We start from the raw sequence: 279,797 nt of genomic DNA, 5'->3' as shown, positions 1-279,797 counted from the left end.
GTGTTACATATAGCTCATGAATAACATATACTAAGTTAACCTAGCTTTCACTTCCATACAACAGGATCGGCGAGGAAAAAGAGCGATGTAGAAAGAATTTCTTCCGAGAGCTCACTTCCTTCTTACAGAATACCGTTGTTCAGATATTTGAGCTCACTCTGTTACCCTTGATTCGTTTCTACTTAATATAGTACCATCCTGGAAGATTATACGCCCTAAGTTCTAGATATGATCCACCTTTTCTAGTTCTGTACATCCTACCTCTTAGGTTTCTGTCGAACTGACATCAGCAAAATATTAAAACCACGATCACTCACGCATCGTTAAGTCACGCGATTTTTTCGTGAAGCATAACATTTTTACTTCTCTCATAAATCTTCAGTTGCGTACGATTTATTTTATTGTGTTATAAAATGTTATTATTGTATACTGATATCTTTAACACTTCTTATTAAATACGACATACAGTTCAACAAAAACATTAATTTTTTTCTTAATAGAACAGCACCGACTAATGTAAAATAAATAGTCTATAAACATACCAACTTACTAAATCATAACTAAAATGTTGTGTATTAATAACATCTGTATTTGTTTAGGTCTAAAATGTAGGAAAATAACACACCATTTGGCGCGCTCTTTTCCTGAAAAATACCACAGCACATACATAAATATATCATTACACGCTAAAGCGACTGAAGGGACATTTCTAAATGAACATTGATTCAAAACTGAAGACAAACGAATAGTAGAAGACTGTGTAAAAATGTTAGACTGAACCGCATAGCGCAAGTGATCGCGGATTGCTACAGCAACGATACTTAACCGGCTCCTGGTATAAATACTCACTAGAATTCACAATTGAACTTCACTGAATTAATGGCAAATGTAAGTTCAAACAATGGATATATCTCAAAATGTTAAGATCTCTTGCGTGGATCGCAACCCCTAACGAGGAGGTACTTCATCGTTTCCGGATTACATGTGAATTCCTAACACTTACAAAACCTGAGTAACCAAACTAGTTTGGTGACGTGTTAAAACAGCATGATTTTATAAGACGGAAGTCATTCATTTCAGTTTTAACTTAGTTAAAATAGCCTATAACCTAGGCGTCAACTAGACAATGATTACGAATGAATAATATTATTAACAGGTGTAAAAATCTATAACGCAACACAAACAAAATTAGATATACATCTGATAGAGGTGATGTTATAGAATCTGAGGATGTCCTAGTAGGAAGAAATATGTAATTCTGTTATAAATGAAATGTGTTCTAATAGAGATATGTTAGAGTATTTATAACAATTATGCATGTCGTTTTGGACAGACTGAAATATCGTAAAGATTATAGATAGAGACTGCGAAATGTATGGAGAATAAATATAGAGAAATATCCTGTAAAAACTCCACAGTTCTAGCTCTTCATGTAACCAATTGAACATTGAAAACATCCTAGGGATATGAGCTATAAATTTTAGGTAATTAAAATATAATAAAATATGGAAATATATTATTTATTCCTAAAAATTACAATCCTTTTCTTAATCATAGATCGCAAAGTATGCAGTACTTTATATGCACGATCTTCAAGTTGATAAAACACCACTTCGTTTTAGAAGAACGTTCCATCACGAACAGCGACAGAAAAGTGAATAATTATTAAGTGTTAACCAATTCTACTTAACATTTTCTATATCTGGTGCTGGTGCAATTTATAATAAAAGCCTCCTGCGTGTGAATTCCTAACATGTGGTCCCAATTTCCATTTTAGAACAGAAACAAGAATGGCTCTATGTGCGCTAAAGTAGAGCATGTAGTACATTAGTTCAATTGGCGTCATCTTTCTGAACACGCCATTCACAGTTCCGGATACTGATTCCTAAATTCTTACTAATGTACGTTAATCTATGGATTTCATGAGAATAAACATGGACAGTTTTAGCAGCCGGTTTCAACTGTAAGTCGAAATTGAAGTCCCCGCATAGGATAAGATCTTAGGGTTTGCATAAATGAAGACTCCCACATAGAAACTCCTAAGTGGTTTGTCCATAAGAAAAATCAGTAAATCTGTGCTACTATTTGGTTTACAATAGAACTCCAAAACTGCGACCGTGTTCTACGCCGTGCTTGTCATATTTGACAAACGCCGAGCACACATCTCCGTAAGGCTTACGAAGTGTTTCGATCTCGATCTTGTGACAATACGAGAATCCAGAATTTAAGGTCTCATATATCGCTATATCGGCTCCAGCACTCTTGCCTGGTACATTGTTTTGAGATCTACCAATACAGCGGTAGTCTTCTACAGGAATCGTTTCACAACTAACACCAAATTACGCGGTGGACTGATGATACTTCACTGAAACTGAACCATGTCTGGTCGATTAGATTAGCAGTTTGCCTTTTTCTACCACTACGAGCGTTAATGTGAGTCAATGCATTGTTTCACTTAAGCACATCTACGAGTGTTATTGTGAGTCAATGCAGAGTTTCACTTATGCCCTTATAACTATATTTGATGTGGGCATTTTTCCAAAAATCAAAAATCGTCGGAGGGTATTGAACCAAGGAACACATTACAGGAAAAATGATGTAAATAAGTTGATTTGGCTAGGATTTGAATCGTAAAGAAAACAGGTAAAGAAGCAAGCGATTTTAGGTTGTTTATTCGGAACTGCCGGGCTGAGTAGCTCAGACGGTTGAGGCGCTGGCCTTCTGACCCCAACTTGGCAGGTTCGATCCTGGCTCAGTCCAGTGGTATTTGAAGGTGCTCAAATACGTCAGCCTCGTGTCGGTAGATTTACTGGCACGTAAAAGAACTCCTGCGGGACAAAATTCCGGAACCTCGGCGTCTCCGAAAACCTTAAAAGAGTAGTTAGTGGGACGTAAAACAAATAACATTATTATTATTATTATTATTATTATTATTATTATTATTCGGAACTGCATTTAAGCCAGAAGTGATTTTCGAAATTAGTTTTTACTTTGATGCAGATATATAAGACTCACAATTTGAAATCTTTCCGGGACATTTAGCCCTTCAAATTTCGTAATAATTGAGGAAATTCCTTAATTTTACGTTTTTCGCAGTCCCTCTATTTTTGTCTGCCAGAAAATGCTTCCAACATTAAAATTCTCTCGACAGTAATTCTAAATCCAGACCCTGACACAGAAATTACAAAGTAATAATAATTGCTCCGTTGTTGTCGCCAATTCACTGTGAGAAGGAGGCACCAGACGAAAAAGACAATGAGACAATTCAGTTTACTGTTAGTATATCCAGCTCCTTGGCCTAAATAGTCAGTATAGCAGTCTTCGGTTAAAAAATTCCTAAGTACATTTCCTGGCCAGGTAGGTTATTTTAATCGTATCCTGTTAATGTCTCCGATTCATGTACACACAACACATCATACTATTAACCACCAGAAAAATACACAATAACGAATACATCCTTCCCCATAGGATTGGCGTCAGGAAGGGCATCCTACCATAAAGTGGGACCAAGTAGAGGCTGGGACGGTGCGACTCGGTTCAGATCAAGTACTATGTCGTCAGTACTCGGTTCATCTGAGTACGGGACTAGGTACACTTTTGTGAATTGTGTAGTTAAAACTTGTGTTAATTATCGGCGACAGATTATTAGACATTATTATTGAAAATGGAAAAAATTGTCCACGAAGAATGTGATAATTGACAAAATGAAACCGCAATATTTGAAACATAATATCGGATGTAGAGTCTTCGTGGCTCAGGTGGCAGCATGCTTCTTTGTCACCTCTGCATTCCCTGTTTCAAACACCGATCACTCCATGCGATATTTGTGCTGGAAAACTCGGATGCGGAACAGTTTTTTCTCCGGGTACGCCGGTTTTCCGTGTCATCTTTCATTCCGGCAACAGTCTCCAATATAATTTCATTTCATTTGTCAGTCATTAAACATTGGCCCAGAGGCGTGCGACAGGCTTTGGCAGCCGGCACAATTCCTATCCTCGCCACTACATGGGGGCTTCATTCATTCCATTCTCGACCGGGTTGAATGACCAGAAACAGGCTGTGGATTTTCATTTTTATTATCGAATGTCAGGCACTTCACTAATAGTTATGTGTTGAAAATCTAATAAGTAATAAAATAATAATCATAATATAAAAATTTCGTGTGGCTATTGCTAGCTGAGTGCAACCTTAGTAAGGTAGATCCTCCGATGAGGTTGGGCAGCATCCCACGTGGAGAGGAAACTGGTTGATGGTAGTGTTTTGTGCGATGTAGTAGTTGCAGGGATGTTGGGACATCACAAACACCCAGTCCCAGGACAAAGGTAATCATCCATTTTATTTTAAAATCCCTCTTTCAGCTCGTCTTCTGAACCGAAGGCCACTACACTAATTATTCAGCCAAGTAGCCGGCCAGTTTTATAACATGAGTTATGGGAATATATCATGTATATGTCTAATTCTTAGACCACCGGGAAAGTTGGCCGTGCGGTTAGGGGCGCGCGGCTGTGAGCTTGCATCCGGGATATTGTGGATTCGAATCCCACTGTCGGCAGCCCTGAAGATGGTTTTCCGTGGTTTCCCATTTTTACACCAGGCGACGTAAAGGCACTATCGAAATCCTTAGACCCGTTTATCGATACGGGTTCATGGATGAGTTGAGATGAATTTGTCATATTTTTACAACCGGGTGCCCTTTCTGACGCTAACTTCAGTCGAGGAGCACATTAATGATGAATTTAATGAAGGTGAATGAAATTAGGTAAGAAGGTGGAAAGGAATCTGCTGTGGCTTATGAATAGAAATTCTCCCGGCATTTTCCTGTAAGTGAAACTGGAAAACCGCAGGAAACCATTCTCATGTCAGGCGTCGGTGGGATTCGGATCCATGCGCCTCCGAAATGCATAGCTCGGCTCCATAACAATAGCGGGTTAACAAGCTCTGCCGCTCCGCTCTGTAACATGAGTTACGCGAATAAAATGCACAAATGATTTCAATTCGCTAAGTATAATAAGACTCAGTTTATGGTGAAGACACAGTCGGATGTGTTTCATTCAACAGGTCTTATATAGGATGAACTTATATGCAGAAATATCAGTCTTTCAGCTCGTCTTTCTGAAGGGGACCAGCTTCTGTCGCATGTAACTCGTCTGACAGAAGAGAGCATCTCCTCCACGGAGATAGGTGTAGCAAGCAGGCTAAAGTAGTTGAGGTAAACTTCCTTTAAGGGATTTATTTGATCGCTGATCCAATGGTGAACCGAATCCGCATGCTTGGGAGCGGATGGATTTCTAGAAGCCTCATTATGACAACAGAAGTAGTGCTTGTATACAGGTTCGGCAGGCACCACCACCGCCAGTGACTGAGAGGCCACCTTCGCCACATAGATACACTGACCAAGAATGCTAACTTCTTACCCTCGCATGACGTTATAACCTATAAACTAACTTCACCGACACAAATTCGACACCAGATCTACCCGCATAAACAGGATTGGATTCCATCCCAGGCTTAACGTAAGATAGTAAGCCTAATTTCGTAGGTCCACTAACCTCACAGACACAAGTTTGATACTCGGGGTAACCACACAAGAGTGCAAGCTTAACCTTGTAGGTTTGAATTTGATCCCACGCTTTACGTGACAGGGTCACTAGCATTACAGACCCAAATTCGACACCCCAGCTAACCACATACGAGTGCAAACATAACCTTACCGGTTTGGATTCGCCCCCGAACTTGACGTCACATGGTGACTGACATTTTATAACTTCAATTCGACACCCGGGCTATCCACATAAGTATCCAGGACGAGTATTACAGGCTTGGATTCTATTCCAGGCTTAATCCAACTACCCTGCTGGGCAAGATGGCTGCTATGCATTGCAATTATGGGGTTAAACCAGAAGAGCTAGCTCAGAGGCTCCAAATTTTAACCTATGACCTGTAAGTCTTAAAGGACTAACGATGAGGAGCTACTTGCACTATACACAGTACTCGAGTGGAACCGGGGCTTCGCTGTAACGTCAGGTAGCTGCTAAAATGCAATCACTCTACGGTTCATGCCGCTCCGTTACCAATCACTAGGAAAAAGTTCACATTTAATGCGCATCCGTATAAGATGAAGAAGCATTTTCTTATTTGACTATTAGTAACATGCAAGAGAATAGCTTAGCATATAATTACGGCCATGATTTTCTGAATTAAATTCTTTCTTTGCGTGGAAAGCTATCTAATGTTGCCAGTGCTTACAATTCTAGGTTAGATATAGTTTGTGTCAAAAATATGAGTAATATAGTTTTTCAGAACTGCCCCATTTTCTTCGGTACTGGAGTAGCAATTTTGAATACAAACTGCTTGCAGGATATTAGCCATAATGCAACTGAAAATGTGAATGCTATGTGGGGCCTCAAAATCGAATTCTAAATTCATGCCTTCCGCTTCGGAATGGAAAATAGTTGTTTGTGGAAAATGGAATAAGGTAATGTGAAAGCAACAAATTTATTTGTTTAAAGACAACTTCATGAAAAACATTCCTTCCATCTGGATTCAATTTTATATATAGGCCTATCAAATTCTAAACAGGTCTCCATCAACATTCCACTATTAATCTAAGTATTGTATAACGTTAATGTTCCTTAACAAGTCGTTATACGCCTGGAGTCAAACTGCCGCGCTATTTGTTTTTTATAGCGTAATGTCACGCTGATAACGTTATTAGGCGCACGCGTCACATACACTTCCATGTAGTTGATTACTGCCTCTAGATACTTGTTAACCAACTGTAATAGTTTAATTAGTAATGTCATTATGGTGGAAATTGTTCCTACATACAATCACATAAAAGGGTTTTAAGTGTGTTTATTTATTTAAGGGGTCCTATGACCTTCGATGTTAGGCCCCTTAACCTAGAAAGCTAACGTGGAATACACGGAACGTTAAAGCTAACGCGTAGTCATTTTGACGAACAAATTTATTGCTATGTAAAAATGACTTATTGGTACATATTTATGTATTTTACATGATACATTTCTTTGATAGAGTCTTGTCAGCATACACAAACATTCCGATTACATTCATCGTCCATTGTTGCATTCCAAACAGCATCTTGATTGATGTTCCCCGCATACAGCAATGACAACAATACACTTTTGTCATCCTCCGTTTCTTGCTTGGCAAAAGGCACAAATCTTGCGTTTTCTTGATTCAGGACATTCTGCTTCATCTATAGACATATTCACGTGAAGTATTTCTGCCATAGATGAGCGCAGCATGCGCGGCAAGTTGCGCATTCCAAGGCGATGTGTCACGTATGGCTTCATAAGTTCATACTGCAGCTCTCTTGCAAATTGCCTCCTAGTCAAAGGCTTTTCTTTACTGTTGAACTGATTGTGAACATAAATCACATAAGAGTTCCCTAGAATAATATTTAGCATACCTAAGAAGATACAAAGTGGCCATCTTCTTGTCTTTCTACTACAATTTATTTGATTACAGGAAATTGAGATGAAAATATCCAAAAGGTGTGTGATTCAATACGTAGACAGAGAGCAGGAAGGATTTTTGTTAACTAGGTTCAAATAAAACAGCAAACATAACTCAGCAACTTCAGTCGAATAGCGAATTATACCTACGGCAAAGCTAAGGCTTCGTCAGAAAGACTACGCACAGCACATAACACACTAACGAGACAGGACTCCGACGCGACCGATGTAACATCATCCACAGCTCAAGGACAAATGAAGGTATTGAAGGAGCCAGGCGGCTGAAGTTGCGAGAAGGGGTGGGGGAGAGAGAAATTTTATCATGGCCGTCGTCATTTTGACGAAGCGTTAGCTCTCTAGGGTTAAAACCACAAGCATCGTCATAATTATTTATTTAAGTGAACATTTTCATTGCGTAATTATGTTGAGTGCATAATGCCCCTCAGAATAAAATCTATTGAACAAGGACAAACAATTTAGATACTGAACTCCCAGATGCCACATGGAATGCCAGATATTTAGTGTATGCACTTGAATGTTGGCACGTACTCTTTCCTAAACACATCCTCTCGAAAACAATGTGCACAAATACATACTTGAATAACAGCCCAACTACACTCGTGCAAGAGATGTCAGAGAAATGGAGATCGTTGCATTGAAGGCATTGATCGAATTGTTCAATTTAGCTGGTGTAAGTCACAAAGGTAACTTAGACATTCTTGATTTGTGTAACCAAGACGTTCCTGATTTATGGGGAGCAGCTTGGCTATGTGTTGAAGTTTTCAGATTGTGAGAGACAGTAAATTTAGAATTCTGCTCTAAATGTTCAGGAGCAATTATGTCAATTATGAAAACAGAGAAGCCAGGATAGACCTAGAAGCACTCTGCTGCATGCGAGCCATATCCACAGAGTTTGTACGGCATGAGACGCAGTTGGGTCAGTTATAGTCATCGAACTTTTTTTAGCGTAAATGAAATGCTGCCAGCATAAAGAAAGAAGTGCAGCTATTGGGTTCATTTATGCCAAATAAAGCAAGTAAATTTTGAAACAAGCTTTTGTCCTGCACCTGCGTCATCTGGATTTGATATTTACGTGCGGATGGATTTATACCTGTAACTTTAATCATTTGTGATGCATGAAAGTGTATGTTTATTCTTCTTCTTCTTCTTTATCTGTTTACCCTCCAGGGTCGGTTTTTCCTTGGCACTCAGCAAGGGATAGCACCTCTACCGCCTCAAGGGCAGTGTCTTGGAGCGTGAGACATTGGGTTGGGGGATACAACTGGGGAGAATGACCAGTACCTCGCCCAGGCGTCCTCACCTGCTACGCTAAATAGCGACCTTGTGGGGTGATGGAAAGACTGGAACGGATAGACATAGAATAAAGAAGCGGCCGTGGGCTTAAGTTAGGTACCATACCGGCATTTCCCCGGAGGAGAAGTGGGAAACCACGGAAAACCACGTCCAGGATGGCTGAGGTGGGAATCGAACCCACCTCTACTCAGTTGACCTCCCGAGGCTGAGTAGACCCCGTTCCAGCACTCGTACCACTTTTCAAATTTCGTGGCAGAGCCGGGAATCGAACCCGGGCCTCCGGCAGTGGCAGCTAATCACACTAACCACTACACCGCAGAGGCGGGTGTATATGTATTACGTGACATTACATGACATGAGGGTCATGACATAATTTGAGGTATTCTTGGAATGATATGCAGTGATACATGGTACTGATAATATAGCAAAAGGAAAGTCATCTCCGTACAGGCCATGAAGGCCCCTGGAGTGGTGGAAAGTAAAGGCTTCCACTATCCGTAACCTCGGCACTTGCTGGGGTAGAGTTGTTAGCTCTACGCCCAGCCGCATTTGCCCCCAGGAATTAACCTGGTACTTATTTTTGGTGTAGGCTGAGTAAACCTCGGGGCCATGTGCACTTTCGGAAGTGGAAATCTAGTTTCTTAAATTTTACGACTTCCCGACGGGGATTCCAAACCCACATCCTTCCGGGCGAAAGGAGCACGCCTTTACCGCCTCGGCCAGCCTTCATAATTAAAGTAGCAATATAACGGGATATGCAGATGTGGCAATTTGATGAGAATAAAGAGTCTTCATGCAAAGATGTTAAGATAGACTGGCATATGTGAATAGGGTGTAGAAGATGGTGATAATGAGATAGAATCTTCGATAAATGCCATGTGATTATGAACAGCATAGGGATCGTCGAGATATATTGATGTTCCGCCAATAATAGGTTAAACTAATCTGCACTATAGGTATTTCCACACTACTGTTGCTGCTATGATCGAGAGCCTGCAAGATGTTCTGTACCACGACGTGTATTTACCTTGATGTACTGTAGAGTAGTCATTTACAGGATACTCTAAAAAAGAAGTCTCGAGGTATCAACATCATCTAATGTGGATATTTTGGGTAATGTTCAGTAAGTCATTTTGGGAATGTTATTTGTCCTTTCCAGGAGTATGATTATTTTAGACAGTATTTCCTTTTGTTACGTTCTGAATGCATACTTCTGGCGTATTATTTTATTTCCTTCACTTTTGTTTATTAATTCTCTTGTGTGTTAATTTTGTTATTGTGTGAAATGATTTCTTGGCATAGACATTTGAGTTACGGATCTCATAACTTGATTTCTGCCTGGGGAGTTGGCAGTGTGGTTAGAGTCGCGCAGCTGTGAACTTGTATCCGGGAGATAGTGGGTTCGAATCCCACTGTCGGCAGCCCTGCAGATGGTCTTCCGAGGTTTCCCATTTTCACATCAGGCAAATGCTGGGGTCGTACCCCAATTAAGGCCACGGCCGCTTCCTTCCCACTATCAGGCCTTCCCTATCCCATTGTTGCCATAAGACCTGTCTGTGTCGGTGCGACGTAAAGCAAATAGCAACTTGATTTTTGCTTTGTTATGATTTAAAATCCTAAAGGAAAGATTAGGGAAGATTAAGCTAGGGAATAGTTCCGGGGCTTATGCCCTTAGCTGTATAGGGATGAACAAAACTACTGATATTACAAACTTACATACATTATCATTATAGACTGTTATGCCTTTCAGCGTTCAGTCTGCAAGCTTCTGTGCATTTACTAAACATCGCCACAATCCTCTATTTGCAACTAGTGCTGTGGCCTCATTTAGTTCTATACTTCTTACCTTTAAATAGTTAGAAACTGAGTCTAACCATCGTCGTCTTGGTCTCCCTACTTCTCTTACTCTCCATAACAGAGTCCATTATCCACTTAGGTAACCTATCCTCCTCCATTCGTCTCACATGACCCCACCACCGAAGCCGGCTTATGCGTACAGCTTCATCCATCGAGTTCAATCCTAAATTAAACTTTATCTCCTCATTTCGAGTACCCCCTTGCCATTGTTCCCAGCTGTTCGTACCAGCAATCATTCTCTCTACTTTCATGTTTGTTACTTCTAACTTATAAATAAGATATCCTTAGTCCAACCAGCTTTCGCTCTCGTAAAGCAAAGTTGGTCTGAAAACAGACCGATGTAAAGATAGTTTCGTCTGGGAGCTGACTTCCCACTTACAGAATACTGTTGATCGCAACTGCCAGCTCACTGCATTAGCCTTACTACACCTTGATCCAATCTCACTTATTATACTACCATCTTGGGAGAACACACAACCTAAATACTTGAAACTATCTACCTGTTCTAGCTTTGTATCACCAATCTGACATTCAATTCTGTTGAATTTCTTACCTACTGACATCAATTTAGGTTAATTTTCATACCATACTCATTGCACCTATTTTCAAGTTGCAAGATATTAGACTGCAGGCTTTCAGCACAATCTGCCATTAAGACCAAGTCGTCAGCATAGGCCAGACTGCTTATTACATTGCCAACTAACTGAATCCCTCCCTGCCATTTTATACCGTTCAGCAGATGATCCATGTAAACTACGAACAGCAAAGGCGAAAGATTACAGCCTTTTCTAACCCCTGTAAGTACCCTGAACCAAGAACTCATTCTACCATCAATTGTCACTGAAGCCCAATTGTAAACATAAATGTCTTTGATTGATTTTAATAATCTACAATTCCATAGTCCCCCAGTATGGCGAACATCTTTTCCCTCGCTACACTGTCATATGCTTTCTCTAGATGTACAAAACATTAACACAACTGCCTATTACTCTCGTAGCATTTTTCAGTCACCTGGCTCATACTGGAAATCTGATCCTGACAGCCTCTCTGTGGTCTGAAACCACACTGGTTTTCATCCAACTTCCTCTCAACGACTGATCGCACCCTCTCTTAAAAGATGCCAGTGAATACTTTGCCTGGTATATTAATCAATGAGATACCTCGATAGTTGTTGCAATCCTTCCTGTTCCCTTGCTTATAGATGGGTGCAATTACTGCTTTTGTCCAATCTGAAGGTACCTTACCAACACTCCACGCTAATTTTACTACTCTATGAAGCCATTTCATCCCTGCCTTCCCACTATACTTGACCACTTAAGGTCGAATTTCATCTATTCCTGCTGCGTTATGACAATGGAGTTTATTTACCATCCTTTTCACTTCCTCAAGCGAAATTTCACCAACATTTTCCTCCTCCCCATGAGCTTGGCTGTTCGCAACACCACCAGGATGATTTCCCTTTACGTTGAGAAGATATTCTAAATATTCCCTCCACCTCTCCAGTGATTCCCTGGGATCTATAATGAGTTCACCTGAATTACTCAAAACACTGCTCATTTCCTTTCTTCCTCCCTCCCTAAGATTCTTTATTACTGTCCAGAAAGGTTTCCCTGCTGCTTGACCTAGCCTTTCCAGGTTATTTCCAAAATCTTCCCAGTACTTCTTTTTAGATTCAACAACTATTTGTTTCGCTCTGTTTCTTTCATCTACGTACAAATCCCTGTCTGCCTCGGCCCTTGTTTGGAGCCATTTCTGATAAGCCATCTTTTTACGTTTACAAGCTGCTCTCACTTCATCATTCCACCAAGATGTTTGCCTTTTCCCATCTTTACACACAGTTGTTCTAGGCATTACATTGCTGTTTCTACTACAGAATCCCTGTATCCCACCCATTCTCTTTCTGTATCCTGAACCTGCTTATTGTCTACTGTTTGAAACTTCTCACTAATCATATCCATGTACTTCTGTCTAACTTACTTGTCCTGGAGATTTTCTACCCTTATTCGTTTGCAGACAGATTTCACTTTCTCTATCCTAGGCCTAGAAATATTTAGTTCACTAACCTAACAGTAGTCTTTGTCATCGAAAAATCCCCGGAAAACTCGTACATTCCTAAGAGATTTCCTGAATTCGAAGTCCGTTAAGATATAGTCTATTATGGACCTGGTACCCCTAGCCTCCCATTTGTAGCGGTGGATAGCTTTATGCTTGAAGAATGTATTCGTAACTGCTAAACCCATACCAGCACAAAAGTCCAGCAAACGCTTTCCATTCCTATTAGCTTCCATATCTTCCCCACATTTACCAAACACCCTTTCGTATCCTTGGTTCTATTTCCAACGCTCGTATTGAAATCGCCAATTAGCACTATTCCATCCTTGTGGTTGACCCTGACCACGATGTTACTCAATGCTTCATAAAACTTGTCAACTTCATCCTCATCTGCACCCTCACATGGTGAATACATGGAGACAATTCTCGTCCTAATTCCTCCAACTGCCAAATCTACCCACATCATTCGCTGATTTACGTACCTAACAGAAATTATGTGCGTGCAATGGCATTCCTGACAAACAGCTCTACCCCATACTCTGCCCTTCCCTTTCTAACACCCGTCAAGTACACTTTATAATCTCCTATCTCTTCCTCGTTATCTCCCCTTACCCAATATCACTTACTCCTAGCACATGCAGATGCATCCTCTTTGCTGACTCAGCCAGTTCTTCTTTCTTTTTTCCATAAGCCCCATTAATATTGATAGCTCCCCATCAAATTCCATTTCGTTCGCCAAGTTGTTTTCAAGGAGTTCCTCGCCTGTCAAATGGGAGTGGGACGCCCTTATTTCCATAGGTCCGAGGCTTGCTTAAAATGTACTGAGCTCGGTAAATTCATGAAGCAGTGTGCTACCCTACTTACACTTAGTCCAAGTGAGGATCTCTCCTCCAACGGGTTATGAACCACGGTGGATTGTTTAGTCCTAGCAGCCTGAGCACGAGGAGGTCCATGACTCAGAATATGTCCGAGGTGCCCACTCCCATTCCATAGCAACTGGTATCCCGACTCTCAGGACCACTCACTAGGCCACTCATCCGTTGCCCATGGTTCATGAACTAGCACTTGACTACAGTAACCCACAATAATAACAATAACAATAACAATACATATTTTGGCTTATGTAAACAATCATGATTGGATAACATTAATGTAATTTAAGGTATCTGAGTGAAAAGGCGGGTAGATGCTGACTAAGAGACGTATTATTTTTAATATCAAATTTAATGTCCTGATTGGTGTATTAATCCTACTTTTCATCGATGAGTGACGTAAATATTTCATTGTTGCTCAAGCCTAGAATGCTTTGTTAAGATCCACCATTGTTGACTAAATAATCTTCCAATAATTTGTAGGAATTCATGATATGACGACTCTATTTTCTACCCACGAGTGTCATATTGAAAAAACCGAGCCGTCAGTATTCTTCACACATCCCATTATTAGAAAAAGTGGAGCATAATAATAAAAATGAAATCATATTGACATTCAGAGCTAAAATTCAATATTTCCAGTATATTCTCTCTACGATTTGCGAAAAGTCGGGAAGACTTTGGGGAGCGTTGGATAGGCGTTCTTTTTTTACGACAGCGACGGAGCGCCCTACTGCGCATAGTACAGATGTCACGTCAAGAAAATGGCAGCCTCGGAGTGGTTCCAACTTCGGAAACAGGTCGAAACCACAAGGACTAATGTCTGGTGAGTACGGAGAGTGTTCCAAGACCTCCAAGTGCCACGGTTGCAATAAGAGCTTGACATTGTTTGCGACATGACAAAGTCTCGCAATAACCGTGGATGTTTGCGCCACATTGCCCGACGCAGGTGTCGCTCGGGCTGCAAAGCGGTCGCCAAGTTCCTTTAGGGCTTTTGCGTGGGATTTGGAGGTATCAGCTGTACGGAAATGCTATTTTAGTGTCACATTAGACCCAATAATACCAAATTACACTATCTTTCACAAGTAAACGGAATCCCATGTCTTTTCGTTAAAAGCCCATGAAATGTTAAATTATAAATCTATAAATTCTACGACATACTAAATAACCTAACTAAAATGCTTACTTTTGAATGTTAAAGCGTAGTAATTGCTAGCCCTAAAAACGGAGTGTTCTATTGTGACATTTATGGGTTCTGCATCAAGTTCGTAATATTACTCGCGAAACTTATAGTGATACCTGGACTCCATAGTGATGAATCGGTAGACATCAGCAATCTTCGAGATTCGTATTGGCAACTTTTGAACACAAATTATGAATCACCGTGAGACATCTGGCATACACTTTACGTACCGGTACTACACAGCGTAGCGAAAATATAGAATATGTGCTAGGAACATGATCCGCATCGAGAAATGTTATATAGTGTGTGTGTGTGTGTGTGTGTGTGTGTGTGTGTGTGTGTGTGTGTGTGTATAATAAAGGTTTAGAAAATTCCTATTCATACTATCGATTCAATTAAGACTTCATTTCCTTTCAGTTGGCAGTATTACTGGAACTGGGCTAGCTTCCTCCTTACTCCTCAACCCCGTACAAAGAAGTATCACTAAAAGTTTCGCGAGTAATATATATAGCACGCGTTTATAGGCTACATTACTAAACCCGAAGCCGTGGTGAACATTCCGGTTTCTTGAACGGAACCTTTAAAACAACAGTTTCTTCAATTTTCAGTGATGAGACACACATAGTGATCGGTTTTCTTTGAATTATCAGATGGCTCCTTTTCTTTTTTAACCAGCAACGGCGGGTTCCCTTTTCGAGGTAAAATCCCAGAAAGAGCAAAAGGCAATCATAACGCGCACCGTGCTTATGAGGGACATTAGCATGATTGAACGTTTGCCTGTTATCAACAGAAAGTACGTCATTGCAGAATGACATTTACAACCATGTAATTGCTTCCATAAGTGAGTCGATTTTTTTGCCCACTCCGCTGAGGGCATTGAAGGAACTATCAAATTACACCTTATCGCCCTTGTCATTCTGTTTTCCCGTTCGACAGTTCGAGGTCGCATGATAGATCGTAGGTGGTGCCCTTTATTTTATTTTATCTAGAGTTAAGTATTTAAATATTAGATCGTTCTAAGAGTTTTGTATCAGTTTATCGTTCACAGGAAGAAAATTCTAAAATGATAATAATAATAATAATAATTTCGTATAATAAATAACACCTTAACTTATATTTCAGGTTGCACGATCATCTTCGTCGAACTGATAAATAGGGGTCATCTACTCCGAAGTCCGGCTCCACGGCTGAGTGACCATCACCTGGTCTTCGCTTCTCGGCGACCTGATTTCGATTTCTGTCCGGGCCGAGTCATTTTAATCCTAAATGTTTAATTCCCTCCGCTCGGGAACCGGGTATTTATGCCGTCCGCAACAGCTACATACAATATCCTTCACCACCACACTACCAATGAATTTTCCATACACGGCAGGTAACATCCATCGTCGTTAAAGGGCCCGCCTTACAAATGCTTCACCAGGCTAGCAATAGCCACCCAAACTCGTTAGTATTTTCTAATTTTTTTCTAATCTATTTTTTTAAGACATAGCAGAGCACATTAAATATTCCTCTAGAGATGGGTAATTAAACCACTAGGAGATGCGACAGGTCATCTCGGATGTTAACTTTCTCCGAACATCTTATCCATATTTCTTTGCCGTATAGTTATATTGCTGTGGTCAGTCCCTTGGTGTAGGGGTAGCGTGTCTGTCGATTACCTGGAGGCTCCGGGTTCGATTCCAAGGACGCTAATTCCACATTCAGAGTGTGAACGGGTTTCTCTCAGCCCCTTGAGACGAATTAAGAAGTTAGCTGATACGAGAGACAGCGGAAGCCAGTCAGTATGGTTGAGGATGCCATTACACTGACCACGTGCATTTTCAATCCGTTATCTAACTGCCTATGCATCAGTCGTCTTGGCAGGCTAACTCCCTTCATGACCTACACGTGCCACGCGATGGTTTGTTTGTTTTGCCTATATACTAGTGGTGTAACTCTGAGCTGAAGCTTTCACGGTCTGTTGAACTACAATTATCTTCTTTGCCTAGATTCGACTGTATTGTTGTTCTGTGTACAATATGTACAGGTTGCAGACGTTTGGAATATATCACAGTAGTGGTTATCAAAATGTGGGGCGCTACATTCTGGAAAAGAAAACGCAGCGTACGTTGGAACATATGAAAATTAATCCTGATCTCATTAAATTCAAATGTTATTTAGATTAGAAATTAAAAAGTGAATTCGAAACAATATGTAACAAGGCCAGAGCAAGAAAGTTCTCGGAAGAAATAATCTTTATATCGGACTATTTTCAGACCAACCTAGCTATTGGGAGTGGAAGCTAGGATGACTCAGGCTTTCATAATTCATAATTTGTCAGAAATAAACTGCGAAACCGGTTTCGGTGATGGGGTCATATGAGACGGATGGAGTATAGGAGACGTAAGAGAATAATGGACTTCGCAGTGAAGGGTAGGAGAAACAGCTGACGAAGGCTACATTCAGCTTTTCATGATTTGTAGATGAGGCATACTGAACTGAACGCAAGTAGTTAATTGTCAGCCTCTTGCGGAATGCCCTATGGTCGATCATTTACTAGCCACGCTTAATTTAGTTATCTTGGGAGGATTGTTCGTATTTAGGATTAAATTTGGGATCGAGCTTGCCGTTACGAATATTGCAGTACTTCGCCAACGTGTGAAAGAAGGTTGCCATCGGATAGGTGCAATGCTTGGAGTGTTTGAATTACCCTTCAGTCAATGTTGTGGCGTTTTCAGACGTGCGTTCAAGAGCATGGTGGACGTTATTTCTTGTATTAGAATGCAGTATCTCTGCAGTTGCAACAACATAGTGACAGCTACTCGACATGGGATATGCAAAATAAAACTTTTACCAATACTTCTCGCACTAAGTTGGAAATTCTGTAAATAGTACACGATCGACAGTAAGGAACATGTTGGCAGGAACATTTTGTATTCTTTTGGGTGTAGTATGCCTCCACCCAGATTACTGTCCACATGTTTGGACACATCTATAAATACTGTATATATAAAAGAAGAGTTGTGTATGTACATTGCTCAGAATTTATAAAGGATGGTGTTTCTGCATTGGGTGTGTCCACAGTAACAAGGAAATGCACTTTCCGTCATGTCTGTCTGTCTGTCTGTCTGTCTGTCTGTCTGTCTGTCTGTCTGTCTGTCTGTCTGTATGTATGTATGTACGCGCATAACGAGAAAACTGCTGAAGAGAATTTAATAAAAATCGGTGTGTAACGTCAGGGAATGAGCCACTACAATCTAGCCTATAAATTATTGTGTTCGGGCTAAGTGAAATTGTAGTTTAGGGGAAGGCCTAGAATTTAATTCACAAATATTTATATTATTAGTGGTCCTATCGATAAATACTACACAACTAAAGTTACATAGATCTAAATTTCCGATAATTATGTCTTTTACATTTTTACCGTACCGGCTATGATAACCGAGCTATTCATGAACCTGTATTTTAGTTGCCAAATCAATATCAACGCCGAGCTACAAGAAAATGGGTAAACGGAATTTAAAGAATATTGATATGTAGAGTCGGGGAAAAAGAAACTACAGTCGAAGCTATAAATAATTTTATTCACCCTGGTTGAAATGGCAGTTTAAGTGAAGGAGCCTGAAATTTAGTTTTTAAATACCTGTGTTATTGGTAATACATAACAATAGTTACAGACAATACAATCTCCAATCATTAACGTTTTATTCAGATTTTCAGTACCGACTGTGGTAAGGGTGATATTTCAGAGTCGGGAGAAAAATAAATGTTAAAGCCTACAATATCGAAAGCTCATAAATTGATCAACAATAACATTACACTGCCCTTTGTTTATTGCGAAGTTCTTCGTCTACTATGCTGCCTCTCATCTCCGATATATGGCATTACTGCTGCATACCGAGTATAACAGGCTGTCTGAATATTGGCGGGATATAGCAGGGGAGTATGGTAATTTTCTTCTTTTGCATGCCATTCCTCTAATTTATACATTTTCTGATAATATTGGTACGTAACACATTGTTTCATCATAGTATTCCACCTATTCCCTCCCTACACGGACGCGCTGATTGGAATGAGCAGTTTGCGCACTTAACGGAATTATAGCAGAGGCTCACTTATGACCTAGTCTGTTCCAAATCATAGCACCATAGTCCATTAATTAACTCAAAATTCAACCCTGAAAAGAGCCGCTTCTTCAGAAAAGCATCTTCCTTTTCACATTTATCAAATGCAGTAGAGGCAATAGGGACAATCTGCGAGATATCGAGGGACATCGATTAGAGATCTGTCTAGCGGATTGACCTGGAGTTATTAATTCTGTCAGAAGAACACGTGTATTTATTTATGAAGATTTTGGCGTTATTTATGCGTTTGCAGTAAGTTGTCATAAGTAAAGAGTATCGTGTGTCATTCATTTATATATCCTCTCAACACGAGTGGAAATATATGTGCTGTATTTGGCTGCAAAACTATGAACTGCAGACTGATTCGCGGTCTTTCTACCAACAAAACGACAATTTTATTTGTATAAAAGGTACCTATGATGCTCGTTCTATTCCCGGATCCATAATATTAACTCACAATAGACTTGAGAAAATTGTACTTAAAATGGCTATGCATATAATAAAATATCATGGGTTGACCCGAGAAACTTCACGGAGGGGTGAGAATGTTTAATTCTAATTGTTGTAGGTATACTCCGTTTCTTCTAAGTTCAATCATCGTTTAATACCCAGTGAAAAACAGGGATTCCACGAAGATCCCCCACCATACTCTATTTCACGCTAACTCTCTCGCCCCTTCGCTACTACGTGTTGACCGCTGAAGTTCTTGGACCATGTCTCTCTTCCAGATCATTCGGGTCTACCACCCTTCCTCCGATCTTGGGCATTCCACTGAAGAACCCGTTTCGCAATTGATCTTTCGCCTTACCTCACGTTGTGAACAGTCCACTTTCACTTCCTCTTCTTGTTTACTTGTCTGTTTTACAAAGCTGTGTGTTCGGTAGCATATTTGGCCACCATATCCCTAATATGTTCCTCAAGTATCCGTTCCAGAAGGTCTGGAGTTTGTTGGTCAACGCTTTTGGCATTTTCTGCGATTCGCAGTCACACAGCGGCATCCATTTACCATTGCTGTTAAATATCCGTAAATTGGTGCTCCAACGAAATTGTTGAGATCTCCAGACGGGTCGTAATTGTGTGAAGGCACCCCTCGCCTTTTTGATGCGGTTCTGAAAGTCTATCGTGTTCCCACCAACTTTACAGAGTAGTGAAAAGAATCAAAACAAGCACACGAACTGATTACCTTACTTGATGTTTACTAACACCTCTGCGAGACAAAGACAAATACATCAATGCTATGGATAGTTACTTGCTTGACGGTCACCCGTGAAGAGCGAGTAGGTATAAGTTTACAAACACTCGCCACGGTGGGACGAAAATTAATACGAAGAACTTTAAATTTGGAACTTCTGGATACCGGTAACATATTGTTGCAAACACGCTCACGTCCTATACAATGAAAATCTTGTAACTCATAACCCCGAACGTACGTAAACGTTGTATGACCAGTAACAGGCCTACTAAGTAAACATTCTCTAAGTTTATAGGAAGGGGAGTTGGGGATTGGAATAACTTACCAAGGGAAATGTTCAGTAATTTTCCAATTTCTTTGCGATCATTTAAGAAAAGGCTAGGAAAACAACAGATAGGGAACCTGCCACCTGGGCGACTGCCCTAAATGCAGATCAGTAGTGACTGAAGTAGTCAATACATGCATGTTTGTAAGATGATATGGAATATAATTATCAATAACACTTTGAGACAGAGAGAGACTTTGGAATGCAAAGAAGAACAGTTTTTCTTGTCCTGTACACTCATTTAAACTCGAATACGAGAACTTCATTCTTAGAAGTAGCTGTACGTTTGTACTAACGTATAAATACCAACTCTTACGTGTGGATGCAAGACATGCAGGTTAGTTTTAAACATGTTTGAAAATATATGGGAAGTCTTAGAGAAATACTCAGAGGGAAATGACAGAACTGTCGTTGAACGAAGATCAGTGTCTTGGAAGGAACTAATGCTACGAGTACTAAGACAGTGAATACCAAACATCAACATCGATGGGTAGCATATTTGACACACGCCTCCAAAAACAAATGATGTATTCTTATTTGAAGAACGGACAACCTGATCAGGGTGAGAAACGAGTCTGATAAGAGATCGTGAAAAGAAGCGAGGAAATCACAAAATGTACAGCATTAAGGAGCGTTTGAAGTTTTGGTGTGCCAGCATTTCGGCAGGTCTTGTAATTCTAGAATTCGTTTCTTCAGTCATCTACAAACCTATAACCAGTCATCTACAAACCTGTAACCAGTCATCTACGAACCTGTAACCAGTCATCTACAAACCTGTAACCAGTCATCTACAAACCTGTAACCAGTCATCTACAAACCTGTAACCAGTCATCTACGAACCTGTAACCGGTGACCGTGATGCTCATGGAAGACGCCAGCGAGTGAATGCTGGTGATGATGGTGGTGGTGGTGACGGTGGAAGTGATTATTTCTTTAAGAGGAAGTACTACTAGACAACCATGCTCTGTTAATACTAACCAAAGGGAAAGGGTATTGGTCCTAAGCTCAGAATAATTAGTACTAGCAAATGTACCCGTGCTTCGCTACGGTATTCTACATTGTACACGGATATCGAAGTAAATAAGATTGCTTTGAAATTGCATGTCTCTTAGCGTTATCCAAGAAATAGCAAGGGGAGGTCCCCATACGTTGTTTCCAATGTAATGTGTGGGTTATGGAGATGTGATGATAACGGCAGGCTCACTTGCCTACTGCCATTCAAAATCGAGTTGGGAAGTTTACATTATAATTAAAGGGCCATTGCCTACTGCGCGGTCACAATCGATTTGGGGAGTTTTCGTTACAACGGTAGCCCCCTTTCCTACTTCCAGACAGATAACAGTTCAGGAGTTTTTATTATAATGGCAGGCAACTTCCCTACTACCGATCAAAATTGAGTTGTGCAGCAGTTATCACTATAATGACATGGCTTTTTTCCTTCTACCAGCCACCTTACTGCCAGTCACACTGAGTTGGTGAGTTGCCATTAAAATGGCAGGCCACTATGCCTAATGCTAGTCACATTCGGGCCAATCACAATCAGGTAGGGGAGTTTTGAAAAATATTCCATGCTCCCTTGCTTTCTGCAAGTCAAATCGAGAAGTGAATTATTCATTACAATGGTAGGCTCTCCTTACTAATGCCAGTTACACATGAGTTGGAGACGGACCCCATTCCTACTGCCAGTCAAAGTCGGTTTTCGGAGTACTGATAACAACAGCAGACACATCCTTTCTTGATTACTACAAATCAACATCAATGAATATATATAGATCTACACAGGAAAGAAAGTATGTGCATGTTTACAATATTGCAGACTTCATTTACATATTAACTGCTGCTAAACGGTACGTCATATCGACAAAGCAGTGTACCATAAGACGCAGTAAATGGCCGGTCCTATGATATTTTCTCGCATCTCATCTGTTCATGGGTCAGACTGAGTTAGAAAAGTTGAATAGGGTGACATTTGTGTAAGATTATCTTACATTGCATTACTGTTCGGATAATTATGTGACATAGCATGGGACTTCCCGTTTATCCCACGAAATACCTCGAAACGAAGGTCCGAACCATCATTAAAATTGACTCCATATTTCGATATTCTTCGAGGATAAAATGTGAAAAATTTAACAATCTCGGAAGTTTACCGTCTATTACAGGCTAAAACGTAAAATTTTGCTTAATTTCAATTTTCCAGCTCGTGTGACAGATTATGAGGCAACCTTGATTTTGGGCGAGGCGTTTAAAATTCAGCACATTAAGGAAACTCTAGATAAAAAAATATGCAGATTGTCATTATTACCCCTTAAACGGGCGTCTGTACGAAAATTTCACTAAAATAGTCAATGCAAAGGCACACGGTCGTTACGATATGATTTATGTAGATAGATAAGGAATTTGCTCCACGTATAACACCTTTTGGGCTATGTCCTCTGGAATTAGCCTGAGAAACCGACCTTTCATGGTATCTCCCTTATTAGTCCTCTTGTTGAAAAATGCACATAAGAAAAATATAGAATTGGATTTCCATCAAGCTTGGCCGATTTCCAGTCAGGTTGGTCTTGTACTTTATATATTGTGGGAGAGTAAAATCACCATTTCGTTTCCCTATGAAACCACAGTTCATTCCGGGAATTCCGAATGATATTGACGTTAGACCAACCATTGCACAGGTGGATGCTAAAAGTTTGGTTCAAATATCGTCAGTAGTTTGTCAAGTTGTAAGAAATACGCTTTACACGTACCAGCTCTTGCGTTAAGTCCGGTGAGACTTGTACCGGAAAACGGCCCATTAATGATATCTCCCTTATTAATCCAGGTATCGAAATGATGCACGTGAGGGGAAAAGTTTAGACATTAATTTTCATTAAGGCAGGTAGATTTCCATTAAGTTTGGTTGTGTTTTTTGAGGGAGTACAAAATCACGGTTTCGGTTTCGTATAAATCCCCAGTCCTTTCAGGGATTTAGAAACAATATTTCCGCTAAAACCTACCCAAGGACAGGTGGATTCTAAATATGAAGTTTGGTGGAAATATATCCATTTCAAATTATAGAAATACAGACAAACAAACAAACAAACAGACAAAAAACAGACAAATAGACACCAAAGAAACCTACTCTTGGACAGGTGGATACTAAATATAAAGTTTGGTTCAAATATCTTCAGTAGTTTTCAAGTTGTAAGAAATACACTTTACACGCACCCGCTCTTGCGTAAAGTCCGGTGGGACTTTTACCGGAAAACGGTCCGTTAATGATATCTCCCTTATTAATCCTGTTATCGAAATGATGCACATGAGAAGAAAGGTTTAGAAATTAATTTTCATTAAGGCAGGTAGATTTCCATTAAGTTTGGTAGTGTTTCTTTTGAGGGAGTACAAAATGACGGTTTCGGTTTCGTATAAATCCCCAGTCATTTCAAGGATTTAGAAACAATATTTCCGCTAAAACCTACCCAAGGACAGGTGGATTCTAAATATGAAGTTTGGTGTAAATATATCCAGTAGTTTTCAATTGATAGAACGACAAACAAACAGACAGACAAACAGGCACCAAAGCTAAAAATTATGCACATGATCATTATTACATCTGAAACGGATAACTGTACGGAAATTTCGCCAAAATAATCAATGTACAGACACACGGTCGTTACGATGTTATTTATATAGATATTAGCAAAAGGTATGGAAGGGCCACGCAGAGCATGATAATTGAAAGACTTCCTAGGCCTTTGGGATCGGAAGAGAACAATAGCTGACGAAAAGAAGTTGTTCAGGAAATTGAGGATGCTGACGCTAGTAAGAGAGAGCAATCTAGATTCTGCTAGGTGTCCCGTGTTCACTAACATAAGCTGCCAAGTTGAGAACATCAGGGATCCACTTTCAGTCGCCTCTCATGACAGGCAGGAATTATTACCGGTTACGTGAACGCTACTGATCACGAAATATCACTGTAATATTTGTCACATATGAAAGGTAATCATTGATTTACTCAAATAAAGTCTAAAATCCCAGGTAGATTAAGAAATAATGGAGATATTTAATTTTACAGAATACATACTTTACTGCCTTACAGCTATATACAAGTTTTTCTGCGTCGCAGGGCTTCCGTGTTTTGTTTGTGTGTAACACAACACTTTCGTGTGTCATGTCTTTGCTCACGGTAATGCTTTGGTGTCGTGTCACTTCAACTGTCAATTGTCTAATAGTGCTGTTCCTTTAATAAAGTAATATATCTATTGGTCCAGGGATCATGCTATTTTCCGGTTGCTTCGGCACGAGATTTAGGTCTTGTAATTTCCTTATTACATGGTGATTTTCGTCCTCAAAAAAAGCGGTAACATCCTTAATGTTGTTCACCTCCATTTTGCTTTTTGAACTGTCCGCGCTAGACAAATGTACAAAGATAATGAGAATCCACAGACATGGCACTTCCATTCATCGGTGCCAGTCCTGGACCTCAAGAAACAAACAAAAGACGGCGCGAGCAGCGATATGCAACATGATGGACTCCTGTTTACAGCTCGTAAGTACGTATTCATATTTCTTGCTGGTAACGACGGTATTTCTTAATCTACCTGGGATTTGAGACTTTATTTGAGTAAATCAATGATAACCTTTCACATTGTGACAAATATTACAGTGATATTTCGTGGATCAGTAGCGTTCACGTCACCATTATTACCATAGGAATATTCCACCACCCGCTGCGCAGAGATAAAATGCAGTACTTAAAGAAGGTTAAACGATTGCATTTGCATGAGTTAAGAATGCATGCAGGAATATAATAAGCATGTCACGTATGTATCTAGACAGCATGTGATAGGATATCACCCTTTCCTCGTTAAGCTCCCTTCCTACAGGTCTAATCGTTGTAGAGTCCATGTATGTCACCCAGAGGTGGAGACACGCCCCTCTGAAGAGTTCTGCTCAGTTATTGGAAAGGTAGTTGGTGGTAAGAGTCTCAACATTGCCCAGTTCTGACGTAGCATGCCTTAATATGTGAATATTTTGTATCTTCCTTTGAACCTGGGATAAAAACCGGGGAGCCAATCTGAAGATGCTTTTCTTCTTTTATTTGGTGTCGGTAATCATACTAATCTCATTGTTAACGACGGTCATTCTCGTTGCTCTCTCTAAATCATTCATGGCCAACTGATTTAGGAAGTAATTCCTTCGTACGTATGGTAACGCATGTCCTCCAGTTTCACTCCATCAGCAGCTCTGCTGAACTATATGAGGGTCCAGTAGTGGTCCTATTGTGTGGAAAAATAACTAAACATACAACTTCACTTAATCCGTTGCTTGTTGCTATATGAGGTTCCAGTAGTGGTCCTATTGTGTGGAAAAATAACTAAACATACAACTTCACTTAATCCGTTGCTTGTTGCTATATGAGGTTCCAGTAGTGGCCCTATTGTGTGGAAAAATAACTAAACATACAACTTCACTTAATCCGTTGCTTGTTTTGCCTCTATAGCCCTGCAATATGGTCTTGTTTATATCCAGATAGTAGAAGTAAGAGATGTTAAATCCACGCTGGCTGATGAAATCAGGACAGAAGGAGAGATAGGAAGTTTCTCGAAAGGGACAATAAGGAACACGTTATTACCGCGACCTATGATTTTTGCTATACCTCTCCTTGATATCTACAAGTCACCGAGCAAGTGGCAGCGTAGTTTGGGGAACGTATCTGCCAACTTGCATTATAGAGATAGTGGGTTCGAACCTTCCCACTGTCAGCAGCCCACAAGATGGTTTCCGTTGTTTCGTATTTTTACACCAGGAAAATGCTGGGGCTATACCTTAATTAAGGCCACCTCCCTCCAACTCCTAGCCCTTTCCTAAACCCGTCGTTGCCGTAAGACCAATCTGTGTCGGTGCGACGTTAACAAAAAAAAATCTGCATGTTATCATAAATGAATTAAGTAAATTAAGTCCCAGCGTATCCTACTAATGCCAGCCCAGCGGTATAGGGGTAGCGTGCCTGCCTCTTAAGCAGATGCTCCGGGTTCGATTCCTGGCCAGGACAAGGAGTTTTACCTTCATCTGAGGACTGGTTCGAGGTCCACTCAGCCTACGTGATTACAAATGAGGAGCTATATGACGGCGAGATGGCGGCCCCGGTCTAGAAAGCAAAGAATAATGGCCGAGAGGATCCGTCGTGCTGACAACACGACAGCTCGTATTCTGCAGGCCTTCGGGCCGAGCAGAGCTCGCTTGGTGAGCCGTGGCGATTCGGGGATGTTGCGCCTTGGGGAGTTTGGGAGGGGGTCGTATTAATGAATATGAATTCCGATAATCCGTAATTAGCAAACGAAGGCTTTTGAAGGCAACTCACATTCGATAATATCAATATTGAATTTCGAGCAGAGCTGTCAGGGTAAATTTATTCAAATAATAGCCAATCCGAAAACGCAATTAATATTCGATTATATACATCCTAAACGATCTCCCTCAACTCATCTCAGGCCGTAGATTCTGATCACCTTCCTCTACGAGACTATAACAGATGAAGACACTATCACAATCTTCAGTCTGAACTACTGAAAAAACGCTCCTCTTCCGTTCTGTTCTAAAGTAACATTAGGAAGGGCCTAATCTCAACCATTCATTCACACGTTTTTACTTGCTGTGAATTTATTATTATTATTATTATTATTATTATTATTATTATTATTATTATTATTATTATTATTATTATTATTATTATTATTATTATTATTATTATTATTATCGTGGGTACACATTCTTCGGCCAGTTAAACACCGCGCCTTCTATAAGATCATCTATGTAATAGAACTTGAACTTATGGTATGCAAGATACTTGGGTTTGCAACCGTTAGATGTCTCTATCATCGGTTTAATTGCTCCCCCAAGCGGATCGAACTATAATTAATTTATTAAGAAATGTGTATTTTCACAGTTGGCTAACCTTAGTTTTTGAAGATTGTTTTGCTCTTGTATCAAAGTTGTCAACACTTCTGCTGGTTACTTCTTCAATATTTCTCCAGAAATTTGCAAACTGTCGAGCAATAAACAAGCCTACCTCAAGGCTACCTTGTGTTAATTCTTTAATTAAGAGCAAGCGATATGTTGGAAGTGAGCAATTAGAAACTGATGCCTCTGAGAGGCTGGACGATGATATACTCTACTTGGAGCGCAGACTCACCTGTTGTGTGAAGGATAGGAGCAAATAATGCTCTTGTATGTTTGGTAGCTGCCAAGAGCTATTCAGCTCTTTTCCATGTAAATTACCCCCAACCTATCAGAATCTTGTAAACAGTAATCTGTAGCCAATTGAAACCGGGGTGTGTGTACAGGAATTCATCCTGTCAGTAAAGAGTTCTGGAATATTCCCTTCAAAAATACTGTGAGAGCTGGGCACTTTAGGGCCGTACTGTCTTCTTCTTGCTCCAGTTCATTGAATACGGCGTGTTCTAACGTAGGTGGGGGCCGCGGGCGGTGTTCGGAAGGCCCAGCAGCACAAGGTAATGGCAGAATTTTCATAAACATGCGATAGCTCCTGCGGATAGATTGAGGGGAATGTTTCAAACTATTTTATTTCTAAATCTCGTGGTTTAAATATAGAAGTTTAGGCCAGTCTGTGGACTCCGTTCTATTCCCTAGTTGTAAATATGTAATGTAAGAGAAGAAAGAGGGACGGCCCTCTCTTGATTCCCATTCAACTTGGTATGGGGTGACTAATGTTTCTTAACCTCTAAAATTCTTAACACTCTCTGGTATTTATTTGCTCACCCTCTGTAGAATAGGTTTAGCCTCTGTATCATGGGCCATAAGCCCACTTAGTGTTTTAGGTTTTTCTAGAAGGAGTGCAAGTGTTACGCCATATTTGCATGTTCTTTATGGCCAATTACAAACAACCTTCCCCTTTTTACATTAAAGCCATATAGTATGGGCTCTCCTGCCCCTGGAAATTGATTGTCGTGTGTAGAAATGAGTCTGCTGTGAAGTTCCCTTAAGGGACAGAAATTTGCAGACTGAGCAATAGACAAGCCTACCTCGAGGATACCTTGTGTTAATTCTTTAATTAAGAGCAAGCGATAGGTTGGAAGTGAGCAATTAGAAACTGATGCCTCTGAGAGGCTGGACGATGATATACTCTACTTGGAGCGCAGACTCACCTGTTGTGTGAAGGATAGGAGCAAATAGTGCTCTTGTATGTTTGGTAGCTGCCAAGAGCTATTCAGCTCTTTTCCATGTAAATTACCCCCAATCAAAGGAAACCCATGACGCAACAGCCTTGAAGCGACAGCTGCTCAGCTCGAAGGCCTGAAGATTATGTAAATTAGTATTTGCAATTATTTCAAGTTTTATACCGGAATTTTGGACTTAAGTCATTGTTGTTGGAGCTGACGAGCTCAAATTGTTATTCTTTCAGATTTTCTATTTATCTATTTTAAATTAGGGAAAGGGAACAAATAAAATTTCAACATTTGCTGTGTTAAGTTATGCTCTACTTAATTCCTTGTCCACCCATCCACCCCCACCGCTTGTTACACCTCCGTAAACCACGCAAATCGCGATATTTCCTTAACAAATGGTAGCAGAGCGTTGTTGAATGCGCCTGGACAAAGTCCCTTTTGACGGATCCCTCTAAAATTTGGAATTGAACACTAGAAATATTTCGGTTTTCCGATTTTTCACAATTATGTCAAAAATTTCTTTCATTATGCCTGCCCCTACAGAGGTTCTTGCCCTTTGGCATTTGCGCAAGGAAGAAATCATTTATGAATTCGATATTAGAAAGGTTTAGTCTGGTGGCACGGTTTCGACAGATGCGTCTAGACTCAAATGCGTCTAGACAGCCAATATTGCCGTTCGTGCATCTATAGTGAGTTTTTTTGAAGGAGGTGAGCCCTTCCGATACCAATTCAAACGTGTTCAGGCTAGACTCCGTCATTTTTTACTAAAGTGGGGGATCTGTTGTCTCTCGCTTAGTGAAGAACATACTAGTATGGCTAATTACTCTGCTCAACATATTTCCGAGCTGTCCAGCAAAGTGAACCAAGTGTTGTCTGTATTTGTTAGTGGGAAGCGTGACTATTTTTCCCCATTAAGTATGAATACGGAAGACGACGCGAATAAGTATTCTGATGGTGGAGAATCAGTCGAGAAACTACAAGCTTCTGCCCCATTCGAAACAACTGCTAACCCTTTTGGCAATCCACAACATCTCCCAACATTTTCCATAAGTAATGCCGCTTTCGAACTTCCTCAACCTTCAGCGCCCTCTCCGGTAATATCTCTAGGCTTTTGCAGCTTACCCCACCCTTTAGCCATGTTGCTTAAGGGGCTTTCTTCACTTCCCGTTAATTCAACATATGACGTCGTAACCTTCTTAATATTTCTCGTAGAATTCCAGGACCATGCTTTGGTGTTTGCCCTGTCGCACACACAAATCTTACAAATAATCTATCCTTACGCAGATGATGTTGTATCAGATAAGATTGTTAAGGCTATATCCGAAAGGAGTTCCTTTGAAACTTTCCAAGCTCACTTGTTGGCAAACTTTATCCGTGCAAGGGCCCTGCCTTATCTAATTAAAAACTATTACTTCCGAGTCCAAAGACTAGATGAAAACCTAAGTGAAATTATCCAAGATATAAGTTTTATACTAGAGTTTTTCCTTGCATCATTCTGAAGCACAAATTGTACAGACTATCATTGAAGTGATTTCACCCTCTTATAGGTCATATTTGTGTTTTGCTTCCCGTCCGCCAAAGTTTAGGGAACATGAAACCATGTTCGTGTCAGCGGAAGGAGTAAAATATACCACCTCCTTCTTCTAATACCTTTCGGCCACCTCCTCGCCGAACTTTCACTCCCCGCTAAATAGCATACGCGTTGTTTGGCGGACCATTAAGAAACCAGTGTCCTCTATTGAAAATAAATGTATCTAAGAATAGGCCTCCGCTTTCTTCAGGCTGCTTCACATGTGGATCATTTACACATGTGGCTGAGAATTGTAAATTGCAGAGTAGTACTCCTTCGTTATCTACCTGTAGTAACATCAGCATAGCTGTGTATCCAGGCTCAGCCCAGTTTAAACCTGATGGAACTATTTCACATAATCAGGAAGGAAGACCTTCTGTGACCATCTTTTAAGGTCCTAAATAATTCTTGAAATTTGCCTCTGAAACTCCAGGATTTGTTCCATTCCTCAAAATTGAAATAAACAATGAACCTGTTACTGCCCTGTTAGATTCAGGAAGTGTTGGGTCTGTTATTTCTGAAGCACGATATTCTAAGTTAATGTTCTGTTGTAAATTTCCTGAATATGTTTCTTCTTCTGTAAAATGTTTAGGCTAACTCTTCCCCTTTTTAAATCTTAGGATTTATCCATGCGAAAATTTTTATCTCAAAATTTTCCTCTAAATTTAAGTTAACAACATGTCATGCCCTGTTATATTAGGAGTCGATTTCATATTTCACTGCGGTCTGGTGCTTGATCTGTACATTTATGTACAATTCAAGTTTGATAATAATGTCCATATACCCCTTTTGACATGTAATTCTGCTTCATGTTCACTTACTTCGCCTCCTCAGAGTGAGATGGCATTAGATCTTACGCATCTACCTGAGGATCAGGCTAACTGCATTCGTGAATTACGTCAGTCATTTTTCGAAGTGTTTTCGGAAAATCTTGGGATGACTGACTTAACTGAATACAAGACAGAGGTTAAGGACTCGATTTCCGTAAGATTTCCTCCTTGTAGGCTATCTGCGCCTAATGTGAAGGCACTGAATAAAATTATAGACATGGTGTTGAGTGATGGTATCATTCGACCCTCCAAGTCGGCGTACTCTCCACCTATTTTTCTGATGCCAAAACCACAAGGCGGCTTCAGAGCAGCAATTGACTACAGGACGTTAAATCGTAAGATTGTTCTACAATCAGTACACCTTCCCGACCTGAATTTATGTTTTTCATGGTTTAGTAAGGCTAAGTTCTTCACCGTCCTAGGTCTAAACCAAGCCTATAATCAGATACCTCTGGCGGAAGAATCGAACATCTGACTGCTTTCGCTACTGACTGGATCCTGCAAGAATGCAACTACGTGCCTTTCGGGCTCCACATGGGTGCAGCGGTTCTTACTAGGCTGCTAGATAGGAACTTCTCTGATATTAAATTTGAATATCTTTAATATTATGTTATTTCCACTGATACCTTCCAAGAACATTTATCCCATCTAAGAGAAGCTCTAAAACGCCTACGTAAAGCAGGTTTGATGTTCAAGCTGTCTAAAGTATCTTTTGGTAAACCATCTAAATTCCTCTTCGGACATTGTGTCACCTGATGGAATTTCAGTCGATCATTCCAGGACGCAAGCCATCCGTAATTTTAAGCCTCCCAAGGGTGCTAAAGTGGTTCCTTGATTCATCGGCATTGTACGTTTATTTATAAAATTCATCCCCGATTTCGTTAATCGGGCTGCACCCAGGACAGGTGTCAAGTTTGAATAGGGCCCTTCCCAACAGACCGTTTCGAGTATCTCAAATTAGCCCTTAGCAAAGCCACTGTCTTGGCTATGACGGATTTATCTAGCAATTTATTGTACAGAACGACGTGTCTTCATCGGCGGTCTCTGCGGCTCTTCTTCAGGAATCTGAACTCGGAAGACGACCCATTGCCTATAGGTCTCGGATCTTGTCACCTCAAGAGGCCAAATACTCTATATACGAGTTAGAAAGACTGGCCGTGCTCTTTGCCTTTAAAAATATTCGCCTTTACCTTGAGCACGATAAGTTTGAAGTAGAAACCGACAATCAGGCGCTCAGCTAGGTATCAGCTAAGCCTCGACGTGCCGGGCATATCGCCCGATGGGAGATTAGGATAACAGCTTTACAGTTTGACGTGTGACACATTCGGGGATCTGAGGATGTGGTCGCAGATGGTTTAAGCTGAATGTTTTCCAGTGATTCTAATTCTGTTGACTTGGAGGAATGCCCTCCGCCTTCTCTTTCCACACCTTCTGGTATAAGTGCAATTCTACCGGGCGAGTTGGCCGTGCGCGTAGAGGCGCGCGGCTGTGAAGCTTGCATCCGGGAGATAGTAGGTTCGAATCCCACTCTCGGCAGCCCTGAAAATGGTTTTCCGTGGTTTCCCATTTTCACACCAGGAAAATGCTGGGGCTGTACCTTAATTAAGGCCACGGCCGCTTCCTTCCAACTCCTAGGCCTTTCCTATCCCATCGTCGCCATAAGACCTATCTGTGTCGGTGCGACGTAAAGCCCATAGCAAAGAAAAAAAAAGTGCAATTCTGACTAATGCACCCCTGCTATATCGTGACATAGCAAAATATCAACGGGAAGATCCACTGCTGGCTCCCATTATGGAAACACTTTCTTCTGGGGAACATGTTATGTGGAATGGTGTCCTCTTTTGTCCCTCAAGAAACGATCAAAAGATTAAAATTGTTGTTCCAGAAGTCCTATAACCTATGATATTTTCAAATATTAACATGAGACTCCATTAGGGGGATATCTGGACATCTTTAAAAACAGACAGCAGATAAGAGAATCGTTTATCAGCAAGGATATGGACGGCTAAATTAGAGAACTGGTTAAAGCCTGTAAAACTCATTTCATTAGCAAGCCCACATTCTCTACCAATGTAGGGCTATTATCATCAAACTAAACCTCTCGCCCCATGTAGCGATTGTATATAAATTGTGTGGGACCTTTCCCGCAATCAAAAGGAAATGGGAATACATTCATTTTTGTGTGTGTGGATGGTTTTACACGATTCCCATGGCTGTGTCCGACCAGGCTTACCACTGCACAAACTACTACTTCCTGCTTCATTTCTATATTTGCATCTTTTGGACCCTCCCTGTATGTTGTTCCAGATAACACTAAGGCGTTCACTCGTAATTTATTTCGTAACTTCTGTTTTGATCTATTTCACATGTCACTACGTCGGCTTATTACCCACAGCTCTTTATCTGAGCGGGTTAATCGAAATGTCCAATCAGCCCTTGTTTCCTTCCACCAGTACGATCATTCTCGTTGGGAGACGTCATTACATTGGCTACCATTAGCCTTTAACTCAGCCGTACATGAGTCACAAACGTTTTTCTTCCATATCTCTTATGTTTCAGTTTGACGCAAACACTCCCTTGTCCAATTTGTGGTCAATCAAAGAGCTATTACCAGACACAATAGATCCAGAGAATATCCGGAATCTATGGAGAAAAGCCAGAAATAAGACATCTCATAAGAGAGTAAAAATGAGGTATGAACATGGACGAAAACCCACCAATTTAAAAGTTGGGGATCAGGTCATGGTTAAAAATGCTGCCGCGCGCAAGCTTGCCCCCAGATTCCATGGAGCTTGTATAATCTGATATTTTCTTATTCCTATCACCGTTTGTGTCTCAAGTCAAGCCTGTGTGACGGCCTTTAGCTTTTCCTTATATGCCACTAAGTCATTAAGTTGTTGAATTAATTACATTTCTTTCCCAAGGTTATTTCATAAGTTTAAGCACCACCGGAGGAGGCTCCTTTTAGTTATCAAAATGTACGTATGTAAACGTATTTTGGTTCAAGTGATGAAATAGTTCCCTGAAGGGTAATTTTGTTTTGTGGGAAAATTCCTTTATAAAAGCCTTCCCTTCTATACTTTCTAAACCATTCTGCCAGTACGTTCCCTGCCTCCAAATCTGAGTCAGAAACACCGTGTGCTCCTCCTCCAAAGTCGCCAACATTATACATATTACAGTGCCCTACTTTCATCCGAGGCTATGTCATGTCAACCCGAGAGAGATTCCGGCCCGGTTTGTGGGCCCGCCTCGTTCCATACAAACTGTCTCCTTTGGGACTGTCGTCGTTGAGAGATGCTGGGAGGCTGGTCTCAACCTCATACTGTATCCTTGGACTGGACAGTGACACTTGGTCCTTGGTGGCCATCTCTTTGGCTGCAACTCTCAATATGCCGGGAGGATGGTATTTTATGGCACCTTGTGCGTCCGGGTGATGCCATCCTGAGATCGGCAGCGGCGGCTACTCTTGCTGTCAACCTGGGAGCGACAGTCTGGACTTCGCCTACTTCGTTTTTTTTCTATTTGCTTTACGTCACACCGACACAGATAAGTCTTATGGCGACGATGGGACAGGGAAGGGCTAGGAGTGGGAAGGAAGCGGCCGAGGCCTTAATTATGGCACAGCCCCAGCATTTGCCTGGTGTGAAAATGGGAAACCACGGAAAACCATCTTCAGGGCTGCCGACAGTGGGGTTCGAACATACTATCTCCCGAATACTGGGTACTGGCCGCACTTAAGCAACTGCAGCTATCGAGCTCGGTCGCCTACTTCGAAAACACCATCAAGAACAGTTTACTTCAACAAAGAAACAGAATAGACTCTCTGTCAAGAGATACTCCAACTGAAATATGTTCTCAAAATTTATGTATCGCAAGATTCAAGATTTTAAAGCTATTCATACCGTGGTAAATCCTTAGGACGTGGAGGTCTGTACCGGCGGTACACCTTCTCAGACCAGTTGAACCGCGCCTTCTACAAAAGGCTATCTGTCTAATCGAACTTGAACAGATGTTATGCAAGATACTTGGGTTTTCAACCGTTAGATATCTCTATCATCGGTTTAATTGCTCCCCCTAGTGAATCGAACTCTAATTAATTTCATTAAAAATGTGTATTTTCACAGTTAGCTAACCTTAGTTTTGAAGACTGTTTTTTTTTTTCATGTATCAAAGTTGTCAAAACTTCTGCTGGTTCGTTCTCTAATATTAATTAACCTATCAGAATCTAGTAAATATTTTCTCTAGCCAATTAAAAACGGGGCTGTGTACAAAAATTCAGCCTATTAGTAAAGAGTCTTGTAATCTGGCCTCCAAAATACTATAAATTTGGCGCTTTAGGGCCGTATTGTCTTCTTCTTGCTCCAGTTTATTGAGTGCGGCGTGTTATAACGGAGGCGGGTGGCCGCGGGCGGCGTTCGGAAGGCCCAGAAGCTCAAGGTAATGGCAGAATTTTCATAAACATGTGATAGCTCCTGCGGATAGCTTCACGGGAAACTTTCAACCTCTTTTATTTCTAAATCTGGTTGTTTAAATTTAGAATTTTCGGTCAGTCTGAGGACTCTCTCCTATTCTTTTTCGGGATATACGTAATTTAAGGAATAAAGAGTGATTACACCCATTCTCTAACAATATACTACATCCAGATATTAGGAGACAGAAGGCCCTTTTTCAGCTATGGACCAGAATGCTGAAGAATGACGTGCTCTACGTGCATCTACTTTACACACCTGGGGCTGGTCAGTTTCTCCCTACTGTGACTGTGGGGAGGTTCGACAAACAATGAAACATGTAGTGCAGGAATGTCCACTCCATGCTTTCATTGGCACCATGGAAGACCTCAACTCAGTAACACCCGAAGCAGTGAAGTGGGTGGCGGGTTTGGACATTCACATTTAGTGAGATGTACATCAATCGCGCTCAATGTGTATATATGAACTGGCAGAGTTGATAGGTGGATATTGATGTAAATATATTGTGTTTTCTTCTTGTTCTTTCAAACTTTGTAAATTGCTTTCTTTGACTGTGTAGATATATTTTGTAATTACTTTGTACTCATCTTTCACTGGTTGTGTAAATAGTTTATATAAATAAATAAATAACTGCTCCCCTCGTGATTTTCTACACACATTCAAGGAACTTGAGTTATGTCAGCACTATTCCTTTTCCAGACGTTATTCTAAACGAACAGAATACTTCATTAACCCAGACTACTCATTACATTAAACAACAAGCAGCTTTCACATGCACTGTTATAGTGAGGTCATCTGTCAAATAAATTGTGTAAAGTTGCATGTGCATTATAATGAGCGTTATGTAATCAGCTATGTCAAGACTGCCGCGTACAGTCCTGGTAGTGCTGAGAATTGACTGTGGCTAAGTGATTTATTATTATTATTATTATTATTATTATTATTATTATTATTATTATTATTATGATTATGATTATTATTATTACTTGTGTGAGCAGGAACTGGCTTTTAACCTTTATGTTGCGGAATATTTTGACGTTTGAAGGGGCAGAAGAGGGGAAATATAGACCCATTGTATTATAACATCTCCGGTAATGTATACAACACATTTATTTTTGTCTAGTTATTGAGTTTGTACCACGTAACCAAGGTTATTTCACTTGAAGACCCATAGTGGGTTAGTAGAAATTCGAGAAGAAATCCGAAGTCAGAAAAGTCTTCAATAACACTGGAGTTTGACCACGTATAATTGGTGATGTCCAATTCCTTAAATAACACTGTGAAGAGTTGCTGAAGATTATCAGTTTTTAATATAAAATGATATGTTGGGAAAAATCATCACAGTAATTTGGGATTTGACAATGACTGAAAACATTTAAATACAATTCTATATTTTGAATAACCTTTATCCGGCTTTCTCCATGTACAGAACCATGCTGGGTTGTCAAAGCTTGCAATAAATTTGCTTAAAGACAGAACTGACAGTTTAAACATTATGTAGTTAAAATAGTAAAAGATACAACATTTTAACATCACTGATTTAGATAAAATGGTGATACCGGAATGATAACAAAACTGCAAAGTATTTCAAAATGTAACGCTCGAGAACGAATCAAAATCAGAAACGTCATTGCTAGTCGAAGCCTGGACACTAAGGTTTCCGACGGTGAACTACTGCAAGTTTCAGAATTGTGAATGAAATGCAGAATTAAGATCACATGCGTAGACCATGTCACCAACGAGGAGGTACTTCGTCGTGCTGGGACTAACTCTCAGGTAATCGGCAGTTTATCTCTAGTATGTCTAATGAAATGAAAAATAGAGTCTGATAACACTGATCATAGAAGGCAGGAAACGTGAACGCTGACGGAGAAGATTATCCTGGGCGAGGTTAATCGGACAGTACCTCAACCCTTACTTAAGAAACACGAGAAATTTATTCTGCGATGGTGACCAGTATCCTGTGAGAACAGCAGTAGAGGTAGAAAAATAATAAGAACGATTTTAACTTCTATATTAACTACATAAATGATTTGCAGGCAGTCACGAAAAGTACCTAGAAGAAGAAATAAAATATTTAATTAGCTTCTGTTGGATCTCAATCTTCAGATTCATCAGAAAAAATTCGCAGTGTGAAAATTCAGATCACTGCTAACCGATGTAAATACTACCGCAGCACAGATACAATTAACATTCGCGCATGGAATGCTGAGCATCGGATATTGATGGAGGGTACTTCCGAAAAATTACCAGTAAAAATATATGTAGTGGACAACAATATTTTATTTGCTTACTCTGGTTTGAAAACTAAATTTTATTCAAAGTTGCAAAGGAAGTAAATTCCTTATTAATGACATAAGTGTTCAGGGTGAATGTATTGAACCGTTTGTACTTAATTTTAATGAAAGTAAGTGTGATACAGTTCCATGGATATGAGGATACCACAGACTGGGAAAAATAGTTCTGCTGGCATTGCTTGTTATTTTCTGATGAAGTTGCTTGGAGCCACACTCGCTTTGACGAAAATAACTTGAATAAGCATAAAGAAAGTCATCGAGTTACAGAAAATAATGTAATGTGTCCGAAAAATTTACTCAGTTCAGGAAAACACGGACTGAGTCGTGTTTGAGGGAGAAATTTCGGCTCTCAATAGAACAAGTAATAAAACGCATATTATAAACAATCTGGAGATTCCCTAATAGAAAATACCACGCTTGGCCACTCTTTCCATGGATAACTAACTTAGAGAACCTTTAGCACATTAATGAAAGTGTGCCATAGACTGAACTTATCGTTCTTCTTCTTCTTCTTATTCTTCTCCTTGTACTTCTTCTTCAGAATCTGACTAAATTGTTCCAGCAGCAATAATTAATTTCGTCTGAAATGTATTTATATTTTCCTCGAAGGCATGGCCGTATGGTATAAAAGGAGTTCTAGGCAAGTAGATAGTCTTGAAGGCCCATTATGATAATAGAATAGTTATGGACAGGAGATTAGTTACCCTTATCAGTGGTATGTCCTCTCTATTTTTACTTGTAGTGTCGAGGTCGTGTGGCCTTAATTCTACAAGTCCTTGCATTGTGTCTCACACCGGCTTTCTATGTGATTTTTCGTCTTAAATTTTCAGTTAACACTAATAATTTTTCATGTGTAGCAAATTCTTCATTATCTAATTATCTTGTTCTTTCTGATCTGACATTTAATGGTATTGAATATCTTGAAAATTACTTTAAAATCTTGGGAATAGAATGCAGCTAACAGAAGACTGTATCGGAATGTTATCAACTTAGAACAGCCCATGGAATACTTAAATCCGTTCACGGCAAGTTCCCATCAATGATGACAAATATTTCAAACTTTATGCCAATGAGAAGCCAAAAATATAACGGCAAAGCTGAGGATTTCTAGTTAAGTATGAGCCAATGAGTGTACATTCTGTTTCCGAATTCATTACCGCTTTTAATGTAGGCCCAGAACGAAATGTGCCACCCATCCCTGGTGCACTTTGAGTTGTGTAGATACGAGTATGAACACCTTGTTTATCGTTGTCCATAGCTGAAATAGGCAAAGCAAGGCAAAGTCAAAGCAAAGTCACCTCCGCACAGGCCATGAAGGCCGTTGGAGGAGTGGAAGGTAAAGGCTTCCACCATTGTTAACCACGGCGCGTGATGGGGTAGAATGGTTAGCTATACGCCCGGCCGCCTTGGCCCCAGGAGTTAACCTGGTACTCATTTATGGTGTAGGCTGAGTGAACCTTAGGGCCATATGCACCTCCGGAAGTGGAAATCTCGTCTCTTAAATTTTACGACTACTTGACGGGGATTCGAACCCACGTCCTTCCGGGTGAGCCGAGCACGCCTTTACCGCCTCGGACCGACAGTCCCTATGATATAGGCATATGTAACAAAAATTTGGACTGGGTTCAAATGAGATAAATAACGAATTCTGATTAATTCAATTTCCACTTGTAAGGAGATACACGTAAAATATATTTCAGGATAAACGATGACATTGCACTATAATATGATAAGAGGATCTGATTATTCCAGAAAACTGTAAGAAATGATAATCATTATAAAATAGCAAAGCCACTCACATACAAGCAGCTTAAAACAGCTGTTTTAATAGATTATTCAAACTTCCCATGAGTTATGAAAACGAAGTGAAATCAATTAGAATAATAGAACAAATTGCTAAAGCAAATGGCTACAACCCAAAAATGATATACAAAATTATACATATTAAAGAAAATGAAGAAAAAAAGAAAAACCATGAGAGAAGAAAGGAAATCTCTGAACGTAGTTAATTTGTAACATTTACGCATTTTCGAAATCAAGTTTTAAAAATCGCTAATATATTTAAGAAATTTCAACTCAAAACAGCATTTAGAACCAGAAATCAAATATCATAACATATGTATAATGCACTTGGTATAAACAAAAATATGACTACACCAATTCGGTAGTATACAGGTTCACTTATGACGACTGCAAAATGTGTTTTATAGGAAAGACTGGCCGAGACTTAAATCAAAGATATCAAGATTATTTCAAGGCAATAAATTACAACAAATATTAAGCTTTTGCAGAACATATTTATAACAATAATCATAACATTTTAGGGATCGAAAAACACATGAAATCAATTGTTAAAGGTAATTATGGATTTGAACTAAATACCCGCAAAAAACATTGAGATATTTGCAGGGTTGTACTTTTAAAATGTGAGCTGCAGTTTGGTGCTAGTCTCATATTTATTGGTCCAGTCATTGAGAAGCTAAAAAAAAAAAAAAAGAAATTTCGAGATGTTTTTGCGGGGAGGTAGGCTACACGCAGTACTGACGTTACTCGACCTTGTCCCTCTCATGCTCTCTTCCTCGCGCAGTGCGGCAGGGTAAAGAACATTCTCGCACAGCTGTTTGTACGTCGTAACTTAGCTGTTCGCTCAAGATTTTATAACTCATATGTGCCTGGGCCTATGCCTTCCTGGTGCACTATTAATAATGAAAATAAGATGGAGTTATTCTTTTTTCTTGTTTATTACATCTACCACAAGACAGTGAACACGTTCTGACTCAATACACGGGAATAATGATTAAAGTAATTCCTCCAAGACTATTTTAAGGTGCTTAAATACGTCGGGGTCACGTCGGTAGATTTACTGGCAAGTAAAAGAACTCCTGTGGGACAAAATTCATGCACCTTGGCGTTTCCGAAAACCTTAAAGTAGTTAGTGGGACGTAAATTAGTTAATGTTATCATTATGATACTGAATACATTGCACAAAGAAACCGGAAAATTTGGAAGACCAAAGTTGAGGTGGGAGGAATTTCGGTCTTTTCAATAGCCTGTTAATCTAGAGATTGCATCGTCTCCTCCATACTCCATTTTCTTCTACTAGCCAACAAATGCAACTCAGATTCTAATCTGGAAGCTACCAAGCTGTCTTTCATCAGATTTTACAGAGGCCACTCGGTATCAAATTAAAGTCTTCCATTGTAACATTTAATAATAATGAAATAAGTTTTTCAGGAATTTGTAACTTCTAATTTGCCATTTACAGACAGCAAATATCAATACTTTCCAAAGCTGATCGGAATAAAATGAGCAAGTCAATTATTACTTTGTTTACGCACTTCACAGAATTTCTTACGACAACATTTACAAGAATATATTTCAAATGAAGAATAAACCGTATTGGACTGGACTGTTCTGATACTGATATGTGATATGGAAACTTACCCCTCATAGAAGAGTAGTTAAATTCAAAGAAAAATCATATCTTGGATCACGTCAAAAGAAACCATGTAGTTTAAATATAATAATATATTATTTAACTGCGAAGGTCCCCCATTCCAGTTACATCAATTTTTCTTTGTAATTGCATCGTACTGGAAAGGAAGCAACCATGGCCTTAATTACCGTAATGAACCAGCGTTTAACGGGTGATAAAATGGGAACCATGAAATACCATCCTCTGGGCTGCCGACAGAGGGGTTCGCACCTACCATCACCCGAATCCAAGTTCACATCTCCATAAAGCAAATTGGGCAGCCAACTTGCTTGGTGCTAAGGAATTTATAAACAAGTCTATGTATGCAGAAACGGCAGAGAAATACATTTTGAAAAGGCTTCAGCTAATCCTAGATATTACTGAGATCGGAGAATCTCCCCGTCTCATCTCAGGGTTTTTATGGGTGATTAAAGTAATATGCTTTTCCTGACGCTAAATACAATTTCCCATTTGGGATCCCCTGGGTTTCAAACGTTAGTCATCCAGTTGGAAAGCCAGTAGTTCAGTCAATGCAGCAATCAAAACTCAAGTATCTCCCATTGTATACACAAATAATAAAATGTCATCCTATATTTGGATAGCCTATGATCTATTTATTTTTTCCTAATATTACTGAATGTTCTGCAAGTAATCATGATTATATGATTACTTTCCCCCCCCCCACACACACACACACACAAGGACCACGTGAGTACATGATATTACCACGTTCCTTTAGTCTTTAATGATGTACAACAACTCTCTGTAGACAAATTGCCCATACCACTAAACTGGCATATACAGGGAAACTTGCCAGAAAACTCAGATCCTTAAATCAAGATCTATGTACAAGGATCTGGGTTCCAGGGACGTTCTCAACTCATGAGTCAAATGTTACCCAATTGCAACAGTCAAGTTTTAGGGAGAAATGGTGTCTGAGATTGCTCTTGGTAAACTGTCACAGTGTAGTAAATAAACAATTAAAATTCGGTACATTGATGGAATCTTATGAGACGGATATGGTGATAGGAGTGGAATCATGGTTGAGAGAAGGGGTGGGTAATAAAGAAGTATTTCCAGAAGGGTATACAGTCTATCGTAGAGACCGAGGAGATAAAAAGGGAGGGGGGTGTTTATTCTGGTAAATAATAATAATTTCGTGTGGCTATTACTAGCCGATTGCAGCCCTTGTAAGGCAGACCCTCCGATGAGGGTGGGCGGCATCTGCCATGTATAGGTAACTGCGTGTTATTGTGGTGGAAGATAGTGTTATGTGTGGTGTGTGAGTTGCAGGGATTTGGGGACATCACAAACACCCAGCCCCCGGGCCATTGGAATTAACCAATTAAGGTTAAAATCCACGACCCGGCCAGGAATCGAACCCGGGACCCTCGGAACGGAAGGCCAGTACGCTGACCATTCAGCCAACGAGTCGGACGTTTATTCTGGTGAAGGAAACGTATTGTTCACATGAATGGTTTACCGATGAAAGGGATGAAATGTTAGAGATAAAATTAGTTTTTGATAATATGAAGGAGGCGGGAATTATAGGAACATATAGGCCTGGAAGAGAGGAAAGGGACATCGAAATATTTGAGAAAATAATAGATTATACTCATAAAAACAAGAATAATGACATGGAAATAATTGGGGGAGATCTAAACTTGCCTGAAGTTGAATGGAATGGAGCTGCAAGTGAAGCCCATGAATAGAAACTGGCAAATAAGTTAATTTGGGAGGGAGGATTTACACAAGTAGTACAAGAACCGACTCGTCTTAATAACTTGCTAGATGTATTCTTGGTTAAACCATGGGAAATTAGTGATAAAACTGAGGTAATTGAAGAAATAGGTGACCATAAGGCTGTAATAATGGATGTAGGACTCATACCAAAAATGCTTAATAAGAGGGTCACACAAGACAAGAAATTATACAGAAAAACTAAAGTTGATGAATTTGGGACTTACCTTAAATCACAATTCAGTTATTGGATAAGGGAAGGGAGTAATGTGGATACACTTTGGGCTAAATTTAAAGGAATCATTTGGGAAGGAGAGAAGAGATTTGTACTTGTTAAGAAGGGTAAAATGACCTTAGACTATGTTTATTATACAAGGGAAATAAGAAAATTAAAAATAAAATATAGAATAGTAAACAGGAAAATCAAAGAGGGTAGGGAGAATAGAGAAACTGGAAAACAGCTAATGAGGGAACTGAATAGAGTGAAAAAGGAAGCAAAAGAGAAATATATGAATGGCATACTTCAAGAGGGTAATGGCCACAAAGAGAAATGGGAAAAGCTCTATTCATATATTAGGAATCAAAAAGGAAAAGGAATCCAAATTCCTACAAGGGTGGGAGAAGGGGGTGAACACTATTTACCAGATACTGAGAAAGCAAATCTATTTAGTAGGGAATTCAGAGATTCAGTAGAAGATTGTCAGGCGTTGGAAACAGTAACAGAAGATATAGAGGGAGAGACACATAGGGAAACAAGAAGCTTCTCATTCACAAATGAAGATATTTTCAGAGAAATCCAACTGCTTCAGCAAGGAAAAGCGGCAGGAAGTGATCAACTTACTGGGGAGGTATTAAAGACAATGGGGTGGCACATAGTACCGTATTTAATCTTCGACTATGTCATAAATAATAGTGTAATACCAAAAGAATGGAAGGAATCTATAATAATACCAATTTATAAAGGAAAGGGTGATAAAAGGAAACCAGAGAACTACAGACCAATCATCCTGACCAGTATAGTTTGTAAAATAGTGGAGAGTTTAATAGTAAAGTACATCAGAGTGATATGTGATGAAAAAGTTGGTTCATGAGGAACCAGTGTGGATTTAGAAAGAAATTTTCTTGTGAGGCACAACTGGTGTGATTCCAGCAGGACATATCACATCAGTTGGATTCAGGAGGCCAGTTAGATTGCATAGCCATAGATCTTCCAAAGCCTTTGATAGAGTGGAACGTGGAATATTATTAAAGAAATTAGAGGGAACACTATTGGACGTAAGGGTTATACGTTGGATAAGAACATTTCTAAATTCAAGGGTTCAGAAAGTCAAAGTAGGAAATAACATATCACAGGAAGAGAAAGTTTGGAAGGGAATTGCACAGGGTAGTATAATCGGTCCGTTACTTTTCTTAATATACACAAATGATTTAGGGAACAATATAACATCAAAAATAAGATTGTATGCGGATGGCATAATTGTTTATAGGGAAATAAATAACATTGAGGATTGTTCAGAATTACAAAGGGACCTTGAGAGTATCCAACAGTGGGTTGAACAAAATAATATGAAGGTTAATGGAGGCAAATCAACTGTTACAACATTTACAAACAGGAGCTTTAAAACTGAATTTGAATATACTTTGGATGAGGTAGTTATCCCAAAAGATGGCAAGTGCAAATATTAGGTGTGAGATTTGAAAGCACTTTGCACTGGAAGGGTCATGTTAATGACATTGTTGGGAAAGCATACAGATCGTTACATGTCATAATGAGGCTACTTAAATGATGCAACAAAGAAATAAAGGAAAAGAGTTACTTAAGTACGGTTCGTCCACAATTGGAATATGCAAACAGTGTTTGGGATACTCACCAAGAATACCTAATAAAAAAAAAATAGATAGTGTGCAGAGGAAAGCAGCAAGATTTGTAAGAGGGGATTTCAGAAGAAACAGTAGTGTATCAGAAATGTTAGAGGAACTTGGGTGGAAAACATTAAGTAAGAGAAGGGAGAAAACTAGACTTATATTATTATATAGAGCCTATACAGGAGAAGAAGCATGGGGAGAAATCCGTGAGAGGCTTAAGTTGGAAAATAATTATATCGTCAGAACTGACCACAAGTATAAAATTAGAAGGAATTTTAGCAGAAGCGATTGGGGTAAATTTTCATTCATTGGGGAAGGAGTGGAACGGTTTACCAGGGGTAGTGTTTGATCCTTTTCCAAAATCTGTACAGATATTCAAGAAGAGAATAAACAGCAACAGGGAAAATAAATGAAATGTTAGAGGGCATTCGACCAGTGCAGGCTATTAAATAAAGAATGTGAGTGAAAAAATTAATTCCATCTCCTGGTCCATGGAATTTGGACAGCCAACAAAGTAGGGGACTGCCTGTAGGGGTGAAGTACAGTGGGGACTTCGAGGGCCCTGGGACCGCTACGGTAGCTGTGAAGGCCCTTCAGGAACTCTGAAAAGTGGTGGCAAAAGGGGCTCTGGTTAAGACGCAGCAGGTCGTTATGCTACTTAGGTTCCAAAATGGGTATTAAAAATAAGTACATAAATGCAATGTAAATGTTATTATACCAGTTGGATAGTATTATTTGAAGTAATTCCGCATACTGTATATGAGTTAACTATGTTTGTAAGGATAGGAGACATTATAAGTAGAATTTTGTAAACATTATAAATTTACTAAGGATGATCTGTTTGTTTAATAGAAAAATTGTTAGCGTAAATTATATATTATTGTATTCTAGTAAAAGTTTCTTCTCTTGTTAATTTAAAATTAAGTGCTTGACAATAATGTATTTTAGTGTACCATTTGCCACCATTCGCAAATAAAGATATTTTGATTTGATTTGATTTGATTTGATTTGATTTGATTTGATTTGATTTGATTTGATTTGATTTGATTTGATTTGATTTGATTTGATTTGATTTGATTTGATTTGATTTGATTTGATTTGATTTGATTTGATTTGATTTGATTTGATTTGATTTGATTTGATTTGATTTGATTTGATTTGATTTGATTTGATTTGATTTGATTTGATTTGATTTGATTTGATTTGATTTGATTTGATTTGATTTGATTTGATTTGATAAGTACTCGCCATCCTAAGTACTGACGGAGGTTAGCAGAGTCCCTAAAAGGAAAATCAATACACGGAGAAGTAGCGTCTTTTCAATATCCTCTAAAATTATTGAATTACTATTTACAGTTATAAGTCCACCTGCGTTTGAATTTTCTATTCTTCACAGCAGGAAGTTCTCGAAGTATCCACTTTCATATCATTCCTGAGATCGGTTGCTCTGCTAATCATCTTTTAACCTCTTTGAAGAAGCTTCCTTATTGCGGGCCTCAACAACTCGCCGGCTTTAATACTCGTATTTTTCTCGCTGTTAACTCCATGCCCATTGTCGCTGCTGCGTCGGCATTGCCGCCTCTCATCGGCATTGTTACCACCTACCCACCACATACACTGGTTATCTTCATTCCTACAGGGTTAACTAATATTTGCTATTTATCTTAGGTTATTTATATAATTCCTATGATTGGAAGTTCAAAAATTTATCGATAGAATTATAATACAGGCCTACTTTCAAATATGTACGTGAACATTGAACGCATGGACATTTCCATCGACACCCATTAATATTTGTTAGAAAACTGTCAAATACTTAACATCCCATATTCAAGTACCAATATTTATAATCGTTTCAGTAGATAGCTTGTGAACAAAATGTTTCAGTTTATTGTAATTAGCAGGATCTAAAAATATAGTTTTGTTATCCATTAAGGAGTGGAATACACACACAATCATACATACCCACAGGCGGAGAAATCTTTGTAAAGTTCCCTAAAAGAAAGCTGCTTTCCGATTAAGGATGAGTGTGTGTCTTTCAGAGAAGGATAATTGCTTGCCAAATGTTCGTATTCTACATAAAATCGAATCTCGAATTAAGAGTTGAAGTGTACAAATCCTAAACTCGTACACCTTAGGTAGAGCTGGGAACAGAGCAGTTGCTCCTATGATTGCAATCGGTAGTGCGAGTGCAGCGCTCCCTCCGGTATTCTCCGGTAGTAAACTGTTGCTTGGAAACCAATCGGTGTTTTCGGTGGGCGAGCGGAGGTCGTGCGGAGGACGGAGGAACAGTACTGCTTTGCATTTCCAGTAGTGGAGCGCAACGGATGTGGTAGCGACGTAGTAAATACTGCTTTGTTAGTGTGAAGAAGGCGAATATATGAAAATATATACATTCTCATTTATTGTTAGTGTTTTATCGGATATATATTATTGAAGTCCATGCGAATAGATACATCTTTTTCATTATATTTCCTTTGAACGATGAACAGTGGTGTCCGGCTCCGCGGTGTAGGGGGCAACGCGCCCGCCTGTCACCCGGCGGCCCCGGGTTGTATTCACAGCCGGGTCAGAGTTTTTGTAATTGTAATGATTAATATCCATGGCCTGGGGACTGGGTGTTTTGACGTCCTTAATCTTCCTTTCCTCACACAGAACATTCCACACTACCGCCATTCCGATTACACGCAGGTTCATACAATATGGTGCCAATAGGGGCAAAAGATCCACATGGATCGACGCCCTGAACAAATAGCATTTTAAAGAAAATGACCAGTGTTGAAAAACAAACCGAGAAGCGGGACTCGAACCAGCGATTACGGAGCTTGAACGCTAACCACTCGACCACCGCCGTTTCGTGTTCGTGACTCCAACGCACTGGTACATATTCGACGCGAAAATTTCTCTTGCGATTTTCTCGATAACGCCTTAGTAGTACGCCTTACTACTTGCACATTATGTTGTCTTAATGGACTACTAAATGTGTACAAAGTTTGAAGGTAGTCCGAGATCCGAACGCCGTGGCCTCCCCTTGTAAGTGTATTGTACGTGTATTCAGTCTGTGCTTATTAAATTTGCGTCTATATTTCCTCTGCTTGATGTGTTTTGTAGATAATGCAAAGTATATTAGAAAATATTGTGGTATTAGTTTGATATTTAATCCCATTTTTAGATGGTATTCATGTTTTAGAATATTTAAAGGAATTTAATAAATTTTTACAGAAATTTGTACCAAAAATGCCACGAAGATAATCTGATGCATGGCATTTCTTTGAAATTACTAATGATAAACATCAGCAAATTCCAAATTTTGCGGCCACATTTACGTGACGGGTAGTAGTGCATCAAATTTGTGGGATCATATCAAGAGATATCACAAGGGTGAAATGAGCAGGTCGGCTGCAGCAGCAGAAAACAACATTGCTGTATTAAGCGAGACAGTTATGTTGTGAGAAAAGGGCATTGAATAGACGGGTGAAATACCTTTACGTTGTCATACCAATAACGTGTTTAAACGTGCCGCTACATTACATTCACTCCGTAGTTTACTCGGTACAACCGGGTGATGACGTCACAACAACTGCTCCGCTCCATCCCTACCACTAGCCAGCGCTCTACCGTCTGAACTACTCAGCTCGGTACAGCATATAAACAATTCCAATCAGTTCTTTCTCTTCAGTAATAAATGAGCTACGAGTATAATTTATGTAAGAGCATCGTTTATACCACCTGTTCACATGCAATGGAATATAATTATTACTTAAACATTTTAACTATAATAATATTGTAAATGCATTTGTAAGGGCATAATACGTGGCAATATTCAGTCTACATTATTCTATCCACCTGCACCTATTGCAAACTGAATTTCTTCTTCTTTATCTGATTACCCTCCAGAGTCGGTTTTTCCCTCGGACGCAGCGAGGACAGTGCGCCTGAAGGACAGTGCGTGGAGCTTCAGACTCTGGGTAGGGGGATACAACTGGGGAGGATGCTCAGTACCTCAGCAGGCGGACTCACCTGCTACGCTGAACAGAGGCCTTGCGGGGGATGGGAAGATTGAAAGGGATAGACAAAGAAGAGGGAAGGAAGGGGCCGTGGCCTTAAGTTAGTTACCATCCGGGCATTTGCCCGGAGGAGAACTGGGAAACCACGGTAATCCACGTCCAGTTGGCTGAGGGGGGAATCGAACCCACCTCTACTCAGTTGACCTCCCGAGGCTGAGTGGACCCCATTCCAGCCCTCGTACAACTTTTCAAATTTCGTGGAAGAGCCAGGAATCGAACCCGGGCGTCCATGGGTGGCAGCTAATCACACTAACCACTACACCACAGAGGCGGACGCAAACTGAACTTCAACAGATCAAAATCTGTTATTCATAGCTTAACAAATAATGAGGCAATCTTGAAACGACTGCAGCATTTGAATGACAAACGTAGAAAACTCATGCACCTGTGGACTTACAGTACTGAAACCTAAATTGTAATTCCACCCAAGATCACCGTTACTACATTGCCCACATTAAAGCATTTGAATTTTCCGCCAGTGAATTCAATCGGAAGATTACCGGAGGTCTCCAGAGGAAGAGCGAAAACAATTGCTCCGCTCCGCTCCTACCGTTCTTAGCTCTAGCTCTTCGTCTTAGCTATGTCATGTTCTACAGTTTCATCTGAGATTACATCGGTTCGTCATTGGACGTAGAGCTGGGAAACGGAGCAGTTGCTCCTATGATTGCAATCGGTAGTGCGAGTGCAGCGCTCCCTCCGGTATTCTCTGGTAGTAAACTGTTGCTTGGAAACCAATCGGTGTTTTCTGTTGGCGAGCGGAGGACGGAGCAACAGTACTGAATGTGTGCTCGCTTGCAGTTCCACTAGTGGTGCGCAACGGATGTGCTAGCGACATAGTAAATACCGGTACTGCTTTATAAGTATGATGAAGGCGAATATATGAAATATATACATTCTCATTTATCGTCCGTGTTTCATTTGTCGATTACTTTTGTAACAATTTGCTTTACGTCATGCCGTCTTATGGCGACGACGTGATAGGAACGGCTAAGGAGAGCAATTTCTAGGCGTGAAAATGGAAAATGACGTAAAACCATCTTCAGGCTGCCGACAGTGGGCTTCGAACGCACTTTCATCCGGAAGATAGTGGGTTCGAATCCCACTGTCGGCAGCTCTGAAGATGGTTTTCCGTAGTTTCCAACTTCTCCTCCAGGCAAATGCCGGGATGGTACCTAAGTGAAGGCTACGGCCGCTTCCTTCCCACTCCCAGGCCTTCCCTATCCCATCTCCGCCATAATACCTATCTGTGGCCGTGCAACGTAAAACGAAACAAAAAACGTATCCACGACCCAAAGTCTCACACTCCAGTACACTGTCCTTGAGGCGGTATAGGTGGAATCTCTGTCTGCATCTGAGGGAACACCCCACCCTGGAGGGTAAATTGATAGAAAGATTATTATTATTATTATTATTATTATTATTATTATTATTATTACTATTATTATTATTATTATTATTATTATTATTATTATTATTATTATTATTATTATTATTATTGTACTCCCATAACCACTTCTGTGGTTTTGTGCGACGCTGAGATGCCGGCATTTTTCCCCACAGGAGTTCTTGCATGTGCTGGTACACCTGCCGACATGAGACTCTCGTATGTGACCACCTTCAAGTACCGCCGAGCAAAGTCGGAATTGAAACCGCAAGCTTGAGCTCAGAAGACCTACTCAGCCCGGTACAGCATATAGCTAGTTCCAAACAGTTCGTACTCTTCAGTAAAAATTGAAATGGTGTATGACTTTCAGTGCCTGGAGTGTCCGAGGACAAGTTCAGCTCACCAGATGCAGGTCTTATGATTTGATGCACGTAGGCGACCTGCGCGTTGTTTTGAGGATGAGATGATGATGAAGACGACACATACACCCAGCTCCGGTGCCAGCGAAATTAATTAATTAAGGTTAAAATTCCTGATCCTGCTGTGAATCGAACCTGGGATCCCTGTGACCACAGGCCAGCACGCTAACCATGTAGCCATGAATCTGGACGTACTCTGCCGTAATAAATGAGCTATTAGTATAATTAATGTAAGAGTATCATATATAATACATGTTTACATGCAATGGAATATAATTATTACTTAAACGTTTTTACTATTAATAATATTGTAAATGCATTTGCAACGGTATAACATATGCCAATATTCAATCTACAGTATTCTATCCACCTGTACCTATTGCAAATTGAATGTCAGCTGATCAAAACCTGTTATTCATAGCATAACAAATAAGGCGGCGATCTTGAAACGACTACAGCATTTGAATTACAAACGTAAGGGAACACGTGGATCTGCGGAATTAGTAATGAAATCTAAATTGCAGTTCCTCCTAAGATCACCGTTACAACATTGCCCACATTAAAGCATTTGAATTTTCCACCAATGAATTCAATCGGAGGACTACTGGAGGTCTCCGGAGGACGAGCTAAAACAACTGCTCCGCTCCGCTCCTACCGTTCCCAGCTCTAACCTTAGGCACATGCAGGTTAGGCATTATTAAATACAATATCAAGTTGAAGAAATTCCTTATTCAAGTATTGTCGAAGATTTATACTACTGTTGAACAGCTATCACTTCAGATCAAAAATTAGATGTATGGCTTTTCAGGCGTTTGCTCTATTAACCAGCGTTTCGTCTTAGGTCTGACACTAGACCCGTCAGAGTGGGATGTGTCAGACCCTACCCACTGACGCTGGGGTGTATGCAGGTGAACTTATCAGAAGCGTATAATCTATTAGTTTCATGGTCCGTATTGATACTTCAAGTACAAGTATGAAGGATGAGTTCACCTAATCAGTTATTAGAAGCCTATTTAAGAGGCACAGTCTGATAACTGCATACGGGAGATAAAACTCCACAATGGAATTAATGCCCACCTAGCAATTACAAATGGAAATTCCAAGTTCCCATGGAGGGAATTAGATATTTTTCCACCAACAGAGCATATAAAAAAAAAGATAAAACTAGATGTATGGCTTTTCACGCGTTTGCTCTATTAACAAGATCAGACATGTTTATGTGTGTTGTTATTTTTGTGTGTCATATTTTGAAGTCTGTACAATATAATTTGACAAAGTATGTGCTATTTTATGACGTGATGGACTTAAGAAAATTTGGAGGTTTTGTAACCATCAGTCCGAGTGAAGCAGCGTACGACAGCTAGTTAAGTGTAATTAGAGAGATAAACTAGTGAATAACTAATGCAGTACAGACAAGAGTGACAGCATGAGTGCACCCCCGTGGGGCTCAGTGATAAGAGTAACATATATATGTCCTGCCCTTACCATAGGTGCTAGGCAAGTAGTCTTCAGTACCACCATCATGAAAGGTGAGTTCTCTTCCTCCTCTGTGTTGATAATTACAAGTGTAAATTTAAATTATTCAGGCACTACTTGAAATGAGCGTGCTGGCCGAGTGGGTCGAGTCACTTAACTGTCAGCATCCATTCAAGAGCTGGTACGTAGGTTCCAAATCTAGTGCTGGCAGTCCTGATGATGATTTTCTCATTTTCACACCAAGTTAAGGATTTATCATAATTATGGCTATGACCGCTATCTTTGCAATATTAGTCAGTTCTCGTCCCCGCGTCGCTGGAAAGTCGAGGATACGTTACTGCTCTGTCCGGCCCCATGGCTAAATGGTTAGCGTGCTGCCCTTTGATCTTTCGAATACAAGCCCACAGTTACGCGACCCGAACCTTGCGGCCAACTCAGTAGGTCGATGATCTGTAACTACAGAAATATTTTGGAGCTCGAGTAGTATACATTTGGATGATTTAGCCAAAAACTACAAAATATAGTAAGTTATCATAGTAAAAGTCCATAAATATGAAACAAACCACATCATTAACCGTAAAATGTATACAGAAAATGAGAGTTTCAGTACGGGAATATAATGTTTTATATTTACATTTATACACTTCCAGCCGCAGTCTCTCTATAATTCGCCTGTCGGTTTCTTCAGAATAACATAGTTAAGTCTTTCTTGATTGTGCGGTATATAGTCAAATGTATTATTGAAGATATTTCAATAAGCAATTCTGATGAATTTATATATTTTTAATGTACATAGATGCGATAACATGAAGGTGATAAACAGGAAAATAGTAATATTGTGGCGATAGTGAGCTGCTGATTGGTTGATATTGCTGACATTCTTCTGCCTGTTTGTTCATTGGAGCCATGAGATAAATAGTCTAATAAAATCAACTTTTGAGTCCACAATCCCTCGGTTTGACCAACGTACCTCCCATTTTTATACTTCCGTACACCCATTCATATGAACGAAACGAAAGGTAACTCTCGGTTCTTATCGTAGTATTTGAGAGTTATTTGGCGCATACTAATAATCTTCAAATGACAGCATACATTTGTCCTAAAATCCCACAAACTTTCACTAATTTTATCCTTTGCCAGTCATAACATCACATTCTGTTATCCGAAACGCCTGTAAACAGATAGCTTTCAATACTAAGGAAGGCAGATTTTGTCAGCGTTCGCAATGTTTACTATTGTAAGTTGTTGTAAGAGCAGCACTAATTTTGTTCAATTAAAAGTTACCCTAATTTACGTAAATCCTATTGTAATTCTATTACCCTAAATAGCCAATTCCCTTGAAACATTATTACAACATTTCTGGGCGGATAGAGCCTCCTCGGCTCAGGCGGTAGCGCGCTGGCCTCTCACCGCTGTGTTCCGTGGTTCAAATCCCGGTCACTCCATGTGAGATTTGTGCTGGTCAAAGCCAAGGCGGAACAGGTTTTTCTGCGGATACTCCGGCTTTCCCTATCATATTTCATTCCAGCAACACTCTCCATAATCATTTAATTTCATCTGTCATTCATTAATCATTTCCCCAGAGGAGTGCGACAGACCTCGGCAGCCGACACAATTCCTATCCTCACCGCTAGATGGGGGCTTCATTCATTCCATTCCTGACACGGTCGAATGACTGGAAACAGGCTGAGGATTTTCATTCATTTCTGGCCGAATAATATCTACTTATATTGTTTAAGTCATAAAAATATACGTATTTCCCATTCATTCTACTTCCTCAGACAATATTCCGGTAATGTTCACATTCTTATCACAAAATATTCGGAGGATGTAGTGTATTTTCCATTCAGTGGAATATGGACAGAAACTGTGTTATTATAGTCTCGAGGGCTCAGTAGAAAAAAAAAAAAAAAAAAGGAAGTGACCTGGAGATGGGTTTTCGGATTTACACACCAACTAAATCCCGAACGTGCCGGGCTGAGTGGCTCAGACGGTTGAGGCCCTGGCCTTCTGACCCCAACTTGGCAGGTTCGATCCTGGCTCAGTCCGGTGGTATTTGAAGGTGCTGAAATACGTCAGCCTCATGTCGGTAGATTTACTGGCACGGAAAGAGCTCATGCGGGACTAAATTCAGGCACCTCGGCGTCTCCGTAAAACTGTAAAAGTAGTTAGTGGGACGTAAAGCAAAATCACATTATTATTATTATTATTATTATTATTATTATTATTATTATTATTAAATTCCAAACGTAATCAAGATATGTTCAAATATACCATAAATACGCGCGATAATCATATAGAAGTTTGATGTCATCATCTTCTGTTATCAATAGTTTTATGTTAAAGTTTTACTTCTGTAAGCACATGTTCGATATATTCCCCCTATTTCTTCAGTCCTCCCCTTAAATTCACAAAGTACTCAACAAACTAGTCGATATTTGCATTTCTCTTCCTTTTCTCTGACTATTACACCCCATAAACTTTTCCCTGTTGCATGGCTTAATACTTCCCAGTTAAAAACAAAGACCTCCAATGACTTTCTTAAGACTACAATGATTATTTGTTGACTCCTTATTGTTTCTCCACTAAATTTCCTATACAATTAAATGTGGCTTGTTATTCTGATATATGCCATTAATATTTCGAACACAATTTCCTCGTATGAAAGTTACTTCTTTTATTAAATTCGACAAGAATTAATTAAATCTACAAAAATGAAACTGTAGTCAATTATACATGGTTTCAGTTACCAGACTGTCGACCTCCTAGTTATGCCATTTAGGTGGCGTACATATCCATTCTCGATGTTCACAAAGCACTAGGAACATTTCCCACTTGGTTTCATAATTTTCTTTAAAATTGTATCTTGGAATGGAATACAAGGTCTGAATGAGAGAATAAATTAAAAAAGAACTCTTCTATCACATGTGCCCTGGAACGTTACCAGACCACTCGAATAGGTGAGGAATTTACTGTGGAATATTTACCTTTAACCCTTTATAGGGCAAAACGCTGAGGGTATTAAAAATATATTTTATGGTTGATTTGTACGTGAAATATGTGTATAACTAGGGATGTACAACTAGTTTATTGATTTACAGCTCATTTCATAAAATATGGGGTGAGAAATTATTATCCCACTGACCGTTCCAGATAGGTAATGTTCGTGTGTGGGCAGTGGGATAATAAATTCCCACTTAATATTTACGATAATGCGCTCAATACGTTTTATTACTTTATTGACATCAATATAATATAACATAATATACTACATGGCCTATGAAATAAAAAATGATAATAAAATCTCTCAAACCTAATTTACTTTGGTTGTAGAAAAATTCGAAAATACTATCCATGATTTGTAAAATGGTTCAAAGCAGTGTTTACATAACGCAACATTATATTTCTTGTTACTGTGTTTCTCCTTCTGCTCGGTAGTACACTGTGCACAGCGTCGATATGTTTCTCCTAGCTCAGGTAGATGGCTGTCCATATCTGATAATATCACCGTATTTTCGATCGCTGCTTGTCCATCAGACCTGTTTCTCTTCCTTCCACGTCCGTTCGCTTGTGAATGACCAGGGCGTTTCCTGTTCGAAAATGACTGTCTCAGTTCAGTTACTAGTTGTGACCTAAACTTCAGGTGTGACGAACCTTTTGCCTTCTTGTCTTTCATTTCCGCTTTGTACACTATGTATGAATTGACAATCATACTGTCAAGGAAGTAATAAAAAATCTTGAGCCACCATTTTCTTGAATTCTTGACCTGCCAATAAAAGATAACATGAACTTATAAGAAACTATGTATAGGAATTCCAAATATAGTAGGTTGTGTGGGTTGAATATTGTTTTTGCTTACCAGAGTACTAGACATGGTCTTCAGTGTCAGAGTCTCCACCTTCCTCCGAGTCTACAGCTTGTTCTTCCGATATTTCATCCAGCCAGAATTCAGTTTTTGCTTCCATATGCATAGCAGTAATAATCAATCTAAAATTAGTTCCAAAACAATACTGTATTAAAATAATAATAATAATAAAATAAGTATTATTGGTAGTATTATTACCAAGCTACTATTAGAGGAAATATGCTTTACCTATGTTTATGATTTTAAACCACTTCTTAGCAGGACTAAATAGCACAAATACAGTCCAACCAAAATTAGGCCTCGTTCTTACATAAAACGCATCTTTGTCGTCATAAGGGGTACTTAAAACAGTTTTAGAATAGCGAATTGTAGTAAGTTTGAAATACAATCTTACTAAGTTGCAGACAAACTATCATTGATTATGTATTAGTATTCTGAATGACACAACGGATGGATCATTATTATATTCGTGGCACAAATAGATTAGCTCCATGAATAAAACATGATAAACTGCATCTCTGAAGTATATACTGCGCCGTCCCCGCTCCCTGAGAGGACGCATAAGATCCAGGCTAGCTTAACTACGATCCTTTCTGGCTAACATAATCTACCGTTTGGGCTATGAGTTACGAATATGAGAAAGACATGCCATACGGAGCCAAAGAAATCTTAATTTACACATAGATACAACTCTCATACGTTACTTATTGAATTTCTTACGCTACCAAGATGTTGCAGCATTCATCCACTTAAATCTAAGTCTCTACACTACGGTACACATTGAAAGAATGGTTGAAGTTTTACATATTTATTACATACTTGTTTCAATCCAAAGGTCGAACATTATGCTATCCTCCCTAAAGAATTTCTAATAGAGGGAACTGCATGATCATCTGATTACCCATCCATCTCTGGCGATCATGGCCTTAATTTGTTAAATCTATATACTTCTACCCGAATGCATAATCAATCATTTTCTTCCTCTCTTAGCCTCTCTCCATACCAATATTTCAGTTACCGCATCCACATTTCTGGCGTAAGGAGAAATCGAAGAAATGTCAGTATCGGGTAAAAATACATGCAAGCGACGTTCACCTTGAATCTGCCGGTAATTGACAGGTCCGGCACTCACTATGCATTATATAAGAAACTAGCAAATGTACCCGTGCTTCGCTACGGTATTCTACATTGTATACGGATATCGACGTAAATACTGTGCGTTCATCAAATGAGATTGTTTTAAAATTGCATGTCTCTTAGCCTTATCCGAGAAATAGCATGGGGAGGTCCACATACGTTGTTTCCAATGTAAAGTGAGGGTTGCGGAGTTGTGATGATAGCGGCAGGCTCACTTGCCTACTGCCATTCACAATCGAGTTGGCAAGTTTACATTATAATTGCAGGCCCCAATGCCTACTGCACGGTCACAATCGTTTTGGGGAGTTTTAGTTACAATGGCAGACCCATTTCCTACTTTCAGACAGGTTACAGTTGAGGAGTTTTTATTATAATACCAGGCAACTTCCCTACCACCAGTCAAAATTGAGTTGTGCAGTTATCATTATAATGACAGTCCCTTTTTACTGCTGCTAGCCAGCTTACTGCCAGTCACACAGAATTAGTGAGTTTCCATGAAAATAGCAGGCCACTATGCCTAATGCTAGTCAAATTTTAGATTGGAACATTTGTTTATAATGGCGGGCACCCTGGCCTAGAGCCAAACACAATAGAGTAGGGGACTTTCGAACAAAACTGCATGGTCCCTTGCCTTCTGCAAGACAAATCGAAAAGTGAATTATTCATTAAAATGGTAGGCCCTCCTTACTAATGCCAGTTACACAGGAGTTGGAGAAGGACCCCATTCCTACTGCCAGCAGTCAAAGTCGTTGTAGGGAGTACTGATTACAATAGCAGACACATCCTTTCTCGATCGCTACAAATCGACATCAATGAATATATACAGATGGACATCCGAAAGTATATGAATGTTTACAATATTGCGGACCTTCATTTACAGATTAACTGCTGCTAAACGGTACGTCATATCGACAAAGGACCGTACCGTAAGGACCAGTATTTAGTGATCTAAATGGCTGGTCCTATGATATTTTCTCGCATCTAATCTATTCATGGGTCAGATTGAATCAGAAACGTTGAATAGGTTGAAATTTGTGTAAGAATATCTTACATTGCATTACTTTTCGGATAATTATGTGACATAGCACTTGGCTCACATATGGGTACTGGGCGGGCCAATGTTCGTGTAGAGTTTGATCATACTATCTTTCCTGTAAGTGATTGAAATGATGCACAAGAGAAGAAAAGGTTTGGAAATTAATTTCCATTAAGGCAGGTAGATTTCCATTAAGTTTTGTTGTGTGTATTTTGAGGGAGTGCAAAATCACGGTTTCGGTTTCGTATAAACCCCCAATTAGTTCAGGGATTTAGAAACAATATTTGCCCTAAAAGCTCCCCAAAGGCCAGGTGGATTCTAAATATGAAGTTTGGTGGAAATATATCCAGTAGTTTTCAAGTTAGAGAAAGACAAACAGACCATCAAACAAACAAACTAACTAACTAACAGACACCAAGGAAACCTACCCTCGGACAGATGGATGCTATATATAAAGTTTGGTTCAAATATCTTGTTAGTTTTCAAGTTGTAAGAAGTACGCTTTACACGCACCCGCTCTTGCGTAAAGTCCGCTGGGATTTGTACCGAAAAACGGTCCGTTAATGATATCTCCCTTACTAAATCCTGTAATCGAAATGATGCACATGAGAAAAAAAGGTTTAGAAATTAATTTTCATTAAGGCAGGTTGATTTCCATTAAGTTCGGTTGTGCATACTTTGAGGGAGTGCAAAATCACGGTTTCGGTTTCGTAAAAATCCCCACTCAGTTCAGGAATTTAGAAACGATATTTGCGCTAAAACCTACCCAAGGACAGGTGGATACTAAATATGAAGTTTGGTGGAAATATATATTTAGTAGTTTTCAAATTATAGAAGGACAGACAAACAGACAAACAGACAGAGAGACAAAAAGACAAACAAACAGACAGACACCAAAGCCAAAAATGATGCAGATGGTCATTATTACACCTGAAACGGATAACTGTACGGAAATTTCGCCAAAATAATCAATGTACAGACACACGGTCGTTACGATTTTATTTTTTGCGCTAAAATCTACCCAAGGACAGGTGGATTCTAAATATGAAGTTTGGTGGAAATATATCCAGTAGTTTTCAAGTTATAGGACAGACAAACAGACAAACAAACAGACACCAAAGCTAAAAATGATGCAGATGGTCATTATTACACCTGAAGCGGATAACTGTACGGAAATTTCGCCAAAATAATCAATGTACAGACACACGGTCGTTACGATTTTATTTATATATATGACGGATAAGCATGGGCACGTTGAAAAGTGCAGACTTCCACTTCGAGATTCATATCCCCTAAACGGTTTATGATATTAAGAAACGGTTTGCGCCATCGGACGCCTCATTTAACGCTCTAAATGTTTGTTTCTAAACCATATCCTCGTATCTCCCATATTAAGGGGGTAAATTGAGTTCAAATGTTGAATAGGGTGAAATCTGGGTGCATTTTTAACATTTTACATTACATTTTGCCTACTTATGTATAAGCTAGAATCATGAAATTTGGTATACATATGTCCCTTAATCGTGCCAATGTGCACACCTAACGCGATCATCCTATCATTCTTATAAGTATGTCAAACATTGAAATTTACTTGTAAAAATCACCAAATTTACGAACAATCCAGAAATACGGCCAAATTTAACGTATAAGGGAGAGAGATACGACAAAATGTCACAGGACCAAAGTTGTAGATCACTCCGAATTGAAGGGACATTGTGCCATCCGTTTTGTGATACGACTTACCGTTTAGCCAAAAAATAGCTCAAAAGGAATGTCTGCACAGTCATTAAAATTGCCTCCATATTTCGATATCTTTGGGGGTAAAAAGTGAAAAATTTGAACATCTTGGAATTTTCCCGTCCGTTAGGGACCAAAAGCTATATATTCACCAAATTTCAATTGTCTACCTCGTCTGGCAGGTTGTGCCGCCATCTTGATTTGGGGGGGATAGGGGATAAAAATGAGGAAATTCCCGAAAATTTTTAAGCCCACGAAACCTATAGGTTATCGTTTTGGATATACTATACGACTGTGTTCTTATGCTGAGCCCAAAATTTGAGCCCCCCCAGCGTGCCCCCTTCAGGGAATTTTGAGAATTTCCGATTTTTCTAGGGATCCTGGGGTCATCAGTTTCCCTCGTACCAAGTTTCAAATTTATGAGATTTCTGGAAGTGCCTCATTAATTCACGTCTTTTTTCATTTTTAAATATTTATATATACATCGCTCCAGCCCGACTTGCTTTTATATATATAGATGACGGATAAGCATGAGCACGTTGAAAAGTGCAGATTTCCACTTCGAGATTCATTTCTCCTAAACGGTTTATGATATTAAGAAACGGTTTGCGCCATCAGACGCCTCATTTATCGCTCTAAATGTTTGTTTCTAAACCATATCCTCGTATCTCCCATATTAAGGGGGTAAATTGAGTTCAAATGTTGAATAGGGTGAAATTTGGGTGCATTTTTAACATTTTACATTACATTTTGCCTACTTATGTATAAGCTAGAATCATGAAATTTGGTACACATATGTCCCTTAATCGTGCCAATGTGCACACCTAACGCGATCATCCTATCATTCTTATAAGTGTGTCAAACATTAAAATTTACTTGTAAAAATCACCAAATTTACGAACAATCCAGAAATACGGCCAAATTTAACGTATAAGGGAGAGAGATACGACAAAATGTCACAGGACCAAAGTTGTAGATCACTCCGAATTGAAGGGACATTGTGCCATCCGTTTTGTGATACGACTTACCGTTTAGCCAAAAAATAGCTCGAAAGGGATGTCTGCACAGTCATTAAAATTGCCTCCATATTTCGATATCTTTGGGGGTAAAAAGTGAAAAATTTGAACATCTTGGAATTTTCCCCACCGTTAGGGACCAAAAGCTATATATTCACCAAATTTCAATTGTCTACCTCGTCTGGCAGGTTGTGCCGCCATCTTGATTTGGGGGGATAGGGGATAAAAATGAGGAAATTCCCGAAAATTTTTAAGCCCACGAAACCTATAGGTTATCGTTTTGGATATACTATACGACTGTGTTCTTATGCTGAGCCCAAAATTTGAGCCCCCCCAGCGTGCCCCCTTCAGGGAATTTTGAGAATTTCCGATTTTTCTAGGGATCCTGGGGTCATCAGTTTCCTTCGTACCAAGTTTCAAATTTATGAGATTTCTGGAAGTGCCTCATTAATTCACGTCTTTTTTCATTTTTAAATATTTATATATACATCGCTCCAGCCCGACTTGCTTTTATATATATAGATGCTACTTGAGTTAGCTATTTTTAAAAAAAATGACTCTATTGCAATCTATTGCACTGGGTGCTTAAATCTTGACTGACCCCAAAATTAAGTACAGAATGGAATATACGGCAAATCATTGATGTCCGTATAACCAATTATTCAACTGAACATTATTATAATTCAGCTCGTAATAAACAAACTAAAAATTATAAGTCCAAAGATGTCGAACTCACCATCTTAGATTTTCAAAGAAATGATTAAATCGAAATAAAGTTAAAAATTAATAGACTGAAACAACTAAATTAAAATATGTTTGAGTAATTAAAGCATGTGGATAATTAAAACTTGTGTGGGTGCACCCTAGCAAAGAAAAATATTTACAATATGATACCTTACAAGCTAAAGTGTAGACTTTAGATATTAGATATTCAGGACGCATTTTAGGCCTAAAACCATATCTCATGAATTGGAATTCTCCTCTATTGCCTATGAACTCTTTGAGTTAATTGCTGGCTCTCACTCGGAGCTCATATTAATCTGCTGACATATAATTATTCCTATCTTTCACACAAGATATCAATAGATACCTATAAATATCAACTTGGGAGGATAGTTCCCTAATATTTCTACAAACAACTGATGAATATTCATGCTTATTATTTCTTTTATGCGCCGATATTGATAAGTCTTCTTTTAAATTAATGTAATTTTTATAAATGGTTCAACAAGTACCAGTAGGTTCCATATACTATTCCAAAATCTGAGTCTTCTCATCATCTTAATTGAACATACGTGCGACTTTATATATTCTAACGACTACTCTACTAGTTTCTTCTGAAGTATACTAGCTAATGTGGTCTGCATTGTGCGAAGACTCGACCATAAGATACAATTTATACACCTACAGTCAGCCATCAGTGATAGGGTATTGCCTAAGAAGTTACTACATTTCCTTTCGCCTGAGAATATTATTATTATTAGAAAAGCGCACGAATGTGCATTACAAAGATCATTGACCGTTTTAGTCTTTGCTATAATCGCATAGAGATTTGTTGTTGTTTTTACATCTTGTGATGTGATACATGTCACAGAACTGATCACACAGTGAACATTCACATATTTCATTTGGGTCATGATAAGACATATTTTTACATATTTTATGGTGGTACCCGTGTACTGCTAGTTTTATTATCACATGTCTTAGCTTCTGGTTGGCGTTCGTCCAATTTCGATCCAACATGGCATCTGTGCTGTAGAACTCTAGCGGAATTTCTTCTCTCTTCTTCCGCCTCTCCGCTAGGTGTGCTTCTACATTCATTGTGGATGGCAGTGGTAGTTTTATCCTCAGTCCTTCAATAAGAAAGGGTTCCCGTGCTAGTTCGTATGTTAGGCGGGAACGCGTGTATTTTGAGATGCCCATTATGGTCTTTAGGAATTTTGCCTTAACTCCTTATATGGTGGCCAGGTCTCTCTTTGTTAGTCTTTCCCATATCAAGTGGATTCCATAGGTGAGTACTGGTAGGATCGTTGTGTCAAATAGGCGCATAGCTGTTTTTAAGGATAACTGCTGTAGATTGTTGATGTCGTACATGGCTTTCATTGCTGCAACTGCTTTGTCTTTTATGTGTAGTCTGAACGTCCCAGTAGTCTGTAAGGTTATTCCCCGGTATTTGAATGAGTTTACTATTTCCACTTTGCCGTCTTCGTATTCTACGTTGTCGTTTGCTGCGTTTCGTCCGCCTTTCCGAAAGACCATCTGTTGAGTTTTTTTCCAGTTTACTTTCAAGCTGTTATTTCCTGCCCATTCAGCCAGCGCTGAGAAAGCGTGTTGGAGCTCTTCCCTCTTTGTTGACCCCAGGACCATGTCGTCTGCATATATGTAGATCACTGCATCCTTTGCTCTTTCTCTGATTGCTTTTGTTACGTCCGCGGTAGCAATATTGAATAGTATGGGGCTGAGTCGATCACCTTGCAGCACTCCATTAGTTTGGGTGATTTCCTTTGTTTTATGGGTCGCATCATCTATGGTGATCTGGTTGTATGCCAGAATATTTCTTATTAGAGCTGTAAGGGGAGTATTTCCAGCCATAGTTTGGAGTTTTGACATTAGTATATTCCTGTCTATTATGTCGAAGGCTTTTGTATAGTCTATGAAGACGCATAAAATTTTCCTTTGTGAAGCCGTTGTGCTTCCTCTATGTCACTGAGTAGGTTTTGGATTGCATGCAGGGTTCCTCTTCCTCTTCTAAATCCAAATTGCTCTTCTGGCATTTTGGGGTCTACTTCTTCAACTATCCTGTTGGTTAGGATTCTTGTTAACAGCTTGAAGATATTGCTTTCTAGAGCGATTCCTCTGTATGAGTTTGGGTCGCTGGTTTCACCTTTCCCTTTATAGAGGGTTATAAATGTTGATTTTCTCCATTCATCGGGAATATTTCCTAATTCTAGGCATTTATTAAACAGTTTGGACCATATTTCTGCTAGATGCTGCGCGGATTCTTTAAGGTGCTCATTATAAAACCCGTCTGGTCCAGCGGCTCTTTTGCATTTTGTAACTTTGATAGTGTCTAACACCTCTGCTTTGGTGATGGAAGGTATCGCTTCAAGCTGGTTGTTGTATTCAATTTCGTACGCCGCCTGTTTCCTTGCATTGTTGAGAATATGAGTGAAGTGCGTTTCCCAGGTTCCTATTTCTACGTTGCTACTTCTTGATGATCTTCTGGGTCTGATGGCTACATATGGGTCTTTTATTGCTTCTTCAGCGGTTTTTTCACCTTCTTTCTCTATATATTGATTGCGTTTTTGTGTTAGTAGGTTCTTGTAGTATTTTCGTTTTTCGCCGTATATTTGTAGATCTTCTGGTTTTGACGTCATCTTGGCTTTATGCAACGCATTTAATGTGATTTGTCTTTCTGTGTAGCACTCCTTGTCGAACCACGGTTGAGCTTTTCTTGTGTTCATTTTGTGGGTTATACTTGCTTCTGGCATATTGTTGATTGTTGCTAGGGCTTTGTTTAAATCACTTTCTTTGATTGCCTCTTCTGTTTCAGTTACATTTCCTAATGCTCTCTCTAGTTCTGCCAAGTTTATCTTTCTGCATACGGTGATTTTTTCATTTGTTGTTATAACTTTCTTTGGAATCTTGAGTGAGAATTTGGTCTGTATGGGGATGTGTTTTCTCAGCGGGGTTACTGGTGAAGTCCACAATCCCTTTTGTTCTAGAATGTGTATATCGTCTCCTTTATGGAATACCAGGTCGATGGTGCTACTTCCATTGTGGGCAAAGTAAGTTTTATGTTTAGGGTCATTCACTAATTTGAAATTTTCTTCATCAAGAAATGTGAGGACAGCTCTACATTCCATGTCGGGTTTGTCTAGTCTGCAGTTCATATCTCCTGCTAGTATGATGTTTTCTTCTGTGTTTGGAATTTTCCTGAAGGAAAGCGTTAGGAGCTCCATTATTTCTTCTATGTCTGTGTTCGGGCTTATATAAATGCCTATTACAGTGAACTTGATTGTTTTTGCAATTATTAGATTTTCTTCTGTATGTAGGGTCTTCATGGGTCCTATCCATGGTTTGTAGTAGATAGATACACCTCCTGATGGCCTTCCTTCTGTTGGTTTCCTTGCTAGGGAGTGGATAGAGTAGAATCCTTGTATGTCTATATGTTTCGTGAGGAATGTTTCTGTGAGGACTAGTATGTCTAATGTTTGTAAAGCGTTTTCTGGTGCTTGTTTTAGTAGTCCGTTTAGCCCTTCTACATTCCACAGGAGCATGATTATGGGATTATTCGAGAGATACGCCTTCGTTCCTCCTGGAGAAACGAAATCGAAATCGGCGCACAGTTATTCTTCTTGGCCAGAAGTCAGGATTAGATGTTAATTCTAGACATTCGAATGGGATTCCAACTTTATAGGCTCTGTTTTCTCCTCTTGTTGTGATCTCTTCGCAACTGATGTTTCCTCGGATTCCTTTCTTCCTCAGATAGTTTGTCACCATTTCTGTAGTCGTTTCTTGGTTCAATTTCCCAATAAATAGCCAGGCTTTCTTGTTTGCCGCTTGTAGATCATCTTCTACTGTTTCAGTGCCAATTAATATTTTAGGTGCTGGTCGGCGTTGTTGAGTGCCTTTTAATTTTAGTTGTGGTTGCTGCTGTGTATTTCTTTCTTCTTCCGTATCCGCTCTTATTTGTACATTTGTGTTGTTGTCTCTTGGTTGTTGCTTATCGTTTCCTTTCTCTGGGAGTGGGGGGAATTCTTGTTTGGAATCCTCGGAGTCTTTGTTCCTATTGGTTGTTTCATTGGTTTTCATACTTTTTTGTTTGGTCACAGATGGTTCCGGTTCCCCTGTTGAGTATCGGTTGATTGCTTTCTGTACTTTTTGCTCTATGACTGCATCCAGTGTTTGTTGTATATATTCTGTCATTGATTCCACCTTGTGTGTCAGTTCTTCTATCTTTGGGTTATTTACCAGCATGCCCTCTATTTTGGACATGAGTTTCTGGAGTATGTCTTCTTTCTGTTTAATTGCTTGCAGATTTAATTTACAGGTCTTACATATCCATGTTAAGTTGCAGTTACTTTTGCACATTATGTCAAATTCTCTTTGTTTTATTCCAGCGCAGTCTTTGTGATGCTATAATTCACAGGCTCCCTCGCACTGTATTGCTTGTTCGTCCTCTTCAAATCCTTTCTTGCATGCACCGCACTTCTCTTCTCTTTGGATTTCTGTGCGTTTATTTGGCGACATCTTTGGGCAGGTGCGCACTTTCCGTTTCCTCTAACGGTGTTTACTCTGTGAGTTTTTTAGTCGTCCGTAATCGCTTTGTCTTTGTTTTTGCACTTGTATAAATTGTAGTCTGCTATAAATGTTGTACACCTGATATTGGTTAGTTGACACTCGTGTTAGTTTGTCTCTTTTAGGTATCTGATTGTTCTATTTGTCACTTACGGGTTGATTTATTTGGACTATAGGCGAACAACTTCTTTCGCATAAATTTATAACGTCATGGCCATCTATATACACTTCTTGATAACTGGAGAACTATCCACGAGTATTTATAAATTCCAGGATAGCCAGCGGAGTTTTATATATTAAGTTAATATCGATTGCTTCTTGGCGAATACTTCTCAGGCATTCTGGGGCGAAAATTTAAAATGGCGGGTATAACACAAATCCTCAATAGGCAGTTTTGTTATCCGATAGGCCGTGATTTCCAATTGTAACCGTCACTGTCGATTGTTTACCATGTTCATAACAACAATGGCTCTCAACGGCTTCATGGACCACGGAACGCTATTATGTTACACTAATAAGCTGTATGGCTGGTCATTAAACAAATGTACACAAGAATTCCGAATAACTGATCGAACACTTAACTATTTGCAGTACAGTTTGCCTGTTTCTATCTCAGATACGACGCATCACCGCATACATTTCACATGAACAATTGTGAACTGTGACTTTTCCCCAGTCACTGCACACAAATATTATTTCACGTGTATATAAACACAAAGCTGATTCCACCAAATATACGTCAGTAGAGTTCTCATAGAATCGCTAAATGTATTACGATATGCACACGCAGAACAATAGATAGGAAAAACACATACACGAAAGTTAATTCAAATTACAATCCACCAAATATAACTGGAAAGCGTGAAATCTTTATATTTTTCCGTCTTCATAGACACTGGATGATATCAATGTAACACCCAATTCCAATTATCTGTGCTACACCGATATTTTAAAATGTATAACAAACATAAAACACATTTCCTCATACAAAACACCACACCTGTACAAAACAGCGTATACGCCTGAGAATAGATCAGAATTAGAAAACATCTGTGACATAGTGAATATGTTCGGTTTCATCCTCCAAACTGAGACTTCATTGGTACTACCAAGTATGCACGCTAACCAACAGGTGTCACTTCAATCATCTGTGAACTTTCTCATGCTTGCTCGTAAAAGAAATAGTACACATAAATGCTACATATTCATTTCCACTTAGTACAAACTCAACTTGAAACAATTGAGTCCACTACTACATCACCGTGCTCATACTCGCGAAGAATCAATAACTACCACCATTCTAAATTATCAATCTCATATCAACTTCTCTTAAAATAATCATTATTATACTTACAAACATATATTCCATCTCCTTTACTAAATACATATGACTCCATTTAATCGTGGCATTTATTATTTTAATCACGGTTCATGGACATATTTCACGACATTATGACCTTAATTCCGTCATAACCTTAAATTATTGTAAACACATCTGTCTATTTAGCAAGCATATCCTACTGCTGGTTCCTAACTTGACATTCTTTGCTCATAACCAACGTACACGCGTACCTAAGTCTCCCTTTGACATAGTATACAATTCACTGTCACCTTAATGAACTCAATATTTCACACTACATGGATCACATCTCGAACGTAGGCTTTCATCACTGATTGACTACCTATCTTTGGATTCGTCATTCATATACGAAGATTACCTAACCACCTTTGATCTAATTCAATACGCCACTTTCGTCGCTTCATTATTTCGCACGGAACAACTTAACAAATCATATTACACTTACAAATGAATATAACACATTACTACACTAATTCAAAAGTAAGACTTATCTGAATTCAGCAGCTCCAGTCGTCGGCATATGTCCAGCTGACAGGACATACGGATACGCCTCCTTTTACTTCCCTAGGTGAATGGGAAATACTGGCATAATTCTCCTCTGGGCTTAGTCATCTCTCGGCAGGCAACGTCATCCGACGGCACCCATTTGGGCAGTCTGGCCTATCATCTTCTTAGAACATCTTGCTAATTTATGGACTAGTTGGAATAGAATAATAAAGAGAATCAATTAGCATTGCCATCATGAACAGCTGTGATAATCTGCTTAACGCGAAAGATTGCTTTCTTTGAAAGAGTTGATCTACTTGACAAATAATAATCTTGGGGTAGTATACTTCTATGACTTGAAATGAACAGATTTTTCTCCTTTATCTTTCCAGGAGTTATTATAGGATTCCCACTTCTGTAGTTCTTTAACTTGGGTGATATCGAGTAATACGTCAGCAGAGATTGCCGTGACGTAAGCTTGTCGTAGTTTATGCTTGAGTTTCCACGTATCTTAAAGTTCGCGGAACGAAATTAAAAATCTTCTGCTGGATCTGCGACGCAGCTTCCCATAAATATGTTCCTTGTTTCTGCTTAAATGATCTCTTGTCGATACCTTCTTTAATTCTGACGTAGTTGCTTTCCGTCTTTGACTCTGATTTAGAACTAGCAATTCAATCTCGTTTTTTTTTTTTCACTAATCGTTAGTAACAATCTTCACATTCGTTCTTTTTCACTGCCTTTCGGATCTAAATTCTTTTCTCTAGCGCCTAAGGTAAATACTTTGCTTTCGCTTGCGGTATCGTCAGACATTTTGACGTTACTTATTCTCGGAGACCTGGACTCCATCTTTGTCCTTCTTACGGACGGAACTTCTTATAACAGTGAAATGGCACAATACTAACCTTCAGAAATCTTCTCTCATCAGTATTCCACACGTTCTTCCTACAAACACAGATTCATTGCAGCTGAACACAATGAGACTGCCACTGAACGCGCGCTAGGTAACACTGGGATGTAATACTTCCCACCTAGTGATCTAGGTGGCAGTAGTGGTCAGGTTATTAAGTTTGAAATTAAACTGTGCAGCTCTCTTATACTAGCAAGTGAAACTGCATGCTCTGTAAGTTTTCATGCTTTCATTCCCCGCCCGAAGGTGGGGCGGGCCCCCTAGAGAGTGACGCTCTCGCTCGGGCCAAGAGAGGTGAGGAGAACTGAAAGATGGGATAAATGAAAAAGGTGGGTAAGCGATTTGACAGATTGAAGGAGGAAGGGCTACGCTGCTGGTAATGAAAGAGTATGGGCATTAGGCGTGAAGTTTGAGGAGGATGGGAAAAGTGAAGATTTACACAAGAGTGGCGATTTGGAAGTTGCTGGGAAGGGTGAGGTGGTGAAATGTTGAGACGATGTGGTAGAGGACGGTTGTGAAGTATCTTAGATGTTCAAGTGTCGGCGGTGGAGGGAAAGAGAAATTCAGATGGTGAGAAGATGGGCGGACGTACGGTGTAGGTTGAAGGGAAGGATGATCTGGCCGGGTATGACGATGTGGTGTAGGGATGGGATATCTAGAGCGGGGAGGAGAACGAGTAGGCTCGACTTAATGAAGACGGCCGTAGAGGGTTGCACCGTTGGCTATGAGTTGGTCAACGGCTGCTGGAGTATAGGGTTGAAGACGCACTATGTACGTGGGGCCATAGGCGTTGAAAATGCTGGAGGCCTTCCGGACTGCAATGGCGTGAAGACGAGGGTGACGTTGAACTTCTGTTGCTGGAAGGAGAGGGTCGATGCCGCGAACGACATAGCTGTAGACAGCAGTAGTGGATAAGCTTGACGGCGGTGATGACAGTTGGCTGGCGGCTGCTGATGGTGCGGTTGTAGACGGTGGTAACGGAGTCGACGGTGGTGTTGGTGTTGCATCAGTTGGTGGTCTGAGTTGCTGTGAGTCGGACCGTTGAACATGGTGTTGAGTAGGAGGAGGAGGAGGAAACGTCATGACAAGGAATGGATGAGACAGAACGGTAGTGGTGACAGGAAAGGTAGAGACGGCAGAAACGTAGACGGTAGTGGTGATAGGTGTGGTGGTAGTGGTGGTGGTAGCTGGGACACTGGAAGAATAAGACGATGTCAACGGTGGTGCAACAATTGTAGACGGAGCATGCGCTGGGTCCATCAGCAGGGCGGGACGATGTGAAGTATGTATGTAGGCCGGTCGAGGGATGTGCAGTGATGATGCCATTTTCGAAGAGAGTAAGTTGGAGGGGATCGAGGACGTAAGTGAATATAGCCGACTTCCAATCGTGGTGTCATTTGTGCTTTAGGCTCGGCGAGGTGCGAGTTATAGATGAGGCGTCACCCCGGCCGAAAAAATACAGAATCGATGTGTGTCGAAACCAGAGCTGTGTGTGCATGCTCTGAAACAGCTGGGAAGATAATCTCCCTAAAACCGTTATGTATATATGCGAGTTGGGAAGATAATATCCCAAAGACCTATAAAGAGTTATTGACACAAACTTATAATAGCCTACTGTAGCAAAATGCCTTAAATGACTTGTAGCTTATTATTTGGAGCTAACATACCAAAGTAAGCACAACATATTATGATAGTGAAATTATTAAGAACTGGAGTGGAGTATACTCTAAAAGATTGCCAGTTATTACATTTAATCGTTTCCTAGAAGGCCGTTCTTCAAAATTATGTACGCGTGTGGACCATTTTAAAACCGCTGTGCTCCAATGAGAAGTACAGGTGGATATCACACATAATACAGGGAGGTTTGGTTCAACTTTCCCATCACAGACTTTAGGCTTGCAATCTGCTGGCCAACCACAGCAACAGAAACACACTCTGCAAGACCTGAAGATCATTGCAGTCCGGGCTGACGTGGGTGAAAAAGAATTGTTGTGGTGACAGAACTAATCCAAATAATCGTTTGGTTCACGTGGTGAAACGGTTATAAATATAGCTCCATTAATTGGTTACTTAAAAACAATACAATAAAGTGAATTGAGTGGACACTGGTGTAGAGTACACTATCAGAGACATGACATGGAGTACCATGAATTTTTACTGTGTTCTAAATATCGAGTACCTTGGCCGGAATTTAGTACGTGATTTTTCTATTATTAGTCCCGCTTTCATCGAGACTTTTAATACCCATACTTCAAGTTAAATGAAGTAAAAAAAAGTATGTCCACCTCTGTGGTGTAGTGGTTAGTGTGATTAGTTGCCACCCACGGAGGCCCGGGTACGATTCCCGGCTCTGCCACAATATTTGAAGAGTAGTACGAGGGCTGGAACGGGGTCCACTCAGCCTCGGGAGGTCAACTGAGTAGCAATGGGTTCGATTCCTACCTCAGCCATCCTGGAATTGGTTTTCCGTGGTTTCTCACTTCTCCTCCAGAGAAGTACCCAACTTAAGGCCACGGCCGCTTCCTTCCCTCTTCCTTGTCTATCCCTTCCGATCTTCCTATCGCCCTGCAAGGCCCGTGTTCAACATAGCAGGTGAGGCCGCTTGGGCGAGGTACTGGTCATCCTCCCAGTTGTATCCCCCGACCCAGAGTCTGAAGCTCCAGGACACTGCCCTTGATGCGGTAGAGGTGGCATCCCTTGCTGAGTCCGAGGGAAAAACCGAGCCTGGAGGGTAAGCAGATTAAGAAAGAATGAAGAAACTTATACTTTACAGAAGATGGCAGATATCGAAAAACCTCTAAATTTACAGTGAATTTATAATAATATTGTTGTTGGTATGTAGCAAAAATCAGTCAATCACTACTGATCTGGACTTATGGCAATCCCCCAGGTGGCAGATTTCCTACCAGTTGTTTACGTTGAATTTTAATTAGTGACTCCTAAGAAATTGGACATTTCTTTCTTTCTTTCTTTCTTTCTTTCTTTCTTTCTTTCTTTCTTTCTTTCCTTCTTTCTTTCTTCCTTTCTTTCCTCCTTTCTCAATCTGCTTACCTTCCAGGGTTAGTTTTTCTCTCGGACTAGCGAGAAATCCCACCTCTACCACCTCAAGGGCAGTATCCTGGAGCGTGAGACACTGGGTCGGGGGATACGACTAGGGAGTATGACCAGTACCTCGCCCAGACAGCCTCACCTGCTATGCTGAACATGGGCCTTGGTGGGGGATGGGAAGATTGGAAGGGATAGACAAGGAAGAGGGAAGGAAGCGGCCATGGTCTTAAGTTAGGCACCATCCCGGCATTTGCTTGGAGGAGAGTGGGAAACCACGGAAAGCCACTTCCAGGATGGCTGAGGTGGGAATCGAACCTACCTCTAAACAGTTGACCTGCCGAGGCTGAGTGGACCCCGTTCCAGCCCTCGTACCACTTATCAAATTTCGTGGCAGAGCCGGGAATCGATCCCGGGCCTGCGGGGGTAGCAGCTAATCACACTAACCACTACACCACAGAGGTAGACAATAGGAAATTTACGAAGGTTATCAGTGCCTTCGTGGCAGCATGCCGGCCTTTCAGCGCTGGGTTCCGTGGTACAATTTCGGTCACTCCATGTGAGATTAGTGCTGAACAAAGTGGAGGTGGGACATATTTTCTCTGGGCACTCCGATTTTCCCTGACATTTTCATTCCGGCAACACTAACCAACATAATTTCATTTTAGCTGTCATTCATTAATCATTACCCCAGAGAAGTGTGGCAGGCTTCGGCAGCCGGCACCGTTCCTATCCTCACCGCTAGATTCTGATCCGGATCAACCTGGAAACAGGATGTGGATTTATTTATATTTCCTTCATAAATTATTGCAGTCGTCCGTCTCCACGGTTTAGTGGTTAGCATGACTACTGCCACCCCTGGATGGCCGGGTTCGATTCCTGGCTCTGCCAGGAAATTTGAAAAGTAGTACGAGAGCTGGAACGGGGTCCTGTCAGCCTCGGGAGGTCAAATGAGTAGAGGTGTGTTCGATTCCCACCTCAGCCGTCCTAGAAGTGGTTTTCAATGGTTTCCCACTTCTCCTTCAGGCAAATGCCTGGATGTACCTAACTTAAAGCCACGGCCGCTTCCTTCCCTCTTCCTTGTCTATCCTTTCTAATCTTCCCATCCCCCTCCACAAGGCCAGTGTTCCGCATAGCGGACGAGTCCACCTGGGCGAGATACTGGTCCTCCTGCCCAGTTGTACTCCCAACCCAAAGTATCACGCTCCAGGACACTGCCATTGAGGTGGTAGAGGTGGTGTTTGAACATAAATTATTTAACTGGAAATGAAGAACATATTGACTTGAAAATGTAAAACGTAATATCAGTATATAATTATTTAGAAATGCATATCAACTTTACAGGCCGAAATTTTCTTTAATTTACCACATGCCTGCACTTCAATTTTATTAAAAACAGGGCAGGAGATATGTAATACACCTTGACCGCAAATCTGCTCGTCGTACTTCTTTGCCACGAAGATCTAGTGTTCTCAGAGATGATGCAATGTACTACACTCACGTAATATGTGCAATTGTGGAACGTGCCATTTAAAAGATCACAAGACACCATTATAGTATCATATTTGCTTTGTTGATTATGGAGTGGCAGTTCATATCTTTATCTAGTATGTATTTCTGATTATTTATAAATTTTACAATTTTTTTGCAGACTACATGGTCGGCTTTCTGGTCTTACTTGCTTTGGTAGCGCTTAGCGTTGCCAAGAAAAATACTCCTGAACAGGAACGTCTTTTCGAAGCCCACCCTTCTGACTGCTCAGCCTACTACGAACTTCAATTACGCCAATGTCCACAAGGTCGCCTATTCAATATTGAGGAACAGAAATGTGACTCGCCTGAAAACGTCAACTGTGACTGTAAAGGTAAGATACTGCCTTTTAAAATATTAATAATAGTAATTCGTTCCTGTAAACCTGTGCAATAATAATCAATCATGACTTTAGTAAAGTTAGCGTTATATTTTTCAATAATTTAATGTAAAATAGTTCACAATATATTTCAATTATTCGGTTTATTAAAGTATAGATTTTCTACCCTCCCTTTGAATTTCCAAAGGTTTTATAAAATAACGAGTTACTATTAGTCAATCGTTTATATAAGATCTGTAGATGTACGCTATAATTATTAAATGTATCTTCATTCTCCCAGTGAAATTTATATATTTTGTATTATATGACTTTACAAGATTTGAACTGAAGAGAATGTTTAAATGTATATGAACGTTAGCCACGCATTGAAGACTTTTCAGCGGGTATTTATTTGCCATTATAAAATTAATACAAACCATTTAAACTCCTTGGAACGTTAATTCCGCCTGGCTGCTCTTACAAGCTCGAGTTGGGCCACGCATACCACCATTGCTTTTGCACTCAATGAGAAAATGATTAATAACGATGCAAAGTTATCGGTCGATGTCTCTGAGTGAACATCTTCGTTCATGCTTCAATATTACTTTGGTTATAAACATTTTATAGCATGTGGAAACAATTAAACTACAAACTGAGAACAAATGTAATAGGTAAGAATAATCCATCAGTGGTATCTTTTACTTCATCTTCAAAGGTGTGTCCGGAAAATACGAATTCAAATATTGAGGATTAATAAAACCCAGAAAATTGTATTCAATTGTGCGTAGCTCTACTTATTAGACGTGTCTCCTCCTGGTGTGATGCCAAAATCTTAGAATTATTTCGTTTTAATTCTCTGATATTATTCTTGGCTCATGTGAAATGTTTTGCATGTATTTCTTAATACTAAGGTAACACCTCGGCAAGTTGTTCCCTCATACAGTGATATCTCATTTTATTAATGTGGATTACTACCCTTAAAACGAGGTGTTGCTGAATTCCTCAACCAAAAATCCTCGTATTAGAAATTCATGATCTTTCCCTCTTCAACTTGTGGAAAATTTGGACAAGGTGCCGCTCTCAGGGGAATCACCCTTTATTTCTTAGTCAGTTAAGATTTTCTTGCAGACATCACATCTATACAGTCCGCTAGATATGTTTTACTTTAGTATAGGAAACTGATTGACATGTGGTTTCTATCGTATGAAACTATAACAATAAAAATGAGAGTTATCTATTCTAGTAATTCCTGCTCTGGTAGTCGCTGAGATGTCGGAAATTGTCCCGTAAGATTTCTTTTACATATTTCAATACCTTCAATCACCACTTTACTGATTTTAGAGCAATGAGGTTTGGCTCAGAACTCTAGCATCTGAGCCACTTATTCCAGCCCTATCACTTGGATTACTTCATTAGCAGCAATGGGATATTTCTCATAAGGAAACCTTTTTGATATACAATTGCAGTGGCTATTCACTGCCCTTTTGATCTTCACTCAAGCCAAGAAATTTTGCTCATCTCTTAATGTTCTCACTGGAAGCGTTAAGTGAAGTTGTGCATACAGAGTGTAACAATACAGTAAGGCCTAAGCTTCAGGACACATTTCTTACCAGTAGAAGAAGAAAATTCCTTATATAGGCATTGGTCAGGAAAATCTTTATTTCCTTGTTAGATCTCAGTATATACAACTCTACGTAGTGCACTTATCGCGGGAAACACTGCATATCACACGAAACGTTTCCTTACAAAGTTCTCTGTTTTCACTGATGCATGCATCCACTATATTCTAGGGATACATCAGCACATCCGGGTTTCAATACGACGGCGTGGCGGTTTGATACATGTACCAATGCTAACGGAGGACATTTTAAATATTTCATATAGGAAAGAGTTTCACGTGGTACTTTGGTAGGCTCTATTCCTGTGTGTGTCCCATCGTTAATGTAGAGCTGTAGAAACTGATATTAACATGGAAATAAAGCTTCTTCGGACCCATGGCCGTATAACATATTTCCTTTCACTGTGTAATGAGTATGTCCTGAAAGTTTGTTCGCGCTATTACACCTTGTATCCAGTTACATGAAATTACTTCTCGACGAAGGACACGAATTTTTGTCAGTGGTTCCTCTATATAGAATAACCAATTAGATGAACATAATATTTTACTGCATCTACGACTGGCATTTGTGTCTTAGAGCAATACAAACTTTGCTATAGCATACTGAGCACCAACATGTGCTGCGCATAGTTCTTGTATCGACGTCCCTATGCTGTTGATGGATATAGGTAACTATCTGGCTCACTCTGGTAATGCAAAGCACTCACACTGAAGGTTCTTCTTGCTGTTTGACCCAGAATACAATCTCTTACTTAGTACTGAGTTGTGTGTTTCTTGTTACAGGTGACGGAAATACTTGTGAGAGGTCGCCTGGAGAAGAACAACAAGGGCAAGGAAGTGATGATCATGGTGGATACAAAGGTAACAATGACGAAAATAATGGTAATAAAGGGCATGACCGTAGAGAAGATAATGGCCATGGAAATGATGGAGATAAATCCAATAAGAACGGCAAAGATCACAAATATGATGACACTGACAGTGAAGAGAATCACGAGAATGACAGCAAGGAGGATAGGGATGACGATGACGACGATAGTCAAGAAGGACATGGGAAGCATAAAAGACACCATGGGAACAAGGAGGATAGCGATGAAGATGACGACGATAGTCAAGAAGGGCATGGGAAGCATAAAGGACACCATGGGAACAAGGAGGATAGCGATGACGATGACGACGATAGTCAAGAAGGACATGGGAAGCATAAAGGACACCATGGGAACAAAGAGGATAGCAATGACGATGGCGACGATAGTCAAGAAGGACATGGGAAGCATAAAGGACACCATGGGAACAAAGAGGATAGCGGTCAAGAAGGACATGGGAAGCATAAAGGACACCATGGGAACAAGGAGGATAGCAATGACGATGACGACGATAGTCAAGAAGGACATGGGAAGCGTAAAGGACACCATGGGAACAAGGAGGATAGCCATGAAGACCGTAAAAATTCGGGTAAGTTCTCCATGGTTCTGATTTCTTGATCATGTGATTTAGCTTTAGATATAATGCAAAGTATCAAAGGGGGAAAAGTGACACACATTCAGTCTTCCAATTTTCGGACGCGCAATATGTTGTTCAACTTACGTTTTTAGATGTTGCATGAGTAGTCTTTTCCATGGATCTATTCTTCTGTAAACATTACACAAAATGTACGGCTCGATGGCTAAATGGTTAGCGTGCTGGCCTTTTGTCACAGGGGACCCGAATTCCAGTTCCAGCAAAGTCGGGAATTTTAACCATCATTGGTTAATTTCTCTGGCACGGAGGCTGGGTGTATGTGTCATCTGTATTATCATTTCATCCCCATCACCACGCGCAGGTCGCCTACGAGTGTCAAATCATAAAAGACCTGCACATGGCGAGCCGAACATGTCCTTGGACATTCCCGGCACTAAAAGCCATACGGCATTTCATTGCACAAAATTATACAAATGTTATAAATATTACATCCTGTGAAGTTCCAGGACATGAATGGATCCACAAAAGAAATGTGTCAGTTTCATTGAGGATTTATATAATGCAATATTACGAATTTATTGCTCCCAATTATTGAAAAGCATTTCTTACATTCTTTTTGATAAAAGCATCTTAACGTATACAAGACGAATAATTTATTTTATGAATACCTTCTATAATCAAACAATTTTTTTTTGAACAGAATGGAAGGCTAAGCTTTATTGTTTTATAAAATTTACAAATTTACTCCGTACATGAATCATCTTTTTTTTTCTATTTGCTTTATGTCGCACCGACACAGATATATGTCTTACGGCGACGATGGGATAGGAAAGGCCTACGAATTGGAAGGAAGCGGCCGTGGCCTTAATTGAGGTACAGCCCCGGCATTTGCCTGGTGTGAAAATGGGAAACCACGGAAAACCATCTTCAGGGCTGACGACAGTGGAGCTCGAACCCACTATCTCCCGATTACTGGATACTGGCCGCACTTAAGCGACTGCAGCTATCGAGCTCGGTATGAATCATGTAATACATGTTGTGCATTAGTATATAACATCTTAAAGAGTCTGTAATAGCTATCAAAATTAACAATATTGTAACGTGACGAACTGAGAGGGTGACAGAAATCCCATTACTGGCAATGTTTAATTCTAAGGGCTACTAATATATTTTAACTAAGATTACTTATACCCTAACACAATCACTCCCGTTCCACAGTTTATTCTCTCCATTAACACTAACACTATCACACCACTTTCATAGTTCACACTAGTCGGTTTCAAGTTATGCACGTCGTACATTGTCTATCGCAATAAGTGAACACATTCATTCACGGTCATACACTCCAGCATTCTTCTTCGAAACCACTTGCTGGTCTTCGTCAGACTCCCGCGCTGGCACCACACACCGCCCGGGGCACTCACAAACCGCAGACAGACACGAGATTCGACTTAGGCCGGCCATACACGCTGCGACGTACCGGAGAGGTTTGCCTGTACAGTTGACCTGCGCAGGTAAACCGGAGCGTGGGAGGCACCTACGTTTGATGAACCTTCACAGGTGGCCAGACCTGCACCGGCGAGCCAGGAAGAATCGAAAAACAATTCCGTTACCTGCGCAGAACTCACTCGACGACGGGACTGAACACACCACAGAGCTCCATTGCAAAACTCCATGCCAGTACGAACGACAATACTCTGTGATTGCTTACACACTCGCTGACCACTTATTCGACTTATATAGGCCGGCCAGCAAATCGAGATTATTCAAGAAACGGGCTATTTCCAGAACAGTCTCCGTGGTTTCCCACTTCTCCTCCATAAAAATAAAAATATTTAGAAACATTCCGGTACGTGGTTTTCAAGAAGCTCTCCACTGAGTTTTCCACACTGAACAAACACGCAAACATCCCCAACACATACACACACTCCTCATAAAAATCTATAAAACAATAAAATTAAACACACGATAACACCTGCAATGGCAAAATATTCACGAACTCAGAAACACTTGTGTGAGCGCGCAAAAAGAGAACTTCCCAATGTTACCAACATCATTGAAATAAAACCAGCAATGTCGTAATGGGTCCGCCTCTGTGGTGTAGTGGTTAGCGTGATTAGCTGCCACCCTCGAAGGTCCGGGTTCGATTCCCGGCTCAGCCACGAAATTTGAAAAGTGGTACGAGGGTTGGAAGGGGTCCACTCAGCCTCGGGAGGTCAACTGAGTAGAGGTGGGTTCGATTCCCACCTCAGCCATCCTGGAAGTGGTTTTCCGTGGTTTCCCACTCCTAATTGATAAATAAAAACAATAAACTAGCACTAGTAGACACAACACATCCAACAACAAAATTAAACAGATGTCGAGTCCGGTATCAAACCCACATCGGAATGAAGCCGAGGACCAAAATCACGGGGCAGAACCGACTCTTGAATTTAAACATCCAACATAAAATAAACCTCAAAGAACACATTCAAATAGATACGTACACACACTACAAAAACAAAAGTATAAACGGTAAACAAATATGACTGGCTGTATTTCATGGGAAAAAATAAACTTGTGTGTGAATGGAAAGTCCAGAGTTTGCCTTGGACCTAGAACCAATGGTCTCCAGGATGCCACCGAAAAGTGGGTTTCTCAAAACCCCTATCTAAATTATTCAGAAAAATCAACAAACTTACTAGCCTGGCGTTCCAATTACTCATATACTTTACAGAGATAAACATGAAACAATTAAAATAAATCTTCTAATGAGAGCTTATATTTGCGAGTCCCAAAGTTTCTCTGTATTTGTGTGCAGGCTTGAACAATCTTGGCACAATTGTCTTTTACGAGTACGGTCAGGCGCACCCTCTCAACAAGTCATAAATCAGTCGTCGCAGAGCCGTGGTTCTAAACGCAGGCTGGTGACCCTTTATTTAAATAATCTCAAAGCGAAGCATTAAGTCTCCTCGAGAAACAACTTGGTGAATATATCATTTCAACAAACATCAACATATCATATTCAAATGCTTCAATCGCTTATACATTCTCTGCCCATTTACTTCTCTTTAAATTACATGAAGCCGCTAATTATCTTGTGACTGTCAAATCCTTTAATGTTGGAGGAGCCGGGTTCTCAACTAGTCGATCGCACAGAAAGTCATCCTAAGATTTTCTTAAAAATCAGAACGCAAACAAAAATATCAAATGGATTGTAACATAGCCATTAACATTATTCATTATTCTAGACATAGAAGGAAATCCCTATCTAAAATAGGAGGACGTGCGTTCGAATCCAGGCATGGCACACATCACACAACTTGATACAGCGATCTCTATCTTATAATAATCCAAATTCACTTTAAAATCAGAGTGCATCGCTACTCCCACGTTATCATACCAATACTGGCATTTTAGAAGATACTACCGTCACGCATTATCAATATGAATTGAATATTATATATAAATAAAATATTGAGTATATCGCTTGAAATCTTATATAAAACAAATCTATATGTTACCCTTTCAATCTAAAACACTCTCCTTCGGATATTTCATCTTTAATCCATACTCATGATTTATTTTGAATTAACGTGCTATAGGTTCCAAATTTATCCCATATTCCAGATTATCCGTTCCCATCTAGATAAACATTATTTAGTAAAACATGAATACCACTGGAAAGCTTTTCCCTAACTTAAAAACAAATGTATTTCACACTTACTATCCTATCGTACGTGATCTACATATTTACAAATTAACCCCGCATTTGCAAGACTACATAGTATTTCACACATGTACTCATCGTCATGTCGAGAAATCCATGGCTCGGACCTTGGTAAGGCCCCTGGTCGTCGTTTAATCCATCATAGCGCTGACGTGGATCACTGGTTAAAATATTCTTCTGGTCATCTTGAACACCTTCATAATCCTGGGGTCGTCTTCACTGGAAAAAGTCTAATGTTATTGAGTTCAATTAAATTCCGTCTTTCACCAACACAGGTTATGCAACTCCAATTACGGTGGATTCTACTTATAATTTCACCATCACAGTTTATGAAACTCCAATTACGGTGATTTCTACTTATAATTTCACCGTCGCAGTTTTTAAAATTCCAGTTACGGTGGATTCTACTTAGAATTTCACCGTTCTAGTTTATGAAACTCGAATTCAGTTCCCGCGGTCGTCTTTGCAGCGTACATCGTCCTGTTAGTCGAAATTTCACATACCTTCTGTAATCTAGCTGTTATCTGTAATCTTGAACATAGTCTTTCATACAGCGTATCGACAAAATACACACTAGCACTCCCGAACAAAGGCAAGACCGGGACACCAACGGACCGTGTGTCTGCCTCCAATACTTCAAGTCAAGTCCTCCCTTGTACATCAACGCGGGCTCTTTTAAAATTTTACCCCAACACGAACAACGGATGGCGTACGGTCCCCACCACATTTTGCATATCATCCGTTCTACGAGTCCTCCGACACAGGCCATACGATCAAACGTGTAGGTCAGAATTCTACGTAATTTGGTTATGCGTTGAAAACAAATCGATCGGCGATTTCTCTGATATTTACAATCAAATACGACGCCTTTTCGGGAATTCCTCGTCCGGATTCTGGGTTTTCATCTAGCGTGGGTACGCTACTATTTGCTTATATAAACTTCTGGTGGCGTCATTTTACAAACGTTGAAATTTTATAAACAATTATAATTTTGGCAGAGGTCTACTATATAAACATATAACATGCCGAGGTTTCCCTTACTAATTGATGCGCTTATCTGGAAATATTACGACTCAAATTAAGCTCGCACGTTGGCCTTACCGTGCTTTGGCCATTTTTATAGGGCGAAGTTATCAATATGTATGTTCCTTGTCAATTAATCAAATGTATGACCGGTTACAATAAGTTTTTGACAATTAAATTTTAGGCCTTCCCCTAAACTACCATTTCACTCAGCGTGAATACAATTTTTTTAGCCGAGATTGTAGTGGCTCATCCCCCTACTTTACATACCGATTTTCATTAAATTCTCTTCAGCCGTTTTCTTGTGATGCTTGTACATACATACAGACAGACAGGCAGAGAGACAGACAGACAGACAGATAGTACGAGAAAGTAAATAGTGCGTGTCCTTGTTACTGTGGACATGACCGACACAGAAATACCATTCCTTTCAAATTCTGAGCAATGTAGAGACAAAACTCTTATTTTATACATTTACTGTAAATAGATTTATTTATTTGGTTATTTAATTGTTGTAACATAAAGAAACCACTTTATTTTTACGAATGGTATGGAATTATGGAATTTGGCCATCTCTCTTGGTCGTGTGTTATATGGCCTAGCAAAATTCCGCAATTTGATTTATTTTGTTTATAGCCTAGATTGTAGTGGCTTATCCCCCTGCTTTACATACCGATTTTCATTTTCTGCAAAGGGAAGTAACTTATAAGGATATTGTGAATTACGGTAGGCTGTATAATGAACTTTCCACTTTGACACTTGCGCTGCTCTTTATGCATTCTACATGCCTCATATTCCCTTTTAAACACATACCAATGAGTGTTACTTTATTCTACAGGCAAATTCAGTTTAACAGATTAATTTGGTATCCCAAATAAACTTTTCTTGATAACTAAATTTATGGAGAAAGAGCACCGTGCGTTCCATAACAGAGTTAATTATCCTTGTAAATTATAACCAGTCATAATTGTAATTATTTTTTTCTTTCCTTCAACATGTTTTAATTGTTATAGTGTGCAAGAAATTGGAACGCAGTCGGCATGGTAAATGGCTACCTCGTCAGTGCTCGAAAAAATCCCAAAAACTGGGACATGTTTGCAAACTGCAGTGCAGTCGAGGATTTGATAGGAGTGGTGGATCCGAGGTTCGCTGCACGGAGTCAGGCTGGGAGGGAGAATATGGTGTCAACATTATCCCTACTTGTATGAGTGAGTACCATTTTCTATAAATGTTAACAATTAACAAACTTAAACTGAAACAACGTTCTTCTCCGTAGCGTAACGGTTAGCGCTATTAGCTACCACCCTTGTTGGCTCTAGTTCGATTCCCGATACTGTCAGAAATTTGAGATTAACAAGAGGGTTGTTAAGTGGTTAATTTGACAGCTTTATACTGGGAACCGGTATGATTCCATTCATGATTTCTATTATTATGGCATCCCATTACTCAATGTATGGTGTACCGCTCCTGTATTACTATCTCTTTTGCCGAGTCACTTTAGATTTTAATTACTGTATGTCGTATAGGTCTATCACGTTTTTAAATTTCAGCGAACCAATAAATCGCATGAATTCTCCTCCACTGGTGATATACTGGAAAGAGCTGCAACAAGTCAGGAGGAAGAGAAGCTATTATACTTTCCCTCAAATACATAGCTCAAGAGGGTATTTCTTAAAGAAAAGTAATATTTTAATTAAGCAAAAATAAGTCTGTCAGTATACAGTGAGCCTGAAGCCAAAGGGACAGCACAGTTGTATTACGAACGAGAACAGTTGTATATTAAATGACAGTAGAGGTAGATCTTTGTTTACATATTGCACACACGACTTTGTGCTTATTTCCCTTCGGATATTGTGTGATCCTATAGATAACATAATATCGGCAACAGTATGCTTTTCCACACATTCTCCTACATGGAAATTATGGAAGTATTACATGACATGAAAAAAATTATAATAATGATTAATCCACATTCCAAGTATAAGGTAAATTGTGACATTCCACGTGAAGGAAGATATGCATGACAGTCAAAACAGCAGTATTCATGTTGAATAGAATAATATTTCAATAACAAAATAAAATAAATAATTACTAATCAATTAGTGAATCATTTAATTCATGCTATGTATGAATAACAGTTTTTAATTAGTTTTAGGTAAACTATAATAACATAGAAATGAGAACCACGAATATTTGAAGAAGTCTCACACTAAGATAATGTAGGGAGCTTGATTACATGTTTATAACCTGGTAAAACCACAATGAGAAGCGAATAGACATTGATCCAGTCGACATCATAAATTTGCTCTTATATGAATTACGTAGGTATTATAATATTGCCTCCTTAACATTTAAAATTAACCAAGACGACGCATATTTACTATCAGATCAGCTAATATGCTTAGATCACAGTGGAAATATGTTTTCAACTAATATAAAGGAGATATATTATCGTCGACTCACAACAGTTTCAATATGAATGAATATGATTGTTCATAACATGTAGTGGAGTGTAAAAAGTATGTAATTTAAATTCGTGTGGAATACTATGATGTGTTAAATTCGGTAGGAATATGATGCCAGTATAAGAAGAGAGTCATCCTAAGAACACTATGTAGTAGGCATATGTAATATATGTTAACAGGACTGTGGATTATTCAAAAGTAATAAGGGTTAAGGATTTCACGAAGTATGTCCAAGAAGGTTATAGGAATATATAATAACACAAAACGGAAGATAGTCTCTGAGTTTATAAGCTTCAAGCAGGTTGAGGTAATAACATGTTTCTTTGAGTGGTATAAATACAATCACTGTAGGAAAGATATTTCCATATGTTGTCAAAGCAATTATGATTAAGACAAATAGTTAAATATATGAGAATAAATATATAGTTGAAGTATTGTTATAAGTGATCGTCGTAATGTGCCTAAAAGAAATAATATCCCTGTGAATAAAGTTGTTTTCAATGCAAAATATGAAAAGAGGCAGCAAAGTGTTATAAATTTGTTGTACAAACGTTCGAAATGGTAATCCTTCTTGAAGAAGTAACTACCTAGTTTTGAGTGTGACAGAAAATAGTAAAGTACAGGCGTCATCAATAATCTTATGATCACGAGTCGTCTCTAAACATAATCGGACTTATAAAATGCATTCCAGGGGTAATTTTCAATAAAATTCTGTGTGGGTAGAGTATTATTCTGGTAACTCAACAGTGGTAGTTAGTTGTCTTCTTTCAGTGTGTTTATTTAATTATTACCGCGATTTAGTGTCAACGTGTTGAGATTTGTTTTAATTGGGGAAGTACTCAAATGGGAATATATTACTATGTAACAGTCATTGGGTAAAGAAACAATCGACGTTTTGTTTCATATTTTCTTGTTATTGATGCTGATGATCAGCTGATTATATCACTTTAACTTTCACGTTGATTATAATAATGAATTATGTCGGAAGAAGAGAATATTCTAATAAGGGAAAATTTGTATTGGTTATATTATTATCTATGGACTATGGTGATATACATTTTTTATATATATATATATTGGATGATTTACTATTGATGTTGAATCCAACATTTTAAAAGCGTATTAACAAAACACAGGTTTGGTGTCGTCTACAAACGTTAATTCAAAATGGGTATAAACCAGCTACATAAATGATATTTCGAACGTCAAACCAAGCAATCCCGTTTATCTCAGTGAAGACTGACTATTTTAAAATAATAATTCTATGATATTATAAATTGAATTATTATTTTAAAACTATTCCTAAAATAATAAATTAGAGAAAATTGAACCTAGTAAACGTTAATCTCCTATTTTCTATTTCATTTTAACTAGTATATCACTTTAAAATAATGAAATTATTTATAAAATCAAGAAAACATTCTTCCAAGTATAAGTACTTCTATGACAATTTAACAGCGTCCGCCATCCAGCAGGATACCATACCCCTGAAATCTTATGCGAATCTGCTGACGAGGCTAGGTTGAGCATTTGATTCGTACCTGATATGCAACTTGTAGCATATCTAAGAACGGTTCAATATATACGCGAAGCAATTGTTATCTGAATTCAACTCGGCTCTCAGCTCTGACTTCTGCATACTTCATTATAACGTGGAAAGAAACACATGGCCAGAGAAATCAGTGTTTGGCGATGCCGCTATAAACTTTGAAGCAAGCGAGGACTGCAAATTATTGAAACCCTAGTAGTTCAACCATTAGAAGTCAGTGAAGATGCACACTAGGGAAATGTCGTTTAAGATTCATACTGCCGTGCTGAGTGGCTCATACGGTTGAGGCAGGTTTGATCCTCGCTCAGTCCGGTGGTATTTGAAGGTGCTCAAATACGCAAGCCTCATGTCGGTAGATTCACTGGGACGTAAAGGAACTCTCGCGGGACAGAATTTCGGCAACTCGGCGTCTCCATAAAACGTCAAAAAGTAGTTAGTGGGACCTAAAGACAAGGACATTATTAAGATTAAGGTTAAGACATTACTAGAGGAATAAAGAGTGAAGTTGTTCTAACTACTGTTGTTTCCTCACTGGGGTAAAATGTGGTATTATCAACAAGGCCGCTTAGCAATTATTTACTGTATTCCAAGAGAATCTACAGGCCATAAGTTCACATCATTTATCGTAGGAACTAACCGCAGAGGGAACTATGTTACTAGAGCTGTTTATATTTATTTTTACTCTTTCGTTTACTAGTGATTTATCGCAACACAAACACATCAAATGTTTTCGGCAACGCAAGGATCGGAAAGAAAGGCGCATCTTGCTACTTGCTAAATAAGTAAGCATCCTAACCGATTACTGATGATAAATCCAGGATCTACTGATTACCATTTCTAGGAGTACAATGAACCCGTTGCTATTTATTTCTGGATTTGGTGTTTTTCCATTTGTTTCTTGGTACAGGAAAGAGCAACATGTAACACTCACCAAAACCTCGGTCTCATTTATTGCTGTAACAATGTGTAATAATAATAATAATAATAATAATAATAATAATAATAATAATAATAATAATAATAATAATAATAATAATAATAATAATATAATAATAATAATAATAATAATAATTTACGTCCCACTGCTTTTACGGTTTTCGGAGACGCCGAGGTGCTTGAATTTTGTCTCACAGAGTTCTTTTTTAACGACGGTAAATTTAACGACACCAGTCTGATGTATTATAAGACAATGAAATACCACTGGACGCAGTCAGGATCGAACCTGAGAGCTTCGAGGACTCAGAAGGCCAGCGTTTCTACCTTCTAATCCGCTCAGCCCCGCGACAGTATGGAAGCTGTGTGGTGCTGAGTAATGACATACTTTTGCGTCTAGATATTATGAATGGATTTACTCATAGGTCCGATCGTTCTGAAGTAGCTCTTTCTGTCTCAGTGAGGATGGCAGTGGCAAACTATCTTATTCGGTGTACGCCTCGTTACGATATTAGCTTCGCATTAATACTTAACACCCATTAGTACAATGTCACTATACATTTCGAATCTCGATATTAAGAATTGCGAAAATATAGATAGATAGATAGATAGATAGATAGATAGATAGATAGATAGATGGATAGATAGATAGATAGATAGATAGATAGATAGATAGATAGATAGATAGATAGATAGATAGATAGATAGATAGATAGATAGATAGATAGATAGATAGATATTTATTGAACATAACAGGCGAATTTGCCCCGATACATGTTCACATGAACTCACATCACAAGAAAAGAAAAGAAATACCGGATTCCCTGGGCATGCCATGAGGTTCATTGGATACTCCGGAAACATGACACTCTCAAGGTAAAATCACCACGGCAGACATCCGCAGTACCTCATGCCACGCCCATCGTCTCCACTTAATATGAAGATACAAAATAAAATGAACAATAAAGAATAATAAAATAAAGCAAGAAATAATATTGGTGACTACTGCTACTGTCCGGCCGTGTCATCACCCCTAGTGAGACGAAGGCCGAACTTCCGATGATGACACGACCGGCCCTATCCGTGGGGTCCAACGGAAGACCCCAAACAATCCTACCAGATGACAATGCGTTTCTCTCACCATTCCATTGTGGCCGACCACGTGAAACTGGAGCAGCTCTCCTCCCATATCCCGCCTCTCACCTTTCTCTCTTCTTTTACTTATTTGGAGTGGGCCCGTCCCACCTCGTCTTCTTACGGGTATGTCCTGTTCTCCCTTGGACATCATTCCTTACCAGCTACTACAATGCTTAAATAGTGAGAAAATAGCTCATGCCCTAATGTATACAACCAAGTATCCATAATAATAATAATAATAATAATAATAATAATAATAATAATAATAATAATAATAATAATAATAATAATAATAAGCAAAATTCTACCTACAAAACAACTAATCTGGCCCTACCCTGACCTTGCAATCGTCACATGACTGTCACAACATATAGTTCTGCAAAAGAAGAAAACCGCCGACATTACATTACCACAGATTCAGCTCAAGTCCTTGTGTACACAGTTGCTTACTTCGCAATCCTTGTTACTTAACTGGCTTACCCTGGATTAAAAGTATACCAAATGACAACAATCGCATACTTTCATGAATTGCGAAAATATACTGTAGACCTACAATACACAAATATGTTTAATCCGAATCAATTTTTGCGTTGACACTCATACTGAGCGGGGATATTGAGACCAATCTTCGACGCAAATTGTCCTCTAATCTAAAACCATACATTTTAATATTTTCCCTCTTCGTGGCAATTATCGCAGTTATTAATAACGAGCTAATTCGGGCCAAGTGCAAGAGATATGCTGTAAAGCCGTACACCGACGTCACTCATAGAACCATAATTAAAGTATGATTACGTGCCTCAGCCAACGGCCACAGCCGTGTTGAAACACCGGATCCCGTGAGATCTCCGAAGTTAAGCAACATTGGGCTTGGTCAAGATTTGGAGGGGTTGCCACGCGCTCTTATTTGGGCGGTAAGGGAATGGAGGAGCGGAAAGGAACTGGCCACACTACCGTACGTAAACTCCGGCTCAGGCACACTTCTGCTGAGGTTCGGACCTGCCTTCGGGCAGAATACACCCTTACCTTACCTACGTGCCTCAGAAATAGAATAATCAGAGTGATATGCTAATAACTCCTCTATGCAACAAAAGCTCATATAGGCTATTTAAGGTGATGTGAAATGAACAGCGTTGTTTTGTTGTTCTTCCAGAACAGAAGCAGTGCATTCTCCTTCTGTTGAGTCGAATGGGGAAATGTCCATTACATTACTCACATGTTTATTGGCTAATAAAGTAATGGTATCGGTTTTACGTCTCATCAACTGCTTCTACCGCTTTTGGAGACGTTGAGTTACTGGAATTTAGATCCACAGGAGTTCTTCTATCTGACGGTAAATCAAATAACATAAAACTACCGTATTACAGCACATTTAAATACCACCGTAATGATTCACGGTTAGTCCTACCCATGTGGGCTCAGAACACCAGCTATCCACAGTCTGAGCAACAGTCCGGCTGTTGTTTATTTAAGTAAAGAAACAAAGATTTATTAGGGTTTATTTTACCAGCTGCTACTGTTTTTTCTGGGACGTTACTTTAAGTAAGGGTAAAATAAAACTGCTCAGTTCAAACAATTCAAATTATTGTATAAGAGCTATAATTTCCTTACATGCAATTTAAATTCCAGTAAAGTCTATGCAACGTAAATACAGAGACATTCCATGATACAGGAATTTTACTTATATTAATGAAATAGTATTGATCCACATCTAATTCAGGACAATATAAGTGTTTGGAGAGATAAAATTCTATTGGTATCAATTGAACATTGTGGAGTTCTATAATGCTACCTTTTTATTATTACACTCCATATTCTAATTTTCTCCCTCATCCGCAAGAGTGCGGAGAGCCAATGGAGTGGGGAAAATTGCTACTAACACATCCCAGGAAGAGTCTAATGAAATGCTCGGTGAGCACGAGGACTAAATCAAGCGATAGTGCAGAGCTCATTGTGAAAATGACATCGGAACATGGCAATGTTATGAAGCAAACGTACAAAGACGATCCACACGATATAATATTTTACTATAATTCTAGTGTTCCCTTTCTTCACCAATGGTAATTTATGGTAGTTTGTTTCACATACCGGAACAATAATTTATGATTCTAGGAAGGAACCAACTGACAGCTACACATTAGACAATGGGTATATTTAAGTTTATTAGCCGTATGCTGGGTTTCAAAGCGGGTCCATTTGCTGTTGTTTTACACCTGTTGCGATGTTAATCAGAGCGTAGATGATTAAGTCATCTTAATTCCAATGCTCTTAAATTACAGTAGAAAAAGAATCCCTTGTTTCATATCGTATTGACGAGCGGTTTCTCCATTCCATGACGTTTTTAATATGCAAATGGAAATGAATAGCGAAATATAAAGAAACTGAGATGATATTTTGATTGTAATCCTTGATATTTGTTGCAGGTGGCAGTACTACTACTGATGCTAACGATCAATCAACTGAAAGTCCAACAACAAGTAAGTAAACAGACACCTTTTTGGGACATATTTATGGTAAATAGCTCTGCAGGCATTGTCTTGCACGCATCGCCAGGAGCAGAGTCCAATATATGGCTCTTCACGTTTTGTCGAGACATAGTCAGTTATACCCAAATCTTATGACGTAATTCCCGATTTTTTTATTGTCAACATTATATCCATAAGTTGCCAATATTTCTACGATGAAAAGAATGTTACTGGCCAAGCTGGCCTAGAACCATACGATATTAATTATAGAACGTTTCCAAATTCAATTTTGAATGTGTAAGTGAAACTGAACATTTTTGGAGACACAGGAAATTCAGGCACAGAAACTGGACAATTTACTACAAAACTGGATCATCCAGTATTTTTTTAGAAATGAAAAAATCTTGCTGTCCATTTAACACATTGGTTTGAAACATATTTCTTTCATTTTTTATCATAGGATTGGCCTTCTGAGATAACATAATATACCGTCGATCAGCAACATTACGGCTTCGTTTGGAATACATCTTACTTTCACTCGTTAACAAAATCGAATATCGCAGGTTCAACAACAGAATGAAAAAGCAAGGTTGTCTCCGTACAGGACAGGATGACCCTTGGAGGGGTGGAACGTAAAGGCTTCCACTACCCGTAACCTTGGCAATTGGTGGGGTGGAGTGTTTAGCTCCATCCTCCACTGCCTTTGTCCCACGACTTAACCTAGTACTTATTTTTGGTGTAGGCTGAGCATTTAAAAACTCTGTGTCTAAGTAAATACAATAGTTGTAACTTACAACTTTCCTATGTAATATTAACGTCTGACTGAATGTAAACAAAAATACTAAACTATATTAATTCTTAAAATCACAGGAATAGAACCAGCTTTTGGGTGGTTAGGCCGTGTGCATTATGCAGAGTTTCGTCCAGACGTGCCATTTGGACTCATCAGCTGGAATGGCACGCCCCTCCAGGACTCTGCTATTCCTGTGATTTTAAGATCTGCGGCTGTGAAAGCCTTTTTTGAAATTATATTAATTCTTCTTTAGCTACTGTTCAAGAAATCGGTGATGAACTGATGAACATTTTGAACAATACCGACGGAGGATTTGAACAAGTGCTCTTCATTGTTGATTCTTCTCAGAATGTTGGAGAAACCACTTTTTATCACACGGAGTTGAATTTCGTCAAAGTCGTCACTGAGATTCTCTTGTGAGTATATTCTCTGCTGTCTCAATTAACTACATTACCTTAAACAATTCATACTGTGCATACAGACGTTCATCTAGTGTTGCTACTAACATTAATTTCGATGAATATAATATTTGTAGAAATGCATGCTCTGGCCCATAACACTTTCAACTGCACTAGGACAGGCGTACACTATTATTTCACTACTGTATGTAAATTATTTCTATGCAGTTTATGTATAATGAATATCGTTTTCCTACAGCTCCAGAATCTCCTTCTTTGGACTAACAACCTACAATGACGTTGCTAACGTAGTCATTCCTTTGGATGAATACCAAAGTTCTGGATTTATTCAGAGAGTGGATGATGTGCAATATTCCCCCAGAGACGGAAGTGACTTGGCTAATGTTCTTGACCGGTCTTTCTCTGACATACGTCGCACAAGAAGGCGAACTTTAGTTGGTATGTAACTTTTATTTCCAGCGCAACTCAGTAATAGTTGATATTTTGGCCTTTTCTCTCATGAATGACGTAATTACTTCAGTGGAATCAGTTTAAAATACACAATGTTCAATGTTCGATAAGTCCAACCCCCTTCATATGGTCCTCGAGTGTGATGAGTTGCTTGCGAGAATATGTAATCAAGGAACGAAAAGATGTCCGAGGACGTGAAAAAGCTTTAAATAAATTAAAGCTTTAAATACATTAAAGAAAGGCCTTCTAATGCGCAGATATACAATTAGTGGGTATAATTATTATGATTAAACTTATATATTATTTAATGGACAATTGATATTGCTTTAATTACTTTTTTCAGTTCTTATCACTGGTACTGAGAGTTCTACTGACGGCTTGGGTGAGGCGAGATTGATTCAGGCCCAAGGAAACATTATCATTCCGGTGGTTGTTGAAGAAGTGAATCGCAACACAGCCATTTCTATTTCGTCCGTAAATGAAGAAGGTAGTTCTCTGTACTTCGTATTCCAAAGCTGGAAGATTTTCAGGTCGACAATAACCTACATCAGTCAGAGTGAGTACTATGCAATTATAATCACATTTTTCGAAGTGCAAATACATAATGTACCCGTAATGAGATCGCTTAAATCCGAGGGCAATGGGTGAAAATAAATAGGAAGGATGCGCATAGAGGAGATTTAAATGAAACTAAAATTATGAGAGAAGCTAAAATCAAATATTTATTTTATTACACAAAACAACCCTGTCCTGAAATGGTACATTAACAGTTTACTGATGAATCATAATATGATCATTGGATACACAAATCTGTCTCATGATTTCAATTTTCATTCAAAATATTAACAAAGAGATGTAGCATATGAGCTGGCTTCAAATATTTATAATATGCATGCTAGTCGGTCCTCGGGCAATCATTCAACGATTTAAATCTTTAGTGGTGAATTGATGTAATTTTGATCAGAAAGAGAAAGATTTATAAAAGAAATAAATCATCCGTCCTCCGACGAGGGTGACAATTCAGATTCGAAATACAGTCAGGTTACAATTTCAATATTTAAAAACATAAAAAATTGGGAATGTAATTGTTAATAATGTTATTATCTTTTTTCAGTGGGAGTGGGGAAGGGATGTTAATCACGTTCTCAGGTACAGATGGAAATGAATGATTTGTAGAGAGTTCCTCAGTACCCCCTATTACTCATTTTTCTATTTTGCAGAATGGAATAATCAAATATTCTACTAAGGGTGATTTCTGAGTAGGATTGATTTCTCTTGTTCCGAAAAGGAGGCCTCTGGAAATCCACCGATTTCATATTTTTCTGTCAGGATAATAAAGCACGGAACATAAATAGCTTGCTTTTCTAGATCCACATTGCGAACCTGATTTGAGTCTCGTTCAAAGCCAATGGTGGGATCTAATACCATTGGCTTACTGTCCTTTCTGTTGATGGCAGTGGTGTCAGCCCTTCGATTAGAGTCATCGCTACAGATGCAGTGAACATTTTCGTGCACGTCCCATCCACGCTGTCTCATGAATTGAGCAATCGACGTTCTTACACTACTATGAATAATACGCTTGCCATCTTTTTAATACTCAATGTCTCGATTTAGAAACCCGTTGTTCATAAACACAAAATTATTTGCTTTTGAATCTTCTTAATAAATACCACTTTCTTATCTCTCCGATAACTAAATGGACTGTAGCTGTGTAGTATTATTAATGCAACAACAAAAATCTACTCTCCCCGTATGCATAGGCCTATAACTTCGTAGAAAAGAAACGAAAAGAAAATTATTTTGAAAGAAGGTGATGGCCCATCGCTCCGCTGGTGCCGACTGACGTCCCTCTCGGGTCGAGTCTCGTATTTATGCATTCGCGAGGCTCGGGTGGTTTCGGTGAAGACGTTGAGCTGGTGACGGCCAAAATGCATCGATTGTGGCGTGGGCATGAAGTCAAGGGTGCGGAGTCGTCGTACCCAGAAGAATTCACCTGCTAAAATATGGTTGCTCAGAAAACTGGGCCAACCCGTGACCCAGGCAAGCCATGAGAAGTACCCAGCCGTCTGCTAGGGGTGATATAGGGACAGTGTAGGAATGGTGGGCACAAGGGAGAAGGCGCGTTGCTGAGTTGCGTGATGCATGGTGTCTTGAGCGGGAATGTCAATAGCTACTCCTAAGTAGGTGAGGACGGATGTCGGGTGCAGACCGACTTGGTATAGTTAATAGAGATTCCAAGAATGTGGGTGAGATAGACATCAATCTGCTGCATCAAGGCAGATGAGAGGTCGGGGCTGTCAATGAGCCAGTCGTCCAGATATGCGATCATCTGATCGCCGAACTCATAGGTGAGAAGTTCCTGCACTGCTGCGGCCCAGCCTTTTATGAGCGATGGGGCCTTGCTATGCCATAAAAATCGAAAATCATAATATCTTCTCTACAAAGTAACATAAGGAAATGCAATAAATAAATAAATAAATAAATAAATAAATTAATTAATTAATTAATTAATTAAAAATACACCACTAACATCTGATGAAACTATAAAATAAATGCAATTTTATAAAATTTCGAGTCAAAACCTTCTGCAGCACTCATCACAGTTCATTTATGGAAAGGAGGTTAGAATATTTATGTAAATTAACGCCAACACCCGCAACAATTATATGTTTGTAATATTTAAATATAACAAAGACGATAGACACATCGTATCTAATCATTCGACTAGCGACATATGGGATCAATTATTATTTGAATCAATAACAACAAGGTGCATCAACACATTCCCAGCATAGACACACGCATGAAACTATTCTGTTCCACACATTTCCCAAAGATTCTTCTTTTTCAAACAATCAGAATCTACGTTGCAGAAAAATTTAAACCCCAAAATCTTTCAAGGTGATGCCGATATGAGTTATCGAAAAATTCTACACTTACGTATACATATGACATACTGGAAATACGTGCCGCGGTTTGAAGAGGACTGCAGAGGCTATTTAACAGGGCGTAACCACACGTTGATGCAGACATAAACAGACTTCTCAATTCATTAAATTAAATTAAGATTCATTAACAGACACCTCGACCTCAAATTACAAGCCTGAAGTACATGATGTCTAACTGAAAGAAAACTCTAAACATAGTGAGATGTTTACGCCGTTAAGTAACATTAATGTAGCTATAACTCAAATATTCCTCAATATAACATAAAGTAACCTAAAAAACTATAAGCTACCCTTTCCTATGATTTTCATAGTGTCACATGTACATTTAAATAAACTGTAGTGGTACTCATTTTGGTTTTCTCATATCATCTCCTGGTTAGGCCGGATGACCATTCCAGTTTAGTTGTTCATCTTGCTGCTCACATTCCTGCGGCTGGTATTCATTCAACCCCTAGGCATAATCTTCCATGCCAGGTCCATTACCATGTTCGTAGCTCCGAGGATACATCAGTATGTTCTCGAATATTCCTACAGCCGATGTCCAAATGCAAAAGGAAATACACGTTGCTTTCACTGACCGTGATTTTTCTTGAAATATTCTTGATCACACAGGTACGCAAGGGTGGACGCTTAAACTCAACACGTCACGTGTCTGGCCCTATCATTGCGAAAAATGGAACACTATTTCGTGGGCGGTATCACTACCTCCTGCATTAGAATACACATATTTTTATGCAAGTCAGTATTTCGAACGCTAATGCAATGAAATATTCTAGTGTCTCCCCATTCACCCTCTATGAGCACGAAATAATACTTTCAAGACTTTCAATATTCTCTACCTCTTCTAGAAACTCAGTCAAGCTCACAAAGTGTCGCGGAAATGCAGCGGATATCACTTGTCCATCCCGGCCGCGTAACCCTAACTGAGGGAGAGAACCTGCCTGCTTCAGCAAACAATGTCTAGCATGAGATACACGTCACAAGTGACGATAGTGACGCGTTCGGCGCACTAAGCACACGGTTTTAAATTTACCTTGTAAAATGAATTTGAACAAGCATGGCTTCCCTGTATACGGAAAACAATATGCTATTCACTGACGACAACCCAATTATCTACGACTGTATAGGGTTTCAATATATATATATATCGTTACAGTAAAGTGCACTTTCTCCTACAATTATCCAAGTCATGGAAGCAAGCAAACAGCAGTGGTGCAATGAGAAATATATGAGAGACATGTTCTATTGCGAAGAATTATTATGCCGAGAAATTCTCTCTCCCAAGTCATTGTTGAGATTTTCATGTACATTGTTTTCAAAACATTGTAAGTAATAATTCTGAAACAAAGTTCCGAAACATGACATTTCACATTAAAATCCTCAAATATACTTATTTGTACAAATATGAACTAAACTTGAGATGGTATTCCATGGAGCTACGAGTGATTATGGAATATTGAGTTTGTGGCAATCCATCAATTATTATTTTTGACTTCGATCATCGTTAAATATAAAAACTTTCAACAGAGTTATGACGTATGACGTTAAGACATTATTTTAAGTCAGGGCCTCTCAGGGTGCATGCGCCTGTGCAGTGCACGGCGTAAGGTGCAGAAGACGACTTCACTAGGCTGACCAGAGTGCAAACCCCCACTCCTCTTTCCCTACATCTCTCTCATCCGTTCGGCCTGTCTCCACCTTCTTCACCTTCCTCACTGATTTTCCCCTCACTGGGAAATGTTTATGTGCTGCGAGCGGAGACACTCAGTAGTATGGGACAATGTTACCGCTTACAAAATCTCGTCTTTGAATATACTCTGAGCAGAAAAATTATCTTCTCTAGCTCTTCTTTTCATTTTTCTTTGCAGTTATACCAGTAATATCTGGAACAAGGGATCGGGTGACAGCAATTCTGACAGCGTTCTTTAAATTACGATCAGAAGTACTCGCACGCAATCTAGTTTTCGTACAAGTCAAAGCAGGAAAAAGGAAAACTTTGACATTTGCATGTGGAAAGAAACGTGGAAATAAGCTGATTGTCGATGCAGCTTAGGAAAATCTTCCTTCGACAAAGCCTTTGTACTGAGAAATAGATCTTTTTGATGATCACGTAATTATTGTCCCACCGATTAAGCATTAGGCTTTGTCGTCACGGCTGAGAAAGGAACTACGAAATTTGCCAGTTCGATTGAAGATGACTTTCGGGAGTGTTCGCTTCCTTCGAAACAGGTTGCTCTATGCTTATGTTGTTGTCTTGCGCGTATCTATTTCACTGATAAACAAGCCTTCTACCACCGAACGCTTCGTCGCTCTCAGCAAACTACACCATCCGAGTCAAGTCAAGTAGAGCCGAGTCGGACCGATGCACAGTGCACGGAGCCCTTGCGCTCGGTTTGCACACCTGAGGCATCGTTTTAAGTAATAATATTATTTTCATGTTCGCCAAGTTTTTCAGTGAGTTAGAAGCAGAAGTAAATTTCAGAACTACAGTAGTGCAGAAATAGATCCATTGATATTTTAAGAACATTTATTCTGAACTAACTTGTATTAAAGGATACATGTGAAATTAATAAGTAATCCAACTGCATTTCCTTGTTTCGACGTTATGAGAGAAAGAGAGGGAGAGACAGAGAGAGAGAGAGAGAGAGAGAGCATTAACTCTTTGAAGAATTATGATGTTGGCTAGAAAGTGTGAGATCAACAAGAAAAGAATTAAATAACGCATGTCATGCAAACATAAGAGTGGCGGTTTGGGGGCAATATGATATTTGGGTGCTTGAATAACTCTAAAAGAGAGAACAGTACATCGAAGTGGAGTGAATTGTAAACTAGAATGTATCCCTATTTTCCTTAATCCACGCATGCAAGATGTTCTCTTTACGGAAGAGGAGATATTCAGCAATAATTTATACTTTGCCGCGTACTGAGCTAAAATTATTGCAATTTTTACCTTTTTGTCAACTAACATATGACTTGTATTGGAATCGTAAGCAGAATATGCTTTCTTCTATCTAAGCTAAACTAATCTGTAAAAGACAAAACGTGTCCCTAATCCATATCAGGGTTTCTAAAATTACTTATTCTAATATTTTAAGGATAATACAGCTTAGAATGTTAATACCAGCAGCAATGAATATAGCAATGAATATGCCTTTCTATAATAATAATAATAATAATAATAATAATAATAATAATAATAATAATAATAATAATAATAATAATAATAATAATAATAATAAATTAATAATAATAACAATAATAATGATAATAATAATAATATTTGCATCACACTCTGAAATACTGAATTTTGCCATGAAAATAGGTTAATACTCTAAGCGTTACGACGGTAACTCGTCCCTTTTAAGCACTCTAAAGCACCAACCAGGCACACTTTTAATTACTAGTCCCACTACCTTGTGTATGGAAAATGAATGGAATCCGGTTACGGCACTTCCCAGCCAATGATGCGTGAATGTATGGTAATGAAGGCAAAATGAAGTACTTTTTCTCATTTTCCTTACTTATCCTGGTGTGGATGCAATAGTAGTTTAGTACTGACCAGGTAGTCAACGATGTGGCACTGGATTAGGACAGAAGTGGTGCTGCAGGTAAGTGTTATAAATCAATTTTGGACTTTAAAAGGAACAGTTGTAATGTTACGTTTATTATTTTTGTTGTTTTCACAGATTACGAAAGTGGTAGTACACGTGCGACGCAACCAACAGATGAAACATCAGGTAAGTAATTCATATTATAGTTTACATGAACGTTTGTTGGTTAAATTTAGTCTAAACAACGCTATAATTTTTCCCACATTTCCCTACGATTGTTTGTTCCCGTTCCCAAGAAAGGAACATGGTGTTCACATCCATTACTTTCAAGGTGCCAGCCAATATTTGAATTTTCTGATAGATTTTTATGGCCAAGAACTGCATCCCCTTTGTTGTAGTACCAACATTTTTATATTGGTGATGCTGCAATCCTTATTATGTTCCTTCCGATTATGAAAGAAGCAGTGACGATGCCGACAAGAGCTAATTCACAGGAGAAGCAGCATTACAACAGTACTCAAGATCATCATACACATGAAGGAAGAATTCGCTTTTGGATGGAAGTTAATAGTAGATTATAAACAGAGTTTTGTGCATTTTAATACATAGATATTAAGACAATATGGTCTGGCATTTTCCTACTGACGTCTTGTACAATATATTGTTTCAGATTACAGAACGACCTATTACACCACCCAAACTTCTGAAGATGAATATGAAACTACAAGTAAGCTAACACACTAATTAAAAACGACATAAATATTAGTAAGCTTTTATGAACGATGGTCAGATTTTTCTTACTTGCCGTATAAAGAATTATGTTTCGTCTTGAACTACAATGAAATTGGTCACTGTGTTTCTTCATACTATGTAAAAATTGATGGCACATTTTCCGTTCATTATTTCACTAGATATTCTTTATTGACAGCACTCTCTCTCTACGTTGCCTTTATGCCTAAAAACAAAGAATTCAACTGAGAAAGTCATTTATTTTGGAATATTGTGTTAGAATCCTTGGTCCTATAAAATTGTAACTGGAAGAAATCTTTCTGGATTTTGAGTACCAATTTGCATGCATGAAAGTGCTTTTTTTCATAATGCTGTGATTTTAGTCACATGAAAAGGACGATCTTTTAATATCACGGACTATCGGTGTATTTTAGAACTGAAGTTCACTTGACATTACGTGATTACACCAGATTCTGTTGCTATCCTTTTTAATCTACACTACCGTTTGTAAGTTTTCCCTGACTGCTCAAGGGAGACGAGATTGATTCATAGCAAAGGAAAAATTATCATATCCGTGGTTGTTGAGGTAGTAAACCGCAATACCGCTTCTCCTATTTCGTCTACGATTGAGGAAAGTACTTCGCTGTACTTTCTGTTCCAAAACTTGGAAGGTTTTAGTTCAAAGAGGAAGTACATCAGTGAGAGTGAATACAATACAATACTAATATCATTGAAATTCAAGTAAGATGTCACTTCCGTTAACGTTTACTTTCTGGTAGCAGTATCCGAGATGTTTTCACAAACAGGCTGTTGTGGTTTAATGGTAGTGTAACTGGTTTTACGTCGCACGGAATTAGGCATGTTATAATGGTGACTATGGTGACGTTTCATATTAAACTCTAGTCTTTCATTATTCTTCATTTATTTCCTACTATCCAGAATGCGCTATGTCTGTAAATTCCTGTTCTTCATTCAATATTCATACTATTGATGATGATTCCTCGTCATATCCTTCAACAGCTACAGTTATTGTCGATATCTCTTCTGTACCATTTAAAATTTTCTGTGCCATTCTACTTACTCCCATGGTGCTATTGTACCAAGCCGTCAACCAGTAACAAGATGTCATTAATGACGATTCGGAATCGAGCTCCCTTATTCGCAAATATTGAGCTGGATATCTCCGTCACAATTTGATTACGAAATTAGCCGGTTTCTTTTTGTAATATAACACTTATCCGTGGCCAATATCGCTACATCTTCCATTTGAATACACATATTTTAAAACTCATTAATTCGATCGCTAATGCAATGAAATATTCTAGTGTCTGCCCAACCACCTTCTATGAATACGAGGTAGTATAAGATACTCAAAGTTTCCTACTGCTTCTAGGAACTCAGTCAAGCTCACAAAGCATCGCCGTAACGCAGCGGACTTGACTTGTCCATCCCGAACGCGTAACCCTCACTCAGGGAGAGAACCTATCTGCTTCAGCAAGCAATGTCTAGCATGAGGTACACGTCACAAGTGACGACCGTGACGCATTAGGCACACTGAGTTTTAAATAAAATCTCGTTCAAATGACGTTGTACAAGTACGGCTCACGCTGTATACGGAAAATAATATGTTATTCACTACCGACAACCCAAATATCTACGACTGAATATGGCTTCAATATACATATATCGAAATTCATTTTCTCCTGCAATTATCCAAGTAATTGAAGCAGAGAAACTTCAGTGGTCCAATGAGAAATATATGAGAGACATATATTATGAAGAATTATTATGCTGATAAACTGTCTTTCCCAGGTCATTGTTGAGATTAACATCTATATTACTTTCAAAACATTGCTAGTAATAATTCTGAAAGAAAGATCTGAACCACGAGATTTCACATCAAAATCCTCAAATATTCTTATTAGTAGAAATATGAACTAAACTTGTGGTGGTATTCCATGGGAGTAGGAATGATTATGGAATATTGAGTTTGTGGCAATTCATCAATTTATTATTTATGGCTTCGATCACCGTTAAATATCCCAAACTGCACCAGAGTTACGAAGTATGACGTTATGACATTGTTTTCAGTAATAACAATCTACATATATAAAATAAGAGTTTTGTCTGTACATTGCTCTAAATTTAAAAAGGATGGTATTTCTGTGTCGGTCATGTCCATAGTAACATTGAAATGCATTTTTTAATTTTCCGTAATTTCTGTCTGTCTGTCTGTCTGTCTGTCTGTCTGTCTGTCTGTATGTACGCAGGTACACGCATCACGAGAAAACGGCTGAAGAGAATTTAATAAAAATCGATATGTAGAGTCCGGGAATAAGTCGCTACGATCTAGGCAATAAATAATCCTTTTCACGCTGAGAGAAAGGGGAAGGCCTAAAATTGAATTCTCAAATGTTTATGTTATTAGTAGTCATATCTTAATTAAAATAGGTATACAAAGTCGGCGGATAAGTCGCTACAATCTACGCCATAAATAATCTTATTCACGCTAAGAGCAATGGTAGTTTAGGTGAAGGCTTATAATTTAATTCTCAAATATTTGTTATTAGTTGTCCCATCGTAAATAACATCAGTATGCAACGTCGGGGAATAAGTCGCTACAATCTAGGCCATAAATAACTTCATTCACTTTGAGCAAAATGGTAGCTTAGGGGAAGGCCCAAAACTTAGTTCTCGATTATTTGTGTTGTTAGTGGTCTTATTGACAATTACTATATAAATAAATTTACATACCTTAGTATTAAATATCCGATCATTTATGACATATATTTTGACCGTACCGGCTATGATAACGGAGATATTCATGAATATGAATTTTTGTTGCAAAGATCATTTTTTTTGCTCTACGTCGCGTTGACACAGATAGGACTCATGGGGACGATGGGATACGATTGATTGGTTGAGCAGTGTGCATATTGACCGGAATAATGGCAGAGAAGTGTTCACGCCTGTCTGAGGTCTGGTCATTGCAGCACTATAACTTTGGACTATTAGATAGGCACCGTAGTACTGTTCGTGGGAAGGAAGCAGCCCCTACGGTATTTAGGTTACAGCCCCAGCATTTTCCTGGTGTGAAAATTGGATACCACGGAAAACCATCTTCAGGGCTGTCGACAATGGAGTTCGGACCCACTACCTGCCGGATCCAAGCTCACAGCTATGGGCCCCTAACCGCACCGCCAACTCACCCGGTCGTACCGAGTTTAACAGCCTGTCTGAAAATTTGAGGGAAGTAGCTGGGGAGTTAGATAAATTTCTGATACTACTGATACGTAACAAACTGGTTCATCATAGCGTTAGAGCTATTCAATTCCTTATCTCAGGCACTGATTGGTTGAGCAGTGTGCATACTTAACGGAATAATGGCAGATAAGTGTTCATGGCTGTCTGCGGTCTGGTTATTGCAGCACTGGAACTTTGGACTATTAGATAGGCACCGTAGTACTGTTCGTTTAAAGAGAGAAAATGTGCGGTTTGTTAATTTGATCGAGTATTTTATATAACATTGCTTTTAATCACTAAATTCCGTCTGACGGCTTCAGGTAGGAAAACCACACAGTCTTTCTGAAAATCAGGTAGCGAAGCACGGGTACATCAGGTAGTATTATATAGATTTTTCCGAGTCATACAGTGAGTTACAAGCGTAAACAATTTTCAGAACTACAGTAGTGCAGAAATATACCCATTAATCAGTTTATGCTGAATTAACTTGTATTAAGGGGTACATATAAAATTAATAAGTAAATCAACGATGTGTCCTTGGTTTGATGTTAAGAGTGAGAGGGAAATAATTAACACCTCGAATAATTAAAATGTTGGCTAGTAAATGTGAGGTCAACAAGGATATATATATATATATATATATATATATATATATATATATATATATATATATAAACAGCACGTCTTGCAAATCTAAGAGTGTCGGTTTGGGAGCAAAATTACATTAGGATGTTTGAATAACTCTGAAAGAGAGAACACGTAAATCGAATTGGAATGAACTGTAACCTTGACTGGATCCCAATTTTCCTCAATCCATGCACGTAAGTTATTCTGTTTGCGAAGGAGGAAATATTCATCACTAATTTTATACTTTACCGTGTGATGAGGGACAAATGCTGCAAATTCGACTTTTTGAACTAACACATGACTTAGTTATAAATGTAGATAAAGATCGTAAGAAGAATATGCTTTCTTCTATCGAAGTTAAACCAATCTGTAAAATAAACTAAAAACCTGTCCCTAATCAATATTAGGGATTTTTAAATTAATTCCTTAAATATTTAAAGATAACATAGTTTATAACATTAATACCAGCAGCAATGAATAATTGCTTTTTAAATAATAATAATAATAATAATAATAATAATAATAATAATAATAATAATAATAATAATAATAATAATAATAATAATAATAATTTATCACACTCTGAAATAGTGAATTTTGCCATGGAAATAGGTTAGTATTCTAAGCATTACGACGGTAACTCGTCTCTTTTAACACTCTAAAATGCCAACCAAGCGCAGTTGTAATTATTAGTCCCATACCTTGTGTATGGAAAATGAATAGAAACCGGTCACGTCAAATGCCAATGATGTGTGAATGTCTGGTAATGAAAGCAAAATGAGTTACTACCTACATTCCTATACTTTTAGGAAGTACACTTTCTCTTTTTGTAGAAAAGAATTTATTACTTATGCTGGGGTTTCTGCAGCAGAAGGTGAGTACTGAGCAGATAGCCAACGAGTAGCGCTGGATTAGGACACTTTGTCCCTGAAGTGGTGCTGCAGAAAAGCGTTAAAATTCAATTTTGCACTTTAAAACGAACAGTTGTAATGGGTTTTTAATTATTATTTTACAGACTACGGAGGTGGTAGTACGGATGCTACTCAACCAACCGATGAGACACAACGTAAGTAATTCATATTATATTTTACATGAAAATTTATTGGTTAAATTTAGTTTAAATAACGCAACCATTTTCCTACGCTTCCCTATCATCCTTTGTGTGCGTTCCTGAGAAAGGAACATAGTGTTTACGCTTATTACTTTTAAGGTGCCATCCAAATTTGACATTGCTGATAGGTATTTATGGACAAGAACTGCATCCCCTACGTCAACGTATCAACATTTATATATCCGTCATGCTGTAATCCTTATTATGTTGCTTACAAACATGAAATAATCTATGATAGTGCTGATAATAGCTAATCCATAAGAGATGCATCATTACAAAAGTAATCAAGATCATCGCACACATTAAGGAAAGATGTTTATACCTTGCTTAGTCAACGGTATCACACGTCACGCTTTATTATACGATCATATTATTATAAATGCTAAAATTAAAGGAACATTACTAGTGAATGAACTGTACAGGCACATGAATGACTTTCAAGGAGGTCGTGTTATCGACATGAGAAAATTAAACGCGTTCGGTGGAGACGCAGTTCGCTGAACAGATTGACCGTATACTCCGTGTTACGTAGGAAAATACGAAGACAGGCGTAACACAAGAAGATATGGGACTTGTCGTCAGAAGTAGACGAAACGGAGAAAGGATCCACATCTATGCAGGGTTGGTTTATCCTTTCGGGTAGAAACTTCAATAGAGTTAACTTCGCAGCGGAGGACTGTGACATACCTTCTTATTAGCCGTTATAATGTGCTAAGTCTTACAACAACCTATATTCTTGAACTTCACTCTCCAGCAGGTCACCATTGATTCTCCATCAAGTGGCTGGAATGGTTCATTGTGCAACGAACAACGCAAGTCTGGTGATTAATGACACTATATTGACATTTCGGATAAATTATGTTACTGCTTAGGTGAATGGGTGGCAGGATATGTACCGGCATCAGGCTTACTGCGACACACAGTGTCGTGCAGGGGAGTGCTATCGGTTACTCTCGGTCAAGTCAGTTCTACCACTGAACTTTAACATCATTCTCAGGTCGGTCAAGTTTTCATACCCTCCAGCCATCATTTGGGGCATTCATTAGTACGAAGAGGCCACAGTGGCAACATTTCCTTTTTTGCATGAATTTTATGTAGTAGGGGTCTTCTGACTTTCTATATCGCCTTATTTGTCACTGAGAGGAGATATTCGGGGCACACTCAAACGGTAGGTCCAGCTATAACATCGCCTACCAGTAAATATTGATAAATTTATATACCATTCCATTTCTCGGAGGGCCAATGATGTTAGATGTTAGGCCCCTTTAAACAAGCATCATCATCATCATCATCATCATCATCATCATCATCCTCATCATCATCATCATCATCATCATCAACCATTTCTCGGTTCGTTCAGCCAGAAGTGGCTGAATAACATGTTGCACTAAGGGTATGAGACATTGCAATACAGCAAATTATTAAGAATTGTTCAAAGTAAACACTCTGATAAATGAAGCACAATAGAGTAGCTAATTTGAAATATTCTGATTTCAGTGATCATTATTTTTGATTATTGTCGAATGATGCTCAATTATAACAACGTGTAACACAGTTTTACAATTTATAATAGAGTATAGGTTACATGTTATTACTCTGGAGTAACTGAACCACATAAAAGAATACGTTAAGTAACACTTATTATGTAATATTAAAAAACTGAGCAAAATAAGACTGATTACCAACCAACTTACATAAATGTATAATAATGATTGTATTACGGATTGGAAACTGTAAGTGTTCGATTTGAAATAAAAGTTAATCGTAGATTATAAACAGAGTTTTGTGCATTTTAATCCATAGATATTAAGACTATATGGTCTGGCATTTTCCTACTGACGTCTTGTACGATACATTGTTTCAGATTACAGAACCACCGATTACGCCACCCAAACTACTGAAGATGGATATGAAACTACAAGTAAGCTAACACACTTATTAAACACGGCATAAATATTAGTAAGCTTTTATGAACGACTAGCAAGATACCCGTGCTTCGCTACGGTATTATACTGAAACTAGCAAATGTACCCGTGCTTCGCTACGGTATTCAACATTGTATTCGAATATCGAAGTAAATAGTGTACATGCAGTAAATAAGATTGTTTTAAAATTGCATGTCTCTTAGCGTTATCCGAGAAAGAGCATGGGGATGTCCCCATACGTTGTTTCCAATGTAAAGTGTTTGTTACGGATTTGTGATATGACGGCAGGCTCACTTGCCTACTATCATTTACAATCGAGTTGGGAAGTTTACATTATAATTGGAGGCCCCATTGCCTACTGCGCGCTCACAATCAATTTGGGAGTGTTCGTTACAATGGCAGGCCCCATTTCCTACTTCCAAACAGATTACATTCGAGGAGATTTTATTATAATGGCAGGCAACTTCTCTACCACCAGTCAAAATTGAGTTGTGCCGTTATCATTATAATGTCAGGCCCATTTTCCTACTGCCAGCCATCTTACTGCCAGTCACACCAAGTTGGTGAGTTTCCATCAAAATAGCAGGCCACTATGCCTAATGCCAGTCACATTTTAGATGAGGACATTTCTTTATAATGGCGGGCACCCTTGCCTACTGCCAAACACAATCGGGTAGGGGAGTTTTAAACAGAACTGCATGCTCACTTGCCTTCTGCAAGTCAAATCGAGAAGGGAACTATTCATTACAATTGTAGGCCTTCCTTACTAATGACAGTTACACAGGAGTTGGAGAAGGAACCCTTTCCTACTGCCAGTCAAAGTCGGTGTGGGGAGTACTGATTACAATAGCAGACCCACCCTTTCTCGATCGCTAAAAATCGACATCAGTAAATATATGTAGATCGACATACGAAAGTATATGCGTGTTTACAATATTGAAGACCTTCATTTACAGATTAACTGCTACTAAACGTACGTCATATCGACAAAGGATTATACCGTAAGACACGCCGGATTTAGTGGCCTAAGTGGCTGGTCCTATGATATGTCATCTATTCTTACATTACTTTTCGGATAATTATGTGACAGCTACATACATAGCATTTGGCTCACATATGGCTACTGGGTGGGCCAATTTTCGTGAAGAGTTTGATGATTCTGTATTTCATATAATTGAAAGTATGAATTATGCATGTGAAAATTCCAAATTGACTTAACATTGATTAATAGAGAAAAATCAAACGTAAAAGGGATACAGATATGGCAAAAAGTCATAAGACCAAGGTTGTAGATCATTCCAAATTGAACGGAGATTGTGCAATCCGTTATGTGATAGGAATTTCCGAAGGTCTGCACCATCATTAAAATTGCCTGCATATTTCGATATTCATCGGGGATAAAAAGTGAAAAATTTAATGATCTAGGATGTTTTCCGTTCGTTACAGGCTAAAACGTATAATTTTGTCAAATTTCAATTATCTTCTTTTTCTTCTGGCAGATTATGCCGCAATGTGGATTTTGGGCGAGGCGGGTAAAAATTAGGACTTTCAGGAAACTAAACCAAAAATTATGGAGATGGTCATTATTACCCCTTAAACGGAAAGCTGTACGAATATTTCGCCAAAATAGTCAGTGTAGAGGCACACAGTCGTTATGATTTGATTTATATAGATAAGGAATCTGCTCCATGTAAAACACCTTTTGGGCTATGTCCGCTGGATTTAACCTGCAAACGTGACCATTCATGATATCTCCCTTATTAATCTTCCTGACGAAAAAATGCACACGAAAAAAAAAAGGTTTAGAGGTGGAATTCCATCACGTTTAGTCGATTTCCAGTCAGGTTGGTCTTGTTCTGTATATATTGTGGAAGAGTAAAATCACCATTTGTGTTCCCTATAAACCGCCAGTCCATTCCGGAACATGAAATGTTATTTACGTTTAAAGCCTACCTTTGGACAGGTGGATGCTAAATATAAATTTTGGTTCGAATGTCTTCAGTAGTTTTCAAGTTGTAAGGAATGCGCTTTACACGCACCCGCTCGTGAGTCAAGTCCGATGGGACTTGTACAGAAAAACGGCCCGTTAATGATATCTCCCTTATTAATCCTCGTATCGAAACGATGCACATGAGAAAAAAAAGTTTAGAAATTAATTTCTACCAAGGTAGGTAGATTTCCATTAAGTTTGGTTGTGTATATTTTGTGGAAGTGCAAAATCACTGTTTCGGTTTCGTATAAACCCCCAGTCAGTTCAGGGATTTAGAAACAATATTTGCCCTAAAACCTATCAAGGACAGGTGTATGCTAAATATGAGTCTTGGTGGAAATACATCCAGTAGTTTGTAGCACTCGCGTACATACGGCGTAATTAAGGAAGAAATAATACAGTTAAGAAAGTTGAAAGTAATAGAAAATGGATTATAACGGAGGGCAGCCGGATAACGACAAATATGTAAATGCCAAGTGAATGTATTGGAAAATCAAATGCCCCTCAATAAATTATGCTAGTGTGAGTTAAAGATATAATAAAGCGGTAACAGAGGAGAAGTTTAGGTCCAGTGATTCCTAGCTAAACAAATAATAAGATGATGACTAATGGTGTTATTACTTAATCTATTCGAGGGCGGTTATAACATCCAACGATATTCCGCCAATATACCGCAGATAGGCCGATTGACGCCTCTCTTGCCTTCTACCCAAGGAACAACCACGAATTTAAAAGCATAATGAGGAAAATGGCAATACGTTACTTCCCTGCTGGCATGCAGTCAGAGACGTTGCCATGGTAACCTGTAGGTTCGTTGTCGGTCTGTCGGTAACTCAATGCAGAGCATGACACCAGCGGAAAATTGTAAATTTCTCCGTCATGTGAAGAGTAAGGTAAATTATGAACATAAGGAAAGTTGTTTATAATGAAGAGACGTTTCACGTACGGTAAACGAAGTTTATAGAAAATCAATAGTATAAGAGAAAATGGAGGAAAACCATTCTGGTTTTCCTATAAACCCCCCGTCTATTCAAAGATTTTAAAATGATATACATATATATACTCTAAGTATGAAGTTTAGTTGAGAATATCCAGCTGTTTCGAAGTGATGGTGGAAAAACCATTCTGGTTTTCGTATAAACCCCCTGTCTATTCAAAGATTTTAAAATGATATGCATATCGAAACCCTCCCTGGGATGAGTATACTCTAAATATGAAGTTTGGTTGAGATCTATCCAGCCGTTTCGACGTGGTGGTGGTAAAACCATTCTGGTTTTCCTATAAACCCCACGAATATTCAAAGATTTTAAAATTATATGCATATCGAAACCTTCCCCGGGATGAGTATACTCTAAATATGAAGTTTGGTTGAGATCTATCCAGCCGTTTCGACGTGATGGTGGAACAGACAAACAGACAGACAAACAGACAAACAGACACGAAACGTAAAAACCACCGATTCGGTCTTGAGTTGACCTAAAACGGATAAATATCTGAAAAATTGGCAAAACAAAAGAAATTACAGACAGCGGACCGTCTACAATTTTATTTATATAGATTTATAATTAAATGCTTAACGTTTTATATATAATCCTCCGAAATTCGCGATCTGACTCGTTTTCTGAGATAATCCGCCAAAATTCGCGATCTGACTCGTTTTCTGAGAGGTTACGGCAAAGTTCCTCTCATTTTTCAATCTTTCTTTCCAGCAATCGATTTCGTACTTCCCGAGGTAGGTCCAGGTATTCCACGCGGTCTGTTATCTTTCCTGGGTTCGATTTCAACAGCCATCTTTTCCTTCGGAGAACATTCTTAGATTACAGTAGACTCTCCTGGCATATAAATAAAAATTTAACACATTTGAAATAAACGATAAGAATGAGATTGACCGTCAAATTATTCACCTCTATAATAAGGTCAATAATGCACGGAAGTATGTCATTCGTATCAAAAATGACAATGGTAGCAGATGTAATTTACCGCCAAGTAGCGGTCTTGCATCTTGCTGTGGGGTCTAGAACATCTAATAATAATAATAATAATAATAATAATAATAATAATAATAATAATAATAATAATAATAATAATAATAATAATAATGTTCTGGACCGTCGTCAAATTGTGCGGACCGCGCTGGAAACGGGTTCTGGCCTGGTAATGACTACGAATACAGTCAAGCCGCGGGTTCAGTACCGCCAAGGCACCCAAGATGACACCACGCCGGATCCCCTTCAGGATTTGATCCATACTAAAAATGTTTATAGGAAAAGATGGCAAAGATTTAGGGACCGAACTGACCGCGTGAAATACCTGGACCTACATCGGGAAGTACGAAATCGATTGCTGGAAAGAAAGATTGAAAAATGTGAGGAACTTTGTCGTAATCTCTCAGAAAACGAGTCAGATCGCGAATTTTGGCGGATTATCTCAGAAAACGAGTCAGATCGCGAATTTCGGAGGATTATATGTACAACGTTAAGCATTTAATTATAAATTTCAGTATAATACCGTAGCGAAGCACGGGTATTTTGCTAGTTTTATATATATAGATTCATTGCTCAAAATTTAAAAAGGATGGTATTTGTGTGTCGGTCATGTCCATAGTAACAATGAAATGCATGTTTTAATTTTCGGTAATTTCTGTCTGTCTGGCTGTCTGTCTGTCTGTCTGTCTGTCTGTCTGTCTGTCTGTCTGTCTGTCTGTCTGTCTGTCTGTCTGTCTGTCTGTCTGTCTGTCTGTCTGTCTGTCTGTCTGTCTGTCTGTATGTATGTAGGTACACGCATCACGAGAAAACGGCTGAAGAGAATTTAATAAAAATCGGTATGTAGAGTCCGGGAATAAGTCGCTACGATCTTGGCAATAAATAATCCTTTTCACGCTGAGAGAAATGGTAGTTTAGGGGAAAGCCTAAAATTTAATTCTCAAATGTTTATGTTATTAGTAGTCCTATCTTATTAAAATAGCTATGCAAAGTCGGCGAATAAGTCGCTACAATCTAGGCCATAAATAACTTCATTCACGTTGAGCGAAATGGTAGCTTAGGGGAAGACCCAATGTTTAATTCTCGATTATTTGTGTTATTAGTGGTCTTATTGACAATTAGTATATAAATAAATTTACATACCGTAGTATTAAATATCCGATCATTTATGACATATATTTTGACCGTACCTGCTATGATAACGAAGATATTCATGAATATGAATTTTTGTTGCTAAGATCATATCAGTGTCGTCACGAGGAAATGGGTAAACAGAATTTAATGAAAATCGGTACGTCAAGTCGGGGAATAAGGAATTACAGTCTACGCTATAATTAATTTTATAAGACGGCCTTATATTACATAGTCGAAAGAAAACTGAACGTGAAGGCCTACAATGCAGAAAGCTCATAACATTGATCAACAATAGCATTACATTGACAATTGTCTGTTGTGATTTGCCTTGTGTCTCTATTGCCATTCATCTTCCGATAGACGGGTTTCTGCTGTTTAACGAGTTTTTTTGCTCTACATAGCGTTGACACAGATAGGACTCATGGCGACGATGGGATACGAAATGGCTAGGAGTGGGAAGGAAGCAGCCCCTACGGTAATTACGTTACAGTCCCAGCACTTTCCTGGTGTGAAAATTGGTTACCACGGAAAACCATCTTCACGTCTGTCGACAGTGGAGTTCGAACCCACTACCTGCCGCATCCAAGCTCACAGCTATGTGCCCCTAACCGCATAGCCAACTCACCCGGTCGTACCGAGTATAACAGCCTGCCTGAAAATTTGAGGGAAGTAGCTGGGGAGTTAGATAAATTTCTGATGCTACTGATACGTAACAAGCTGGTTCATCATAGAATTGGAGCTATTCAATTCCTATTCTGAGGCACTGATTGGTTGAGCAGTGTGCATATTTAACGGAATAATGGCAGAGAAGTGTTCACGCCTGTCTGCGGTCTGGTCATTGCAGCACTGGAACTTTGGACTATTAGATAGGCACTGTAGTACTGTTCGTTGAAAGTGAGAAAATGTGCGGTTTGTTAATTTGATCGAGTATTTTATATAACATTCCGTTATTTAAGCCATTTTTAAGACACCTCATGATTATTTTATAATTCAATGAGTGTATTATATTGTATTGAGTAGGTGGTTGTTAATAAAAGAATTTTATAATTTTAATAGAGTATCCTCTATACGGTTCCATTATGAGATTAATTACATGTAACTTAGCAGCCTACCAGACTACAAAAAGGAATATATATCTTAATCTCAAAGTCAAGGTCTGCAAAATATCTAGAGATATCCAGTTTTTAAAAGAATGTATGAAGATTGGACTAATTCCCAAATTTCTAAAACACCTTCAAAGAAAAACCTTTTCGACTCCTGATTCATGTAGAACTCAAAAGAAAATTAATGAATTTTGGTTAAAAAACGAAATCAAGGCGCATTACAAAAATAAATCGTTCCTAAACCTACAGCTTTATAAGACGCATCTTGAAATATCCTCTAGTATGTCCCCATTAGAATGGAGTTCATACTCTAGGTTTGTCAATGAAAAGGTATATAACATAGTGAACAAGAAACAGACAACATTAGACAATAAACTGATACAATTGCATAACACTAAGAACAAACTGAGTAATTTTAACAGTAAAACTAACCCCCCTCCACTGAATTAAATCATTTTCCTACAACAGTGAACTTATCTAATACTGACTTTTCAGATAACGAATTATCCCTTCTTGATAAAGGGCTGAAATTTAATTGGCCTAATCCGAAAAAACAGACGATCTGTTTACCACAATCGCGGAAATCGAATCTAACATTCAAAAACTCCCCGTAGAAGTGCATAACGACATTAAATATGAGATAAAGAAGAAGCTCCCTTTTCTGGCAAAGGAACTGAAAACTACCTCGAACCTGACTCTTAGCAAACAAATACATGGTGTAAGAAATAAAATTAATAATAATAATAATAATATCATCGTCATTAAAGCTGATAAAGGCCCCACCATAGTATTACTACATAAAGATGATTACATTAAAAAACCGAAGATTTCTTTGCTAATAGCAGTTATACTATTATTAATAAAGATCCCACCCCCAAAATCCAACGAAGTTTGAAGAACCTATTGAAAAATCTATCGTTCTTATTACAAGAACACGAATATCAGAAACTTATAATAATGAACCCAAAACTCCCAACTGCAAAAGCCTTGCCAAAAATCCATAAAAAAGGAAGTACCTATACGCCCTATTATTAACTGCATGAACAGCCCTTCTTACAAAGTTTCAAAATTTCTGCATAATTTTCTCAGTAAACACTTTAAATTCAATAATACAGCTTATATAAGAAATTCCGTTGTGTTTTGTGAAAAATTATCGAAATTCAATCTTGAGCATAATCACATAATGGTATCCTATGATATTACTAATATGTATTCCAATATTCCGGTAAGCAAAACGGTCAAGATTATTAAAACAAACCTTTTAAACAACAGTAACCTTAGCAAATGCGAAATAGATAATTTCATCAGTTTGTTAGAATTTGTACTTAATAATAACTATTTCACCTTCAATAATAGAATATATCATCAAAAGGGCCTAGCAATGGGTGACCCGATCTCGGGCATTCTAGCTAATATCTTTATGGGTGATTTGGAAAATAACAAAATAATCAATAATATAAACGGTCTTCAATTATGGTTAAGGTATGTGGATGACACGTTTGCCATTTAGATACACAGAAAAATGATAGTCACAGCGTGCTAACATCCGTTAATGAGCTTGACAATGATGTCAAATTCACTAAGGAAGACGAGATCAACGGTTCTCTAAACTTTTTGGATTTAAACGTTTCAAGAGAGTAATAAATTCATTTTTCAAATATTTAGAAAGCCTTCTTGTGCCCCCATCACTATAAGAAACGATTCCTTACATCCACAATCTCATAAACAGGCTGCATTTTTTAGTCTTGTCTATAGAGCATTAAAAATCCCGCTTACAACTGAAAATCGCAAAAGAGAACTAAACTTTATCAAGGATTTGGCCAGAATTAATGGCTATAATCCCTTGATGATTAATAAAATCATCAACAAGATAAAATTAAAAACCGCAACGAAACTGATTCCGGACAAGCCTAAAAAAACGAAATATGCTCCCTTTACCTACACGAACCCAAGCTTATTTCAAGTTACTAACCCTCTAAGGAAATACGATATTAATATCGCTTATATATCCTTATATACGAACCATAATATATTCTTCAATTCAAATATAGTTAACATTTACCACAATAAATTCTCGAACTCTGGTATCTATAGGCTTAAATGCACCCATTGTGGTTTTTCTTATATCGGAGAGACCGGACGTAGCTTTTTGACCAGATACCTTGAACACTACAACGCTTCGAAACATAAAAAGTATTCCGCCATGAGCACCCATATGGAAGAAACTGGCCATAGTTTTACGACAATTGAAAGAGACCTTCAAATCTTGAAATACGTCAATAAAAGTAAACTTATGACAGAGTTTGAGAACATTTATATATTCTTAGACCAGTATTTTAATAGAAATCAAAATTTAAATGATACTTCAGAAATTAAAAGTCCAATAATCGAGAAAATTCCAGAACTACTTTCTTTTTTCAATACAAATAATAATAACTTTATGAGAATTTTTAATTGTACAACCGCTAATAATATTTTCTCTGTAATAACAGCTACTGCTCTACCGCCCCTTCATGCAACACCCCCTCCACGAACATTCGACCCGCCCAAAGAATCGGTCGCCCCTCCGCCTCACATGACTCACTCCCCGCCTCTACATATACATACATATAACACTAGAAGCAGCAATAAAGCTAATCGCCAGTTTACTTCACGCAGCTAACGCTAGCGGACACCTCACACTAGTCCCAAGAGTAAGCCTCCTCTTTCAATTTATTCTTTTCTCCTTCTTCATTTTCCGTTATAACATAATTTCATTTTCCTCCCTTTTCTTTCATTCCAGATTTCAAACTCCAATTTTGCCATAATCTGCTTCATTCACCTACGGATTGCCTGAACTCTCCCTTATTCAAGATCACAGTTACTCCTTAATGAGTTCATCATTGATGTTCTACATTGTATACGTTTTTAATTTCATGCTAGCGCGTGAATGTGGACTAGTTCAACTTGTATTTCCTTCTGGCATTGTGATTCTCTCTCCTACAGAATTTGCAATTACCGGTGATCACGTCATATCATCCTTGGTTACGTCGTCATGCGCCTTTTGACTGGTTCTATTTGACTCGTACTGTTCAATTAACTCTAATTCAACTTTTGTTTTCGCACAATTGTAAGAACTCCAACGTCAATAATTAATCCACGCTTCACACATTGAAGTATATTTTAACTGTCTACAATATCTACTTTTGTTTTTTACTAACAACCCCATGATTGTTTTTAACTCCACAGACTGCCATCGTTCAATGTATTTCACCACAAATTCTTGCTGTTGATCTGTACATACTGTCACTAATTAAGTCTAATGTTATCATATTACTTTTTATTACGACATTGTTATTCTTTTAACAATTTTAATCACATAAGTTCAGGGCCCTGACCTTAGTCTTTGTACTAACGGCTGATGATGTTCGCAATGCCGATCGAAACATGTTCCGTTATTTAAGCCATTTAAGACACCTCACGATTATTTTATAATTCAATGAGTGTATTATATTGTATTGAGTAGGTGGTTGTTAATAAAAGAATTTTATAATTTTAATCTACTGCTTAGCTGAATGGATGGCAGGATATGTACCGGAATCAGGCTTACTTCGACACACAGTGTCCTGCAGGGGTGTGCTATCGGTTGCTCTCGGTCAAGTCAGTTCTACCACTGAACTTTAACATCATTCTCAGGTCGGTCAAGTTTCCGAACCCTCCAGCCATCATTTGGGGCATTAATTAGTACGAAGAGGCCACAGTGGCAACATTTAATTTTTGCATGAATATTATGTAGTAGGTCTCTTCTGACTTTCTATATCGCCTTATTTGTCACTGAGAGGAGATATTCGGGGCACGCTCAAACGGTAGGCCCAGCTATAACATCGCCTACCAGTAAATATTGATAAATTTAGATGCCATTCCATTTCTCGGAGGGCCAATGATGTTAGATGTTAGGCCGTTTTGAACAAGCATCATCATCATCATCATCAACCATTTCTGGGTTCGTTCAGCCAGAAGTGGCTGAATAACATATTGCATTAAGGGTATGAGACATTGCAATACAGCAAATTATTAAGAATTGTTCAAAGTATACACTCTGATAAATGAAGCACAATAGAGCAGCTAACTTTAGATATTATGATTTTAGTGATCATTATTTTAGATTATTGTCGAATGATGCTCACTTATAGCAAAGAATAACACAGTGTTACACTTTATAATACAGTATAGGTTATATGTTATTACTCTGGAGTAACTGAACCACATCGAAAAATACGTTAAGTAACACTTGTTATGTAATATTAAGAAACTGAGCAAAATAAGACTGATTACCAACCAACTTACATAAATGTATAATAATGATTGTATTACGGATTGGAAACTGTAAGTTTTCGATTTGGGATGAAAGTTAATCGTAGATTATAAAGAGAGTTTTGTGTATTTTAATTCATAGATATTTAGACTATATAGGATGGAATTTTTCCCACTCACATCTTGTACAATATATTGTTTCAGATTACAGTACGGCCGATGACACCACCCAATCTTCTGAAGATGAATATGAAACTACAAGTAAGCTAACACACTTACTAAACACGACATAAATATTAGTAAGATTTTATGAACGATTGGTGCAGATGTTTCTTTGTTACCGTATGTAGCAGTATTTTTCGTCTTGCAGTACAATGACATTTTTCATGTTTTTCTTCATACTATGTACTAAACGGTGACAGATTTTCCCTTAATTATTCATCTTGTTATTCTTAATTGACAGCACTCTATCCCTACGTTGCCAGTATGACTAGAAACAAAGGATACAACTGATTAAGTCATACATTTTGGAATATTGTATTAGAACATTTAATCTCATAGAATTGTAATTAGAACAAATCTTTTGGGATTTTGAGTATCATTCCAGTTCGTGTACGTGAAAGTGCTTTTTTTCACAATGCTTGGATTTTAGACACATGAAAGATCGATCGTTTAATATGACGGACTATCCTAGTATGTTAGAACTGAAGTTTACTTGACATTAAATGATAACACCAGATTCTGCTGGAAATGATGAAAGTATTACATGTCCTGGAACGGAAAGTATAATGTTGATTAATCCACATTCCAAGTATAAGGTAATTGTGACATTTCACAAGAAGGAAGAGTTGCGTCCGATTCATTAATATGGAAAAGAATTTTCGGAGGTTGGATTTTCTACGATCAAATATGAATGAAAGTCAAAACAGCAGTGTTTATATTCATTAGAATAATATTTCAAGAATAAATTAAATAATTACGGATCAATTAATGAATTAATTAATTAATGAGAAATTATTGGGCCGCTTAAATTAAGAAATGTGCAAGACGCATACGAGATAAAGTAATTAAAATCTAAAGTGACTCGGGAAACGAGATAGTATAAAAGGAACGGTACACCATATGTTGAGGAATGGAATCTCATAAATATAGAAATCATGAATGAAAGCATATGTTCCAAGTATCAAGCTGTCAAATTAGTAAACACGGAAGTTGAAGAAAAGACCACTTGATGTAAGGAAGGGCAATACATAATAATACAAATTAATATAATGAAGTTTATTGTCAAGCAAGAAGAGAAATTAATGTTTCTGAGAAAGAAGTTGGAGTTGAGCAAATCGGAGTATATTGAGGACAGAAAAAAGTCGAGGAGGAAGTAATTACCGTATTCTCAGACTGATATATGTGAAATGACGAATGTAGGAGCATTAGGGAATTATAGTTCAGAAAATGGACTGAAATGTCTGTTAATCGCGGAATTAATGAAAATAATCGTATGAATAGTTCATGCTGTAAGGTAGTTAAGATGTGTATACATAGTAATATATGTGGAATAATAGTTTCTAAGTTTTTTCAGGTAAATTATGTTGACATAGAAATGGGATCCATGAATGTGGGAGAAGTCTCGCACTAGGAAAATGTATAGTGCTTGATTACATGTTTGCCCGCTAAAACCATAATGAGAAGCGAATAGACATTGATCCAGTCGGGACAATGAATTTGCTCTTATGTGTATTACGTAGATATTGGATTATTTCCTCTTTAATATTTAAAATTAACCAAGACGACGCGTATTTAATATCAGATCAGCTCATATGCTTAGAATAGAGTTAAAATACGTTTTTAACTAATGTAATGGTGATATTTATGTTATCGTCGACTCACAACAGTTTCAGTATGAATGAACATGATTGTTAATAACATGTAATGACGTGTAAAAGGTACGTAATTTAGGTTCGTGCGGAATACTATGATGTGTTAAGTCCGATATGAATCTGATGCCAGTATGAGGATAGAGTCATCCTAAGAACACTATGTAGTAGGAATATTATGTTAACAGGACTGTGGATTATTCAACAGCAGTAAGTGTAAAAGATTTCACGAACTATGTCCAAGAATGTTATAGGAATATATAATAACACAAAAAGGAAGATACTCAGTGAGTATATAAGCTTCAAGCAGGTTGAGGTAATAACATGTTTCTTTGAGTGATATAAATGAAATCAGTGTAGGAAAGATAGCCGGCCCCGTGGTGTAGGGGTAGCTTGCCTGCCTCTTACCCGGAGGCCCTGGGTTCGATTCCGGCCAGGTCAGGGTTTTTTACCTGGACGTGAGGGCTGGTACGGGATCCACTCAGCCTTAGTGATTAGAATTGAGGAGCTATCTGACGGTGAGATAGCGGCCCCGGTCTAGAAAGCCAAGAATATCGGCCGAGGGGATTCGTCGTGCTGACCACACGACACCTCGTAATCTGCAGGCCTTCGGGCTGAGCAGCGGTCGCTTGGTAGGCCAATTCCCTTGAAGGCCTGTAGAGCCATGGGATTTGGTTTGGTTTGGTTTGGTTTGGTTTGGAAATGTATTTCCATATGATGTCAAAGCAATTACTATTAGGATGTATAGTTAAATATGTGAGAATAATATATATAGTTGAAGTATTGTTATAAGCGATCGTCGAAATGTGCCTAAAAGAAATATTATCGCTTAGGGGGAAGTAGTTTTCAATGCAAAATATGAAAAGAGGATGTAGAGTGTTAAGGTATTTCCGGTAGAGTTGCCGCACTTTTTATGTCTTTTGTTATATCTCGGTATATTTACTTTAAAAATTGTTGCAAATTCATCGAGCATAATTTGAAAACATGTACATTCGATCAGAGATGAACAAAATATTGGCAATTGAAAGTAAATGGGAGAAAGGAGGGAACAAAGGAATTGTTGCATCTGCGGCGTCTCTCCCTGGATCCCGGTATAGATGCCGACTTTGCTCGGGAGAGATGCCGCAAGTAAAATAATTAATGACAAAATCAAATTTAAGCCAATTCTTCAACTTTTATATAACCGAACACTAGAACGTACTACAAGACAATTATATCCACATAATATAATCATTCAATGGTAAAAGAATCTGATAATTTACAACATTAAATTAATCATATTTAAATTTCGATTTACTATAAATGTGCATATGCAATGGATTCTTCCCTATGTTATATAAAACCCCACGGCACTTAACACCCTTGAAAGGGCTCTGGCCTACACAGCGACCGCTGTTCAGCCCGAAGGCCTGCAGATTACGAGGAGCCGAGTGGTCAGCACGACGCATCCTCCCGGCCGTTATTCTGGGCTTCCGAGATCGGGGCCGCCATGTCACCGTCAGATAGATTCTCAATTCCTATCAAGTAGGCTGAGTGGACCTCGAACCAGCCCTCAGGTCGAGAGAAAATCCCTGACCTGGCCGGGAATCGAACCCGGGGCCTCCGGGCGAGAGGCAGGCACGCTATCCCTACATCACGGGGCCCTCGTGTTATATAAAGGAAACATCAAAATCATAATGAATATAATTCTGTCCTGACACAGTAATTTGGAAACATGTCTAAGGCAGGATTCTTGAATCAAAAACTGATGTTTATCCTCTTACAAGTTTTTACATATTGTTTCTTAAAACTTTGTTCTCTAGCAATTTTGCTGCAACAGTCGTTATATGTAGAGCAAGATTCATGCAGTCGCTGTTTGTAACTCAAACACTGGATACAGTCTTCCTTGTTTAATATCATTTTGACTTCGGTGATTATTGAAGTAGCTATACCTACTGGACCCAGTGAGCCTTTTTCCAGATTTCGTGACTGCATTCTAAGTTTCAGTGTTCGTTCCGGAATTCTGTAGTATCATTCTGCTTCCCTGATCAGTATTTCCTTGGCTTTCAGTCTTTTAACAGCCTCTCTTAAATTTTCCTCTGTCCATTTAGGTCTTTTAACAGTGCCCTTACTTTTATACTGAGCAGGCATGTCTCAAATGTTTATTGCTGAAAATAATATAATTTTATATAATAAAATAATGTTACCTATGAAATTAATAAAAATAGTTTATGTATATTAAGAATCGTGAGACGATAAGATATTCGAATAAAATACCGGTACACTCTGAATAGTATTGAATGTTTCCAGATCGCTTGTAGAATCTGATAGCAATGAGGCATCTCAGGCGGATTGTTGTGCGGCAACTCTCCCAACCATCAGGGAGAGACGCCGCACCCTCCTGTTTTCATACCTCAAGGCTATCATGGCCCAAAATTAGCTTACTCTCAACTACAGTTATGCTTCTGACGTCTACTGTACTAAAAACGTCTCATTTAAGCATTTGAAGCCAACTTAATATACAATAAACTAACACACGCAAGAACTTTGTCAGGAGGAAACATGTACTCGCCTCATGATATCGGCAATAATTGGCGTAATATACGAGCAAATTTCGGCACACTCGCAGACAGTAGTTCTTCCTTAGAAACTGAAAAACCACACATATTGCCATCTAGCTCTAACGATGGGAACCTTTACCTACAGTACATGCGGCATCTCTACCGGGGCGGCATCTGTCCCGGATTTACCTTATACATATGTAGTTCAGACGTTCTTGAAGAAGTAACTACCTAGTTTTGAGTATGACACAAAATAGTAAGATAATCAATAATTTTATGAATAAGTGTCGTCTGTAAACATAATCGGACTTATAAAGTGCATTCCAGAAGAAATTTCCATAAACAATTTGTCTAGGTAGAGTATTATACTGGTAACTCAGCAGTGGTAGTTAGTTGTCTTCTTTCAGTGTGTTACTTTAGTTATTATCGTGACTTCGTGTCAACGTGTTGAGATTTGTTTTAATTGAGGAAATACTCAAAATAATGGGAATATACACTGACTGACAGAGCAAATGCAACACCAAGGAGGAGTGGTTCGAAAGGGATGAAAGTTGGGGAAAAAACAGAGTCGGCACGGAAGAATAATTGATGTTTATTTCAAACCGATATGCAGGTTACACAATGCGCACGGCATCGACTCAGTAGGATGTAGGACCACCGCGAGCGGCGATGCACGCAGAAACACGTCGAGGTACAGAGTCAATAAGAGTGCGGATGGTGTCCTGAGGGATGGTTCTCCATTCTCTGTCAACCATTTGCCACAGTTGGTCGTCCGTACGAGGCTGGGGCAGAGTTTGCAAACGGCGTCCAATGAGATCCCACACGTGTTCGATTGGTGAGAGATCCGGAGAGTACGCTGGCCACGGAAGCATCTGTACACCTCGTAGAGCCTGTTGGGAGATGCGAGCAGTGTGTGGGCGGGCATTATCCTGCTGAAACAGAGCATTGGGCAGCCCCTGAAGATACGGGAGTGCCACCGGCCGCAGCACATGCTGCACGTAGCGGTGGGCATTTAACGTGCCTTGAATACGCACTAGAGGTGACGTGGAATCATACGCAATAGCGCCCCAAACCATGATGCCGCGTTGTCTAGCGGTAGGGCGCTCCACAGTTACTGCCGGATTTGACCTTTCTCCACGCCGACGCCACACTCGTCTGCGGTGACTATCACTGACAGAACAGAAGCGTGACTCATCGGAGAACACGACGTTCCGCCATTCCCTCATCCAAGTCGCTCTAGCCCGGCACCATGCCAGGCGTGCACGTCTATGCTGTGGAGTCAATGGTAGTCTTCTGAGCGGACGCCGGGAGTGCAGGCCTCCTTCAACCAATCGACGGGAAATTGTTCTGGTCGATATTGGAACAGCCAGGGTGTCTTGCACATGCTGAAGAATGGCGGTTGACGTGGCGTGCGGGGCTGCCACCGCTTGGCGGCGGATGCGCCGATCCTCGCGTGCTGACGTCACTCGGGCTGCGCCTGGACCCCTCGCACGTGCCACATGTCCCTGCGCCAACCATCTTCGCCACAGGCGCTGCACCGTGGACACATCCCTATGGGTATCGGCTGCGATTTGACGAAGCGACCAACCTGCCCTTCTCAGCCCGATCACCATACCCCTCGTAAAGTCGTCTGTCTGCTGGAAATGCGTCCGTTGACGGCGGCCTGGCATTCTTAGCTATACACGTGTCCTGTGGCACACGACAACACGTTCTACAATGACTGTCGGCTGAGAAATCACGGTACGAAGTGGGCCATTCGCCAACGCCGTGTCTCATTTATCGTTCGCTACGTGCGCAGCACAGCGGCGCATTTCACATCATGAGCATACCTCAGTGACGTCAGTCTACCCTGCAATTGGCATAAAGTTCTGACCACTCCTTCTTGGTGTTGCATTTGCTCTGTCAGTCAGTGTATTGACATGTAACAATCATTGGGTAATGAAATGATCGACGTTGTGTTTCATATTTCCTTGTGATTGTTGCTGATTATATCACTTTAACTTTCTACGTTGATGATAGTAATTAATTATGTTGGAAGAAGAGGATATTCTAATAAGGGCAAATTTGTATTGGTTATTTCATTATTGAAGGACTATGGTGATAGTTATATATGTAAAATGGATGATTTACTATTGGTGTTGAATCCAACATTGTAAAAGCAGGTTTGGTTAAATAATTGATTTCTGGTGACGTCCACAAACGTTAATTCAAAATGAGTAAAAACCAGCTACATAAATGATATTTTGAATGTCAAACCAAGCAATCTCGGTTATCTCAGTGAAGTATGACTGTTTTCAAATAAATACTGTATCATATTGTAAGTTAAATTATAATTCTAAAACAATTCCTAAAATAAATATTTGGAGAAAATAGAACCTAGTAAACGTTAGTCTCTTATTTTCTACTTTCTTGTTAACTAGTATATTATCCCGAAAGAATGAAAACATCTATAAAATTGAGAAAACACTCTTCCAAGTATAAATACTTCTATGATAATTTATCACCGTCCGCCATTCAGCAGGATACCACACCCATGACGTCGTATGCGAATCTGCTGACGAGGCTAATGGGAGCAGTGGACCCGCACCTGATATGCAACTTGTAGTATATCTACGAACGATTCAACATATACCCGAAGCGAGTGTGATCTGAATTTAACTCGGCTCTCAGCTCTGACTTCCGGATACTTCATCATAACGTGGAAAGAAACACATGGACAGAGAAATCAGTGTTTGGCGATACCGCTATCAATTTCTAGCAAGCAAAGACTGCAAATTGTTGAATCCCCAATAGTTCAACCATTAGAAGTCAGTGAAAATGTATACTAGGGAAATGTCGCTTAAGATTCACACCGCCGTGCTGAGTGGCTCAGACGGTTGAGGCAGGTTTGATCCCAGCTCAGTCCGGCGGTATTTGAAGGTGCTGAAATACGTCAGCCTCATGTCGGTAGATTCACTGGCACGTAAGAAAACTCTTGCGGGACAAAATTCTGGCAACTATAAGTCTCCAAAAACCGTCAAGAAGTCGGACTTAAAAACAATAGCATTATTAAAATTCATACCAGAGGAATGAAGAGTGAAGTTGTTCTAACTACCGTACTTTCCTCACTGGGGCAAAATATGGTGTTAAATATCATCAGCAAGTCCGCTTAGCAATTATTTACTGTATTCGAAGCGAATCTAGAGGCCAGACGTTCACATCATTTTTCGTAGGAACTTACCGCAGAAGAAGCTGCGTTACTAGTGTCGTTTATATTTCTTTTAACTCTTTTGCTTGCTAGTGGTTTATCGCCGCACAAACACGTCGAAAGTTTCCGGCAACGCAAGGATCGGGAAGAAAGGCGCATCTTGCTACTTGCCAAATAAGTAAGCATCCTAACCGATTACTGAAGATAAATCCAGGATCTACTGATTACCATTTTTAGAAGTACAATGAACTGGGTGGCCCTCAGCTGAGTCCTGGCATTGTTTCCACTTACTTGTGCTAGGGTCCTCACTTTCATCTATCCAATCCGACCTCCCTTCGTCAACTCTTGTTGTTATCTGACCCCGACGGTATTATGTATGGAGGCCTAGGGAGTCTTTCATTTTCATGCCCTTCGTGGCCCTTGTCTTCCTTTGGCCGATACCTTCATTTTTCGGTGTGTCGGATCCTTTCCATTTTTTATCTTTGATTAGTGTTATATAGAGGATGATTGCCTAGTCGTACTTCCTCTTAAAACAATAATCACCACCACCACTGATATGCAAATAACTCCTCAACAAAATTTCATATAGGCTATTGTAAGGAGATGTGTATTGAACAGCGTTGGTGTTGTTGTTATTCCAGTACAGAAGCAGTGCATTCTTCTTCTGCCGAGTCGAATGGGGAAGTGTTATTAACATTACACACATATTTTTGTATCTATATAAATAAAAATGAATCGCTAAATGTGTTGCTAAGCGCAAACCTCGGGAACGGCTGGACCAATTTGGCTAATTTTCTAATTTTTTTTTCAAATATTCGTTGAATTCCGAGTAAGGTCTTTACGAAGAGAAGATTGGAAAAAATAGCCAGGAAGAACGTAAAAGCCCCATTACTCTTTTTACATTGAAACTGTTCGTTTCTCTTTCCTTCTCCCACGTTTGCGCTTAGCGCTGTCCTCCTCTAATCCAACGCGTTTGCCAAATTGGCCGTAAATTTCAATGTTATCGGTTAAAATGGGTGAATAACGGATTATGTACAAAATTTCAAGCCGCATTTGATGCTGTTAACAAAAAAAGGGTTTACAAAATAATTGAGTTTGAAAATGTTAATATAATGGAATGTTATCTCAAATGCAAAATCTTCATTGCATAGAACTAATCATGTCATAACTTCTATTCTATACTCCCTATATTTGTAATTCTTTCTATGATGGTAAAGAAACATTACAGCTCGACGTAAATAAGTTCTTTTAAATTTAAATGTAACAACTATTTGTGGTTTTTTTTTCAGTCATTTTTATGTGCAGGCACGAGAAAGTAAGTCGCTGGCCAACTTATTTGCTATTGAATTTGCATGTGGGGGGGTCTAAGCGAGATATCTTCAGATATGGAAGTTATTTTTTAAAGAAACCCCAAATTCTTATCTCGCTTAGTTCTCAGTTTGTGACAGGAAGAATGACTCTTTGCGTTTTGGTTTCGCGCGTATCAATCAATCAATCAATACTGATCTGCATTTAGGGCAGTTGCCCAGGTGGCAGATTCCCTATCTGTTGCTTTACTAGCCTTTTCCGAAATGATTTCAAAGAAATTGGAAATTTATTGAACATCTCCCTTGGTAAGTTATTCCAATCCCTAACTCCCCTTCCTATAAATGAATATTTGCCCCAGTTTGTCCTCTTGAATTCCAACTTTATCTTCATATTGTGATCTTTCCTACTTTTATAAACGCCATTCACACCTATTCGTCTACTAATGACATTCCACGCCATCTCTCCGCTGACAGCTCGGAACATACCACTTAGTCGAGCAGCTCTTCTTCTTTCTCTCAATTCTTCCCAACCCAAACATTGCAACATTTTTGTAACGCTACTCTTTTGTCGGAAATCACCCAGAACAAATCGAGCTGCTTTTCTTTGGATTTTTCCAGTTCTTGAATCAGGTAATCCTGGTGAGGGTCCCATACACTGGAACCATACTCTAGTTGGGGTCTTACCAGAGACTTATATGCACTCTCCTTTACATCCTTACTACAACCCCTAAACACCCTCATAACCATGTGCAGAGATCGGTACCCTTTATTTACAATCCCATTTATGTGATTACCCCAGTGAAGATCTTTCCTTATATTAACACCTAGATACTTACAATGATCCCCAAAAGGAACTTTCACCCCATCAACGCAGTAATTAAAACTGAGAGGACTTTTCCTATTTGTGAAACTCACAACCTGACTTTTAGCCCCGTTTATCAACATACCATTGCCTGCTGTCCATCTCACAACATTTTCGAGGTCACGTTGCAGTTGCTCACAATCTTGTAACTTATTTATCACTCTATAGAGAATAACATCATCCGCAAAAAGCCTTACCTCCGATTCCACTCCTTTACTCATATCATTTATATATATAAGAAAACATAAACGTCCGATAACACTGCCCTGAGGAACTCCCCTCTCAACTATTACAGGGTCAGACAAAGCTTCACCTACTCTAACTCTCTGAGATCTATTTTCTAGAAATATAGCAACCCATTCAGTCACTCTTTTGTCTAGTCCAATTGCACTCATTTTTGCCAGTAGTCTCCCATGATCCACCCTATCAAATGCTTTAGACATGTCAATCGCGATACAGTCCATTTGACCTCCAGAATCCAAGATATCTGCTATATCTTGCTGGAATCCTACAAGTTGAGCTTCAGTGGAATAACCTTTCCTAAAACCGAATTGCCTTCTATCGAACCAGTTATTAATTTCACAAACATGTCTAATATAATCAGAAAGAATGCCTTCCCAAAGCTTACATACAATGCATGTCAAACTTACTGGCCTGTAATTTTCAGCCTTATGTCTATCATCCTTTCCTTTATACACAGGGGCTACTATAGCAACTCTCCATTCATCTGGTATAGCTCCTTCGACCAAACAATAATCAAAAAAGTACTTCAGATATGGTACTATATTCCAACCCATTGTCTTTAGTATATCCCCAGAAATCTGATCAATTCCAGCCGCTTTTCTAGTTTTCAACTTTTGTATCTTATTGTAAATGTCATTGTTATCATATGTAAATTTTATTACTTCTTTGGCCTTAGTCTCTTCCTCTATCTCGACATTATCCTTGTAACCAACAATCTTTACATACTGCTGACTGAATACTTCTGCCTTTTGAAGATCCTCACATACACACTCCCCTTGTTCATTAATTATTCCTGGAATGTCCTTCTTGGAACCTGTTTCTGCCTTAAAATACCTATACATACCCTTCCATTTTTCACTAAGCTCTCCAGACAGTCACATGCAGTGTCGTGTTTTGTTATAGTTGGAGACCTTTGTCTCCCCCGATTGTTTATAAATCTTCGCTTCTCAACAAACAAGTTTATCGATTTTTTCGGTTGTTTGGTTTATTTTTTGTGTGCTTCCATATATAGTATACTCATTTCAAGAGCCATGCCGGCTATGAGACGCGGGCGGAGCAACTTCGGTCGAAGAACTCGAAATGCTACAAGCCAAGATAATATTCAGTTTGACTGGACTGCACAACAACAAGGAAACTGCAGGGATTCGGATATCACAAACCCGTGCAGCGCGTCGTTCAGCTAATAATCTTCCAAGTTCGAATCGAGCTGCTTTCATTTACGATGTTTCAATTGACTACAGTGCCTACCAATGCGTTTTATTATATCTGTGAACTCAGTTTGCCAAAATTGTAAGGCATTGAAATACAAAAATGAAGCCGCTGGATTGTGTTCCGCAAATGGCAAGGTGAAATTAGTGCCTTTGATTCCACCATCAAATCCGTTATATTCATTGGTTTCAGGAACAGGAACAGATTCCATAATTTTCCTTACAAATATCCAAAATTATCACAACTGCTTTCAAATGACTTCATTTGGGTCAACAAATGTACTTCTGGACAATTTCATGCCAACATACAAGGTGGCATATAACTAACAGTCCAATCCCCCATGTTACTTTCTTTTAACATATATCAAACGGACTTATCCGCCGTATTGCTTTTTTATTTTATTTTTTGTGAAATAAATAATAAACCTGTCCTCCATAATTTTCAGATACAAGGCCAAATATATTACAGAGCAGGTTCACTGTTGCCGGTGTTAGATGGCGACTACAAATTCCTGCAAATTTATTTCTTGGGCAATTCAATGCAAGAAATTTATCTGCGTAGTGCACATAACAGTTCAGTGAAGATGTCTATTGTAGAAAAATTACAAACTTTCTTTCTTCAACACAATAAGTTGATTACATTGTTCAAAACTAAACTGGATTTCATGCCATCCGATAATCACAAAATTGTAATCAGAGCTGATAAATCTCCTGTGGGCCAACATGCAAGACGTTTCAATGCGCCAACAATTGATGAAGTTGCCGTTGTTATAGTTGGAAAAAATTCGGAAACCCGTGATATTGTTTTACATCGCCGGAATGATCAGTTACAGCGTGTGTATTAAACACACCGCTTCATACGATGCGCTAGAATATCCCATCATATTTTGGCAAGGTGTAGATGGTTATCACTTCTCGATCATGATGATAAATCCCCTTACTGGTAATTGTAAATTTGGATATTATGTATCAGCTACTATAAGCATTTTATGCAAGATCAATCACTGTCATTAAAATAATAATTTATTTACAGGTGCCGAAACCAACAAAAATGTCAGTTCAATGAAGTATTATTCATACCGCCTTATGGTTCGTGAAAATGGAAACAATCACATATTGAGATGTAGGCGATTATTTCACCAATATGTATGTCAAAATTGAAACAGAGCGTTTGACATTCATCAAGTTGAACCAGAGTAAACTCCGTTCTAAAGAGTGTATTCACCTTCGAGATGCGATTAACAGTGATGGAAATGCAGAGAATGTCGGCCGGATGACCATTCTTCCAGCAACATACATCGGAAGTCCTCGACATATTCATGAATATGCTCAAGATGCCATGTCGTATGTTCATCATTACAGCATAGCAGATTTATTTATCACATTCACGTGCAAACCGCAGTGGATAGAAATCAAACAAGAGTTATTCTCTGGCCAATTAACCAAGACACTACGGCTGGAGTCTTCCAACAAAAGTTGAGATCTTTAATGGATTTCATTGTGAAACATAACGTGTTTGGCGAGACTCGCTGTTGGCTGTATTCTATGGAGTGGCAGAAACTTCAATTGCCTCACGCACGTATTCTGATTAGGTTGGTTGAGAGTATACGACCAAATGAAATTGATGAAGTGATATCAGCTGAAATCCCTGATCCAGGCTTGTATGAGGTAGTTATTAAAACATGATTCATGGTCCCTGTGGAACACATAATCAAAATTCACCGTGTATGGTGGATGGTAAATTTCCGAAGCGTTGTCCACGGGCATTAGTACCGGAAACAATTACAGGAAATGAAGGTTATCCACTGTATCGTCGCCGGTCGACTGCAGACAACGGAAGATCAACAATAGTCAAAGTGAATCAACAATACATTGAAATTGTTAATAGTTGGAGTTTTTCATGTTCACCGATCCTATCAAAGACTTTCAAGGTGCACATCAATGTTGAATCTTGCCATTCCGTCAAATCTCTCAAATACATTTGTAATGTAACCAAAGGAAGTGACATGGCTATGATTGGAGTTAGTGCACAGAATTCTAATGATGAAGTTACCCAGTACCAAATGGACCGGTACGTTAGCAGTAATTTGCCGCATTTTTTCTTTTCCCATTCATGAAAGTCACTCCACTGTTGTTCACTTAGCCATACACTTAGAAAATGGTAAAATATTACATTCCATGGCTCAGAACGCATTACAACGAGCTGTTGAACCACCTTCTACAAAGCCAGTTTCATTCAATTGTATCAGAATGACAATTTCGCCCGAACACTGCTATACTCCGAAATGCCAAAATATTATACTTGGAATCAATCCTCAAAGAAATTTCAACGACGGAAACAAGGAAAACCAGTTCCAAGTTACCCAAATGTATATTCCACCGATGAAATAAGTCGAATTTATTGTCCATCCCAGCAACGATGAGTGTTTTTATTTGCGATTGCTATTAGTCAATGCTCGTGGCCTAACATCATTCCATCATTTATGAACTGTTAATTTTGAATTGTGTGGCTCTTACACAGAATTTTGTCTACGTTTGCAACTGTTAAAAAATGACATCCATTGGGATCAAACTCCCATTGATGCTGTAATTTCTTCACAATCTCATCAAATACGAACATTGCTTTCTATAATTTATATCAACATGCTGCCCATCAAAACCAATTGATTTATGGATCAAATACAAAGATGATATGTGTGATGATATCTTACATCAAATGCGCATCACAACAGGAAATCAAAATTTACAAATCAGTGAAAAAATGTACAATGAGGCGTTGATATCAATTGAGAACGTGTGCATGATGATGTCAAACAATGTATTATCTCAATTAGGCATGGCAGCGCCCAATCGCCCGTTGCACAACGTATTTAATCAAGAGTTGCAACGCGAAAAACTGTACGAGCACGATGCCTTAAGAGAATCAGTTCGAATAAATCTTTCGCTGTTGAATCAACAACAAAAGTATATATTTGATACCCTAATGAAAGTTGTGAATAACGGAAATGGACAAATTTACTTGTTGGACGTTCCCGGGTGTACAGGAAGAACGTTCTTAATTTCATAGATTTTATAAACAATTCTTTTACACAATGAAATTGCAATCTCACTTGCTTCATCAGGCATTGCAGCATCATTGTTGGAAGGCGCTCGAACAGCCCATTCAGCGCTAAATTTGTCATTGAATATGCAAAGCAACGAAACTCCGACATGCAACATATCGAAGAACTCCGTAATGGCAAAGGTTTTGCAGCAATGTAAATTTATAGCGTGGATTGAATGCATCATGGTCCATGAAAAGTCTTTTGGAGGCATTATACCGAACAATGCAAGATCTGCGGAACAATCAAAACCGACTTGAGGAGCGATGATTTTGTTAGCGATAGATTTTCGTCAAACATTGCCACTGATTCCACGGCGAACGCTAGCTGATGAACTTTATGCATGGTTAAAGTCATCACATTTGTGGAAACACGTCAAGATACTAAATTTAAGCAAGAATATGCGTTTAGAGTTGCAAAATGATCCATCTGGAGAGATATTTTCAAAACAACTAATTGACATTGGTAATGGTAAATTCTCTTCAGACGTTCTGACTGGCTGCACTATTTTTCTTGACAATTTTTGTCAGTTTACTGAATTCAAAACCGAACTCATTCAAGAAGTGTTCCAAACATTGCTCAAAATTACACTGATTATATTTGGTTGAGCGAACGAATTATATTGGCTGCCAAAAGCATTCGATGTAAATGAATTAAATTCAAAATTCTAAATGAAATTGCAGGTGAATTGAGGACAAACAAATCAGTGATTCCGCTACTATCCGAGATGATGTCGTCAACTATCCACCCGAATTTTTGAACTCTCTGGATTTGCCGATTGCCGACTCACATTCTTCAATTTAAGGTCGGATCAGTGGTCATAACGTTACGAAATATCAACCAACCGCGTCTTTGTAATGGCACACGGCTAGCGGTGAAAACATTACTGAACAACGTGATCGAAGCAACCATTCTATCGGGGAAGTATAAAGGAGAAGACGTTTTGATACCACGCATCCCTACGATTCCGACTGACATACCATTTGAAATTAAACGACTGCAGTTTCCAGTGCTTGTGCTATGACCATAAATAAATCCCAGGGGCATTGAGTGTTTGCGGCATTAATCTTGAAAACCCATGTTTCTCGGATGGCCAGTTGTATGTTGCATTTTCCCGTGTTGGAAAACCATCAACGTTGTTTGTTTACGCGCCAGGTAATCAAACAAAAAATATCGTGTAGCTTAAAGCTTTACAATGAAAAATATCTTCATAGTGTTGTTTGGAATCAGTGTTTTTTTGATAGATATTTCATACGAAGAAAGAGGAGTAAGTTTTGTCACATTATCATCCCGCCATCAACTTATCAAATTACTTGATTTGCGACGGGGGATAATTATCGCTCTGTGAGGCATTTGAAGACCTGCTGAACAGTTCCCATCTACGTCACAGTCAATCAGAGTTATTTCTGGGTAGTGATATGCTGTGACCTATTTGAGCATTTCCTTATTTACAATCAAGATATTAATATTGCAGGTAATGAAATGTTTAAAATATTTGGTAGCAGTAGAAAATTAACTCATTTGATTTTGATGATGTAGTCATTTGCATTATTCAGATTTTTGCGTGCAGGACAGACTGAATTTGAGTTCGTTCCATTGTCATTTATTTTTGACAGAACGACGTCTGTCGCGTCAGCTAGTTGCTTAATAAAATAATGGTATCGATTTTGCGTCCCATCAACTGCTTTTACCGCTTTTGGAGACGTCGAGTTACTGTAATTTAGTTCCGTAGGAGTTCTTCTACCTGACGGTAAATCAAATGACATAAGGCTACCGTATTAGAGCACCTTTAAATACCACCGTAACGATTCACTATTAGTCCTGCCCATGTGGGCTCAGAACACCAGCTATCTACACTCTGAGCCACAGTATGGCTGTTGTTTATTTAAGTAAAGAAACAAAGATTTATTAGGGTTTCATTTACCAGCTGCCACTGTCTTATTGGGACGTTACTTTAAGTAATGGAAAAATAATGCTGCCCAGTTCGAACAACAAAATTTATTGTAAAACAGCTATAATTTCCTTACAAGCAATTTCAATTCCAGTAAAGTCTATGCTATGTAAATGCATAGAATTTCGATGATACAGGAATTTTACTTATGTTAATGAGATAGTATTGATCCACATCTAATTCAGGACCATATTGGTGTTTGGAGAGATAAAATTCTGGTGATATTAATTGAACAATGTGGAGTTCTATAATGCTACCGTTTTATTACATCCAAGGAAGAGTTTAATGAGTTGCTTGGTGAGGACGAGGACTAAATCAAGCGATCGAGCAGAGCTCATTGTGAAAATGACATCGGAACATGGCAATGTTACGTAGCAAAAGTACAAAGACGAAGCACACGATAGAACATTTTACTGTAATTTTAGTGTTCTGTTTCTTCACCAATGGTAATTTAAGGTAGTTTGCTTCACATAACGGAACAATTTATGATTCTAGGAAGGAACCAACTGAGGCTACACACCAGGCAAGGCTATATTTAAGTTTATTAGCCGTATGCTGGGTTTCAAATCGGGTCCATTTGCTGTTGTTTTACACCTGTTGCAATATTAATCAGAGCGTAGATTGTGTCACATTCATTCCAATGCTCTTAAGTTACAGTAGAAAAAGAGTCCCTTGTTTCATATCGTATTTCCGAGCGGTTTCCCCATTCCATGCTGTTCCTAATGAGCAGGAAGTGTAATGGAAATGAATAGCGAATTACAAAGAAACTCAGGTGATATTTCGATGGTAATCCTTGATATGTTTTTACAGGTGGCAGTACTACTACTGATGCTAACGATCAGTCAACTGAAAGTCCAACAACAAGTAAGTAAACAGACACCTTTTTGGGACATATTTATTGCAAATAGCTCTGCAGGCATTGTCTTGCACGCATCGCTACAAGCGGAATCCAATATATGGCTCTTCACGTTTTGTCGAGTCAGTCCTACCCAAATCTTATGACATAATTTTTTCATTGTCAACATTATATCCATAAGTTGCCAATATTTCTACTGGCCGAGCTGGCCTAGCTCCAAACGATAGTAATTATAGAAAGTTTCGAATTTCAATTTTGGATGTGTATGTGAAACTGAACATTTTTGGAGACACAGGAAACTCAGGGACAGAAACTGGACAACTTCCTACAAACCCGGATCATCCAGGATTATTCAGACATGAAAAAATCTTGCTATGCATTTAACACATTGGTTTGAAACATTTTTTTCTTACATTTTTATCACAGGATGCGTCTTCTGCGATACCATGCACTGTCGTTCAGTCACAATACGGCTTCGTTTGGAATACATCTTAGTTTCACTCGTTACCTTAATCGAAAAGCGCAGCTTCAACAACAGAATGCAAAAGCAAGGTTGTCTCCCTACAAACAAGGATGACCATTCGAGGGGTGGAAAGTAAAGGCTTCCACTACCCGTAACCTTGGCAATTGGTGGGGTGGAGTGTTCAGCTCCACCCTCCACTGCCTTAGTCCCAGGACTTAACATAGTACTTATGTTTGGTGTAGGCTGAGCATTTTAAAAACGGTGCGTCTAAGTAAATACAATAGTTCAAACTTACAACTTTCCTATGTAATCATAATAACGTCTGACTGAATGTGAACAATGATACTAAACTATAGTAATTCTTCCATAGCTACTGTTGAAGAAATCGGTGATGAACTGATGAACATTTTGAACAATACCGACGGAGGATTTGAACAAGTGCTCTTCATTGTTGACTCTTCTCAGAATGTTGGGGAAACCACTTTTTATGACACGGAGTTGAATTTCGTCAAAGTCGTCACTGAGATTCTCTTGTGAGTATATTCTCTGCTGTCTCAATAAACTACATTACCTCAAACAATTATTCGTACTGTGTATACAGACGTTCATCCAGTATTGCTACTGTTACTAATTCCGATGAATATAATAACTATTTGTCCGTAGGGAATAATTTGACTGAAGGAAGAAATATTCATTGTGAGACCAGGATCATTAATTTGGTTTATAACTGTGACTTAATATTTGTAAAAATGCATGCTCTGGCCCATAACACTTTCAACTGCACTAGGACAGGCGTACAATATTATTTCACTACTGTATGTAAATTATTTGTATGCAGTTTATGTATAATGAATATCGTTTTTCTACAGCTCCAGAATCTCCTTCTTTGGACTAACAACCTACAATGACGTTGCTAACGTAGTCATTCCTTTAGATGAATACCAAAGTTCTGGATTTATTCAGAGAGTGGATGATGTGCAGTATTCTCCCAGGGACGGAAGTGACTTAGCTAATGTTCTTGACCGGTCTTTCTCTGACATACGTCGCACAAGAAGGCGAACTTTAGTTGGTATGTAACTTTTATTTCCACCGCAACTCAGTTATAGTTGATATTTTGGCTTTTTCTCTCATGAATCACGTAATTACTTCAGTGGAATTAGTATAAAATTCACAATGTTCAATGTTAGATAAGTCCAACCCCCTTCATATGGTCCTTGAGTGTGATGAGTTGCTTGCGAGGATATGTTATCAAGGAAGGAAATGACGTCCGAGGCCGTAAGAAAGCTTTAAATAAATTAAAGAAAGGCCTTCTAATGCGCAGATATACAATGAGTGGGTAGATTTATTATGAAGATTAAAGTTATATACTATTTAATTGACAATTGCTAATTGCTTTAATTACTTTTTCCAGTTCTTATCACTGGTACTGAGAGTTCTACTGACGGCTCGGGTGAGGCGAGATTGATTCAGACCCAAGGAAACATTATCATTCCGGTGGTTGTTGAAGAAGTGAACCGCAACACCGCCATTTCTATTTCGTCCGTAAATGAAGAAGGTAGTTCTCTGTACTTCGTATTCCAAAGCTGGAAGATTTTCAGGTCGACAATAACCTACATCAGTCAGAGTGAGTACTATGCAATTATAATAAAATTTTTCGAAGTACAAATACATAATGTACCCGAAATGAGATCGCTTAAATCCGAGGGCAATGGGTGAAAATAAATAGGAAGGATACGCATAGAGGACATTTAAATGAAACTAAAATTATGAGAGCAGCTAAAATCAAATATTTATTTATTACACAAAACAAACCTGTCCTGAAATGGTACATTAACAGTTTACTGATGAATCATAATATGATCATTAGAAACACAAATCTGTCTCATGATTTCAATTTTCATTCAAAATATTAGCAAAGAGATGTAGCATATGAGCTGGCTTCAAATATTTATAATATGCATGCTAGTCCCACCTCGGGCAAACATTCAACGATTTAAATCTTTAGCGGTGAATTGATGTAATTTTGATCAGAAAGAGAAAGATTTATTAAAGGAATAAATCATCCGTTCTCCAACGAGGGTGACCATTCACATCCGATATACAGTCAGGTTACAATTTCAAAATTAATAAACATCACAAATTGGGAATGTAATTGTTAATAATGTTATAATCTTCCTTTTTCAGTGGGAGTGAGGAAGGGATGTTAATCACGTTCTCAGTTACAGATGGAAATGTATGATTTGTAGAGAGTTCCTCAGTACCCGTAGTACTAAATTTTCTATTTGTCAGAATGGAATTTTCAAATATTCTTGTAAGTTTGATTTCTGAATGGGATTGGTTTCCCTTGTTCCGAAAAGGAGGCCTCTGGAAATCCACCGATCTATAGGTATTTCATATTTTTCTGTCATGAAAATAAAGCACGGAACATAAATGCCTTGCTTTTCTAGACCCACATCCAGAACCTGATTTGAGTCTCTTTCAAGGCCAATGGTGGGATCTAAGACCATTAGCTTCCTGTCCTTTCTGTTGATGGCTGTGATATCAGCCTTCCGATTAGAGTCCGGTAGAGATGCAGTGAACCTCTTCGTGCACCTCCCATCCACGCTGTCTCAAGAAGTGAGCAATCGACTTTCTTACACTAATATAAATAATACGTTTGCCATCTTTTTACTGCTCAGTGTCTCAATTTAGAAACACATTGTTCATAAACAAAAAATATTTGCTTTTGAATCTTCTTAATAAATACCACTTTCTTATCTCGCCAATAAATAAATGGACTCTAGCTCTGTAGTATTATTACTGCAACAACAAAAATCTACTCTCCCCGTATGCATATAACTTCGTGGAAAGTAAACGAAAGGAAAAGTATTTTGAAACAAGGTGATGGCCCATCGCTCCGCTGGTGCCCATTGACGTCCCTCTCGGGTCGAGCCTCGTATTTATGCATTCGCGGGTCTCGCGTGTACTGTCTCCAGCACTTCCCGAGAGGGCGCGTCCGCCGGGTTTTCAGCGGAGGCGATGGGCCACCACGAGAGGGTTAACCCCCTCTGTGCTGCTAGATTTATTAGCTGAATATACAAAGTGATTACGTATGGATTAGCATGCAAAACAGCGTGTCGAGCAACGGAGCTGTCTGTGTACACTTTGATATGCGAAGACAACGCAGGGGTCCCGGGATGGCTGCGACGTTGATCCGTGCTGGTCGCTGGAACGCCTGGGCCCACGCCTGGTGGATGCAAGGAACCACCGCAGTGAAGGACCAGGGGGTGGCGTCGGTGAAGATGTTGAGCCGGCGACGGCCAAAATGCATCGGTCGTGGCGTGGACATGAAGTCAGGGGTGCGGAGTCGTCGTACCCAGAAGAATTCACCTGCTAAAATATGTTTGCTCATGAAACTGGGCCAAACCGTGACCCAGGCAAGCCATGAGAAGTACCCAGCCGGTTGCTGGAGTTGATAAGGGTCAGCGTCGGAAGGGTGGGCACAAGGGAGAGGGCGCGTTGCTGAGTTGTGTGATGCTTGGTGTCTTGAGCGGGAATGTCAATAGTGACTCCTAAGTAGGTGAGGACGAGTGTCGGGTGCAGGACCGACTTGGTATAGTTAATAGTGATTCCAAGAATGTGGGTGAGATAGACACCAGTCTGCTGCATCAAGGCGGATGAGAGGTCGGGACTGTCAATGAGCCAGTCGTCCAGATATGCGATCATCTGATCGCCGAACTCATAGGTGAGAAGTTTCTGCACTGCTGTGGCCCAGCCTTTTATGACCGATGGGGCCTGGCTATGCCATACAAATAGAAAATCATAATATCTTCTGAACAAACTAACATAAGGAAATGCAATACATACATAAAAAGACCCCACTTAATATCTGATGAAACTAAATATATGAATACAATTTTATAAAATTTCGAGTCAAAACCGACGCGTTAAACATTCTGCAGCACTCATCACAGTTCATTTATGGAAACGAGGTTAGAATATTTGTGTAAATTAACGCCAACACCCGCAAAATTATATGTTTGTAATATTTAAATATATATCGAAGACGACAGACACATCGTATCTAATCATTCGACTTGCGACATGTGGGATCAATTATTATTTGAATAAATTACAACAAGATGCATCAACACATTCCAAGCATAGACACACGCATGAAAATGTTCTGTTCCACACAGTTCCCAAACTTTCATCTCTTTCAAAGAATCAGAATCTACGCTACGCTGCAGATAAATGTAAACCCCAAAATCTTTCAGGGTGATGCCGATCCGAGTTATCGAAAAATTCTACACTTACATTTACATATAAAATACTGGAAATACGTGCCGCGGTTTGAAGAGGACTGCAGAGGCTATTTAACAGGGCGTAACCACATGTTGATGCAGACATAAAGAGACTTCTCAATTCATTAAATTAAATTAAGATTCATTAACAGACACCTAGACTTCAAATTGCAAGCCTGAAATACATGATGTCTAACGGACAGAAAACTCTAAACATAGTGAGATGCTTACGCCGTTAAGTATAACTCAAATATTCCTCAATATAAAATAAATAAAATAAAATAAATAAATTCACTGACCTTGATTTTTCTTGAAATATTATTGATCACACGGATACGCAAGCGTGGATGCTTAAACTCAACACGTCGCATGTGTGGCCCTTATCATTGCGAAAATGGAACACTATTTCGTGGGCGGTATCACTACCTCCTGCATTTGAATACACATATTTTTATGCAAGTCAGTATTTCGATCGCTAATGCAATGAAATATTCTAGTGTCTCCCCATTCACCCTCTATGAGCACGAAATAATACATTCAAGACTTTCAATATTCACTACTGCTCCTAGAAACTCAGTCAAGCTCACAAAGTGTCGCGGAAATGCAGCGGATATCACTTGTCCATCCCGGCCGCGTAACACTAACTGAGGGAGGGAACCTGCCTGCTTCAGCAAACAATGTCTAGCATGAGATACACGTCACAAGTGCCGATCGTGACGCCTTCGGCGCACTAAGTTTTTAAACAAAATCTGAACACGGTTTTAAATTTACCTCGTAAAATAAATTTGAACAAGTATGGCTCGCCCTGTATATGGAAAACAATATGCTATTCACTTCCGACAACCCAAATATCTACGACTCCATTGGGTTTCAATATATATATATCGTTTCAGTAAAGTGCATTTTTTCCTACAATTATCCAAGTCATGGAAGCAAACAAACAGCAGTGGTGCAATGAGAAATGTATGAGAGACATGTTATATTACGAAGAATTATTATGCCGAGAAATTATCTCTTCCAAGTCATTGTTGAGATTTTCATGTATATTATTTTCAAAATATTGTGACTAATAATTCTGAAACAAAGTTCCGAAACATGACATTTCACATTAAAATCCTCAAATATATTTATTTGTACAAATATGAACTAAACATGTGATGGTATTCCATGGAGCTACGAGTGATTATGGAATATTGAGTTTGTGGCAATCCATCAATTATTATTTTTGACTTCGATCATGGTTAAATAGAAAAACTTTCAACAGAGTTATGACGTATGACGTTAAGACATTATTTTAAGTTAGGGCTTTTCAGGGTGCATGCGTCCGTGCAGTGCACGGCGTAAGGTGCAGAAGACGACTTCACTAGACTGACCTGAGTGCAAACCCCCACTCCTCTTTCCCTACATCTCTCTCATCCGTTCGGCCTGTCTCCACCTTCTTCACCTTCCTCACTGATTTTCCCCTCACTGGGAAATGTTTATGTGAGGCGAGCGGAGACAATCTGTTGTATGGGACAATGTTACCCCTTACAAAATCTCGTCTTTGAATATACTTTGAGCAGAAAATTTATCTTCTCTAGCTCTTCTTTTCACTTTTTTTTTTTTTTTTTTTTGCAATTATACCAGTAATATCTGGAACAACGGATCGGGTGATAGCAATTCTGACAGCGTTCTTTAAATTCCAATGAAGTCCTCGCACGCAATCCAGTTTTCGTACAAGTCAAAGCAGGAAAAAGGAAAACTTTGACGTTTGCATGTGGAACCAAGCGTGGAAATAAGCTGATTGTCGATGCAGCTTAGGAAAATCTTCCTTTGACAAAGCCTTTGTACTGAGAAATAGATCTTTTTGATGATCACGTAATTATTGTTCCACCGATTAAGCATTAGGCTTTGTCGTCACGACCGAGAAAGAAAATACGAAAGTTGCCAGTTCGCTTGAAGATGACATTCGGGATTGTTTGCTTCTTTCCAAACAGGTTGCTCCATGCTTATGTTGTTGTCTTGCGCGTATCTATTTCACTGATAAACAAGCCTTCTACCACCGAACGTTTCGTCGCTCTCAGCACAATACACCATCCGAGTCAAGCCAAGTTGAGCCGAGTCCGTCCGATGCACAGTGCACGGAGCCCTTGCGCTCGGTTTGCACGCCTGAGATTTTGGGCTTTTGAGAGGCCTTGTTTTAAGTAATAATATTACTTTCATGTTCGCCCTAGTTTTTCAGTGAGTTAGAAGCATAAGTAATTTTCAGAACTACAGTAGTGCAGAAATAGATCCATTGATATTTTAAGAAAATTTATTCTGAACTAACTTGTATTAAAGGATACATGTGAAATTAATAATCCAACTGCATTTCCTTGTTTCGACGTTAAGTTTAATTTGAATTTGAATTTTGAATTTATTGATCATGATTTACATGCCACTGAGGCTGAAAAGCCCCTTTATGTAGCGTCTTCTTATAATACAATACAGAAGAGAGAAAGGGAGAGAGCATTAACTCTTTGAAGAATTATGATGTTGGCTAGAAAGTGTGAGATCAACAAGAAAAGAATTAAAAAACGCATATCTTGCAAACATAAGAGTGGCGGTTTGGGGGCAAAATGATATTTGGGTGTTTGAATAACTCTAAAACAGAGAACAGTACATCGAAGTGGAGTGAATTGTAAACTAGATGTATTACAATTTTCCTCAATCCACGCATGCAAGATGTTCTCTTTACGGAGGAGGAGATATTCAGCACAAATTTATACTTTGCCGCGTACTGAGCTAAAACTATTGCAATTTTTACCTTTTTGTCAACTAACATATGACTTGTATTGGAATCGCAAGGAGAATATGCTTTCTTCTATCTAAGCTAAACTAATCTGTAAAAGACAAAACGTGTCCCTAATCCATATCAGGGTTTTCAAAATAACTTATTCTATTTTTTTAAGGATAATACAGCTTAGAATGTTAATATCAGCAGCAATGAATACAGCAATGAATATGCCCATTTCTATAATAATAATAATAATAATAATAATAATAATAATAATAATAATAATAATATTTTCATCTACCTCTGAAATACTGAATTTTTGCCATGAAAATAGGTTAATACTCTAAGCGTTACGACGGTAACTCGTCCCTTTTAAGCACTGTAAAATGCAAACCAGACACACTTGTAATTACTAGTCCCACTACCTTGTGTATGGAAAATGAATGGAATCCGGTTACGGCACTTGCCAGCCAATGTTGTGTGAATGTATGGTAATGAAGGAAAACTGAGTTAGTATCTGAATTCCTATACTTTTCGGAAGTACGTTTTCTCATTTTGTAGAAAGGAAACTATTACTTATCCTGGTGTGGATGCAATAGTAGTTTAGTACTGACCAGGTAGTCAACGATGTGGCACTGGATTAGGACAGAAGTGGTGCTGCAGGTAAGTGTTATAAATCAATTTTGGACTTTAAAAGGAACAGGTGTAATGTTACGTTTGTTATTTTTGTTGTTTTCACAGATTACGAAAGTGGTAGTACACGTGCGACGCAACCAACAGATGAAACATCAGGTAAGTAATTCATATTATAGTTTACATGAACGTTTGTTGGTTAAATTTAGTTTAAACAACGCTATAATTTTTCCCACATTTCCCTACGATTGTTTGTTCCCGTTCCCAAGAAAGGAACATGGTGTTCACATCCATTACTTTCAAGGTGCCAGCCAATATTTGAATTTGCTGATAGATTTTTATGGCCAAGAACTGCATCCTCTTAGTTGTAGTACCAACATCTTTATATTGGTGATGCTGCAATCCTTATTATGTTCCTTCCGATTATGAAACAAGCAGTGACGGTGCCGACAAGAGCTAATTCACAGGAGAAGCAGCAATACAACAGTACTAAAGATAATCATACACATGAAAGAAGAATTAGCTGTTGGATGGAAGTTAATAGTAGATTATAAACAGAGTTTTGTGCATTTTAATACATAGATATTAAGACTATATGGTCTGGCATTTTCCTACTGACGTCTTGTACAATATATTGTTTCAGATTACAGAACGACCGATTACACCACCCAAACTTCTGAAGATGAATATGAAACTACAAGTAAGCTAACACACTTATTAAACACGACATAAATATGAGTCAGCTTTTATGAACGATTGGTGCAGATTTTTCTTACTTACCGTATAAGGAAGTATGTTTCGTCTTGAACTACAATGAAATTGGTCACTGTGTTTCTTCATACTATATTAAAGATCATGGCACATTTTCCGTTCATTATTTCTCTAGATATTCTTTATTGGCAGCACTCTCTCTCTACGTTGCCTTTATGCCTAAAAACAAAGAATTCAACTGAGAAAGTCATTTATATTGGAATATTGTGTTAGAACCCTTGGTCCTGTAAAATTGTGACTGGATCAAATCTTTCTGGATTTTGAGTACCATTGCAATTAGTATGCATGAAAGTGATTTTTCTTAATGCTGGGATTTTAGTCACATGAAAAGGACGATCTTTTAATATCACGGACTATCTGTGTATTTTAGAAATGAAGTTCACTTGACATTAAATGATTACACCAGATTCTGTTGCTACCCTTTTTAATCTACACTACCGTTTGTAAGTTTTCCCTGACTGCTCAAGGGAGACGAGATAAGGAAACATTATCATATCCGTGGTTGTTGAGGTAGTAAACCGAAATACCGCTTCTCCTATTTCGTCTACGAATGAGGAAAGTACTTCGCTGTACTTTCTGTTCCAAAACTTGGAAGGTATTAGTTCAAAGAGGATTTACATCAGTGAGAGTAAATACAATAAAATACTAATATCATTGAAATTCAAGTAAGATGTCACTTCCGTTAACGTTTACTTTCTGGTAGCAGTATCCGAGATGTTTTCACAAACAGGCTTTTGTGGTTTAATGGTAGTGTTACTGGTTTTACGTCGCACCGAATCAGGCATGTTATAATGGTGACTACGGTGACGTTTCATATTAAACTCTAGCCTTTCATTATTCTTCATTTCCTACTATCCATAATGCGCTATGTCTGTAAATTCCTGTTCTTCATTCAATATTCATACTATTGATGATGATTCCTCGTCATATCCTTCAACAGCTACAGTCAATTACTTGTTGTCGATATCTCTTCTGTACCATTTAAAATTTTCTATGCCATTCTGCTTACACCCATGGTGCTATTGTACCAAGCCGTCAACCAGTAACAAGATGTAGGAAATCAGCTGTTCATGAATGACGATTCGTAATCGAGCTCCCTTATTCGCAAATATTGAGCTGGATATCTCCGTCACAATGTGATTACGAAATTAGCCGGTTTCTTTTTGTAATATAACACTTAAACGTGGCCAATGTCGCTACATCTTCCATTTGAATACACATATTTTAAAACTCATTAATTCGATCCCTAATGCAATGAAATATTCTAGTGTCTGCCCAACCACCTTCTATGAATACGAGATAGTATAAGATATTCAAAGTTCCCTACTGCTTCTAGGAACTCAGTCAAGCTCACAAAGTATCGCCGTAATGGAGCGGACTTGACTTGTCAATCCCGGGCGCGTAACTGTGGGAGAGAACCTGCCTACTTCAGCAAGCAATGTCTAGCATGAGGTACACGTCACAAGTGAAGACCGTGACGCGTTAAGCGCACTGAGTTTTAAACAAAATCTGAACATGATTTTAAATTTACCTCGTTCAAATGACGTTGTACAAGTACGGCTCACGCTGTATACGGAAAATAATATGTTATTCACTACCGACAACCCAGATATCTACGACTGTCTAAGACTGAATATGGCTTCAATATACATATAACGAAATTCATTTTCTCCTGCAATTATCCAAGTAATTGAAGCAGAGAAACTTCAGTCGTCCAATGAGAACTATGAGAGACATATATTATGAAGAATTATTATGCTGATAAACTGTCTTTCCCAGGTCATTGTTGAGATTAACATCTATATTACTTTCAAAATATTGCTAGTAATAATTCTGAAACAAAGATCTGAACCACGAGGTTTCACATCAAAATCCTCAAATATACTTATTAGTAGAAATATGAACTAAACTTGTGGTGGTATTCCATGGGAGTAAGAATGATTATGGAATATTGAGTTTGTGGCATTTCATCAATTTATTATTTAATGGCTTCGATCACCGTTAAATATCCCAAACTGCACCAGAGTTACGAAGTATGACGTTATGACATTGTTTTCAGTAATAACAATCTACATATATAAAATAAGAGTTTTGTCTGTACATTGCTCTAAATTTAAAAAGGATGGTATTTCTGTGTCGGTCATGTCCATAGTAACATTGAAATGCATTTTTTAATTTTCGGTAATTTCTGTCTGTCTGTCTGTCTGTCTGTCTATCTGTCTATCTGTCTGCCTGTCTGCATGTATGTATGTATGTATGTATGTAGGTACACGCATCACGAGAAAACGGCTGAAGAGAATTTAATAAAAATCTGTATGTAGAGTCCGGGAATAAGTCACTACGATCTAGGCGATAAATAATCCTTTTCACGCTGAGAGAAATGGTAGTTTAGGGGAAGGCCTAAAATTTAATTCTCAAATGTTTATGTTATTAGTAGTCCTATCTTAATTAAAATAGGTATGCGAAGTCGGCGAATAAGTCGCTACAATCTACGCCATAAATAATCTTATTCACGCTGAGAGAAATGGTAGTTTAGGTGAAGGCCTAAAATTTAATTCTCAAATATTTGTTATTAGCTGTCCCATCGTAAATAAAATTAGTATGCAACGTCGGGGAATAAGTCGCTACAATCTAGGCCATAAATAACTTCATTCACGTTGAGCAAAATGGTAGCTTAGGGGAAGGCCAAAATTTAATTCTCGATTATTTGTGTTATTAGTGGTCTTATTGACAATTACTATATAAATAAATTTACATACCGTAGTATTAAATATCCGATCATTTATGGCATATATTTTCACCGTACCGGCTATGATAACGGAGATATTCATGAATATGAATTTTTGTTGCTAAGATCATATCAGCGCCGTCACGAGAAAATGGGTAAACAGAATTTAATGAAAATCGGTATGTAAAGTCGGGGAATAAGGAACTACAGTCTACGCTGTAATTAATTTTATAAGACGGCCTTATATAAATAGTCGAAAGAAAACTGAACGTGAAGGCCTACAATACAGAAAGCTCATAACATTGATCAACAATAGCATTACATTGACAATTGTTTGTTGTGATTTGCTTTATGTCTCTATTGCCATTCATCTTCCGATAGATGGGTTTCTGCTGTTTAACGCGTTTTTTTTTTCTCTACGTCGCGTTGACACAGATAGGACTCATGGCGACGATGGGATACGATTGATTGGTTGAGCAGTGTGCATATTTAACGGAATAATGGCACAGAAGTGTTCACGCCTGTCTGAGGTCTTGTCATTGCAGCGCTGGAACTTTGGACTATTATATAGGCACCGTAGTACTGTTCGTGGGAAGGAAGCAGCCCCTACGGTATTTACGTTACAGCCCCAGCATTTTCCTGGTGTGAATATTGGATACCACGGAAAACCATCTTCAGGGCTGTCGACAGTGGAGTTCGAACCCACTACCTGCCGGATCCAAGCTCACAGCTATGGGCCCCTAACCTCACAGCCAACTCACCCGGTCGTACCGAGTATAACAGCCTGCCTGAAAATTTGAGGGAAGTAGCTGGGGTGTTAGATAAATTTCTGATACTACTGATACGTAACAAACTGGTTCATCTTAGCGTTAGAGCTATTCTATTCCTTATCTGAGGCACTGATTGGTTGAGCAGTGTGCATATTTAACTGAATAATGGCAGAGAAGTGTTCACGGCTGTCTGCGGTCTGGTCATTGCAGCACTGGAACTTTGGACTATTAGATAGGCACCGTAGTACTGTGCGTTAAAAGTGAGAAAATGTGCGGTTTGTTAATTTGATCGAGTATTTTATATAACATTGCTTTTAACCACTACATTCCCTCTGACGACTTCAGGTAGGAAAACCACAAAGACAGTCTTTCTGAGAATCCCGTAGCGAAGCACGGGTATATCAGCTAGTATTCTACAGATTTTTCCGAGTCATACAGTGTGTTAGAAGCATAAACAATTTTCAACTACAGTAGTGCAGAAATATACCCATTAATATTTCAATCAGTTTATGCTGAATTAATTTGTATTAAGGGGTACATATAAAATTAATAAGTAAATCAACGATGTGTCCTTGGTTTGATGTTAAGAGTGAGAGGGAAATAATTAACACCTCGAATAATTAAAATGTTGGCTAGCAAATGTGAGGTCAACAAGGAGATATATAAAAAAAAAACAGCACGTCTTGCAAATCTAAGAGTGTCGAATTGGGAGCAAAATTATATCAGGGTGTTTGAATAACTCTGAAAGAGAGAACACGTAAATCGAATTGGAATGAACTGTAACCTTGACTGGATCCCAATTTTCCTCAATCCATGCACGTAAGTTATTCTGTTTACGAAGGAGGAAATATTCAGCACTAATTTTATACTTTGCTGTGTGATGAGGTACAAATACTGCAAATTCGACTTTTTTGAACTAACACATGACTTAGTTATAAATGTAGATAAAGATCGTAAGAAGAATATGCTTTCTTCTATCGAAGTTAAACCAATCTGTAAAGTAAACTAAAAACGTGTCCCTAATCAATATTAGGGATTTTAAAATTAATTCCTTAAATATTTTAAAGATAACATAATTTATAATATTAATACCAGCAGCAATGAATAATTACTTTTTAAATAATAATACTACTACTACTACTACTAATAATAATAATAATAATATTAATAATAATAATAATAATAATAATAATAATAATAAAATAATAATAATAAAAATTCATCACACTCTGAAATAGTGAATTTTGCCATGGAAATAGGTTAGTATTCTAAGCATTACGACGGTAACTCGTCTCTTGTAAGCACTCTAAAATGCCAACCAAGCACACTTGTAATTATTAGTCCCATACCTTGTGTATGGAAAATGAATAGAAACCGGTCACGTCAAATGCCAATGATGTGTGAATGTCTGGTAATGAAAGCAAAATGAGTTACTACCTACATTCCTATACTTTTAGGAAGTACACTTTATCTTTTTGTAGAAAAGAAATTATTACTTATTCTGGGGTTGATGCAGCAGTAGGTGAGTACTGAGGAGATAGCCAACGAAGTAGCGCTGGATTAGGACACTTTGTCCCTGAAGTGGTGCTGCAGGAAAGCGTTATAATTCAATTTTGGACTTTAAAACGAACAGTTGTAATGCTTTGCTTATAATTTTTGTTTTTTACAGACTACGAAGGTGGTGATACGGATGCGACTCAACCAACCGATGAGACACAACGTAAGTAATTCATATTATATTTTACATGAAAGTTTATTGGTTAAATTTAGTTTAAATAACGCCACCAATTTCCTACATTTCCCTATCACCCTTTGTCTGCTTTTCTGGGAAAGGAACAGGGTGTTCACGCTTATTGGTCTTATGGTGCCACCCAAATTTGATTTTCCTGATAGGTATTCATGGACAAGAACAGCATCCCCTAGGTCAAAGTATCAATATTTATATATTCGTCATGCTGTAATCCTTATTATATTGGTTACGAACATAAATAAGCAGTGACGGTACTGATAAGAGCTAATCCATAAGAGATGCATCATTACAAAAGTAATCAAGATCATCACACACATTAAGGAAAGTTGTTTATAACTTGCTTAGTCAACGGTATCGCACTTCACGTTTTATTATATGATCCTATTATTATAAATGCTAAAAATAAGGAACATTACTAGTGAAGGAACTGTCAGAAGTAGACGAAACGGAGAAAGGATCCACATCTACGGAGGTTTGGTTTGTCCTCTTGGGTAGATCCTTCAATAGAGTTAACTTCGCAGTGGATGACTGTGACATACCTTCTTATCAGCCGTTACAATGCGCCAAGTCTTATAACAACCTATATTCTTGAACTTCACTCTCCAACAGGTCACCGTTAAATCTCCATTAAGTGGCTGGAATGGTTCATTGTGCAACGAGCAACGCAAGTCGGTGATTAATGGCACTATATTAACATCTTGGATTAAATTGTGCTACTGCTTAGGTGAATGGATTGCAGGATATGTACCGGCATCAGGCTTACTGCGATACGCAGTGTCGTGCAGGGAAGTGCTATCGGTTTGGACACTATATTACCGCTCGGTCAAGTCAGTTCTACCACTAAACTTTAACATCATTCTTAGGTCGGTCAAATTTCCATACCCTCCAGCCATCATTTGGGGCATTAATTAGTACGAAGAGGCCACAGCTCATTAGTCAGTGGCAACATTTTCTTTTTTTTCTTTTTTTTTTTTTGCTAGGGGCTTTACGTCGTACCGACACAGATAGGTCTTATGGCGACGATGGGATAGGAAAGGCCTAGGAGTTGGAAGGAAGCGTCCGTGGCCTTAATTAAGGTACAGCCCCAGCATTTGCCTGGTGTGAAAATGGGAAACCACGGAAAACCATTTTCAGGGCTGCCGATAGTGGGATTCGATCCTACTATCTCCCGGATGCAAGCTCACAGCCGCGCGCCTCTACGCGCACGGCCAACTCGCCCGGTCATTTTTTTTTTGCATGAATATTATACAGTAGGTGTCTCCTGACTTTCTATATCGCCTTATTTATCACCGAGAAGAGATATTCGGGACACGCTAAAACGGTACGTCCAGCTATAACATCGCCTACCAGTAAATATTGATAAAAATTTTGATGCCATTCCATTCCTCTGAGGGCCAATGACGACAAATGTTAGACCCCTTTAATCAAACATCATCATTATCACCATCATCAACCATTTCTCGGTTCGTTCAGCCAGAACTGGCGGAATATAATAAATATCATATTCATTACAATAATATTTCAAGAATAAAATAAATAATTAAGGATCAATTAGTGAGTCATTTGAGACATTGAAATACTACCAATTATTGAGAATTGTTCAAAGTATACACCCTGAGAGATGAAGCACATTAAGCAGTTAATTTTAGATTTTCTGATTTTAGTGATCAATATTTTAGTTTATTGTCGAATGATGCTCACTTATAGGGACAAACACCACAGTGTTACACTTTATAATGCAGTATAGGTTGTATGTTATTACTCTGGAGTAACTAAACCACTCAGTCTACATCGGAAAATACGTTAAGTAACACTTATTATGTAACATTAAGAAACTGAGCAAAATAACTCTTATTACCAACCAACTTATATAAATGCATAATAATAGACTGATTGTGTTACGGATTGGAAACTGTAAGTGTTCGCTTTGGGATGGAAGTTAATCGTAGATTATAAAGAGAGTTTTGTGCATTTTAATCCATAGATAATAAGACTATATAGCCTGGAATTTTTCCCACTCACATCTTGTACAACACATTGTTTCAGATTACAGAACAACCGATGGCACCACCCAAACTTCTGAAGATGAATATGAAACTACAAGTAAGCTAACACACTTATTAAACACGACATAAATATTAGCAAGCTTTTATGAACGAATGCTGCAGGGGTTTCTAACTTACCTTATATAGCAAAAGGTTTCGTCTTGCAGTACAATGAAATTTTTCATTGTTTTTCTTCGTACTATGTACTAAATGATGACAGATTTTCCCTTAATTATTCCTCTTGTTACTCTTTATTAACAGCGCTCTATCCCTACGTTGCCAATATGACTAGAAACAAAGGATACAACTCACAAAGTCAAACATTTTGGAATATTGTATTAGAACATTCGATCACATAGAATTGTAATTAGAACAAATCTTTCGGAATTTTGAGTATCATTCCAGTTTGGGACGTGAAGGTGGGTTTTTTTCATAGTGCTGGGATTTTAGACACATGAAAAGATCGATAGTTTAATATGACGGACTGTCCTAGTATGTTAGAACTGAAGTTCACTTGACATTAAATGATAACAGCAGATTCTGCTCGAAATGATGGAAGTATTACATGTCATGAAACGAAAAGTATAATTTTGATTCAACAACATTCCAAGTATAAGATAATTGTGACATTTCGCATGAAGGAAGATTTGCGTCTGATTCATTAATATGGAAAAGAACTTTCGGAGGTTGGATTTTCCACGATCAAATATGAATGACAGTCAAAACAGCGGTGTTTATATTTATTAGAATAATATTTCAAGAATAAAATAAATAATTACGGATCAATTAGAGAATCAATTAATTAATGCGATTTATTGGGTCACTGAAATTTAAAAAACGTGAAAGACGCATACGAGATAAAATAATTAAAATCTAAAGTGACTCGGGAAACGATATAGTATAACAGGAACGGTATACCATATATTGAGGAATGGGATGCCATAATTATAGAAATCATGAATGAATTCATATGTTCCAAGTATCAAGCTGTCAAATTAGTAAACACGGAAGTTGAAGAAAAGACCACTTGATGTAAGGAAGGGCAATACATAACAATACAAATTAATGTAATGAGTAATACATAGTACAAATTAATATAATGAAGTTTATTGTCAAGCAAGAAGAGAAATTAATGTTTCTGAGAAAGAAGTTGGAGTTGAGCAAACCGGAATATATTTAGGATAGAAAAATATCGAGGAGGAAGTAATTACCGTATTCTAGAGACTGTTGTATGTGAAATTACCAATGTATGGGCATTAGGGAATTATAGTTCAGAAAATGGACTGAAGTGTCTGTTAATCGCGGAGTTAATGAAAATTATCGTATGCATATTTCATGCTGTAAGCTAGTTAAGATGTGTATACATAGTAATATGTGTGGAATAATAGTTTCTAAGTTGTTTCAGGTAAATTATGATGACATATAAATGGGATCCATGAATGTGGGAGAAGTCTCGCACTAAGATAATGTAGAGAGTTTGATTATATGTTTACCCGATAAGACCATAATGAGAAGCGAATAGACATTGATACAGTCGGGACAATAAATTTACTCTTATGTGAATTACGTAGATATTGGAATATTTCCTCTTTAATATTTAAAATTAACCAATTAATATTCATTATTTAATATCAGATCAGGTAATATGCTTAGATTAGAAATACGTTTTCAACTTATGTACAGGTGATATTTATGTTATCGTCGACTCACAGCAGTTTCAGTATGAATGAACATGATTGTTAATAACATGTAATGACGTGTAAAAGGTACGTAATTTAGGTTCGTGCAGAATACTATGATGTGTTAAGTCCGATATGAATCTGATGCCAGTATGAGGATAGAGTCATCCTAAGATCACTATGTAGTAGGAATATTATGTTAACAGGGCTGTGGATTATTCAAAAGCAGTAAGTGTAAAGGATTTCACGAAGTATATCCAAGAATGTTATAGGAATATATAATAGCATAAAGGGAAGAAAGTCACTGAGATTATAAGCTTCAAGCAGGTTGAGGTAATAACATGTTTCTTTGAGTGATATAAATGAAATCAGTGTAGGAAAGATATTTCCATATGATGTCAAGGCAATTACTATTAGGATGTATAGTTAAATATGTGAGAATAATATATATAGTTGAAGTATTGTTATAAGCGATCGTGGAAATGTGCCTGAAAGGAATATTATCGCTTAGAGGAAAGTAGTCTACATTGCAAAATATGAAAAGAGGCTGTGGAGTGTTATAAATATGTAATTCAGACGTTCTTGAAGAAGTAACTACCTAGTTCTGAGTATCACACAAAATAGTAAGATAATCAATAATTTTATGAATACGTGTCGTCTGTAAACATAATCAGACTTATACTCGTTGGCTGAACGGTCAGCGTACTGCCCTTCGGTTCAGAGGGTCACGGGTTCGATTCCCGGCCGGGTCGAGGATTTTAACCGTAATTGGTTAATTCCAATGGCACGGGGGCTGGGTGTATGTGTTGTCTTCATCATCATTTCCTCCTCACAACGACGCGCAGGTCGCCTACGGGAGTCAAATAGAAAGACCTGCACCTGGCGAGCCGAACACGTCCTGGGATATCCCGGCATTAAAAGCCATACGACATTTCATTTCATCGGACTTATAAAGTTCATTCCAGAGGAAATTTGCAAAAAAAAATTTCTAGGTAGAGTATTATACTGGTAACTCAGCAGTGGTAGTTAGTTTTCTTCTTTCAGTGTTTTGCTTTAAGTAGTACCGTGATTTCGTGTCAACGTGTTGAGATTTGTTTTAATTGGGGAAATACTCAAATGATAATATATTACTATGTAACAATCATTGGGTAAAGAATTTATCGACTTTTTGTTTCATATTTCTTTGTGATTGATGCTGATGATCAGCTAATTATACCACTTTAACTTTCTACGTTGATTATAGTAATTAATTATGTTGGATGAAGATAGTATTCCAATAAGGGTAAATTCGTATTGGTTATTTAATTATCGTTGGACTATGAATTGAATTGAATTGAATTTATTGATAATGATGATATACATGCCACTGAGGCTGAAAATCCCACAAAAATAACACAATACAAGTTTATGAATATTCTAACTATATTTTATAATATTAAAATATTAAATTAAACATTAAACTTAAAAATTAAAATACAGATACCAATTCCAATAAAATTAAAACATAAATCATATATGAAGTAATAAAGTATATCATTCGATTTTTTATTATTTTAGGCTACAAGAATCTTAGGAATAAAAAAACAGAAACAATTGTCTTAGAAATATACATATTTCTTATTATTAGACACAAGAATGCCTGATCTCAGCCCCTTGCATATTCCTCCAGGAAGATAGATGTTAAGGATTGCTTTAGTTGGGTGCAGTTCCTGTAATTTGCGAAACGGTGAAGATTAAAGACATTGAAGATACTGGATGCAGTGCAAACAAAAGATTTGTTAAATTTAGTGGTACGATGAAGTGGAATTTGAAGGGTAGTTTTTGTAAACCTATTATCTCTGTTATGTACTGACTCCATAGATTTAAATGCATTATGTAGGTAGGGTGGGGCCTTCAGTTTAAGAATTTTGTGCGTAGCAACGGCTACTGAGATTTCCCGTCGTTCATGGAGTTTCAACCATTGCAGCTGTATGTAATAGGGTGTTATGTGTTCATCACGCCTGGCATGTCTCACCTAACGAACACATGCGTTTTGTACCCTCTGTAGTTGTATGTTCAAAGTTTCAGATAAGTCGTTGTATACGACTGATCCGTAGTCAATTATGGGGAATACAAGACTTTGAACAGGTAGTTTCCTCATAAAAGGTGGTGTACATGACACGTTACGTTTCAAAGTATGCATGGATGAAACAACTTTTCTGATCACATTTGACGTATGATCAGACCAGGATAGGGTTCTGTCGAAAATGAGTCCTAGATTGTTAACCGTGTCACTATAATGGATTTCTTAATCTAGAATTTTTATTGCTGGGAGGGATTTGAGGTCAACAGTTTTCAGGAGTTTTGAGTAACCTATGCAAATAATCTGGGTCTTGGCCATATTTAATTGGAGGTTATGATTTGCGCTCCATTCGATCAATCGGGAGATATCATGGTTGAAATGCATTATACAAGAAGGTGCGTTAGTGGGACTGAAGTGGAAGTAAGCTTGTAAGTCATCAGCATACATGTGAAAAGTACTACTTTTAAAGACTTCAGAAATGTCATTAATATAAATAGAAAAAACATATTGATGATAGTTATATAAGTAAAATGGATGATTTACTGTTGGTGTTGAATCCAACATTGTAAAAGAATATTAACAAAACACAGGTTTGGTCAAATAAATGTTTTCTGGTGTCGTCTACAAACGTTAATTAAAAATGAGTAAAAACCAGCTACATAAATGGTATTTTGAACGTCAAACCAAGCAATCTCGGTTATCTCAGTGAAGACTGACTGTTTTCAAATAATAACTGTATGATATTATAAGTTGAAATATAATTCTAAAACAGTTCTTAAAATAAATAATTCGAGAAAATTGAACCTAGTAAACGTTAGTCTCTTGTTTTCTACTTTCTTGTTAACTAGTATATCATCCTAAAAGAATGAAAATATTTATAAAATCACGAAAACATTCTTCCAAGTATAAATACTTCTATGGTAATTTATCACCGTCCGCCATCCAGCAGGATACCACATCCCTGAGGTCGTATGCGAATCTGATGACGAGGCTAATGTGAGCAGAGTACCCGCACCTGATATGCAACTAGTAGTATATCTACAAACGGTTCGACATATACACGAAGCGAGTGTGATCTGAATTCAACTCGGCTCTCAGCTCTGACTTCCGGATACTTCATCATAACGTGGAAAGAAACACATGGACAGAGAAATCAGTGTTTGGCGATGCCGCTATCAATTTCAAGCAAGCAAGGACTGCAAATTGTTGAATCGCCAAATAGTTCAACCATTAGAAGTCAGTGAAGATGCATACCAGGGAAATGCCGCTTAAGATTCACACTGCCATGCTGAGTGGCTCAGACGGTTGAGGCAGGTTTGATCACGGCTCAGTCTGGTGGTATTTGAAGGTGCTCAAATACGTCAGTCTCTTGTCGGTAGATTCACTGGCACGTAAGAGAACTCTTGCGGGATAAAATTCTGCAAACTCGGCGTCCCCAAAAACCGTCAAGAAGTAGTTAGTCGGACCTAAAAACAATAGTATTATTAAAATTCATACCATAGGAATGAAGAGTGATGTTGTTCTAACTACTGTACTTTCCTCACTGGGGCAAAATGTGGTATTAAATATCATCAGCAAGTCCGCTTAGCAATTATTTACTGTATTCGAAGCGAATCTACAGGCTAGAAGTTCACATCATTTTTCGTAGGAACTAACCGCAGAAGGAACTGTGTAACTAGTGTCGCCCACTGCTTTTACGGTTTTCGGAGGCGCCGAGGTGCTTGAATTTTGTTTCAAATGATTCCTTTTAAATGACACGAGACTGATGTATTATAAGACATTGGAATCTCACCTGACGCAGACGCGATCGAACCTGACAACTTCGAGGACCAAAAAGTCCAGAGTTTGTACCTTCTAATTCGCTCAAACCCCGCGGCAGTATGGACTCTTTTGCTTGCTAGTGGTTTATCGCCTCACAAACACGTCGAATGTTTTCGGCAACGCAAGAATCGTAGAGAAAGACGGATCTTGCTACTTGCCAAATAAGTAAGCATCCTAACCGATTATTGATGATAAATCCAGGATCTACTGATTACCATTTATTGAAGCACAATGAACCGGTTGCTATTTATTTTGTGGATTCGGTATTTTTCCACTTGTCTCTTGGCAGAGGAAAGATCAAAAGGTAGCACTCATCGAAACCTCAGTCTCATTTATTGCTGTAACAGTGTTCAATAATAATAATAGTAATAATAATAAAAATAATAATAATAATAAAATAATAAAAATAATAATAATGAGAAGACTAATATTTCATCACACTCTGAAATAGTGAATTTTGCCATGGAAAAAGGTTAGTATTCTAAGCATTACGACGGTAACTCGTCGCTTTTAAGCAATCTAAAATGCCAACGAAGCACATTTGTAATTATTAGTCCCATACCTTGTGTATGGAAAATGAATAGAATCCGGTCACGGCAAATGCCAGTGATGTGTGAATATCTGGTAATGAAAGCAAAATGAGTTACTACCTACATTCCTATACTTTTAGGGAGTACACTTTCTCTTTTTGTAGAAAAGAAATTATTACTTATTCTGGGGTGGATGCGGCAGTAGGTTAGTACTGAGGAGATAGCCAACGAAGTAGCGCTGGATTAGGACACTTTGTCCCTGAAGTGGTGCTGCAGGACAGCGTTATAATTCAATTTTGGACTTTAAAACGAACAGTTGTAATGCTTTGCTTATTATTTTTGTTTTTTACAGACTACCTAGGTGGTAGTACGGATGCGACTCAACCAACCTATGAGACACAACGTAAGTAATTCATATTATATTTTATATGAACGTTTATTGGTTAAATTTAGTTTAAATAACGCCACCATATTCCTACATTTCCCTATCACCCTTTGTCTGCGTTTCCGGGAAAGGAACAGGGTGTCCACGCTTATTGCTCTTATGGTGCCACAAAAATTTGATTTTCCTGATAGGTATTCATGCACAAGAACTGCATCCCCTACGTCAACGTATCAAAATTTATATATTCGTCATGCTGTAATCCTTATTGTATTGGTTACGAACATAAATAAGCAGTGACGGTACTGATAAGAGCTAATCCATAAGAGATGCATCATTAAAAAAGTAATCAAGATCATCACACACATTAAGGGAAGTTGTTTATATCTTGCTTAGTCAACGGTATCACACTTCACGTTTTATGATATGATCCTATTAGTATAAATGCTAAGAATAAAGGAATATTTCTAGTGAAGGAACTGTACAGGCACATGAATGACTTTCAAAGAGGTCGTGTTATGGACATGAGAAGAATTAAACGCGTCCGATGGAAACGCTGTTCGCTGAACAGCTTGTCCGTATACTCCGTGTTACGTAGGAAAATACGAAGATAGGCGTAACACAAGAAGATAAGGGACTTGTCGTCAGAAGTAGACGAAACAGAGAAAGGATCTACATGTATGGAGGATTGGGTTGTCCTTTCGGGTAGAACGTTCAATAGAGTTAACTTCGCAGCGGAGGACTGTGACATACACACTTATCAACCGTTACAATGTGCCAAGTATTATAACAACCTATATTCTTCAACTTCACTCTCCAGCAGGTCACCATTGATTCTCCATCAAGTGGCTGGAATGGTTCATTGTGCAACGAACAACGCAAGTCGGGTGATTAATGACTTTATATTGAAATTTTGTATGAATTGTGCTACTGCTTAGGTGAATGGATGGCAGGATATGTACCTGCATCAGGCTTACTGCGATACACAGTGTCCTGCAGGGGAGCGCTATCGGTTTGGATCCTATATTACCTCTCGGTCAAGTCAGTTCTACCACTGAACTTTAACATCATTCTCAGGTCGGTCAAGTTCCCATACCCTCCAGCCATCATTTGGGGCATTAATTAGTACGAAGAGGCCACAGTGGCAACATTATCTTTTTTGCATGAATATTATGTAGTAGGTCTCTCCTGGCTTTCTATATCGCCTTATTTGTCACTGAGTGGAGATATTCTTGGCACGCTCAAACGGTAGGTCCAGCTATAACATCGTCTACCAGTAAATATTGATAAATTTAGATGCCATTCCATTTCTCGGAGGGCCAATGATGTTACATGTTAGGCCCCATTAAACAAGCATTATCATAATCATCAACCATTTCTCGGTTCGTTGAGCCAGAAGTGGCTGAATAACATATTGCACTAAGGGTATGAGACATTGTAATACAACAAATTATTAAGAATTGTTCAAAGTACACACTCTGATTCCTGTCTGGCCAGATTATCCTGCTACGGTATGGAGTAGACCGTACAGCCAGCGACTCAACGCCGAGTGTTGGGCGGCGGGAAATAACCTGACACCCTAAAGGAGCCAACGGCTTATGGCGGAGGAGCTCCCTTAGGAGGGTGATGGTCCCTTAGTGGAGGAAATGCCACTAGAATCCATCAGGTAGCGTCTGTACTTCATGTTAGGAGCGGCTACCAACAGCGTCTGTTCTCCATGTTAGGGGCGGCTGAGTCTACACCAGTGAAGGCAAGGGGAAACCACACTGGTATAAATTCCCAGGAAATCACTATGGCGAGGAATCAGAAAGAAACCGCCCCTAGTCCCGGGCAGCCCTTAAATGGGCGAGGGGTGCTAAGAATCTCCCGGCTCAAATTAGTGAATTCCGCAATAAGAATGGGGACTTGGAACGTCAGAAGTCTCTATGCAGCTGGCAAGCTTGACAATCTTATCAAGGAAAAGAACACCATTAATAGGAATTAGTGAAGTTCGCTGGCCGGGTGCAGGTAAATGTCATCGTGATGATGGTACATTCTATTACTCTGGTAGCGAAGATAATGATAAAGATCATAGAAATGGAGTCGGAATCTTTATAAATTCTAAACTTACGAAGTATGTCAGCAACTTTGTACCAGTCTCTGATCGAATCATGTTATTACAGCTTTCATGCTCACCTTTTAACGTAAACATCTTGCAGATATATGCACCAACAGCGGACAAAAAGTACGATGACGAAGTAGAAACATTCTATGAACAACTTGGAACTGTTCTTAAAGACTTGAAGAAGGATGAAATAACTGTCATAATGGGTGATTTCAACGCAAAAATTGGTCAAGGGCGTCGTTCCGACATGGTAGGCGAATTTGGGCTTGGTAAATGCAATGACTGGGGAGAAAAGCTGTACGAATTTTGTGTAGAACATCAAATGGTTCTCACCAATACATGGTTCAAACTTCCAAAACGTCGTTTATACACATGGAAAGCTCCTAAAGATGATCCTCAGAATCCTGACTCAACAAGGAACCAAATTGATTACATTCTGATAAATAAGCGTTTCAGAAATTCCATCAAAAGAGTCGCAGCATATCCAGGTGCAGATATTTCCTCGGATCATAATCCATTGATAGCTAACGTAAGAGTTCGTCCAAAAACCATGAAGAATAAGCCTAGAAGAAAGGTACTAAATACACCTAATCTGCAAAATTGTGAAGCTCGGCAGAAAATTGCTCAGGATTTGAATAGGCATTTAAAAGAAATCAATACCATTAACTGTGAAACAGCAAATGATTTATGGAATTAGTTTAAAAGTCGGGTAGAGATACTTCTTCAAAACAAAGATCAAAAGATACATCCAATGAAGAAAAAGAAATGGATGACAGATGATATTCTTAAACTAATGGAACAACGAAGATTAGTAAAAAATGATGCAGAGGAATACAAAAAATTACAACGCCACATAAGGAAAGAAATACGTGCTGCGAAAGAGAACTGGATGAAAGAACAATGTGTGGAAATGGAAATCTTTCAGTCTAAACATGATCTGTTCAATATACATCGAAAATTAAAGGAAATAGCTGGCATGTACAGAAAACGTAACCTTTCTGTACTGGTTGACGTTACAAACAGGCCTATTATTAATGAAGAAGTTTTAAATACTTGGGAAAATTATCTGATAGAACTTTTCTGTGATCAGAGAGGTGAGGAATCTAACCAACGAGCTAATTGTGAAGGCCCTGACATTCTTAAATCAGAAGTGCTATATGCTGTGCAAGTTTCAAAAAGCAAGAAATCACCAGGTCCAGATAACATCCCTGTAGAACTTCTTAAAATGAAGACAAATCCAATTCTTGGTAAAGTTGTTCAATACTATATATAATACTGGAGACATCCCACCTGACTGGCTGTTATCTACATTCATCACGTTGCCAAAGAAGCAAAAGACATGCAAGTGTAATGATTATAGGCTAATAAGCCTCATGAGCCACACACCTAAAGTATTCCTTCGTGTAATACATAACAGAATCTATATATATAAAATAAGAGTTTTGTCTGTACATTGCTCAGAATTTGAAAATAATGGTATTTCTGTATCAGTCATTTCCATAGTAACAAGAAAATGCACTTTTTACATTTCCGTAATTTCTGTCTGTCTGTCTGTCGGTCTGTCTGTATGTATGTACACGCATCACGAGAAAACGGTTGAAGATAATTTAATGAAAATCGGTATGTGAAGTCGGGGGATGAGCCTCTACAATCTAGGCTATAAATCATTTTACTCACGCTGAGTGAAATGGTAGTTTAGGGGAAGGCCTAAAATTGAATTCTCAACTATTTATGTTATTAGTGGTCTAATGAAAATCGGTATGTCAAGTCGGGGGAATGAGCCTCTACAATCTAGGCTATAAATCATTTTACTCACGCTGAGTGAAATGGTAGTTTAGGGGAAGGCCTAAAATTTAATTCTCAAATATTGTTGTTATTAGTAGTCCTATCTTGATGAAACTCGGTATGCAAAGTCAGGAAATAAGTCGCTATAGTCTAGGCTGTAAATTATTTTATTCACGCTGAGTGAAATGGTAGTTTAGGGGAAGGCCTAAAATGTAATTCTCAAATATTTCTTATTAGAGGTGTAATCGATGAATGCTACATAACTAAGGTTATATAGTATTAAATGTCCTATTGTTCATGTATTATACATTGTTACCGTACTGTCTATGATCACAAAGATATTCATGAATTTGGATTTTTGTTACTAAGTCCATATCACCGCAGAGTAACGAGAAAATGGGTAAATAGTATTTAATGAAAATCGGTATGTAAAGTCGGAGAATAAGAAACTACAGTTTACGGTATAAAATATTTCACAAATCACAGAGTCGAAAGAAAACTAAATGTGTAGGCCTACAATATAGAAAGCTCATAACATTGATCAACAATAACATTACATTGACCATTGTTTGTCGTGATGTGCTTTGTGTCTTCTGTTGCCCCTCATCTCCGGTAGATAGGATTACTGCTGCGTACAGAGTATTTTTTATTTGATTTACGTCGCACCGACATTAGTAGGTTTTATGGCGACGATGGGATAGGAAAGGGCTAGGAGTGCCTTAGGCCTTACCACGGAATACCATCTTCAGTGCTGCCGACAATGGGGTACGAATCCACTATCTCTCGGATGCAAGCTCACAGCTGCGCACCGCTAACCACACGGTCAACTAGCCCAGTCGTACAGAATGTAACAGCCTGCCTGAATATTGATGGGAAGTAGCTGGGGAGTTAAATAACTTTCTTCTTTAGCATGCCATTCCCCTGGTTTATAAATTTTCTGATACTACTGGTACGTAACACACTGGATCATCATAGCATTCGGGCTATTCAATCCCTACTCTGAGGCACGGATTGGAATGAACAGTGTGCATATTTAGCGAAATAATGGCAGATGAGTGTTCATGGCAATCTACGGCCTGGTCATCCCAGCTCTGGAACTTTGGACTATTAGATTGGCAGCGCAATCTAACCGCAGCACTGTTCGTTAAAAGTGATAAAACGTGCGGCTTTCCATTTGATCGAGTATTTTATATGATAGCATTGCTTTTAATCGCTACATTCATACGTTTTTGTAATGACCTATGTTTATTTCAGTTAGGAAAACCACAAAGTCAGTCTTTCTGAGAATCCCGTAGCGAAGCACAGGCACATCAGCTAGTTAACAAATACGTGTTACAGTGGAACCTGTCTTCAATACATTTTTATGGGGTAGGAAAAGTGTTTGTAAACTTCTCATCGGCAAGTGAGAATAGCATGAGAGTGGGAGAGAAACTATAAAAGAGCTACGCGCTATCTTGGAATCACGCATTGTGTCAATTGAATTCGAGGAGAGACCACGCATTTCCGAGGAACTCTATAAACCAGCGTTTGAAAAAATAAGTCAAAAGGGAAGACAGGTTTTGGCCGAGGTGGCTATAGTGTCATCTCCAAGTGGAGATAGGTTTTGAATCATCACGTCATTTTTCAGGGACAGGTAATAGACGGTCATTCTAATGCCACGATCCTGCATATTCCTGCAATTTAAGATGTAAATAATCATATCATTTTAAAATATTGCAAGTGCGGTTCGGTATTCCACAGACTTGTTCGGTCCGTGCAAGGAAGAAAGCATGTGAAGGGTATATTATTTTGCTTATGTCATTATTTTCAGGTAAATAAAATAAAAGGGAAAATGTTTGTAAAGCCCCTATCTGTCGAGATGGCTAAATAAAACGATTGGGAGGCTGGTGAATTTGTTATGATGGAAGAAGGTAAGCGACTCAAAAGGTAGGTGAATTATCACCTTGTAAAAATGCTTTTATTTGTTTCATGATGTCACCGTTTCTCTTGAGTATGTATCTGTGACTCATTTTGGTCACCATTTTGTTTCGTTAAAAGATCCGAGAAATATGACAAAAGGTCATTTGTTTTATTTCCTTGGATAATCGGGGAATCGCGAAACTAGCGTGTGAAATGTTGTAGAGTAGAGATTTGATGGTTGAGAAACGAATTTAATGTGTAAAATAAAGTGTCATTTCCGTACGTTTATTTTCTGAATTTGTGGTGTATCAAAGTTAAGATATTAATTAATCGTAAAATTTTGTTCGACGTAAAGACGAAATTTATGTAAGAGTATTTAAAAGAAAAGCTTTCAAGGCCGCAGATCTTACGATCACGGGAATAGAACCAGCTTTTTGGTGGTTAGGCCGTGTGCATTTTCAGAGTTTCACCCAGACGTGCCATTAGGGCTCATCAGTTGGATTGGGACGCTCCTCCAAGACTCTGCTCAGCAGTGGAAGACCAACCACGTGGTCCCGCCATGTTGGCAAATAGGGATTGCTAACCTGCTAAAGGAAAAGTAAATTCTCCGTTCCCAAAAATATGTTCTCCCCATGGAGATACAATTTTTAAAGGAAGGCTTTCACGGCCGCAGATCTTACGATCACGGGAATAGAACCAGCTTTTGGGTGGTTAGGCCTTGTGCGTTTGCAGAGTTTCGCTCAGACGTGCCATTAGGGCTCATCAGTTGTAAGAGTATTCTTTGGTTATTCATTTAAAGCTGGCGTGAAGGCATACCAGCTTGTTAAGCGATGTAATTTTTTTATCAAGGGAAGTTACGAGGCGAGATCGATTAAAATTTGTTACAGGGGATTTCTATTCCAATGTCCGAAATAACTTTGTAGAGTTGATGAGAAGAAAATAACGGGAAAAACTTGTTTTGTAAGTCAAGATTGTGAATTCCGGTTTTGGAAATATTAGATAAAGATATGCGGGGAGAGATGGTTAATTGTCACAGAGTGTTTGTGTAACGGCGTTGAGGGTCACCCGAGAGAGATTTTCCCTATTAATGTCGTGTCAAGATTTGTTGTGTTAAGCAAGTGCTCAAGTATTGCGAAATGGGAAGTAAGAAAGATTTGTGAATCAGGTTGTTGAAATCCTGTAGTGTTGATGCTCGGATGTTCAGTTTAGAAAACCCGAGGAGTTATTTTGTGTAAATTATTGAGAAAGGAATAGGACAATGATATATAAGAATGTTTGAGTGACGTCTTAAAGTAAATCACTTCGCATAATCTATGTGGGTCAAGAATTATATATTTTGTGAATTGCCAGCGAGATCGTGTTTGTTGTCTCGTTTAATGCCAGTTAAAACACGACTAGCAGCCATGTGTGTGTCGTCTGCGATAACAGCAGAGGGGAGATTTGTTCCATTATCTCGACCAGCCGTTAGAATAGAGCTCGCTACTCGAAAGGCACTAATTGTATTTGTCATGTGTGGTAAAGTGTTTGAGATCAGATTTCGTTATTTATAATAGCCTCATTTAATAAATATTTGAATTCTTTTTTTTTTTTTTTTTTGAAGCGAGGGAAATGAGATGATTATGTTGGGAGTAACACTTTTCAGGGATGTCGAAATTTCAGAATCAATAATGTTGTTTGACATAATTCGAGGGTTGTACAGAGTCTTGTTTTATTTTAATGTCACAAAGTGATGTGACATGGATGCTTTTTTTTTTTTGCGTTGGGTGGTCATTTATACAGATTGTAGTGTTTAACGTTAGAATTATCCAAGCTAGTCAAGACTAAGTGTGAACAAGACCTCGACGAAACACAGTTTGGGTTCAGAAATTCGTTTGGTACAAGGGAAGCATTGTTTGCGCTAAATATCCTAATTCAGAACAGTCTAGATCAACAGCAAGAAGTGTTTGCTTGTTTCATTGACTTTGAAAAGGCATTTGACAGAGTACAACATCCAAAACTTGTAGAACTCCTAAAGGATATAGGAGTTGACAGCAAAGATATCCGCATTATTGAAAACCTTTACTGGAGACAAAAGGCCGTTGTCCGTTTCGGAAATCAAACTACAAACGACATAGCCATCCAAAGAGGAGTTAGACAAGGTTGTGTTTTGTCTCCATTGTTATTCAACCTTTACTCGGATAAAATTTTCAAAACAGCTTTAGAAAATCAACAATATGGAATAAAAGTAAATGGCGGCATAATTAACAACATAAGATATGCGGATGATACAGTTATCCTGTGTGACAATTTTGAAGGTCTCCAACTCCTGCTCAATAATATCAGTGCAGTAAGTGAGGACGTGGGACTAAAAATAAATGTAAACAAGACCAAGTTCATGATCTTCAGCAGACGTGCCAATGCTGAGGCAATCTTACAACTAAACAACCGACAGATTGAGAGAGTAACCACTTTTAAATGTCTGGGTGCCATTGTCACTGAACAACTTGATCCCGAGAAAGAAGTGAAACAGAGGATAGCAATAGCACGAAAAATATTTACAAAAATGAAATCTTTCTTTTGCAATGACTACTTAAATTTAAAACTTAGACAGAGGATGGTCAAGTGCTATATATGGTCAGCCTTGCTATATGGTGTGGAAACATGGACTCTCAAGAACATATCAGTGAAACCTTTGGAAGCCTTTGAAATGTTGATCCACCGTAGGATGCTCAGGATTTCGTGGGTTGCACGACTAACGAACCAAGAAGTACTCAGAAGGGCAAGAGCAAGTCGGGAACTCGTTCAAACAATAAAACTCCGGAAGATCTCTTACCTTGGCCACATCCTTAGAAATGACCGTTACCTCATCTTACAGCGGATTGTACAAGGCAAAATACAGGGTCGAAGAGGTGTCGGGAGGAGGCGAACATCATGGCTTGGAAACATCAAAGAATGGACTGGAATTCACAGTGTTGAAAGACTTTTCCACCTAGCTAGAGATCGTTCTGCATTCGCCACAGTGATCGCCAACGTCAGGGGGACCTGATACGGTACTATGAAGAAGAAGACACACTCTGATAAGTGAAGCACAATAGAGCAGCTAATTTTAGGTATTCTGATTTTAGTGATCATCATTTTAGTTTATTGTCGAATGATGCTCACTTACAGGGACGAACACCAGAGTGTTACACATTATAATACAGTATAGGTTATATGTTATTACTCTGGAGTAAAAACCTAAAAACAATAGTATTATTAAAATTCATACCATAGGAATGAAGAGTGATGTTGTTCTAACTACTGTACTTTCCTCACTGGGGCAAAATGTGGTATTAAATATCATCAGCAAGTCCGCTTAGCAATTATTTACTGTATTCGTTGCGAATCTACAGGCTAGACGTTCACATCATTTTTCGTAGGAACTAACCGCAGAAGGAAGTGTGTAACTAGTGTCGCCCACTGCTTTTACGGTTTTCGGAGGCGCCGAGGTGCTTGAATTTTGTCTCAAATGATTCCTTTTAAATGACACGAGATTGATGTATTATAAGACATTGGAATCTCACCTGACGCAGACGCGATCGAACCTGACAACTTCGAGGACCAAAAAGGCCAGGGTTTGTACCTTCTAATCCGCTCATCCCCGCGGCAGTATGGACTCTTTTGCTTGCTAGTGGTTTATCGCCTCACAAACACGTCGAATGTTTTCGGCAACGCAAGAATCGGAAAGAAAGACGGATCTTGCTACTTGCCAAATAAGTTAGCATCCTAACCGATTACTGATGATAAATCCAGGATCTACTGATTACCATTTATTGAAGTACAATGAACCGGTTGCTATTTATTTTTTGGATTCGGTATTTTTCCATTTGTCTCTTGGCAGAGGAAAGATCAAAATGTAGCACTCATCGAAACCTCAGTCTCATTTATTGCTGTAACAGTGTTCAATAATAATAATAATAATAATAATAATAATAATAATAATAATAATAATAATAATAATAATAATAATAATAAAATAATAAAAATAATAAGAATAATATTTCATCACACTCTGAAATAGTGAATATTGCCATGGAAAAAGGTTAGTATTCTAAGCGTTACGACGGTAACTCGTCCCTTTTAAGCAATCGAAAATGCCAACGATGCACATTTGTAATTATTAGTCCCATACCTTGTGTATGGAAAATGAATAGAATCCGGTCACGGCAAATGCCAATGATGTGTGAATATCTGATAATGAAAGCCAAATGAGTTACTACCTACATTCCTATACGTTTAGGGAGTACACTTTCTCCTTTTGTAGAAAAGAAATTCTTACTTATTATGGGGTGGATGCAGCAGTAGGTTAGTACTGAGGAGATAGCCAACGAAGAAGCGCTGGATTAGGACACTTTGTCCCTGAAGTGGTGCTGCAGGACAGCGTTATAATTCAATTTTGGACTTTAAAACGAACAGTTGTAATGCTTTGCTTATTATTTTTGTTTTTTACAGACTACCTAGGTGGTAGTACGGATGCGACTCAACCAACCTATGAGACACAACGTAAGTAATTCATATTATATTTTATATGAACGTTTATTGGTTAAATTTAGTTTAAATAACGCCACCATATTCCTACATTTCCCTATCACCCTTTGTCTGCGTTTCCGGGAAAGGAACAGGGTGTTCACGCTAATTGCTCTTATGGTGCCATCCAAATTTGATTCCTGATAGGTATTCATGCACAAGAACTGCATCCCCTACGTCAACGTATCAAAATTTATATATTCGTCATGCTGTAATCCTTATTGTATTGGTTACGAACATAAATAAGCAGTGACGGTACTGATAAGAGCTAATCCATAAGAGATGCATCATTACAAAAGTAATCAAGATCATCACACACATTAAGGGAAGTTGTTTATATCTTGCTTAGTCAACGGTATCACACTTCACGCTTTATGATATGATCCTATTAGTATAAATGCTAAAAATAAAGGAATATTTCTAGTGAAGGAACTGTACAGGCACATGAATGACTTTCAAAGAGGTCGTGTTATGGACATGAGAAGAATTAAACGCGTCCGATGGAAACGCTGTTCGCTGAACGGCTTGTCCGTATACTCCGTGTTACGTAGGAAAATACGAAGACAGGCGTAACACAAGAAGATAAGGGACTTGTCGTCAGAAGTAGACGAAACAGAGAAAGGATCCACATGTATGGAGGATTGGTTTGTCCTTTTGGGTAGAACCTTCAATAGAGTTAACTTCGCAGCGGAGGACTGTGACATACACACTTATCAACCGTTACAATGTGCCAAGTGTTATGACAACCTATATTCTTCAACTTCACTCTCCAGCAGGTCACCATTGATTCTCCATCAAGTGGCTGGAATGGTTCATTGTGCAACGAACAACGCAAGCCGGGTGATTAATGACACTATATTGAAATTGTGTATGAATTGTGCTACTGCTTAGGTGAATGGATGGCCGGATATGTACCTGCATCAGGCTTACTGCGATACACAGAGTCCTGCAGGGGAGCGCTATCGGTTTGGATCCTATATTACCTCTCGGTCAATTCAGTTCTACCACTGAACTTTAACATCATTCTCAGGTCGGTCAAGTTCCCATACCCTCCAGCCATCATTTGGGGCATTAATTAGTACGAAGAGGCCGCAGTGGCAACATTATCATTTTTGCATGAATATTATGTAGTAGGTCTCTCCTGGCTTTCTATATCGCCTTATTTGTCACTGAGTGGAGATATTCTTGGCACGCTCAAACGGTAGGTCCAGCTATAACATCGTCTACCAGTAAATATTGATAAATTTAGATGCCATTCCATTTCTCGGAGGGCCAATGATGTTACATGTTAGGCCCCATTAAACAGGCATTATCATAATCATCAACCATTTCTCGGTTCGTTGAGCCAGAAGTGGCTGAATAACATATTGCACTAAGGGTATGAGACATTGCAATACAACAAATTATTAAGAATTGTTCAAAGTACACACTCTGATAAGTGAAGCACAATAGAGCAGCTAATTTTAGATATTCTAATTTTAGTGATCATCATTTTAGTTTATTGTCGAATGATGCTCACTTATAGGGACGAACACCATAGTGTTACGCATTATAATACAGTATAGGTTATATGTTATCACTCTGGAGTAAAAGAACCACTCAGTCTACATCGGAAAATACGTCAAGTAACACTTATTATGTAATTTTAAGAAACTGAGCAAAATACGACTGATTACCAACCAACTTACATAAATGTATAATAATGATTGTATTATGGATTGGAAACTGCAAGTGTTCGCTATGGGATGGAAGTTAATCGTAGATTATAAACAGAGTTTTGTGCATTTTAATCCATAGATATTAAGACTATATGATATGGCATTTTCCCACTCACATCTTGTACAATATATTGTTTCAGATTACAGAACGACCGATGACACCACCCAAACTTCTGAAGATGAATATGAAACTACAAGTAAGCTAACGTGCTTATTATACACGACATAAATATTAGTTAGATTTTATGAACGATTGGTGCAGATTTTTCTTGCTTGCCGTATATAGCAAAAGGTTTCGTCTAGCAATACAATGACATTCTTCATTGTTTTTCTTCATACAATGTACTAATGATGACACATTTTTCGTTTATTGCTATTCTTTATTGACAGCACTCTATCCCTACGTTGCCAGTATGACTAGAAATAAAGGATACAGCTGACAAAGTCATACATTTTGGAATATTGTATTAGAACATTTGATCTCATGGAATTGTAATTAGAAGAAATCTTTCGGGATTTTGAGTATCATTCCAGTCTGTGTACGTGAAAGTGCTATTTTTTTAATAATGCTGGGATTTTAGACACATGAAAAGATCGATCGTTTAATATGACGGGCTATCCTAGTATGTTAGAACTGAAGTTCACTTGACATTAAATGATAACACCCAATTAACACCCAGGAAATGATGGAAGTATTACAGGTCATGATACGAAAAGTATAATGTTGATTAATCCACATTCCAAGTATAAGGTAATTGTGACATATCACATGAAGGAAGAGTTGCGTCTGATTCATTAATATGGAAAAGGATTTTCGGAGGTTGGGTATTCTACGATCAAATATGAATGACAGTCAAAACAGCAGTGTTTATATTCATTAGAATAATATTTAAAGAATAAAATAATTACGGATCAATTAGCGAATCAATTAATTAATTAATGCGAATTATTGGGCCGCTGAAATTAAAAAACGTGAAAGACGCATAAGAGATAAAGTAATTAAATCTAAAGAGACTCGGGAAACGAGATAGTATAAAAGGAACGGTACACCATGTACTGAGGAATGGGATCTCATAATTATAGAAATCATGAATGAAATCATATGTTCCAAGTATCAAGGTGTCAAATTAGTAAACACGGAAGTTGAAGAAAAGACCACATGATGTAGGGAAGGGCAATACATAATAATACAAATTAATATAATGAAGTTTATTGTCAAGCAAGAAGAGAAATTAATGTTTCTGAGAAAGAATTTGGAGTTGAGTAAACCGGAGTATATTTAGGATAGAAAAAAGTCGAAGAGGAAAAGTAATTGCCGTATTCTACAGGCTTTTATATGTGAAATGACCAACGTATGAACATTAGGGAGTTATAGTTCAGAAAATGGACAGAAATATCTGTTAATCGCGGAATTAATGAAAATTGTCTTATGAATATTTCATGCTGTATGCTAGTTAAGATGCGTATACATAGTAATATATGTGGAATAATAGTTTCTAAGGTGTTTCAGGTAAATTATGATGACATAGAAATGGGATCCATGAATGTGGGAGAAGTCTCGCACTAAGATAATGTGGAGAGCTTGATTACACGTTTGCCCGATAAAACCATAATGAGAAGCGAATAGACATTGATACAGTCGGGACAGTAAATTTTCTCTTATGTGAATTACGTAGATATTGGAATATTTCCTCTTTAATATTTAAAATTAACCAAGACGACGCGTGTTTAATATCAGATCAGGTAATGTGCTTAGATTTGAGTTAAAATACGTTTTCAACTAATTTAAATGTGATATTTATGTTATCGTCGACTGATAACAGTTTCAGTATGAATGAACATGATTGTTAATAACATGTAATGACGTGTGAAAGGTACGTAATTTAGGTTCGTGCAGAATACTATGATGTGTTAAGTCCGATATGAATCTGATGCCAGTATGAGGATAGAGTCATCCTAAAAACACTATGTAGTAGGCATATGTAATATTATTTTAACAGGTTTGTTTATTATTCAAAAGCAGTAAGTGTAAAGGATTTCACGAACTATGTCCAAGAATGTTATAGGAATATATAATAACACAAAAAGGAAGATACTCAGTGAGATTATAAGCTTCAAGCAGGTTGAGGTAATAACATGTTTCTTTGAGTGATATAAATGAAATCAGTGTAGGAAAGATATTTCCATATCACACAAAATAGTAACGTAATCAATAATTTTATGAATGCGTGTCGTCTGTAAACATAATCGGACTTATACTCGTTGGCAGAACGGTCATCGTACTGCAATTTGGTTCAGAGGGTCCCGGGTTCGACTCACGGCCGGGTTGGGGATTTTAACCTTAATTGGTTAATTTCAATGCCACGGGGGCTGGGTGTATGTGTTGTCTTCATCATCATTTCCTCCTCACCACGACGCGCAGGTCTCCTACGGGAGTCAAATGGAAAGACCTGCACCTGGCGAGCCGAACCCATCCTCGGATATCCCGGCACTAAAAGCCATACGACATTTCATTTCATCGGACTCATAAAGTTCATTCCAGAGGAATTTTTCAAAAAAAAATTGTTGGATGAAGGTAGTATTCCAATAAGGGTAAATTCGTATCGGTTATTTAATTATCGATGGACTATGAATTGAATTGAATTGAATTGAATTGAATTGAATTTATTGATAATGATGATATACATGCCACTGAGGCTGAAAATCCCCTTTATGTAGGGTCTACTTATAACACAATACAAGTTTATGAATATACTAACTACATTTTATAATATTAAAATATTAAATTAAACATTAAATTTAAAAATTAAAATACAGATACCAATTCCAATAAAATTTAAACATAAATCATAAGTAATAAAGTATATCATTCGATTTTTTAATATTTTAGGCTACAATAATCTCAGGAATATAAAAACAGAAACAATTGTCTTAGAAATATACATATTTCTTATTATTAGACACAAGAATACCTGATCTCAGGCCCCTTGCGTACTCCTCCAGGAAGACAGATGTTAAGGACTGCTTTAGTTGGGTGCAGTTCCTGTAATTTGCGAAACGGTGAAGATTAAAGACATTGGAGATACGGAATGCAGTGCGAACAAGAGATTTGTTAAATTTAGTGGTACGATGAAGTGGAATTGGAAGGGTAGTTTCTGTAAACCTATTATCTCTGTTATTTAATTACTCCATTGATTTAAATGCATTATATAGGTAGGGTGGGGTCCTCAGTTTGAGAATTTTGTGCGTAGCAACGGCTACTGAGATTTCCCGTCGTTCATGGAGTTTCAACCATTGCAGCTGTATGTAATAGGGTGTTATGTGTTCATCACGCCTGGCATTTGTCACCTAACGAACACATGCGTTTTGTACCCTCTGTAGTTGTATGTTCAAAGTTTCAGATAAGTCGTTGTATACGACTGATCCATAGTCAATTATGGGGAATATAAGACATTGGACAAGTAGTTTCCGCATAAAAGGTGGTGTACATGACACGTTACGTTTCAAAGTATGCATGGATGACACAACTTTTCTGATCACATTTGACGTATGATCAGACCAGGATAGGGTTCTGTCGAAAATGAGTCCTAGATTGTTAACCGTGTCACTATAATGGATTTCTTAATCTAGAATTTTTATTGCTGGGAGGGATTTGAGGTCAACAGTTCTCAGGAGTTTTGAGTAACCTATGCAAATAATCTGGGTCTTGGCCACATTTAATTCGAGGTTATGATTTGCGCTCCATTCGATCAATCGAGAGATATCATGGTTGAAATGCATTATACAAGAAGGTGCGTTAGTGGGACTGAAGTGGAAGTAAGCTTGTAAGTCATCAGCATACATGTCATTAATGTAAATAAAAAAACATATTGGTGATAGTTATATATGTAAAATGGATGATATACTGTTGGTGTTGAATCCAACATTGTAAAAGAATATTAACAATACACAGGTTTGGTCAAATAAATGTTTTCTGGTGTCGTCTACAAACGTTAATTAAAAATGAGTAAAAACCAGCTACATAAATGATATTTTGAACGTCAAACCAAGCAATCACGGTTATCTCAGTGAAGACTGACTGTTTTCAAATAATAACTGTATGATATTTTAAGTTGAATTATAATTCTAAAACAATTCTTAAAATAAATAATTGGAGAAAATTGAACCTAGTAAACGTTAATCTCTAGTTTTCTACTTTCTTGTTAACTAGTATATCATCCTAAAAGATTGAAAATATTCATAAAATCACGAAAACATTCTTCCAAGTATAAATACTTCTATGATAATTTATCACCGTCCGCCATCCAGCAGGATACCACATCCCTGAGGTCGTATGCGAATCTGATGACGAGGCTAATGTGAGCAGAGTATGCATCTAGTAGTATATCTACAAACGGTTCGACATATACACGAAGCGAGTGTGATCTGAATTCAACTCGGCTCTCAGCTCTGACTTCCGGATACTTCATCCTAACGTGGAAAGAAACACATGGACAGAGAAATCAGTGTTTGGCGATGCCGCTATCAATTTCAAGCAAGCAAGGACTGCAAATTATTGAATCCCCAATAGTTCAACCATTAGAAGTCAGTGAAGATGCATACTAGGGAAATGCCGCTTAAGATTCACACTGCCCTGCTGAGTGGCCCAGACTGTTGAGGCAGGTTTGATCCCGGCTCAGTCCGGTGGTATTTGAAGGTGCTCAAATACGTCAGTCTTTTGTCGGTAGATTCACTGGCACGTAAGAGAACTCTTGCGGGATAAAATTCTGCAAACTCGGCTTCTCCAAAAACCGTCAAGAAGTAGTTATTCGGACCTAAAAACAATAGTATTATTAAAATTCATACCATAGGAATGAAGAGTGATGTTGTTCTAACTACTGTACTTTCCTCTCTGGGGCAAAATGTGGTATTAAATATCATCAGCAAGTCCGCTTAGCAATTATTTACTGTATTCGAAGCGAATCTACACGCTAGACGTTCACATCATTTTTCGTAGGAACTAACCGCAGAAGGAACTGTGTAACTAGTGTCGCCCACTGCTTTTACGGTTTTCGGAGGCGCCGAGGTGCTTGAATTTTGTCTCAAATGATTCCTTTAAAATGACACGAGACTGATGTATTATAAGACATTGGAATCTCACCTGATGCAGTCGCGATCGAACCTGACAACTTCGAGGACAAAAAGGCCAGGGCTTGAACCGTCTTATCCGCTCATCCCCGCGGCAGTATGGACTCTTTTGCTTGCTAGTGATTTATCGCCTCACAAACACGTCGAATGTTTTCGGCAACGCAAGAATCGTAAAGAAAGACGGATCTTGCTACTTGCCAAATAAGTAAGCATCCTAACCGATTACTGATGATAAATCCAGGATCTACTGATTACCATTTATTGAAGTGCAATGAACCGGTTGCTATTTATTTTTTTGGATTCGGTATTTCTCCATTTGTCTCTTGGCAGAGGAAAGATCAAAATGTAGCACTCATCGAAACCTCAGTCTCATTTATTGCAGTAACAGTGTTGAATAATAATAATAATAATAATAATAATAATAATAATAATAATAATAATAATAATAATAATAATAATAATAATAATAATATGAATCTAATTTAACATAATCATTATTATTATTATTATTATTTTACGTCCCACTGCTTTTACGGTTTTCACAGACGCCGAGGTGCTTGAATTTTGTCTCAAATGATTCATTTTAAATGACACGAGACTGATGTATTATAAGACATTGGAATCTCACCTGACGCAGTCACGATCGAACCTGACAACTTCGAGGACCAAAAAGGCCAGGGTTTGTACCTTCTAATCCGCTCAGCCCCGCGACAGTATGGGCGCGGTGTGGTGCATAGTAATGACATTCGGAGCACGACTTGTGCGTCTAGATATCATGAATGGTCCGATCGTGCTGAAATAGCTCTTTCTGACTCAGTGGGGAAGGCAGTGGCAAACCATCGAACTTGGTATACGTCGCATTAAGATATAACCTTCGCATTAAGACTTAACGCCCATTAGTACAATGTCACTATATATATTTCGATTCTCTATATTAAGAATTGCGAAAATATACCGTAAACCTACAATACACACATATGGTTATGCCAAGTTTTACGTTGACACTCATATTGAAAGGGATATTGGAAACAATCTTCGACGCAAATTTTCCTCGAATCTAAAACCATACATTTTAACTCTTTTCGTGTTTTACTGATAAGACTCAATTACTAATAACGAGGTGATTCATTCGAAGTGCATGAGATATGCTCTAAGGACGTGCACCGACGGCACTGATAGAACCGCAATTAAAATGTGATTACGTGCCTCGGAAATAGGCCTAGAGTAATCAGAGTGATTTGCTAATAACCCCTAGTGGGTGGGGGCGATAGAATAACACCCACGGTATCCACTGCCTGTCATAAGAGACGACTAAAAGGAGTCTCAGAGGCTCTGAACTTTGGAGCGTGGGTTGGCAAGCACGTGGCCCTCAGCTGAGTCCTGGCATTGCTTCCACTTACTTGTGCTAGGGTCTTCACTTTCATCTCTCCTATCCGACCTCCCTTCGTCAACTCTTGTTGTTTTCTGACCCCAACGGTATTACTTACGGAGGCCTAGGGACTCTCATTTTCATGTCCTTCGTGGCCCTTGTCTTCCTTTGGCCGAAACCTTCATTTTTCGGAGTGTCTGATCTCTTCCATTTTTATCTTTGATTAGTGTTATTTAGAGGATGGTTGCCTAGTCGTACTTCCTCTTAAAACAATAATCACCACCACCACTGATATGCTAATAACTACTTAACAAAAGCTCATAGAGGCTATTTAAGGCGATGTGGAATGAACAGCGTTGTGTTTTTGCTATTCCAGTACAGAAGCAGTGCATTCTCCTTCTGCTGAGTCGAATGGGGAAGTATTCTTTACATTATACATATATTTTATCTATACAAATAAAAATGAATCGCTAAATGTGTTACTAAGCGCAAAACTTGGGAATGGCTGGTCCAATTCGGCTAGTTCTTTTTTCAAATATTCGTCGAAGTTCGAGTAAGGTTTTTACGAAGAGAAAATACGAACAAATAGCCAGGAAAAACGTAAAAGCCCCATTTCTCTTTTTCCATTGAAACTGTTCGTCTCTCTTTCCTTCTCCCACGTTTGCGCTTAGCGCTGTCCTCTAATCCAGCGCGTTTGCCAAATGTCCGGAAATTTACATTTTATCGGTTAAAATGGGTGAATATCGGATTATGTACAAAATTTCAAGCCGCATTTGATGCTGTTAACAAAAAAAACGGTTTACAAAATAATTGAGTGTGAAAATGTTAATATAATGGAATGTTACCTCAAATGCAAAATCTTCATTGCATAGAACTTATCATGTCATAACTTCTATTTTATATTCGCTATATTTGTAATTTTTTCACTGCTGGTACAAGAACATTTCAGTTCGACGTAAATAAGTTTGTTTTTAAATTTAAATGTGAAGAACTATTTGTGTTTCTTTTCAGTCATGTTGAGAGATTTTGTATGTGCAAGCACGAGAAAGTCAGTCGCTGGCCAACTTCTTTGCTATTGAATTTGCATGGGGTGGTCAAAGCGAGAAAAATGGTCTTCAGATATGGAACTTATTTTTAAAACAAACCCAAAGTTCTTATCTCGCTCAGTTCTCAGTTTGTGAAAGGAAGAATGTCTCCTTGGGTTTTGGTTTCGCGCGCACGCTCTCCAGACAGTGTCGTGTTTTGCTATAGTTGGAGACCTTTGTCTACCCTGATTGTTTTTAAATCTTCGCTTCTCAACAAACAAGTTCATCGATTTCTTTGGATGATTGGTTTATTGTGTGTGTGCTTCCATATACAGTATTCTCATTTCAAGACTCATGCCGCCTATGAGAAGCGGGCGGGGCAACTTCGGTCGAAGAACTCGAAATGCTACAATCCAAGATAATATTCAGTCTGATCGGACTCCAGAACAACAAGGAACTGAAAGGATTCGGATATCACGAACCCGTGCAGCGCGTCGTTCAGCTAATAATCTTCCAAGTTTGAATCGAGCTGCTTTCATTTACGATGTATCAATTGACTACAGTGCCTACCAATGCGTTTTATTATACCTGTGAACTCAGTTTGCCAAAATTGTAAGGCATTGAAATACACAATTGAAGCCGCTGGATTGTGTTGCGCAAATGGCAAAGTGAAATTAGTGCCATTGATTCCACCATCAGATCCATTGTATTCATTGGCTTCAGGAACAGGAACAGATTCCATACATTTCCTTACAAATATCCAAAAATATAACAACCGCTTTCAAATGACATTTGGGGCAACAAATGTACTTCGGGACAGTATCATGCCAACATACAAGGTAACATATAACAAACAGACTAATCCCCCATATTACTTTCTTTTAACATATAACAAACAGACTTATCCGCCATATTGTTTTTGTTTATTTTATTTTATATCTTTTGTGAAAAATATAATAAACCTGTCCTCCTTAATTTATAGATACAAGGCCAAATATGTTACAGAGTAGGTTCACTGTTGCCGGTGTTAGATGGCGACTACAAATTCCTGCAATTTTATTTCTTGGGCAATTCAAAGCAAGAAATTTATCTGCGTAGTGCACATAACAGTTCAGTGAAGATGTCTATTTTAGAACAATTACAAACCTTCTTTCCTGAACACAATCAGTTGATAACATTGTTCAAAACTGCACTGGATCTCATGCCATAATCACAAAATTTTAATCAGAGCTGATAAATCTCCTGTGGGCCAACATGCAAGACGTTTCAATACGCCAACAATTGATGTTGTCGTTGTTAGAGTTGGAGGAAATTCGGAAGCCCGTGATATTGTTTTACATCGCCGGAATGATCAGTTATAGCGTGTGTATGAAACTCACCGCTCATACGATGCTCTGGAATATCCCATCATATTTTGGCAAGGTGAAGATAGTTATCACTTCTCGATTATGATGATAAATCCCCTTACAGGTAATTGTAAATTTGGATATTTTGTATCAGCTACTATATGCATTATATGCAAGTTCAATCACTGTCATTAAAACAATAATTTATTTACAGGTGCCGAAACCAACAAAAATGTCAGTTCAATGAGGTATTATTCATACCGCCTTATGGTTCGTGAAAATGAAAACAATCACATATTGAAATGTGGGCGATTATTTCACCAATATATATGTCAAAATGGAAACAGAGCGTTTGACATTCATCATGTTGAACCAGAGTAAACTCCGTTTTGAAGAGTATATCCAACTTCGAGATGCGATTAACAATGATGGAAATGCAGAGAATGTCGACCGGATGACCATTCTTCCAGCAACATAGATCGCAAGTCCTCGACATATGCATGAATATGCTCAAGATGCCATGTCGTATGCTCGTCATTATGGCACAGCAGATTTATTTATCACATTCACGTGCAATCCGCAATGGTTAGAAATCAAACAAGAGTTATTGTCTGGCCAATTAACCATTGATCGCCATGACATTACAGCTAGAGTATTCCAACAAAAGTTGAAGTCCGAAATGGATTTCATTGTGAAACATAGCGTGTTTGGCGAGACGCGCTGCTGGATGTATTCTGTGGAGTGGCAGAAACTTGAATTGCCTCACGCACATATTCTGATTTGGTTGGTTGAGAATATAAGACCAAATGAAGTTGATGAAGTAATATCAGCTGAAATCCCCGATGTACAAATAGATACAGGCTTGTATGAGGTAGTTATTAAAAACATGATTCATGGTCCCTGTGGAACACTTAATCAAAATTCACCGTGTATGGTGGATGGCAAATTTTCGAAGCGTTATCCACGGGCATTAGTACCAGAAACAATGACCGGAACTGAAGGTTATCCACTGTATCGTCGCCGGTCGACTGCAGACAACTAAAGATCAACAATAGTCAAAGTGAAACAACAATTCATTGAAATTGATAATAGTTGGAGTTTTTCATGTTCACCGATCCTATCAAAGACTTTCAAGGCGCACATCAATGTTGAATAATGCCATTCCAACAAATCTATCAAATACATACCAAAGGAAGTGACATGGCTGTGATTGGAGTTAGTGCAGAGAATTCCAATGATGAAGTTACCCAATACCAAATGGGCAGCTACGTTAGCAGTAATGAAGCAATTTCCCGCACGTTTTCCTTTCCCATTCATGAAAGACACCCCACTGTTGTTCACTTAGCCACACATTTAGAAAATGGTCAAAGAGTACATTTCATGGCTCAGAACGCATTACAACGAGCTGTTGAACCACCATCTACAACCTTAGCCAGTTTTTTTAATAGTATCAGAATGACAATTTCTCCCGAACGCTGCTATACTCCGAAATGCCAAAATATTATACTTGGAATCAATTCTCAAAGAAATTTCAACGACGGAAACAAAGGAAACCACTTCCAGGTTACCCAAATGTATATTCCACCGATGCAATGATTCGAATTTATTAAGTCCATCCAAGCAACGACGAGTGTTTTTATTTGCGATTGCTATTAGTCAATGTTCGAGGCCCAAAATCATTCCATCATTTACGAACTGTCAATGATGAATTGTGTGGCTCTTACAGAGAAGCCTGCCTACGTTTGCAACTGTTAGAAAATTACGTTCATTGGGATCAAACTCTCATTGATGCTGTAATTTCGTCACAATCTCATCAAATATGAACATTGTTTTCTATTAATTATATCAATATGATGCCCATCAAAAGCAATTGGTTTATGGATCAAATAGAATCATGATATGTGTGATGATATCTTACATCAAATGCGCATCACAACAGGAAATCCAGATTTACAAATCAGTGATAAAATGTACAATGAGGTGTTGGTATCAATTGAGAACATGTGCTTGATGATGTCAAACAAAGTATTATCTCAATTAGGCATGGCCGTGCCCAATCGCCCGTTGCACAACGCTTTTAATCAAGAGTTGCAACGCGAAAAACTGTACGATCTCGATGCTTTAAGAGAATCAGTTCGAATAAACATTTCGCTGTTGAACCAACAACAAAAGTATGTAGTTGATACTCTAATGAAAGTTGTGAATGATGGAACTGGAGGGATTTACTTCTTGGACGTTCCCGGGTGTACAGCAAGAACGATCTTAATTTCATTGATTTTAGCAACAATTCGTTTTCACAATGAAATTGCACTCTCACTTGCTTCATCAGGCATTGCAGCTATATTGTTGGAAGGCGGTCGAACAGCCCACTCAGCGCTAAAATTCCCATTGAATATGAATATGAAAGCAACGAAACTTCGATCTGCAACATATCGAATGGTTTTGCAGCAATGTAAATTTATAGTGTGGGTTGAATGCACCATAGCGCATGAAAAGTCTTTTGGAGGCATTAGATCGAACCATGCAAGATCTGCGAAACAATCAAAACCGACTTGGCGGAGCGATGATATTGTTAGCAGGAGATTTTCATCAAACATTGCCACTGATTCCACGGTGAACGCCAGCTGATGAACTTAATGAATGTTTAAAGTCATCAGTTTTGTGGAAACACGTCAAGATACTAAATTTAAGCCAGAATATTCGTGTAGAGTTGCAAAATGATCATTCTGGAGAGATATTTTCAAAACAAGTAATTGACATTGGTAATTCTCTTCAGAAGTTCTGACTGGCTGCATTATTTTTCCTGACAATTTTTGTCAGTTTACTGAATTCAAAACCGAACTCATTCAAGACGTGTTCCCAAACATTGCTCACATTACACTGATTATATTTGGCTGAGCGAACGAATTATTTTGGCTGCCAAAAACATGGATGTAAATGCATTAAATTTCAAAATTCAAAATGAAATTGCAGGTGAATTGAGGACATACAAGTCAGTTGATTCCGCTACTAACCAAGACGATGTCGCCAACTATCCACCCGAATTTTTGAACTCGCTGGATTTGCCGGGATTGCCGACTCACATTCTTCAATTAAAGGTCGGATCAGTGGTCATAACGTTACGAAATATCAACCAACCGCGTCTTTGTAATGGCACACGGCTAGCGGTGAAAACATTGCTGAACAACGTGATCGAAGCAACCATTCTATCGGGAGAAGGCGTTTTGATACCACGCATCTCTATGATTCCGACTGACATACCATTTGAATTTAAACGACTGCAGTTTTCAGTGCGCCTCGCTTTTGCTATGACCATAAATAAATCCCAGGGTCAGTCATTGAGTGTTTGCGGCATTATTCTTGAAAACCCATGTTTCTCGCATGGCGAATTGTATGTTACCTGTTCCCGTGTTGGAAAACCATCAACGTTGTTTGTTTTCGCGCCAGGCAATCAAACAAAAAATATCGTGTAGCTTAAAATTTTATGATGAAAAATGTCTTCATAGTGTTGATTGGAAGCAGTGTTTTCTATGATAGATATTTCCTACGAAAAAAGAGGACTAAGTTTTGTCACATTATCTTCCCGCGACAACTTATCAAATTACTTGATTTGCGACGGCGGATAATTATGGCTCTGTGAGGAAATTGAAGACCAGCTGAACAGTTCCCAGTCAATAGGGTTATTTCTGGGTAGTGGTATACTGTGACCTATTTAAGCATTTCCTTATTCACAATAAAGATATTAATATTGTAGGTTATGAAAACTCATTTTTTCCAGTAGTTTGTTTCTAACATTAGGTAGCAATAGAAAAATAACTGAATTGATTTTGATGATGTAATAATTTGCATTATTCTGAAATTTTCGTGCAGGACAGACTGAATTTGAGTTCGTTCCATTGTCATTTATGTTTGATAGAACGACGTCCGTCGGGTCAGCTAGTTGCTTAATAAAATAATGGTATCGATTTTACGTCCCATCAACTGCTTTTATCGGTTTTGAAGAAGTCGAGTTGCTGGAATTTAGTTCTGCAAGAGTTCTTCTACCTGACGGTAAATCAAATGACATAAGGCTACCGTATTAGAGCACCTTTAAATACCACCGTAATGAGTCACGATTAGTCCTGCCCATGTGGGCTCAGAACACCCTATCCTTTGACCCACAGTCCGGCTGTTGTTTATTTAAGTAAAGAAACAAAGATTTTTTAGGGTTTCTTTACCAGCGGGCACTGTCTTATTTGGGACGTTACTTTAAGTAAGGGCAAAATAAAGCTGACCAGTTCGATCAATAAAAATTATTGTATAACAGTCCGACTCGTTGGCAGAACGGTCAGCGTACTGGCCTTCGGTTCAGAGGGACCCTGGTTCGATTCCTGGCCGGGTCGTGGATTTTAACCTTAAATGGTTAATTCCAATGGCACGGGGGCTGGATGTATGTCCTGGGATATCCCGGCACCAAAAGCCGTACGACATTTCATTTCATTGTATAACAGCTATAATTTCCTTACATGCAATTTCAATTCCAGTAAAGTCTATGCAACGTAAATGCAGAGAATTTCGATGATACAGGAAGTTTACTTATGTTAATGAGATAGTATTGATCCACATCTAATTCAGGACCATGCTGGTGGTTGGAGAAATAAAATTCTGGTGATATAATTGAACAATATGGAGTTCTATAATGCTACCGTTTTATTATTAGACTCCATATTCTAATTTTCTCCCTTATTCGCAAGAGTGCGGAGAGCCAATGGAGTGGGGAAAATTGCTACTAACACATCCCAGGAAGAGTCTAATGAAATGCTCGGTGAGCACGAGGACTAAATCAAGCGATCGTGCAGAGCTCATTGTGAAAATGACATCGGAACATGGCAATGTTATGAAGCAAACGTACAAAGACGATCCACACGATATAATATTTTACTGTAATTCTTGTGTTCTTTTTCTTCGCCAATGGTAATTTATGGTAGCTTGTTTCACATACCGGAACAATAATTTATGATTCTAGGAAGGAACCAACTGACAGCTACACATTAGACAAGGGTATATTTAAGTTTATTTATTATTCTGGGTTTCAAAACGGGTCTTATTTGCTGTTGCTTTACACCTGTTGGAATATTAATCAGAGCGTAAATGATTAAGTCATCTTAATTCCAATGCTCTTAAATTACAGTAGAAAAAGAATCCCTTGTTTCATATCGTATTGACGAGCGGTTTCGCCATTCCATGCTGTTCTTAATATGCAGGAAAAGTAATGGAAGTGGATAGCGAAATATAAAGAAACTGGGGAAATATTTTGATGGTAATCCTTGATATGTTGTTGCAGGTGGCAGTACTACTACTGATGCTAACGATCAATCAACTGAAAGTCCAACAACAAGTAAGTAAACAGACACCTTTTTGGGACATATTTATGGTAAATAGCTCTGCAGGCATTGTCTTGCACGCATCGCTACAAGGAGAGTCCAATATATGGCTCTTCACGTTTTGTCTAGACATAGTCAGTTATACCCAAATCTTATGACGTAATTCCCGATATTTTTATTGTCAACATTATATCCATAAGTTGCCAATATTTCTACGAGGAAAAGTGTTACTGGCCAAGCTGGCCTAGCTCCATACGATAGTAATTATAGAAAGTTCCCAATTTCAATTTTGAATGTGTATGTGAAACTGAACATTTTTGGAGACACAGGAAATTCAGGCACTGAAACTGGAAAATTTCCAACAAAGCTGGATCATCCAGGATTTTTGAGACATGAGAAAATATTGCTATCCATTTAACACATTGGTTGAAACATATTATTTCATTTTTATAATAGGATTGGCCTTCTGCGATAACATACACCGTCGTTCAGCCACATTACGGCTTCGTTTGGAATGCATCGTTAACTTAATCGAATATCGCAGGTTCAAAAACAGAATGCAAAAGCAAGGTTGTCTGCATACAGGCCAGCATGACCCTTGGAGGGGTAGAAAGTAAAGGCTTCCACTACCCGTAACCTTGGCAATTGGTGGGTTGGAGTGTTTAGCTCCAAACTCCACTGCCTTTGTCCCACGACTTAACCTAGTACTTATGTTTGGTGTAGGCTGAGCATTTTAAAAACGGTGTGTCTAAGTAAATACAATAGTTGAAACTTCCAACTTTCGCTATGTAATCATAATAACGTCTGACTGAATGTAAACAATAATACTAAACTATAGTATTTCTTCCATAGCTACCGTTGAAGAAATCGGTGATGAACTGATGAACATTTTGAACAATACCGACGGAGGATTTGAACAAGTGCTCTTCATTGTTGACTCTTCTCAGAATGTTGGAGAAACCACTTTTTATGACACGGAGTTGAATTTCGTCAAAGTCGTCACTGAGATTCTCTTGTGAGTATATCCTCTGCTGTCTCAATAAACTACATTACCTCAAACAATTATTCGTACTGTGTATACAGACGTTCATCCAGTGTTGCTACTGTTACTAATTCCGATGAATATAATAACTATTTGTCCGTAGGGAATAATTTGACTGAAGGAAGAAATATTCATTGTGAGACCAGGATCATTAATTTGGATTATAACTGTGACTTATTATTTGTAAAAATGCATACTCTGGCCCATAACACTTTCAACTGCACTAGGACAGGCGTACACTATTATTTCACTACTGTATGTAAATTATGTGCATTCAGTTTATGTATAATGAATATCGTTTTCCTACAGCTCCAGAATCTCCTTCTTTGGACTAACAACCTACAATGACGTTGCTAACGTAGTCATTCCTTTAGATGAATACCAAAGTTCTGGATTTATTCAGAGAGTGGATGATGTGCAGTATTCTCCCAGGGACGGAAGTGACTTAGCTAATGTTCTTGACCGGTCTTTCTCTGATATACGTCGCACAAGAAGGCGAACTTTAGTTGGTATGTAACTTTTATTTCCAGCACAACTCAGTTATAGTTGATATTTTGGCCTTTTCTCTCATGAATCACGTAATTACTTCAGTGGAATCAGTATAAAATTCACAATGTTCAATGTTCGATAAGTCCAACCCCCTACATATGGCCCTTGAGTGTGATGAGTTGCTAGCGAGAATAAGTAATCAAGGAAGGAAAAGCTGTCCGAGGCCGTAAGAGAGCTTTAAATAAATTAGAGAAAGGCCTTCTAATGCGCAGATATACAATGGGTGGGTAGATTTATTATGAATATTAAACTATTAAACTATTTAATGGACAATTGATAATTGCTTTAATTACTTTTTTCAGTTCTTATCACTGGTACTGAGAGTTCTACTGACGGCTCGGGTGAGGCGAGATTGATTCAGACCCAAGGAAACATTATCATTCCGGTGGTTGTTGAAGAAGTGAACCGCAACACTGCCATTTCAATTTCGTCCGTAAATGAAGAAGGTAGTTCTCTGTACTTCGTATTCCAGAGCTGGAAGATTTTCAGGTCGACAACGACCTACATCAGTCAGTGTGAGTACTACGCAAATATAATAAAAATTTTCGAAGTACAAATACATAAAGTACCGGTAATGAGATCACTTAAATCCCGAGGGCAATGGGTGAACATAAATAGGAAGGAGGCGCATAGTGATCATTTAAATGAAACTAAAATTATGAGAGCAGCTAAAATCAAATATTTATTTTTTTACACAAAACAACCCTGCCCTTAAGATGGTACACTAACAGTTTACTGATGATTCATAATATGATCATTGGATACACAAATCTGTCTCATGATTTGAATTTTCATTCAAAATATTAGCAAAGAGATGTAGCATATGAGCTGGCTTCAAATATTTGTAATATGCATGCTAGTCGGTCCTCGGGCAATCATTCAACGATTTAAATTTTTAGTGTTGAATTGAAGAAATTTTTATCAGAAAGAGAAAGATTTTTTAAGAAGTAAATCATCCGTCCTCCAACGAGGGTGACCATTCAGATCCGAAATACAGTCAGGTTACAATTTTAATATTTAAGAACATCACAAATTGGAAATATAACTGTTAATGATGTTATTATCTTATTTTTTCAGTGGGAGTGTGGAAGGGATGATAATCACGGTCTCAGGTATAGATGGAAATTAATGATTTGTAGAGAGTTCCTCAGTACCCGTATTACTAATTCTTCTATTTTTAGGAATTGTATAATCAAATATTCTAGGAAGGTTGATTTATGTGTAGGATTGGTTTCTCTTGTTTTGAAAAGGAAGCCTGTGGAAATCCACCGATCTATAGGTATTTCATATTTTTCTGTCAGGAAAAGAAAGCACGGAACATAAATAGCTTGCTATTCTAGATCCATATCCCGAACCGAACCTGATTTGAGTCTCTTTCAAAGCCAATGGTGGGATCTAAGACCATTGGCTTACTGTCCTTTCTGTTGATGGCTGTGATTTCAGCCCTCCGATTAGAGACATCGGTAGAGATGCAGTGACCCTCTTCGTGCACCTCCCATCCACGCTGTCTCATGAATTGAGCAATCGACGTTCGTACACTAATATGAATAATACGCTTGCCATATTTTTACTACTCAATGTCTCGACTTAGAAACACATTGTTCATAAAAAAACTCATTTTAACCAATTTTGACGACACACTTGTGTGAAATTAAATTTAAAATTAAACACTGATGATTGACCTTAGTGTCCGAAAACCGGTTATGTTTTTAATAAAGTGTGTGCTGATACGACTGTATATAATTAATAATAATAATAATAATAATAATAATAATAATAATAATAATAATAATAAAATAACTACATCAGCACTGTTAATAATAAATGGCTTTGATATTTTATAATGATTATAATTCACCAGGAAAATGTTTGAGCTGTACCTTACTCAAGGGTACCGCCGCTTCCTCCCCACTTCTAGCACTTTCCAATCTCATAGTCGATGTAAGACCTACACCGTGTCAGTGCGACGTAAAGCAAATTTAACTGTCGCAACCCGTTTCATTAAAGTTTTTACATAAGACTGCAGAGTTAGATTCCTATCCGTACTTTGCGGAACCCTCTGCATGCAAGTGACACTAGTCAAAAGCCTTTACAACCAGCTGTAATGCAAGAATACTAATGCATTCAAAATATACTTTACAACGTCTTCTTTCATTCAATAAAATTCGCACACTACTAAAAAGACAGGATAATCATAATTTTCCTCGTAGGTCAATTATAAATTAACGACAAAAATAGCAGCTAAATATGTTTATCTGTGTTTTGAGTTTACGTGCTGTTAATTCTAAATATGAAATATGCTTTTAATACATTCATAAAGTGAATACTTTCAAGTCAAGATGTTGATTTGAATCTTAAACAATGACTTGTTAAATACTACGTCTGGCCTGTACTTCTGTCGGACAGAGAGACCATAGGAAGTATGACGTATGCTTTTAAATACTTATTTGTCAACGGATGCTGATGATACTGTGCACAGTAAAAAATCAGGAGTGGAGAATTCCTGAGGTGGATTATGTGGCAATATTAGGCAATAGATTAGTGTACGTACCGTCGGAATTCCGATCAATTTTGCAATGAATTATGTTGGGAAAATGAAAAATACTACTGCAAACATCCACCTTAGGAAAGAAGAAAAGTAAAACTATCTTGGAATGTCTTCCATATTTCACACTCTACGGAAATTTGCAACAAGGCAAATGAATAGACGTGACGAACACGTTACTTATAGTCATTAGTACAGCATACTGAACAAATAACAATATTTAAATACATCTTTTTGCCTTAAAATTATGCAGCGTAACATCATTGACCAACTTCTGGTTTTAAGTATCTGTTATAACCCAGCTATTCGATATGATTTACTTTCTCAAAATTCAAGTTCAACACATTGAATTTCAATGACATGCAAACAACACTCACAACCATGAACCACTCACAACCATTACTTTTTATAGTACAGGTTTAACGATAAAAACAATATGATTTACTTGATATTTAAATAGGATTCACGTAGCTGTCATCTTGCCTTCGGAAGATAGCGTATTCGAACCCCACTGTCGGTAACCCTGAAGGTAGTTTCCCGTAGTTTCCAATTTTCACACCAGGAAAATACTGGTACTGTACCTTAATTGAAGCTACGGTCACTTCCCCCCATTCCTAGCTCTTTCCTATCACTCATCGCAATAAGATCTGTGACGGTGTGACTCAACGCAAAATGTAAAAGAAAAAATAAATTGACCTCTGGTAATTATGAGTTACGTTTCTTTGCAGATTACGAGGTAACCGAAGAACCTACAACTACGGCAAGTCCGGTTGTAACTCAAAGTAAGTAAAACTATGGTCTAATTTTAATAATAATTTAATTCATTCTACATCATTATTTAAGTGTTTTAACATTAATTCAGTGACATCAAGCGAGCATTGAGTGTTTTCAGACATTGACATTCCTCAACCTATATTGGAAAATCGAGTAATATATATATGCAATACTTTCACTTGCATATACAGTCATTAAGTCCGCAGAATAACGATTGGTGCTATGAGGGCCGTCCATAAATAGCCATGTTCGTTTCCCTCTACTACCAGGGATTCAGGACTGACATGAGGCTACTATTAGATTAAATGTGTGCATACAGCTCACCGCTATTGACAGTGTCCCTGAAATTAACTCGACTACCTAGAAGAATATTAGATCACGAGCTCACAATTTGGTATCTGAGTAATGTTACAGTCGGGGTGGTAGTACTGGCATCCTGAATAGCGATTGTGTTTGGGAAGGCTGTGGTGTTGTTTTGAGGACAAAAATACAGAATAAAACCTATTAATATGAAATGGAGGAGGAAGAAGTCCAGCCCATATGGAAAGTTGGTAAGCGACAAAGAAAAGAGAAAGTCGTAAAATTAAAGGAAATTATAGGTTTCATATCGACGTGGCCGGATAGGAACAAGGGTAGACACTGGATAACGAACAAGAATAATAGCAGGAAATATCTATGGCGTGCGTAAGTGCTAGAAATACTAAACGTACCACAATACGCGAAGAGCTGAAAGTGCGAAAGCTATGAAATATTGGGTGGGAAAGGTAAAAACTTCGATTATTTCATGTAAATTGTTTCATTTAATAGCCTACATATTGAATGGACTGGTCTCTAATGATAAAGGAAGGAGAAGGAAGTGTTTCATAATATATTGTTTTTTATCTGAATGCCCACGTATTGCTCAGCCTTAAAAACTAACTCTACAACTTGCTTATAATAAAGCTCCAAATACGCATTTGTCTCAAGAGGACTATGGTGAAAAAACTAAATTTTATTTACCTCAAAATTCAATAGACAGGAATTCGTCATTTCTCCGCTTAAGACAAATGTCTTATATATTATATACCTGTTTGATTTACCAGTTGGTAAACATAATAGTCACCTGAATGTAGTAAATGGCTAGTGATTATTTACCGCCACACAAATATTTTTTTAAGCTTTGCATTATTTGCATGCAGATTTCTGGTCTTCCGTAGGTATGAATAAACATTTATCCAGTTACAAAACATGTTCACTAAAAGGTAATGGTAATATTACATTTTTTGTCAACGCAAATCCCTAAGGTGTATTTGTAGGTTTCCTTTTACTTCGGAGAAGTGCAATGATAGGTATGAGGGTGGGTGGACAAGGGTAAATTAATCGGCGCTTAATTCTCATAAACCAAAATGTACACTACGCTTTGAGACTTATTACAATATATGCATTTACGAAAGCTACATTTGTATGTAGGAAGATAATTTTGAAAATTGTTAAAACTTATCAAACAGTACGAGAACACATCAACAGTACACAATTTCATCAATTGCTGTTCTTTATGATGTAACATACAGATAGGGTAAGCGAGAAAGATTTACAAATTATTTCTCTGTAGAAAGGTAGAACTCTAATTAGTCTACATTAGTGATCTACTGGGGTCTAGTAATAATTCGTACCAGTGTTCCAAGATCAAGTATGCAGCACCAGTATTTGGAAATGTAGGTCTCAAATGTCACAATGATGTGATTATTGTTAAATGCCACCTTTGCTACCAGCGTGTAAATTTCGGCATTCTGCTTTACTCTACCAGTTGGTAGAGAAACATGAACTCCAGTTGGTGCCGTATTGATACGTTTTTGATCCTTTTTCGACGGAATATTATCAACTTTTTCACAAGAGGTCATTTACATGCTAACGTAAGACTAGCAGTGGCGAATAGATACCATTCCGCCCTTCCGCCCTTCCGCCAGATACCTATGATGAGATTAAACCGACGACAGAAAATATACAAGTGGCACTAATACAGAAATAACAGTCTAATCCAGCAGAGGACCTCGGTAATAAACCATGAAGTAACGAAGTACTGGTCAATGTAAACAATAGTGCTTAACGATTACATTCTTCTCGTAGGTGCTGAAGAAGTTGGTGATGAAGTTGTGCGCGTCGTCAATGGAACCTTCACAGGCTTTCAACAAGTCCTATTCATTGTTGATTCTTCTCGAAATGTGGGCGAATCAACATTCTACAACACGGAGCTGAATTTTGTTACGGCCATCACTGAGGTTTTGTTGTGAGTATATCTAACTGTTATATTCTATTGAATTAATTTACAGATATTTCCTTAATGTACTCTATTACATTTCAGCGTTCAGTCTGGAACTACTGATCTTCTAATCTATATAAATTAAATCGTAACGACTGTGTGTCTGTACATTGACCATTTTGACGAAATTTCCATAGAGTTATCCGTTTCAGGTGTAATAATGACCATTCGCATCTTCCCTAGCTTTGGTGTCTGTCTGTTTTTTAATTTGTCTGTTTGTTTCTATATAACGTGAAAACTACTGGATATCTTTCTACCAAACTTCGTATTTACAATCCAACTATCCTTGGGTAGGTTTTAGTGCCGATATTGTTTCTAAATCCCTGAACTGACTGGGGGTTTATACGAATCCGAAATCGTGATTTTGCACTTCCACAATACATACACAACCAAACTTCATGAAAATGTACCTGCTTAATGAAAATCAATTTCTAAACCTTTTTCTTTATGTGCATCATTTCGCCACGAGGATTAATAAGGGAGATATCATTGAAGGACCGGTTTTCAGTACAAATCCCACCGGTCTTAACTCAAGAGCGGGTGCGTGTAAAGCGTATTTATTATAACTCGAAAACTACTGGAGATGTTGCAACCAAAATTTATATTTAGCATCCACCTGTCCAAAGGGAGATTTTAACGTCCATGCAATTTCAAATTCCCGGAATGGACTCGGGGATATTAGGGAACCGAAAGAGTAATTTTACCCTCCCACAATATATACAAGACCGACCTGACTGGGAATAGACCAACCTTGATGGAAATCAATTCCCAAAACTTTTTCATCATGTGCATTTATTCGATAGGATAATTAATATGGGAGATGTCATGAACGGTGCGTTTTGCAGGCTAAGAAGTCCAGTGGACATAGTCCAAAAGTGTTGTACGTAGAGCAGATTCCGTATCTATATAAATAAAATCGTAACGACCGTGTGTCTGTACATAGACTATTTTAGCAAACTGTCCGTACAGCTATCCCTTTAAGGGTAGATAATCCCATTTGCATATACTGTATTTTAGCTAATGTTTCCTGAAAGTCCTAAATTTTACCACCCTCGCCCAAATTCAAGATTGCGGCACAATCTGACAGACGAGTCAGGAAAATGAAATAGGGCAAAATTATAAGTTTTGCTTTGTAACCGACGGAAAAGTTCCAAGATCTTAAATTTTTCATTTTTTATCAACGAAGAATATCGAAATATGGAGGCAATTTTAATACGGGTGCAGACCTTCCTTTCGAGGTATTTCGCGGTTAAACGTTAAGTTGTATCACAAAACTGATGGCATAATCTCAGTTCAATTTGGAGTGATCTACAACTTTGGTCCTATGACGCTTCGTCGTATGTTAATTTGACTTTATTTCTCGATTATACCTAAATTTTGCTCTTTGTATACGTATAATTAGTTGTTCGAATCACTTATATGAAAGGATCATCTAATTCTACACGAACATTGGCCCACCCAGTATGCTTACGTGATCCAAATTCTATGTTTGTTGCTGTCACGTTAGTACCCAAAAGTAATGCACTGTGAGAAAACCTTAGCCAAATTTCACCCTATTCAAAGTTTATAACTCAATTTTACCCATAAATAGTTGAGACAGGAGAAAATATCTAAAGGCCAGCCATTTACACCGCTAAATGACGCGTCTTACAGTACAACACGTTTGTCGATATGATGTATCGTTTAGCAGTAGTTAATCTATAAATGAAGGTTTGCAATATTGTAAACATGCGTATACTTCGTATATCGACATATATAAATTATATTCATTGATGTCGATTTGCAACGATGTAGAAAGGGTGTGTTTGCCATTATAATTAATATTTGACATCGAGAGTGACTCTCAGCAGGAGGACGTCTGCTATAGTAATTATTACTCTCCACATCGACTTTAACTGGCAGTAGGAATGGGATCCTTCTCCAACTTCTTTGTAAGTAACATTAGTAAGGAGGGAGTACCATTGTAATTAATAATGCCCTTCTCGATTTGACTGCCAGAAGTCCGGGTAACATGCAGTTTTGTTCAAAACTCCCATAACCAGTTGTGTTTTTGAGTAGGCAAGTGTGCCCGTAATTATAAACAAATTTACCCATCTAAAATGTGACTGGTAATAGGCATAGTGGCCTTACCATTATAATGGAAACTCACCAACAAGGTGTTACTCTCATTAAGAAAATGGGTCTGTCATGGTAATGATAACAGCACAACTCAATTTCGACTGGCAGTAGGGAAGGTGGCTGCTATTAAAATAAAAACTTCTCAAGTGTAATCTCTCTTGAAGTAGGAAAGGGACTGCCATTGTAACAAAAACTCACCAAATCGTTTGTGACCGCGCAGTAGGTAATGGGGCCTCCCGTTATAATGAAAACTTACCCACTCGATTGTGAATGGCAGTAGGCAAGTGAGTCTGCCGTTATCATCACAACTCCATAACTCGCACTTTACATTGGTAACACCGTATGGGAACCTCCCCTGATGTTTCTGGATACCGCTAAGAGGCTTTCAATATTTAAAAAAATCTTTTTCACTGCATGTACAGCAATGTGCTTCGATATCCGCATACAATGTAGAATACCATAGCGAAGGACGGGTACATTTGCTAGTTGATTAATATAATGATCTTCTACAATTCTATGTTTTCATTCATTAAAACTGGATGAATAATCGTCTTCTAGATCATTCTTATATTTTTTCTCTACATAAGCGAGTCCATTAATTTTCTAGTGAAGGTATTCTTCTCTATTCGATTCACATTTACCGTGCCGCAACTTCCGTTTCGTGCATATAGCAACATCTACAGCCTTCAACTGCAACTCCCTTCATCATGACTATCCTACTGTCACTATTTTTATCCATGTTCTAAAGAGGTCGAGGATTGTTGATGATGTGTCAGACCCTATCTACTACATGGCTGAACACCTGCCACATAAAGGAGTCGACGTACAGCTCAACAACTCTATGGGAGTTATCTCTGCCACTAAAAAGCCTAGTACAGCTTACTGGCTACAACTTGTCACCGTCCAAATGCTCTACACCGGAAAATTGATAAAAATTACATTAAACACTTCACGTCCTATCCAAATGGATATCACTGATGCAGGCTGAAATCATGCCTAGATAATGATAGATGCTGTCAACAATCTTCAATGTAATCGCGGAATGGAGACTGGTGAATGTATGAAGCTTCAGATTGTTTCAGTCTCTTTGATCCAAATCATTTTCTAGCTGATGCTGAACTTCCAAGAAGAACGTGGTTATCAGTTTCTGTACTAAATCTCTAGGACGTGTCTTCAAATTACGTCAATAGGGCTTCACAAACTCTCTTGTATATACATTTCGAGCTGAATTACAGTACACAACGCGAATGAAATTCCATATCACACATATTATTGTATTCGGGAATATCTTGCCGAAACTTCGCCGCCAGTCTTAGCAAAGTGGCTGGAATACTTGGACACAAGTATGTAGATCAGTGGTTGCCGTTTGAGTATTGTGTTTTGTGTATTCTCTTGTTTATGTTTGTATTTGCACACTCTCCATTAAAATATTGATCAATTTAGATAACTAAGTATGTATGGATCAACATGGATGATTCTTTAGCTAGGCAAATCGTGCTGACTTAATATTTACAGATGAGAATCATTTTATATAAAGATAATGTTAGTTTCAGAAGGGAGATTGTGGAGACTTAACTAACTGCTCAGAGAGCTACGATGACAACTCTCAGCAATTCTGGTCTTTATGAGACTTTACTGATATAACAATTACTTGTTAAAATATGTTAATTACACGAAATCAAGCTAAGTCACTGTTTAGGACGAAAAAAGTAAACACTGGAAGACAAATTTCAACCGATATCCATATAAAAATGAAATGACATCAGACTGTTTTCTACTTGCCCGTCTGTTTGCCTTCCGAAACGACATCCCGTCAACATCACAAGACTGGATTTGATGATATTTTACACAAAAGTTCTAGGAGGGAACTATCACATGCCTACCTATGTTTTATTTACAAAAATGAACGTAAAATATATTATTTGCGAATGTAATTGCAAATATTAGCGTAATAGTACAGTATGCAATGTGTGTGCTTATTTCTCACTCAAACTCGTCTAAACTAATGGACCAATTGTGCTCAAATTTGGTACGAATATATTCTTACTCTTTCTTTCGATACAGCCAAGTTTGGGCTACGAATACACCAGCTACCTGCCACGTTTCTTCCTAATGATAATACCCTTCTCTTTACATTCTCTCCAAAGGTTATTTAACATTTGGCTTCTCCTTTGCCGTTCTTCCACCGAGATGTTCCGTGGTTTAGCAGGTCGTTTCTCTGGATTATCCCTCAGCTCAGCAACTTTCTGTTTGAAGATATTTCTATTTTGAATTTATCTGGGCGTGATACCTCCTTAGTTGAGATCTCTATGCGCTTCGTTCAATCAGCGGGTATGAGTTTTCCATTTTTCTTGAAGAATATTTAATTTATATACTAATCTGTCTGCGCTCATTCTCTTCAAATATCCATAAAATGTCAATCTCCTCCTCCTCATTTTGGTGGTTATCTTCTCCATCCTCTCATACTTGTTGGACCTCAGATGGAAGGTAAATTTTCCAGCGACTTTGTTTGGTCTTAAGATCTTCCTGAGGAACTTTCTTTCTTTTTCCTCAATTGAAGGGTCTTCTACCTTAGAAAGTGTCTCCGCTGCATAGAGACATGCTGGTGTAACTACTGTGCTATAGTGTCTCAGTTTTGCCTCGAAAGGGAGGGATTTGGATTTGTAAGTATCCTGACTTAGTTTAAAAGCTAATTCCATCTTAGTACTGTTTCCTTCAGTGCTTCATTCTCATTACCATTCGGGGTTAGAAGTTCACCAAGGTACTTGAATTTCGTAGTTCTCTCGACATCTCCATATGGTGTCACTATCTTACGGGTAGGATCAATCTTCTCGGAGTCCATGTATTTAGTTTTCTCGAACGAGATCTTTGACCAGTCTTAGCAGCTGCTTCTTGGAGTACTTCAATCTGCTTTGTTGCCGTTTGAATTTCGTCTGCAAGGAGCACAACATCATCAGCAAAGGCCAGGCAATCAACTGTAATACCGGTAACTTTACAACCAATTCTCACTCCGTTTTGATAGTTTCTCCATTCCCGGACGACTTTATTCAGCATGCAGTTAAAAAGTAGTGGGGAGAGGCCTTCCGCTTTGTTTCGATTTCAAACTTTTCTGAGAGCTCCCCCATAAATTCTCCTCCGGAGTATGTGTCCGTGAGAGTCTGTTGTATCAGAGTTACGGATTTATCACCTAATCCGAATTCCTTGAGAACATTGATACGTGTTGTACGGTCTACAGAATAGTATGCTTTCTTGAAATCTACAAAGGTCATGACCAAGCTCTTTCGTTTCATCGCCCTTTTCTTTATCAGTGATTTCAAGATGAAAATTGGTTCTGCACATGAGCGGCCTTTTCGAAATCTTTCTTGGTATTCACCTAGCTGCTTTTCCAGACGAGGCTCAACTCTATGCTGGAGTGCTTTTGAAAATATTTTATACGTGACGAAGTGAGATTCCTCTGTAATTATTAACGTTCTTTTTGTCTCCTTTCTTGTGTAGAGGGTGAATGAGCGCATTCCTCCACTCTTTTGGAATCTGTTTTGTTTCCCAAATATACTTAAAGAGTCTTTCCAACTATTTAACCATATTTTCACCAGCATATTTAAAGAATTCTGACGTGATGAAGTCTTCCCCAGGTGCCTTGTTGTTTTTCAGTCCCTTAATTATATTTGTTATTTCCTTTCTATCATGGGGACAGGAGTTCTGGACAATTTCTCTAGGTGTTTCAAAGCATACTTCCTCAGGGGGATCACAGTTCAAACGTTTTTGGAAGTACTGAGCCAAATGTTCGCAGTTTTTCTTGTAGCTCATGATGAGTTTTCCGTGGTCATTCGTGAAACATAGATTTCTATGGGTGAAACCTTAAATTTTGTTCTTGAAAACTCGATGGAATTCTCTGGTGTATTTCTTCTGAAAACGCTCCTCAATATAGTTCAGTTGTTCCTTCTCGTATTTTCGTTTAGCATTCCTAAGGATTCTGGCTGTGCATTTTCTCTGCTCTTTAAATTCCTCAAAATCCTTACGGTTAGAGCACCATCTGTTCCATGCTTTTAATCTTTCCTGCAGTGCTTCTTCGCACTCATCATTCCACTAGGAATGTTTTTTTTCTTTTTGAAAAGGATAATATTTGTTTACCTGCATCTTGTATTTTTACAGTCATTTCATTCCACTCATTCGAACCTATGGCTTCAAGCTCTTTCTGATACTTCTCTACGATTTCTTGATTGATTCTGAGTTCATCTATCGTGAACCTTTTGTTTCTTGGTGGAGTTCTCTTGGTGTTGCGGGGATAAACCTGATCTTAACTCTGGTCAAGTAGTGATCAGAGTCTACAATAGCTTTATTGGCTTTACGTCCCACGAACTACGTTTACGGTTAGAGACGTCGATGTTCCGAAATTTAGTCCCGATGGAGTTCTTTGACGCGCCAGTGTATCTACCCACACGAGGCTGACGTATTTGAGCATCTTCATATACCACCGCACTGAGCCAGTATCGAACCTGCCATGTTGGCGTCGGAAGGCCAGCGTCTCAACAGTCTGAGTTATTCCGCCCGGAACGAATATATTCAAGCTATGCAGTTTAAATATTATCTTTGTTTTCCTATAACTGAGTTTTATACAAAATGATGACCTTTAATATTTCGATACTTACTGAACTTATTTGTGGTTTAGCATGTAGAAGCCCAAATAATGAGCATATGATCCGTCCTATCAAAAAATAAAACCAATCCTGTGAATAGTCAAATAAAATTTCTACATAATGAAAGGTCATACACATTCTATATTTAACTCTTATGGTTCTCCAGGAAATTACGATTTAAGCGTAAAGCCATCCATTCCAGAGACCCTTAAAACTAATCAATAATGGCGGAGTGTCCGGCTCGGTGGCTGATTGATCAGCGTAATGGCCTTCGATTCAGAGGGCCCCAGGTTCGATTGCCGACTGGATATGGAATTTCAGTCTTAAATGATTAACTCCATTACCTCGGATACTGGGTGTTTTGTTCTGTCCTCAGCATCCCCGAAACTAATACACAAAGCATACGACAACACTATCCTCCACCAAAATAACACGCAATTTCACATACACAGTTCAAGTCACCCACACTCCTCAGAGAGTGGAAGTGTCCGCATCACATGCGGGAAATAGCCACATGAATATTATTATTATTATTATTATTATTATTATTATTATTATTATTTGCGCCTGTGTGGCGTAACGGTTAGCACTATTAACTGACGTCCTTGGAGGCCCAGGTTCGATTCCCGATACTGCCAGAAATTTAAAAGCGTCAGGAGTGTTGGTATGTGGTTAGCATGATGCATGAAGCTCACCTCCATCGGGAGTGTGCCTGTGAAAAGAACTGAACCACCTCGGGATGAAAGCACGAGTTTAAAATAATAATAATAATAATAATAATAATAATAATAATAATAATAATAATAATAATAATAATAATAATAATAATACGGAATTTCAGTCTCAAAATGATTAACTCCATTACCTCGGATACTGGGTGTTTTGTTCTGTCCTCAGCATCCCCGAAACTAATATACAACACATACGACAACACCACAATAACACGCAATTTCACATACACAGTTCAAGTCGCCCACCCTCCTCAGAGAGTGGAAGTGTCCGCACCACGTGCGAGGAATCAATAATAATAATAATAATAATAATAATAATAATAATAATAATAATAATAATAATAATAATAGTATTCTGTTGTTACTGACTGAGTGACTGACTGACTGACTGTATGTTCTGACTTCACTGCTGGTATGATACCAAACTAAGCCGTCAATGACGGCTATGGTAAAGCACCTGGTATTTAAATAGTATTACGCTTTTGGCTGCGATGAAAAGTTATGCTTACTGGAGAGTGAATGGGAATGAAATCACGTCAAAACTAAAAGGAATGATGTACTGTAAGCCACTTGATTTATTGAATTATTAAACGTGTTATTATTTCCCCTTCATATATTAATGTTTTCTTACAGCTCCAGAAACTCCTACTTTGGACTAATAACTTTCAATGACGATGCGGAAGTCGTCATACCTTTAAATGAAATTGATAGTGCAGAATTCATTCAGAGAGTGGACAGTGTCCAGTATTCTCCCAGAGACGGAAGTGACATAGCCAATGTTCTCGACCGCGCTTTCTCAATCATTCGACACAGTGGACGGCGTACTTTAGTTGGTAAGTAATATTGTGAAAAGTAGTTTGTGCTCTTCATTTTAAGAACCTTGTTATTCTTGCGTGGATTAAGGTTGCTACACTCTAAGCAGAATAATAGGTAAGGATGCAATATATCAGGAATGGAAACTTAAACAATATCCCATGTTTCACCTAAGTTATCTATCTATCTATCTATCTATCTATCTATCTATCTATCTATCTATCTATCTATCTATCTATCTATCTATCTATCTATCTATATAATGCCTAATTCTGTCATTCACAGTGATATTGATAAAACGGGAGGATTTCATCAGCTGAAATCGGTACGAGTTATAGATTGTTATGTCTACTTTATTTCTTAATCCATTTACCCTCCAGGGTTGCTTTCTCCCTCGGACTCTCCAAGGGATACCACTACCACCGCCTCAAGGTCCTCCGCCTCCTGGAGCGTGAGACTTTGGGTCGGGGATACACAACTAGGAAGGAGAACCAGTACCTCGCCCAAGCGGCCTCACCTGCTATGTTGAACAGGAACCTTGTAGAGGTTGTGAAGTTCGAAAGGGATGGACAAGAAACGGGGAAGGAAGCGGTCGTGGCCTTAAGGCAGGTACCATCCAGGCATTTGCTTGGAGTAGAAGTGGGAAACCACTGAAAACCACTTGAAGGATGGCTGAGGTGGGAATCGAATCCCGCTATACTCATTTGACCTCCCTAGGCTGAGTGGACCCTCTTCCAAATTTTCAAATTTCGGGGCAGAGGGGGGAATTGAACCTGAGTCTCCGGGGGTGCAGCTAATCACAGTAACTACTACAACACAGAGGCGTGATATGTGTTCTTTAAAAACTTACGATGAACCTCCTACGACCACGATTTTTTTTACTATTTTAAAGAAAAAATGTGCTTCTATCAGCGAATTACTTCGTACAAGAACAATGCAATGATGACGATCATACCACTTGAACTATATAGTGAAACATACTATTTTTCTGCGAAATGAATGAATTTTAGAGGGGGGGGGTATGAAAACACACGGTTATCACAGCCCGCATGGTGGCGATAACCATTCAGGCGTTCAGGCTAAATGATCGCACACCGTACGGTTGATCTTAAAAAGAAAGACCACATTAGAATGTTGGCCTGCAGGGTAGGAGAGGTGGTGGCATTCATTTTCTAATCACTATATTGCGTGCTAAGACCATGGATGAAATTCGGAACCTTTTCGCAGTACTCATATGGAGTGAGAGCATATGACACTGTCGATAGTGATTCGTCTCTCGGACAGGGACGGAAAGCCTTGACAGAACCTTTGGTGTTATCAGAGAGAAGTAGGCTATATGTCGGCAAGGGTTTCACCCTCTCCCTTCCCACTATCATATATCATGTCCTTCATTTTACACCATTAACTCCTCTAATGAGGCTGACGCCAGGAAGGGAATCTGGTCGTAAAATGTGGCTACTATTCATACCCGAACCCTTATGGGTTGGACATACAATTCTGAGGAATGACATCTCAACAAATGCTGATACTGGATGCTTCTTTGTAGGTGGAATTTCGTACGCTTGGTTCTTTCGTTCAACGAGGTGAGGTTGTCATTTTGTTGAACATCAGGCCAAGTGGCACTATCGAGATTCATCAAAACCGGACCTCAAATACTTTTATAGGAGATTCACTTGATTATTCATTTCATTCAAGTGAGTACTATGATTTCCAAACTAGCATTTTTTTGCCCAAGATACAAACGAGTTAACATCATAAACCAATAGCGAAAAATATGACCAAATAACGAACATTACCATTATTGTGTCCATATTGTGCGATGATGTTATTGAAGTTAATAAAGCTGGTTTGTGCAATGAAACGAGATTGAGTCCACGGAAGCCTTACAAAAATATCATTTATACAGAAGTTCAGACGGGAAGAAAGAAAGAAAGTGCTTTTTACCAAGAATACTGCAGACTTAGCACATGTGAATGCAGGAATACTATTCGTTCTTAAATCGAGGCAATCTCTAAATTTAGCCTTCACTGTCACAATGAATAAGCCTCTAAGACAAACTTTAATGTTAGGATGAATTTACCGAGTGTTTTGGACAGTTGCACATAGCTTTTTCAGAGTACTCTGATCCATAGACTTCAAAGTGCAACTCCAAGCTACAACTGCACTCATATGGTTTGTGTGAAAATAATATAATACCTGTTTAGATTCAATTTAAATGCCCTATAAAACCAGGAATGTGGAACATTTACATATAAGATGTCGTTGCCGGGACAAAACCTCCTATATGATAACATTTTTGGAGATATATTGACCCGCAGCACATACTTTATGAAGAACAAGAATGCCTTGACAATATTGCACCTTAGATGACAGAAACTTACCGGCCAAAGTTCTGAGCTAAAATATTTCACATAAGGGATTTTGTCCCGGCAGCGACGATATTTGGAAATTCCAGTTATTTTATAGATAGCAATTTCGACTGTCCAAGACAGGCTTACAGAACTAGTTATGATAATAAACGATTAACGGAATGCGTAATTTAAACTCATCAATAAGTGGTCTCAAAACAATTTTAATATTTGTATTTTTAGTTCTGCTTTATTTTTATGTAGCCTCCCGACATAGTTGTGTCCGATGCTTCACTGTTCACGTGTACGTAATTCTGTGGCTTGGTTCTGAAAGGGCCAATGTAATTTTTTATCGAAATTGAGATATTAACTGATACAAACGCGTTTTATCCTGGCTTGCAACATGTTAAAAGGGCCAATGTCTCTGTTAAGTACTAAACGAACAGTTAACGTTTAACTAAATAAGCCCTTGCCAATAATGTTAGATTACCAATAAAGATTAGAGACCTGGAAATTTTTTAAGAATACGATAGAAAAAAATAGCGTTTAAGTATAAAGTTAAGTTAGTTGTTGAAAAAAATTGGAAAACTCTCAGCAAAACTTCAAATGCTCATAGCTCAAAAACAGGTTTTTTTGACATTGGCCCTTTTAGAACCAAGCCACTGAATTATTTCACTCTTAAATCTAGGAACAAGCAAAGAAATATTCGCTCTAGAGCTCATGTTAGCGAATCGAAATGAGGACAAGCCCACATATATGCAATTCGTTGGTATAAGCAAAAAGGCATTCGACTGGAATGTTGACCGAATCAATCTCTTTATGATTCTGAAGGTGATCAGAATGAAATACTGAGAAACAAGGATTGGCTTCAATCAGTAAAAGAATGAGCAGCAATGCAGAAAAGAGTGAGGTAGGGCTGCAGTTTGTCCTTTTTTTTTAAGTCTTCAATGTTTATACAGGTCAGATGGTACAGGAATTCGAAGAAAAATTTGGAAAATAAATCTTAGTTAGAGGAGGAAATTGGTATGTTGACATTTGCGCCCATGATAATGTTGAGTTCCCAAAAATCTGGAGAATTTGCTGAATGGTATCGACAATATTGTAACACGAGTACAAGACTGAAACTGCCTAAATCCAAAATAAAAATAATAAAATGTAGTCGACCTAAGTCCGCTGCTGCAGGAAATGTTAGATTAAGAAATGCTCTCTAAGGAAGTAGATTATTATTTTTAGGTAGTAGATTAACTAAGGGTTGAAGCAGAAAAGAGGTCATAAAACGCAATTAGCATAAGCGAGGAAGACCTTTCCTAAGAAAATAATTTTGCTCTCTTCAAATATTGACATAAAATTTAGAAAGTTTTATGTGACTTTTGCTTTGAGCATGGCATTTTATGGAAAATAATGGAAACTTAAATATTTCGCCAGTTTAATAGTTCAATATTTCACATGCTTCACTCGATCGGAAAGAAAGAGAATATAACCTTTTTGTTACAGAATAATGCTGAGGCTGAGATGAGTAGATCGGACCAGAAACGAAGAGATTCCGAATTGAGTCAGTGAGGGGAGAACGATTGGCAAAATAATAGGACACGACTTGTTCACAAAGATCTTGAGGGAAGTGTAGAAGTAGATGTAGAGGGAAGTGTACGCAGAAATATCGGTAAGGGGAGATCAAGAAATGAATATGACAAACAGATAAGAGAAAATTAGGATGTGGTATTTACGTAGAAACGAAAGATTTACCTCATATCAGATGGTATGGTGGAGTGCATAAAAGCACTCTACGGACTAATGACCCAAATTCAACAACAATATTTACCGTAATCTGTTAGCCAAATGTATGTATCCTTCAGCTAAAGTTCTCCACCATGTCCGTACTTCTTCTTAAAGTGTTGGTCACAAGGGTCCCGGATTCGATTCACGGCAGTGTCGGGCATTTTAACCATCACTGGTTAATTTCGCTTTTAATGCTTTTTTTAAGTAAAAAAATTGCCGTACAGACAAAATCATTTCTAGTGGAAGGGATCGTTGATTTCTGTTACTTATTTTACAGTTTTCATCTCCGGTACTGAAAGTTCTGTTGATGGTTCTGGAGAGGCGGGACTGATTAAGAGCCGAGGAAACTTTATAATTCCCATATTTGTGGGAGAAGTCAACCGAGATACCGCTATTTCCATTTCCTCTACGAGTGATGAAGGTACCTCTGTGTACTTCCTGTTCCAGAATTGGGGAATTTTCAACGTAACAACGACATACATCAGACAGAGTGAGTACAATGCTACTAAATATAATTCCACTGAAATATTAACATAAAAACATAAATTATACTGACTGTATTCAACGCAATATTTCGGTAACTTCTTGTAACTGGTACTTTTTCCTATGTCACCTAGTAAATTTAGTTCTCGTAGATAAAGTCATGTTAGCATTACTACCATGTGTTGCATTGCTACTGTAACTTAATATTCGAATTTTCCGATGTATGTAACTGTAAATTATACATATGGTACAATACTCTTTTAATATTTAGGTAAGATTGTTTTATTAATACTTGTACTATTATTTTATTATTATTATTACATATGATAAGCGAATTAACCTCTTAGCATCACGCTACCACTTCATTTCTTTTACTTTGTGTGGAGTTTTATGTTTTTCCAATACCCCATCATGTGTTCATCCTTCTGCTTCCGTTTTTTTCTGCACAGGTGCTTCCGGTCTTGTTAGTTCTTCTTACGGCTTGAAACCGCTCCAAATTTTTAACCGTGATCCTAAATATTTTTCTGTCTAACATTAGGACCTCTGAGATGTGTAACGTGTCGATACCTTCCCGCGTTTCCTTAATCCATACTATAGTGTACTTTTTAATTTCCAGGCGTAATGAAATATTTGTTTGGTAAGTCTTGATCCGTAAAATCTGTACAAATGTATGAAAATCACCAACCGCCTCTCCTTCATGGTCTCTGAGATTTATCATTATTATTATTATTATTATTATTATTAGTAGTATTAGTAGTAGTAGTAGTTGTTGTTGTTGTTTTAGTAGTAGTTTCGTGTTTATTTCATTCCCCTTAATATTATTACTATTATAATTATTATTTGCATTATTTAGGTATAAATATTGCTATTAATATTGTATTAGGGATGGTTAAGACTTAGGTGTATGAAAGGGAATGTATATCTAACTAAGCTACGGTGAATAAACCGTCTTGTCTACCTTATTTCCTTGTTGTCGAATGAGTAACATTAAACTAAGATCAGTAACGTCACGTATTAATATTATTATATTGTGAAGAAATGCGGTGATACCAACATATTCCTTTATTAGCATACAAAGTTGATATTGACAAAGTATAGAGAATTAACAATATTAACAATCTTGTATACTGCGATTATAAAATACTAAGAAATATATTAATAAGATTTAGTGTATTAAGTACACTTCAAAATATTCAGTTCATTAGTAGTCGTGTTAAATTTATAAAGTATATTATCACATTAATTATATTAGTATATCGATCTACCATGGAATTAAATTTCTTTTAATATGATTTCAGCTTACATATCCGATTCACCTGAAGAAGTTCAAGGTAAGTTGTATACTTATCTACCTATAATTTGATTAACGTCATTTGTGAAGTTCTGATATCAGTATTTAATATTTTCTCCTTCCTGTATTAGTTTGTGAGGTCTTAGAGAAGAGCCAGCGTGGTCACTGGGAAGCATCCAACTGCTCATCGGGTACAAGTGAACTCGGAACTGTCTGCGAACTTGTATGTGAAAAAGGCTACGAACTTAGTGGTACCCCTGAAGTTATTTGCAACCAGAGCGGCTGGGTAAGCTACGGAGGTGGCAGGAATATGCCTTCATGCAAAAGTAAGTACATTGACGTCCGTTTCAGTTACTCCTGAAGAATTACAGCATGTTGATAACTTTGTGATAAAATTGCATTCTCTCATTTAGCTCCATAAGTACTTGCTTTATTTTTCTATGAACACAACGGTAGGGGAAGATTTTTTTGATCCAGGACATTTACGCGAAAGTCATTGACTAATTTTATCTATGTGTGAGGTCTGAAAGTGAGATGGGTTATCGTCAGGGGAACGATACGTTAATATAAAAGAGTTGATTTGATTTTCTTGTATATCCAACTAGAGACCATGTAACTATATTCTGTCTGGAGTTTTAAATGTCGTCTATTACAAAAGGGATAGTATAAGGGACGCTTAGCATTGTCTTGCGTTTAATTTGTTATTCTGCATTTTAAATCACTAATATTACGTTAAATTCATGGGAATGTAATTTAAATTCTAATTTCTTAATAAGTGTATGTATAAGTATTGTATGAGTTTTACTAATACATATTGAACTGCGCAGCTGATTCACACAGTGTGGTATTTGTGATCTTTTACAGCTATTGAAGAAATTGGTGAAGACTTCATCTCCAATATTAACAGGACTCTGGGGAGACCTGCCAACCTGATGTTCGTCGTGGATGGATCTGGAAGTCTTACTGAAGGAGAATTTGGTTTAGAAACGGGCCTAGTGAATGCAATCGTCCGTGCATTTCCGTACGTATTCATGTATAACCTATAACAATACTAATATATTAAATTTGGGCAGTTCCATATATTATTTAATATGGCTTGAAAAGTACATGATTATACAACGTAAAAAACATAAACAAGAAGTATTGGGCGTAGTCAATCAATCAATCAATCAATCAATCAATCAATCAATCAATCAATCAATCAATCAATCAATCAATCAATCAATCAATCAATCAATCAATCAATCAATCACCACTGATCTGAATTTATAGGAAGCGCCCAGGTGGCAAATTCCCTGTCTGTTGCTTACTTTGTCTTTTCTTAAATAATTTAAAGGAATTTGTAAATTTGTAAATTTAGCCAACATCTCACTTGGTAAATTATTCCAATCTCTAACTCCTCCATCTATAAACGAATATTTGCGCAGCTGTGAGCTCACATTCAGGAGATAGTGGGTTCGAACCCCAGTGTCGACAGCCCTGAAAATGGTTTTCCGTGCTTTCCCATTTTCACACCAGACAAATGCTGGGCCTGTAACTTAATTAATATCACGACCAATTCCTCCCCATTCCTAGGCCTTTCCTGTCCCATCGTCGCCATAAGACTTCTCAGTGTCGGTGCGACGTAAAGCAACTTGCAAAAAATGTAAAATCATTTGCCCCAAACTCTGATCTTGGTTTCCAATTTTATCTTTAAACTGTGATCTTTCCATCTTTTAAAAAGACCACTCAAACTATAATACTCATGTAATTCCACGCCATCTCCTCATTGATAGCTCGAAACTTACCGCTTCATCGAGCAGTTCGTCTCCTTCTTCAGAAGTCTTCCCAGCCCCAAATTTGGTACATTTTGAACACTACTCTTTTGTCGAAAATAACTGGAACGAATCGAGCTGCATTTTTGTCACTCTCTTTCATGTCAATTAATTTATCATAAAGCCACATCTCCCTCGGCCTATTATAATTAAGTTTACTTTAGTTTATTCGTGCCTAGACTACTTCCTTCGCATTTGGTATTTGCACTGAACGTCGTTAATGCTTGTAGATTAATTTATGTCAGTTCCCGTGATATTATTCGCGTCTCTGGTGAATCCTCTAAAATTCTGTACAAAAGTGAAATTTTATGGGACACAGAATTGTTGAGGAGTATTGGATGGAGGAATAATTTTTGATAATACAGATAGGCAATGAGTAGGGATTAATCTAACAGTGCCAATGATGACACTGGTTGCATCATTCATCTGAACACACATTGTTTTCATATAAGAGCATGTTGTTGAAGAATTCGTAATGCTATAAATCACGAGTGACCACAATCTGGTGAAGTCTGAGAGCCATGGAGGCCCACAGTCCCTAATACACTAAACCCCTCACGCTATCATTCCTCCAGCGTTGTCCAACTCGGTTCATGATACTCATTTTGGATCTTTGCACGCCACTTCGCTATGTTTCGGTCTTGAGTCGAATGTACGACTCACATCCCCATACCTTTTATCTGCAGTGATTGTATACTATCCCGATCTACATCCAACACATTGATGATTTGTTGAAGTGAGATAAAATTACGCATTTACTATACTAATATATTGAACCCATGACATTTGTGTCATAAGGAACCAGAATCCCAAGGTCATTACATGAGGTCCGATATAAATTACGAGTCGGGTGCTCAACCTACATTTTTTATCTCTGACCAGAGACGGCACGTAGAGGGTAGGTTTTAGTTCTCATTCTCACGTAAAAGAAATTACATCACTCGCACGTGGAAAGGGAGCATGGATGCAGTGAAATATTTGTTCTAATAAAAAGTATACTTTAGAAATAATTGGCAACGAAACTACTGTAACAATTGTCAGGAAATTATAAGTGAAACAATTTGGTCATTTATGATAGAGATTTAGATCACTAAATAGCTTCAGAAGGAAATTTGCCAAAAAACGCGCCTGTTAGTTTAAACTCTGATACATTAACCAAATATAGTGTCTATCTTATGAGGTAATTTAACAGTTCAATTCGTTGAGAGAAATTCTTAAATGCTCACCAATAATATTGCTACTAAATTAACAATTACGTGTTACAGTGGAACCTGTCTTCAATACATTTTTATGGGGTAGGAAAAGTGTTTGTAAACTTCTCATCGGCAAGTAAGAATAGCATGAGAGTGGGAGAAAAACTATAAAAGAGCGACGCGCCATCTTGGAATCACGCATTGTGTCAATTGAATTCTAGAAGAGACCACGCATTTCCGAGGAACTCTATAAACCAGCGTTTAAAAAATTAAGTCAAAAGAGAAGACAGGTTTTGACCGAGGTGGCTATAGTGTAATCTCCAAGTGGAGATAGGTTTTGAATCATCACGTCATTTTTCAGGGACAGGTAATAGACGGTCATTCTAATGCCACGATCCTGCAAATTCCTGCAACTTAAATGTAAATAATCAAATCATTTTAAAATATTGCAAGTGCGGTTCGGTATTCCACAGACTTGTTCGGTCCGTGCAAGGAAGAAAGCGTGTGAAGGGTATATTTTTTTGCTTATGTCATTATTTTCAGGTAAATAAAATAAAAGGGAAAATGTTTGTAAAGCCCCTATCTGTCGAGATGGCTAAATAAAACGATTGGGAGGCTGATGAATCTGTTATGATGGAAGGAGGTAAGCGACTCGAAAGGTAGGTGAATTATCACCTTGTAAAAATGCTTTTACTTTCATGATGTCACCGTTTCTCTTGTGTATGTATCTGTGACTCATTTTGGTCACCATTTTATTTCGTGAAAAGGTCCGGGAAATAATATGACAAAAGGTCATTTGTTTTATTTCCTTGGATAACCGGGGAGTCGCGAAAATAGCGTGTGAAATGTTGTAGAGTAGAGATTTGATGGTTGAGAAACGAATTCAGTGTGTAAAATAAAGTGTTATTTCCGTACGTTTATTTTCTGTATTTGTGGTTTATCAGAGTTAAGATATTAATTTAACGTAAAATACTGTTTGACGTAAAGACGAAATTTATGTAAGAGTATTTAAAAGAAAAGCTTTCACGGCCGCAGATCTTACGATCACGGGATTAGAACCAACTTTTGGGTGGTTAGGCCGTGTGCGTTTGCAGAGTTTTACACACTGCTCAGCAGTGGCAGACCAACCACGTGGTCCCGCCATGTTGGCAAATAGGGGTTGCTAACCTGCTAAAGGAGAAGTGAATTCTCCGTTCCCAAAAATATGTTCTCCCCATGGAGATACAATTTTACAAGAAGGCCTTCACTGCCGCAGAGCTTACGATCACGGGAATAGAACCAGCTTTTGGGTGGTTAGGCCTTGTGCGTTTTCAGAGTTTCGCCCAGACGTGCCATTAGGGCTCATCAGTTGTAAGAGTATTCTGTGCTTGTTCATTTAAAGCTGGCGTGAAGGCATACCACCTTGTTAAGCGATGTAAATATTTATCAAGGAAAGTTACGAGGCGAGATCGATTAAAATTTGTTATAGGGGAATGCTATTCCAATGTCCGAAAAACTGTGTAGAATTGATGAGAAGGAAATAACGGTAAAAATTTGTTTTGCAAGTCAAGATTGTGAATTCCGGTTTTGGAAATATTAGATAAAGGTATGCGGGGAGAGATGGTTAATTGTCACAGAGTGTTTGTGTAACGGCGTTGAGGGTCACCCGAGAGAGATTTTCCCTATTAATGTCGTGTCAAGATTTGTTGTGTTAAGCAAGTGCTCAAGTATTGCGAAATGGGAAGTAAGAAAGATTTGTGAATCAGGTTGTTGAAATCCTGTAGTGTTGATGCTCGGATGTTCAGTTTAGAAAACCCGAGGAGTTATTTTGTGTAAATTATTGAGAAGGGAATAGGACCATGATATATAAGAATGTTTGAGTGACGTCTTAAAGTAAATCACTTCGCATAATCTATGTGGGTCAAGAATTATATATTTTGTGAATTGCCAGCGAGATCGTGTTTGTTGTCTCGTTTAATGCCAGTTAAAACACGACAAGCAGCCATGTGTGTGTCGTCTGCGATAACAGCAGAGGGGAGATTTGTTCCATTATCTCGACCAGCCGTTAGAATAGAGCTCGCTACTCGAAAGGCACTAATTGTATTTGTCATGTGTGGTAAAGTGTTTGAGATCAGATTTCGTTATTTATAATAGCCTCATTTAATAAATATTTGAATTCCTTTTTTTTTTTTTTTTTTTTTTTTTGAAGCGAGGGAAATGAGATGATTATGTTGGGAGTAACACTTTTCAGGGATGTCGAAATTTGAGAATCAGTAATGTTGTTTGACATAATTCGAGGGTTGTACAGAGTCTTGCTTTATTTTAATGTCACGAAGTGATGTGACATGGATGCTTTTTTTTGCGTTGGGTGGTCATTTATACAGATTGTAGTGTTTAACGTTAGAATTATCCAAGCTAGTTTCTCAATAATTGCTACTGTTAATGTAAACTTGTTGAGTGACGTCATGAAATAAATAAATAGTACTGGATACTATAAAATGTATCGCGTTTCCAGCAGTAACAAAGAAAGTGAGCAATAAATAAAACAAGACGACTATGTAACTGAAATAATCAGGGATTTTAAAGAAACCATTCGTCCGGGTGGATAAACTTTGTTGTTAATTACGATTATGAGATTACTTCAGTTTATTAAATTATTGGATTCAATGAAATCGTATTTGAGAATCAACTTAAAACCAAGTGACTAACTTGAAAATGTATTCTGGAAATAGTTTATTTTGCTGGGAAATTTCAACTTGTTAATGTAACGATTAAGGGGACATGCCCGACAGTAAAGGGACTTTACTGCCACACGTGTTGTGAGCGATTGTTGTCGTTGTTGTTATTATCATTTTTAATTTTTTTGTTGAACATCATATGTGCTGGGGATTTATTCATGTGGAAACCTTGGTTATCAGCTGCTGTAATTTAATATTAAATTCATCCTTCATCTTAGAAATTTGGATGGTCATTGGGACATCAACCCCAGGGACATAGATAGGTCCATTATCCATTATAGAATCATTTTCCTTGCGGTAATCATCCACAATGACTTTCACGTAAATCATAAATTTAGATGTCGGTCAATGACATAGTCGCAGGTCACATTGATTCAATTAAGGGTCCGTGCCGTACACCCACTGTGTGGCACATACTGATTGGACTGCCTTAATTATACCAAGAGTCCAGAGCTCGTGCTACGGGGGCTGGATCAAAACGAATCATCCTGATGGTACATGCAGTCTCACATGGAAGCTGATTTTAGGGATCTCCAGACTTTCTGTATTTCACTCTTAACTTAGGACAGTGGTTTCTAGTAAGGATGCCTCTCAGGCACTTGTTGTTATTTTTTTTATTACGGACAAGATTGAGTTCGTGATAACGCGTCATGTGTCTCTTCGACTTTATTTTAAAAGGTATTTAAATAAACATCAGTTTCTTTGAATCGATGTCTCTTTTTAGTAGATAGATCGAGTTACTGAAACCCGCGTCTTACCTAAGCAAGTGACGAAGAACACTAGACGACCCAAGAGAAAGATCTCATGTCTATTGCTGATATGTAAGGAAGGTAGGTATACTTAAAGGACCTTAAAGGGTTCAATAAAATGGCGCGCCAACGTGAGACGTGAGTCACTTGACAGAGAGGGCTTAGGTCACTCAACGAAGAGATTTTTGACATGTTGTGCACCAGTAAAATGGAAAATATTATGCGCCAAAGTTGAAAGGATTAAGGCATGAGAGGTCATCGTTGAGGTATAAGCCACGATGAAAACATATAATACAATTGAGGGTAGGCCTAATCTCGAGAGAATAGGTAAACGCCCGATGAGCAAGGCTAGGAGACAAAATGATGATAGGAATTGATTGACTAAATGAGAGTTATAAATTAAAGGTTATGAAAGGATAACTTTTCAAAATTTGAGACACTGATTTTGGGAGTCGTAACTGATCACTTTGATCATGTGAACGTTGGATGTCACATTTTTGTTCAATAATAGTAAGATAATGTATTGTAAAAATTTATATTCTCAAGGTAGGAGAGTATTTACTATTACAGTGTACCTTAAACGGGCCGTGCGGGAAAATAGAATGTGAATAATGCATAGAAAAATATGTCTGGGACCCATAAAAGTGAATACCCTGCCTAAACGGTAAGTCCCATTAAAAACTGAAGCAGAGCAGGTGTACTTAAAATTTAATTTGCCGGAAAAAATATGAATTTTCTTTCTAACTCCAAGAATTTTTTATATTGGAACGATTTTCTGTGCTTCGGCGTATAATTATGACCGTTTGTTTGTGATTTCCTTACCTTTATGGAAGAAAATAAGACAAAAATGGCAAAAGTTGCATAATTAAATTCGAGAACAGTTATAAGCATTCGTTTGTGATTTACGGTGGCCGCTCAACTTCTAGCCTTGTATTTACTTTCCACTGTAACCAAGTACAAATCATACATAAATGACTCCGCTTCAATTTCAGGACCATACACTGGCATCGCCTTTGACTGGCAAGGAACACGAAATGATTAAACAAACGACAAAATAAAAACAGAAACACACTCAGTCAGCTATCATGGCATGATGGTTCACTCTAAGACATTGCTCTAATATACTGTAATATAACAGAGATTGTTTTAACTCTCGCTCAATTACAGCCTTCATGATTCTTATCAAGTCGTTATGAGAAATTTTATAGATATGTCTTGGAAACAATGGTATTCAGGGAAAAGTTTTACACGCTACCTAAATTGTCACATATATTCCAATAATAAAATATTAATATTCTTCATTCTTTCCTTATATTTCTACCGCTTTTTCACACCTGTGGGATCGCAGGTGAGACATATATGTATGTATGTTTGTATGTATGTATGTATGTATGTACGTATGTATGTATGTATGTATGTATGTATGTGTGTGTGTGTGTATATATATATATGCATTTGGCCCTGTTTTCCGGCCGGATGTCCTTCCTGACGCCAACCCTATATGGAGGGATATAGTATTGCGTGTTTCTTTTTTTTTTTTTTTTTGCTAGTTGTTTTACGTCGCACCGACACAGATAGGTCTTACGGCGACGATGGGACAGGAAAGGGCTAGGAGTGGGAAGGAAGCGGCCGTGGCCTTAATTAAGGTACAGCCCCAGCATTTGCCTGGTGTGAAAATGGGAAACCACGGAAAACCATTTTCAGGGCTGCCGACAGTGGGGTTCGAACCTACTATCTCCCGAATACTGGATACTGGCCGCAATTAAGCGACTGCAGCTATCGAGCTCGGTATTGCGTGTTTCTGTGGTGGTTGGTAGTGTGCTGTGTTGTCTGGTTATGAAGAGGAAAGTTTTAGGACAAACACAAACATCCAGTCCCCGGGCCAGAATAATTACCGTAATCAGATATGATTAAAATCCCCGACCCGGCCGGGAGCCGGAATCCAGTGAATCGAAGAAATCAACACTAACCATTCAGCCACTGAGTCGGAGAATAATAAAATATTAATGTTAAACGTATTAATTTTCCCTTTGAATTTGTACTTAGGCAGATACACACTGAAGGACCGCTTATTGCGTTAATATTGCTGCCATGTTGCTTTTCCGTCCATTGCCAGTTCCTTTAAGTATTTCGGAAAACTACAGAGTCATTCTGTGAGTAGAAATGGAGGTAGAGATCGAGTGTCTGTTATTACAATAAAAACTTCCTTGCTCGATTGTGACTGCCAAGAGGCAAGAGGGCCTGCCAACATGTTGAAAACTCCCCAACTCGATTGTGACTGGCTTAAGTAAAGGGGCCTACCTTTACTATAAATACTCTCTAAACTGGTCTTCCATGATAAATGACATATCGATGGCCTAGAATGAAAACCTTGTATCTCACAAAGTTCTTCCTGTCCATTATTTCCCTTAAGACTGGTCACGCCTCCCAGCCACACATGAATATGCAGTCCATCAGAACAATGTTCGTTGTGTTCTTTATTCCTATGCCGACGTGTGAAGGAAAATGAACCTTACCGTACCGTACTACAGGAAAGTATGTCTGCGTGACGTATTTACTAAATCCTAGAGTATAATTTTTATAAGGTTCATTTTCCTTTACGCGTCAGCATAGGAAAATAAACCCAACGAACATTGTTCTGATGGACTGCATACCCAAATGTGGCTGGGAGGCGTGACCAGTCTTAAGGGAAATCATGGATAGGAAGAACTTTTTGAGATACGAGGTATTCAATCTAGGCCATCGATATGGCGACCTCCCAGTCGTTATTCTTGGGTAACGCTCAGAGCTATCAACTTTAATAAAATGTTATTCATAAAGTGTACAACGCTTCACAAAGAATTCGGTACAAAATATAGAATTTCGTAGCGAAGAACGGGTACATCAGCTAGTTAGTAATACATTTAATATACGTATATGTCTCACTAATTAATCATTTAACAGTATCATGATAATAAATGTAGATAACTTACACAAATTTCAAATTATCGCAGATTATTGAGATACATGCAACAGTTTATTTCTTCCTTTCTCAAAATCATGTTCAATGTTAGATGTTACGATTCCCGTACTTCCTTTTAAATGTTTTTCACTACCCTGGGATTATCGTTTGGATTTCAAATAAATAAGGTTCTCACTCCCATTGCTTGGGCAATGATATGTTCCATTTCTTAAGGCAAGTAGATCCTGTAGACATCAAAAAGGAACACAGAGACAAATTTCGCTTTTCATTCAGAAGTACTTGGAATATCAGTTAGTTCTATTTTTAAAATTTGCAGGCACTGTCTCAACAACAACACGAAAGTTTAATGAAAATAATTAATGAGATTTTTTGAATTTTTGAATATCCCATAATATCTTCTTGAAATGATCATTAGAGAAGCATAGTATATTCAAATATTATTTAATTTTAATGTTTTAAGAGTTTCAGACCGCATATACTATAGTAGCGTGCAGCACGTTGTTTACATTGACTTTAATTCAGTCGGTATGTAATTTTATGTGACTGTTTGTATCGTGATCATAGCAACGTGTTAAATCATACAAAGCGTAATAGATCTGTGTGTTCCTTGTAAGTGAACTTGAACACGTTTCACATTATTTTAAGAAACACCGTTTCACACTTTATACATATCTACAGTGCCGCTAAAGTCTGCCACAATGATTACAAACAAGTCATCCCGAGTCCTTTGTATTCATCTTCTTCTTCTGATTTTTTAAAATTATTGTTACAATCGTCTCTATTTCTAGGTCAGTTATCTCGTCATACTTGATATTCAGACTTATTTCCGCGATTTCTGTCTGAGTGGATAGTGAAGTATTTTACTGTATGTAACTCTGATCCTCACGTTTTCTACTCTAGGTTGTCAGAACGTCGTTCTGCCGGTGTGGTCACATTCAGCAGCGATGCTACAGTGGACGTCTCAGCCAGTAGCGATGACACTTGCACATTCCTCAGCGACGTAAGCGCCATCAGGTATCCTCGAGGTGGCACTAATCTAGCTCAAGCTCTTCAACTCGCTAATAACGAGTTAGAGCAGAATGCTGTGCATGATTTCACTGTTACTTGTAAGTAATTCAGATTTGCTCTCATAGGTGTAGCCTAATCAATCCAGAAGTTTCACGTTAGTTTGTGTATTTTCCACACTACCCTTGTGTATTCATTTTTCTCTCTATTCACTGGTGATATTTACTATCGTAGGAGATCACTAAATTTTCTAATTTTAATTTTTTTGTCTAGTCTGAAGAAACGAATTTCATTCAGCTAAAATACATTAACACAATTTCAGCTACACTGTACTATTCTAGATACTCTAAAAAACCCATTACATTATTATAAAGATAAATATATTTATTGTGAGAACAGGTATTGCAATGAAATCCTATGCATTTTATTTTTAAAATCTCAAAATTACTATTTTTGAATTAAGGCGTTTGGCTTGTTAACGCGTAATATCCAGATGTTATTATTTCACCGTCGTATTTATAGACGTGGTATACAGTACACGGGAGTTCACATATACATTATATGGAATGGAAACATTTGGAGGTAAAATATACTTTCTTAACTGATATTAAAATCTTCAATTTAAGACCTCGAGACACTTTACCATTTATAATCTACGTTCAAGTCATTTGTTTCCCTACAGGATTCAAGAGCCTAAATGTAAGGTAAGAAGGCATTTCGTTGATAGATTGTTCCCGTTTCAATTCGAATTCCACAGTAAAAATTAGTAGGTACACTCGCGGCCATTTGTCTTGCCGCTTCTTTAATGTCGTACTAACACCCTGAGAAATTTCGGTGACGGAGGGATGGGAAATGGCTAGAATTGGGAAGGTACCGGCCATGGCTTTAATTAACATACAACCAGGGGCGGTTTCTCCATCAGGTTGCAGGTTTGCACTACCCCCATTCAATTTTTATGTTTATTTTAGGTAGAGTTTTATCATTTGGATTACTCAACTACTGTATTTTCATTCAGCAAGACAAATTTTCAAGAATATGAGAGAACAAATATTGACTACAGGGTACTTTACAAGCCGGTACCCTTAGATATTCACTGCAGGAGCCGAAAAGTTTTCAGCAGGAAGTCATCCTGAGGTAGGATGAAACTTGGGCTGCTCGAGGGGTGCGCGGGGCTGCTAGAGGGGAGAGCTGGGGGAGGAGAAGATAGGCGTGGCTTCTTATACATTGCTTAAATGGAGGTTTATCAACCTGGCTCCTCCTACCACGGCTGACTAGATCCCTCGCTGCGCTAAGGAGCTACCTAGAGCGAAGCATCAAATTGGCCGTGCTCCTACGTAACCAATTACTAGCGAAGTCGCTAGAGACCGTTGCTGCTCAATGTGAGATTCTGTTATAGAACAGGAGTGCCATCTAGCGACACTGGATGGAAGTTCATCTGCTGGATCACGGCCTGTTGGATCCTTCGCTGCGCTCCGTAAGGAGCTAGCTAGAGCTATTCGTCCTCGCTAGAGAGACGCATCAAGTCGGCCGTGGCTGGATGTGTAATTAAAGTCTCTAAATTTGATAATAAACACCGCCATTTCTTTCAGTATAGTCGTGAGCTTCGTTATGTGCGTATAAGCTAAGTAGCTTATTGATTTCATTATGTAAACAGTCATGTCAGCATGTGTGTTTTTATTATTGTGCGTTTTCATCAGTTAGTGGCATTTCGCCAGATCATGAATTCGGCGCAGTCTTTAATGTCTAAGCCGTTTCCGCAACGGACTGCCGAGGAACAATCTGAGGTGAAACGAATGGGAAGGCCCACGCGACGTTTAATTTCGAAACCAGATACGTTACAAAAGGGTATTTTTCAATACCGGAATTAGGCTACCTCAAAGTGTTTCATTTCAGTATGGTAAAAGAGTTTTTAAATGAAAAAATGTTAATGCGTTATGGTAATATTCCTGAAAATAGAAATGTAAAATGTTTGTGTTATATTTAATAATAAAAAAGTATTGTTGATGTATCTGGATTTGAAAATTAGCCTGTAATCATAATATATCATTGGTAAAAATTGTGCACCACTGAACTTTTAAACCATCAGCCGCCATTGCATACAACCCAAGCATTTGTCGGTTGTGAAAATGGTAAACCATTTAATATCACCTTTAGGTCTACCGACGGTAGAATTCAGACTCACTATCTCTCGAATCCAAGCTCACAGCTGCGCGACACTAATCATACGGTCAAGTCGTCCGGTACCCTCACGGCTATTAGACATAACTTCATCAATCATCACTGATCTGAATTTAGGGCAATCGTGAGCATTATCTTGAAACAATATCTTTAGTAAGATTGCGGTACAGTTGAAGAAATATTCACACCTTGAAATGTATTGTGGGGTTAGAGCTGGAAGGCCTAAAAAGCAACGTTGCTAGCGGTGACGAGGCGTCATATTGATTCATGTAAACATCAGACGTTACTAAACCACTCGAAAATTCTGCCCCAATCCTGCCGTAAACTATCACTAACGTTTTGTGCACCCATGGTAGTGAATTATTACACCGTAATAGCGGTGTGTCTTGATTTACCAGTACGAACAGAATTTGTAAACCACAACGGGTAGCCAGTGTCTAACTTCATTTACGACCGAATATCGCTTTATTGATTGTCAGCTCTGCATTATTTTGTACGAATGTACAGCATGTTGAGAATATAAACTTCAAAAATATAATTTGTCGCTGGATCCTCGTACAGTAAGTAAAATTGAACCAAGGTACTACAAAGCTAATGCAGAGAGCTGGCAGTTCTCATCAACGCTGTTGGATAGCATACACAGTACCTCTCGGATGAAACTATCTTTACAATGATCCATTGTCAGACAGACTTTGTAGTACTGGAGTGAAATCTTAGTGGAGTTAGAATATCTGATTCATAATTTACACGTAACAGATATAAAAGTAAAAGTAATGAATGCTGGTAAAAGCAGATGAAAACAATAACAGGAGCGTACTCGAATTGAGGAGATACAGGCTATGATAGTAAACGAAATAAGTGCCAAGGATTGCTTCAAGTGGCTCACTGCGCCTTCCTGTGTTCCAGGGAGAGTGTTTTGAGATCCTCAGTAAATGTGTGCTTTCTTGAGTGTTATGTCATCTGTTGGTGAAACATTCGTACTACATAAACTTGAATGTCTCTTGTATACACGTATTACCACTATTGTCGCTTTTGGTAGTATTCATTGGAGTTCCATATATATTCAATTCTCGTATCTAGTAGCTGTCATGAGACTGTAGTTAACAAACATGGCAGCGTCGAAATAAAAATTATTGCTAAACGAATCGGATATTTTACAACCTTTTGACGAGGGTAGTGTTTTCAATGAAATTGATAGTGAAAGTAATTCTGAGGACATTGAAAATCCAGGAGACGCTGGAGGAAATTTGGATATTTTTTCAGATGACGGTACACCCTTGCAGACAAGTGGGAAATTGCTCTGTATGTGCGATGACATCAGAAAAATGAGGGCGATCCAGATATTGGAGTTCAGAATGTAATGTGGGAGTCCATGAAAAATGCTGGGATAAATTCGAGCACTTCTTCGCAACAAGGAAACACAAAAGGAAAATAAGACCAGGAAGAGGAAGTAGAATCATCATAAGCTGCAAGAAAAACGTGGATGTTTTCTTTTTCCCTATTGTGAAATTAAGATGTCTAGAAGTCCTAATTATATTCAGATTTTCTTGAAACTTTCAGGATAATTTTAGCATTGTATGGAGAATATTTTTATATTTCCTTTTTATCATAATGATATTTTTTATGCAATTTCACTTTGTATTTTCAAGATAACAAAAATTAAAACCAAAAAAAGTTTGCTTTCTATAAAGAATTATTAGTTCTAATATTTTCATTTCTTATATGTTTTATGGTGAATTAACTACTTCTGAAAATAATTGTGCATATATTGCTGGTTTCTGGTAATATTCAGCGATTTCATAAAATGTTTTCTAAACCTCTACATTTTCAGCATTAAGAAATGGCACTACGGAATATAGCATTTGCACTTGTAGGGTAATAAACTCGATAAAGGAAGCTATGCGCATCAACCGGCGTAGTGAAGGGGCCATGTGTGGGGAATGGAGAAGGTTAGGTTACCTAGGAGAATAATGGACTCGGTAAAAGAATTAAAGGGACAGGAAAACGACGATGGTTAGACTCAGTTTCTAATTATTTAAGAGATATGCAAGGCACCAGCGCTAATAAAAGTATTAGGATTGTTTAACACACTGAGGCTCATAGACTGAACGATGAAGGGCATTAGAATCTATAATGATGATGATGATGATGATGATATATGTATGTACGTCCATCATGGTGCTTCTGACATTTCCAGGCTTGCCCTCTCACAGGTTTTTCCTTTTTTGACAACGTTACTATTCATTACCCTACTTTCAAAGGTTGCTCCATTTATCTGAACAAGATCAGCTTCGTAATGTATTTTTCTTTGGAAGTCACCTCTGGAATTTAATGTCTTAGAAATCCTGTCGAAGGGTCAGATTGGATAGTGTTTAGGTACGCCAGAACCGTGCGAGTAGATCTATAAGCAGAGGAAGAGCGCTATTATTCCAGTGTAAATGCCAGGGAATCTGATTTATCTTCAAATATGTTACTTAATGTGCGTTTAAGACAAAAAAAATTACTACTAGTTAGTCATACATCATTTAATATCGTCGCTTCACCGGTAAAAGGTTGTAATCCACAAAGCTCTTCCTATCGATTATTCTCCTTAAGACTGGTCACGCCTCCCAGCCACATATGGTTAACTTATGCAGTTCATCAGAACAAATTTTGTTGTGTTCATTTTCCTATGCCCATGTGTAAAGGAAAATTAACCTTACTGTACCGTACTATACGAATGTATGCTTGCATTACGTATTTACGCACTCCTATTGTATAATGCATGTTAGATTTATTTTCGGTTACTCATCGGCATAGGAAAACGAACACAACGGATATTGTTCTGATGGACTGCATATCCATATGTGGCTGGGAGGCGTGGCCAGTCTTAAGGAGAATAATCGATAGAAAAAGCTTTGTGGATTACAAACTTTTACCGGTGAAGCGACGATATTAATAATTGTGTTACCGGGCGAGTTAGCCGTACGGTTAGGTGCGCTCTACCGTGAACATGGATCCGGGAGATAGTGGGTGCGAACCCTACTACCGGCAGCCCTGAAGATGGTTTTCTGTGGTTTCCCATTTTCACACCAGGCAAATGTTGGGGCTGTACCTTGATTAAGGCCACGACCACTTCCTTCCTACTCCTAGGACTTTCCTCTCCTATCGTCGCCAAAAGACCTACCTGTGTCGGTGCGACGTAAAGCAAGTTGTAAAAATAAAAAATAAATGCTCGAATCCTGGGCCCTGTCACCGCTATATATAAAGGCTCGAATAGCAAGTTGTTGACATAATGGAGAGGTTATATCTTAATGACAGGCGCATATGGTAATCATTGAAAATCACTGAGCGTACGGGAAATAATGATATATGGTCTATTAGGTCACGTGATCAGTATATGTAAATTCTGAGCTTGGAATCTAATCTGAAATTTATCCAGTTCACGAAACACACGAAACATTGCTTTGTGACTGAAATAATTATTGATATTATCATCTGGGCTTCATTACAGCTGCATTTTCTCAACAATACTTATTAATGGTTGTGTGGAATTAGGACTTTGGGATTAAATACAGTTAAGAGCTATGGACTATTGGATACAAATGTATAGTTTCCCTGACATGAACATGATGAAATAATTTCTTTCGAATAAGATTAATATGTGGCCCAGCAGCTTAGTTCGTTCAAATCCCACTGTCGGCAGCCCAGAAAAAGGTTTCCCGTTGTTTTCCCATTTTAACACCCGACAAATGCTGGGGTTATTCCATAATTAAGACCACGGTCCCCTTCTTCCCACTCTTAGACCTTTCCTCTGTCACAGTCGCAAAAGAGCTATCTGAGTCGGTGCAACGTAAAGCACATAGTAAAGAAAAGAAGATGATTAATCAAAGCACTCCAGTTAACTACAAATGCCATGTCCACAGGAGAATATAAAGTACAATGACATAATGCGTCGTACGGAATTCATCACGAAATAAGTGCACTGGCAACTAAACCAATAACTCCTAGGAAACATTTGTACAACAATGTCCGTAATTATTCACCTCCATAGAATTAATATAATTTCATGTAATGATAAAAAAACATGCGTCCCAGTCTCCTGTGAATCAGCAGCAATGAAAGCTAATTCATTTCTACTTTGTTCTAGTCCTGATTACGGATGGAGTTAGCACCACAGATCCGACAGAGTCTGCTGCTGTTCTCAAACGAGGTGGTAACCCATTTTTCGCCATCGGTGTTGGAGATTATGATGCTGAACAACTGAAATCCATAGCGACGTACTTCTACCCTATTAGAGACTTCGACATTTTTAACTCGCTGAAGAATGTGCTTGAAACTGGTAAGTTAGACTATGTGAACAAAAACCGAAGGATATATATTTATATGCCACATCCAACGTTACTTACACCTCCTTTACAGAAAAGATTATTGACATGTATTCATAACCCCTCCTTACGAAAGTATAAATATATTATAATTCATTGAAATAATAGTCCGCAAAATTGAACTTAATTGGCCTAGGAGTATTAAGATTCTTGATAAACAAACTGTTTGCCATATAGCATTGCACAGAAATGTGATTAATTAACGAGAAAAAGGACAATTGACTCAATATGTTATTTTATTCTACTTCGAAAACATGTTTCAATTACTGATATAATTTGGAGATATCTTTCTAGAAAATAGTGTACGTACTAGGTACGCAAATAACTTAGTGGAATTATCCTATATTTAGGGCTCGTCTGCCTCTCATCTGAAAGCACTAGATTCATCTGCTACCATTTTGCTTCCGTCATTGATACACAAATAATTGTTAATAATTTGTATTCATATTTTTTGTTCATATCTACCACCGATTAAAATGTAACTTGATCTGCGTTCTTTTTCATTTAAACTACGTATTTTGAAACAATATATTATAAGCACCACAAATGTTAGCTTATACATGCTCAACTTTTCATAGTCTACGGTTTGTCATACACTGATTATTACAGATGTTTAAATCAGCATAGCTAATCATACGTTTGTCATGCTTTCGTCTCGCTAATAGTATAGCACAATATCAAATATTATATATGAGTTGATAGTTTTCAACCTGAGTTGTTCTAAAGGCTATTACGTGACTTATTTCTTGTTTCATTTATATTCCATGCATATTTTAACTTAATCACAATTTTAGAAAATTAATTGATACTTGTTCGAAATCACCGAGTAGATATAATTGTATTTAGTTTCCTTTTCACAGAAGAGCGGACATTTATTTTATGAAGCGTTCAATACCTCTTATTTATAACTTGCTTTGCCGTTCATATTCTACAAACGAAATACGTTGGAATTCAAAACGACTTTCAACATATTAGGTCGTGTTACGTCCATTTAGTACGTGTTAAAGAGATGTTAAGTACAAAACAAAAATGGCCAACCAGACACCAGTGGGATCCGAACCCACAACCTCCCGATTTCGCGTCGGTTGCTCTACCATCTCTTCAACACGTTCTAAATGTACGTAACACTACCTAATAGGTTGAAAGTCGGTTTGAATTACAATGCGGTAGTGAAAATTAAATATTCATTGAAATACGTTGGAATTCAAGTACACAGGTGCCAGCTCATTTGAAATTGACATTTAAACAGTTTATACATGCATCATCCCAACGTTGGATTTCAAAGTCTAAAATATATCTAATTACGCACCCATTATATTGATTTGGGCATAATAACCGTAAGAATTTTATAGATAAATTTGAAGCATTAAACATTCAATTATAATGTCACAGCTGCATTGTTATGAGTGAGTTTAACATTTCAAACAGTGTAGCATGTGTCATTTAAGAAGTGTTGTAATTCTGTGATGAGGTTTTCTGTTCTAGTTTCAGAGAAAATACGTTTCAATTTATCTCAGTTAAAGTTTGGTCCAGAAATAGGCAGAGTCAGTTGGTACTGATTGGTATTCAAAGGACCGGGAATGAGTTTACTTGGTAGAGTAGTTACAGGTAGAGAATATTTAACCGAGCCGTTTTACAAAATCTAGGCCATACTGTACAATATTCTCAAATCGTTTAATCAGAAGCTGCAGTCTGATGTTACACATATACAGTAATAATTATTCTCGACCAAAGATTCCATATTGTTTATTTAAGAGTGTACCACAAGAAGTCTGAAGCTCGTTCCTTCACGGTTTAGATACCAGTACTTCAAAAAAGAATACTTCATTTATCAACTGCAACATATTCCTCATTAGCCATGAACTTGAATATTTTGACAGAAGTAACAATTTGATAATTAGTGATTCCAAAATATGAACCCTAGCTCTGAATTTGACTTTTTTTGAATGGTCAAGGGAAAAATACAGGTAAGTCAACATTTTTGTCGTAATCGAGTTAGCGGTGAAATACTGGGCATCGGACCAAGCTTAATTTAGTTTACTACATTTTGAACTTCAGTTATTCAGTGCATGTGATTTTTTAACCTTTTATTTGTTTATCTAGTAACTTTTCGAAACTAAAATTTTGTTTTCTGTGTTCAGGAGGAAGTTGAATAACCTACTTTTCCTCTGACCCTTCATTTTACGATTATTCCGTCCGTGTTAGCTCTTACACTCCGCTGCACATGTTATCAGACAATATTCGCGTACACAAGTTCTTCCAAGACATGCGCGCTAATCTACATGACAAAGGACACACATTTCCTTAAAATATTAAACATTTACAGTGAGGAAGCAGAAGGCTATTAACTATGTTACTGAGTCTCAAAACACTTAGTTCAAAAATTACACCGAAGAGAAGACCACTTGATCAAGTATGCACAGTTGTTTGTTGTTTGCTAATTAATTCACCTTTGCTAAATATATCGACCACTACTCACACTCTATACCAGGGCCATCCAGCAATTGCGCTCCGAGAGCGCCCGCGCTCGGGGAGCACTGGGCAGTCAGACTAGCGCTCCTTCCCCTACCACCACCACAGCGTGGCAGGGAGGAGACCTGAGACAGACGATGTTCAGACCGCGCTGACCAGATACGTACGTACAGTCGTGCGGCCGATGGCTTTTGTGAGTTTGTTGACATCAAACTGATAGGGCTGTTTTTCCGTAACAAATATAACTTACCGCATACACAAATCGAAAGGTATTCCGATGTATCGAATATGCAGGAAACGAAATCAAGTGTTAAGTAAAGAATAGTGTGATTCGTTAAAAAGTGAAATTTTAACATCTCTGAGAGGAAAATTCAACAAAATTTTACCAATACGTACAGAGAGCCCAGACCTTGAGTGACTTTTACGAGCTTTCAGTTTTGGAGCAAACAATCTTCTCTACATTGGGTACAATATTTCTGGACACAGCTTTTCTTAAACAATTGAGCAAGTTTCTATCGCTCATCGCTGCACGATGTTTAGTTTTGGTAAACTTAAGAACCGAAAAGAAACGATCACAAATGTACGTTGAGCCGAACAAATGGGGGTATTCTTCTTGCGGTAAGCCGTTGTAGAATTCTTCTATACTTTGTGACATTAGAAAGCGGTCTTTAAGACGAACATTTTACTGCAGTTCAATCAACTCTAATTGAAATAGTTGTGGAACACTGTCTGACTAAGAAAAATGGTCGAACAAATACATCTAACACCGCTTGGAGTTCTGATAATTCTGAAAATTTCTTTTCAAACTCTTCTTGTAATTGGCGAATTACCTGCAAGTACTCATCAAAGTCGACACCTTCTTTCACTGCTTCAAGCAATGGAAAATGTCCTGCGTTCCTTGCCCTCAACTGGTTTTCCCACAAAATCAATTTTCTTTTGAGCGCTTGATTTTTCCCCCACCAAATCGCAGATATTGTGCTTTTCGCCCTGGAGCGATGTGTTCAAATTATTCAGATGGGCAGTAATGTCACTTACGATGCCAAGTCCGCCACTGACTTAGGATCACACAAAAGAACTTCGGGCCGACCTTTCATGTCACAAAAGGTATCTATTGCATTCCACAAGCAAAAAACTCGATGAAGCACCTTCGCCTCGCTCAGCCATTTTATTTCTGCATGCTACGGGATATTCGGATACTCCGCTTCAATGTCATCCAAGAACCATTTGAATTGACGATGCGAGCGATGGGAGCGAAGAAAATTTACCATTCGTACATCTGTTCCCATTACGTGTTTAATTAAGCTTGGTGACTTTTGCACAGATTGCCTCCTGCTGTATCAAGCGATGGATCGCCGCCATTAGGGTACTGCCGCTCTCAGCCATTTATAATTTTACATAGCGGAGGAACCTCGTGTGTAGACCACGTACAAAAGGAACTCCATCCGTCGTTACGCTCGGCAACCGCTCCCATTTTAATCCCATTGACTTAAAAATATCCTCCACAGCTTGGAAAATATCGAAACCGGTAGCGGTGTCTTTGTGAGCTACCAAGTCTAGGAAATTCTCGGTGACCCGAAGATCGTCATCCACCCCTTGAATGAAAATAACGAGCTGAGCTATGTCCGCAATATCGGTTGATTCGCCGAGGGCGATGGAAAAGGATACAACATTTGCTGCCTTCTCCATTAATTGCTGTTCCATATCAACGGTTATATCGTCTATTCTACGAGCAACGGTTTGAAGAGGGAGAGAGATTTTGTCAAATTTCTCAACTAGCTCCATAGGACAAATACTTGCCGCCGCGTCCATTAGGCACTCCTTGATTACATTCCCTTCCGTGAAGGATTTTCCAGCTTTGCCTATTCGCAGCGAACATTTGTAGCTTGCTCCACCGACCGCACTTTCCTCTATCTCCTGTCAGACAAAAATACGGCAAGTCACAATTTTAGTGTTCTTCAGATAATTCAATCATTTCTTCATTCCCGTTTGTAAACAAGCATTTTCAAATTAAAACAATAATACCTTCAGAATAGTGCTGCTTGAAATTTTCTTCCAATTCTTCCAACTTCGATTGGCAACTGGCGTCTGTCAAACCACCGTAATCATCCTTGTGGTTAGCACTGTAGTGCCGTTCTAAACTGTGTTTTTTTAACACATTAAATCTCGGCGGTACACTAAAAATTTGGCATGCCATTTATAACCTGCACAGAAAAATGAAATTTCCCATTCTGCTTTAAAGGCTGCTGCTTCACAAGTCCTTTTTTTTTTTGTATGAAGTTTAGTCATGACAACTGCGAAACTGATTTAGTTACACGCTGTCAACAAAGCGCATTGGAGTAGCTCGCTCAGCCAGCCAAGTTCTCTCACCACTACCAAAACCACCTTCCCCCAAAGCGCTTGGAGCACTGGCTTAGAGCGCGGCCAGAGCGCTAGCGCTCGGGGAGCGCTGTTTGGATGGCCCTGCTCTACCAACCAATTATTTCCTAGGAACTGGGGTAGATTGCGGTCCTAGGAGGTATTGGTTGAAGGTTAAGAATTAGTTTATGCACTAGAAAGCCAGGAACTCATGAACTTATCTCATATTCCAGTACCCGGAACTAAGTTAATCTACATTCCTTGTGCGGAGGAGAATTTTTCCCAAATTGTGAAGGTGGAAAAATTTATTGTTTCCACCTATTTCCAACAAAAATACAGAAAATACCACTGTGACAGAGGAAATACACTAAATTACATTTTCTACTTTCGTACCTACAGGTTGTTTTGCTATCCTCAAATCAATATGAACATTACAGAGCGTTTTTAAAAGATTTTTATAAATCACATAGACCTGTTTTACATTCATGTCGTTAATAAATTTTTGCTGCTGTTTCCAGATTCGAACCTGGAAAGTATTATATTATTACTTCATTTTATGTTTCATGTAAACTGACATAATTCAAATAATTACAGTTACAATACAACCACAAACACATAAATGGGTTACCACACACTATCTGTAAACACACATTTGCTAAACGTGGTAAACTATTGGAAATTTCCCAAGATCCCGTTCCTTTGTTGTGTAACTGTCTTGTAATCCTTGGCTGTCCACCACCGTGCCTGTTATACGTCATAACCATGAATGTTTCCTAATTCCATACAATCAATCAATCACATGAGCAACGCAAGTACGGTTTGTTTGTTCACTGAAATTACCGTGAGTTGTTTTATTTCTATTAAATTATTATTGACCTTCCTCAATCATTCAATAATTTTTGTCAGAAAGACTAGAATTTCCTAACATACATTAAAGGTAAAATTGATATTTTGCTAAACATATCTGTGAGTTTAGTAATTTACCATACCGATACTCCAACTAAGTTGTTCTTCTATTTGTTACAGACTATGCTAGCAGAACAAATGTTCAATGTAAGTATGAAACAAAATGTTTAATTAAAATTAGTTTGTAGTGCGAGATTCATTTAACGAAAAGAAAATATTATCTTATCAGATATTGGTAAAGGCCATCCATCACTAATATTTAGCTAATATATTACTCTTGTTCACCCTCATTGCTGGATATTAATGAAAGGTTATATTTCAACTACATGATTTATATCTTCATATTTCTTACATTAGAAACAGTAGACCACACAATACCAAAACCTGACGTACAACATACACCCAATAACTGACATACGTGGAGACGAAAATTAGCACGACAATAATTTTAAAATTACGTTGAAAATTAAATGGGTTAAGAAAGTTCTTTCTATATGGTCTGTTTTAAAGTTGGTATTATTTATTGAAGTCCTTGTTCTTGTCGATGTGCATAGGGCCTATTGGTCTCTGTATTCATCTTCACTTGTCATTTGAATAGGTAGTAACCAGAAAAGATTGCATTAAATCTTGAAATAACTTGATCCTCTAATTATAACGTCAGTCATCTCCTTCGCGAAAATTTCCTTTCGATTAAAGCAGGTAGGATTATTTATGAGACAAAATGTATCCAAAGAAGTTAGCTACCCTTTTCGGAACATTTCATACAAGTTCTCTCTTCATTTCGATTTTCATCTGGATACGTCCATTAATTCTCTTTCCAACCGATTCAGTTTTGATTGAATATCTAGCAGTCTACAAGTCAGAAACTTCTTCTTCCCATAAAATAATTGTGTTTTAGTTCAAGACTCAAACATAGAGATCACATGACTGATTTAACAAGGAATAGTTCTACATAAATCACCTTTGAGAAAACGAGTACCTATACTTTAAATAATAATATTTTCATTACCTTAAGCTCACTAATCTAATCACCGTCCATGTCATTATTTTATTTAAACCGTAATTTCAATGCTCTTTGCTGCAGGTTGAGACTGAAGGTTCACTTCGGCAGTAATCGTGCCGTTTGCTGGAAACTGAAGCCGCATAATTTAATTCTTCTCATCACTTCTGGTTTTCAAATATTGTCCCAGATATCCATAATGTTTGCTACATGTAAATGATGTATATACTAATGAGGCTATAGAATGTTGTCATTTATGTATGTGAATTAACTTTTACCATTGTAAGTGAGGCAATACGCAAAATAAACTTCATTTGAGAGCAATGCGATGTGGTCAGTTTCTTCAGTGAATTACCCTAAACTTTCCCAAACATCTAAAATTATCTCATAGATCCGTTTTGTCATGTACATGTGTAGACAATGATATTTATGTTTATACGCACGGTTTTATATACCTAGGCCATTCCATACACTTACCCCTTTTCTCCTCATCGCAGACACCTTCCTCGCATTGTTCCCACCAGTTTGTACCAGAAAACATTCTCACTACCTTCATGTGTCTTACTCGTAGATCATGAATAACATGTAGTGAGTCAACCTAGCTTTCACCTCCATACAACAAGATCGTCGGAAAACAGAACGATGTAGAAAGAAATTCACCAGAGAGCTCGCTTCTTTCTTACAGAATACCGTAGCTCGGAACTGGGAGCTCACTACATTACCCTGCTACACCTTGATTTGTTTCTATTTACTATACTACCATCCTGGAGTTACACGATCCAAGTACTTGATATAATCTAACTGTACCAGTTTTGTATTTCCTACCTCTTAGGTTTTCGTCGAACTGACGTCATTATCATTCTGCACTGTGAAATATTAACCCACGATCAAGGTCGTTTAAGTCACGAAATCACTCGCTTTGTTAGGTGAAAGCCAAATATCCTTATTTCTCTTATCAATTTCGTATGATTCCTTTTGACTTTATTGTGGCCTATTATAATGTTTTTATTGTATACATCTATTAAATAATTTTTAAATTAAATACGACTTGCACTTAAACTAAAACATCAGTCTTGTTTCTAATTAAAACGACATCAAATGATAAAATAAATAGTCTATAAACATACAGTATCAACGTACTTAGTAGATAAAACAAAACATGGCGCAACAGCCCCGTAGGACCATGGCCTACCAAGTGACCGATGCTCAGCCCGAAGGCCTGAAAGTTATGAGGTGTCGTATCAGGACGACGAATTCTCTCGGCCGTTATTATTTCTAGATCGGGGCTGCCTCAATTGTAATCACGTAGGCTGAGTGGAGCTCGAAGAACCCCTCGGATCCAGATACAAGTCCCTGGCCTGCCTGGAATCGAACCCAGGGCCTCCAGGTAAGAGGCAGGCACGCTACTCCTACACCGCTTGGCCGGCGCTTGCGAAATAACAACTAGAATTTTGCTGTATCAATAAAGTCTACATTGGTTTACGGTTTAAAACGATGGCAACTAACAACGCTTTTCGCCCTCCTTCCCTGAAAAACACAGCTACTCCATAAATTCGTCATGGCGTGCACAATAGAGTGAACGAATCACTTTCAACGGAAATCGATTCAAAACTTAAGACAAATGAATTCTAGCAAAATGTGTAAAAATATTAGATTGAACCTCATAGCGTGAGTGATCACAGATTGCTACAGCAACGGTACATAACCGGCACTTAGTAGTAATACACACTTGAATTCATAAATGTACTCCACTGAATTAATTGAACATTTTAGTTCCGAGAATGGATGTATAACATAATGTTAATGATCTGTTGCGTGGGCCGCACCCCCTAACGAGCTGGTACTCTATCGTGCTAATTGCCAACCCTTACAAACCGTGAGGAATCTAACTAGTTTTGTGAGATTTTAATGCAGCCCGATTTGTTAGGACTGAAACCATTCATTACATTATTAGTTAATGTAACCTTTATGAATTTTCAGTCTTTCAAACAAGAAATACAAAATTTTGAAAACGGTTCAACTTTCCTTTGAAAGAAAATATTTTGCCTACAAGAGAATGGCATTTTTTTATAAGAACAGCCTCTACTCTATCAAATTAAATTTACAACATGGGTGTAAGTCTACAAAATTATTTACGTTGCGTAATCTTGACTATGTTTACGAATGGATGATATTATGGATAAGTGTAAAAGAACTATAACGCAGCATCAATTTTCTACCATGCATACATGTTATAAAAGTGACTTGATAGAATCTGAGAATGTTCTGGTATAATGATATATGTAATCCTGCTTCAAATGAAATATGTCATATTACAAGTATGTAAAAGTATTTAAAACAATTATGTATTTCATATTCGACAGACTGAAGAATCATAAACATTATAAATACAATCTCATGCAACTAATCATATAAAGCAAGATGGAAAGGAAGCGAGGACTTGGGCAGAGAGAAACATCCCGTAGAAAACCTCTCGACAGTAATTCTAAATTTAAACCTGACACAGAAGGTACAGTGCAAGAATGATTTTAAATTTTTATTGCGATGAGAAGGAAAAACATGAAGAAGGCAATGTGACAATGTAGTTTCCTCTTAGTTTCTACATTTCTCCAGATCCTTGGCTAAATTGTCAGCATAGCAGCCTTCGGTTCTCAGGGTCCTAGGTATAATTCCTAGCCAGATAGGATATTTTAATTGTGTCAAGTTAATTTATCTGACTCTTGTTCACACAAAACGTCATAATAGGAATCAGCAGATAAACACGCACTGAAGAACACATCCTTTCACATAGGGTTGGCGCCAGGAAGGACATCCAGCTGTAAACAGTGACCAAGTAGTGGCTGGGACGGTGCGGTTCGGTTCGGAGCAAGTACTATGACGTCAATACTCGGTTAATCCGAGTACGGCACCGGGTACACATTTGTAACTGTGTAGTTAAAACTTGTATTCGTTATCGGTATTGTAGTGGACATTAAGAAACAATAATTTTAGATATCTTTCCTTCTTTCATTCTTCCTTAATCCTCTTAACGACCAGGGTTGGTTTATACCTCAGACTCAGCGAGGGATCCCACCCCTACCACCTCAAGAGCAATGTCCTGAAGCGTGGGACTTTGGGTCGGGGATACAACGGGGAAGGAGGACCAGTACCTCGCCCAGGCTTCCTCAGCTGATATGCTGAACAGGGGCCTTGTAGGGAGATTCGAAGATTGGCATGGATAGGCAAGGAAGAGAAAGGAAGCGGCCGTGGCTTTAAGGTAGATACCATCCCGCATTTGCCTGAAGAGGAAGTGGGAAACCGCAGAAAACCACTTCGAGGATGGCTGAAGCGTGAATCGAACCCCCTCTACTCATTTGACCTTCCGAGGCTGAGTGGACCCCGTTGCAGCCCTCGAAACACTTTTCAAATTTCGTAGCAGAGCCGGGAATCGAACCCGAGCCTCTGGGGGTGGCAGCTAATCACACTAACCTCTACACCATACAGGCGGACGATTATTAGATAATGTTACTGAATATGTATGAAATTATTTCAAGAAGGATGTGATAATTGTCAAAATAAAACTGTTTTATTTCATGACGACGATGACGACAATGGTGATGATTGTTGTTTAATGGGGTCTAAAATCTAGGTCATCGGCCCCTGCCTTTATAACACCAAATGAACTCAACCACTTCACTGATAGTCATGTGCTGAAAAGATAATAAGTAATACAATCTTATTTAGATAACATAAACAAAATTTCGTGTGTTTACTGCTAGCCGACAGCAGTGCCAGCAAGGCAGATCTTCCGATGAGGGTGGCCAGCATCTTTCGTCGATAGAAATTTAGATCGCACTAATGACCTCAACAGAGTGTAGGAAAAAGTGTCAGAAGAATAATAATAATAAATATTGTCTTATTTGATTATTAATAGATGGTTCATGTTGCGGCTTACTGTAGTCACGCCCTGGTTTATGAATCATGGGCAACGGCTGAGTGGCCTAGTAAGTGGTCCTGAGAGTCGGGATACCAGTTGCTATGGAATGGGAGTGGACATCTTGAACATGTTCTGAGTCATGGCCCTTTTGTGCTCAGACGGCTAGGACTATACAATCCACCGATGGTCCATAACCCGTTAGAGGAGAGATCCTCACTTGGACTATATGTAAATAAGGGTAGCATCCTGCCTCATGAATTTACCGAGCTCAGAACATTTGAAGCAAGACTCGGACCTATGGGAGTAACGGAGTCCCACTCCCATTTGGCAGGCGGGGGACTCCTTGGAAACAACTTGGCGAACGAAATAGAATTCGATGGGGTGCTATCAATATTAATGGGGCTTATGGAAGAAAGAAGGTAGAACTGGCTGAGTCAGCAAAGAGGATGCATCTGGATGTGCTAGGAGTAAGTGATATTCGGGTAAGAGGACATAACGAGGAAGAGATAGGAGATTATAAAGTGTACTTCACGGATGTTAGAAAGGGAAGGGCAGAGTGTGGGGTAGGGCTGTTCATCAGGAATACTATTGCACGCAACATATATTCTGTTAGGCACGTAAATGAGCGAATGATGTGAGTAGATTTGGCAGTTAGAGGAATTAGTACAAGAATTGTCTCAGTGCATTCACCATGTGAGGGTGCAGATGAGGATAAAGTTGAGAAGTTTTATGAAGCATTGTGTGACATGGTAGTCAGGGTGAACAGCAACGATAGGATAGTGCTAATGGGCGATTTCAAAGCGAGAGTTGGAAATAGAACTGAAGATACCAAAGGGTGATTGGGAAATGTGGGGAAGATATGGAAGCTAATGGGAATGGTAAGCATTTGCTGGACGTCTGTGTTAGTATGGGTTTAGGAATTACGAATACATTCTTCAAGCATAAGGCTAATCACTGCTACGCATGGGTGGTTAGGGGTACCAGATCCATAATAGACTCTATCTTAATCGAATTCGAAATCAGGAATTCTGTTTGGAATATACGAGTTTTCCGGGTATTTTTAGGTGAGACCACTGTCTGATCTGTAGTGAACTATCTATAGGCCTAGGGTAGAGAAAGTGAAATATGTCTGCAAACGAATAAGGATAGAAAATCTCCAGGACGAGGAAATTAGACAGAAGTACTTGGATACGATTAGTGAGAATTTTTGAACAGCAGACAGGATGCAGATTCAGGATATAGAGAGAGAATGGGTGGCATACGGGGATGCTGTATTAAAAACAGCAAGGGAATGCCTAGGAACAACTCTGTGTAAAGATGGGAAAAAAGGAACATCTTGGTGAAATGATGAAGTGAGAGCAGCTTGTAAACGTAAAACGAAGGCTTATCAGAAATGGCTCCAAACAAGGGCCGAGGCAGACAGGGAATTGTGCGTAGATGAAAGAAAAGGACAGAAACAAATAGTTGTTGAATCCAAAAAGAAGTCGTGGGAAGATTTTGGTAATAACCTGGAAAGGCTAGGTCAAGCAGCAGGGAAACCTTTCTGGACAGTAATAAAGAATCTTAGGAAGGGAGGGAAAAAGGAAATGAACAGTGTTTTGAGCAATTCAGGTGAACTCATAATAGATCCCAGGGAATCACTGGAGAGGTGGAGAGAATATTTTGAACAACTTATCAATATAAAAGGAAATCATCCTGGTGGTGTTGCGAACAACCAAGCTCATTAGGAGGAGGAAAATAATGTTGGTGAAATTACGCTTGAGGAAGTGGAAAGGATGGTCAATAAAGTCAATTTTCATAAAGCAGCAGGAATAGACGAAATCAGACTTGAAATTGTGAAGTATATTGGGAATGCAGGGAAGAAATGGCTTCATGGAGTAGCAAGATTGGCATGAAGTGTTGGTAAAGTACCTTCAGATTGGACAAAAGCTGTAATTGCACCTATCTATAAGCAAGGGAACAGGAATGATTGTAACAAGTATAGAGGTATACCTTTGATTAGAATACCAGGCAAAGTATTCACTGGCATCCTGGAAGGGAGGGTGCGATCAGTGGTTTAGAAGAAGGTCGATGAAAACCAGTGTGGTTTCAGACCACAGAGTGGCTGTCAGGATGAGATTTTTAGTGTGCGCCAGGTTATTTGGAAAATGCTACGAGAGGAATAGACAGCTGTGTTTATGCTTCGTAGATCTAGAGAAAGCATATGACAGGGTACCGAGGTAAAATATATTCGCCATACTGAGTGACTACTTAATTAAGGGTAGATTATTAAAATCAATCAAGGACATTTATGTTGACAATTGGGTTTCAGTGAGAATTGATAGTATAATGAGTTCTTGGTTCAGGGTACTTACAGGTATTAGACAAGGCTGTAATCTTTCACCTTTGCTGTTCGTAGGTTACATGGATCATCTGCTGAAAGATACAAAGTGGCAGCGAGGGATTCAGTTAGGTGGAAATGTAGTAAGCAGTCTGTCCTATGCTAGCGACTTGGTCTTAATGGCAGATTGTGCCGAAAGCCTGCAGTCTAATATCTTGGAACTTGAAAATAGGTGCAATGAGTATGGTATGAAAATTAGCCTTTCGAAGGCTAAATTGATGTCAGTAGGTAAGAAATTCAACAGAATTGAATGTCAGATTGGTGATACAAAGATAGAACAGGTCGATAATTTCAAGTATTTATGTTGTATGTTCTCCTAGAATGGTAAAATGCTAGGTGAGATTGAATCGAGTTGTAGTAAACCTAATGCAGTGAGCTGGCAGGGCGATCGGCATTATTCTGTGAGAAGGAAGTCAGCTCCCAGACGAAACTATCTTTACATCGGTCTGTTTTCAGATCAACTTTGCTTTAAGTTAGCGAAAGCTAGGTTGACTCAGGATACCTTATTCATAAGTTAGAAGTAACAGACATGAAAGTAGCAAGATGATTACTGGTACAAACAGGTGGGAACAATGGCAGGAGGGAACTCGGTGTGAGGAAATAAGTCTAAGTTAGGAATGAACTCGATGGATGAAGCTGTACGGATAAACCGACTTCGATGGTGGGGTCATGTGAGGCGAATGGAGGAGGATAGGTTACCTAGGAGAATAATGAACTCTGCTATGGAGGGTTAGAGAAGTAAGACCAAGACGACGATGGTCAGACTCAGTTTCTATCGATTTAAAAGTAAGAGGTATAGAAGTAAATGGGACCACAGCATTGTTCGTAAAGAGAGTATTGTGGCGACGTTTACTACATTCACAGAGGCTTGCAGACTGAACGCGGAAAGGAATAACGGTCTATAATGATAATGTAAGTTATGTATTATGATTATTAATAGAATGCAAGAGAAACGATTAGCATCTAATCCCAGCCATGCGTTTCAGAAATCATTTCTTCCTTTGCGCGAAATGCTATCGAATGTTGCCAACTTTTACAATTCTAAGTTAGCCGTAGTTTGTTTCAAGAAGATGAGCGATGTAGTTTTCCCAGAGCTGCCCGATTTGCTTCGATAATAAAGCGGTATTTTTTGAATACACCCTGATGTCAGGATTACTAATAGATAGTATGTCAGCCACAATGAAGCTAAAAATGTGAACGGCTATGAGGTATCAAAATTGAATTCTAAACCACCTTCCGCTTCAGAAAGGAAAATAGTTGGTAGTGGAAATTTGAATAAGAGAAAGTGAAACCAACAAAGTAATTGGTTTAAAGATTGATTCACGGAGAAAATCTCTTCCAACTGAATTAAATTTTATTTTATATTATAAGTTTCCTAACAGATCTCCCTCAACCTCTCACTACTAACCTAAGTATCATAAAACGTTGATGTTTCCTAACATGTAGTTACACGCCTGGTGGTAAACTGCCGCCCTATTTGGTTTTCAAACCATAATGTCACGCTTATAGCGTTATCAGGCGTATCACTCCTACTAATCCTCTATGGATACGTCTGACACACTTTAGTAGTTGGCCTCTGTCTCCCGAAGCTTGGTAATATGTAATGTCGTTATGTCGGCAACTGACCTATAGGCTTGTGTTCAAGTAATAGGATTTCGAGTGTGTTAGTTTATTTAAGTGAACATTCTTACTCTGTAGTGTTAATTGTGTTGGCTTCATAATGAACTACGAAAAGGAACAGGATAATATTCGGTCTCTTCTCCATTATGTGAACGATGAGGACGTTAGTGATCGCATTTTAGAATTGACTTGTCAGACTCTAGCGATGTACATTAAAATGCCTTTCTAAATGATTGTCATGACGGGGAGGAGACAGAAGAATGTACGGATGAGGAAGATAAGGAGTTACCTCTTTATCAGCCACACAATTCGTGTAATGACACTGGCGCTAATAACCGTTTCAAGATTTGGCAACATAAATCAACCTAGGCCTACTGGGACTCCAGTCTATGTAGGTAAGGATGGAATAACACACTGTCATAATACCCCTTAGAATAAAACCTATCGACCAAAAACACAATGTACATACTGAGCTTCTAGGTCTCATCTAGAACGTAAGAACTTTAGTGAATGCTATTGAATGTTGGCAAGGATTCTTTCCCAATCATCTCTGAAAATAGTAACGTACAAAACATAGAAATACAAATGGTATAGCCCAAATGCACCTGTATTAAAGATACCAGAAGAACGGACATTGGGGAATTGAAGGCTTTGATCAGATTGTTGTATTCAGTCGGTATAAACCACCCAGGTAACCTAGATGTAATTGGTTGGTGGAGAGAAGATTGGCTGGGTTGCAGTTTTCAGACTGACCACGGGAGTCAATAGATTTAGAATTCTACTCGAAATGCTCAGGTTCAATGGTGTAATTCCCTCTGCATTTTATGATTCCTGTCTTCACCATCGTTTGAGTGATTATTTCTTACTCTTTTCCCCTTTCATTTCAATAGTGATTTTTAATGTTTTCTTGATCAATAAATATAAAATGTGTTTCACCTTATAAAAATAAAACCTATCAGCAACCACCATCGTCGTCAGATAATAATAATAATCATCATCATCTGTTTACCCTCCAGGTTCGGCTTTTCCCTCGGACTCAGCGAGGGATCCCACCTCTACCGCCTCAAGGGCAATGTCCTGAGCTTCAGACTCTTGGTCGGAGGATACAACTGGGGAGAATGACCAGTACCTCGCCCAGGCGGCCTCACCCGCTATGCTGAACAGGGGCCTTGTGGAGGGATGGGAAGATTGGAAGGGATAGACAAGGAAGAGGGAAGGAAGCGGCCGTCGCCTTAAGTTAGGTACCATCCCGGCATTCGCCTGGAGGAGAAGTGGGAAACCACGGAAAACCACTTCGAGGATGGCTGAGGTGGGAATCGAACCCACCTCTACTAAGTTGACCTCCCGAGTCTGAGTGGACCCCGTTCCAGCCCTCGTACCACTTTTCAAATTTTCGTGGCAGAGCCTGGAATCGAACCCGAACCTCCAGGGTGGCAGCTAATCACGCTAACCACTACACCACACAGGCGGACGATAATAATAATAATAATAATAATAATAATAATAATAATAATAATAATAATAATAACAATAATAATATTTTGCTTTTTTAATTACGTCGCACAGACACAGATAGGTCTTATGGCGACGATGGGATAGGAAAGGCCTAGGAGTGGGAAGGAAACGGCCTTGGTACAACCTGGTGTGAAGACGGGAAACTTCGAAAAACCTTCTTCAGGGCTGTAGACAGTGGGGTTTGAACTCACTATCTCCCGGATGCAATCTCACAGATGCGCGCCCCTAACCCCATGACCAACTCACCCGGTTATAATTATAATAATAATAATAATAATAATAATAATAATAATAATAATAATAATAATAATAATAACGATTATTAATAATAATCGTATGACCTCTGCTGCCGTGTGCAGATAATTTTATGTGACGCCATCTAGCTGCCTGCTGGTCAATTTCAACATTCCGTTTTATCCTAGGCCTACTAAATAGCAGAGCGAACCGAATCTTTCTATGGCGTCTAGGGTTTTAATTAACTTTGTCGGGTAGATAATAAATGCGTCACCGGAGATCTTTTGCATGCCGGCATCTTACGACACAGGGTGTAGAATGGACTTTTCTCCGCGATTTACAAATCCGATTATCTCTGTCGGTTTTGAACCCGCTATCTTCTGATCCAGAGACCGACACTTTACCACTGATCCAAAGAGAGAAAAAACTCATTACTATAAGGATTGATCATTTCAATATTTGATGGACTTTGGATTGCCGGGCGAATTGACTGTGCGGTCAGGGCTGCGCGACTGTGAGCTTGCATCCAGGAGATAGTGGGTTCGAACCCCACTGTCGGCAGTCCTGAAGATGGTTTTCGGTGGTTTCCCATTTTCACACTAGCGGACTGCTGAGGCTTTACCTTAATGAAGGCCACGACCGCTTCCTTCCCAATCCTAGTCTTTTCCTCTCCGATCGTCGCCATAAGACCTATCTGTGTCGGTGCGACGTAATGCACCCTTCTAGAGCTGCTTCGGTGTTGACTAGAAGACCACTATTGCCACGGCTGCCCCGAAGCTTTCAGATCCATCTCAGTGGTAATCAGTCCCTATCGTCGATTAAGGGATGCATAAGGTAAAACTCAACTGAGGATAGCCATCTAAATAAAGATCTTGAAACAGAATGATTTTGAAAACTGTATATAAAATTTATTGATCATAATTAAAGAAAGGAGAAATGTAATTAATCCATAATTACTGAATATGATGAAAATTCAGAGCCAAAATTTCTACTATTACACTGTCATAGTGTCCAAGAGTATTGTTCACAAAATCAGACTGGATTTCACGTCAATAATTGACTCTTGAGATAAATAATTTGTTAATGACCTTGTGAGAAACTTATATTTAATTACCAAATCTATTAATCAAATTCATTAAGTACTTGTGCTGATGTATACACTTGCCTGGTAATATGGTGATAATGACCATGTATAATAGCAATAATAAGAGGACAATGATGATGATAATAATAATAACAATAATAATAACAAATTTAAGTAAATGAATTTACAGTGGCTATCCAAGATCAAGCATCAGAAATGCCAATAATCATCCATCAAAACTTGATTAAATGAATAATAAAGTCGCTCAAAAGTCACATAAATATAAATAAATATGTTAATATTATACTTAATTAAAATTATAATTAACTCCAAAAATGCATAATTAACTGCTTCAGAAAGATCGATAACATGCCTCCATCATTATATTAGGCCTTCCTAAATAATAGGTAAACTATAATGATAACACACTAATAATAATAACGAAAATGAAAATCCTTTATAAAATAATGATAATAATAATAATAATAATAATAATAATGTCTAGCCACTGGTGTCCACTGTAATTCACTACCACAGTGTATGTAAAATTTACTATTCAGAACATTCACAAACCAATTAAAACATCACACCAATGGTAGTTACAATAAACTCTCGTTTACATAATTTAATAAACATTTGTTTTAAATAAGAGTTACCATGACAATTTTCTTCTCAGGAAGATAAACACTGCTCATTGTGTAAAAATAAAGAAAAGTCAATTGCCTAAATAATGTTTTTGCAATTAAGAATTACCTTTTTTACTAATGGTTACTGAACTGTCTAGCTATAAATCATGTTTCATAACATACAAATTTAAATATACAGAAATTTTAGTTCACACCAATTCATGTTCAGTAACCAATTAAATTTTACTCGGTTGTTGTTGTTGCATTTGAATCTAAAACATTTCCTTACATTTATACGCGAGTTCTACACTAATCTAAATTAAATCGAGGATAAATAACTCTCCCACTTAAAAAAAAAGAATTCTAAATGTAAGGTATTATTTACAACAAGAGACACAGCCAAATGAATAGCCTACGACGTCAACAAAAAAAGTTGGGAACAACAAACTATCACTTACTGGGTATTCACAAATATGTACAACAAGTCATATCCACATATAAATTCTGCAAGAAAATTATAATATCAGCTTATCTAATTAAATATTGACGATTACTGGTTAATTTCAGTGTCCAACCAACCAACCAACCCCATGGCACTACAGCCCTTGAAGGGCCTTGGCCTACCAAGCGACCGCTGCTCAGCCCGAAGGCCTGCAGATTACGAGGTGTCATGTGGTCAGCACGACGAATCCTCTCGGCCGTTATTCTTGGTTTTCCAGACCGGGGCCGCTATCTCACCGTCAGATAGCTCCTCAATTCTAATCACGTAGGCTGAGTGGACCTCGAACCAGCCCTCAGGTCCAGGTAAAAATCCCTGACCTGGCCGGGAATCGAACCCGGGGCCTCCGGGTAAGAGGCAGGCACGCTACCCCTACACCACGGGGGCCGGCATTTCAGTCTCCATATTGTAATAAATCACTGAAACAACCGTTAACCACGACCATAAACCAATTAATCTCGTGGCTTACTCAACCTGATACACTGTAAAATCCATTTATATATATTCATGAAGTGGGTTCATGACGGCTCCAAGGATCGTAGCATATATATTGCCAAAATAAACATAATTAATAATAATAAATAATGTCACGCGAAAAAGTAATTTCTCAAAAGAAAACAGTATCTAACACTCATCAATTAGGTGTTCCACGCACCAACACGATATTTATGTGGCAATCTAAATAGTCAATTAAATTTTACATATCAATCGTCGATGTTGCGTCACAAATGCGTCATTAGGTCCTTTCTACTACTTAGTATTTTCAACTGCTTCATTAACATATCTTCCTTTCAATACTATGTTCCTTTGGCTTCACAATGCCGGTATTCAATTCATGTCAGCTGCATCGCTGATTTTTCTTCATTTTCCAGTCACCAGTTGGTGCATAAATCTCCTCTCTGAGAAGAACATCACGTATCACAATATCCTGCTTAATCTGGACCTCAACAAATTTCTGACTGCTATTGTCACACAACATCCCATTTCATTGCAATGAAAAATTCTTACTACAGGCTATAAATTTAATAATAATAACAATAATCACCCAATCGTTTATTCAAATTCTGCTTCAAAAACATATAACTTCTACTATCACATTGACATCGTGATAGTAAATCAAATAAATTCCTAGTCATTATATTGAATCAAGATACCACAATACTAACTCGTTATACTTGTCCATACAAGAAATGATGCTATTAATTAATTTAAAATATTTATCCGACGACGGTCCTTTAAATAATTCAAAATAGACATGTTTATGACAACACACTAAACTGAAATTGTTCTTCACATAATCGTTAAAATTTACACAAATAACGTGGAGTAGCAACGTACTTATGGTAATAATAATAATAATAATAATAATAATAATAATAATAATAATAATAATAATAATAATAATAATAATAATATAATAATAAATCTATACACACTAACACGACAAAAATTCCCTAAATAAATTTGACTGTGCCCTCGTATCTTAACTCTACGACTCGCGTATATACATCTATATTACAGTAAAGATATGTTTTAGATTCTACATAATTATATGAGATACTACTCACATCTAGCAACCAACTCCAACCCCGCCAGAGGATTCCGCCATGGTAAAGTTAATACTCCATTATACTGCAGTTATAATTCTTCATTTTTCTTGAGGTAATCCAGATTGCTTAACCACTACTTACATCTAACACAGAAATATGACGCTTTATTATTTACACTCAACACACGGTATTTTCGCTGTACTACTACTATAACATATCGGAACACTAATCAACTGATTTTTGCACACCCTACTTCCTGCTCAATCGCGAAAGATTGTTGATAATATTATTTGTCTCGGACGTCTGCTTCTTTCACACACGCAGTCAATTCCTGTCGTTGTATGCCTCCCCTCCAGTCTTGACAAACAGTTTCCCTTAAGATGCGAGGGTTGTGTTTGCCCTTGACCGAGTATACTGGCGAAAGTGAAGATTCACCAAATAGCCGTTCGCCAGCTGGCCTACTACAACATACTAAGGAAAGTGTTCTTTAAACTGAAGTGATTCCCTGCATGTTGAAATGTCTTGGTTTCGTTACTACTGAACGTAACACAGCTTGTATTACAATTGTGTCGTAATTATTATGCAACTCAAAATCCCTTGTCGGCAATATGTTAGCTATTTCATAGAATATGGTTCTTTTTTTCATTTTTCAGTTCCCTGATGATTTGGAAAACACTGTCATAGACACTTGATGTTTCTACTCAACACCGTATGTATACTTACACAGGTACACTTTGTTCCACTGTATATATTCACTAATACGGAACGATACTTGACACGCGTCTTACCGACACGACCCCTTCTTGCGAACTGAATTGTACGAATTGGGGCTCTGCCTTGGTGGAGTTACTCTTCAGCTGGATACACACTTTTATCATACAAAAGTCCCCATTGGAGAGCGTCTTACAATAAAAATATTTCAAGAGGTAAATTGCACCACTCAATGAATTATATAAAGTGCGTGCCATTTCACAGGTATGGCGTGATCCAAAAATTGTTCGTAATATTTTTTATAATCATGATAGCATTGGTCGGACTAATTCTTCCTACGCGCTGTCGAATCAACTCTGTAGTATTGCACACATCTGTTGCTGACTTAGAGCTCAGTGTGTTATTAATATTTTGCACTACAATTAATGTACTTGCTTGGTCCTAAAAGTACTTGATCAATACCAGTATCCTGCTGTTATAAAGCCCATCGTAATTATTTGCCATGATTGCAGATGAATTAAATATTTCGTCTTGCTATTTTTGAAATTATTTGAATAGTGAATCCTGATTGGACCAGAGGTATTCGCCAGTCATTTGTATAGACGAGTCCATTACAGATGAAGGGATTTCGGGTGGTAAACTGCGTTGTTTTCTGTCTCTCTCATACAGTGGAATTTCCCGCTTCTACTGCGTAATTTCTATTCTGATGCAGTCGACCGGGTGTTTACTGCTTACCTTACAGAGATAACATTTCTTTCTAGAAAGGAAAGGAAACTTGGGCTTCATCTAATTCTTTGTTCGCTTACAGTGGCCTCCTGAGTGTCCCATTATTTTACAATTTTGATGCCATATATGAATATTTCCCTTCCGATTTCAAATATAATTAATTAAATTTTCCAACAGGCTCCAATGATGGGTGCAGTAAAGCAAATAGCAAAAAGCAAAGTATGAGATATCCATGGTACATTTTACACAGGAGCTGTTATGTACAGTAATTATAGGCAGAATAAATGTATGCCCAATTCATGTCCCGTCTTTTAAAGGTGTCGGTCATGAAGTGAGACATCTTTGTAGCGAGTTTTTACGACCGGATGTCCTTCCTAACGTCAACCTCATTAGAGACGTTAATGATATGAGATGAATGACGTGAGATGATGAAACCCGGTGCCGGCACATAGCCTAATCTTGTCGAATGTCACTAGCGGGCCTGCTTAAGTCTTCCCCACTGCAGAGAAATTTGGAATTGAATACGGGCTTTTGACACGCAATCTAATGATAGAAAATTGTGTACCACCACCTCCCGTGCCCTGCCAGTCAACATTCTGATGGCGAAAATTTCCTAGACTAACGGGACTCGAACTGGCTAACCATGGTGTCAGACAATACAGACTTCATATCTTAATCTCGGCCACCGCTTCGCTCATATATATATAATTCATATTGGCAGAAATATCTGTGATAAGCTTATGAAAAAATATAATAATCACGATTTTTTCCGTTATTATTCGTCATGCATGGAACAACTACACAGAACATTAGAAACCTACATTTTCCACAATGTGTGTTATGTTCATTTTTTCATAAGGGGAATAAGTTTATTTTGAAAATTTGACAACTGCCGTTTTAAATCCAGCCCCCTCCCCCGCCCAAGTATATCTATGCCAGTGTATACTAGTCAAGTAATATACACAAATAATATGCATAAAGCGGCATTTCCTTACCTGGCATACTTTCTAGAATTATTGACTTGCTATTTTTCTGTGATGTCTTAGCACGTAAAAATATCGAATGGCGCTGTGTCGATATCATGCTGCAAGTTTTGACCCAGAATATGTTACGTGAACCGAGCAAGTGGCTGCAAGGTTTTGGTCTCGTACCTATCACCTTGCATTCGTGAGATAGTGTGTTCGAACCCTATTTTCGGGAGTCCGTAATAAGTGTTTTCGTGGTTTCCCATTTTCACACCAGTCAAATGCCGGGTCTGTAGGTTAATTAAGGCCACGGTCGTTTCCTTCCAACTCCTTGCCCTTTCCTGAACCATCGTTGCATTAACACCTATTTCTTTCGGTGCGACATAAAACAAATCGTAAAACCGAGCTCGATAGCTGCAGTCGCTTAAGTGCGGCCAGTATCCAGTAATCGGGAGGTAGTGGGTTCGAGCCACACCGTCAGCAGCCCTGAAGATGGTTTTCCGTGGTTTCCCATTTTCACACCAGGCAAATGATGGGTCTGTACCTTAATGATGGCCAGAGCCGCTTCCTTTCAATTCCTAGGCCTTTCCTATCACATCGTCGCCAAAAGACCTACCTGTGTCGGTGCGACGTAAAGCAAACAGCAAAAAACATATCGTACAAAATACTATGGAAACTGCGGTGAATTTCTCAGTCTCCTACGTGTGTTATACGACCACATATGTTCGCAATCCACTCAGTGTTCTCGTGGTCATTGTCCTACTGAAAATAATAAGACAACCCCAGTCCCAGTTCGTTGGACTTTTTTTAATTTCCTTTAGTTTCTTTCTGGTGGTTTAACGTCTCACTAACAAATTCAAGGTTTTGTCGGCATTGCAAGGGTAGAAGTGGGCTTGGATTGTAAAGGTAGTGGCCATGGCCTTAATGAAGCTACAGCTCCAGCATTTGCTTGGTGTGAAAATGAGAGGTCATCTTCAGCCTACTAACGGTGGGACTCGAACCACCATCTCCCGAATGCAAGCTCAAAGTTACTAGACCTTAACCGCTCGGCCATTTTTTCATAGTATTGATAAATAGGCGTAATTTCCCATGGTAGTTTCAATGAAGAATAAATTACCCACACCGGAACTTGATATACTGCCCTACGCCATGTTTGACTGTGGGTCGTTGCTTCTTATCTACTACAACTTGACAGCTCTGCCGCTATACATATCCATGTCTAAATGGTCCGAAAACGTAGTATGAGAAAATGACCGAATCAAAAAATTCGGGAGGACACATGCATAAGCGTGTTTTTGTGAAAAAGTGGATGTCAACGTCTGAAAGTGATATTATCATATGAGAAACCCAAAACTGATATACCTAAACGATCTATTCACATTGCATGTACACTATTGCACCTTTCGTTTATTAATGTTCCCGCGGTAACTCCCACTATTACGCCGCGTTGGAGCATTAACTGAATATACACATGTTTAAATATTGCTCCGGCCATAAAATTTTAAGCATCGGGTCGAATGTCATACCTAGACTCTAAACTGGAATATAATTTGTGAACATGAGCTCCAACAACATGGTGCATAATCGCTTTTCAGGGTAAAATTCGCTTCGTTCTTCCCATATGCTTTAAATAAGTCGCGGATTCCGTTGAAGAGTATCCGTCCGTTGAAACAGTCATACCGTATCCTTATGTCAAGGAAATTATCTGATCATCACCTAATATTTAACGTAAACTAACTCAATAGATCCGTATATTATCATACTACTATATACTACAAGTTACTTAAGGAATAGAAATGCGAAATCAAATCTATATCTAATTTATTAGCATGCTAATGTATAATAAAATTGAATAATATGCATTCATTGGCAATAAAGAAAGGAAAATCATGAAATTACAAATATCATTCTCAAAATGCTTGGTTTCCGAGATAAACATATTTGAAAGATCTTTAAGTCTTCAACATATCTGCTTACATTTCTGTTAAGTATCAAAATATACCATATCTTCCATGTTTAAATTGATACAAAGGGAAAAATAGGGACCACAACTTTATTAAACCAAGGAGGAGTGGAATATCTTTCATTTAATGTTGTTTGGGATATTCTTTGGGGCATCATTTAAGTTTCATTTTGCTTTTCGGTCTGTTTGACCAAAATTTACTTGGATACATGTTTGGATTCTTGTTTGGATTCTTGTTTGTGACTCACCACGTTACGAGATAAGCATTTCCATGTTTAAATATGGGTTCAAAACACCCATGCAGTTACTAATATTCCTATCATAACCCAAATGAATAAATTAAATCAGTACATCACCATATGTACAAAATAAACCAAATAATTTTAGTACAGAGTGCCATACATTTGATAGCACGTCAGTCTAACCTGCGAAAATCGTGCCATGCAGTCCTAGTCATGTGCCAATATATTTACATATTCTCAAATACCACTTCGCTGTGCCATAGTTTTGTTAAAGTAAACCTTACTTTATATAAGCGTTAACGTGCTGACCTTCAAATACGTAAATATGCGAGACTCCATTCTATTCCTGAATATATATATTACGTAATGTGTAACAAACACGTAACCTCTCCATGTCTTCCTCTGAAAGTTACTACGAGACACATTCTGCTTGGCTCGAGACATACATTCAACTCAACATGGCCTAAATCCTTCACTTGCAGCGCTAATCCAAATATAAATATAATATGTAACACAGGAATTCGCAATTCAATCATCTATCCCGTTCTTAAACAACGAACATAAACATATCTCTTCACTCTAATTACAACTTGCCATAGTAACATTCCATTTCCTTCATATATATATATACCTCCATATTTAAAAATATCATCATTCAATTCCACTAAAATAACCTCTGTGTTACGGTAGCAATACTTAATAACCTGATTATTCTCTTATACACTGGAACTTCGTAATATTTCAAACACTTCCTTACAATGTTATTATCGTACTGGCCGTGCTTGGTACACATATTGACCTGAAGTTCTAGGTTACGTCTTATATCTCGCCTATATTTTCTACTATCACAACTGATTAAATGCTCCACGGTCTACACGTATTGATTGGCACAAAACATGCACAAATACTCAATCAGATCTAGTTTCCAATAACCTTAAAATTCAGACCACAAATCTCATTGGTCACGAGTGACCGACGAGTGATTGTAGCCCATCGACCTGTAACGGCCTTGAGTGCTATTTCATGATGTGTGCTACCGAGACTGCATTACTGTGTTGAGTGTGTGGACTTTTGAATGTGGATCTAACTGGCCAGAATATGACCTGCACCCAATAGGGTGAAGAGGGGGTTTAGTTAGTTACATTGAGGGCATCTTTTGGTCTGCGATAGCGAAGACCATCAGTATCATAATTCCCCAGGTTGGAGATGAGAGGGTTGGAGCTGAGATGGAGTTTGCTATAAAATTGGTTGGCTGATCGCTCAATCCTAGTTGTGAGGGTGGAGAGTTGTAGTGTATCATGGAGGTCGTCATTCCGCTCAAACCATTGAGCACCCGTCAGGCAGCGAAGCGCACGATTCTGCACGCGCTGCACTGTCGACAGGTGGGACTTGGCTGCGATGCCCCAAATAGGACTGGCATACTCTAAGATGGGTCGAACCATCGTTTTATACAAACGGATTCTGTTTTCAAGAGTGAGCCCATTGTCGGCTTTAATCATAGGAATAATTTTGAAAAGGCGCACTTTTGCTTGCGCAGCAATGATTTTAGTGTGGTCAGCAAACGTGAGTCCTCTGTCTAGGGCGACACCTAGATATTTGGTTTTATTAGTCCACCTGATGACCTCGCCGAAAAACATCAGGGGAGGGGGAGGGTCAGGACGGCGTTTGGTGAATAGTGTAGCACTACATTTGTCTACATTAATTTTGATTCTCCACTTCTCGAACCAGGGTTCGAGGGTGGAGAGGGCGTCTTGGAGATATTCTTTGGCTTTGGGTGCCTGCCACGAGACAGAGGATATTGCAGTGTCATCTGCATATAAATATAGTTTCCCGTGCGTAGGCCTGGGCATGTCGGTCATATAGAGATTGAAAATAACAGGTGAGATCACGCCACCCTGGGGTACTCCCGCCTCAAGAGGGCGGGGATCCGACAGCGCGGCACCAACCTGGACCTGAAACTTTCGGTCGGCTAATTAGTTCGTCAATAAGCGTAGTACGTAAGGAGGAAAGCCTAAAGTCCTTAGTTTGTAGATAAGTCCGTCATGCCAAACCTTATCAAACGCACGAGAAATATCTAAGAAACAGACTCCTGTATGTCGACGATAGTTGAAATTTTTGGTGATTTCCTCCGTTAACCGGGTAAGTTGGTGGACAGTGGAATGGCCTCGCCGGAAGCCGAACTGCTCTTCGTTCATAAGGTTTTTGTCGTCAATGAGAGTGTTTAGTCTGCTTAAGAACAGGGTTTCAAATAATTTTGAAATTATGCTGAGGAGGGAGATGGGTCGATAGTTCTGCGGAAAAGTTTTGTCTTTGTTAGGTTTGGGGATCATAATTACTTTCGCGGTCTTCCAGCAGGCCGGGAAATGACCATACCGGAAGATCGCGTTGAAAAGTTTAGTCAAGCATGTCAGCGCCTTTCTGGATAGGTTCTTGAGGAAAGACGCTGACACGCTGTCTAGGCCTGGAGATTTCCTGTTCTTAAGGCGTTTTTATGGCGAAGAACAGTTCGGACGGCGTAACAAATTTGAAATCGGGGGGGAGGTCAGTAGCGTCAGTGGCGTGTAGTTCGTTTTCATTCTCTACTAACTCAACGAAGTCTTCGTCACAGAGATCAACATTGGGAGTACACGTACTTTCAAACGTGTCAGCCAATGCGTCAGCCTTGTCTTTGTCAGTGTAGGCCATTCCATTCCTACCATGGAGGGCATCACATTCGCACTGTAGTTATATAGCATAAAATAGCACATTTCATCGGCTAATAATTGGCATTTGTATTCTAATATCCTTTCATTGGCACTTCATCTCTTACATCTAGCACTCCTGTACACCTATAAATATTTTTCATCAATTGATTTGAAATTCATTACGATGCAACTCATAATACTTATCTCGTAACGGGATTTTGCTGCTGGATGTCTGCTGGACTACGGCATCTTGGAGTAGGCAACCACTGCGATCCAAAGATTACGTCATCTGCGGCTCCGGCTGGGGTCTTGGCTTGAGCTATTTAGTCTTGAGCGAACATTTCCATCTGTTTAAGCTGAGTCCATCTTGTCACCAGTTATCATGCAATCATAAAAGAACAAATACATTGTAGAATTCATAGTGTACTGGTGAATGGTAGGCTATTCAATACGTAATATTTGTTTTCGGAAACTCGTATTAGACGAGAATTTTCTTTTCTTTAAATTTATAGATTTCTCTAATTCGGCCTATTTCTTGCTCTTTCTTTCGCTTAAACAGACATTGTCTCCCTCCTGGAAACAATAAATTATGCCGCTATGGTACTAATTTCGGCAATGTATAACTCGGCTGAAGTTTCCTTTCGTTTCTGAGTCTAAGTGTTACAGTAACGAATATTTTCTTCAAATCTACTCCTTTTCTGCCTTATGTTCTTGCAGATATAGTCTTCTCTGCTGTTTGTATATTAATACTTTCGTATTTATCGTTGCGTTGATCCTTTTTAAACCTTTCTGTAAGTCGTGCTGCTTCCCTTCAACTTGTAACTCTTTCTTCTCAAGGTAGACAAGAATCGTTCTCTTTCAAATTTTTCAGTCCATCATTATTTAATTCTTGAGATTCTTTTTCCTTGCGGCCGGGCGATATCGATTTATTAGATCTCTACTCTGTGTACTTGCACCTGAAGCTATTGTGCGCCATATTTGTCCACTGTTTCCATGACATTTACGGCCGCTAATGTAACGTAATGGTACACTATGTCCAGATAAAAACATCGTAATTCCGTTAAGTACGTTTTGAAAATTATCAGAGACAATATTTACAGACAACTGAAATCCCTTAATTTGTAAAAGTTAATCTGTGAAGTTTCAATGAAATTGTAATTAACTGGATTTACAGTGATAATTTTGCTTCTTATGCTTCTCCTGTTCATTCGACAATTTGAAGTTACGATGTTTATATTTGGAGCCGTCGGTATATCACATGTACGCTCAGTTGTGGGAGAGACTGTACTTCAATATTTTGTTAGGCCCATTAGCGAAAGTCGGCTCATGTTCTCTATGGTAGCACTTAATCACTATGAACTGGTCCACTGGGACAGATCTGATGGTAAAAATATGGACAGGTAACCCGCTATTACAAAAGCAACTTGAAAGGTAAAGTAATATGCACGTCATTGCTTGGCGCACAGCCCGGACCTGAGTTCACATCCGTTGAGATTACTGTCAGCGCAGCGAAATTTCTCTTCTCGGTTGACTACAAACCACCTGGCAGATTGAGCGTGGTCGAGTTTGAAGATGATTTATTCGACCTGATGTCTACCTATGAGCATGTAATAATCGTAGATGACTTTAATATCAACCTAGTTCAAAAATCATCCCGGACTGGAAAACGTGTAGTTATAATTTTTGATAACCTAACAATTCTTCTTTTAAAATGTACTTCTCATATATATAAGGTAGTCCACCCGCCCCTTGTAATCTAGTTTAAGCAATCTACAGCGTCTACTACAATACTGAAATACATCGCTCCCTCTCCCTAAACCGGGGTAATACAATGAGTGGCCAAAAGTCACGAGAAGGGGTGTCCCATTAGAAAATGTGCCGTGTATGACCCGTGAGCGTTGTGGCTAGCTGCGGCGTAGCTGAGCAGTCTGTCACGGACACCAGTGTCGTGAAGATGGCAACAAGTCACGAGTAAACCGAATTTGAACGTGGGATGATTATCGGCGAATGGCGCATGGTTTATAGTATTGCGGAGAATGCACGCGAATTCAGGTTTCCCAAATCAACAGTGTCGAAAGTGGATCTTTAACATCGCAGAGAGAATGTTACCACCCTGGTAAACTGCCGGACGGGAAGACCAAAGGTGTTTAACGAACGGATATCACTTCGCCTCCACAGAAACATACTGGGCGCTCGACGGGCTACTTTGAGTCTGATTACCGCCCAGTTTAATGTTGTGAGTCAGAAACTCATTTCTACCAGGACTGCAACGAGGGAACTGCACCACGTACTCGTGTCTCTTTGCTTACACCTCGAACATCGGCAATGGGCCATGGAACAGTGGCGACGTGTGGTATGATCCGTTGAATTGCGGTACTAGTTGTATCGAGCTGGTGGTTGTGTGAGAGTGTGACGTATGGACCACGAAGCTATGGATCCTACGTGTCCAGGTGGGAGGTGGCTCAGTTCTGGTCTTGGCGGTGTTCTCATGGTCGCAATTAGGCCCCATTTTCCGGCTTCAGGGAGCGCTCACAGGTGCACGGTATGTGGACATTCTTTCAGACCATCTGCATCCCTTTCTGGCCCTAGAGTACCCTGGTGGAGATGCCATGCTTCAACAAGGCAGAGCGTCATATCACCGCTCTGTGGTGGCACGCAGAAGCACTCCAATGAAGGTACGACTACTGATTGGCCCTACAGATCCCCCCGATCATAATCAAATCGAGGATTTATGTGATGCTCTCGATGCTCGTGTACTCTCCATGAACACCGCACGAACTACACAACACCAATTACAAGTAGCAGTGCAAGATGCGTGAGTTCAGATCCCTCCAGAACGATTCCAACACGATGTAGAGTCTATACCTCGCCGTATTGAGGGCTCGCGGTGGAGCTACTCGTTACTTACATCACATTCAGTGTCTTTCCATAACTTTCGTCCACTCAGAGTGGAACAGGATGTGTTGTAACGGGCTAGAAGACAGCAGAAATCATGAGCGCCACGATTAGTTATTATGGGTATCCCGGTATATTTTCATCTCCCTGAAAATGCACAAATGTTATTCCAATACCCAAGAAATCGGATCCTAAATGTATTTCTGATTACCACCCAATCTCTATTTTCCTGTTCCTTCTACAGCTTTGGAACGACTTGTGTGCTAGCAAGTATTGCAACATGTAAATATCCATTCTCTCCTTGACCCCTTACATTGAGGCTTTAAGAAGGGATACAGCACTGCAACTACTGCCCTTAAAGTGTTAGACGACATCAGACTCGCTACACTGTTGAAACTCAGTAGTGATTTTGACAAAGTAGATTTATAATAATTAGTTAGGAAAATGGAATCCTACTTGTTCGACTCCTTAAAGTTCAATCACCGGGTGAGATGGCCGTCCGGCTAGGATTGCGCAGCTGTACGCTTGCATTCGGGAGATAGTTGGCTCCAATTCCACTGCCGGTAGACTTGAAGATGGTTTTCCGTGGTTTCCTATTTACTCACTTGGCAAATACTGGGGTTGAACCGTGATTAAGATTATGGTCGCTTCCTTCCCACTCCTATCCCGTTTCTATCACACCGTCGCCATAAGACCTATATGTGTTGGTGCGACATGAAGCAAATTGTAAGAAAAATGCTCAACTATCTTCCATCATATTTGAATGATACCTGGCAGGCTGGTAAATACTCATTATTACAGTTCAGAATGGCGACCTAGAAAGGTAGGCACCCCGCAAGTTAGGGTTTTGGGACCACTACGTCTTTCCTTGTGTATCAACGACATCTCATCTACAATAATATCATACACATAGCCGCCACTTATATGCAGATGACCTTCCAATATATAGCCAGTGAAATGTACTTTAAATTCCAGGCACAGGGCAAAACATAAATACTTACTTGAAACAACGAAGCGAATACACGCGATCAAAGAGGCTTCTCATGAACCCATAAAGAACGCAAGCAATCGTTGTCGACTCTCAGACGCTCTTAAGTGTGATCAACAGCGCATAAAGTACACCTCTGCTAATAAATATTGAAACCATCCCTGACAGTGCAACAGTGAGAAACGTTGGCGTGTCTATGATTGAAACTCTAAGTTGGACGGAACATATCAGAAGATCTTTTCTTAACTTCACCCATTGAAAACAAGAAAAGGAGTTTAACTCCAAGACTTGAGACAAAGACAAGTGTAGGCTTGAATCCTTTCTGTCTCGATAACTGTAACATAATCCTCATTGAAGAACAAACCATGATACTTCAGTGAGCTTTACACTGATGCTTCAGAATAATTTTTAACTTGAGCTATGATATGCATGTAGCTCCACACTATCAATAACACCACAGTCGAAAACCTGATAAAATAGGTATTATCACAAACTTGTATTAATACGCAAACTTATGCATAGCAACTCCCGAAATTTCACATGATCTCCTCTTTTGTCAACTGAAACACACGTGCTGGCTCTACATTTGATATTTCTCTTCACCAATAATCTACGTATAACAATTCTTTTATTGTGACCAGTTCCAGACTATGGAATCCCTTACCAATCAGGGTCAGGGACTAAACTTTTTAGCTAAATTTAAGAGTTCTTTCCGAGACTACCTGTTGGAAGCCAGCGACTGATGTATGCACCGTACAGCTGAGTGTGTGAATAACGATTCATTGTGGGTGTTATTTTTGTATATGTGAACAAATACGATAGTTGTGTATTTTGTACAATTATTGTGTTCGTGGGTTTGAGCAAGATTACTTTGCATTCACATCGGTTTATTTACAGTATAATATTTAAATCATTTTATGCATGTGAAAATGTGAGCTTTAGTGTAGCAAAACTGTATTAGATCACAATTTTGTATATAACAGTTGTAAAGGATGGTTAAATGTAAGAGAGGGCTTGGCTCCCTGACAGTTCAGCTGGGGTTCGAGTTGCACAGAACTCGCCTCAGCACGCTCAGCCGCCTTAAATTTTTGACGTCACCTGTAAGTATTCTGACGCTCAGTATTTGATATATTTGACTTTTATGAATCTTTCCAAGCTACTCATGCCTCCACATGTTGAAATATTTTGCGAAGAAAAGGATTTTTTCGCTATTATTCTTATGATGTTTAATCAAATGTCAACTACTTGTTTAGTTTTTCATGATGTACTTGTAAAACTTAAACAGACGAATCGAATGATTCCTCACACAGCTTGCTGCCAATGTAAAATCCAGAGCTACGCTATTTTAGCCGCGGAGCATGGCGATGTAAGTACTTCAAGATGGCAGCGCTATTGCATCAACTGATACCGTCATACCGAGTTATAAGAGACTTATTATTATGTACACTGGTTTATCTTCTTTACAATGAGATTCGCTACGCTATCGTCATACGTGTTCGCTATACATTATTCTGATTTTAAAACTTTCATATTTTGATAACGCTGACCGGCTCAAGTCTGGTTCCGAAACTATAGATGTATTCTGTATCAAAATGGAGACAAACAAACAGACCGAGGTGAATCTATTTAAGACATTTGCTTGACTAATCTGAGATAACGTAAGGTAACGGTGTATTCTACCCGAAGGCAGGTCCGAACCTCCGCAAAGGTGTGCCTGAGCCGGGGTTTACGTACGGTAGGCTGGCCAGTTCCTTTCCGCTCCTACATTCCCTTACCTCCACCAACAGCGCGTGGTAACCCTCCAAATATTGATCGCGCCTAGTGTTGCTTAACTTCGAAGATCTTACTGGATCCGGCGTTTCAACGAGGCTACGGCCGTTCGCTAATCTGAGATAAAAGGAAGGCAATATGTGAGGTGTACAGATTTTTTTTTTTTTTTTTTGCTATTGGCTTTACGTCGCACCGACACAGATATGTCTTATGGCGACGATGGGGCAGGAAAGGGCTGGGAGTGGGAAGGAAGCGGCCGTGGCCTTAATTAATGTACAGCCCCAGCATTTGCCTGGTGTGAAAATGGGAAATCACGGAAAACCATCTTCAGGGCTGCCGACAGTGGGGTTCGAACCTACTATCTCCCGAATACTGGATACTGGCCGCACTTAAGCGACTGCAGCTATCGAGCTCGGTGGTGTACAAATCAAATCATCATTTTATTTAGATAGATAACTATGCGCACCTGGCACCTTCGATCACTAAGGCGTCGAGTCTCTTTGATTCGAGACCGTGGTACACCTGATTCGAATCCCGCTGGTCGAAAAGAGTTTCACCATCAGAATGTTCACCGGCAGGCTAGGGGAGGTGGTGATTTATAATTTCCAATTCAGTTGGGATTCAGTCCCAAACCTCTCGGCAGTGTCTACGTATGTATGGAGTGAGGGTATATAAGGCTGGTGATGCTGATTTTTCCGTCGAATGGGGACGTTAAGTTTTAAACTGAACCCCTGGTGTTATTCGACAGAAGTTTCACCTTCTTCCTTCCTACTCTTATATATCATGTCGTCCATATCATCTCACTAACTGATGAGGCTGATGTCACGAAGTGTATCCGTTCGAAAAAATTCGCTGCGAAGATTCATCTCATTTTACAACCATCCCCATAAAGAAATAGGACAAGGGTTGTGCAATGCAAAGGTAGATAATTATGACTGTTTATTCAACCTGACAAAAGCAAATCAGGATTCGGAAAGACTTTAGTTAAGATTAAAGAATGCTAAGAAGATACAATTATACTCAAACATTATGAAGTCAATGATAACAAGAACACAAATGCTTCATCAGACATGATAGATGATCCTGATCCATTTCAAAATATTACAGTGTTATCGAAATTTTTAGAATTAGGTTTATACTGACGGTGGATTAGTATCAGATTGCTAGGAATTCTGATCATATTATCACAAAGTAATCCCTGTGCATACAGGTTGGTTGGAACCTATATGACCCGTGTATATGAGGTTTAGAGGTTTGTTCAAACTGATAAATAATTTAAAAGAAATCATTCGATGTCCCTCGCCGTTTTCATTTTATTAGCTGCTGAAGTTAGCGAATGAGATCGCTTCGCGGGAATTCAAATGGGGTTTTCTCGGCGGTGCTGTTAAATCTACAAGAACATGGATTTTTTAAACATCTCCCTTGGTAAATTATACCAATCCATAATACTTCTTCCTGCAAATTAATATTTCCCCTAATTTTTTCTCTAGAATTCCAACTTTATCTTCATTTCACATTTTATATTTTCAAGCACTCTACTCAACATCATTCGTCTATTGACGTGATTCCAAGCCATCTCTCTTCCCTCAGTTCCGAACATTGCGCTTAGTCGAGCTATTGGTCTCCTTTCTCCCAAATCTTTCCAGCCCAAACTTTGCGACATTTTCGTAAAACTACTCGTTTGCCGGAAACCATCTACCTGTAGTGACTCGCGCTGTAGTCCTTCGTGTTAGATAGTGAGAGTTTGAAATTACTCAATTCTTACAGTAGACTGTCATCCTTGACGAACCGTTACCTTCCTCCATCTTTACAGCAAGGCTTACAACCTAGTCTAAGGATATCGTAACTGGGCCACTCACCAAACTAGGACGCGTCACAACATATCGTATCACCACCGACAAAATAACCAGCCGTTAAATATACTGTATTATGCATGAACTGCACTCATTGAAAAAAGTGAACATATTTATACGAAACCACGCCTTAATAACAATATTCCAAGATGGACATATTTACTCATCTCATTAGTCATAACGTACCAAACAATGAAACTAACGAAAAAACCAAAAAAGGTGAGTTGGCAATAGAAAACGGAAAGAGGCAGTCAAGCATTCCGTTACTCATCCTCTTTGACATAACATAAACATAACATAAGAAAAGATGTTTACGTTTCTTTAATTCGTTTTTAACCGAAATATAACTGTATCCATGTTTTCGTTGTAAGCACTCCAGTTCAAGGAAAATGGACGGAGATGTGTGTGGAAGACGGGCGCTAAAGGTGAAAAAGGTAGCAACCTTTTAAGACGATACAAACCAAAAGCAAACTCATCTCCGTACAGGTCATGAAGGCACCTAGAGGGGTGGAATGTAAAGGCTTCCACTATCCGTAACCTCATTTCTTGGTGGGGTAAAGTTGTTAGCTCTACGCCCGACCGCTTTTTGGTGCCTAGGAATTAACCTGGTACTCATTTTTGGTGTAGGCTGCGTGAACCGCACGGCCATGTGCGTCCGCGGAAGTGGAAATTTCGTTTCTTAAATTTTTTCGACTTCCTGGCTGGGAATCGAATCCACGTCCCTCCGCGTAAATCGAGCACGTCTCCATCGCCTCGGCCAGGCAGCCCATCTTTTCACATGATAACGTCAATAAAATCAGGCTACCGGGCGAGTTGGCCGTGCGCGTAGAGGCGCGCGGCTGTGAGCTTGCGTCCGGGAGATAGTAGATTCGAATCCCACTATCGGCAGCCCTGAATATGGTTTTCCGTGGTTTCCTATTTTCACACCAGGCAAATGCTGGGGCTGTACATTAATTAAGGCCACGGCCGCTTCCTTCCAACTCCTAGGCCTTTCCTATCCCATCGTCACCATAAGACCTATCTGTGTTGGTGCGACGTAAAGCCCCTAGCAAAAAAAAAAAAAAAATATCAGGCTACATTCATTCCACCCTTACTGTAGCGAAATCGTGCTCTCGTATTTGTGTTGTTAACTCCGAAACTAAAGATACGATCCAAATGTTTTATGTAGAATTCGGTTGATAATATGAGACAGAGAAATTATCACACTCGATGGGTCTCATTTAAATATCAGTTTCGAGGTATATGATTTGTTTCGCGATTATGAACTCCGAAACCAAAAGACATACGAAGGTGGTTAACATATCTACAGAGAGAACATTTGACGCCTAATTCTTTGCAACAGGGCGAGTTCTCCGTGCTGTTAGAGGCCCGCGGTTGTGAACTTGTATCCGGGAGATAGTGAGTTCGGATCCCACTGCCGGCAGCCCTGAAGATGGTCTTCCGTGGTTTTCCATTTTCACACCAGGCAAATGCTGGAGCTGTACCTTAATTAAGGCCACGGCCGCTTCCTTCCAACTCCTAGGCCTTTCCTATCCCATCGTCGCCGTAAGACCTATCTGTGTCGGTGCGACGTAAAGCCACTGAAAAAAAAAATTCTTTGCATAATAAAATTGTCCTATTCCGAGAAGAAAAAGCACGGTTGGAATGCTTTTTAAAAAATTATGATTATACCACCTAATTATCTAATCCTACCCCTCGTGTTCAATACCGTTGGAAAGTCTTTCTCTCGAAGCCCGAGATGGTGGCTCCACAACGGTTGACTTATAACCTAACCAACTCCATGTCACTAGAGCACTTACAGCGTCTTGGCGTACCAAGCGACTGCTGCTCATTCCGAAGGCCTGAAGATTACGCGATGCCGTGTGGTCAGCACGACGAATCCTTTCGGCCGTTATTTTTGGCTTTCTAGACCTGGGCGGCTATCTCACCGTCAGATTGTTCCTCAGTCCTAATCACGTGGGCTGAGTGGACCTCGAACCAGCCCTCAGATCCAGGTAAAAATTCCTGACCTGATCGGGAATCCAACCCGGGTCCTCCGGGTAAGAGGCAGGCACGCTATCCCTACACCACGGTGCCGGCGGTTGACCTGTAACCACTACAGACAAAATTAAACAGAATTGGGGATCAAATTTGCGATAATTCCTTAATTTGATTCACATGATTTCTGAATACAAATACTGACACACAGTAAGTACATCACCGAATAGCAAATCTTACATCCGACATAATGGGATCATTTCAATAGACTTAAGACAGCTAGGGCGAAAGTTACGGGATTTAAGAAATTTCAAAAGTATCCAAGTATTTTGAAACATATGCTCTGGCTATAGAATGAGTCTGGACGAGCAGCAAGATGAGTTAGTTCACAATAAATAACATCAATGACATAACAAACATATAAAATCAAGTAATCGGTTTTTGTTTATTTTATTGATATGAACATTTTCCGGTACAATGGATCTCATCGCACACGTTAGTTATTATCGGCCACTTATAAAGAAATTTCTATTGAACTGACTATATAATGTGTCTTAATTTCACCCGAAGTCAGATTAGTGTCGAGCGATATTGTGACAAAAATTTAGCGGTAAAGTCCATCAACTGCGCCAGCAGTATTGTTTTAGCTTTTTAGGGGTGATTTCATTCGTTGCATCAGATTAATCACTGTGCTATGAAAGTGACCGAGGTATGAGAGATGCTAACTATGCCATATCCTATGCAGCCAGTCCCGATTATGAATGTTGTGAAAATACCGCTCATAGGGTCGGTCGCTGCATGCATTTCAGTGGGCTTGGCAGACTGATAGGTAATATCAACTTCTGGCTCGGTGAGGAAAGCAGCAGGAAACTATGCCACCCCCCATTTCCTTAGTATGCCTCTTCATTGACACCTAGACTATCTATGACAGCTGCTGGAGGAGCTGTGGAGGATGAAACCAACTTTCGAGCTAAATACCCAACATACACACATGAAATTTGTATTGGAAAGCTAAATTAAAATACATAACAAGAGAAGGAAGTAACAGTGGTGCAAAAGTGGGCTGAAATAATTTTGTAGCATTTCATGCATAGCGAATTTTATGGGAACAACCGACATTTAAAACGTGAAAATAGTGAACGGGGTGCAGGTTTTGAGTGACTAAAGTAATCATTAGATCTCGGTTATACAAATCTTTAATCTGTGCTTTCTAATATCACGGTGAGTGTCTAGTATTGTTCGATCTCCTATTTATTTCCGAGTCGTCATTGTTTACCAGAGAGTTTGGGACCTAGAATTCTTCATGTAATTTTGCATTCCTTTCCTTAGTGTTCGATGTCTGCTTTCTTGTTCAAAAATAGTGGTTCGGATACATAGAAACATTCCAGTCTAATAACCGTGATGCAATGTATTGTAATTTGTATTATTTTTTTGAAGGTACCTGCAGAATTACACCAGCTCCTCCTTATTCTCATAATGATGAAGTTCATTTGGAGAATTATGTTCGGCTGATTTCTGATGCCATTTTCAAAATTAAGTAGCCACAATACTTTCAATAGGGCCTATATAATGTTTAAAACTCATTAAATACATGCATTTTAACATAACATCAAAAACAATAAGAGTATTCTCGTAAAATATATTGAGGAAATTAGGTTCTCTCGTCGCGGATTCTTCTGTAACCACATCGCTCAAAATATTAGATGCTGGGAAAGAGGGTAGAGGTAATGTTCTAATGGAAGTTGAATTGCTTTATTCGTTCGTAATCCAAAGAAGGAAGCCAAGAAAAGGAGTAAAATGCATACACAAAATTGAAGACGTCTAGCAGAGCACGTTTTCGGAGACAGCAGGCTAATGGAAAAGGTTGGCTTGGGCAATGGACAATGCAATTACATGTAAGCCACCTAGATCAGTTGGGACAAGCAACGTGTTTGGTGGATTTGTTTATCTTCACGTAATGATACGTTACACGACAGGCTTTGATTGTTTAATACTGCACTTAATTTAAATTAATAATTCAATTTCGATGTTCATCCATACCTTCTTAAGAAGGAAAAAGTTTGTAATTTGTTCTATATCCCAAAATTGAAAAGAGTATTTTTGTTTCTCTCCGTTTCAGTGCTTTAGATGGCAAAGTTTTAATCCTGAAAAACCATGATTACTAACTGTCAAATTGTATCCATTTTGTGATCTCCAAGAGCGACACGGATGCCTCTATAGGGAATTAATCTTACGTACCCTTCAGGACCTATTCAGTATGTTCAGTAAAAGAGTCTCAGAACAGAATATAGCCTGCACTAAATACATTAAAATGTGCATTTACCGGGAAACGTAAGAAACCGGAAAGAAACCCCTAAAGACACTTTGCGGTTAGTGAAAATGTACAAAAAAAATAACATAAATTTTCTATTTATTCGCACTGGATACTTGAAAACATGCCAAACATTAGCCGAATACATTAAGCTGAGAACTTCTGTTATCCGTACAGTACTGCACAATACATTCTCCTTCAGTCAAACAGAGTGTTATGAACTGCAGTGGTCATTTTTCTCAGACTATTCACTGAATATATCCGAAATATTCCGTCGTAGGGCGAATTGGAGTACTTTATTTACAAGCCGAAAACAGAGAGCCACACATGTTTGAAGGAACATTTATTGTCTACAGTCACTCACAACTTGCTGAAAGTCTATGTAACCAGCAACACGCAGAATTTTCCCTAAGGTTCATTCGACTTCTTCCATACTTAGTCGCAACTTGTTTACTGAGGCGGGACCAAACACGTGTTAACAAACTGTTCTGGACTTACATTTAATTTACCCCTGTGGGTGGGGGTGGTAGAAAAACACCTACGCTATCCCCAGCCTGTCGTAAGAGGCGACTAAAATGGGCCCGAGGGGCTCTTAACTTGGGAGTGTGGGTTAAGAACCACGGGGCCTTTTGCTGAGATCTGACATTGCTTCCACTTACTTTTGCCAGGCTCCTCACTTTCATCCGTCCTATCCTACCTCCCTGGGTCAAATCTTATTCTTTCCCGACCCCGACGGTATTAGGTTACAAGGCCCTGAAAGTCTTTCATTTTCACGCCCTTCATGGCCTTTTTCTTCCTTCGGCTGATACCTTCATTTTTCGAAGTGTCGGATCCCTTCCATTTTTTCTTTATGATTAGTGTTACATAGGGGATGGTTGCCTAGTTGTACTTTCTCTTGAAACAATAATCACCACCACTACTTACATTTAGTTCATAATAATACTACTTGCGAACTACCCTAACTTACCCGATTTTATTTGCTTCAGGGATACCACGTACCACGAATGAGGAGTGTCTATTCAAAAGTCGCTATTTCCACTTCCAAAAATATAAATCAGTATTTCGTCCACATGCATTATATTAGTTGGGTATTGCCATGAGCAATCCAGACCAGCAAGATATAATTTCTTAAAGTTTGTGCCAAACCGAATCGTGGGTACGTAATATGTATCTTTTATTTTACGTTTCTTGAGCTTTTCTCACAACTTTCTGAAGGTGGAAATAGCACCCTTTGAACAGACACTTATGGAACGTCGTTCATTTTATATACGCAAGCTCGATCGATATACGTAATAAATTTCTGAGAAAACAATATTGTTATATATTCGAGAATTTTGTGAACATTTCCGAAACGTCTCTTCTTCTGCTTCTTTCTGCGGTGCCTGTCCCTTTCGGATATGAGCTATCACAATGGCAACGTAGAATTTATCTGTAGATGATTAAAAATATCTCAATATTTTAATAAGCAAGGTCTAACAATATCATCGCAAATGAAAACAAATATAAGTAGTAAGTCAAAGAGAATCGAGCAACCTAAAGATACCCAGAGACCTGACGGAAGATAGTCTTTATATAACCTAAGAGAACCGAAACAGTTGAGCACCACGAGTCGCAACCGAGAAGGTATTACACTACTGCTCCTGTCTAGCCCATGGAAAGAAATGAGTTTGAAATTAAAAAATAAGTCAAGTCAATGGAGGTTAGAAATAATGTAATTTCACAACATTCGCAGAAGCGAAGCCCAATTAGGAGAAATAGATTTCTCTAACCTTTAGCCCATCCTACACCCACGCGACGTATTATAAGTCTTAAAGGCTTACGCTCATAGCTTCTACGCAGCCACTGTGCATTTTTATAACGCTTAAATGTCATCTTGGAATTCGGTCACACCATTGTTAGCACGGGAGCGCTACACAGCCGGTCAAGTTTGCCGACTACTGTAGTTGAATGAATGATTGATGTATTTTTCGTATCGTCTTAAACAGTATAAATTTCCTGTGCAATTTTAGACAGCCGCACACTTCTCTGTGCTGTGCAGGTTGCATTCATCTCTTCTTTACTTCAGCTAGTGCGCCAACTGAGGGACAGAACGCACATCTACCAGTATTTTGCATAGCAAACAGCCGATAGCCAACAAAATAAGCGCGTTAGTGTCGAAATCTCATTAGTAACTCCAGTAAATTACAGAATAGCCTGTTCAGAAGGGCGTATAATGATGGTAGCACATTTTAAACTACCACTTAATTGCAAATCAAATACAACCCCAGAACTAGCTTTGTAGCTAATGATAAAAATATGCAAGTGAAATAATGTTTGTTATATGCATTGAAACAATATTACTCTTTGTACCTCTACAATCTACGGGTATATAGTAGACTCCCGTTTATCTGCGAGGTAATTATCTGCCAAAGTTTCAAAACCTAAAGAAAAATGGAGTATAGTAACATTAATATCAGTTTTAAAACATTACGCTACAAAATTACGCTCAAGTAATTTCTACACGGCGGCATTTGCACCATGATGGCAAGTACGTAGACGAATGAGTAAGTTATAATAAATAATGCGTTGTATAATAAATCACCTTAGTAGTCTGTTTCGTGCATTGGCCATCTCACATCATTCCATAGTTCCTTGACAAGTAATCGTCAAGATAGTTTTACTCTTACACTAATTTCAATTTGCTTTACGCCGCACAGACACAGATAGGTCTGATGGCGTCGATAGGATGGGAAAAGCCTAGGAGTGGGAAGGAAGCGGGCGTGGCCTTAATTGAGATAAATCCCCAGCATTTGCCTTGTGTGAAAATAAACCCGTGGAAACAATCTTCAGGGATACCGAAAGTAAAGTTAGAACTTACTATCTCCTGGATACAACCTCACAGCTGCGCGCCCCTCCCCGGACAGCCAACACGCCCGGTACACTAATTTGCATTAGTCTGATAAAACCAGGGTGGTTTCTCGCTATCAGATGATCTTCATTGCTTCTTGGGGTTTCAAAGTGCCCGTGGCAGATACCTAGGCTAATATACACAGAGATAACATTTATGTCTTCTTCTTCTTGTTCTACTTCTTAGATTCCCCCAACCCCCAATATTCAGGTTGGAATTTCACGCGGATTTTCCCAGCTTTAGGCTTGGAAGCCCTTCCTGACACCGATCCTAGGATGTCCTCACTAATTCTTGTTTCTGGTGATCGGAAGTTTCTTGTAGGCCTACTTGCATGAAGAGAACTGTATTGACTTGAACCGGGCTAGAGAAATTATCCATACCCAGATTTAGCACCCTTGGAACTATTTCGAAGTAAGTAAAATGATTGAATCTTTAGCAAGTGAATTCAATCTGAAGGCTGTACGCTGATTAGGATAAGCGAATCGCAATTAATCACCGTCTGTGATCATCTTGTGCTTGAACTTACGATTAAGGTATCCAAACTACGTTCATTACATTTTTTGCTAGTTGCTTTACGTCGCTCCGACACAGATAGGTCTTATGGCGGCGATGGGAGAGGAAAGGCCTAGGAATAGCAAGGAAGCGGCCGTGGTCATAATTAAGGTACAGCCCCAGCATTTGCCTGGTGGGAAGATGGGAAACCACGGAAAAACATTTTCAGGACTGCCGACAGTGGGGTTCGAACCCATTATCTCCGGAATGCAAGCTCACAGCCGCGCACTCCTAACAGCACGGCCAACTCGCCCGGTCTGTTCATTACTGAGAATGAGAATAGTAGTACATAATTATCATAAAACAGTTAAACTAAAATTTGCGGACGCATCCTGGTGGAGATGTTCTGATGTCCTATTGTGCATATCCAAAGTTTCTGGTGATAATATGACATTCTAAGCCTTAAATTATTCCGTTTCCAGGCTGTGTAAATAAAGCACCGCTCTCTGCGGAATGATAGTTGGTTACAGTGGCCTGTTTTATCTACTCGCCTCTATCTGATTATCATCGGTGGAAATGGCAAATCACTGTGCTAAATTTCATTCATTCTTTCATTCATTGGTCGATAGATGCAGAGTGGGTTGTTGTCCCATATACTCTGTACTCTGACCGGCCAACCGAGCAGAGGAAAGTTGGGCACGGCTCTACCGTGGCTCTACGCCTCTGCATTCGGGAGACGGGCCTGGGGCACAGTGCCGGACTTCACGCTTGGTCCCACCCGTCGGTTGTCCTGAGAATGATTTTCCGTGGTTTTCCATTCTCCTGCGCTAAGGCGAATGCCGGGACAGTTCGTAGTATAGGCCACGGTCACCCACCGCCTCACCTTCTCCGCACATCTCCTTCACCGTAACAAATCTCCCGGCCTGAGAGACGGCGTCACCGTCTAAGAGGCCCGCCTCCCCCTTCAGGGGAGGAATGAAAACGTTTAGTAGTAGAAGTTCATTCATTTCAAAATTAAATGCTGTACCCCAACGGCATATCCAACATTTCTACGAAACTATGCATCCCATTGCAGAGTGTATAACCGTACAGAGCCGCTAAAACAATACTAATTTGTTTATCGCATCGTACTCTAAGGCAAATGCTACATTACAATATGCATATTGAAATAAACTGCAGGGTCTCATTACAAGTATTTCTTCGTTAAATTGCAAATTTCTCTCATTATTTCCTCTCAGAGGAGTTTTTCACTATACATTTAAGGTCTACAGAAATATGCCATCGATGCTTCATGATGACATACAGTACATTCGTAAGTATAATGCAGTACACTCTTTTCTGCATATTTTGTCTGATCTGTTTCTTGCAGTATATTCGAACCCATTTTGCCAAACCCGACAATTTATATGGAGTTCATATTATATAAATACTGAAGATCCATGAGCCCTAATTCGGGGGAGTATAAATTGGACACTAACGGCGAATTCGCATAATGGACCGCATTCTTTCTTAATAAGATAATTAGTGTTTAATTATATCACAAATATCATATAATAGGTCAAAAGTAGTAATTTATACTACAAATGGCTAAATTGGTGCATCTTTAAGTGTGCAAAGTTTAATCGCGCATTAAATCACACGAGTAAAATATTGCATCCGTAAGTTATGGGTTATTTATATCGTATTTGCATCACCATTAGAACATTTATCGAGAAACATAATAATAATTTTTAATGATTTTTTTTATTAGAACCCCTAGTTGTATGCAGCATTTAGATACGTTTCCAGAAGTTATTGTTTGTAGGTTCTGGTGGATTTTAAGGTAAGAATAATACAGTACAGCGTCGTGGCATGCACTTTACAGTTATTATCGGTGGTAACACTAAAATAGAATGAATATTGTTGCTTAATTTATGGTGAATTAATTACTTCAATCTTCATTTGCTATAAGACTAAGCGAACACTAGCAAGCAGGCAGGCGAGTTTCGTGTATGCTGCCGGATTCCTGAAGGGGCCACGTTTACGCCGTCAGTGAAGGCTAGCGTTGTACAGTATCTCACACGCCTTGTGATGTTACAAGTCTCTGTGCCATTACGAGCGAGTTGCTCCCGCTACTTAGCACTGGCACAACCCTACCCAACGCGTTGCCCAGGTAACCCATTACAGACAGACAAATATAATATCTCGTTTTGACTTAACGCTGCAATTTTTTTCAAGTTTCTTTTCATCGCATCGACACAGATAGCACTTCTGGCGACGATGGGAGAGGAAAGTGCTAGGAGTGGGAAGAAAGCGGCCGTTGCTTTAATTAAGGTGCACCTCAGCATTTGCATGGTGTGAAAATGGGAAACCATGGAAAACCATCTTCAGGGTTCCCGACGGCGGGGTACGAGCCCACTATCTCCTTAATACTGGATACTGGCCACATTTAAGAGACTACAACTATCGATCTTGGTAATAAGTATATTACACTTTACAGTGAAAAATGAAAACTTACAACCTGTTTTCCAGTCATTGACCGGGTCAGGGATGGAATGAATGAAAGATATATAGGCTGTTATTACAATGGGGTCGCCACTCCCAAGGTGATTTATTAATGAGTGATAAATGCTATGAAATGATAATGGAGAATGCTGCTGGAATGAAAGATGACAGGGAAAACCGGATTACCCGGGGAAAAACCTGTCCCGCCTCCGCTTTGTCCAGCACAAATCTCACATGGAGTGTCCGGGATTTGAACCACGGTATCCAGCGGTGAGAGGCCGACGCGCTGCCGTCTGAGCCACGGAGGCTATATACACTTTAAAGTAATCTACTTAAATATATACAGTTCATTTAGGTTAATTAACTTGCGGCAAAGGCATAAAAATTTTCTGGCGATGAAATATATCATTTTATACATTCTAGAAACGCGAGGATATTTGTAAACTGTGGATGGCTGGAGGCGGATGAGATGATACATGAACCCTACCACCTGCATTATATGTTCATTCTATTTCAACCCAGAGGATTTTTATCGAAAGTCATATTCTGCAACGGCCAATTTTCGTGCTGTTGTTCGTACATATATCGACTATATAAATACCTCAGTAGAATATAATAAGTCACCATCGGCCGACATAGTAGCCTGTAACAAATACATAGGGTGGCATTACACTATGAAAGAAATGTGTCAAAGATCTTTTGAGAAATATTTTGTGTCAGTGAAATTTTATAAAATACTAGCAGTTTCCTGCTGGCTCCGCCCGCAATGTACAAAGTATGGTGTTGTTCGTTACTATCCTCACGGATGTATTTGCAAAGTTTCGAGTTAATGAAATAAAGTACATGATCTGCTGTGGTAATAGAATGAAATATTATGTCAACAAAACACTTGAAAATACATCACACAAAGAAATTGAATTAAACGTTCCTTGGAACAACACTATGCCCCAAACTGTTAAAAAGTCCTTCAAAAATCTTCGTCATGAAGACAAATGTATTCAACTTTTCTCAGAATCTACCAATTTAAGTAGTTATTACATCAAAAGAAAGCGCCTGATCCAATGAGTGTTTTTAGATCAAAACGAACTGCGTACCTCAATTAGAACGAAATATATGATTGCTTCAATGAGAAGAAATGTTGAAGAAATGAGACGTCAAATTGAATGTGCACTCATAACGTTCCTCAGAATCAACCAGTTTGAATAGTTAAGAGCTAAAATGAAAGAGCTTGATCCACTGAGTGTTCTTAGGCCAAAACGAATTCCGTACCTCAGTTAGAACCAAAGATATCATTGCTTCAAAGAGGCAAAAAATTATAAAAGCTGATAACTTGAGGAAGGCGGAAGTTAAGTGATTTATAGTACCTGATGAAAATCTGTGCATGAATACCTTTCAGTTTTAAAAAAAATGAAGGAAATCGACCGGATAGAATGGCCAGACTGACTGACTTTAGTTTTCATAATTTTTTTAATATATAGATTGTAAGAGACAGCCATTAAACCATTACACTTCATACAATAGTTTATCATAATCATAAAAAATGGATGAAAGACAGTTGTGTACGTGTTTGACTATCATTAGATATTAGTCTACAAAGTTTATCATAAAATGTCCCGGTTTGGTTGAAATTAAACCAACACAGGACACCGCAAGTTCTACATATATCTGCTTGCTCATACTACAAGTTTAAAACCTACATGGTTTTAGGTTATCACAGATGGGTTATAAGAAAAATAAAATGAGATGCTTACAATAATAAAAATTAAATGAATGGAAGAAATATAATTTTAAATATTAAATTGCAAATTTTCAGCCAAATACTGGCTATATAATCCATTTATATTCTATTTATCGTCCAATACTGTGCATCCTTCCAGTATAATATTTATCACCTCCACTTTGAATGCATTTTCTGTCTCAAATTTCTATTTTTATATTCCTTCTGTATTGTATTGCACAACATTTCATACTCGGAAATAAGCAGCTTTGTTTTTCAACACTTCTAATGCACTTACAATCTTCCACCTTTGATTTAACAAGTCATTTTTAATGATAACACGATTCTCATACATTTTATCAATGATGTTACAAAAAGGATATTTTATAAAATATTCCAACATTACACAGTCATATATTTTATAAAATATATTTTTGAAAAATCTTGTAATTTATTTGATAGTGTAATTTCCAGTCATAAACTCCTAGCAAAATATACAAAAACTGTAAATACATTGTTTTGGGTTTAAATAATTTACGTAGACATGTACATACTTGCATGTATCCCTACATAGTGAAAAAACCACTGTGAATATGTTGATGTATCCATAAGTTTCTTTGAACACAGTCCTGGGTACCAGATCTGTAAAATTTCGCCTAGGAAGTGGCTGTGCGCTTTGGGACACGTAGCTGCAAGATTGTATTCGGGAGATTGTGGGTTTGAACCCCACTGTCGGGATCCCGGAAGATGGTTTTCCACAGTTTCCCATTTTCACACCAGGAAGATGATGGGTCTATGGCCGCTTCCTTCCCACCCCAAGCCCTTTTCTACCCTATCGTCACCATGAGACCTATCTGTGTCCGTGCGACGTAAAGCAGCCTGTAAGAAAAAAGTAAAATATCCACATTTGCAATTAAGGAAACTAAATCAAACCCGAACATAATCGAACATTGCACGATCTAAGAGCCTCAAATTAAGCTGTAATATAAAATTAAATTAGTCGATAATTCCTAAATTTCAAATTAGAACATACAGGTTCCGGACCAGCCAAATGTCTATTGGCGCGTATAATGACGATATGATCATTTCAGCTCTGTGGCGGATGGACAGACACGTATCAGCAAAACACTCAGAGACGGAGAAGAATGTTCAACTTGTCCTTGATATCAATAGAAAAAATCTGCGTAAGAAAATACCGAACTGCTGTGATTCCATTATGAATGATTTTTTCCAAAAAAACCGTCAAATTGAACTTATATTCAAGTAGGCAGGAACATCATTTTACTACTGGCTTGACCGGTAAAATCTCTCAACATTTTTTACGCCATGCCACTGGAATAATACCAAGAAGCCTGCGCGTACCTCAATAAAAATAGATCAAGTATTTCCGCACATGTCTTTCTGTATTCTAGGAATTTCTATAGAGAGAATTTCGAAATACAATTAATATTTCTAGCCCAACTCTATCTTGTATTGTAGTAATTTCTATAAAGGGTTTTTCGAAATAAAATTAATATTAACTTTCTTTTAACAGTTAATAAAATATCATTGAAATCACTTCCCTTGATATGTTCCTGCTTTGGATGGTAAGAATTCGTAATGCATTTTTTTTTTTTTTGTATTTTGAAAAAGTAGCCTAATATTTTTCTTACAGACTTATGCTTTGAAAATGAGAGTAAAACTACATTTTAAACAATGCTGATCAAGAATATTTATTGATGATGTAATAATAGTTCATTGTAGAGCCTCCGTGGCTCAGACGGCAGCGCGTCGGCCTCTCACCACTGGATACCGTGGTTCAATTCCCGGTCACTCCATGTGAGATTTGTGCTGGCCAAAGCGGAGGCGGGACAGGTTTTTCTCCGGGTACTCCGGTTTTCCCTGTCATCTTTCATTCCAGTAACACTCTCCATTATCATTTCATAGCATTTATCATTCATTCACAAATCACCCCCTCCTCTGCGAACCATGTGACCTTGCCGCGGTGGGGAGGCTTGCGTGTCCCAATGATGCAGATAGCCGAGCCGCAGGTGCAACCATATCGGATGGGTATCTGTTGAGAGACCAGACTAACGAATGGTTCATCGAAAGGGGGGTAGCAGCCTTTCGGTAGTTGCAAGGGCGGCAGTCTAGATGATTGACTGATACGGCCTTGTAATAATACTCAACATGGCTTAGCTGCGTTGATACTGCTACACGGCTGAAAGCAACGGGAAACTACAGCCGTAACTACCTCCCGAGGACATGCAGCTCTCTCTGTATGAATGATGTACTGATGATGGCTTCCTCCCGGGTAAAATATTCCGGAGGTAAACTAGTCCCCCATTCGGATCTCCGGGTGGAGACTACACGAGAGGGGGCGATCATCAGGAAGATGGATACTGACATTCAGCGAGTCGGAGCGTGGAATGTTAGAAGTTTGAATCGTTCTGGTAGGTTAGAGAATCTGAAAAGGGAGATGGATAGGCTAAAGTTAGATGTAGTTGGTATAAGTGAAGTACGTTGGCAGGAAGAACAGGATTTTTGGTCAGGCGACTACCGAATTATCAACACGAAATCAAACAGGGGAAATGCAGGAGTTGGTTTAATAATGAATAAGAAAATAGGCCAGCGGATAAGCTACTACGACCAGCATAGTGAAAGAATTATTGTCGCCAAGTTAGACACCAAACCAATGCCCACCACAATAGTGCAGGTCTATATGCCTACTAGTTCAGCGGATGATGATGAAATTGAAAGAATATATGAGGAGATAGAAGATTTAATACAATATGTCAAAGGTGACGAGAATCTAATTGTCATGGGAGACTGGAATACAGTGGTAGGCCAAGGAAGAGAAGGTAGCACAGTAGGAGAATTTGGATTGGGACAAAGAAACGAAAGAGGAAGTCGGCTGGTTGAATTCTACACTGATCATAATTTAGTCCTCGCCAATACTTGGTTCAAACACCACAAACGACGGCTGTATACGTGGACGAGACCTGGAGACACTGGAAGGTATCAAATAGACTTCATTATGATTATGCAGAGATTCAGAAACCAGATGTTGGATTGCAAAACTTTCCCAGGAGCAGACGTGGACTCTGACCACAACTTGTTGGTCATGAAATGCCATCTGAAGTTGAAGAAATTGAAGAAAGGAAAGAATGCAAAAAGATGGGATCTAGACAAGTTGAAAGAAAAGAGTGTGAGGGATTGTTTCAAGGAACATGTTGCACAAGGACTAAATGAAAAGGCCGAAGGAAACACAGTAGAGGAAGAGTGGAGAGTCATGAAAATTGAAGTCAGTAGGGCTGCTGAAGAAATGTTAGGAAGGAAGAAAAGATCAACTAAGAATCAGTGGATAACTCAGGAGATACTAGACCTGATTGATGAACGACGAAAATACAAGAATGCTAGAAATGAAGAGGGCAGAAAAGAATACAGGCGATTAAAGAATCAAGTGGATAGAAAGTGCAAGGTAGCTAAGGAAGAATGGCTGAAGGAGAAGTGCAAGGATGTCGAAGGCTGTATGGTCCTGGGAAAGGTAGATGCTGCGTACAGGAAAATTAAGGAAATCTTTGGAGAAAGGAAATCTAGGTGCATGAATATTAAGAGCTCAGATGGAAAGCCACTTCTAGGGAAAGAAGACAAAGCAGAAAGATGGCACGAGCATATCCAACAGTTGTATCAAGGTAACGATGTAGATAATTTGGTTCTGGAACATGAAGAGGCTGTTGATGCTGATGAAATGGGAGACCCAATTTTGAGGTCAGAGTTTGACAGAGCTGTGAGTGACCTAAATAGGAACAAGGCATCTGGAATTGATGATATTCCCTCTGAATTACTGACTGCCTCAGGAGAACACAGCATGGTAAGGTTATTTCATTTAGTGTGCAAGATGTATGAGACAGGAGAAGTCCCATCCGATTTTCGGCAGAATGTTGTTATACCTATTCCCAAGAAAGCCGGTGCTGACAGGTGTGAAAACTACCGCACCATTAGTTTAGTATCTCATGCCTGCAAAATTTTAACACGTATTATTTACAGAAGAATGGAAAAACAAGTTGAAGCTGAGTTGGGGGAAGATCAATTTGGCTTCAGAAGAAATGTAGGAACACGTGAAGCAATCCTGACTTTACGTCTGATCTTAGAGGATCGAATCAAGAAGGACAAGCCCACGTACATGGCATTCGTAGATCTAGAAAAGGCATTCGATAATGTTGATTGGACCAAGCTATTTATGATTCTGAAGATGATAGGGATCAGATACCGAGAACGAAGAATTATCTACAACCTGTATAAAAATCAGTCTGCAGTGATAAGAATCGAGGGCTTTGAAAAAGAAGCAGCAATCCAGAAAGGAGTGAGGCAAGGCTGCAGTTTGTCCCCTCTCCTTTTCAATGTTTACATAGAACAGGCAGTAAAGGAAATCAAAGAGAAATTTGGAAAGGGAATCATAGTCCAAGGAGAGGAAATCAAAACCTTGAGATTTGCCGATGATATTGTTATTTTATCTGAGACTGCAGAAGATCTCGAGAAGTTGCTGAATGGTATGGATGAAGTCTTAGATAAGGAGTACAAGATGAAAATAAATAAGTCCAAAACAAAAGTAATGGAGTGCAGTCGAACGAAGGCAGGTGATGTAGGAAATATTAGATTAGGAAACGAAGTCTTAAAGGAAGTAGATGAATATTGTTACTTAGGTAGTAAAATAACTAACGATGGCAGAAGTAAGGAGGACATAAAATGCAGACTAGCACAAGCAAGGAAGAGCTTTCTTAAGAAAAGAAATTTGCTCACTTCAAACATTGATATCGGAATTAGAAAGATGTTTTTGAAGACTTTTGTGTGGAGCGTGGCATTGTATGGAAGTGAAACATGGACGATAACTAGCTCAGAAAGAAAGAGAATAGAAGCTTTTGAAATGTGGTGTTACAGAAGAATGCTGAAGGTGAGATGGATAGATCGAATTACGAATGAAGAGATACTGAATCGAATTGGTGAGAGGAGATCGATTTGGCTAAATTTGACGAGAAGAAGAGATAGAATGATAGGACAAATCTTAAGACACCCAGGACTTGTTCAGTTGGTTTTTGAAGGAAGTGTAGGTGGCAAGAACGGTAGGGGTAGACCAAGGTATGAATATGACAAACAGATTAGAGCAGATGTAGGATGCAATAGTTACGTAGAAATGAAAAGGTTAGCACATGATAGGGTGGCATGGAGAGCTGCATCAAACCAGTCTATGGACTGATGACTCAAACACAACAAATCACCTCGGGAGTGGCGACCCCATTGTCATAACAGCCTATATATGTTTCATTCATTACATCCCTGACCCGGTGAATGACTTGAAAACAGGTTGTAGATTTTCATTTTCATTTTAAATAGTTCATTGTGAACTTAATAACTCAATTCTCTATGGTAACCAACAACACTGTAGTTTCCAAACTAGATAATGATGTATAAACATGTCTATGCGTATAATTAATTATGACTTATCGTATGAACTTCAACTCCTCAATCATCAATATTGGTATTGTATCCGAGTAATTAATGGACATTGTCCCTATGCTGTATGTTTTGTATATACATATATGAGTTACCTGAATTGATGATTATCAACTATGTTGAGTGGTAGATTCCACATGGTATCTAATCCGTTCTTGTATCCCATGAATGAATGTTTGAAACAGAGTGGATATCAATACTTTGTTAATATTATTTCACATCGTAATATTATAATAAAAATTAAATTCACAGATTAGTACTCTTGTATGTGTTCCGAAACAAATTTCTGATTGGTTGTAAATTAAAATAATTCCGAGTGAACTGATTAATTTCTAGAACACATGAATTGAAAATTTGAGAATAATTTCGACTTAAATTATGTATAATCTGATTGTAATTGCAGAGTTATTCCTAAACTGTTTGCTTTGAACTGGTGGGACATTTTAGAATTGGACATAGACAGCGAATGTATAGAATAAAAATATATTTGAAAACACAAGAGATATTACTAGAAAAGGAATGTAAGATCATAGAAGTGGCCCCCCTGTGGGTGGGGGCGGTAGAATAACACCCACGGTATCCCCTGCCCGTCGTAAGAGGCGACTGAAAGGGGCCCCAGGGGCTCTGAACTTTGGAGCGTGGATTGGCGACCACGGCGCCCTTAGCTGAGTCGTGGCATTGCTTCCACTTACTTGTGCCAGGCTGGTCACTTTCATCTATCCTATCTGACCTCTCTTGGTCAACTCCTGTTTTTTCCGACCCCGACGCTATTTGGTTTGCGAGGGCTAGGGAGTCTTTCATTTTCAAGCCCTTCGTGGCCCTTGTCTTTCTTTGACCGATACCTTCATTTTTCGAAGTGTCGAATCCCTTCCATTTTTTTCCCTCTGATTAGTGTTATATGGAGGATGGTTGCCTAGTTGTACTTCCTCTTAAAACAATAATCACCACCACCATCATAGAAGTGGGTACTGAAGTAAATGTATTCCGGAATCTGAAACCGAATCTTCCCAGTTACGATGTTATTTTGTCTGAATAACCCTATTTCATAATGTCATCTTTGGTGACTCTGGCGCACTGTATCAGGTTAAATAATACCCTACCTTCATATATTTGAGATACTTGAAATTTGTTCTATGGATCATTTTATCTGTAAGTAATTGTTGCTAAGCATAAATGGGATATAGTCCAAATTTGGGAAACTAGAATTCAATTAGTACAGACACAGATAACATATTTCAGCATTCCTAAAGCTATTCCACGTGAGGGGGACTTTAACAAGTTAAAATATTCTGCGGACCATCTTACAATTGCCTCGTTCGAAGACTTTCAGTTTTTGCAAAAAAATTAATATTTCATGATTTTGAGGTGTGTGTGCATGCGATGTCCAGCCAAATCTACGGCACGCAAGGATCTGAAATTTTTGTCATAGGTGGGTACAGCATTTCATCGATCTCGCATGGTTGTGTCACAGAGAAATTCTTGCTCCAAGAAATGAAGATGTCAATGCCATTTACAAGCGACTTTTATAAGAATTACCCAGTGTTCTACAACGAACTTTGTCTATCGAAACAACATGTAATACAGATTAGGCTGTTAATTAAAGAACAGAGCTTATGAACAACTTGGAGTTGTAGGAGTCGATAATCAGAAACGGTGCTTCTCTTATAGTGAACTGTACGTGGGTTGATCAAGAGTTGGGAAGGTAAACACACTATACATCTCAGCTCCTAATGGAAGCTCTATTATAATGTTTTAATATTATTTTTGCCATCAACCAGCCCGATACGTCTTAAGCATTGGAAAGAACAATATTTTAAAAATAAAATAAAATTCATGCAATTTATGTATAAAACGATGTTTGTTAAACAATATTTTTATTTTGCTTTTAAATACATGGTTTTAAAACGTCTAGCTGTTGAATTAATAAACGCGGGGGAAGCCGCGGGTACATGCTAGCATAATACACTATAACAGGCATCGTTTTAACACTCTTTCAGTCGCACACTTCCTGATTCTAATCATTCTCCATGTTGATATGACAAATTTTATTGAAATGTCATGAAACTATCATTTAGGCAACCGTTTTACACGATCTCTAAACACAGGAAATTAATCCCATATATATTCCAATAATAAGATAATTATAATCATCATTTAACGGTTTAGGCAGCATAAGCTAAACAGCCACACGGATGAGTGGTTTTCGTTCGATTTGCTTCACTGAAATCGCTACATTTCCTTACTTCTGAATGGAAATTCTGAGTTGGAAAAACCACGATATCAAGTACAGATGAAAATCACAATCTGTAAAATTACACTTTAATCTACATTGATTACTTGAGGTGAATGAACAGTTTATTTTGTTACGGAATAACTGATTTATTTAAAAGTTGTTTCTAAATTTGACTATGGGTTTTGGTATTGAAAATTGAACATCAAACCCTTAGTGCGTTACGTGTGAAAAATGGGTATCGCTGCCGTGGAATATTTTGTAGAACTGGTTATGCTAAACAATTCTTACCATCATAGCATGTATATACCGGCTGGTTCACCAGTCCCTTAGTTTTTCGGAGATAGGCAACCTAATTAACGCGTGTAACCTAAAGATCCTTAAATTTCATTTTACGAACACCAAATAACTTGAAATTTCTCCTTATGGTCGACAAGGCTCTGCATTACCTGTGTGTCATCACTGTAAATTGATCCATAGACCTAGCAAAAGTAAAACTACTCTGCACAATTCCGCGTCAAATACTAAGGACCACTATGCAAACATGTGATCTTTTGAGCCTTGAAATAAAACAGGCACCTGCAATACCATCGAATTAATAGGTTATGCCACGTGTTCTGTAATATAAAGAAGTTAAATGAATACTGTGAAATATCACTGAAGATTTAGACACGGTTATTAACTTTCGAGGTGGAACGGCCATACTTAAATATTAAACCTCGAGAAGGTGTCATATGTGTTGACTTCGTGGCCAAATAGGTTAAGAGCTGGAGCACAAAGTGTGCGAGTATCGGCAGCGCAGTGGTTTGAATCCAGCATATAGCACAATTTTTTAAGGAGAGATGTGCTCAATTTTAGCGCGAATACAATAATAATCAATATTTTTGGAATCCTAATCGTGGGCTGAATGGTCAGCGTACTGGCCTTCGGTTCAGAAGGTCCTGGGTTCGATTCCAGTCCGGGTCTGGGATTTTAACCTTCATTGGTTAATTCCCATGGCCCGGGGCTGGGTGTTTGTGCTGTCCCCAACATCCCTGCAACTCATACACTACACATAGGCTAACACTATCCTCCACCACAATAACACGCAGCTACATACACATGGCAGACGCCGCCCACCCTCATCGGAGGGTCTGCCTTACAAGGGTTGCACCCGGCTATAAATAGCCACACCAAATTAATATCTTTTTCCTGTTGATTTGAAGGGACAAACTCTGATTTGGCGTCCTTCCCTTAAGGGTGGGGGAAGGATTGGGCCTTTTACTACGTACCATCCCGGCACTTTCCTGGTGGTGGAAATGGGAAACCGAGGAAATCCATTTTCAGGACGGCCAGCATGGTGTTCGAATCCACAACCCCTTGAGACCAACGCACTCAAATAATAATCCACACCCACGAGGTCACATCACAGAACGTATTCAATCGATCACGATGTACTCCATTGGCGAGTACGGTACGTTGATATGTTGCTCATTTATGGGGAAACAAGGCAGAAAACAATCCAGTCGCAACGTCTCTATCACGAGCGATTTCCTGAGAGAACACTACCAATACGTTCCGAAACTGTGAACGAAGATTGCAGGTAACTGGGACGCTTGGAAAGGTGACTTCCGTTAGAGATGCTTCTATGACGTCTGGTCCAAATGAAAAGGCTGTTTAGGACGCTGTCCATAATAACCCTCATATTAGTACTCGGACACTTGCACATCATACTAACATCAGCCGGTCATCAGTCATGCGTATACTGCATAACAATAAATTTTCCCCATAGTTACACCAGCAGCTCCATGGACGTGATTTCGATACTAGAGTAACGTTTTGTCGATGGGCATTACGCAGGATGACCAATAATGCAGCCTTTTTTTTAAAAAAAGAGCTTGTTTTCAGAATAATCACGTTTCCACAAAATTGGGGTCGTGAATCGGCACAATACGCACTACTGGAGCGCGGAGAATCCCCATTGGGTAAGACAGGGCCCATTTCAAGTGCAGTGGGGAGAAATATCTGGTGTGGAATACTGGGTGACTATCTCATCGGACCATTTTTCTTCGACGAATATCTAACGGGAGCACGCTACCATCATTTTCTTCTAAAAGAAATCTCACAGTTGCTGGAGAACGTGCCGCTGTGCGATCGATTATGAATGTGGTTTCAACAGGGCGGAGCTCCACCTCACGGATCGGTAGTCGTCCGGAACCATCTCCATGCTTCATATCCAAATAAATGAATAGGAAGGGGCGGACCCGTTCACTGGCCCGCCAGATCAACCTGTCTAACGCCACTTGACTTCTTCCTGTGGGGTCACATAAAACAGCTAGTGTATGCACAGGAGCCTGAAGATCCTGGTCACTTTCGGCAACTGAAAACCGAAGCATGCCAAGCTGTTACACATGACATGTTACAATGTGCAAGAGTATATTTAAAACGTCGTACAGAAATGTGCATAAACCAAGGTGGTCAACATTTCGAACATTGTTACACTGAATATGCAGGGTACAATAATTCCTATCTACAGACCATGCTACCTGGCTACGTAACATCGGATAAAAATGGTCCTTTTAAGGACCAAATAAAAAATCACTCTTCGGAACAGGATGATATATGGCCATATTACATTCACTGTAAACGGCGTTAATCGAAAAATACGGTGTACCAGCCTGTGAATCAAATCTACTACGAGACAGCTTGGCTGAAACAATAGCACCGATGCGTGATTAAGCCATCTTAGTTACCGGGAGCCTTGGTGCTTAGCTAGCGCGTTGTAGTCTTTTAGACACTTGCTGTCCAATCGTGAGATAGTGTTATTTGCCGTTGCGATGGTTTTACACATTTATTATAGTAAATAATATAAAGAACCCTGCCGCTAGTGATTTCTACCATATTCGCAAGCATTATATAAACGGTATATTTGTACTAAGGCCATGGAGGAGCAGGTACTAAGGTTTTTTAGATGACTGTGATATACGCGTTAGTTGTGATTCCTACCTCCAAAAAATTAAGGGGCTGGTGAACCAACCGGTATAACCATATTGCACCATCCTGAGGGGGGGGGTTTCTGTCATGCACCATATTGGGCAACCATTTCTAATATGTGCGTCCCATTGGGTGACCTAACAATTGCTCCGGCTATTTTCCCCTCAATCACCCATCACACTTACAGACCATTAAACGGATGAATGCATAATAAAGTTGATGCTAAGTGGCGTTGGCTAAGTTCGGTTTAAATCCTCATCGTATAAACAGTTATCGCATCATAGAATTTTAGCGATGTCGTAACCTTCGATTTTCCTATCAGAATATTTGATATGGTAATCCTTACATTGCCACGCGACACCTCTCAGGTTTAATTAAATTGCATCTACGAACCATAATATTTTACGTGAGATCAACTGAGACACCTCATTTCCTCTTCAATAAATTATTATCGATACCATTCATCATCCTGAATCAATATTAGGTTTTTCAAGTCCAATCATCCGAATATAAGTGAAGAAAATAAATAAAATATTTTTTTTAATGGATCAATTCAAAATTACTTAAATCCTAATAATATTAGCCTATCTCCTAAAATAATAACATCTAAATTGGGTAATCTATAATTTATTTCTTGATTCCGGACTCATAAAAGAAAATCTACTAATAATTATCATCATCAATTATCTTCTTCTTCTCTAACAAAGAAAATAAAATTTAAGTTAACTTCAATTTGATTCAACTATTCTTCTCCATTAGTTAAGCGCATCACAAAAATAAGGATAAGTTTTCTTGATTATAAAGTTGAAAGTACATTTTCCTTCTATTGAAAAAAAATGTAGTATCATATTTTTAGGTTGAAAATAAATCTAAGTCCCTAATCCTAATTAAACTTCATAATAAAATTGTATAGTTTGAGTCCATCAGTTATTGTTTCTTTCTTTTATATAAAAAAATGCTTATTTTCATCATTATTACATCAACATTCTGTTACTATAATTCACTTATTTTGATGTTATTACGTCAGCAATCACAAGTAAGTTCCAAATATATCGGCCCAAAAATGGCTATTTCAAATATATATTGTTCTTTAAATGAGAAATATTGGTCACCTCGACCATGTCATTTGGTTAAAATACTCAAATAACACCTTAAAACTAAATGTAGGTATCGTACAAAGACTAATTATAATCGTAGTTCAAATAGAAATTGTACCTAACATGTTTTATGGTTTAGCAATATTTAATCAGGTATCTATAATTCCGTAGGAATGCA

General features: G+C 38.6%; 1 protein-coding gene across 1 annotated transcript; it reads left to right on the top strand.

Annotated features, from left to right (window-relative positions):
- The first annotated feature begins 52,087 nt into the window (after positions 1-52,087).
- Positions 52,088-228,061, top strand: LOC136857914 (uncharacterized). The gene is made up of 39 exons (XM_068225176.1): positions 52,088-52,190; positions 73,679-73,891; positions 76,278-76,949; positions 82,701-82,895; positions 90,195-90,248; positions 91,283-91,445; positions 91,687-91,886; positions 92,242-92,454; positions 98,533-98,583; positions 99,068-99,124; positions 104,012-104,062; positions 105,972-106,028; positions 116,739-116,795; positions 133,615-133,668; positions 134,494-134,656; positions 134,993-135,192; positions 135,535-135,747; positions 141,903-141,953; positions 142,438-142,494; positions 147,733-147,783; positions 149,860-149,916; positions 156,303-156,353; positions 166,591-166,641; positions 168,524-168,580; positions 182,574-182,627; positions 183,466-183,628; positions 183,965-184,164; positions 184,507-184,719; positions 187,478-187,531; positions 189,630-189,789; positions 197,942-198,141; positions 202,523-202,735; positions 204,027-204,059; positions 204,151-204,345; positions 204,884-205,040; positions 214,355-214,560; positions 220,767-220,958; positions 226,858-226,884; positions 227,822-228,061. Exons 1-39 carry the CDS (start codon positions 52,088-52,090, stop codon positions 227,824-227,826), a joined length of 5,163 nt encoding a protein of 1,720 aa, XP_068081277.1. The 3' UTR covers positions 227,827-228,061.
- Positions 228,062-279,797: the final 51,736 nt, after the last annotated feature.

The sequence above is a fragment of the Anabrus simplex genome, chromosome 1 (assembly GCF_040414725.1).
Source record: "Anabrus simplex isolate iqAnaSimp1 chromosome 1, ASM4041472v1, whole genome shotgun sequence".
Taxonomy (NCBI): Eukaryota; Metazoa; Arthropoda; class Insecta; order Orthoptera; family Tettigoniidae; genus Anabrus; species Anabrus simplex.
Note: the sequence above shows the minus strand (reverse complement) of the source record. Positions and strands in the feature narration are given on the sequence as shown.

What these genes read in the sequence shown, in the direction of transcription:
- LOC136857914 (XM_068225176.1), top strand. Translation starts at nt 52,088, where the DNA reads ATGAGTGCACCCCCGTGGGGCTCAGTGATAAGAGTAACATATATATGT. An exon ending in CGTCAACTGTGACTGTAAAG is followed by an intron (nt 73,892 to 76,277) that starts GTAAGATACTGC and finishes TTCTTGTTACAG; the next exon opens with GTGACGGAAATACTTGTGAG. An exon ending in GTCGTCACTGAGATTCTCTT is followed by an intron (nt 183,629 to 183,964) that starts GTGAGTATATCC and finishes GTTTTCCTACAG; the next exon opens with CTCCAGAATCTCCTTCTTTG.